The sequence below is a fragment of the Oenanthe melanoleuca genome, chromosome 4A, assembly GCF_029582105.1.
Source record: "Oenanthe melanoleuca isolate GR-GAL-2019-014 chromosome 4A, OMel1.0, whole genome shotgun sequence".
Classification (NCBI taxonomy): Eukaryota; Metazoa; Chordata; class Aves; order Passeriformes; family Muscicapidae; genus Oenanthe; species Oenanthe melanoleuca.
The window spans coordinates 725,194-1,002,264 of NC_079338.1; the positions used below are offsets into that span (position 1 = coordinate 725,194).

General features: G+C 49.3%; 16 protein-coding genes across 45 annotated transcripts; 7 read left to right on the forward strand and 9 right to left on the reverse strand.

The window, feature by feature from the left end:
- The first annotated feature begins 9,353 nt into the window (after positions 1-9,353).
- Positions 9,354-19,377, forward strand: LOC130252997 (endothelin receptor type B-like). Of its 4 annotated transcripts, none has more exons than XM_056491169.1 (8): positions 9,354-9,590; positions 13,210-13,656; positions 14,440-14,552; positions 15,203-15,407; positions 15,727-15,876; positions 16,545-16,678; positions 17,672-17,780; positions 18,409-19,377. In XM_056491169.1, the coding sequence occupies exons 2-8, from the start codon at positions 13,234-13,236 to the stop codon at positions 18,556-18,558; spliced, it is 1,284 nt and encodes a 427-aa protein (XP_056347144.1). In that variant the 5' UTR covers positions 9,354-9,590; positions 13,210-13,233; the 3' UTR covers positions 18,559-19,377. The 4 variants fall into 4 exon arrangements, with proteins under 4 accessions (XP_056347144.1, XP_056347148.1, XP_056347145.1 ...); XM_056491170.1 differs by having other exon boundaries at positions 9,376-9,590; positions 17,602-17,780; positions 18,409-18,551; XM_056491171.1 differs by having other exon boundaries at positions 9,445-9,590; positions 16,550-16,678.
- LOC130253007 (DNA-directed RNA polymerases I and III subunit RPAC2-like) lies at positions 18,905-22,977 on the reverse strand. Of its 2 annotated transcripts, none has more exons than XM_056491195.1 (5): positions 22,866-22,977; positions 21,446-21,543; positions 20,284-20,360; positions 20,015-20,097; positions 18,905-19,680 (listed from the first exon to the last, which is right to left on the reverse strand). In XM_056491195.1, exons 1-5 carry the CDS (start codon positions 22,941-22,943, stop codon positions 19,633-19,635), a joined length of 384 nt encoding a protein of 127 aa, XP_056347170.1. In that variant the 5' UTR covers positions 22,944-22,977; the 3' UTR covers positions 18,905-19,632. The 2 variants fall into 2 exon arrangements, with proteins under 2 accessions (XP_056347170.1, XP_056347169.1); XM_056491194.1 differs by lacking the exon at positions 18,905-19,680 and adding an exon at positions 19,687-19,854 and having other exon boundaries at positions 19,962-20,097; positions 22,866-22,946.
- Positions 22,975-34,754, forward strand: VAMP7 (vesicle associated membrane protein 7). Of its 3 annotated transcripts, XM_056491193.1 has the most exons (9): positions 22,987-23,045; positions 25,142-25,240; positions 27,794-27,953; positions 28,138-28,195; positions 29,354-29,491; positions 30,574-30,664; positions 30,909-30,976; positions 32,194-32,286; positions 33,131-34,754. In XM_056491193.1, the coding sequence occupies exons 3-9, from the start codon at positions 27,808-27,810 to the stop codon at positions 33,197-33,199; spliced, it is 663 nt and encodes a 220-aa protein (XP_056347168.1). In that variant the 5' UTR covers positions 22,987-23,045; positions 25,142-25,240; positions 27,794-27,807; the 3' UTR covers positions 33,200-34,754. The 3 variants fall into 3 exon arrangements, with proteins under 3 accessions (XP_056347166.1, XP_056347168.1, XP_056347167.1); XM_056491191.1 differs by lacking the exon at positions 25,142-25,240 and having other exon boundaries at positions 22,975-23,045; XM_056491192.1 differs by lacking the exons at positions 22,987-23,045; positions 25,142-25,240 and adding an exon at positions 27,087-27,237.
- Positions 34,755-34,837: 83 nt separating this feature from the next.
- Positions 34,838-56,488, reverse strand: LOC130252994 (SLAIN motif-containing protein-like). 2 transcript variants are annotated; one of them, XM_056491159.1, is made up of 9 exons: positions 56,352-56,487; positions 52,856-53,514; positions 45,110-45,243; positions 43,111-43,260; positions 40,774-40,914; positions 39,574-39,873; positions 38,482-38,619; positions 36,776-37,067; positions 34,838-36,177 (listed from the first exon to the last, which is right to left on the reverse strand). In XM_056491159.1, exons 2-9 carry the CDS (start codon positions 53,491-53,493, stop codon positions 36,111-36,113), a joined length of 1,860 nt encoding a protein of 619 aa, XP_056347134.1. In that variant the 5' UTR covers positions 53,494-53,514; positions 56,352-56,487; the 3' UTR covers positions 34,838-36,110. The 2 variants fall into 2 exon arrangements, with proteins under 2 accessions (XP_056347134.1, XP_056347135.1); XM_056491160.1 differs by lacking the exon at positions 43,111-43,260 and having other exon boundaries at positions 56,352-56,488.
- A 1,749-nt stretch (positions 56,489-58,237) lies between these two features.
- ZNF185 (zinc finger protein 185 with LIM domain) lies at positions 58,238-93,442 on the reverse strand. 6 transcript variants are annotated; one of them, XM_056491201.1, is made up of 30 exons: positions 93,354-93,442; positions 84,054-84,122; positions 82,305-82,422; positions 80,542-80,601; positions 79,251-79,289; positions 79,017-79,085; positions 78,221-78,289; positions 77,866-77,940; positions 75,969-76,052; positions 75,286-75,321; positions 74,775-74,858; positions 74,585-74,659; positions 74,055-74,135; positions 71,837-71,908; positions 71,602-71,646; positions 71,239-71,322; positions 70,199-70,282; positions 69,756-69,839; positions 68,924-69,031; positions 68,136-68,216; positions 67,595-67,687; positions 67,029-67,178; positions 65,530-65,622; positions 65,239-65,310; positions 64,221-64,298; positions 63,103-63,162; positions 61,436-61,516; positions 60,957-61,059; positions 60,347-60,445; positions 58,238-59,759 (listed from the first exon to the last, which is right to left on the reverse strand). In XM_056491201.1, exons 2-29 carry the CDS (start codon positions 84,076-84,078, stop codon positions 60,347-60,349), a joined length of 2,202 nt encoding a protein of 733 aa, XP_056347176.1. In that variant the 5' UTR covers positions 84,079-84,122; positions 93,354-93,442; the 3' UTR covers positions 58,238-59,759. The 6 variants fall into 6 exon arrangements, with proteins under 6 accessions (XP_056347176.1, XP_056347177.1, XP_056347178.1 ...); XM_056491200.1 differs by having other exon boundaries at positions 58,239-59,759; positions 67,029-67,175; positions 75,286-75,324; XM_056491199.1 differs by having other exon boundaries at positions 58,239-59,759; positions 75,286-75,324.
- Positions 93,443-96,830: 3,388 nt separating this feature from the next.
- Positions 96,831-105,189, reverse strand: NSDHL (NAD(P) dependent steroid dehydrogenase-like). 3 transcript variants are annotated; one of them, XM_056491206.1, is made up of 8 exons: positions 105,106-105,189; positions 104,591-104,641; positions 101,437-101,598; positions 100,537-100,683; positions 99,514-99,642; positions 98,356-98,498; positions 97,501-97,603; positions 96,831-97,166 (listed from the first exon to the last, which is right to left on the reverse strand). In XM_056491206.1, exons 2-8 carry the CDS (start codon positions 104,609-104,611, stop codon positions 96,831-96,833), a joined length of 1,041 nt encoding a protein of 346 aa, XP_056347181.1. In that variant the 5' UTR covers positions 104,612-104,641; positions 105,106-105,189. The 3 variants fall into 3 exon arrangements, with proteins under 3 accessions (XP_056347181.1, XP_056347180.1, XP_056347183.1); XM_056491205.1 differs by having other exon boundaries at positions 104,591-104,724; positions 105,106-105,176; XM_056491208.1 differs by lacking the exon at positions 105,106-105,189 and having other exon boundaries at positions 104,591-104,885.
- Positions 104,845-111,348, forward strand: CETN2 (centrin 2). Its single transcript, XM_056491793.1, has 8 exons — positions 104,845-104,848; positions 105,403-105,491; positions 106,469-106,627; positions 108,242-108,370; positions 108,985-109,122; positions 109,409-110,391; positions 110,526-111,224; positions 111,312-111,348. The coding sequence occupies exons 1-6, from the start codon at positions 104,845-104,847 to the stop codon at positions 109,496-109,498; spliced, it is 609 nt and encodes a 202-aa protein (XP_056347768.1). The 3' UTR covers positions 109,499-110,391; positions 110,526-111,224; positions 111,312-111,348.
- Positions 111,349-111,611: 263 nt separating this feature from the next.
- On the reverse strand, positions 111,612-117,340 carry LOC130253011 (putative glutamine amidotransferase-like class 1 domain-containing protein 3B, mitochondrial). The gene is made up of 4 exons (XM_056491209.1): positions 117,233-117,340; positions 114,549-114,720; positions 113,592-113,793; positions 111,612-111,804 (listed from the first exon to the last, which is right to left on the reverse strand). The coding sequence occupies exons 1-4, from the start codon at positions 117,338-117,340 to the stop codon at positions 111,612-111,614; spliced, it is 675 nt and encodes a 224-aa protein (XP_056347184.1).
- A 3,069-nt stretch (positions 117,341-120,409) lies between these two features.
- On the forward strand, positions 120,410-131,304 carry LOC130253012 (uncharacterized). The gene is made up of 9 exons (XM_056491210.1): positions 120,410-120,668; positions 121,525-121,623; positions 123,114-124,790; positions 125,840-125,939; positions 126,450-126,598; positions 126,745-126,857; positions 128,016-128,105; positions 129,099-129,221; positions 129,701-131,304. Exons 1-9 carry the CDS (start codon positions 120,482-120,484, stop codon positions 129,881-129,883), a joined length of 2,721 nt encoding a protein of 906 aa, XP_056347185.1. The 5' UTR covers positions 120,410-120,481; the 3' UTR covers positions 129,884-131,304.
- A 12,404-nt stretch (positions 131,305-143,708) lies between these two features.
- LOC130253014 (uncharacterized) lies at positions 143,709-154,387 on the reverse strand. The gene is made up of 9 exons (XM_056491212.1): positions 152,932-154,387; positions 152,098-152,190; positions 151,429-151,533; positions 150,751-150,860; positions 149,771-149,965; positions 147,798-147,960; positions 145,063-145,228; positions 144,848-144,942; positions 143,709-144,161 (listed from the first exon to the last, which is right to left on the reverse strand). Exons 1-9 carry the CDS (start codon positions 154,070-154,072, stop codon positions 144,076-144,078), a joined length of 2,154 nt encoding a protein of 717 aa, XP_056347187.1. The 5' UTR covers positions 154,073-154,387; the 3' UTR covers positions 143,709-144,075.
- Positions 154,388-159,412: 5,025 nt separating this feature from the next.
- Positions 159,413-171,004, forward strand: LOC130253305 (cis-aconitate decarboxylase-like). The gene is made up of 5 exons (XM_056491794.1): positions 159,413-159,433; positions 163,408-163,935; positions 165,843-166,048; positions 168,074-170,599; positions 170,681-171,004. Exons 1-4 carry the CDS (start codon positions 159,413-159,415, stop codon positions 168,990-168,992), a joined length of 1,674 nt encoding a protein of 557 aa, XP_056347769.1. The 3' UTR covers positions 168,993-170,599; positions 170,681-171,004.
- An 88-nt stretch (positions 171,005-171,092) lies between these two features.
- GLOD5 (glyoxalase domain containing 5) lies at positions 171,093-174,169 on the reverse strand. 3 transcript variants are annotated; one of them, XM_056491230.1, is made up of 5 exons: positions 173,862-174,153; positions 173,306-173,463; positions 172,642-172,799; positions 172,375-172,530; positions 171,093-172,200 (listed from the first exon to the last, which is right to left on the reverse strand). In XM_056491230.1, the coding sequence occupies exons 3-5, from the start codon at positions 172,780-172,782 to the stop codon at positions 172,048-172,050; spliced, it is 450 nt and encodes a 149-aa protein (XP_056347205.1). In that variant the 5' UTR covers positions 172,783-172,799; positions 173,306-173,463; positions 173,862-174,153; the 3' UTR covers positions 171,093-172,047. The 3 variants fall into 3 exon arrangements, with proteins under 3 accessions (XP_056347205.1, XP_056347204.1, XP_056347203.1); XM_056491229.1 differs by lacking the exon at positions 173,306-173,463 and having other exon boundaries at positions 173,862-174,169; XM_056491228.1 differs by lacking the exons at positions 173,306-173,463; positions 173,862-174,153 and having other exon boundaries at positions 172,642-172,806.
- Positions 174,170-175,556: 1,387 nt separating this feature from the next.
- Positions 175,557-196,446, reverse strand: LOC130253013 (exocyst complex component 1-like). The gene is made up of 16 exons (XM_056491211.1): positions 196,390-196,446; positions 194,242-194,386; positions 192,871-193,050; positions 190,812-191,039; positions 189,136-189,268; positions 187,789-187,898; positions 186,955-187,092; positions 186,621-186,714; positions 183,188-183,273; positions 182,434-182,535; positions 181,666-181,736; positions 181,334-181,571; positions 180,854-181,037; positions 179,338-179,537; positions 175,853-176,626; positions 175,557-175,730 (listed from the first exon to the last, which is right to left on the reverse strand). Exons 3-15 carry the CDS (start codon positions 193,039-193,041, stop codon positions 176,192-176,194), a joined length of 2,190 nt encoding a protein of 729 aa, XP_056347186.1. The 5' UTR covers positions 193,042-193,050; positions 194,242-194,386; positions 196,390-196,446; the 3' UTR covers positions 175,557-175,730; positions 175,853-176,191.
- A 13,726-nt stretch (positions 196,447-210,172) lies between these two features.
- Positions 210,173-215,572, forward strand: LOC130253016 (BTB/POZ domain-containing protein KCTD12-like). 2 transcript variants are annotated; one of them, XM_056491226.1, is made up of 2 exons: positions 210,173-210,317; positions 212,617-215,572. In XM_056491226.1, exon 2 carries the CDS (start codon positions 212,639-212,641, stop codon positions 213,476-213,478), a length of 840 nt encoding a protein of 279 aa, XP_056347201.1. In that variant the 5' UTR covers positions 210,173-210,317; positions 212,617-212,638; the 3' UTR covers positions 213,479-215,572. The 2 variants fall into 2 exon arrangements, with proteins under 2 accessions (XP_056347201.1, XP_056347202.1); XM_056491227.1 differs by lacking the exon at positions 210,173-210,317 and adding an exon at positions 211,513-211,600.
- Positions 215,573-218,020: 2,448 nt separating this feature from the next.
- LOC130253015 (uncharacterized) lies at positions 218,021-233,516 on the forward strand. 13 transcript variants are annotated; one of them, XM_056491215.1, is made up of 6 exons: positions 218,021-218,145; positions 218,456-218,520; positions 218,791-218,953; positions 219,142-222,254; positions 224,169-224,291; positions 230,167-231,213. In XM_056491215.1, exons 4-6 carry the CDS (start codon positions 222,074-222,076, stop codon positions 230,643-230,645), a joined length of 783 nt encoding a protein of 260 aa, XP_056347190.1. In that variant the 5' UTR covers positions 218,021-218,145; positions 218,456-218,520; positions 218,791-218,953; positions 219,142-222,073; the 3' UTR covers positions 230,646-231,213. The 13 variants fall into 13 exon arrangements, 11 of the variants coding, with proteins under 11 accessions (XP_056347190.1, XP_056347192.1, XP_056347196.1 ...); XM_056491217.1 differs by having other exon boundaries at positions 219,171-222,254; XM_056491221.1 differs by lacking the exon at positions 218,021-218,145 and having other exon boundaries at positions 218,509-218,559; positions 218,930-218,953.
- A 14,397-nt stretch (positions 233,517-247,913) lies between these two features.
- Positions 247,914-276,722, reverse strand: LOC130253034 (Krueppel-like factor 5). The gene is made up of 5 exons (XM_056491274.1): positions 276,463-276,722; positions 265,751-265,798; positions 260,070-260,928; positions 257,346-257,405; positions 247,914-249,928 (listed from the first exon to the last, which is right to left on the reverse strand). The coding sequence occupies exons 1-5, from the start codon at positions 276,601-276,603 to the stop codon at positions 249,750-249,752; spliced, it is 1,287 nt and encodes a 428-aa protein (XP_056347249.1). The 5' UTR covers positions 276,604-276,722; the 3' UTR covers positions 247,914-249,749.
- Positions 276,723-277,071: the final 349 nt, after the last annotated feature.

Consider the following 277,071-nt stretch of genomic DNA (forward strand, 5'->3'; position numbering starts at 1 on the left):
AGGTCAAGGAGAAGGCTTTTAATTTTGAATAATGAAGTTAAAATAATGGGATTTCACGTGGTGAAGGGTTTTAAATTTGGGGTTTTTATAATATAGTGATGGGTGTGGGACAAGATGCAGGGTTTGGGGTGTTGATTATTTCTGTATTTTTCCTTCTTCACCTTTTTCAGGTGGTTTTAGGTTGGGCAGTCAGTGCTGCACTGCCACTGCTGGCCCCAGGAATCAATTAAATGTCCTGGAGAGTGAATTCACAATTAAATAGGCTGGATATTTGAATTCACAATTAAATGTCCTGGAGAGTGAATTCACAATTAAATATCCTGGAGATTTAATTCCACAATTAAATATCCTGAAGAGTCAATTCACAGCCAAATATCTGGAGAGTGAATTCACAATTAAATGTCCTGGAGAGTCAATTCACAGTTAAATATCTGGACAGTGAATTCACAGTTAAATATCCTGGATAGTGAATTCCACAATTAAATGTCCTGAAGATTTAATTCCACAGTTAAACATCTGGAGAGTGAATTCACAGTTAAATATATGGAGAATCAATTCACAGTTAAATGTCCTGGATATTTGAATTCCACAATTAAATGACCTGAAGATTTAATTCCATAGTTAGATGTCCCGGAGAGAGAATTCACAGTTAAATATCTGGACAGTGAATTCCCAGTTAAATATCCTAGATAGTGAATTCACAATTAAATGTCCTGGTATTTGAATTCCACAATTAAATGTCCTGAAGACTGAATTCCACAATTAAATAACCTGAAGAGTGAATTCACAGTTAAATATATGGAGAATCAATTCACAGTTAAATGTCCTGGATATTTGAATTCCACAATTAAATGTCCTGGAGACTGAATTCCACAGTTAAATGTCCTGGATATTGAATTCCACAGTTAAATGTTCTGGGTATTTGAATTCCACAATTAGATGTCCTGCAGACTGAATTCCCCCCGTGTCTCTGCACAGTTCAGTGACACATCCAAGCCCTGCAGACCATTGCCCTCTCAGCTGCTCTGGGGTGATTTATCTCCCCAGCTCTGCATTTCTGGCTCCTCACCCTCTCCTGGATTTATCCCACCAGGGAAGGAGCTGCAGTTCCAGTCCTGAGCCCCAGACAGGCTCCAGCTGGGCTCAGCTCCCACAGGTGACACCTCTGTCCCCTCTCAGGGGCAGCTCTGGTGGGAGTGTGGATCATGGAATTAGGGAATTATGGAATGGTTTGGGTTGGAAAGATTTTAAACCTCACCCAGTGCCATGGCAGGGACACCTCCCATTATCCCATTCCAGAATATTGAATATTCCAGGAGCAGCCACAGCTGCTCTGAGCACCCTGTGCCAGCCCTGGGAGGGAACAATTCCTGCCCAAAATCCCCAAAATCCCCAAATCCCACCCAGCTTAATGCATCCCCCTTGCCCTATCCCTCCCTCTCCATCTTCTGGGGCCACAAATCCTGATTTCACCTGCAGCAGGATTTAAGATGAAAACCAGGAGCTGACCCAGCCAAGAGATATATGTAATACATGTAATATATGTAATATATGTAATATATGTAATATATGTAATATATGTAATATATGTAATACATTTAATATATGTAATATATGTAATAACTATATTTATTTAATATATTTAATATATTTAATACATTTAATATATTTAACATATGTAATATTTTTTTCCCCATTAACTGGGACGGATTCCTGCTCCTCACAGGACAACCCCAAACATCTGGGAGTTCTTTCCCAGCCTGTCAGTGCTCCAGAGCAGGAGGTTAATTAGGTGGAGGCTAATGAGGAGTCATTAACTGTTCCTGCTGCTGTCAGAGCAGCAAGGTTAAATCCAGGATTCTCCTTTTCCCTTTGCCTTCAATTAACCTCCCCATGTTTCTGCTGCTCTGGTAATTAGCAGAACACAGAAACAAACTTTGCTTTGAAGTCACTGGAATAAACAGCAGGAGCCAGCTCTCCCTTCCACCACTGCCACTGTCCCATCCCAATTTTGGGGGGATGGGGTTTATTTGGGATTGTTGTTCCACTTTTGCTCATATATTAATTTATTTTATATTAATATATATTAATAAATATTAATATTACTACGTATCAATAATTTATATTATTATATTGTATTTAACTTTGTATTTTTCAGACTCTCTGCTGCTTCCTGTGTAACTCTGAAATTTCATGATAGGTGTCAGTAAATTCTCTTCACGGGGTGGTGACAAAATAATTCCTTCCCAACTAGAGAATCAAGGACAACTGGTGCCCAAAAATCAGAAACAACAGTGAGGGAAAGGAGGCAAGCCAGGGACTGAGGTTTGGATGAACCAAAACTTATAAAAGTGTAAAACTCATGACCAGGATCCACCTGGGATTTGATTTGGGTGCAGCCCTGGCCAGGTTCTTGCACTGCCCAAGGTGAATCCTTTCAATAAATTCCATTTTATTCCTTTCAATAAACACCTATTTTGTCCCTTTCAGTAAATTCCTATTTTGTCCCTTTCAATAAATTCCTATTTTGTCCCTTTCAGTAAATTTCTATTTTGTCCCTTTCAATAAATTTCTATTTTATTCCTTTCAGTAAATACCTATTTTATTCCTTTCAATAAATCCCTATTTTTCCCTTTTGCTCTGTCTAGCCTGTTCCAGCTCAGCCTTTCCAGGAACCCTCAATTGCTGCTTTCCCCTCCTGAATCCCAGAGCAGATCTGGGGGTGACAGAGGAGGAAATCCTTGTCCATCCACGGCAGCAGAAACCAACACTTAATAAAATAGGATTAAAAAAAACCAAAAAAAAATCCAACAAAACCGAACCAAACCCATTCCCATTTTGTCTCAGCCTCTCCTGCTGGATTCCCAGGGCAGGGAGGGGCTCCCCAAACCCCGTCCTTGGCTCCCCTGTCCTGTCACATGTGCTGCTTGTGACCCACAGAGCCCCAGTGTCCCCTGACAGAGCCCCATTGATGCTCCTCACATGCCCAGTCAGCCCTGCCACGCCTGACTGCTGCTGTCCCCAGGCCATCCTTGCTTCACAAGGCAGCTCCTCTTCTCCTTACTTTTTTCATATTTTTTTCCCTTTTTTTTTCATATTTTTTTCTTTTTTTTTTTTTCATTTTTTTTTTCATATTTTTTTCCCTTTTTTTTCATATTTTTTCTTTTTTTTTCATATTTTTTTTATATTTTTTTCCTTTTTTTTTTTTCCATCTTTTTTTCATTTTTTTTCCCCTCCCTCCACACCAGCTCCACCCCAGCAGGATGAACCCCCTCACCCTGAGCCCCTCTGTCCCTGCCTGTGTCACCTGAGCCACCCTGTCCCTTCTGAACAGAGAATCCTGGAAAATCCTGACTAGGGAGGGACCCCAAAAATTGTGGATCCAGCTCCTGGCCCCAAATCCCACCCTGGGCAGGATTGAAATGTTCCCAAAGCAATTTCCATCCTTCCCTCTGTTGGGGTGGATCTAAACTCAGCTGGTTCATTCCTCCCCCAGATCCCTGCTGGAGGTTCCACTGCAAAACTCATCCCAAAAAAATTAAATTCTGGTTTTTCCTGGCTCGTCCCTGAGCTGTGGAATTGATCTGGCAAATCCCAGAGTGGAATTCTTTGCTGTGCCTTTGGTTTCCACCTCTCCTTCCAGGATTCCCTTGGAGCAGCCAGGGAATTAAACCTGGGACAATTCTTCTTCAAACATTTCTGGGGACACTGATTTCACCAACTCTGGCTGTGGTGGGGCTGCCAAATCTCAGCACCTTTATTAAATTCTGATTTTTCCAGGGAATTAATCCTGGGACAATCCTTGTGTCCCTCAAGCATTTTTGGGGACACTGATCTCAGCAACTCTGGCTGTGGTGGGGCTGCCGAATTTCAGCACATTTATTAAATTCTGGTTTTTCCAGGGAATTAAACCTGGGACAATTCTTCTTCAAATGTTTTTGGGGACACTGATTTCAGCAACTCTGGCTGTGGTGGGGCTGCCAAATTTCAGGGGTCACCATCCCCTGGCAGGATTGAAATGCTCCTGAAGCAATTTCCATCCTTCCTCTGAAACTCAGCTGGTTCATTCCTCCCCCAGATCCCTGCTGGAGGTTCCACTGCAAAACTCATCCCAAAAAATGCCCAGATCCTCTTCAGGCATCCCAGGATTCCTCAGTTTCTTTAGTGCCATCCATGGTTTTATTTCCTGCAGGGTCCAGGCTCGGGGCTGAGTTTTGCAGTGCCCAGCTGAGATTTTGTCACCAGCTTTATTAAATTCTGGTTTTTCCAGGGAATTAAACCTGGGACAATTCTTCTTCAAACATTTCTGGGGACACTGATTTCACCAACTCTGGCTGTGGTGGGGCTGCCAAATATCAGCACCTTTATTAAATTATGATTTTTCCAGGGAATTAATCCTGGGACAGTCCTTGTCTCCCTCAAACATTTTTGGGGACACTGATCTCAGCAACTCTGGCTGTGGTGGGGCTGCCAAATTTCAGCACCTTTATTAAATTCTGATTTTTCCAGGGAATTAAACCTGAGACAATTCTTGTCTGGGACAATCCTTGTCTCGCTCAGACGTTTTTGGGGACACAGATCTCCACATCCAGGTGCCAGGGAGGGGATCCCCGCTGCTCTTTCCCTCCCCTTTTTCTCCTCCCCAACCCATTTTTCCCACTGAGACATTTCCCACTTGCTGTCCCCTGAGCAGTGAGGGTGGATTTGGGGAATGTGCCCCCTCCCAGCTCTGAATTCCTCCCTGTTTATCCAACCCACCCCCTGCTCTCCCCCCATCCCCATTTCCTGGGAAGGTCAATGGCACTGGGAGCTCTTGGAGGAGAGGTAATTAATTATCTGCATCCTTCAGGAGCAATAACCCACTTGGCCAAGCTGTTCTCAGAAGCTTGATAAGCACAAGGAGGGGATGGAAGGTGGGAGACACTGGGAAATAATCCAGGGAATGTCCCTGGATGATCATCAATATTATTATATTTAGTATTATTATATTTATATTATTATTATTATTATATCTATTATTATTGCATTTATTATTATTACATTTATTATATTTATTATTATATTTTTATTTTATACTTATTATATTTATTATTATGGTATTATTTATATTTATATTTATATTTATATTTATATTTATATTTATATTTATATTTATATTTATTACAACTATACCCCTCTATACTACACTATAATATACTATACAACAATATAATATACTGTAATATACTACAATATAATACAATGCAAGATAACATATTATTATTATCATCATTATTATTAATAATATAATAATAATTATATTATTACACTATACTACTCTATACTACACTATAATATACTATAATATAATGTTATATAATATATTGCTCTATACTACTCTATACTAATATATAATATAATATAATATAATATAATATAATATAATATAATATAATATAATATAATATAATATAATATAATATAATATAATATAATATAATATAATATCTATTATTAATAATAATTTTTATTTCCATTCTTTTAATTTTCATTATTTTTATTATTTTTATTATTTTTATTATTTTTACTGAGCCAAACCCAAGGATCTGCCCCAGCTCATCCAGCCCTGGAAAGATCTGGAATTCTCCCCAAATCTTTGTGGTTTTCACATCCAATGTCTGGCCCCACTCTGGTGCTCGGATTTACTTCAGATTTTAATGAAGTTTGGCCCTGAATTCAAATTAATTCCAGCTCTGGGGCTGAACTACTTAAATGAAGTAGATTTACCCACAGAAATGAAGAGAATAAACAACTTTCAGAAATTCAAAAGGCCAAACCCACCTCCATTTTCTATTAATTAATAATAATTTTTTCCATAGATGGGTGTGGATGAGCAAAGGATTAATTAAAGGTTAGATAATTAGAGAAGGGGAGTTTGCTCAGGTGTTCAGGATTCAGTTAAAGATCTGCTGAAGAGAAATTAGAGCAACATCTGGATCCTGGGGAACCACAGCTTCATATCCAGGAGAGAAACATCTGGATCCTGGGGAATTGCAGCTCCACATCCAGGAGAGAACAACATCTGGATCATGAGGAAGAACAGTTCCACATCCAGGAGAGAAACATCTGGATCCTGGGGAATTGCAGTTTTCCCATCCAGGAGAGAGCAACATCTGGATCCTGGAAGTTCTCAAAAACAACATTTTTGGTTTGGACGGATGTGGCACTTGGGGACAAGGTTTAGCGACAATCATGGTGGTGGTTGATGGCCAAAAAGGTGGCTTGGTGGCCAAAAAAGGTCCTTTCCACTTGAATTTTAAGTTTTAAATTTAAAATTTAAAAATCCACTGGGATTTTAAGCCTCTTCCCAGCAAGGCCAGGATCAACATCCTCCCGCCGCTGGTTTCGACATCCTGGGGACACAGAGATCTCCTCAGTTCCTGTGACTTCCTCAAGGGTGAGGCCACCCAGGGGACACAAACCTCTGATGTTTTGCCAGCTGGAGAGCAACGAGAGGCCCATCAGAAGCCCAAATTTATGGGATGTGGGGCAGGAGCCCCAGCAGGGCCACAGCCCGAGCGGTGACGCGGGACGGGACGGCAGCTGGGCCCTGTCCTGTCCCCAGCCAGGGCGGGGCTGCCAGCGCCCTGTCCCCTCCAAACAGCTCCAAACAGCTCCAAACAGCTCCAAACAACTCCAAACAACTCCAAACAGCTCCCAGAACTCGACTCCACTCGGCCTCCAGCTGATAAGGAAGTTGTGAGCACGAAAAGCGCCGAGCGCGGGGTCAGCGCGGCTCGTGGGAACAGCGGGATCAGGGCAGGGAAAATCCCAGTGCAGGAGCAATTCCTGGCTGCAGGGAGGGGCTGTGCCTGAGAAAATCCCGATTTCACACCTCTTTGCACGGGAGAATATTCCCAGTTTGGTGGGAGCCAGCCTGGTGTTAAATTTGAGATCACCTGGAATTCATCTGGGGCAGGATGGGAGAAATGGGGGTTTGCATCCCACTGCTTCCATGTTCTCCCCGTTTCCATGTTCTCATTTGTCCTGGATTGCCTGAAAGGCAGCTCTGAGAATTCAGGAAGAGAAAGGGAAAAGGGAATGGGGAAAAGGGAAAGGGAGAAAGGGAAAGGGAAAAAGGGAATGGGGAAAAGGGAAAGGGAAAAAGGGAGGGAATGGAGAAAAGGGAATGGAGAAAAGGGAATGGAGAAAAAGGGAAAGGGAAAGAGAAAAGGGAAAGGGGAATGGAGAAAAGGGAATGGAGAAAAGGGAAAGGGGAATGGAGAAAAGGGAATGGGGAAAAGGGAAAGGGGAAAAGGGAATGGGGAAAAGGGAATGGGGAAAAGGGAATGGGGAAAAGGGAATGGAGAAAAAGGAAAAGAGAAAAAGGGAAAGGGAAAAAGGGAATGGAGAAAAGGGAAAGGGGAAAAGGGAAAGGGGAAAAGGGAATGGAGAATAGGGAATGGAGAATAGGGAATGGAGAATAGGGAAAGGGGAAAAAGAAAAGGGAAAGGAAAAGAGAAAAGGGAAAGGAAAATAGAAAAGGGAAAGAGAAAAGGGATGGAATGAGCTGGCACCACCTCTTGCTCTCTTCACCCCTCATTGCTGCACTGCTGGGTTGCTCCAGGAGTTAAAACCAGGGAATATCAGCCTGGAGGGGAGAGGGAGAAGGGGAAAATTCAGAGACCAGAGCTTGATGTGAATGAAAATATTTGCAGCAGAAAAACTCCTCTGGGAAGATGCCAGAGCTGCTCTCCAGCACTGCAGAGCCCTGTGGCACAAGAGGCAGGGCCAAGGCACAGAAATGCAGGCACAGAAATAAATTCTATTTATTTATTTTAAGTGGTGCCAGCGGAGGTGTAGGGCTGGGAGCAGTTTCTGAGCATTCCCAGTGCCCCAGAATAAAACCCAAGCCCTCCCTGAGGATGCCTGAGCAGAAATTCACCCAACATTTCAGTCAGATCACACCAGGCCTCCCCAAACAGGAGGATTTGCCAGCTGGAAAAACATCTTCCCAAAGGATTCGTTCCTGCAGTGGCTCCTTGATGTTGTTTTGGTTTGGTTTGGTATTTTTTTTTGTTTTTGTTTTTGTTTTTTTGGGGATTTTTTTTTTTTTTTTTTTTTTTGTTGTTGTTGTTGTTGTTGTTGTTGTTGTTGCTGGGTTTTCTTTTTTTTTTCTTTTTTTTTCCTTTTTTTTTTCTTTTTTTTTTGGTTGTTTTTTTTTTTTGTTTGGTTTTCTTTTTTTTTTTTTTTTTTTTTTGGTTTTTTTTTTTTTTTTTTTTTTGGTTTTTTTTTTTTTTGGTTTTTTTATTTTATTTTACGTGTTGGAATTCCTGAGGGATTCTCTGAGTTTTCCTGCTCAGGTCCCAGAGGAGCTCTGGAATATTCCCTCCTGCTTTCCCACAGCCCCTCCCTGCATTTGGGATCACCCAGACCCACACCTGGAGCTGAACAGAACCGGGTTCAGGGCCATGAAGAGCAATTAGTGCCCTAATTAGAGCAATTAGTGAGGGGTCTGGGGGCGCCTCAGGCTGGGGAGCACCCAAATGTTTCTCCATAAATCAATTCTCTCCATCTGCACAGCCCAAAGCAGAGCCCAGCTGAGCCTCAGTGGGGCAGTTCCAAACTTTTCCACCTGCAGGATAAACCCTGGGACAGTTCCAAACTTTTCCAACCTGCAGGTAAAAGTTCCACAGTTTTCCACCTGCAGGATAAACAATTGCACATTTTCCCACTTTAGGTTAAACCCTGGGACAATTCCAAACTTTCCCACCTTAGGTTAAACCCTGGGACAATTCCAAACTGTCTTTCCCACTAAACCTGGCTTTACTTCCATGTCCTTCCCACTAATCCTGGCTTTTCCTGCTGTCCTTCCCACCAAACCTGGATTTTTCTGGTGTCCTTCCCATTAAACCTGGCTCTATTTCTGTGCTCTTCCCACCAAACCTGGCCTTTCCTCCTGTCCTTCCCACTAAACCAGGCTTAATCTCTGTGCCCTTCCCACTAAACCTGGCTTAATTCCATCTCCTTCCCACCAAACCTGGCTTAACTCCCTGTCCTTCTCACCAAACCTGGATTTTCCTGGTGTCCTTCCCATTAAACCTGGCTCTATTTCTGTGCCCTTCCCACCAAACCTGGCTTTACTTCTTTATCCTTCCCACCAAACCTGGCTTTTCCTCCTGTCCTTCCCACCAAACCTGACTTTTACCCCGTGTCCCTCCCAAACCTGGCTTTTCCTCCTGTCCTTCCCACTAAACCTGGCTTAATTCCATCTCCTTCCCTCCCAAACCCGGCTTTCCCTGCGCACAGATAATCCCTTCCCATTCCCAACCCTCCCCTGAGCAATCCCAGCCTTTCCCCCGAGCTCTGAACTAATCCCGAGGGGAGGATCCCGCCCCTCCCTGTCCCGCTTTATCCATTTATTTTTTAATTTCCCTTTTCCCTCCTCCATCCCCACCCCACCGGCGGCAGGGGCAGCGCTGGGATTTTCTATAAAACCACAAAACCTGCAGCAGCGGCACAAAATCCCAAATCCAGCGTCCTGCAGCCGCCCCAGGCGGGGGGAAGGATTCCCGAGGGAGCAGCTCCCGAATTCCCTGCCCAGCAGCCAGGTAACGATTCCCATGGGAAGCTTTGCTGTTCTCTGCTTTAATCTGCAAAAAAAATTAATTAATTCCTCGTGCCAGGGTGGGTTTTTGTGTTTTGTGCTGCTGTCACCTCTCCCCCTCCTCTCCTGCACCCACTGAGATTGTGCTGTGATATTTATCCACATATGAAATATAATAGATAAAATATAATATATAAATATAATATATAATGTATAAAATATAAGGTAAAAAAAATGTATAAAATATAATATATAATATATAAATATATAATAGAATATAAATATATAAATATATAAAATATAATACGTTATATACATTATAATAGATAAAATATAATATATAAATATAATATATAATGTATAAAATATAAGGTAAAAAAATGTATAAAATATAATATATAATATATAAATATATAATAGAATATAAATATATAAATATATAAAATATAATACGTAATATACATTATAATAGATAATATATATAATATATAAATATAATATATAATGTATAAAATATAAGGTACAAAATATAATGTATAAAATATAATATTTAAAATATATAATGTATAAAATATAATATATAATATATAAATATATTATAGAATATAAATATATAAATATATAAAATATAATACGTAATATACATTATAATAGATAATATATATAATATATAATCCACGGAATAATATAAATACTTTTACTAGTGATACCGCTCCTAAAAATATAATTATCTATTAAACAAATATAAATTAAAATAAATTTAAATTAAATTAATTAAAAATAATTAAATTAAACTAAAATGAATGATGTGAAGAATATAAAACAGATTATATAATTGCTATATTATAATTAATAATGTATAAATTATATATATAATGTTGGTGTTGCTTTGGGTATTTATTGGTTTGGGTGTTTGTTTGGGTATTAATTTGGATATTTATTGCTTTGGGTATTTATTGGTTTGGATATTGTTTTGGGTATTTATTGGTTTGGGTATTTATTGGTTTGGATATTTATCGTTTTGGGTATTTTTTGGTTTGCATATTTATTGGTTTGGATATTTATAGTTTTGGGTATTTTTTGGTTTGGATATTTGTTGTTTTGGATATTTGTTGGTTTGGGTATTTTTTGGTTTGGATATCTGTTGTTTTGGGTATTTTTTGGTTTGGATATCTGTTGTTTTGGGTGTTTATTGTTTTGGATATTTGCTATTTTGGGTATATTTTGGTTTGAATATCTGTTGTTTTGGGTGTTTATTGTTTTGGATATTTGCTATTTTGGGTATTTTTTCCCACCCGCACAAGCTTCTTGGCGCTCCGTGCCTCAGTTTCCCTCAGCTGGGGACGGGCTGCGCTTCCAAGCGCCCCAAGGTGGATTCAATGGGCAGCAGAAAACAGCTTTTCTTCCCCAAAATTCTGGGTTTATCACAAGATCTCGGAGCAGGGGAGGTGGGAGGAAGGGTTTCCCTCTGCCCCGCTGCGAGGAGCCGAGTCCTGTGACCTCCTCACATGAGCTCCTCTGCCCAGCCCGGGGGGATTTTGTTCTTCTCTTCTCTCTGCAGGGCTGCGGGGGGCTCGGGGTGATTCTGTCACCCTGTGCCATCCCCGGGAGCCCCAGGGACCCCAGGCAGGGGCTGCAGGGCTGGGGAGAGGCTGGGACACTCCCAAGGACACCTGGAAGGGGTCAGAGCCGGGATTTGTGATCCTCTGGGGCATTTATCCATCCTCTCCCTTCTTGTCTTCCCTTTTCCCAGCCCAGGAGTGTCCTGGGAGAGAGGCTGGGACACTCCCAAGGACACTTGGAACAGCTCAGAGCTGGGATTTGTGATCCTTTGCGTATTTATCCATCCTCTCCCTTCTTGTCTTCCCTTTTCCCAGCCCAGGAGTGTCCTGGGAGCAGATCCCAAGTTTGGGATCAGATCCCAGCTCTGCCTGGGGGAGCCAGGGCAGACTTGAGTCCCTGATCCCTGATCCCTGATCCCTGATCCCTCACTTGTTCCCTGAGCAGGGAAATCCCAGGGACTCTCAGGAAGGCTCCAGCTCCCAGTCCCAGTTTGATTTTACACCCTGAGTTTGGGGGTTTGGGGAGGAAGAGGTTCAGTTTTATTTTCACCGTGATTTCAGGGGTTTGGGAGGAAGAGATTCAGTTTGATTTTACACCCTGAGTTTGGGGTTTGGGAGGAAGAGATTCAGTTTGGTTTTTACACCCTAATTTCAGGGGTTTGGGAGGAAGAGATTCAGTTTGATTTTACACCCTGAGTTTGGGGTTTGGGAGGAAGAGGTTCAGTTTGGTTTTTACACCCTAATTTCAGGGGTTTGGGAAGGAAGAGGTTCAGTTTTGTTTTTACACCCTAATTTCAGGGGTTTGGGAAGGAAGAGGTTCAGTTTGTGGAGGTGAGGATGACGAAGGATCACGATGGGAAGTCAGGGATCAGTGTGGCTCTGCTGGAAAAATCCCTGCAGTGTTTTTTGGCTGTGCTGAGCCCTCCCTCTGCAGGGGGATCAGACTGGGGATGTTGGTGAGGCTTCACCTCCCCCTGGAATGAGCTGGAAAAGTTCTGCTGGCTCTGTGCACCCCGAGTGGGACTGCAGAACTTCAGACAAAACCAGAGGTGCCCCAAAACTGCAACCTCGAGAACTAAAGGACCCAAAACTAAACCCCAAAACTCCCTGAGAGGAGGGGACAGCTGGTGGGGATTTGGGATCTGCTCAGGGAACAGGGACAGGAGGAGAGGGACAGCTCAGGCTGGACACCAGCAGGAATTTCCTAATGGAAAAGGAACTGCCCAGGGAGGGTTGGATCCCCATCCCTGGAGCTGCCCAAGGAGTTCCTGGATGTGTCACTCAGTGCTCTGGTGTCCCAGCACAAGGGACAGGCTGTTCTCCTGCCAGATTGTTCTGCCGAGCTGTTTAAATTCAGCAGCACGAGCCCCACCCTGGGGTCAGCAGCTCTGAGCTGGGGTCTGATCTGGGGCTGTTTCTGTTTGCTGGGAGGATGGAGCTCTCCAGCCACTCATAAACAGGATTGAATCAGCAAACAGAATATCCCAGCTGGGAGGGAACCAAAGGGATCCAGACACCCCCAAATCCTACCCTGGGATTGTGTCCGAACTCTCCTGGAGCTGTGGCAGTGCTCAGAACCCTCTGGGGGAAGAACCTTTCCTGATATCAACCTCAACCTCCCTGGCACAGCTCCAGCCGTTCCCTGGGCCTGTCCCTGCTCACAGAAATTGGAGTTGAGGAGTTTTCAGACCCCAAACTCTGACCTCAGCCTCCTCCCCTCCGGGCTGGACAATTTTCCTTCTCTCCACAGCTCTGACACAGCTCCAGCCGTTCCCTGGGGTCTGTCCCTGCCCACAGAGATTGGAGTTAAGGAGTTTTCAGATCCCAGCAAAGTCTCCTCTCAGCTTCCTCCTCTCCAGGCTGGATAATTTTCTCCACAGCTCTGACACATCTCCAGCCGTTCCCTGGGGTCTGTCCCTGCTCACAGAGATTGGAGTTGAGGAGTTTTCAGATCCCAGCAAAGTCTCCTCTCAGCCTCCTCCTCTCCAGGCTGGACAATTTTCTTCTCTCCACATCCCATCCTGATCAATTCCTCTCCCCGCTCCCTTTCTCCCCCGGCAGACCCCAGCAGGACCCCCAGGCACCATGATCGCCCCTGCCCGCATCTCCCCGGCGGTCCTGCCCATCCTCCTGAGCTGCCTCTTCCCCGGAGCGCACACGCAGAGCCCGGAGCCCTTCCAGGGCAGCACGGAGCCCCTGGAGCTGCCGAGCCAGCAGCATCCCCCGCTGCTGCCGCAGCCCGGCTCCAACCTGTCGGGCAGCTCTCCCTCCGAGCAGCCCCTGCTGCCCGTGTGCGCCCGTCCCGCCGACATCCGGCACGTTTTCAAGTACATCAACACCGTGGTGTCCTGCTCCATCTTCCTGGTGGGCATCGTGGGCAACTCCACGCTGCTGCGCATCATCTACAAGAACAAGTGCATGAGGAACGGCCCCAACGTGCTGATCGCCAGCCTGGCGCTGGGCGACCTGCTCTACATCCTCATCGCCCTGCCCGTCAACGTCTACAAGGTGGGTGGGGCGGGCGGGACAGGGAAAAAAAAAAAATAAATAATGTAGCAGCGTTTTGGGTTGCGGGAGAAACTGCGAATCTGGACAGCAAATTGTGCAAAAAGCGATTTATTGTTTGGTTTTGTGCTGGTTTGGAGGACAGGTGTCTGCAAATAGAGGCAGGAGATTCTCTTTGGGATGGAGAATGTAAAACCCAGCCTCCCTCCAAATTATTATAATTGTGAAATTAAGGAGCTCTCAGGCAAAGATATGGGAATTAGGAATAACAGTTCTTTGCTAGGAAAATTAAAATAGAAATGCAGTATTACACAGAACAATCCCAAACCCTGCCAGAGTCAGAATCCAAGCTGACACCCGTCAGTCAGTCAGGGTGTTGGCACAGTCCCATTCAATGGTGGCTGCATCCTCCTGCAGGGGCAGATGTGGTTCAGCTGGAGCAGTGCTCCTGGAGAAGGTGCAGTTTCCTCTGGAGCTCCAGGGATGATGTGGAAAGGTCTGGTTTTCCTCTGGAATCCAGTGGGAAGAAGGTCCCTTGGTGTCCCAAATCCATCCAGAACCCCCCAGGGTCTGGAGTCAGGACCTGCTGTCTGGACCATCCCTCCTCTCTGTGTCCAGTCCCGTTTCCCAGCCCCAACAAACCACAGCAAAGCTCCCAGGGCGCGTTCCCAGGGCTGGGGAGCTCAGAGAGCTCTCCCTGCTCTCTGTGGGCTCTGCAGGAGTGTGGGGAGCCCAGAGGAGCTGGTGCATTCCCAAACTGCCTGGTGACCCGTGGCTCCTCCCCAGCTCCTGGCCAAGGACTGGCCCTTCGGAGTGCAGGTGTGCAAGCTGGTGCCCTTCATCCAGAAAGCCTCTGTGGGCATCACTGTGCTCAGCCTCTGTGCCCTCAGCATCGACAGGTGAGACTCAGCACCACCCTGCCCCCTGGCACCCCAGGCTGAGCCAGCAGCCAAGATGGGGACTGGTGGGGAGCTGGAATTCCAGAGCTGGGGTCCAGCTGGGAAAGGCCAAGGGGTGGTGGGTGGGGTGGTGAGGAAGGGTGGCCAAGCACAGACCTCATCCCATGGATCCCATCCCATCCCATGGACCCCATCCTATGGATTTCATCCCATCCTATGGGTCCCATCCCTATCATTGATCCCATCCCATCCCATCCCATGGATTCCATCCCATACCATGGATCTGATCCGTATCCCATCCCATCCCATGGACCCCATCCTATGGATCCCATCCCATCCTATGGGTCCCATCCATATCATTCATTCCATCCCATCCCATGGACCTCATCCCATCCCATCGATCTCATGCCATGGACCCCGTCCTATTGATCCCATCCCATCCCCTGGATCCCACCCTATCCTGTCCCATCCCATAGATCCCATGGATCCCATCCCATGGATCCCATCCCATCCCATCGGTCCCATCCCATCCCCCCACTGAGCCCCTGCTTCCCATTCCCTCCCTTGGGAAGGCTCAGAAAGAACCTTTGGGGCCAATTCTGCTCTGTCCCTTCTGCTCCCCCCGGCTCTTCTCGCCCCTCCCCCGGCAGGTACCGGGCCGTGGCGTCCTGGAGCCGCATCCAGGGCATCGGGATTCCCCTCTGGAAGGCCGTGGAGGTGCTGCTGATCTGGGCGCTGGCCGTGGTGCTGGCGGTGCCCGAGGCCATCGCCTTCGACATGGTGGAGCTGAGCTACTGGGAGCAGCACCTGTGGGTGTGCATGCTGGCCTCGGAGCAGAAATCCAGCTTCATGAGGGTACCGGCCCTAATCCCAACCCTAAATCCTAAACCAAATCCCAAATCCAACCCTAATCCCAACCCTAAACCAAACCCTAAAAACAATCCCAAACCCCACCCCACTCTCAAATCCAACCCCAATCCTAACCCCAAACCCAACCCTTAACCAAATCCCACTTCATGAGAGTACCAACCCTAAAACCAACCCTAAACCAAATCCTGCTTCATGAGTGTACCAACCCCAACCCCAATCCCCCTTCAGCAGGGTCTGTGTGCATCCCAGGCTGTCCCTGCTGCCCTTTCCCCGTTCCCATTGCTCCCTGTCCCTGTCCCCGCAGTTCTACCGGGATGTCAAGGACTGGTGGCTTTTTGGGTTCTATTTCTGCCTGCCCTTGGTGTGCACGGGCATCTTCTACACCCTCATGTCCTGCGAGATGCTGAGCAAGAGGAACGGGATGAGGATCGCCCTGAATGACCACATGAAACGGGTGAGGGACCCAGGGAGGGGTTCTGGGGTTCCCAAAAGGACGGGGTGCTGCTGGAGGGGGACATCCATCCATCCATCCATTCATCCATCATCCATCCATCCATCCATCATCCATCCATCCATCATCCATCCATCCATCCATCATCCATCCATCATCAATCCATCCATCCATCATCCATCCATCCATCATCCATCCATCCATCCATCCATCATCCATCTTCCATCATCCATCCATCCATCATCCATCCATCCATCCATCATCCATCCATCATCCATCCATCATCCATCCATCCATCATCCATCCATCCATCATCCATCATCCATCCATCCATCATCCATCCATCCATCATCCATCCATCCATCCATCCATCCATCCATCCATCCATCCATCCATCATCCATCCATCCATCATCCATCCATCCATCATCCATCCATCCATCCATCATCCACCCAGGCCCCAGCAGAGGCTGGGCAGGGTCTGACCCCATCAGGGATGGATGGTGAAGGTGTCCCAGGCAACCCCAGGAGAATTTTGGGGTTGCTCTGACCCACCTGGAGCTGCCCCTGCCCCTGTGCTGGTGAAGGACACCCCTGCCCTCCCACCCCAAACCGTTCCCTGACCCCACGGGCCGGGAGCTGCCCCCAGTGCTGACCCCCCGCCCCCGGCAGCGCAGGGAGGTGGCCAAGACCGTGTTCTGCCTGGTGGTGATCTTCGCGCTCTGCTGGCTGCCCCTGCACCTCAGCCGCATCCTCAAGAAAACCATCTACGACCAGACGGACCCCAACCGCTGCGAGCTGCTCAGGTACCGCCCGGCAGCGGCAGGAGCCGCGGGGCAGGGCAGGGCAGCGCTGCCGGGCTGGCTGCGGGCGGGGCAGGGAACTCCTTCTGCGGATGGCACCGCCCTCCCGGTGGGCGCTGAGAGGGTGGGGAGGCACGGGAAGGGTTACATGGGATTTGGGAAGGGTTACATTGGGAAAGTTTATATTTTATTTGGGAAGGGTTAAACCGGATTTGGGAAGGGTTGAATTTGGGAAGAGTGAAATTGGATTTGGGAAGGGTTACATTGGATTTGGGAAGGGTTTGAGAAGGGTTAAATCGAATTTGGGAAGGGTTAAATTTGGGAAGGGTTAAATTGGATTTGGGAAGGGTTAAATTGGATTTGGGAAGGGTTAAACCGGATTTGGGAAGGGTTGAATTTGGGAAGGGTTGAATTTGGGAAGGGTTGAATTTGGGAAGGGTTGAATTTGGGAAGGGTTGAATTTGGGAAGGGTTGAATTTGGGAAGGGTTAAATGGAATTTGGGAAGGGTTAAACCGGATTTGGGAAGGGTTAAACCGGATTTGGGAAGGGTTAAACCGGATTTGGGAAGGGTTAAACCGGATTTGGGAAGGGTTAAATTGAATTTGGGAAGGGTTACATTGGATTTGGGAATGGCTCTGGGAAGATGAGGTCTCCAGGAATATTCCCAGCAGGGCTGGGGGTTCCTCACTTTCTCCTCCCTCCCCTGCCACCCATCACCATCCAAAAAGTCAGAAACTCAAAAATTCTGCCCAAAGTCAAAGTCCAGCCCAGCTGGGGCTGCTGCTGTGCTGGGTTTGGGGGCACCAGGAGGAACCAGAGCTCCTGTTCTCGGCTTCCCCAGGGAATGCTCCTTGCAGGGAAAGGATTCCTTTAGGGGAGCAGGGATCTGTGCTCAGCTCTGTTATCAGCCACTGCTCCTCCACAGCAGCAGGATCCAGGCCAGGCAGTTTGGAAATCCACCTCTGACACATCTGTTCTCCCCCTTCCCACCTCAGTTTCCTGCTGGTGATGGATTATTTTGGGATCAACATGGCCTCCCTCAACTCCTGCATCAACCCCGTGGCTCTGTACTTCGTCAGTCGGAAATTCAAGAACTGCTTCCAGGTGGGAATCAGGCCCAGGGCCACGAGCTGATCTTCTTCCTCATCCCAAATTATCCCCTCCAAGGCCACCAGTGCCCTGCTGGGAGCAGGATTTAGGACAAGCCCCAAATTCCCTGTCACTCTGGGACAGGAACATCCCCACAAACCATCAGACCAGGGGCTGGGGCTGCTCCAAACTTTGAAGCCAAAATTTGGGAGATGATTTTCAGGAGTAGTGAAGCCCTGAGAATGGATGGGAAGGAGCATGGGATGGGATACAGGGATGGGATCCATGGGATGGGATGGAATGGAATGGAATGGAATGGGATGGGATAGGATAGGATAGGATAGGATAGGATAGGGATCCATGGGATGGGATGGGAGTTGAGCCCAGCTAAGCATCACCTGCATTTTCTGCCCCCTAATGATGAGAACACATCACAAAAACACAATCACAAGAAATGCCCCCAGATTTCAGATTCCAGCCTCCTCATTTCCCACCCTGCCCAGCCCTATCCTGGACAACCTCTCCCAGCAGAGCTGCAGGACAGCAAGGCTCAGCAGTTCCCAGGCTGGCACCAACATGGGACCACTCCCTCCTCTTCCCCCACACCCCACACGTGTCACCTCTCCCCTTTGTGTGTCCCCAGTCCTGCCTGTGCTGCTGGTGCCAGAGGCCAGCCCTGAGCATCACCCCCACGGATGAGAAGGGATCTGTTGGCAAGTGGAAAGCCACGGGGCAGGAGCTGGGGCTGGACAGGAGCAGCTCCCGCCTCAGCAACAAGTACAGCTCATCCTAAAGCCCTGTCACCAGCCAGGGCAGGGCACAAGGACAGCAGGACACCCCAAATCCTCCCAAGCCTCCTCCTGGCTGGGCCTGAGTCAGCTTTTCGTGTCCAGCCCAACTGGAAGGAGCTGGAGCTCCACACCCAGCAGGAGAGGGAAGGGGATTCACATCCTCACAGGATTCTTCATTTCCTTGCAGAAAAAACCAAAGGACTCCTGGCCATTGCCTGGTGGGGAGGGGGGAAGGGAAGGAAGGTTGGGGTGCTCGCTCTGAGGACAGGGACAGAGACAAATCCCAGCTGGAGAAGCCAAGCAAATCTTGGAGAAACCCTTGGAGACATCCTCGTGGTCCTGTGGAGGTGGGGAAGGTCCAACCTCAGCTGGAAGAGCCACCAGAACCAACTGAAATATGGGAAAAGGCTCTCCCTGATTTATTACTGGCAATAATTCATCCCCCAGGGGATTTCCCAGCAATTTTCAAGGCCAGGTTGGTCAGGTTGGAGCACCCTGGGACAGTGGAAGGATCCTGATCCAGGTGATTCCAGCTGATTCCATCCCAACATTCTTGCCAGAACTTCCAGGGAAGCTCCATGAAAAAGTTGTATTTACCAGGTTTTTGATGATTTTTTTGTTGTTGTTGTTGGTTTTCCCACATCTCTATTTTCCCTCTTTCTCTTTTCCTTTTTCCCCCTTCTACCTTGTCATGGAAACAAATATGGAGAGAGGAAAAGGGGAGAAGAGATGAGACTGCAATTTTCCAGGTGTTGGGGTGGATTTTTTAGCTTAACTTTCACTGAAATGTAAAAGTTTTACAAATAAATCATAAAGACAAACGGGTGTCAAGGTAAACACAGACTGAGGAATATCAAGCCCAGCCCATTTTCCACAAATTTCCCAATCTGTGTCCATGTTCTATGACCCTGTGCTGAGCAGGACACAGCATCAGCTCTGCAGCATCTAAATTAATACATTTTATTATTCAAGAAAGTACATTTTGCAACAAAGTCATAAAAAAAAAAACAACAACAACAAAAAAAATAATTTGGGCACAGGGCTTTCAACACACAGAGGTTACACATTCCCAAAGGTTACTGCATCTCCTCCTCCTTCTGTGCCCTGAACTCCTTCATGCTCCTCTGAAACAAGAGCAGACACAGATGTCACCAAGAGCAGACACAAATGTCACCAACAAGAGCAAACACAAATGTCACCAACGAGTCCCTGGGGCAGAAGTGACCCTGAGCTCCCCAGGAATGGCCCAAGGGACAGAACTGATCCTGAGATCCTCAGGAATGACACAAGGGACAGAACTGGAGTTACCCAGGAATGGCCCAAGGGACAGAACTGGAGTTTTCCAGGAATGGCCCAAAGGACAGATCTGGAACTCCCCAGGAATGGCCCAAGGGACAGAAGTGACCCTGAACTCCCCAGGAATGGCCCAAGGGACAGAAGCTCCCCAGGAATTCTCACCTCAAAGGTGTTGAGCACGTGCTGGCAAACACCCATCAGGTCATTCAGCCCTTTCCTGAATGGCTCCACAGCAGGAAGGGCTCCTTGGGGAACAGATGGGAAAAGATGGATCAGGGACAGGGGAGCTGCTCCCAGGGATGAGCTTCCCACTGCAGCTGGAGCAGAATTCTGGGAGCAGCCTGTGAGGCTCAGCAGGGACAAAGGGCTGTTCCTCACTGAACAGACTCCTGCAGGGAAGCTGCCAGGAGCAGGGGGAATTCCAGCCTCACCTCTGGTCTGGATCCTGAAGTTGATCTTGCTTTCTGAGGGGTGTGTGATGCAGTAGCCACAGAACTCCACGTCAGGGCTGCAGAGAGGAGAGGGGGCAGTGAAACCCAGGCCAGGCCACACAGATCCCAGGAATTCTGAGGCTCAGGGCACCCCCAGGGCTGCTGGGGCTCTGGATGTTTCTGGAATGACTCCATCCATCCATCCATCCATCCATCCATCCATCCATCCATCCATCCATCCATCCATCTCTCCCTGAGCTGAGCTGGAGCTCTGCAGGGCCAGGACAGAGCTGGCACCACACACAGGATCCATCCTGGCTGCTTGGAATTCTCCCTGCAGCCAAACCATTTCTAAAATCATCATTTCAAGTGTAAAATTTAATCCAAGCTAAAATTTCCTTTATATATATTAAATTCTTTATATATATTTCCCTATAAGCTCAACTTTTAAGGCTCACATTTAGTTTCTGTATTTAATTTTAAAACTGTGTATTAAGAGTATAAATTCTGTATTACAGAACAATTTTGATTTCTGTTTTATTATTTAACATTGTTGTTCTGTTTTACTGCTGAATTCTTTCAACATTCCAAGCAAATTTTAGAAAGCCTCCAGACATGCCCTTGAATCAAGTATATGAAGATAATCAGTTAAGTTGTGAATTTAATGTTCCTTTGTTTTCTTTTTGTGAATTCTCTCTTATCTTAGCTCTGCTGGGTGGTCCAGGGCACTTCAGGAGTCCCCAAAATGTTGCAGGGCCTCTCTCTCCAGCTGAGCTGAGTGCTGGGGCTTTGGCCCCCAGCTCATTTTGTGTTGTCACAGTGATTTATCTCAAAGCCCATCCAGTGTCACCTCCTGCCATGGCAGGGACACCTCCCACCACCCCAGGCTGCTCCTGGGACAGCTCCAGGGATGGGAAATCCAGCACCCAGCAGCTCAGGAGGGACTGGGAGCCCTGGGCTGAGTTAACTGGGGCTCCTGGGCAGGGGAGGCTGGTCAGACCCTTTAAGAGCTGCTGGTGCTCTCAGCACAAGGAAGAGGAGGAGCAGCAGGTGGAAGGGGGAGCACAGAGGGGATTTGGGAGGGTTTGCCTCGCCCCAGCCCCAGCTGAGCTGTGGGTCAGGAAGGAGGAGGCCACGGGGATCCCTCATGGGTCACACTCACTTCTTCATCACCATGTAGCGCAGGGAGTTGCCCAGGGTGTGATCCTCGTCGTGCAGCACGAAGGTGACACAGTCCCCATCTGTGCCATCTGCCTGCACCTGTCACCAGGGGATGAGGAGAGGAGAGAGAAGAGAAAGAGAAAGAGAAAGAGAAAGAGAAAGAGAAAGAGAAAGAGAAAGAGAAAGAGAAAGAGAAAGAGAAAGAGAAAGAGAAAGAGAAAGAGAAAGAGAAAGAGAAAGAGAAGCAGCTGTGACCTCCCTGAGCGCAGGGGCACCTGCAGGGTGAGGATCAGCCCCAGCTCAGTTCCCCAGAGGGACTGGCAGGTGGGACCAGAACAACTTCAGAGAGGAGGGAAAGCTCCCAAATGTAAATCTTAGTTTTAAAGACGGTTAGTCCTGACCTCAGGACTACCTCACCACAGGATGTCCCTTGGAGCCATCCTGGCACCATTTGTCCTGATGCCACCCCAGCACACTGAGGGTGCCCCACCACTAAGCCAGGCTTGGGAATGGCAGGATCACGGAATCATTTAGGTTGGAAACGCCCCCCAAGCCCACTGAGCATCCAGCACTGCCAAGGGCACCCCAAACTGTGTCCCCAAATGTCACATCCACAGGGCTGCTAAACCCTCCAGGGATGGGCACTGCACCCTGCCCTGGGCAGCTGTGCCAGGGCTGGACAAACCTTTCCAGGAAGGAATTTTCCCTGATATCCCATCTGAACCTGCCCTGGCACAACGTGGGGCTGCTTTCCTCGGCAGCAGAGCCCGGCCCCCCGTGTTCCACCTCCTGCATCGGGTCCCCGATCCCGGCCCTGATCCCGATCCCTTCCTAGATCCCGGTCCCGGTCTCGATCTCTTCCCTGAACTTGATCTCCTCCCCGATCCCGATCCCTTCCTCGATCCCTTCCCTTCCCCAATCCCGATCCCTTCTCCAATCCCGATCCTGATCCCGATCCTTTCCCTAATGCCGATCCCGATCTCGATCCCGACCCCGATCCCCATCCCGATCCTGATCCCTTCCGCGATCCCGACCCCTTCTCTAATCCCGATCCTGATCCCGATCCTTTCCCTAATCCCGATCCGATCTCGATCCCGACCTCGACCCCGATCCCCATCCCGATCCTGATCCCCTCCCCGATCTCGATCCCTTCCCCAATCCTGATTCCCATCCCGATCCCTTCCCTTCCCCTCCCCGATCTCGATCCCTTCCCCAATCCTGATTCCCATCCCGATCCCTTCCCTTCCCCGATCCCTTCCCCAATCCCGACCCCCATCCCTTCCCCGATCCCCATCCCTTCCCTTCTCCAATCCCGACACTTCCCAAACCTGATCCCCTCCTCGATCTCCAATCCCGATCCCCATCCCGATCCCTTTCTCGATCCCGTCCCGCTCCCCCCGCCCCATCCCCGTGTCCCTCACGGTTTCCAGCGCGGGCCCGCTCCCGGTGCCGCTGCCGGTGCCGCTCCCGGTGCCGCTCCCGGTGCCGGTTCCGGCCATGGCGGTTCCGCTCTCCCGGCGGCCCCGCGGCCGGAAGCGCGTCGGGGCCGGGCCGGGCCGGGCGGGGCCGCAGCGGGGCCGCGGGGCCCGGAGCGCCGCTGGGTGAGCGCGGGGGGCGCCGCTCGGGGGGTTCCGGGGCTGGGCCGGGGGTTCGGGGGGTTCGGGTGCGGGTCCGGCCGGCCACAGCCACAGCCACAGCCCGGCCCGGCCCGGCCCGGCTCAGCCCCGCGGGCCGCAGGCGCTGCCGGCCGGAGGAGGCCGCGCTCGGCACCGGGGACAGGAACGGGGACAGGAACGGGGACAGGAACGGGGCACAGCGGTACCGGCAGCAGGACAGGCTCGGGGTGACCGCGGGTACCGGGGTGTTATTGCCGTGTTACGGGAGTGCTGCTGGCCTCGGACTGGGCTGTTACTGGTGTGTTACATCACTGTGGTACTGGGATGTTACTGGGCTGTTATGGCTGTCTTAGTGGGGTGTTGTATCACTGTTATTGCTCTGTTACTGGGCTGTTACTGGTGTGTTGTATCACTGTGTGATGGGCTGGTAGTGGTGTGTTATTGCTGTGATTCTGGGGTGTTATTGCTGTGGTTCTGGGGTGTTAGTGGGATGTTGTATCACTGTGTTATTGGGGTGTTACTGGGATGTTATTACTGTGTTACTGGGGTGTTATTGCTGTGATACTGGGCTGTTATATCACTGTATTACTGGGGTGTTGTTAGTGTGTTACTGGGGGATTTATTGCCGTGTTACTGGGGTATTATTAGTGTGTTACTGGGGGATTTATTGCCACATTACTGGGATGTTATTAATGTGTTAGTGGTCTATTACTGGAAGATTTATTGCCATATTACTGGGATATTATTCGTGTGTCACTGGGATGTTACTGGAGGATTTATTGCCACGTTTTTGGAATGTTATTAGTGTGTTACTGGGGGTGTTTTTGCCACATTACTGGGACGTTACTGGAGGATTTATTGCCACATTACTGGGGTATCATTAGTGGGGTATTACTGGTGTGTTATTGAAGTGTCACTGGTGTGTCTGGGAGTGGGTGATGTCACAAATGTAGCACTGGATGGCTTAATTAGTTAATTAATGAATCAGAGATGTGGGGGGGGGCTGGAGGGGTTCAGGGCACAGGGACAGGACAGGATGTGGCTGTGCCAGGGAGGTTTGGGGGGATTTGGGGAACATTCTGACCTGGACAGGACTGTCCAGCCCATGGGGTGCCCATCCCTGGGGGGATTTAAAACCCTGTGGATATGGCACTTGGGGACAAGGGTTGGGGTGGCCTTGGCAGTGCTGGGAATGGTTGAACTCGGTGGTCTGGGGGGCTTTTCCAACCTGGACAATTCCCTGATTCCATGCTTTGGGCTGCATGTTCCCTTTTCAGAGAGCTGCTTGCTCAATCCCGTGGTGTTGTGTGTCCTTACCCCCTCCCAGCCCTGCAGTGCTGCTTCCAGGAAGGATGATGGGGCTGGAGGAGCACGTGGATTAATTTCCTTGGTGATTTGTTTCCCTAGTGATGCAGTGGGGGAGCCTCAAGTAAAACCCTGTGTGCAGAAGGGAAGCTGAACTTGGGATGAGTTGGAGCACAAATGTCCCAATTCTCAGGCTCCAAACGAACAGGAGAGCCCCAGGGCTTCAGGGTGGAATATTCTGTCATGCAATAATGATTTTTCCAGCTGCCCCAGCAGAGGTTAAAGGGAAGTCTGGGCTGCTTTCTGCTGAGCTCACCCTGCTCAAACGATCTCTTTATTGCAGCACTTTGCAACTGGCTGGGTTGCAACACCTCCCCTTGTTCTGTGCTTAAACAGCAGCGTGGTGCCCTTTGCTTTCTGTAAGAGGATTTTTGGAAGTGCAGGCATTTCCATGGCTCACTGGCACTGAGCTGGCAATCTTCTGGGCCAGAAAACAGGAAATCATCCTTGCAAGGGTTTTAAATATCGTGCTGAGGGTGTGTTAGTGATGTTCCTGAAGAGGTTTTTCTGTCTCTTTTTTCCATGTCCTGGTATTGGGAAGGAATTCCTCCCTGTGAGAGTGGTGAGACCCTGACTACTGATCCCTGGAAGTGTCCCAGGCCAGGCTGGACAGGGCTTGGAGCAGCCTGGGACAGTGGGAGGTGTCCCTGCCATGGCAGGGGTGGCACTGGATGGGCTTTGAGGCCCCTCTTACCCAAACCCTGCTGTGTTTCCAGGATCCTTCAGTTGAATCCCCAGAGGGAGCTCAGCCAGCAGCTCGTGCATCTTGCAGTGTCTTTCTGGAAGGTCTTGGCTGCTTCCAGCTGTGTGATACTGTAAGTTTAGGAGGAAAAAAGCTCTGCAGAGGGGTTGATTTAAAGGGATTTCATTCCTCTAAGTGCTGAGGAAGCGTTGTGGAGCAGTTTAACAGATTTGTGTTACTACCAGGAGTAGCACACGGCTGGCACAGGGCTGCCAGGGAGGAAAATGCTCCTTGTTAATCTCTTACTTCATTTAACCCCTTCTGCTCAAAGCTGGGGCTGAGCATGGGCTCCTGAGTCCTGCAGGGACCAGGGATTTGGGGGGTTTTGGGCTGGATTTGGGGAGATGAGGGCTGTGAATGCAGGGAGGTGAGAGCCATGAGCTGAGGGAATTGAGCACACTGCTGCTGCAGGGCTGTGAGTTCCAAAACCCTGTCAGTTCCAAACACAATCCCAAAACCCTGCCAGAGTCAGAATCCAAGCTGACACCCTGTCAGTCAGTCAGGGTGCTGGCAGCAGTACCCAGTGTTAAAAGAGCAGAGCTGTGGAGGAATTGCCTAAAACACCTCACAATGCTCAGTTTGGGACTGAATTTGTTCAGCTCAGGGGATTGAGGTGTGTGAGCTCTGTGCCCTGAGCTGGTCCTTGCAGGGCAGGGATGTGTTGGCTGCTGGTTTCTGATTGTTCCAGAGGCTCAGTGGTGGCTGAGATTCCAGGTTTAGTGGTGGCTGAGATTCCAGGTTTAGTGGTGGCTGTGATTCCAGTTTTAGTGCTGGCTGTGATTCCAGGTTTAGTGGTGACTGTGATTCCAGGCTCAGGGGTGGCTGTGATTCCAGGCTCAGTGGTGGCTGTGATTCCAGTTTTAGTGGTGGCTGTGATTCCAGTTTTAGTGGTGGCTGTGATTCCAGGCTCAGGGGTGGCTGTGATTCCAGGTTTAGTGGTGGCTGTGATTCCAGGCTCAGTGGTGGCTGTGATTCCAGGTTTAGTGGTGGCTGTGATTCCAGGTTTAGTGGTGGCTGTGATTCCAGGTTTAGTGGTGGCTGTGATTCCAGGTTTAGTGGTGGCTGTGATTCCAGGTTTAGTGGTGGCTGTGATTCCAGGTTTAGTGGTGGCTGTGATTCCAGGCTCAGGGGTGGCTGTGATTCCAGTTTTAGTGCTGGCTGTGATTCCAGGTTTAGTGGTGACTGTGATTCCAGGCTCAGGGGTGGCTGAGATTCCAGGTTTAGTGGTGGCTGTGATTCCAGGTTTAGTGGTGGCTGTGATTCCAGTTTTAGTGTTGGCTGTGATTCCAGTTTTAGTGGTGGCTGTGATTCCAGGTTTAGTGGTGGCTGTGATTCCAGGTTTAGTGGTGGCTGTGATTCCAGTTTTAGTGCTGGCTGTGATTCCAGGTTTAGTGGTGACTGTGATTCCAGGCTCAGTGGTGCCTGTGATTCCAGGCTCAGGGGTGCCTGTGATTCCAGTTAGTGGTGGCTGTGATTCCAGGCTCAGGGGTGGCTGTGATTCCAGGCTCAGTGGTGCCTGTGATTCCAGGCTCAGGGGTGCCTGTGATTCCAGGTTTAGTGGTGACTGTGATTCCAGGCTCAGGGGTGGCTGAGATTCCAGGTTTAGTGGTGGCTGTGATTCCAGGTTTAGTGGTGGCTGTGATTCCAGTTTTAGTGCTGGCTGTGATTCCAGTTTTAGTGGTGGCTGTGATTCCAGGTTTAGTGGTGGCTGTGATTCCAAGCTCAGTGCTGGCTGTGATTCCAGGCTCAGTGGTGGCTGTGATTCCAGGCTCAGTGGTGGCTGTGATTCCAGGTTTAGTGGTGGCTGTGATTCCAGTTTTAGTGGTGGCTGTGATTCCAGGCTCAGGGGTGACTGTGATTCCAGGCTCAGGGGTGACTGTGATTCCAGGCTCAGTGGTTGGATCTTCCTTCACAGCCTCATTAATCCAGGAGAGATCCCTAAATCTCCCCAGGGGGATCCAGAAGCTCAGCCATCTCTCCTGCTCAGTGGCTGTTCCCAGAGATCTCTCCTGGGGGATTTGGGATAGCTCTGGGATCTTGTCAGATCTCTCGAGGCAGAGAACAGAGCAGGTAATAAGCAGGGCCTAAGAGCAAAGTGAAAAATGAGATTTTTGGGTTTTGCAGGCTCCTAAGCCCTTCCTAAGCAGAAAAGAGGCTTATGGATGTGCAGGGTGAGCAGGGCAGCTGTCCCAGCTGGGCTCTGCCATGTGCTCCATGTGCTGGATCTGCCTCTGGCCCCAGATTAATGTGCTGATACTGGAGCTGATTAAGAGTGTCCCTTTCTGTGGCAGCAGGGATGTTTCTCCATCCTGGAGCCTTAGGGAATCAATCCCACAGTGGTTTGGGTTGGAAAGGAGCTTAAACTCATTCAGTTCCAACTCCTGACACCTTCTGCTAGCCCAGGTGGCTCCAAGCCTCACCTTGGACACTTGCAGGGATGCAGCTGCTCTGAGATCAGCTTTGCCACCCTCACAAGGCACAGAGGTGATGAAACCCCTTTTCTGGAGGGTTTTGTGTCGTTGTGAGCAGAACCTAAAAGGGGAAGTGAGGAAACTTTGTGGCTGTGGTGTCCTGGCTGTGTCCTGGTGCCTGTGGCAGCTGCTGATGTCCCCTGCTGTGTCCCCAGGCAGGGGAGCAGCCATGGCCATCCTGTTTGCCGTGGTGGCGAGGGGCACCACCATCCTGGCCAAGCACGCCTGGTGTGGGGGCAACTTCCTGGAGGTGACCGAGCAGATCCTGGCCAAAATCCCATCTGAGAACAACAAACTGACCTATTCCCATGGCAAGTGAGTAACCCCTCTCCTTTCCTTGGCTCTGGGGGCATGCATGGGGACAGCAAGAAACTGGGAGTGTTTGGGGGGTTTTCTGTGATCCTGTCTTTTTTTTTTTTTTTTCTATCCAAATTCCCATTTGATGGAAAATGAAATTCTGGAAATTTATGTTTTGTTTCTTCCTTTCAATCCCCTGCAGTTACCTGTTCCATTACATCTGCCAGGACAGGATCATCTACCTGTGCATCACAGATGATGTGAGTGCTGGGGACACCTACAGCCCAGGGAAATCTGGGAGTTTTGGTATTTATTAATGAGGGCTGCTCTGAGCTGCCTTTTCTCCCCCTGGAGCTACAGTAACCTCAGTTACAGCTGGGAGCTCAGCCTGGAGCTCAGATTGGAGTTTGGGGTGGTTTGGGTTGGGAGTGACCTCCAAAACCATCCCATTCCAACCCCTGCCATGGGAGGGACACGTGTTGTGAGTTTTGGGGTGAAGTTGTTGGCTTTGCCCAGTTTCTGTCTCAGTGAGAGCAGTGACACCATTGCATTTCCTGGTGCTCCAAAATCCTGGAAGTGCTGGAGGAACTGCTCCCCTCAGTGCAGGAGTGTCCCAGGCAGAGCTGGGAGCTGCAGCCCCTGTCTTGGTTTGGGGACAGGTGTCTGCTAAGAAAGGCAGGAGCCTCTTGAAATGGAGAATGTAAACACTATCTCTCCACATTATTCTAATTTTGAAATTAAGGAGCAGAGATATGGGAATAGGGATAACAGTTCTTCACTAAATTAAAATTAAAATAGAAATGCAGTATTACTCAGAACAATCCCAACCCTGCCAGAGTCAGAATCCAAGCTGACACCCGTCAGTCAGTCAGGGTGTTGGCACAGTCCCATTCAATGGTGGCTGCATCCTCCTGCAGGGGCAGATGTGGTTCAGCTGGAGCAGTGCTCCTGGAGAAGGTGCAGTTTCCTCTGAAGCTCCAGGGATGATGTGGAAAGGTCTGGCTTTCCTCTGGAATCCAGTGGAAAGAAGGTTCCTTGGTGTCCAAAATGTCAGTTTTTATCTGGGTAGGAAAGGCTTGGCTCCTCCCCTGGCTGGAGCATCTCCCAGTGGGATGATGGAATTTTATCAGTCATGCCCTGGGACTCAGTGGCCATGAACAGGAGATATCTCCTGGAGGGAGGATGGGCTGTGGGAAAGATAAAGATGATTGCCCAGCTGGTTTAAAGATGGCCCATTAGCAGGAGATATCTCCCATGGATATAAGGGTCACTGCCCCAATGGTTTTAAACAGATGGTGATAGAATCCACAGCCCCCATCCTGGCAGGTTGTTGTTCCTAGGACAGCCCCCATCCTGGCAGGTTGCTGTTGTTGCTGCTGTTCCATGCTCTGCTCTCTGCTCTCTGCTCTCTGCTCCAGGACTTTGAGCGCTCCCGAGCCTTCACGTTCCTGAACGAGATCAAGAAGCGCTTCCAGACCACGTACGGCTCCCGGGCACAGACTGCCCTGCCCTATGCCATGAACAGCGAGTTCTCCTCCGTGCTGGCTGCCCAGCTGGTGAGCACAGCTCCCCACACCAACCCATCACCTTAGTTCTTTTTTTTCTCTGCCAGGGTTGGGATTGAATGTGCAAATTTCTTGCTTGGACTCAGGTGTTTATTAATTCTTGTGTTACAGTGAGTTCTACAGCATTTCTAGCTAAGTTTCTAATCTCTCTCTCTACAAGGCCTTTTGAGGTCTAATTAAGAAATGATACCTAAATTATTTTTACTTTTAACCCAATAACCAGTCACCCTTGACCTGCAATGAGAACTTTTCTATCCAATCACAAAATACCACCCAGACCCATGAAGAAGAAGGTAAAGAAGAAAAAAACCTCCACCCTAAACCTCCACCCATCTTCCTTTCTGTATATAACTATATCCTAAGACTTTAAATTCTAAATTTTTACCCTGTGGTATTACACACTTCTATTCAAACTACACATCCATGATCCCAGATCTGTCACTTAATTTTGGAAGACTTCTCAACAGCCTCAAGTCAAAATCAGTGTTTTCCTGGGAATCAGTGCCTGTCAGCACAGAAAACCCCAAATTCTCATTTTCCAAGTTTCCAACAGGAATCCTCCTGGGCTGGGCTTTGTGGAATGTCCCTTGGATTAAAGACAAGGTGTCCCAGGAATCGTGGCTTTAGGGCTGTCCCCACCTATTACTGTCACTTTAGTGAAGGGATGGCTCGTGCTAAAAATGATTTATTGCTCAGATCCACATCAGCCTCAAGGCTGTGAAATTTAGAGAAGCAAGAATTGGGCCACAGCTCAAAGTAGTCACAAATTGCCTGTTTTCCCTGGGTCCTGTTTTTTTAGTCTCCTGTTTTCCCTGGATCCTGGTTTTTGAGACTCCTCTTTTCCCTGACTTCTGTTTCTTTGAGGCTTCTGTTTTCCCTGGATTCTGGGTTTATGAGGCTCCTGTTTTCCCTGGATCCTGGTATTTGAGGCTCCTCTTTTCCCTTGATCCAGCTTCTTGAGGCTCCTGTTTTCCCTGACCCCTGATTTTTGAGACTCCTGGTTTTTTGAGGCTCCTCTTTTCCCTGGATCATGGTTTTTTGAGGCTCCTGTTTTCCCTGTTTCTCTGTTGCAGAAATACCACTCAGAGAGCAAGGGCCCAGACCAGGTGGCAGAGACACAAGCCCAGATTGATGAGCTCAAAGGGATCATGGTCCGGAACATAGGTACTGCTTCCCTTGGGAATGCTCTCTGCTGCTGCTTCCCTTTTGGGTCTGGGGTTTGACAAGTCTGACCATCCAAAATAAAGGGAATTGACCCAAAATTCTGTCCCAAAATGCAGCCTGTGTGATGTGAGGCTGTTCCCCAATCCCTGCTTATCCCAGGACAGCTGGAAGCTGCAGCCAGGAGCTCCTGGCTCAGGTGTTGGGAGCAGCTTTTTGCAGCTGGATTTTTGTCTCTTTTCTCCAGACCTTGTGGCACAAAGAGGAGAGAAGCTGGAGCTGCTGATTGATAAAACAGAGAATCTCGTGGATTCAGTGAGTTTGGGGAAATCTGGGAGTGGGGAAGTTGTGTTTGTGCAGCAGGGAGGTGGGGACAGCACCTGGGGACACTTAAAGGGACACAGGAGCTTGGAGACCTGCAGGGAATCCTTCACCCTCCTTCCAGCTGCATCCCAGTTTGGGGAAGATCCCTGTGCCACAGCCAGCCAAGGGTGACACGTTCCTGTCCTCATCCCTTGTCCCCTCTGGTTATCTGTAGTGATAGGAGAGAGAAAATCACAATTTCCACTGGCAGCTGGGCTGAAGGCAGCTGGATGCAGATAAACTGCAAAATGTGCATCTGTGGAGTTGCTCTGATATCAGCAGGGAAAGTCTGGCTGATTTAAAATTTCAAAAGCTGAGTTGTTGCATCTAAATAATCTTTAAAGACTCTGGAGCTTCTTGGGAATGTTCTGAGGAAGACTAAAAAAACCCCAAATTAATGTAATTATAAAACAGAGTTATCTAGCAAAGTACTTTGCACTCTGGAAGCTTTTTGTCTTTCCTTTGGGAATGCCTGGCTCAGCATCCTGGCTTGGTGCCCAGCTCCTGTGGCAGCAGCTCCTGGGTGGGATCCAAACATCCCTGAGCTGTCCCAAACCCCTCCTGCCTCAGAGGGGCAGCAGAGGTGCCTGGAGCTCATCCAGCAGGGAACCTGCAGCTCCCAGGGCTGGAATTGCTGCAGGAGCTGGGCTGAGCTCATGGAGGAGCTGTCCTAGGGAGTGCTGGCTTTGGGAAGCTCAGGGAATGAAGGGGTGGAATATCCTTCAAGGGAATGTCCCCACAGATCCAGGGCTGCTGTCCCCACCTTGCAATGGGCTCTGAGGCAGCAGGGATGTGGTTCCTGCCTCTGCAGCCTCCTGGAGGAAAAGCTGGCACTGCCCCATGGAATGGCTGCACTGAGGTGTCTGGGGCCATTTAGTGCCCAAACCCTGTTTTGAATGTGTGGAAATACAGGGTACAGAGAGGACATTTGGGATGGGACAACCACATCCCAAATATTTCCATAACAGGAAATAACACCCAGAGCAGCTGTGGATTCCTGGCAGTGTCCAAAGCCAGGCTGGAGATTGGGATTGGAGCAGCCTGGGACAGTGGGAAGTGTCCCTGGATGGATTCAGGTCCCTTCCAGGGACATTGGGAAGTGTCCCTGGATGGGATTTAGGTCCCTTCCAGCCCATCCATGCTGGGATTTCCCTTGTTTTCTCTTGCAGTCAGTCACTTTCAAAACCACCAGCAGGAACCTTGCCCGAGCCATGTGTATGAAGAACCTCAAGCTCACCATTGTCATCATCATCGTGTCCATTGTGAGTGTGGAGCCTGGGGCTGGAAACAGCAGCCCCTGCCAGTCTGTCACTGTCCTGGGATCTGTGTGTGCCCTGGGATCTGTGTGTGCCCATCTCTTGTTTCCTGGGATCTGTCACTGTCCTGGGATCTGTGTGTGCCCTGGGATCTGTGTGTGCCCATCTCTGTTTCCTGGGATGTGTCACTGTCCTGGGATCTGTGTGTGCCCATCTCTTGTTTCCTGGGATGTGTCACTGTCCTGGGATCTGTGTGTGCCCAGCCCTGCCTGGCAGGGCAGAGCCAGGGCACTGAGTGTCCCTTGTGTGAAGAGGGTGCTGCAGGGGGTGGCTGGGGGGGCTAAGGGGGCACCTCCTGCCTCTACAAGCACCTGGAAGGAGGTGGTGGTGAGGACAGGATTGGCCTCTTCTCCCAGGCAATCGGGGGGGTTCAGGTTGGATGTTAGGAAAAATTCCTTCCCTGGCACAGAGATGAAGCCCAGGGTAGTGCTGGGGTCACCGTGGAGGTGTTCAGGAAATGAGAGGATCAAAGTTGGACTTGATGATTGTTTTTTGGGAGGTTTTTTCCAGCCTTTGTGACCTGTGAGAGGAGATGGGAGCAGCAGGAGCTGTCCCTGCTTGCCCAGCAGCAGCTGAGGTGGCTTTTTACCCTCAGTCTGGTGGGATCTCTTCAGTGACTCTGAAGTGGTTTTTTTGGTGGGACAGTTCCCCTCCAGCTGTAAGGATGGAGCAGGGGCAGGCTGGGAAGCACTTTGTCACTCCATGGGGACAGGAGGGTGGCAGACAGGCTCTTCAGGGCTTTCCCATCCAGGTGAGTGCTGGCAGTCCCTAATTCATGTTCCCTGCCCAGGTGATCCTGTACATCATCCTGTCAGCTGTGTGTGGAGGGCTGGCCTGGCCCAGCTGTGTGCAGAAGTAGCTGCAGCTGCAGCTGCTCCCCAGGAGGTGAAGAAGTGAAGAAGGAACCTCCAGAGTGACTCCTGCCTGTCACCACTGCCACCTTCACCCTCCCATCCCTCCAGGACTTCAGACTTTTTGCCTTATCACCCAGACAGACCCAGCTGGTTGCTGCTCCTGTGACCTCAAGAATGGGCTGGGTTAATTACTTGAAAGGGTTTTTGTGTTCCTTTTGTCCCAATGCCAGCCCTGCAGAGGGCTCTGTGCATGCTGTGTGGCTCCCCTGGCTGGGGACAGGAGTGGCTGCAGCTGGAGCTGTCCCACAGAGGAGGTCTGGGGTGGGCAGAGCCAAATTAACGGGGTTTGGATTCCCAGAGAGCCTCTCCTGCACATCTGGCCACACCTGGTGGCTCCAGCATGGGAGTCACAGTGTCACCCTGGTGACAAACAGGGGCTGGGTTTGTGCACTCAGTGGAGGTGCTGCTGCTGCCATGTCCCTGTTCCTGCAGTGATGCTGCAGGCAGGAGGAGGCTGTGGGATCACCCCAGCTGTGCAGTGGCTGCCTCCTCATCCTCACTTCTTCCTCACCTCCCCTGAGCTGCTGGCAAAGGGGACACTCACACGGTTCAGGATCTGCTTTCTCACAGGTGATTTCTCCTGCTCTCCTTCAGAGGGTGGACTGAATGGATATAATTTATAATTCTGGCACTGGCTACAGTGAATTGGGGGCCAATGTGGCTTGCTGAGGTGCCAGGGAGCTGCTGCTTGTGCTTCTCCTGGAAGGTGTGCACTGCAACTGGAGGGCAGAGAAGGGCTGGAGTTGGTGCCTGGTGACTTCTCCAAGGTCTGAGGATGAACCTTCTCCTCTGGGAGGATTTCAAACCAAACCCAAGGCTGGTAACCAAATGCAGGCTCAGGGGTGCTGTTTCTGTGCCAGCTGCACATCTCCATCCCAAGGCAGGCCTGGCTGAGGAGCTGCTGGGGGCTGGGCAGGGGCTGGGGGCACTTCTGGGGCTGCTGGGCTCCTTTCCCAGGGAGAAAATGGAAACACCCTTCAGGGGGGAAGGAATCTGCTTTTGGCCCAGGGAAGTGGAGGGGTGGAAGGGGAGGCTGCTTTTGGTGCCTGAGCTGGAGCAAAAGTTGGTGCCACAAGGTCCTGGTGGCACTGGGGGTTGGGGACATGGCTGTGCTGCTCCTGCAGTGTGGCACCAACCACAGAGCTCCTTCCAGGTCAAGAACTGGAGTCTCCAAGAACCAGCAGCTCCTTGGGGTTTGTCTTCTGCTGGGCTGAAGTTTCACCAAGGGTGGTTGACAGCCACAAAGTGCCAGTGGCCACTGGCACCTGCTTCTCTTTCTGTTGTGAATGTAAAGCTTGGAGCCCCCTCCCTGCAGCTCCTGCAGCCCCAGGTGCAGCCATGCATGTTTTAGTGCTGTTACCATGTTCATTTGGATGATTTCTTGTCTTATGTACAAATAATTTTTAAAGAAAATCCTTCCTTTCCTTCTTGAGGATGCACTGAGGCATTAGTGTAAAAAACCATTACCTTGATTTCAATAAAATTCCTGTACAGAAAGCAGAGTTTTGTGGAAAACCTACCTTGGGAATGCTGGTGCAGGGGGGTTTTGGAAGCAGGCTCATGCTTTGGGATCAGGGAGTTGGATTTCCTCTTGGACTTGGAAACTCTTGGGAGCTGTTGATTGTTATCTCAGTTTGAGGCAGAGCTGCATTTCCATGGTATCAGCCAGGGCTTGGCATGATGGAGAACACTGAGAGCTGAAGGGAGCTCAGAAAAATGAAAGGATAAAATTAAATTAACAGCTCCCAGGGGTGCTGAGCTCCCTCCTGCAGTGGGACAGCCTCTCCCAAGTGCCTGTCAGCATCAGGTTTGCATGGAAACCCCTGGGAATGCCAACCTCAGCACCTTCCTGCTGCTCTGCTCAGGCTGGAAAAATGGCAAATGAGAGGCTTGCAGAGCTCTCTTCTGTCAGAAGCCTCAGACAAAACTCACTGTTGGAATAAAGCAGATCTATTTCAGCACCATAACATTTTATTAAACTACACTATCAAAGTCACATTGATGGCAGGGAGAACATTGCTATCAGTGCATATTTCCTGGACTAAGACTGTATTTGGAGCATCCAGCACTTGCTGAGGAAAAGGACACTGGAACAGAATCCTTAAGAGACAGTAGAAAATTTCTACAAAATTCAGGGCAGTTGGGAACCAGCTGAGAGCTCCAACACTTCAGGACACAGCTGTCAGGGAAGGTGATTTGTAAAAAGTTGACTCTGAGGTGGTGTTGAACTCACTCAGCTGAGGTAAAAGGTGCTGGTGCCCAGCAGTTTTTAACTGGCATCCCTGTCCCTGCCTGTTCCCACCCCACACAAATATTGTGTACAGCTCCTTGTGACCTGTGCTGACACCTGGATACAACAGCTCAGAGTGTTCTACAGTTATAAAAACCTGCTGCAGCTCTAGACCAAACAATAAAAAGTAGCAGAAATACATTCTATACAGAAGTAAAAAAAAAACAAACCAAACCAAACCCAGTTGAATTCCAGACAAATATTAGAGTACATCAGGTTGGGTTTAAAAAGTCTCAAATCTAACACCTAGGTCACTATTTCTACTCACCACGAGCTCTGCCACAGCACCAGCTCAGAGTTGTGGCACAGAGAGGACACCCCTGGGAGGGGATGGGGCACCTTCCCCAGGGCTGCAGCTGGGCTGTGATCAAATAAGGCTTTTCCAGTCTTCCTGGGAAGACTCAGGGTTCAGTGAGGGGTGGGAGCTGTGTCCCAGCCCCAGCTCCTGGCAGAGCAGAGGGAGGTGAGTGCTGTGGAGAGCACAGTGAGGGGTGGGATATGTACAGAGTCTGCAGGGACATCATGCCCAGCCAGCTGGGATCTGCTCCACAGAGGGGTTCTGGGTCTCAGTAGCACCCATCCTTCCAGGAGTCATCCTCGGGGGCCTGGGGGGTCTGTGCTGCCTGGAGGAACCTGGGGGACAAAAAACATGTTAGAGACAGCTCCAGGTAAAGCCCAGAAACCTGGGGGCACAAAACAACAGCTCAGGGACAGCTCCAGGCTGTGCACACAGGTTTGGGGTTTGTGTTATTTACCAACACCTCCCTGCCATGGGTGAAGTGCTGCTGTCACACCCTGAGCACCAGCAGCACCAATCTGAGGCACTTTAAGGAAATTACTGTTACTGGATGTTTAAACACTGCTATCTGCCCAATTAACACTGTGGTGACCTCAGCCCACTACTGAGAAGAAGAGAAATATTTTTTAATTCCAAATTTAACTGAAGAGATTAAAAATAATGAGGTATGTAGAGCACTGCTAGAAATTAGAAGATTAAAAATTCCCTTTTTCATGGTTTTGAAGTAAGTAGATACATTTCAATGTAAGGCTGCAATGAGTCATTAATTAAAGATTGACAAGTGGGGTCAGTTATACCATAACAAGAAATCTGAATCAATATAATTCCTCTCAATCATGAGAGCTGTTAAAAACCCAGCAACAAGAAGAAAAGTGCTGGGCCAGCTGCTGCAGCCCTGCAGGTTCTGCCAGGGAGGTGTGAAGCCCCACTCACCTCCTGGAAGGGGTGGTTGCCTTTCCCCTGGGCACGGCCGCTCCTGCCGCGGCCGGCCGCGCCCGCAGGGCCGAGCCCTTGGCCACAGTGAGCACGCTGCTGGCCCTGGAGGTGCAGCTGCTGCTGGCAGAGGCTGTGTGCAGCTGTGCCCTGCGCCCTGGGGGAGCTGCAGGGCTGCAGGGCTTGCCCAGCTGCCTGCCAGGCAGCAGGGAGGAGGTGGTGGCTCCCTTGCAGGGCGGGCGTGCTGCCAGCGGGGCTCCCGAGGAGTACCTGAGCTTGCTGGGAGTCAGACCTGCAGAGGGGGAGGCACAGAAACACAGCCTGAGCTTCTCAGGGAGACATCAGCAAGGGCTAGTGAAGGCTGAAAAGCATAGTCCTAGTGTTGGAAACAAATTTCTGTTGAGGCTCCAAGAACATAGTTTTAAACATAACAACACTATAGTAAGAATACTGCTTACACTTTTTAGCTACAATAAGATAGATCATATGTGGGGTTTATATGTAACCTGGTGTGCTGGCTTAGGTTGCAATACAGGATGTGAAATACCAAAAGTGTGTATTCTACCACCATCTGTTAAACCAGGTGGGGCAGTGACCCTGATCTCTGTGGGATATCTCCTGTTAATGAGCCATCTTTAAACCAGCTGGGCAATCATCTTTATCTTCCCACAGCCCATCCTCCCTCCAGGAGATATCTCCTGTTCATGGCCAGTGAGTCCCAGGGCATGACTGATAAAATTCCATCATCCCATGGGAGATGCTCCAGCCAGGGGAGGAGCCAAGCCTTTCCTACCCAGATAAAAACTGACATTTTGGACACCAAGGCACCTTCTTTCCACTGGATTCCAGAGGAAAACCAGACCTTTCCACATCATCCCTGGAGCTTCAGAGGAAACTGCACCTTCTCCAGGAGCACTGCTCCAGCTGAACCACATCTGCCCCTGCAGGAGGATGCAGCCACCATTGAATGGGACTGTGCCAACACCCTGACTGACTGACGGGTGTCAGCTTGGATTCTGACTCTGGCAGGGTTTGGGATTGTTCTGTGTAATACTGCATTTCTATTTGAATTGTCCTAGTAAAGAACTGTTATTCCTAATTCCCTTCTCTTTGCCTAAGAGCCCCTTAATTTCAAAATTACAAAAATTTGGAGGAAGGGGGTTCACATTCTCCATTTCAAAGAGAAGCTCCTGCCTTTCTTAGCAGACACCTGTCCTTCAAACCAGGACACATGCTTAGAAACTAGAATAGTTTCTAATAGAATAGGTTAAGAAGTAATGGTTCAAGTTTGTGTTTTTAGCTTGCTGAGTAATTTGTCTATCAGAATCAATGCATTGGGGAGAGATTTGCTTGCTCCTGCTCCTGCTTTCTCACCTTCCTTCTCCCCTCACCATCATCATCCAGAAGAAGAGAGGAGCTGCAGCAGCAGCACTGGCCTTCCTGGGACCTCAACAAGAGCAGCTTGTACTTCTAATTGGGACTTTACCTCTATTTAGGACTCTATACTGAAAACTTTCAGCATGGTCTTTAACACTTGTGACTCTGGTGCCTTTGCAGACTGATGTGCCTTTAACAACTTTATAGCAGCTAATAATTACTCAGCTCTTTAAAGAAAACAACAACCCGAGGCAGGGGACACTGCAGCACCTGTGAAGGAGCTGTCTGTGCAGGGAGAAGGGCAGGGGTGTGTGAAGGGGGGCACTGACCTGCTGACCGCTGCTGCGTCCTGGGGATGCGGCTGCCGGGCAGCTGCAGGTCGCACTCCAGGCTGCGGCTGCTGCGCACGGCCTCGAGCGCGCGCAGGCTGCTGCGGGCCAGGTTGGGCATGCTGTGCCTCAGCTCCTCTGCAAGAAACACGGCCCAGCTCAGCTCAGCTCAGCCCCTGCTGCTGCTCTGAGCTCTGCAGATACCCAGAGCACAGCAGTCTGTGCCTAGTTCTACGCTGGCAGTAAGCAGAGGTGATTTTGAAATCACGGCGTACAAAGAAACATTTGAGATCATCCCAGCAGCACCATGAGCATCCCCAAGCCACATCCCCAGGTGCCACACTGGTGACTCCACCACCTCCCTGGGCAACCCATTCCAAGGCCTGACCACTTCTGTAGGGAAACAATTGTTTTATCACCTAACCTGGACCTCCCCTGGTGCAACTGGAGGGATTTCCTGGTGTCCTTTCACTTGGGACATGGCAGAAAGGACCAAGCCCCAGCTGGCTGCAGCCTCCTGCCAGCAGCTGTGGACAGCAGTGAGGTCTCCTCCAGACTGCACACCTGCAGCTCCCTCAGCCACTCCTGCTGGAGTGAAATCCTTCTGGGATTCTGGGATTTGTGGACATCAGGTTTGGCTCTCAGGTGCTCCAGCCCTCAACATCCATTTTATAGTGAGGGGCTCAGAAATGGACACAGCACTCCAGGTGTGCCGTGTCCTGCCTGGGGCTGTGGCCACTCTATTCTCCATCCAGCCCCTGCGTCCCCCTGGGCACGTGCAGGGCACTGCCACCTACCTTCCAACCCAGCAGCCCTGATTGATTTTCTCCTACTTAGAATTTTAAGCTAATTGGACAGCTTGTAATTTGTAGCTCTTATTGGTTAAAAACTCAATCCTCTGAATATCTATAAAAACCCCTTGTACTGTGGAATCAGATTTTGTCTGCGAACCCCTTTGAAGAAATAAACTTTGGAACTTCTGCGGCAAGGTCTTTCAGCAGGCTTGGTAACTGTAATTAACGCATCAAGGATTTGGGAGAACCCCCACCTAGCCCGGTTACCCCCCGGAGAGCAGCCCAGCTGCCGGCTCACCCTCGCTGGCGGCGCCCTGCAGGCGCTCCGGCGCCGCCCTGCGCGGGGCCCGCAGCCGCGCGGCCGCCGCCCGGCCCGGCTCGGAGGGGGAGCGGCAGCGCGGGGAGCTGAGCGGGGACGGCGAGTAGCGCTGGCAGCCGCGCAGGGCGGGCGAGCACTCGCACTCTTCCTCGTCCTCCAGGCTGTAGCTGTCCAGCTCCTGGTCGCTGAAGGCGCCGCCGCGCCGCAGGGAGTGCAGCGAGGCGCTGGAGCTGCGGCGCGACGCCGACGCCGAGCTGGAGGCGCAGTCCTGCCGCAGACCTGCGCGGGGCCGTTCCCCGCAAAAGGAAAAGGTTCGTCGGTGGGATTTCTAGGAATTCCCGGGAGGCTTGTGGGAATCCAGGATATTCCCCTGGATGCCTCCAGACCCAGGCAGGGGGATCAGAGGCCTTGGCACAGTGCCCAAGACCCCTGTGGGTTTGATTTCAGTCCCATCATTATGGGAAGAATTACAAGGCACAAAAAATAAGTAGAGAGTAAATTAGGTTGTTAGAAGGTAGAAAAGTGAATTTATACAATTGTTTATAATAAGGGGTCCAGAGCTAAGATGGAGGAATTTGGGTGTGGTATGTCTTTCTTTCATCTTTTGGGTCAGGATGGCACTTCTGGATTGGTTTGGGAGAAAGCTGGACAGTGCAATGTATGTGTCATGGACTGGAAAGTAATTGTAAACTCAAGAGACATCACTGGCCACAGAGTCTCACTTAGGTGTGGAAGCCTCATTTACAGGTATGGGAGTCTCATTTAGGTATGGGAGTCTCATTTAGGTATGGGAGTCTCATTTAGGTACAGGAACCTCATTTAGATATAGGAGCCTCATTTAGATATAGGAGCCTCATTTACAGGTATGGGAGTCTCATTTAGGTACAGGAACCTCATTTAGATATAGGAGCCTCATTTAGATATAGGAGCCTCATTTACAGGTATGGGAGTCTCATTTACAGGTTCAACCTTTCAATTTTGTTCATTCTGCACCCACCATCATTTCAAAGGTGGAAATAAAGATTTCTAGTGTGCCTCCCATGAAAACACACCTGCCTGGGTGGCACTTGGGTTATTTACAGCTCCTCACCAGCCTTTACTGAAGTTTTCCTGCCTGACCATATATAAGAACTTAAAAAAACCACAAGAAAACCAAGCAGACACAGAAGCAAAACTCACTCTCTTCCTGCAGGCGGGCCATGACCTGGACATCAGTGAGGTCCTGCAGCTTGTAGCCCATGGAGATGGAGTCGTCCGAGGTGCTCAGCTCGCTGTCCACCGAGGACTGGGAGCTCAGGGCCGAGTGCATGCTCAGGTACCCTGGGGAGAGGGACACAAACCCAGTGAGACCCTCCCAAAAACACCAGCAGCAGCAGGGATCTATCCCAGGAATCCAGCAGAGCACCTGGGAGCTTCAGGTCCGGCTGGGAGAAACAGGAAATCAGAAATTTTTACATTTTCAGTTTTTAACCTGCAGGCTTCAGGTGCTTTTCGAACAAGGGATGTGAGGCTGACTTGGTCAGTGCCCATGTAAAAAATTCATTTTACACCTGAACTTCACAGCTGTTTTCCATGTCAGCAGTTACTTCTCTTCCAAGCTGGCTGAAGAAACAATGTGGGGAACCTGCTGCTTTTTCCTGCCTGGCTGGGTTTGATCACAGCTTGAAAGGGCTGCTCGGTTTTGCTGGGAAATGGTTTATTTTAAAATCACTGCTGAGTATTCAGGAGGTGCCCTGCCTTCAAATCTTCTCATAACATGGCTGGAAAACTATGATGCTTAAATAATGCAGTGACACAAGTGTGGCTGTACATTAAAGGTGCATGCTGCACAAATACACACTCCAAGTCAAGATATTCCAAATTAAAATCCCACTTCTTTCCTCCTGGTGTCAGGAAAAGACTGTAAGAGTTGAAATAAATCCATCCTGAGCAGGGCCTGCACCTGTAGGATGTGCTGGAATGAACAAGCACAGGTTTCCTGCTGTAATTAGCAAACAACAGCTTCAACACTGATTAAAAATCCAGCTGGACCTTGAGACCAGCTTTGTAAAAGGCAAAACTCCCAATTCAACTTGTTTAGTTTGGCTGTTGCATTTTAAATTGCTAAAAATAGCCAAGGAGGAGACAAAAACAACTTTTTCCATCAGTAAAGCTGAGCTGCTGATGGTTTTCAAACAGAAACCACACCTGGGTTTTGTCAAAAGGGAAGTCACTGTTAAACATTTTCCATTTGAAAGGTAGGAAAGCTGTTTTTTCTTGGAAATAAAAGATTTGAGTCAGTCAGGTTGACAGGAAACTTTAAACTCGTGTTAGCACAAGGCACAGGGAAGAGGCACCTGAGATGAAGTGAACTCCTCATGCTCTGAAAGGCCAGAGCCTGTCCTGGCTTCCCACCCAGCAGAGTGAACCTTCCAGAAGCCAGAGCCACTTTGGTTTTACTCATCAGGAGCTGCTGCTGGGTGAAAAGGTGCTCAGATACCTGGACTGCCCCCCAGCCTCATATAAAAACAAGAAATTGTCTTAGAGGTGTTTCCCTGCAGAGCTCAGCTGGCAAAAATCCTCAGTCCTACCTGCATCCTTGAGAAAAATGTTAATTTCTATTTATAGCAGAAAATCAGATCTCAGAACCAAACCTGCACCTGTGAAAACAGCCACAGGCAACCCTTTTCCTTATTTTAGAGGGGAAAAAAGTTCACTGGACATCAAGTTTGGAGGCAGAGACTGTTAAACATGCTTTGTGTATTGAAACATGCAAAGTGGGGTTTAGCAATTTCCACACAAAACAAACAAATAAGGAAGGAACAGAAGAGTCCTTTGATGGCAGAGCCAAGAGACAAAGCCTTGGTGCTGGGACAGCAGGAACTGCAGCAGGGATAACAAATGGAGCTCCTGGAAGGGTGTCCTGGCTCCTCAGGCACAGGGAGGCTGCAGCCAAAACATTTTGGAGCAGCTTCATCATCAGAGTTGTGCCTGAGCTGCCTCTGAGGTAATGAACCTCCCTCACACACAGTGAGGGCTGAAGGAAAACTTTTATTTTGTTTTAGCTGCCCACTCTTGAATTGAAGGCTTTGGCAGCTTTCTGTTCCCTGCATTAATCAATATTCCCAAGAGAAAAAACCTTGCCCAGAAAACAGAATCCAAGTAACTTTATAAAGATCACATCTACACTCTACAACATTATTCAACAGCAACATATTTTTGCCCTAACAACTGTTTTCTATTTTAAGCCACTTAAAATTAGTACAATAATAAATATATATATATATAGAGAGAGAGAGAGAGAGAGAGAGAGAGAGAGAAAGAGAGAAAGAAAGTAGAGAAACCCAAACCAAGAAGTAACTCCAGGACATTTAGAATGCAAGGAGGTTTTTCTCCCACACAAATGAAACCTGGGTGAGGAAGGCAGCAAAACAAAGAGGAGGAAACACCACGAGTGGCCATGAGACCTTTTCCCTGTACCAATCCCTGACCCTCCTTGCATTTTAAAGAGGCCAGTGGTGCAGTGCCATGCCATACCTGAGCTGCCACAGGTTAGTAGTGCTTTGTTAGTCGATTTGAGGTGCCCAGGAGAGTTTAGTGCATTGCTACAGGAGCCTGCCTCGGAATTCAGGTTATGGGCGCTGGGAGATGCCAGGGGGCTGCAATACAGGTTTTTCCATCTACTGGCTAGAAGGAAAAATAAAAAAAAAAGCCACAAAGGTTAGCAAATTATTTAGGAAACAGAGAGCAAGGTCAAGAACAAGATACAGGGTTATTAAACAGGATTAAATTCTGCAGCACAGGGACTTGGTGGTAGCAGTGCCAAGTCCCCCACTCGTGTCCTTTAACTGGGTTTGTCTCTCCTGAGGAATTCCAAAAGTGACTCCTGGCAAGCTTGGCTCCAAGGAAGCCACACATTTCACAAAGCTCCAGTGATGGGCCTCCCAGATATTTCCATATTTCCATCAATATCTGCCACTTCTACACCCCTACATTTCAGAGAACCCACCCAACTTCATGTTATATGTGAGTTATTCTGAATTTTTATGATGGAACCAAGACAGTATTAACCCACAGAAATGGTGCCAATCCAAAATAAAAACCAGCTCTTTGAATTAAATTCCTTCAGCTCACACACACCCATATGTTCATAAACCAACCAAAATAAGGCAGGTGGCAAAAGATTCACCAGATTAAGGTGTTTTTTTTTGTTTTTTTTTTAATTTCTCCCACAACTATTATCAGGTCAGACTAAGCACAGCTGAAGCCTGAAAAAAGAGGGAATCAAATATATTCCATTCAAATTTCTAAGCACTGATGGTTTATGAAAGCAAATGAAGTTTGTTCTCAGTCTATTCAGTTATCTCCAACCAGGAATGCCAAGGTTAAACTCAAGAGAAGCCTGAGATCTCAAGCAGTGCTAAACACAGCAGAATGAAAACTTAAAAAAAAAATCACCCAGACCAAGCCCCAGAGCAGTGACCTCAGACTGCAAATCACAGGGCTCAGAGTGCTGGTTAAACTGAAATCAGAATTCTTGCACTCCCATGGAGACAAAGGCAGGCACCACAAACTCTGACAGCAGCATGGGGACCCAGCTGGGCCTGGGTTCCAGAATTGATTCCAAACACTGATTCTCTCAAAGTGTCACTTTTCCAAACACAGCTTTTGTGTCTGCAGCTTCCTGAGTCCATCTCTGCAATAAACCTGCAGCAATCCTGAGCAGGAGAGCTGGATGAGAGGGGATCTAGAGCAGGTGAAAAACAGTTCCAGGTTCCTTTGAACTCCTCAGTGTCCAGCCCCTGTCACACAAACCTGGGGGCCAGGTGAGTGACACAGGCAGGATGTGCACCAGGTGATGCAGGAGCAGAATAAATTCATTTTTGTCCTGTGAACTGCATCTGAATAAATTCATTTTTGTCCTGTGAACTGCATCCGGATAAACTCATTCTTGTCCTGTGAAATGCAGCTGCATAAACTCATTTTTGCCCTGTGAACTGCATCTGTTCTGAGACTCTCCCACCAAAGGCCAGGTGGAAAAGCAAAGCCCCAGAACACTGCTGTGGTCAGGGATGTCCCCACTGCACACAACACTTCAGGCAGATGAAACCAGGATTAACACAGCCCACAGCCACCAGGAAGTGATTTTAGGGAAGGATAAACTAGAGGAAAAACCTGTGACATAATTTCTTTAAGTTTAATATTTCATTGTTGTAAGCTTTAAGCAGCAGAGAACTTTTTCAGCCAGGTAAGAGCAGCTGGGAAGATCCAGCAAGAACATCCAGAGGAGGAATAATCACCACTAGGAACACTCAGCACCAGGAGCTCTTCTCCAAAAAAAAACAACTGCAAGAACAGCTTTCCACAGTTCTCTCCCCACTCCCCAGCAGCACTATTATCCCTCTACACATTTCTTCCATTTAAAAATACTTAAATATTAACAAAACTTAAAAATTCAAGAGCCTGACAACACCAAGCTCGATTTTCCTGTTGAGAATGAGATTTGCAAGAGCAGCAGAGGCTGCAGCTGCCCTACCTTGGTCCAGCCTGTTGATGAGGGTTCTGCAGGCAGCCTCAATCTCTGGGCTGGGGTTGTCCAGCACCTGCCTGCACCATTTCAGAGGAGAGGCTGTTTTCTCATCCACTGATTTCCTTGGAGACACATAGAGCCTTTGCAGGGGTTCAAAGGAGACAGGAAGAAATGCTTGTTAATTCAAAGCATGCAGCTAGCAAAGTGGCATTTGCTAGAGTGTAACCAAGTTACTCAAATTAAAAAATACAGGTTTAAATTAAAAAATTCAGGTTTAAATTAAAAAATTCAGGTTTAAATCACTCAGAAAGAAAATGTACTGTCACAACAGGAAAATTCACTGGCTCCACAGAGAAACCCCCAGGCTGGGCTGGAAATGAAGGTGTTGGGACACTCACCTGTCTGTCCCTCCTCCAAACCCCCTCAGAGGCACTGAGGGTGTGAGCAGCTCCCAATTGCAGCTGCAGCTTTTGTTTAAAACCCCCTGGATGTTCCAGGTGTTTGTGTCTGAGACACCCAAAGGTGAATTCCCACATCCCAGAGATAAAAATTCCAGGGATAAACCTTCAGTGCAGGATTCAGACATTCCCAGAAGTGTGGCTGTGCCTTCTCTTCCCTGTAATGTCCCATCAATTCTCCTCCTGCCACATCTCTGCCACCTCCAGGGTTTTATATGGACACCCAGGATTAGCCTTATGGATAGACACATTTAATCATCTTAAACTCCTGATTATTTACAAGGGATTGGGTGCAAAGCAGCATCTCCAGCAGATTTCCAAACAGAAAGGCCAAAGCTGGAAGAGCCTTTGCTCTAAAAGCACTCCAATATTTTATTTACACATCCCCCATTTGTATTTTAAAAAACAAAAAAGCAGCTCCCTCTTTTTTAATGTTTTTGCTGCTCAGCAGCACATTCAAAACTTGTAAGGGGAAAGAAAAATCAGCCCTTTGTATATCAAAAGTGAAACTGGTTTTAATTCTTGCAATTCTTTAGAAAACTTTAGCATGGATTTTGAATATTCTAAACTCTGCTGTGCTTCTGCAATAAACACCTTCACAGCAACTGCTCCTGTCTCTGACAACCCAAACCTATGAATAACTCCCACTGAGCTCTGCTGAGCTGCTTCTGCACCCAAAATTCCCCAGCAGGAGCTGCTCCCTGCACACAAACACAAGTGCTGCTTCCCCAGCTCAGGAACTGCTCCCAAAACCCCTCCTGGCCACACCTGCAGCCACACCTGAGCATTTCTGGAGCTCCCAAAGCTGATGCAGCCAGGCCAAAATCCAGTTTTTAAGCACTAAGTGGACATGAGTTAAGATTTCAAGGGATGTCAGCCTGTGCCTCAGCTGCCTCCTTCTCTCTCCCCCAACTTTTGCCACTCTGAGCCCTTCTGCTCCAGTTACTCATTCTCTCACAGCCAGCTCACCCATAAAATCCTGATTTCCACAACAGAACTGATGGAAATCAGCAGCAATGTCAGTCACTGTCCCACTCATTTCTGAAAATCCAGGTTTGAAATACACAGAGACACTGTGGGGCCCTGAGCAGTAACACCAACACCTGGCCAAGACAGAACAGAAACAGCTGGGATATTTAAAATAGTGTACAGCTCTCCTGGCAGGAATTTTAAAATATTGTTCAGGTGCTGCCCTGGTTCCTGTCCTGGATGCAGACAGCAACACTCCCCAGAGCTGGCAGTTTTTGGGGTTATGAGATAAAGCATCACTGCATGCAGCAGCTCTCAAAATATTGGTTTTTACCTGGAGAGGGACATTATTCCCTGTTTTTTGCCTTCTGACTTGCCAGCCCTGCCTCTGACCAGAGTTACCTTTTCAGGGAACAGACACAGCCTCTTCAGTACAAGTCACACAGAAAGCTTTCTCCACCAAGCTTTACACAAAATAAAATAAATAAAAAAAAAAAAAATCCAAAGGTTGATTTGTTATTGGCAAAATAAATGCTGAGGAATGAATAGAAATATTCCAAAGGTACCTCTCAGGGCAGACCCCCCAGCAAATCCTGCTGAGTTTCTGCATGGATAAATGAGCATTGCAAGCACTCAAATCCAATCAAAGCCAGGAAGCAAAGTGCTCCCTCTCCCTGGATTTATTGTACAGCTCAGACCACAAAAGGAGCAGTAAAATCATCACAAAAAAAGAGGCCAAGAGCCTCCTCAGGGCAGGTCAGGCTGCTCTGTACATATTCCAGGTTAAAGAGAGAATCCTGCCCTGCACATATTCCAGGTTAAAATAGGGAATCCTGCCCTGCACATATGCCAGGTTAAAGAGAGAATCCTGCCCTGCACATATTCCAGGTTTAGGGAGAGAATCCTGCCCTGCACATATTCCAGGTTAAAGAGAGAATCCTGCCCTGCACTTATTCCAGGTTAAAACTGAGAATCCTGCCCTGCACATATTCCAGGTTAAAATAGGGAATCCTGCCCTGCACATATGCCAGGTTAAAGAGAGAATCCTGCCCTGCACATATTCCAGGTTAAAATAGGGAATCCTGCCCTGCACATATGCCAGGTTAAAGAGAGAATCCTGCCCTGCACATATTCCAGGTTAAAATAGGGAATCCTGCCCTGCACATATTCCAGGTTAAAACTGAGAATCCTGCCCTGCACATATTCCAGGTTAAAATAGGGAATCCTGCCCTGCACATATTCCAGGTTAAAGAGAGAATCCTGCCCTGCACATATTCCAGGTTAAAATAGGGAATCCTGCCCTGTACATATTCCAGGTTAAAGGACAGAATCCTGCCCAGCTCCTCACCCTGTTTCCATCCCTTGTTTGCTTGGCAGAGCCATTCCCAGATGGAGCAGAGCTGTGTGGGAATCAGAATTTTGTCAATAAAATCCCCAGAGCATCTGGAATTTGTGGCTTTTGCTAGGACCTGGAGACAAACTCATTCCCAGCTCTGGACTTTGATTTTTTTTTTTTTTTTCTGCTGACAAGTCCATTGGCAAGAGAAGCTCTCACAATTTCCCCAAACCCAATTAAGTGAACACAGCTCAATTCTTCAGAGTGCTGACAGGCAACTTACTAAAAAAAAAAAAAAATATTTAAAAGGAATTCTGGTTTGATTTCCCAGCACCAGGGTTCCCCTTTTCCTTCTGCAGCAGCTTTGGGAAGGGCTCAGCATCCTGACTTCTCCAAAGGGGCTGGCACAGCACTAAATAAAAGCACCTCAAATCTGTGAATGTGAGTATTTCTCTGGACACACTAAGAGCCAGAATTCACCTTTTCCTAGGTCAAGAAATCCAGTGGCACCCACCAGAGGCTGACTTAACTCAGCCTCACACCCAGGGAGCTAAAACAGCCTCACCTTAGAAAAAGGAGGGTGTGAAAAGCTAAAAACCCTTGGCTTTGTTTAAAAACACTCTGAAGTTTTCTTTCTGGCACTTTCAGCCCCTGAGGCTGTTTGGTTTGCCAGGTTTAACTGAACCCCAGAAACACTGGAAAAGCAGGAGACACCCCAGAGTCAGGCAGAGCTTAACAAAGCCCAGCTCAGAACCAAGCCTTACCCTGCAGTTTGTTCCACCAGCTCAGCACTTTGGGTGTTCTCTCTAAATGTCTCTGAATGTTTTTCTTTTGTCAAATTGCAAATGAAAATTGGTTATTTAGATACTTACAAGGCCTCATACAAAATGCACAGAGTAAACATTTGGGCAAATATTCCCAGTTTGATGTATTGGGGGTTTGTTGTATAAATTATTCAATATGAATGAGATTTTCTTTGGCTTCTGAGAGGAAACCCTTCAATAATAAAATTATTGTTTACTACTGTTTGTGTTTACCCTGTAAAACAGAGTGTTTTGTGACAAACATCTCTGTTAAAGACCCAGTGCCACAAGGACTTTGTTTCCATTAAGTTGCAGCCATTCATAAAAAAATTTGTGACACTCTGCACTTTATTCTGACATAAACCAAGGAATATTCCAGAGATGCAATTTCCCTCATGGAACCAATGTCACAGAAGGATTTACAGGAGTTAATGGCCACTGTTAGATTTCGAAATTCCTGCTTTAAAAAAAAAAAACCCCAAGAATGCAGGAAACACAACTCATGCACCAAGAAAAAGCATCCTCCCAACTGAGTAACAGATCAGAGCAGCTCTAAGAGTGCAATTTCAGCTGCTGCTCATGCAGAGCAATTGCAGCAGAAATCCCTAAATGCTGAGAGCAGAATTGAGGCTGCAGAAGGCTCCAGAAGCATTAGGAAATGAAACTGAGCAGAAAGCAAAGGCCAGTGCTGGGTTATTATCCATCTTCCACAGCACTTGGCACCAGTGGGGCAGCAGCTCCAAAAATGGCAAACACTGCACTGAATTTCAGACCTTTTGAGTTATGTACAACAGAGCAAGGACAAGGAGACCTCAAGTAGCTGGAAGTGTTTAGAAAATGTCAGATTATGGGATACATCTCCCCCACGTGCTAAAAGGCAGCTGAATTCCTCTCAAGGCATGGATTTCAAACAGGTAATACATTCATTTTCCTTTCCTTTACATCTCAGACTTCAGAGAGCTGACTTTCAGATTTAGTACTCTGCTTATGCTGTGCTTATCTCAAATCTAAACACTCCTGCTGAACAGAAATCCTAACACTGACAAGGCTGGGGTAGAAAGCCACAGTGAAACATGATCCAGGCTCTGAAATGATGGAAATAGAAAGGAAAACATGGGAGAACACTCCACACAAAAACATTCTGCTGGTAGCCCAAGGAGAGGTCTGAGCTTTATTCCTAAGAAACTGCAGAGAGAGGAGAAAATGCAAAGACACTTTCTTGTGTCTATTTAGGGACTAATCCTGCTGAACAAAGCACCAAAACCCAGTCCTCGAGTCAGAGCAGCTCTACAGCTCACATTAAATGAATCTCCTGACCCAGCCAGCAGCCCCTAGAGTGATCCCAAGGCACCAGAGTGCTGCTGGGTGTTCAGGGAATAAGAATTTTGTCAATAAGAATCCCCAGAGCATCTGGAATTTGTGGCTTTTGCAAGGACCTGAGAAGACAAACTCATTCCCAGCTCTAGACCTTGATTTTTTTTTCTGCTGACAAGTCCATTGGCAAGAAAAGCTCTCACAATTTCCCCAAACCCAATTAAGTGAACACAGCTCAATTCTTCAGAGTGCTGACAGGCAACTTACTAAAAAAAAAAAAAAAAAAAAATGGAATTCTGGTTTGAGTTCCCTGCACCAGGGTTCCCATTTTCCTTCTCCAGTCTGAGAAAACAAGATTGCAAATTGCTCTCTAAGTCATGCAGGTGTTGTCAGCAGCAGCCTGTGACAAGGAGGGATCACAGGGAAGGGAAGGGAATGAATGGGTGACACAGACACAGTCTGTAAGTGAAGTTCTCCCAAAGTTAAAGGCACAAGGTGCTGCACTGCATCATATCCATATTGGGGGAACTTCTCCAGGATTTAGTACAAGCAGCAATGATTTCCTCCAGTACACTGAATTAAAAGTCTTAAATGTGAATACAGAAGAAGGTCACTGGACACAGAGCTAAGGGTGAAAAACCCCATTCCCAGGAAGCTGCTATCTCTGTCCAAAGCCCAACCCAAGGGCACCCCAGTGCTGTGCTGAGCACAGGAGCTGCCCTGAGTCCAAGGTGAGCATCACTGAGCTCCAGTTCCATGGGACTGGTCCCCAGGATATTTACAATTTTGAGCAGCTATTTGAGAAAGGGAGCTGAGGGAGCAGCCAGAGGCCAGGGCAGAGTTACAGCAGCTGGGAGTGGGCACTGCCTCGGGTTTCACACTCACAGCTCCAAAACAGAGCTCAGAGCCAGGGCAGCTGCACACAAACTGCTGCAAGGCCCAGCTGAACAAAGGGAATCCCTCCAGAACTCAGCAGGGATTGAGACTCCACCTGCAGAGAACAGCACCCCATCCTTCTTCCAGGGAAAAGGGATGTACAATTTGAAAAAGGATTGCAAATACACAACACACTCAGCTGTTCCCTTTGGATTTGCTCACTCCAGGCAGAACTAAATTCCCCCCAGCAGCAAAGCCACCTTGTTAGAGCTCATCCTAAATTAAGGGGTGTTTGTTGGTGGTTTTTTTTTTGGTTTAAGAAAACCTCACCTTGTTAGAGCTGATCCTAAATTCACAGAGAATTAAGGAGTGTTTGTTGGTGGTTTTTTGGTTTAAGAAAACCCTCCCTTCCCCTCCAAGCAGTTTTCTGCTTCCTGCTGTGGAAAACACAAACACCTGCAGGGGTTGCATGTGGGATGTGTTTATGGAGACAGTTTGGGATTTTTGGCAATAAGCACAGGCACTACTGATTGTACACAAGATTCACTCCCCACTTGCAGAACAAGGAGTCACCACTAAAAGCAGTTTCCTGTTTCAGCAGGTTTGTTTGACAAGAGGGAAAGGGAACAGATGGAAGTGATGCAGCACAACCCAAGATAATTTATGGAAAGAGCACTTGCACCAGTGCTGGATCACCACCCTTACCCAGCTCCTCAGGGGCCTCTTTGTCACAGGTTACCCTGGCAATAAAACAGAGGAAACAAACCCAGGAGGATCCTACAAGGTGCAGAGTGAAGGGCACTTGGGAAAGAAGGAAAGGGCAAAGAACAGAACTCCCAGGCACAGAATCTCTCCTGATTTCACTGGGCAGCATCCCCTGCCTGGGTAAATCCCTGAGACTTAAGAGAATCTGAGGATTCTCCCCTGTCACAGGCTCTGTAAATGTGAATATAAACCTGGCTGCTTCCATAAGCACAGAAATAATCAAGCCAGTCTCCCTTATGCAACTTGTTAAATATATTCCCTTATTTATTTATATATTCTCTTATTTATTTATAAGAAAGCTGCTCCAAATGCTGTTTAGCTCTATTGAGGAGTTCCAGTGATCAAGTTAGAGCCAGTATTTGGGTTTTAAAAGTACACTTGCAAAGAAAAAAAAATCCTGTTTTAAATATAACCTCAAATTCAGGCTGAAGCTGATGCCATGACCTCATTGAGCTCCACTCCATTAACAAAAACTTTACCTTCCCTTCTAGCAGCTAATGAATGTTTGGAGCTGAAGGTTTGGTTTGTGTTCAGCAGCCCTGTCCTTGCTGCCAGATTCATCTGGCTACACAATTTTGAAACCTAATTTGCAGAGCCCTGAGGCTTTTCCTCCCAAGTCTTACAAATTAACAGCTCTGGGTAAAATCTCAAGTAAAATCTCAATCTGCAGGAGCTGGAATCTCCTTCAAACTTTACATTTCCCTTGCCCTCCCCAAGGTTGTTAATCTGCTGATTTATAAAACAAGTTCTAAACAAGGCTGGTGGTGGAGGGGAGAGTCCCAGAGAGTCGGGTCAGTTAAGGATTACATCATTGATCTGCTTCAGTTCATGTCTCTGAACAAAAGAGGTGCTTAACTGGAAAGAAAAAGCCTTCAGGAGCTGGGAATGAGTTGGTCTCCTCAGCTCCTAGCAAAAGCCACAAATTCCAGATGGTCTGGGGATTTTTATTGACAAAATTCTTATTTAAATGTGGTATCTGACAGTTGTGTGCAAGGTTTAAAAGCTCCATTATTCACTCATCTGCATGTGCTAAATATAACTCAACTTAGAGGAAAGGAAGCTGTGGCTGGAAGGAAGGCAGGAAAAATCACCTACAGGTAAACTTATTTTTTTATAAAATAATGGTCTGGCACAGTGGACATAAAAATAAGAGCAGTCACTAATGAGAAGTGCATTGTGGCTGTACAGAAACCAGCTCCCAGCTTTAAATCCCAGGCCTGGGGATACCTACCAGCAATCCTCCTCCTCGGGGCAGTTCTCCAGCTCCAACACTTTGACTTCATCCAGACCTGCGTGGCTGGGGAGGCCCTGGAGATCTGCCCCCTTTTCAGTGGGGCTGTGTTCATGGATGGCAGCTGGGCTGTGGATCCCTGCCATCAGCAGGCTGCCCAGCAGCTCGGAGCTGGCACTGGGATGCACAGCTGAGGGACAGCACCCATTGCTGCGGCTCTGCTCCCCGCTGGGAGACACCTCCTGGGGGCCACAGCTGTACTGCACTGCTGCATCCAGGGCTCTCTTGAAGCTGTTCTCTCCTTCCTCCTGCCTCATCTTGCTCAGCTGGCTGTGCAGATCTGCCATCAGCTGCAGCTCCTGCTGCTCAGCCATGGCCTTGATGCTGCTGTTGATCTCCTTGAGGCCGGGCTCGTGGTTGTCCACCCCAGCACGGATGTCCCCTGTCCCCAGCAGGCTCCTGCTGTGCTGGCTGTCCAGCTCCAGCCTCCTGACCAGCTCCCTCAGCTTCAGCACCTCGGGGCCCACGTCCTGGGGGGGCTCTGTGCCCATGGCTGAGTGCTCGGGGGCGTCTCTGCCCAGGGCTGGCTCCAGAGCAGGGTCCTGCTGGATCAGCGGGGAATTCCCGGGCACCACCATCCTCCAGGACACTCCAGCACTCTGCAAACATCCACATTTCACACAAACGGAATTAGACACTGGGAATTGGAATGGAAGCTGTCTGAGTTTCATCCAAATCCAAAAAGAACCACTGCAAAACCCACAAATTGCTCTTTTGAGCTGCAAGGATGTGCACCTGCTCTGCTACCAATGAGCTGAGTAAAAGGAAGCTGATTTAATCCCCCACAATAGTTTGGTTTCCATGTGTTTACCAACAAAATACTTGAGAAAAGCACTGATGGAGCAAAGTCAGGAAACATCATTAACAAGGTGCTGGCGTCAGGCAGCAACAGCAGCAAGAAAATGGTGAAAACATCCTTTGTTCATTACCAGGTTTATCCTGGAAAAGCAGAAAAAACTTGGAAAAAATTCTGTGTCACCTTGTACCAAAGTAACAACAGGAACTGCAGTTACTGTGGTATGTGAAAATAAGCTTAAATAATGTTTATAGTGGTGTTTGTTCCTGTTACAACTGAAAAGAGAGGGGGGAAATCAGCAAAAAAAAATCCCAACTTAAGATTACATATTCCACTAAGTCAAAAAAAACCATAAAGTGCATTTCACACTAGTTTTACAACATGAGCAAACCCTGCTTTCCCCCTCCACCTGATTTATGTGAGTTTTCAGTTTCACTGGGCACACTCATTTCCAAACTGACTCTTCACTGAAAACCCCCAGTACTGAAAATCCCTTAATTAACAGTCCATGGGGCAGTAAAATGGGTTAAAAACCAGAAATCCTCTGTGTTTTACAGACTGAGAGAAGAGGGAGTGAGTCAACACAGCCAATTCAAAGTTTAAAAACTGAAGCACTTGTTACAACAGCAATCAAACCCTGACTTTTTGTGGCTGTGGCTGCTCTTCCCCCTCCCTTTGCTGCCTGAAAATGTCACCTGTTTTTAAGTGCCAGTGAGCAAAGGAAACCACAAAAACTCAGCACACACAAAATGAGGTTAAAAACAGACACCCCCACAGGCACCTCAGCATCTCTGTATTATTTAGGCACTTGTAACAGCAACAGCTGTTTAATTTCTTTAAAAATACATTTTGTTTTGTTGGGTGTTTTTTACCTGATTTTTTAAATTATTATTATTTTGGTCCTCTATTTGCAAGATGTATATTTTCAACTTCCACTTGAGTTAATAAAAATACAAACAGCATTTAGGAAGAGCTGTGAGTGAACAGAGCACACTTTGCACCCACAGTCCAAACCCTGTAAGGCATTCTGCCATGGAGAAAATAAATTTAAAACAAAGTAAATTGGTGGAGTTGCCAAGCAATCCCATTCCCACCCATGTGCCAGCTCCAAAAATCTCCTGGTGTGGATTCCCACTCCCACAAACCCACCCAATCCTCTCAGGGTGATTCCCAAAGAGATCTCTGAGGAAGGGAGATTTCTGAGATATCCCAAAGCTCTGAGGATGCACCACTGGGAATTTTAGGAATTTCACTGTCCAAGCAAAACAGCTCAAGGAAAGAGGTTTAGCACATGGATCACCCCAAAAATCAGTTCCACCCCAAAGGTGAGGAGCTGGAAAAAAACCTCACGTGAGGAAAAAACACAGCTTGAGGGGGAAGAGCAGCTGAAAAGTGTTTGGTTCTGGAGGGGTTCTGGAGGGCAGTGATGGATATGGGGCTGTGTGAGGGGTTCTGGGGGGCTGTGATGGCCATGGGGCTGTGTGAGGGGGTTCTGGGGGGCAGTGATGGCCATGGGGCTGTGTGAGGGGTTGTAAGGGGGTTCTGGGGGCAGTGATGGATATGGGGCTGTGTGAGGGGTTCTGGGGGGCTGTGATGGATATGGGGCTGTGTGAGGGGTTCTGAGGGGCTGTGATGGCCATGGGGCTGTGTGAGGGGGTTCTGGGGGGCAGTGATGGCCATGGGGCTGTGTGAGGGGGCAGTGATGGCCATGGGGCTGTGTGAGGGGGTTCTGGGGGGCTGTGATGGATATGGGGCTGTGTGAGGGGGCTGTGATGGCCATGGGGCTGTGTGAGGGGGTTCTGGGGGGCTGTGATGGATATGGGGCTGTGTGAGGGGTTCTGGGGGGCTGTGATGGCCATGGGGCTGTGTGAGGGGGCAGTGATGGCCATGGGGCTGTGTGAGGGGGTTCTGGGGGGCTGTGATGGATATGGGGCTGTGTGAGGGGGTTCTGGGGGGCAGTGATGGCCATGGGGCTGTGTGAGGGGTTCTGGGGGGCAGTGATGGATATGGGGCTGTGTGAGGGGTTCTGAGGGGCTGTGATGGCCATGGGGCTGTGTGAGGGGGTTCTGGGGGGCAGTGATGGCCATGGGGCTGTGTGAGGGGGGCTGTGATGGCCATGGGGCTGTGTGAGGGGGTTCTGGGGGGCTGTGATGGCCATGGGGCTGTGTGAGGGGGTTCTGGGGGCAGTGATGGCCATGGGGCTGTGTGAGGGGGCTGTGATGGCCATGGGGCTGTGTGAGGGGGCAGTGATGGCCATGGGGCTGTGTGAGGGCGTTCTGAGGAGCTGTGATGGCCATGAGGGGGTTCTAGGGTGCTGTAACGGCCATGGGGCTGTGATGGCTACACGGGAAGCTGTGATGGCCACAAGCGCTGTGAGAGGGCTCAGACAGGCCGGGGGGCTGTGATAACCGCGGGCTGTGATAGCCGGGGGCTGTGAGGGCTCAGAGCAGCTCCCAGAGCCGCGGGGATGAGGGAGAGGACGCGCTGAGGGCGTGTGGAGGGCTCCGATGGCCGTGATGGGGCTGCGCGCTGCGCGGCACCGGCGGACGCGACCCCCGCGGGGGGCACGGGCGCGGCCGGTCCGCAGCGAGCGCGGCAGAGCCGGGCGCGGCGGGCACCCCCCCTTCCCTCGCACAGTACCTGGACGGACGGACGGACAGATGGACGGGCGGGAGGATGGCGGGCGGTCGGGGCCGGTGCCGCCTTTCTCCGGCGGCTCAGGCCGGCCCGCGAACGGCGGGAGGCGCCGCCCCCGCCCCGCTGTGGGGAACGGGCGAGGGGCGCGCTGCGCCTGCGCGGGGCCGCCTCAGGCACGGCGGGCGGGGGGCGCGGGCAGCGGCGGGTGAGGGGAGAGAGGTGAGGGAATGGGAGTGAGGGAAAGGGTGAGGGGAATGGGGGAGTGAGGGGAAAAGGGTGAGGGGAGAGAGGTGAGGGAATGGGGGAGTGAGGGAAAGGGTGAGGGGAAGGGCGAGTGAGGGGAAAGGGGTGAGGGAAAGGGGGAGTGAGAGGAAAGGGGTGAGGGAAAGGGTGAGTGAGGGGAAAGGGTGAGGGAAAGGGGGAGTGAGGGGAAAAGGAGTGAGGGGAAAGGGGTGAGGGAAAGGGGGAGTGAGGGAAAGGAGGGGGTGAGTGAGGGGAATGGGAGTGAGGGAAGGGGGTGAGTGAGGGGAAAGGGGGAGTGATGGGAATGGGAGTGAGGGGGAAAGGGGTGAGGGGAAAGGGGGAGTGACGGGAAAGGGAGTGAGGGAAAGGGGTGAGTGAGGGGAAAGAGTGAGGGAAAGGGGTGAGTGAGGGGAATAGGGAGTGAGGGGGAAAGGGGTGAGGGGAAAGGGGTGAGTGAGGGGAAAGAGGTGAGTGAGGGGAATAGGGAGTGAGGGGGAAAGGAGTGAGGGGAAAGGGGTGAGTGAGGGGGAAAGGGGGTGATTGAGGGGAAAAGGAGTGATGGGGAAAGGGTGAGTGAGGGGAAAGGTGAGGAGAAAGGAGTTAGTGAGGGGAAAAGGAGTGAATGAGGGCGAGGGAATGAGTGAGGGGGAAAAGGGGTGAGAGAAAAGGGTGAGTGGGGGCAAGGGGTTGAATGAGGGGGAAAAGGGAACAGTGAGGGGGAAAGGAGTCAGGGGAAAGGGTGAATGAGAGAAAAGGGGGTGATTGAGGGAAAAGGAGTGAGGGGAAAAAGGGTGAGGGAAACGGATGATTGAGGGAAAAATGGGGAGTGAGTGGAAAGGGTGAGTGAGGGCGAAATGGGTGAATGGGAGCAAGGGGTTGAATGAGGGGAAAAGCGAAGAGTGAGGGGAAAAAGGTGATGGGGAAAGGAAATGATTGAAGGGAAAAGGAGTGAGTGAGGGGGGGAAAGTGAGGGGAAAGGGCGATTGAGGCAGAAATGGGTGAGTGGGGACAAGGGAGGTGAGTGAGTGGAAATGGGTGAGAGGAAAAAAAAGGAGATAAAAGAGGGAGATGAAGTGATGGTGGAAAGGATGTGAGGAGGAAAAAGGATGAATGAGGGGAGTGGAGGTCGATGAGGGAAAAGGTTTAAAAGGGAGTGAGGGAAAGGAGGTAAGTGATGGTAGAAAGGGGGTAAATGAGGGGGTATGAGAGTCAGGGGGAGGAAGGAAAAAGGTGAGGGAAAAGAAGAAGAGGGGCAAATGAGGGGAAGAAGGATGAGTAGGGAAAGAGTGAGGGGGGAATCTCTCCCTGTGCATGTGATCCAGAAAAATGCACAAAATACAGCTTAGCTGGGATCTCCCAGAGCTTTGGTGAGTTCAGGTCTCCTCAGGACAGTTTTATCAGGCAGCAATAAAACAAACACCATTCTTTGCCATCCTCCTCCCAGACTGGACCCTCACACAGCCTGTGGCAGCTCCTGATAAGTGTTGGATGTTTGGCAGTCACCAAGGCCACGTGCTGCCAGCAGAATCTCATTTTTGTACCAGTACAAAAATTTCTATTTATTTGATTTCATGTGAAATAACCTGGTCAAGATTTGTCCCCACAAGCAGCAGAATCCCAAGAGAAATAAGATTTTTATTTTTTTTTGTGAAAGGAAATGCATGCATGACCTCACCCATGATGTAGGAAGAAAATCCATGTGCAGGTGACCCTTTCTCCACAAACACCAGGAAGATTCACCTCTTTGAATAATTCGTTTGGTTTTTTTTATTTCTGGGGAGGGACAGGTCAGCAATTCTTCAAAGCTCAGGCCAATATAAACAATAAAGCATAACATTTTTATAATAGCTGCAGGTTCCTTTTGGGTGATACATTTTTATAATAGCTGCAGGTTCCTTTTGGGTGATACATTTTTATAATAGCTGCAGGTTCCTTTTGGGTGATACATTTTTATCATAGCTGCAGGTTCCTTTTGGGTGATGCAGGTTTTTAAGGGGGGAAAACTCCTCCTGTCAGGGAATTGTGCAGAGCCAGGAGATCCCTCCTGAACCTCCTTTTCTCCAAGCTGAGCCCTTTCCCAGCTCCTTCAGCTGCTCTTAAAAACATCTAAGAGGGGTTAGGGTTCCTTTTTTTTTTCACAGGATTTTAGGAGAAGCTGGGTTTTCAGGAAAAATTCAGGATGGGGAAGCCCTGGTTGGCCAGAGAAGCTGTGGCTGCCCCTGGATCCCTGGAATGTCCAAGGCCAGGCTGGACGGAGCTTGGAGCAACCTGGGATTGGGAAAGGTGTCCCTGCCCGTCAACTTTTAACTCCTTCCAACCCCAAATCATTCTGTAATTCTATAATTCCTAATGCTTCCCCACAAGGAAACAGGAAGTCTGGACATTTTTAGGACACCTGACTTTCAGTATTCAGCGTTTCCAACCTCTCAGCTCTGAGTTAAGTGCTAAAATGACACAATTCTGATTTTACTGAGTGCAGCATCTGCTGGAAATTCAATATTAGTGAGCATTTTACAATAGTTTCCAGCAATGAGAGGTGTGGGCAAAGCCTGGTGAGGGAGAAATTGGGATTTCAGAGCAGATCTCTTTGTCAGGAGAGGGAACTGAGATGGCACGAGCCCTCAGAGCCCGAGTTTAACAGCAGGGGAAGGACTTGTGTTATCTCCCCAAACAGGCTGCAGCCACAAGTGCTGCTGCAGCATCCTCAGGAAGGGGAATTAAAGCTGACACACGATTACAACAGAGTTTGGAAGTACAAAAAAAAAATAAAAATTGGAAAGCAAATGGAGACCAGGCAGAAACTATTTCTAGGCTGAATTTGGGGGTGAAAAAAAAAAAAAAAAAAAAAAAAAAAAAAGCAGAAATAGGCTTTTGCTAAGGACTAAATTCAAACCCTGCCAAGAATCCAAGTTTAGTGTTTAAGGCTCCCAGTGCCAGCTCACACGAGGGGAAGAAATCCAGATATCATCAGAGAGCCTCGTGGCAACGAGATAAATGGGATAAACCTGGGGAGCTTGTTCTGCTAAAGTCATCTCTGAGGAGGAGCTGCCTTATCTCGTTCGGGTGCAGGTGACAGCATCAACCAGCAGGTGCTGAACTCGTCCAGCGAGAGGGGGAAGAGCAGGAATTCGGCGATGTCAGCCGGAGGCAGGAGCTGTTCCCGGAGCCCTGCAGCACACGGAGAGCGGGGACTGAGCCCAGCAATGCCATGGCCTCGCCTCATATCCAGGTACGGGCAGCAGCGAGGCAGGAGCTGCATTCCCTCCTCCTCCTCTTCCTCCTCCTCCTCGAGCTCTCCCAGCCCAGCCCAGCAGCTCTGCTCGCTGCCATGGCACCTCCTGCTCCTTCCAGATAATCAGACAAAACCAAACCGTGCCCAACCCGCTCCTGTCGAGCTGTTGGAATGTACAATTCCACTCTTCCCAAAGGTTTTCACCTCAAAGGGTCTTTAGGTGAAGGAAGAGCTGGGAAAATGTCACAGTCCCTGCATGGGGTTAACACAGGAACCTTTAACTGCCTTCCACCTCTGAGGAACATTTCTGTCAGCACTCAAGCCAGCCTCTGCCTGTCACCCTCGGGAAGCCAGCACAGCCTGCTTGTCACCAAGGCTCCATCCAACACCCCCAGGACAGCAGGGGTGAGCTTCCAGCTGGCTCTGTTGGACACTGACAGCCCTGGAGGTGTGAGGGTTGAACTCTGAGCTCTCCCCAGCCATCCCCACGGGAATGGTTTCAGGAAGGGGCCCTGGAACCCACCTAGAAGAGCTTCTCGTAGCACTTGTCACAGTGGACGATGTCCCGGTGGATGAAGATTTTGTCCAGCAGATCTCCCATTGCTTTGTGGCAAATTCCACACTGCCAAAGGGAAAACAGGGAGCTTGGACAGTCACCAAAACCCCAGACAGGAGCAGCAGGAGGGAGGGGGCAGAGGTTCTGCAGCATTTTGTTAAGGGGTCAGGATGCAACTTTTGGGGCTGCACTTTCCTGCAACAGCCAAATGTCCCTGCTGGCCTCTTCCTCCCACACTCCTCATCCCTCCCCACACTCTTTCCTGCAGGCTTTGAGGATTCAGCCACCTCCAGCAGAGCACAAAGACCACAAAGCAGCAAGTCTGCCCCAAGGACAGTGGGGTTTTCTGAGGATGCTGCCAATTATAAATAATTTTCCTTGTTTTAACATTCAAGGACCTGAAAACCTTCTGGGGACACCTGTGACTGCCTTAGTGTTTCTGCCCCAGAGTGAGGTAAGGATTTGGCACACTCCATGCAGATCCCTCTGAGAGCCTGGGGATGGAATTTCAGGAAGATGCCTGCTCCCAGCCCTGCCATCCCCAGCAGCACAGGCAGTGTGCTGAAGCAGTGCTTACCCTGAAGCAGTACTCGTGGCAGTGGATGTTCAGGTGCTCTATGATGATCTTGGGGCAGTCTCTGATTTCCCTGCTGCAGTAAGTGCACAGGGGCTCACTGGACCTGGGAAGAACAGGGCAGGGGATTCCTCTGTGGTGCTCTGGTTGCAGAGGAGAATTTCTTCCCAATATCCCATCTGACCCTTCCCTCAGTCAGTGAGAAGCCATTCCCTTTGTCCTGTCACTCCTTGGAAATAATCCCTTCCCATTTTTCTTGTGGGCTCCCTTCAGGCACTGGAAGGCCACAATTGAGTTACCACAAAGTTTCTCAGCTCCAGGCTGAGCAATCCCAGTTCTCTGAGCCTTTCCTCACAGGGGAGGTGCTCCATCCCTCTGATCACCTTGGTGCCTGCTCTGGACTCTGACTTGGAGCAAACCCATAAAATAATTTCTGATTGAGAATTTGATTAACCCCCCAGAGCAGCCCCACCCTGTCCTACCTGTGCAGGGGAGCACTGGACAGGAAACTGTGCTGGCTGTAGCTGCTTCTCTCCAGGTCACTCAGATCCACAAGGCTGCCACTGCAGGAGGGAGGGAAATATCAGCACTTGGGATGTGGGAAAAGAATCTCGGGTGGAATCATAATCCAGTGATTTGGAATATCCTGGCTACCTGTTCCTTGGGGAGAAATTCTTCAAAGTGCCTTCCCAGGACACAAAGAGGAACCTTTCAGTACCCCCACAGAGGAATCTGCCTCACCAGGACCCTCATTTTTACATCTGCCCCCTACAAATAACAGCTAAAACTCCAAATCCTGCAGGAAAAGGCACAGAGCACATCCCTGGCTCCATCCCTCATCCAGCTGAGTTTCCCTCTCTGAGTTTCCTGGATATTTGGCTTCTCTCTGGCTGCTGCCAGCAGCTCTGCTGAGCCCTGGGACAGGCTGGAGATTTACAGAGTGCAGTCAGCTCCCCCAGGGGTGCCAGCACAGCCCTGAGGGAGGATAGTGCCTGCAGGGAGCTTCAAACTGGTGTTAACTGGTGCCACATCACTGTGAGGGTGCTGAGCATGGGGCCAAATCCTGCTCTTGTCACCCCGGGGCCAGTCTGGAGCAGCTTCACTCGAGCAAAACAAAGGAATGAAGATTTAAGCTGAAAATGGTGCAATATAACTTTTTAAAACTCCTATGATGAGGTTTTCCCAGCGAGAGCCCTCACCCTCCACATTCTCTTCACGCATCCCAATCATTTCCAGGTGCACGGTGCCAAACCTGCAGCGTGGTGTTTTCAGCCACCTCGGGAGGAGCCCCCCTGTCCCCTGGGAGCTGTGGGACACATGTCCTGCTGTCCCCAGCATCCCCCAGAGCAGAGCCTGCCCCCCAGGAACCCGCGGGGGCTGCTCAGCTCCATCCTGCTGGGATGTGCCACCGGGCAGTGACACCGGGCAGTGACATCCAGGAAGTGACACCGGGCAGTGACCCCCGGACAGTGACACCGGGCAGTGACCCCCGGGCAGTGACACCCGGCAGTGACCCCCGGACAGTGACACCGGGCAGTGACACCCGGCAGTGACCCCCGGGCAGTGACACCGGGCAGTGACCCCCGGACAGTGACACCGGGCAGTGACCCCCGGACAGTGACCCCCGGACAGTGACCCCCGGACAGTGACACCGGGCAGTGACATCCAGGAAGTGACACCGGGCAGTGACACCCGGCAGTGACCCCCGGGCAGTGACCCCCGGGCAGTGACACCCGGCAGTGACCCCGGGCAGTGACACCCGGCAGTGACACCCGGGCAGTGACCCCCGGGCAGTGACCCCCGGGCAGTGACCCCCGGGCAGTGACCCCCGGCAGTGACACCCGGCAGTGACACCCGGCAGTGACCCCCGGACAGTGACACCGGGCAGTGACACCCGGCAGTGACCCCCGGGCAGTGACACCGGGCAGTGACCCCCGGACAGTGACACCGGGCAGTGACCCCCGGACAGTGACCCCCGGACAGTGACCCCCGGACAGTGACACCCGGGCAGTGACACCCGGGCAGTGACACCCGGGCAGTGACACCCGGCAGTGACACCGGGCAGTGACCCCCGGACAGTGACCCCCGGACAGTGACACCCGGGCAGTGACCCCCGGCAGTGACACACGCTGTCCCCAGCACTCCGTACCTGCCGTGGCGTGGCGAGGCTGCGATGTTCACGTACTCCTTGACAAAGAGGATCCCTCTCCTGGGAAAACGGGAAGCATTTCCATGAGAAAAGAGCCCGAGCCCCTGGGCAGGGAGCGCGTGCGGGAGAGGCAGGGAGCGGGATGCTGTTGTTCTGGAATAAATCCTGCACATCGAGCATTGTTGCTAAATAACAGCTCCTCTAATTACCCCACCACAACAAATCGAGTTAATTGGCAAGAATGGGATGGATAATGTAACCCTTTCATCCAGCTATGGGTTAGAGGGATAAGTCTCTCCCAGCTCCTGGCAGGATTAGGCACACAATGGGCATGGGGAGAGCTCCCAGTTACACCGAGCCCTGTGGCTGCTCCGGGGGCTGCTCTGCCTCTGCAGCATCTCCAGTTTGCTGTTTGCTTGGGGATGGTTTCACCTCCTTTGCATTTTCCTGCCTCTCTCCGATCCCAGCTCCAGAATTCCACGCCCCGCCCTGGTGCACACCGAGGGGAGCTGTGTGCCCCCACCCTCAGCCTGCAGCCCTGACAGAATCCATCAGCCTTCTTCCATGGTGCATTTCCATGCTGCCTAAAAGCTGGCACTAATCCTCCCTTCTTACACTAAGCCCTGTCATGGCTAAGGAAAGAAACCTCTTTTTTTTCCCCTTAAACTGAGCATGGGCTCTTCTACATCGTGGAATCATTAATGTTGAAAAAGACCTTTAAGATCATCAAATCCAACCACCATGGTCACCACCAAAACATGCTCCCAATTTTCTGAACACTTCCACCACCAACCTGAACTTCCCCTGGCCCAGCCTGAGGCTGTTCCCTGGGAGAAATCCCAAATCCCCCCTGGCTGTCCCCTTCTGTCAGGGAATCATGGAGAGCCAGGAGTTCCCCTGATCCCCCTTTTCTCCTTCTGAGCCCCTTTTCCAGCTCCCTCAAGAATTCTCCAGCCCCTTCCCAGCTCTGGCTGAGGGGCCCAGAACTGGCCCCTGGATTCCATGTGGGGCCTCAGCAGTGCCCAGCACAGGGGACAGTCACTGCCCTGGCCCTGCTGGCACAGTGGGTGACACCAGCCAGGTGCCAGAGCTGCAGGGAGCCCCTCTCAGCTGTTTACCCGGCAGTGCTGGGGTCAGGCTGGTACCCAGAGCTGTGGTGGGAGCTGCAGAGCCTCTCACTGGAGCTGGAGAGGAGCCTGCGGAGAGAGGAAAATCTGTGAGCCATGGCAGGATCCAGAGTGACAGCCAGGAGAATCTGCCACTGCTGGGAGGGCAGATGGACAGCACAGCCCTTTGCCAGACCTTTTCAGGCACCAAACCAATCCCTTCCTCCTACATCTGCCACAGGACAGGACCACCCCCATGGAGGAGGAATTTGGGGAAGTCTCACTTGTAGGGCCATGAGACAGAAGATCCAAGGAGATCTTCCAGTGGGGATGGGAGTGAGTGGAAGCAGCCACAGGGAGAAAGGGCACGGGAGGAACTGCAGGAGATGGGAACATTCCCAAAGCCAATGGAACTGTCCCCAACACAGTAACTTGAAGGAAGAATGCAACAGCACTGGAAACAGCTCTGTCCATCTGCCCAGCAATGAGAGCTAGGATGAGGCTGACCTTTCCTGGAGCCAGCCCAAGGATCCTCTGCCTGCCTTCACCCCCACAACTACTCCTTATCCAGATCCAGCCCTCGGCCTTGCACATGGATGGGCTGGCACTGCCAGGGGCAGTGTCGCTGCAGGGGCAGTGACAATGATATTCCATCCTGGAGACCTCCTGCCCCTTCCAACAGCCTTGCTCTGGGAGCACTTCTGTCACTGAACCACTGACACTCAGCACAGTGACCTCTCTCTCTGCTGTGATCTCTGTTCCCTGTAGCAAAGGCCAATTCCTGGCCAGGAACCAGCTCCCCATTCTCCTGCCCCTCTCTTCTGGCCTCCCACACAGGGAAAAATCTCCAGGGATTTTTCTGGATGTATCCCAGACCTCTGCTAGGCAGCTGTAGTTAGGAATGGTTTAAGAGCAGCTCTGTGCCACTGGATCATGCATCCACTCCCTGGAGACCAATCCTCGCTCTCTCAGCTCTGTTCCATAAATTTCTGGGGAATTTCCCTCGGTGCCCCTGTGACTCCCCCTTTACCTGGTGCTGTTTAAGCTGTCCATGTAGAATGGCACCCTGTGGCTTCTCTGGGCCATGGGCATGGTGGCATCTCTGGGGAGAGCAAGTGGAACAGTCTCAAGCTCTGAGTTTGGGCACCTGAGGGATCCTCACAGGGCTGGGAATCTCCCTGCTGGGCACTGACCCTTCCCACTCCACACCCACCAGCTGCTCACATCCAGGGAATCACATCAGGACACCTGATGCACTGAATAAATGTGGCACTGGGAAGTTCCTTGGCTTGGGAAGTTGGGATCCCAGCCCTGGACTCACCGTCCTGCAGCAGGGCTGAAGTCCCCGTGGCCCCTGGCACTGTCATACCAGCTGCTCCCAGAATAAACACTGCCTTGGGCATCAGGGCTGGGCCTGAAGAAACACAAAGCCCTGAATCAGGAAGGGCAGCAGGAGTCTCTGGAGTGCCCACACTGGGCTCACAGTCCCTGCCAGGGTTCTGGCACCACTGAGCCCTGGCACAGTGCTGGAATCCCTGTCCCTGGAAAGTCCAGAAAATGTGTGGCTGTGGCACTTGAGGCTGTGGGATCCCCATGTCTGGAAGAGCCCAGAAAATGTGTGGATGTCACCACTTGAAGCTGTGAGATCCCTGTCCCTGGAAAGTCCAGAAAATGTGTGGTTGTCACCACTTGAGGCTATGGGATCCCTGTCCCTGGAAAGTCCAGAAAATGTGTGAATGTGGCACTTGAGGTCCTGGAATTCCTGTCCTTGTAAGTGTCCAGAAAATGTGTGGATGTCACCACTTGAGGCTGTGAGATCCCTGTCCTTGGAAGAGTCCAGAAAATGCGTGGATGTGGCACTTGAGGCTTGGTGGTGACAATGTGACAGCACTGGATTGACAGCTGATGATGTCAGAAGCCTTTTCCAGCCATGAGGATTCCAGGATTCCCTCATGCTCTGCCTGTTTCCCCTGTGCTGGTTCTGTGCCCCACAGGGAGAGCAGGCTCCAAACCCAACACCTGAGCAAAGCCAAAGCATTCCCAAACTTTCCCAAATCCCTGGAAGTGTCCAAGGCCAGGCTGGATGGACTTGGAGCAGCCTGGGATAGTGAAGGTGTCCCAAGCCTGCAGCTTCCTGTGGCTGCAGCTAAACCCTTGTGTTGGGTTGATGGGACAGAAATGTGGATTCTGTCCCCATCTGTTAAAAACCATTGGGGCAGTGACCCTGATCTCCTGGCACACATTATCTGCTCATGGGCCATCTTTAAACCAGCTGGGCAATCATCTTTATCTTCCCACAGCCCATCCTCCCTCCAGGAGATATCTCCTGTTCATGGCCAGTGAGTCCCAGGGCATGACTGATAAAATTCCATCATCCCACTGGGAGATGCTCCAGCCAGGGGAAGAGCCAAGCCTTTCCTACCCAGATAAAAACTGAGATTTGGGACACCAAGGAACCTTCTTTCCACTGGATTCCAGAGGAAAACCAGACCTTTGCACATCATCCCTGGAGCTTCAGAGGAAACTGCACCTTCTCCAGGAGCACTGCTCCAGCTGAACCACATCTGCCCCTGCAGGAGGATGCAGCCACCATTGAATGGGACTGTGCCAACACCCTGACTGACTGACGGGTGTCAGCTTGGATTCTGACTCTGGCAGGGATTTTTCCCATCTCTTTGCCTGAGAGCCCCTTAATTTCAAATTTAAAATACTAACTTGGAGGAGGTGGTTTACATTCTCCATTTCAAAGAGAAGCTTCTGCCTTTATTGGCAGACACCTGTCCTTCAATCCAGAACAACCTTTCATCCCCAAATTCTCACCTCCTGGTGCTGAACACCTGGCTGTCCACGTAGGCTGGGATCCTGTGGCTGGGCACTGAGCCTGAGAAGGGTTGGTGCTCCTGGAACAGGGGCCGGGGCTCCAGGGCACTGGGAACACTCTGGGAGTGCTGGGAGCTGAGCTCAGACCTGCTGAGGGGTTCAAGTTGCACCATGAAGCCCAGGGGTGGCTTTGCTCTGAGCAAGGGTCCTGCCACTTCCCACGGGGACTGGGAGAGCTGGGACACCGTGGTGTTTATAGGATCACAGGGTTATGGAATTCCACAATCCCAGAACGGTTTGGGTGGGGAGGGACCTCCAAGTTCATCCCAATCCCACCCCTGCCATGGTGGAATCCCTTCCACTGCCCCAGGGTGCTCCAAGCCTCATCCAGCCTGGCCTTGGGCATCCAGGGGCAGCTCTGGGCACTCTCCAGGGAACAATCCCTTCCAGTACTCCTGGACTGGGCAAATTTCCTGGCTCCTCACTTCAGACAGGAGTGCTTGAAGGAGCAGAGGATGAGGGGTGGAGAGGCACTGGTGGCACAGACAGGGATGTCCCCAGCCCACCTGGCTGGCCCCGGGGCGGGCTCGCTGTGCCTCCAGCCCCCCAGGCTCTCACTGGGGCTGGCTGAGCTCTGTTCCTCGTGGTCCAGAGGGATCCTGGGGGGAGGAAAGAGCTGTCAGGAGCTGCAGCAGCTCTGTGTGACCCTGTCCTGTGTGGGGGGAAAGCAGGAACTGTCACAGGGTCACTGTCAGGGTGCTGTGGGTTGGGAGAGACCTTAAAACTCATCCAGTGCCTGGGTCCAGCCTGTCCTGGGCACTGCCAGGGATCCAGGGGCAGCCACAGCTGTCCTGGGAATTCCAACTCAGCCAGGAATTCCTGCCCAAGATCCCAAAATCCATCCCTGCCTGTTCCCTGTGTCCTGTCCCTCCATCCCTTGTCTCTCCAGCTCTCCTGCAGCCCCTTTAGACCCTGAGCTCTGCTGGATCCTTCTCCTCTCCAGGTGAGCACCCCCAGCTCTCCCAGCCAGGAAATGAGCATTTGGGTGGCTTGGGACAGGCCAGGAAGGAAATCTGGAGGTGTGTGAGGGGTGTCCTGGCTCTGTACCTGTCCCATTGTGGCTCAGACTCCTTTGCATGTGGAATCTCTGGAGATGGGATGCTGCTTCCCCCAGGAACAGAGCTGGACCTGCAAGACATGAGATCTTTACAGGGTGGAAGCACCCTGAGCACAGAATTCCTGTGGGAGGGAGATGCAGCCCCTGGAGAATCTCCTGCCTCAAGGAAAAAAATAAATAAAGTGCAATACCCCTGCATGGAAATGTGCCAGACAGAATCATGGAACCACAGAGTTGTTTAGGTTGGAAAAGCCCTCTAAGATCATCAAATGCAACCACCCAGCACTAACCCAAGTCCTGAAATAATTTTCTCTCCCTAAAGACCCTCTGCCCCCAAATTTAAAGTCTAGGAAGCAACTCCTGGCAGTTCAGCTGCACAGGGTTGATGGCTCCAGCTAAGGAGGATCTTTTCTCCCAGATTTTCCTATAAAACCACGGTTAAAGGTTCATCCAGGAGAAGCAGCAATAGAATCAGGCACAAAAAGGCCCCAAGTTGCACTAGAGGAGGTTTAGGTTGGATATTGGGAAAAAAAATCTGCATGGAAAGGGTTGTGAAGCCCTGGAAATGTTCAGGAAATGGGTGGATGTGGAGCTTGAGGACACAGGTTAGTGCTGAACATGGTGGTGCCTGGATTTAATCCCAACCTGAACAATTCCATGATTCCACAAAAGGAGAACCTGGGAGGATGTTTGTCAGCAGGGGGAGATGGCCCAGGAATGACCCCTCATCCCACAGGAGAAGGGAGGGGAATGTCCCACTCCCATTCCCACTCCTCACCCTGCCCTGCTGGGCTCAGCAGGATCCTTCAGCCTGGGGGGCTCTGGGGGGGAGTCATGGCCAGGAGCTCCTGGGCCCCTCTCAGTGGGGCTGGCTGAGTCCAGAAACCTAAACCAGAGACCCAGGATTGGGAAAATCCCTGTGGGATGGGCAGACACCCATTCCCTGCAGAGGAGCAGGAGCCAGCTTGGCCAGAGCCATTCCAAACATCCCAGATCTCCAACCCCAAACATCCCAGATCTCCAAACATCCCAGATCTCCAAATATTCCAGATCTCCAAACATCCCAGATCTCCAGCCCAAAAAATCCCAGATCTCCAACCCCAAATATTCCTGATCCCCAAACATCCCAGATCTCCAGCCCCAAACATCCCAGATCTCCAGCCCCAAACATCCCAGATCTCCAGCCCCAAACATCCCAGATCTCCAGCCCCAAACATCCCAGTTCTCCAGCCCCAAACATCCCAGATCTCCAGCCCCAAACATCCCAGATCTCCAGCCCCAAACATCCCAGATCTCCAGCCCAAAACATCCCAGACCTCCAGCCCCAAACATCCCAGATCTCCAGCCCCAAACATCCCAGATCTCCAGCCCCAAACATCCCAGATCTCCAGCCCCAAACATCCCAGATCTCCAGCCCAAAACATCCCAGACCTCCAGCCCCAAACATCCCAGACCTCCAGCCCCAAACATCCCAGACCTCCAGCCCCAAACATCCCAGACCTCCAGCCCCAAAAGTCCCACACCTCCAGCCCCAAAAGTCCCACCTCTCCAGCCCCAAAAGTCCCACACCTCCAGCCCCAAACAACCATCCCAGTCCCCCCAGTCCTCACCCCCTCTCCTCCCAGTAGGGCTGGTGCTGGGCTGATCCCTCAGGATCCATGGAGCTGCTCCTGTCCCCATATTCCAGGGCAGACCTGGAAAGCAGAGCAGCACCCATCAGTGCCACCCCCAAAAACTGGCACCTGCCCCCTGGCACAATCCATGTCCCTGTGTTCCAGCTGCAGCACCCCTGGATTTTCAGGGAATTGAAAGAACCCCACCAGGAACACGAGGAGGAAAGATCTGGAGTGTTTGGCTGGTCTCAAAGAAAGGAGATTCAACACAAAGCTCTTGGTTTATTTAAATTCCCATCCTTGGGAAAAAAGTGGGAGCAGGATCCTCTTTCTGTGCCTGCCCATGCAGGTTTCCCTTAATCCTCAGAGTTTTGGGAACACCCATATGTTTGTGGTTTATGGGATTATTCCTACACCCACTAAATTCACCCTGCTGTCACCTCTTGAAGGAATATTCTGAGTCCTCGATGTGCACAGGGCTTCTCTCAGTGGGATGAAAAGGGACATCAGACTGCAAGGGTGACCTGGCAAAAAAATGGGGAAATCAGAGCTTCCAAAAGTCCCCAGGGGATTTGTATGGAACTGCAACACTGCACTTTTTCATTCAATAGAATCCAGGAATCGTGGAAATTTTTGGGTTGGAAGGAACTTAAATCTCATCCAGTGCCATGGGCAGGGACATCTCCCACTACCCCAGGCTGCTTCAAGCCCCAGTGCCCAACCTGGCCCTGAAATCTGCTCACCCCAAGGCCTTTTTTGGGTCAGTACATGGAAATGAATCCCAAAATAATGGAGAGGGAGGGAAGCAGCTCCAGGGAGATCAGAACAATTCCTCCCTGGCAATGTCAGCCCTGAAATCCTGTGGGATGGAGGCACTAAAGGCAGAGCTGGAGCTGCTGGATCTGCTCCCAGAATCCCAGAAAAAATCCCCTCTGGGATCATCGAGTCCCAGCTGTGCCCAATCCCCACCTTGAGCTCTGAGTGCCACCCCCAGGAACTCCTTGGACACCTCCAGGGATGGGCACCCCAAACCTCCCTGACCCCCCTTTCCATGGAGAAATTCCTGCTGGATTCCCTGGGGAGAAGCTGTGCAGCAGTGCCCAGAAAAATGCTGCTCCCACAGGCAGGATTTTCCTTTTCCTTTATTGCTCAGCTCAGATTCTGATCCCAGCTTGGATTCTGATCCCAGTTTGGATTCTAATCCCAGCTCCGATTCTGATCCTGGTTTGGATTCTAATCCCAGTTTGGATTCTGATCCCAACTCTCATTCTGATCCCAGTTTGGATTCTGACCCCAGCTCTGATTCTAATCCCAGCTCCCATTCTGATTCCAATTTGGAGTCTAATCCCAGCTCAGATTCTGACCCCAAATCCCATTCTGATTCCAATTTGGAGTCTAATCCCAGCTCTGATCCTAATCCCAGCTCCCATTCTGACCCCCAGCTCCACTCTGGACAAGTTGTTTAATCCCAGGGTCACACCTGGAGTCACCCTGGGAGGGCTCAGCAGGACGGAGCAGCTTCTCCAGAGCATCCCCAGGTCTGTCCCAGGATCCAGGGCTGGACCTGTGAGAGAAGAGGGTTGATCCATCAGGAGGAGAACACCAAGAAACAAAAATATCCACCAGGAGGCTTTCCTGGCTCAAGTTGAACATTTTCTGCTCCCTCCTGCTCAGCTCTGGGAATTTCCTGAAGAGCTGATCCCAAACCCAAGCCACTCATCCTCGTGTGAGGAAAGCAGCTGGAAGATCCCAGGATTTATGGGATGCTCCCAGAACTCATCCCAGGTCAGGAGAACCCCCCCACTCTAAAATCAAGGGGAAAAAAAAGGAATTTTCCACTTACTCTGGTGGGCAAAACCCATTATTGGCTTCTGTGTGCTCAGGAAAACTGGAAAAGAGAGGCAGAGCTTGAGGGATGCTCTACAGTGGCTTTCCATGCATTTCACAGAGGAGAGAGCAGTTCCAAAACCCAGATGGAATCTGATTTCCCATCAGAAAATGCCCATTCTGAGACTGCAGCCAGCTCCAGAGCAGGATTTGAGGGATTGTGTCCAGCAGGAATCCCACCCTGGATTTACCTTCCATTCGTGGCTCTGGGGGCTCCTTCATCCCACGGGAACCTCTCAGGCTTTTCCTCCAGAGCTTTGGCACTAGAAAAAGGAAAATTCCACTGAAAATGGGACCTGAACCCATTTGTGATGTGCCATCCTAGAGAATTCTGCTGCTCTTTGGTTGGGGAACAAAAATAAAATGGAGATGGAGGAGTGGAGGGGTCAGGGAGGAGAATCCCAGAGGGGTGGGAAACAGAAAGGTGAAAAACTTCCACAAATACTAAAAAGTTGGATTTGCAGCCTGGGGAGAAGCTTGGATTGATGTAAAAATAGAAGTACACAGATATTAAGCACAAAAAATTATAAACTTGTGTTTTCTACATTTGTAAGTAAAAATATGCCTTAAGTAAGTGAAAACTGTATTAAATAAAATAATAAAAAATTTTATAGTATAATAATATAATGATGTAAAATGAGTTAAGGGTTTGAGTGTTATAATAAAAGCATAATAAAAATGTGTGTGTATAACTCATATAAGTTAAAATATATAAATATTATATTATATTATATTATTATATTATATTATATTATATTATATTATATTATATTATATTATATTATATTATATTATATTAGTTAAAATATATAATTTAATACTTTATTCAATAAAAGTATACACAGAACAGAAAAGTTAAGTAAAAGTAGTAAGTCAGAAAAACAAAATCAACATTGTAGTAACTCTCTATTGAATTCAATATTATATATTATATATTATATATTATATATTATATATTATATATTATATATTATATATTATATATTATATATTATATATTATATATTATATATTTATTATATATTATATATTTATTATATATTATATATTATATATTATATATTATATATTATATATTATATATTATATATTATATATTATATATTATATATTATATATTATATATTATATATTATATATTATATATTATATATTATATATTATATTTGGCCTTATAACAAAAACCCTGTGGCTACCTGAGCTACAGCTGATTTTCTGCTTCTCTAAATCTCACAAGCTGATGCATTTTAGAGCAATAAATCAACCTTGGACACTGTTGTAGTCACATCAATTCATTTCAAGAAACAGCACAGAGGAGTGAGGGAAGAGAGAATTCCCAGAAAATTCCAAAGGAGTGATGGACAGAGGAGAATCCCCAGAGGATTGAGGGCACACAGGATATTCCCAGAGAATTCCCAGAGTGATGGCACAGAGAAGAATTCCAGAGGATTGAGGAGAATTCCAGAGAATTCCCAGAGGAATGAGGGGATGGAGAGAGAGGAGAGTCCCAGAGAATTCCCAGAGAAATGAGGGGACAGAGGAGAATTCCAGGAGTGAGGGGGCACAGGAGAATCCCAGAGAATTCCCAGAGGAATGAGGGACAGAGAAGAATCCCAGAAAATTCCAGAGGAGAGAGGGCACACAGGAGAATCCTAGAGGAGTGAGGGGATAGAGGAGAATTCCAGAGGAGAATTCCCAGAGGAGTGAGGGAAGAGAGAATTCCCAGAGGATTGGGGGCACACAGGAGATTCCCAGAGGAGAATTCCCAGAGGATTGGGGGCACACAGGAGATTCCCAGAGGATAATTCCCAGAGGATTGGGGGCACACAGGAGATTCCCAGAGGATTCCCAGAGGATTTGGGGCACACAGGAGATTCCCAGAGGATTTGGGGCACACAGGAGATTCCCAGAGGATTCCCAGAGGATTGGGGGCACACAGGAGATTCCCAGAGGATTTGGGGCACACAGGAGATTCCCAGAGGATTGGGGGCACACAGGAGATTCCCAGAGGATAATTCCCAGAGGAATTCCTCCCACCCAGGAGCTCCAGCCCTGCCAGCAGGTGCTGCCCTGGGATTTGGGGACAGCAGCCCCTGTCCCCTCCTGGGAAAGCTTTTCCAAGGAGGATTTCCCCCTCAGCCCTGCCTGTGCTCAGCATTCCTGCAGGGAAACAGCAGGAGAGGAGATTCCCAGGAATGAGCTACAAACAGGGCAGGAAGAGGGGAAAAAATCCAAATGGAAAAGGGGCTGCAGGTTTGGATTCACATTCCAATGTTCAAACCCTCGGTTTCCAGCTGGGAATGTTCCCTTGCCCCTTCCCTGGAATTCCCTGTGGGGTGTTGGCTGTTCTGAGCTGCTCCTGGAGGATTTTGTGTCCCCAGGAATTGCCCTCAGGGCCTCCAGACCCACCTGCTCTCGGCAGAAATGGAGATTTTCCCCAAAGTGTCGCTCAGGGATGGGGATGTTTGGCTCCTGCTGCTTGGTGTGGGGCTGCAAGGGAGGAGAAAAGACAAAAACTGTCACCAAAAATCCCCAAACCTGCCCTGCTCCAAATGGGAATGGAGAAAATGGGAATGAATCATCTTCCCAACCCATTCACTGGCAAAGCCATCTCAGGAGCAAGTTTGAAATGAAAAATTCAGATTTTGCCAGGAATTTCCACTTTCTGCAGTGACACAGCAAGAAAAGCACCAGGACAAGGGAAGAAGCCAAAGTGCTGCTGGCAGTGAGAACTATTCCACCTTTTTTATACTCCAGGCATGGATTCAGCCAAAAAACATTGGAAAACAACTGAAAATTATTCCCTTACCCCAAGAAAAGGTTCAGCTGGGTGAGGTTTGAAGCAATCTGGGCTGGTGGAAGGTGTCCCTGCCCATAGGGGTGGGACCCAAACCATTCCAGGATTTTGGGATTTTTCCTTTTTGGCTTTGAGCTCTCACCTGGAGGGAGATGCTGCTGCTGGATTTTCTCCATCCCAGGAAGACCCAGGGCTGCTTTTCCTCAGCCCATTAGCACTGACAACAAAACAAAACAAAACAAAAAAACAAACAAACAAACAAACAAAAAAAATTAACAAAACATTAGCCCAGCTGATTTTTAGGAGTACAAATTCTGCTTTGTGCAGAGTACCTGCTGCTGTCCTGGCTGAACCTGGGCTGGCCTGGCACAGTTGGGCTCCTCCTCTGCTGTCCTTCCTCCTCTTCTATCTCAATCCTTTCCACAGGGACAAAGAGAATTATCACAGCATTCCCTCTTTTTTCTGCAGCTTTATCCCTGTTTCCCGAGCCCATTCCCTGCTGAGCATCCCCAGGGCAGTGGGATTTTCACAGAGCATCAGCTGAGCTCTGGGATGCCGAGGGAGCCCTGGGCACCTTCCCTGTCCCACTGGGAAATGCCTGAGCCTCCCCAATTTTGGGTTTGTTTCCCATAACCCAAATCCCCATCAGGGTTGTATTCCCAGAGGACTGAGGGCACACAGGAGATTTCCAGATAATTCCCAGAGGAGCAAGGGTATTCCAGTGTATTCCAACACTGTTTCTCCCAAAAAACCAGCGGGATCCAAGCCCCAGCATCCTTCCTTTCTGAAGGAATTGTTCTGAATCTCCTGGGATCTGCTGCAGGAGCCAAACCCAGCACTCACCTCTTGGCAAACAGCGCTGGGAATTCCTGGGTGGGGCTGCTGTGGAGGAAGGGTGAAGGAGCAGTTAAAGGATGGGAGGGAAAGAACCTCCCTGGGCAGGGGCAGAGCCCCCAGGACCCTCCCCCAGGTCCTGCCACCCCCTGGGCAGAGCTGGGGGGTCACACCTGGGCAGGTCCCCAGTGAAATCAAAGAGCAAAACTGCAGAGAGCAGCTGCAGGGCTGAAACTGGGACTCGGGATTGCCTCAGGGGGTTGGGGACCCCCCTGGCTTCTCTTTTCCAGCAGTTCCACCCCTCTCAATACCTGGAGGATTTCCCACTTCTGCAGAAACCAAGGAACCACGGAAAGGTTTGGGTTGGAAAAGATCCAGTGGCACCCTGGGCATGGCAGGGACACCTCCCACTGCCCCAGGCTGCTCCAGCCCCAATGTCCATCCTGGCTTTGGGCACTGCCAGGGATCCAGGGGCAGCCACAGCCCAGCCAGGAATCCCTTCCCAAAATCCATCCCTGCCCATCCCTTGTCTCTCCAGCTCTCCTGGAGCCCCTTGAGACCCTGAGCTCTGCTGGATCCTTCTCCTGCCCAGCTGAGCACCCCCAGCTCTCCCAGGCAGGCTCCAGCCCTGCAGCAGCTCTGGGCTGTGCTGTTGGGGGGTTTCCCTGCCCTGGCTGCTGCCCCAGGCTCACCCGTTGCTCTTTTTGGCAGCAGACAGGACGTAGGCGCGCTCGCGGCCGGCCGAGCGCCGCAGGACGCTGCTGGCAGCCTCGGCCCTGCAGGGACAGGCAGAGGGAGGAGAGGGTCACATCCTGCTCATCCTGCCTGGATGGAGCCCTGGGCAGGTGAGGAACAACCTGCTGGAGGCCAAGAGTGACCCTGTTTCATGGCATGGTTAAAATCACCCGGACCAGCCATCAGGGAGGGTCACTAAGCCGCGTCCTCAAGGGTCACTGAGAACTTCCAGGGATGGGGACACCACTGCCAGGGCCTGACTTCTGCCATTCCTTATCTACCAAGACCTGATGGTTATCTATGGGACTTGATGAATTTCCTAGACACTCATGTTGTCACTGCTTACCTGGCAGAATTATGACAGCAAAAAAAAAAACAAAACAATTATTGATGACAAGGAAACCATGCTGTAAAGGGAGCTGCAAACCAAAGTTTGGTGGAGCATGGAGTGCCACATATATCCCCATTGCAATGTCTATATTAAATAAAGCAATCTGAATTTTGCTGAATATTGAGACCTCTGTTTCTCATTTATAACAGGGACATTCCCAGTGATGCAGCTGCTCTGTGCCAGGGAACAATCCCTTCCCAATATCCCATCCTGTGCCCTGTCCCTCCATCCCTTATCCAAAATCCCTCTCCAGCTCCTGAGTGCTTGGACCCCAAGGGACCAATTTATCCTTTGTACAAATCCTGTTCCTGTCCATGTCCTGGAAGTGTCCCAGGGCTGGGAAGAGCCTGGGACAGTGTGAAGTGGCAGGGGGGGCACTGGTGGGATTCGAGCTCCCTCCCACCCCAGCCATTCCAGGATCATTCTCTGGTCCCATTCCCTGTAGGAGAACAGAGCTGGGCTCCTCCCCCGTGGCTGTTTGTGCATCCCCATCTCCCCACAGCCACAGCACAGCCCACGGATTCCTCCCTAATTGGGGCTGTGCTGTCAGGCTGGATCACGTCAGGGCTCTAATGAGGTTTTGTTGGGAGTGCGCTGGCCCGTGGGCAGAGCTGGGCTGGTCAGTGCCGGGGCTGGGCAGGGCTGGGGCTGGGCAGTGCTGGGGCTGGGCAGGGCTGGGGCTGGGCAGGGCTGGGGCTGGTCTGGTCACTGCTGGGGCTGGGCAGGGCTGGGGCTGGGCAGTGCCGGGATTGGTCACTCCTGGGGCTGGGCAGTGCTGGGGCTGGGCAGTGCTAGGGCTGGTCACTGTTGGGACTGGTCACTCCCGGGGTTGGTCACTGTTGGGACTGGTCACTCCCGGGATTGGTCACTCCCGGGGCTGGTCACTCCCGGGATTGGTCACTCCCGGGATTGGTCACTCTCGGGGCTGGTCACTCCTGGGATTGGTCACTCCCGGGGCTGGTCAGTGCTGGGGTTGGTCACTCCCGGGGCTGGTCACTCCCGGGGTTGATCACTCCTGGGATTGGTCACTCCCGGGATTGGTCACTCCCGGGGTTGATCACTCCTGGGATTGGTCACTCCCGGGATTGGTCACTCTCGGGGCTGGTCACTCCTGGGATTGGTCACTCCCGGGATTGGTCACTCCTGGGATTGGTCACTCCCGGGGCTGTTGGTCACTCCCGGGATTGGTCACTCCCGGGGCTGGTCACTCCCGGGATTGGTCACTCCCGGGGCTGGTCACTCCCGGGGCTGTTGGTCACTCCCGGGGCTGTTGGTCACTCCCGGGGCTGTTGGTCACTCCCGGGGCTGGTGGTCACTCCCGGGGCTGGTGGTCACTCCCGGGGCTGGTGGTCACTCCCGGGGCTGGTGGTCACTCCCGGGGCTGGTGGTCACTCCCGGCTGCCCCCAGGGTGGAGCAGAGCCGCTCTCAGTCCCTGCAGCAGCACAGACACCTCCGGGCTCACCTCTTCTTGTGCTCATCCGGAGAAAAAGGAGAATCCTGCTCATCCTCGGATTTCTGCCGGACGTTGTAGGGAGCCCTAGGGTGGGAGGGAGGGCAGAGCCAGGGTCAGGGAGCTCTGAGCAATCCGAGGGGTTGGCACAAACCCTGTGTCCTCCATAAATCCCTAAAGAACTTTCTCCCTCAGCCCCATTTGGGATCAGAGCCACGAAAAGCTGGGCAGGGAATGCCCCCGGTGCTGCTCTGCCTTCCCCACCTCCAGGAATGCTCCAAACCCAATTAATTCCCTGCTGATAAATCCCCCTCCAGCTCCAGGAGCAGCCCCTGGGACATCCCCTGAGCCCCCTCTGCGCACTCACAGCTTCTTGTAGTCCTCTGTGGTCATCCTGTAGCCCGAGGGGGAGCGGCTCTGGCCCTTCTGGGGGGTTCTGGGGGGACAAAACCCACTCGTGGGAGCTGTGACCTCCCCATCCCTGCCCTGCCCCACCCGGGAGCTCCTCAGCAAGGGGAGATCACCCCAAATATCCCCACTGGGGTTGCAGGGGGTGCTGCTCCATGGCAGGGCAGCCTTTGGCTCCTTTTAGGATTTGGGGTTGGGATTTGGGGTCTGCTCTGCTTCCCCCGGGGGCTGATGTGGATTTCCTCCTGTGGGATGGAGCTGCTGAGTACCAGGATCAGAGATAGAAGGGAAAAGGGAAAAAGGGAAAAAAAGAGAAATGGAAAAAGGGAAAAAGAAATGGAAAAAGGGAAAAAGAAATGGAAAAAGGGAAAAAGAAATGGAAAAAGGGAAAAAGAAATGAACAGAGGAAAAGAGGAAAAGAGGAAAAGAGGAAAAGAGGAAAAGAGGAAAAGAGGAAAAGAGGAAAAGAGGAAAAGAGGAAAAGAGGAAAAGAGGAAAAGAGGAAAAGAGGAAAAGAGGAAAAGAGGAAAAGAGGAAAAGGCTTCCAGCTTTGCAAGGTTTCCCTGGGATTTGTTTTCCCCCCACACTCCAAATTATTTCCCAAATTAACCCCAAGTAAAATGGACAGCCAGACCTCTCAGCATTTTTTAGGGATTATGGGGAGCTCTGGGAGCTGCCAAAGCAAGGGGATGAGTGTTGAAAAATCTCATTTTCATGGAGGGGGACAAAGGGGGGGACAAAAGGGACACTCCTACTTTTTCTGTGCCTGGCTGGAAGGTGAAGAATCAGGTGAGCTCTTGTCGATGGTCCTGGTGAACACCCCCCTGGGGAGGGAAGGGAGGCACATCTTAAATTTTTGGCTGGCAAAAGTTTAGCAAAAGCTCAAAGCAGGGGTGGAACTGGGGTGCTCCCAGAATCCAGGAGAATTTTAGAATTTTCCCTGTTTTTGTCTCCTGATCCAGCTGTCATCTCTCCCATCCCACACCCACCTGATGAGGTATCCAGGCTGGGGCTTGGGGGCTGAGGACCTGTGCAAAGAACAGGAAACAGGGATTAAAAAACACAGGGAAAATTGGAAAATTGAAAAATTTCACATCCACGTGGATGTCAAAGCAAAAATCCAGCTGAGCAGGCCTGGAGGGATCCCACAGCTGGAGGGGTTTAAAATGAATAATCAGCAGAATGAACTCAAATAAGGATTTTTTATAGGGGAAGTGAATTTTGGAGTGAGCCAGTTAATATTAGCCAGGCTGGCAGTGCTCTCTGCAGGGGGAAATCAGATGTGATGCAGACCCTGGTTATTTTATCAGGATAAAATAATTATATTATATAATATTTTATATATATATTATTATATATAATATAATAATAAAGAAATAAAATTATATAATTATATAATTATATTCCAAGGATATTTTATTTCCAGGAGCTCCACCCCAGCTCCTCTCAGGGTGCATTCCCAGGGAGGGAGCACAGAGTGTCTGAGCAGGAGGGGGAGAGCTGGGAAAAGGAGGCAGGAAGAGGGCAGAGCTCTCCCACTGGAGTGATCCCTCTGAATTTATGTCATCCCTCTGAATTTATGTCATCCCTCTGAATTCAAGACTTTTCCTTCTGAATTAAAAAGTGATCCCTCTGAATTCCAGAGTTATCCCTCTGAATTCAAAAATTATCCCTCTGAATTAAAATGTTATCCCCGTAAATTCAAGTTATCCCCATAAATTCAAGAGTTATCCCTCTGAATTTCAAAGTTATTCCTCTGAATTCAAGTGATCCTTGTGAATTCAAAATTTTTCCCTCTGAATCGAAGGCGTTCCTCTGAATTCAAGTTTTCCCTCTGAATTTCAAAACCATCCCTCTGAATTTCAAAATTATCTCTCTGAATTTAAAAACCATCCCTCTGAATTTAAAAATTATCCTTCTGAATTTAAAAATTATCCCTCTAAATTTCAAAATTATCCCTCTAAATTTCAAAATTATCCCTCTAAATTTCAAAATTATCCCTCTAAATTTCAAAATTATCCCTCTAAATTTCAAAATTATCCCTCTAAATTTCAAAATTATCCCTCTAAATTTCAAAATTATCCCTCTAAATTTCAAAATTATCCCTCTGAATTTCAAAATTATCCCTCTGAATTTCAAAATTATCCCTCTGAATTTCAAAATTATCCCTCTGAATTTCAAAATTATCCCTCTAAATTCCAGCCATCCCTCCATCCCTGTCAGGAGCCATCCCATGCTCTCCCCAGGCAGGAGCTGAGGAGGGCCCAGAGCCAGAGTTACCTGTCCTGCTGGGGAGCAGCAGCTCTGGGGGCTGGGGGACTCCCAGCAGCTGGGCCAGACCTGGGGAACAGGACACACAAGGGTTAAATGATTGCTGAGCAGAACCAGGGTGGGTGTGGAGAGAAGAGGGAGGATTTGGGATGGGGATTGTTCCTGTCTTGGGGTGCAAAGCAGGATGTGGCAGAAATGTGAATTCTGTCCCATCTGTTAAACCATTGGGGCAGTGACCCTGATCTCCTGGCACACATTATCTGCTCATGGGCCATCTTTAAACCAGCTGGGCAATCATCTTTATCTTCCCACAGCCCATCCTCCCTCCAGGAGATATCTCCTGTTCATGGCCACTGAGTCCCAGGGCATGACTGATAAAATTCCATCATCCCACTGGGAGATGCTCCAGCCAGGGGAGCAGCCAAGCCTTTCCTACCCAGATAAAAACTGAGATTTGGGACACCAAGGCACCTTCTTTCCACTGGATTCCAGAGGAAAACCAGACCTTTCCACATCATCCCTGGAGCTTCAGAGGAAACTGCACCTTCTCCAGGAGCACTGCTCCAGCTGAACCACATCTGCCCCTGCAGGAGGATGCAGCCACCATTGAATGGGACTGTGCCAACACCCTGACTGACTGATGGGTGTCAGCTTGGATTCTGACTCTGGCAGGGCTGGGATTGTTCTGTGTAATACTGCATTTCTATTTTAATTTTCCTAGTGAAGAACTGTTATTCCTAATTCCCATCTCTTTGCCTGAGAGCCCCTTAATTTCAAAATTACAATAATAATTTGGAGGAAGGGGGTTCACATTCTCCAACCCTAACCCTAACCCTCTCCCCTGGGCACAATTTGGCTTCACAAAACTCTGCAGCTCTCCTGGATCCCCCAACCTCTCCTTGCTGCTGGGTTCCAGCTCCAGCAGGAAACATTTCTCTGCCTTCATCAGGAACCATCAGGAGCAGCAATTCCTCTGCTGGCACCACGGGGACCCCAAAATTTGTCACAGCACATCTTGTGCAGCTCTGGAGAACCCAGAGCTCCCTTTGGGCAATGCCAACACAAACACAGGGTTTGGATCAATGATCCTGTTGGTCCCTTCCAACTTTGGGAATTCTGGTGGATAAAACCAGCACTGAGAGATGAAAGAAGCAATGGGAAGAATTCTGCTGATTGATGAATTAAAAATAAAATTAAAAAAAAAAATATATATATATATATTTGTCTTTACAAATATACTGTAGGTTTGCTGATAATGGCAATTGGATATTGAAAGATGAAAGAAGCAATGGGGGGAAAATTATTAATTCTATAAGAATTAAAAATTAATTTGTCTTTCCAAGCAAACTGCTGTATAAAGCCAGCACTGAGAGAGAAAAGAAACAATGGGAAGGATTCCACTGATTGGTGAATTAAAAAATAATATTTGCCTTTACAGATAAACTGAGAAATGAAATTGGGTATTGAAAGATGAAAGAAGCAATGGGGGAAAAAGATGAACTTTGTAAGAATTAAAAATTCAAAGGGAGGGCTGTACATTAGAGGGGAATCTCAGGTGTCAGGTGTTTTTGTCAGGTGTCAGCAATGGGGAAAGAGAGAGGGAAATGCGGATGGAAATTGGGATAAAAAGGGAGACGAATCCTCCAAAAATCTGAGCGTTCCCAGGGCCTCTCCCTTTATTGAAATAAAGCAAAAAGGACTTTTCCGCCTCCTTTTCGGCCACAACCCCTGGTGTCCGTGTGCTAGCTCCCTGAGGAGAAGGAATTTCTCACGTTTCCTCGGGGTCGGGGCGCGGCTGGATCCAGCTGCGGTCCCCGCGCAGCGCGGTGCGAACCTTCATCTGCCGGATGATCCTGCGCCGATCCTCGTCCGTGCCGGGCAGGAGCGCGCCTGGGAGCGGGGACAGCGCTCAGGGACAGCGGGGAGCCCCCCGATCCTCCCAGCCCCGGGGGATGCCCCAGCGCTGGGGAGGATGGGGATGGGGATGGGGATGGATCGGGATTGGCACCACTCAGGGGAACCCTGGTGGGGGATCCAGAATCCTGGAAACCCTGAAACCTTGGAAGCCCAAAAACCTGGGACCCCAAAAAAACTGGAAATCCAGAAGCCTTGGGACCCCAAAAACCTTGAAACCCCTGAAACCTGGGAACCTCAGAAGCCTTGGAACTCCTGAAACCTGGGAATCCAGAATCCTGGGAACCCCTGAAATCCCCAGAATCATGGGGACCCAAAAACCTGAGAACCTCAGAAGCCTGGGAATCCAGAATCCCAGGAACCCCTGAAACCCCAAAAAACTGGGACCCCAAAAACCTTGAAACATAGAAGCCTGGAACCCCAGAAACCTGGAAATCTCAGAAACTGGGGACCCCAAAACCTGGGAACCCCTGAAACCTGGGAATCCAGAATCCTGGGAACCCCTGAAATCCAGAAGCCTGGAAACCCCAGAATCATGGGGCCCAAAAACCTGAGAACCTCAGAATCCTGGGAATCCAGAAACATGGAAACCTCAGAAGTCTGGAAATCCAGAATCCTGGAACCTCAGAAACCTGGAAACCCCAGAATCATGGGACCCAAAAACCTGGGAACCCCAGAATCCTGGGAATCCAGAAACCTGGAAACCCCTGAAACCTGGGAACATCAGAAGTCTGAAAATCCAGAATCATGGAACCCCTGAAACCAGGAACCCAAAAATCTGGAACCCCAGAATCCTGGAAATCCAGAAACATGGAAACCATAGAAGCCTTGGGACCCCAAAAACTTTGAAACCTTGGAATATAGAAGCCTGGGAACCCCAGAAACCTGGAACCCCAAAACCTGGAAATTCAGAAGCCTGGGAACCCCAGGAACCAGGAACCCAAATTCCTGGGAACCCCTGAAACCTGGAAATCCAGAAATCTGGGATTTTGGAGCTTTCTGATACTGACCCCCTGGAGAACTCTGCTTTTGATTGGAGAAGGCTCCCAAATTTGAGTGGTGGAGTTAAAATCACAAATTGTAATTGAATAGAAATGTGGGATTTCACACGGTGAAGGGTTTTAAATTTGATTTTTTATAATACAGTAATAGGTATGGGAGGAGATGGAGGATTTTGGGTGTTGTTTCTTTCTGTCTTCCTTCTTCATGATTTCAGGAAGTTTTTGGTTGTTCAGTCAGTGCTGCACTGAGGGTCACAGGAGTTTGTTTATTGGGTCAAAAGTATAAATAATATAATTCTCTATTGGACTATTTAGCTTTAAAAGTCTTTGTAACTAAATTAATTTTCCTGACTTTTAGCTGGTGGCTGGAAGTGTTGCTGAACTCTTTGTACTTTAGATAAGATTTAATAAACAACCAAACCCAAAATTCATCTCCTTCATGTTTTTAATCCTGAAGACAGGAGAAAATGAAGACAAGGCACTAATTAAATGGTGCAGTTCCCACATTTACACCTGGCCTGTGCCAGCAGGGAATTCCAGCAGCTCCAGATGGGATGAGGAAAACCCAGGAGAGGCTTTTTTTTTTTTTTTTTTTTAAGGAATTACCTTTAGCAACACCCAGGGACATCATGGTCTCAGCAGCACCTTCCCCTTCTGCCACTGCTCACAGCAACCCTGGGAGAAATGGAGAGGGGGATAAAACAAAAATAATAAATAAAATAAAAATAATAAATAAAATTAAAATAATAAATAAATAAATAAATAAATAAATAAATAAACAAACAAACAAATAAATAAATAAATAAATAAAAATATCAGGTGTGGTGTAAAAACCTGGCAGGCGTGGGGAGGTTCTGGGATTTCTCCCCATCCATGAAGCTGCAGCATCAAGGACAGGGAAAACCAAACCCAGCTGTGCCTGAGGTGTTTTTCCAGGAGGAAAGTGCAGAAGTCACCCAGGTGGGGCTGACCCTCAGAACCCACAGAGCTGAGTCCTCCAAAAATCTGAGACACCCCAGGGGAAAACCCCAGGGGCTCTCCCTTTATTTGAAAAAAGTAAAAGGATTCCTCTGCCTCCTTTTTGGACATAAATCTCTGCTGTTTGTGGGTTAATTTTCCTGAGAACAGCAATCCTACAAACCCACAGCAGTGAGAGGAATGAGGGATTTGTCTTTCCAAACAAGCTGGTGGGTAAAACCAGCACTGAGAGAGAAAAGAAACAATGGGAAGGATTCCACTGATTGATGAATTAAAAAATAATATTGGCCTTTATAGATAAACTGAGAAATGAAATTGGGTATTGAAAGATGAAAGGAGCAATGGGGGAAAAAGATGAATTTTGTAAGAATTAAGAATTCAAAGGAGGGTTGTACATGAGAGAGGAATCTCAGGTGTCAGGTGTTTTGGGAGGTCTGGAGCTCTCAAGTACCTCAGCAATGGGGAAAGAGAGAGGGAAATGTGGATGGAAATTGGGATAAAAAGGGAGGTGAATCCTCCAAAAATCTGAGAGATCCCAGGGGAATGCCCCATGGCCTCTCCTTTTATTCAAATAAAGCAAAAGGACTCCTCTGCCTCCTTTTTGGACATAAACCTCTGGTGTTTGTGGGTTAATTTACCTGAAACCATCAACAATGTGCCTCACACAGAGGGAGTGTGGGAGGTTCTCAACCTCTGATGCTCTGTGGCACCAACTCCAGAGCTTTAGGCTGCTACTCTGTCAGGTTATCTTCTAAATAAGCACAGCAGCTAATGGATAAAAATGTTATTTATTACAAAGCACATCAGTCTCAAAAGGCAAACAGACAAGCAATGGCAAAGCAGCAGCAATAAGCCAATAGTAAAAGCACCAACTCTCCCAATAAAACTCTTATACAGGATTTTTCCAACAAGCTCAGACACAAACTCAGACCACCACTCCTTAACCTGTTAGAATTCTAATTTCTTAGCACACCAGGTTGTGTATAGAACTACTCATACAATCTATCTTGTTCTGAGAAATATCAGCAATATTCTTACTACAGCCCTGTTATGACTAAGTCCTGTCTGCAGCTGTGGGCCTGGAGCCTCCACTGAAGATTTCAGTGTGTTTCAACCTTCACTAGAACTCTCACTGCCACTGTGGAATCTAAACCTTTCACTTACTAAAAGCATTAGTATCACCCTAAAACTTACTGACTTACTTCTACTCAGATGTTTACTTTATGTGTGAGTGGCTTAATGCACTTCAATCCACCCAAAGGCTTTAATTCAATCCCTGCCCTCTGATTTCTGAGGAATTCAGAGACTTTCCTGATTTGCTGCCTCCAGCAGGTGTGCACAGTGCCAAGCAGGGTTATCCCCCCACCCATCACTGTTCAGGAATCCCAGGGGAGCCCTGCCCACGCTGCTCTGGGTGCTGTGCTCACCTCCAGGCTCTGCTCCCAGCCCTCCCAGGATCCCTGCCCTGCTCCTGGGCTCGTTCCCAGGATCTGGCCACCAACCCCAAAGCTGCCAGCAGCACCCAGGGCAGCCATGCAGAAAATTCTCCTGCTCTGAGGATAATTGCTGCCTGCTCTGACCTTCACAAGCCTCAAATTGAAACGTGTTTAAATCCTTCCTCTGAGGCTCCTCACGCCTGCTGAGGGTTTTTTCCTCCAGCCCCATCCCCAGTGGGGCAGGTCCCCCCTTCAGGTGGAAGGTGGGGTTTGGATGAGGCAGGTCCAGCTTTTGGAATCCCACAGAAAGCACAGAAAGCTTTTCCTTTGGCTCTGGGCCGGGTTTGTGCCCCAGCTCCAGAGCCTGGCACTGCCCAGCAGGGCACAGGATCGGGTTTCTGTGCCCGGCACACAATGCAAACCTTGTCCCTGCTGCCACCTGAGATGGGACAGCCCGGGCTGGAGGAGCCAGGCAGAGCCAAATTAACTCATTAACCCAGCCAGAGCCAAATTAACTCATTAACCCAGCCAGAGCCAAATTAACCCATTAACCCAGGCAGAGCCAAATTAACTCATTAACCCAGCCAGAGCCAAACTAACCCACTAACCCAGCCAGAGCCAAACTAACCCAGTCAGAACCAAACTAACCCAGCCAGAGCCAAACTAACTCATTAACCCAGGCAGAGCCAAATTAACCCTGAAAGAGCCAAACTAATCCAGTCAGAGCCAAACTAACTCATTAACCCAGGCAGAGCCAAACTAACCCTGCCACAGCCAAATTAACCCAGCCAGAGCCAAACTAACCCAGTCAGAGCCCAACTAACCCAGCCAGATCCAAACTAACTCATTAACCCAGCCAGAGCCAAACTAACCCAGCCAGAGCCAAACTAACTCATTACCCCAGTCATAGCCAAATTAACCCAGGCAGAGCCAAATAAACCACAACCAGAGCCAAACTAATCCATTAACTCTGCCAGAACCAAATTAACCCAACCAGAGCTAAATTAACTCATTAACCCAGCCAGAGCCACATTAACTCATTAACCCAGCCAGAGCCAAACTAACCAATTAACCCAGCCAGAGCCAAATCAAGCCCTGACTCAGCCAGGTTTCTAAACTCAAGCTATGAACAATCAGGAATTCAATAATTGAAAGAGTCCAGGCAGCCTTAAACCCGACCTTAAACCCAGCCCTAAACCCGACCTTGAACCCAATATGTGTGTATATATATATACATATATATGATATATAAATATATAAATCATATATATATAAAGTATATAAAATATATAATATATAATATATATACACTATATATAATGTATATATAATATATATACAATATATACAATGTAAATATATTTTATATATATATTTTATATCTATTTTTATATTTATACATTTGATATATATTCTATATGTATTATATAGATATATATTTTATATACTTATTTACATATATTATATACATATTTTATATATTATTTTATATATTATATATATTATACATATTATATATATTAATATATATAATTGATATCAATTCTATATATTATATAGATATATGTTTTATACATATTTATATATTATATATATTTTATACATATTTATATATTATATATATTTTATATGTAATATATATTTATATATTTGATATATATTCTATATATATTTCATATATATTTGATATATAACATATATTTATATGTATTTTTATATTTTATATATATTTTATATATATTTTATATATATTTTATATATATTTTATATATATTATATTTTTTTATTATATATATATATGTATAATTACAAAATAAATAAAATACTCTAACCAAAAGCTCCTGAGCTGGGGAGGGAGGAGATCCCGGCTTCCCCCAGCTCATCCTGTCCCCGAGCAGGGGGTGGCACAGGGAAATTATGGGATGGAGCAGGGACAGAGGGAGGGGCTCGCTGTCCTCTGTGCCAGCTCTGCCACTCCTTCCCTGATCCGGGAGAAAGAAAACAGGGCAGGGAGGGAGGGAGGGATCCCCACCGCAGGGAAAAGTTTTGTTTTTTGGTTTTTTGGGTTTTTTTTTGGGAAGATGTGGGGCAGGGAAAGAATTGGAGATCGCACAGGTGCGACCAAAGCCCAGAAGTGAAGCTCAGCCTCAGCCTCGCTGCTGTAGGGATCCCAGCCCTGCAGAAATCAGCCCCAAAATCCCGCAATAATCCCAAAAAATTTCATTAAAAAAATCACAAAAAAAATAAAAAAAAACCACCCACAGAAAAAAAATTCCCCCCCAAAAAAATCACCAAAAAAAAAAATCATAAAAAAATCACAAAGAAATCAGAAAAAAATCAGAAAAAATCATGAAAAAAAAAATCAAAAAAATCAGAAAAAAAAAATCAGAAAAAAATCAGAAAAAGTCACAAAAATATCACAAAAACCGACAAAAAATCACCAAAAAAAAAAAAATCACAAAAAAAAAATCAGAAAAAAAAAATCAGAAAAAACCCCACCAAAAAATCACAAAAATCACATAAAAATCATTAAAAATCACAAAAAAAACCCACAAAAAAACCAGAAAAAAATCACTAAGAAACCCCACCAAAAAAATCACCAAAAAATCACCAAAAAAATCATCAAAAAAATCACAGATAATCACAATAATCACATAAAAATCACAAAAAATCACAAAAAATCCCCCAAAAAATCTGAAAAAAATCACAAAGAAACCCCACCAAAAAATCACCAAAAAATCACAAAAAAATCACAGATAATCACAAAAATCACATAAAAATCACCAAAAAAATCACCAAAAAATCACAAAAAAATCACAAAAAAAATCACAAAAAAAATCACAAAAAAAATCAGAAAAAAATCAAACCCCACTAAAAAATCACCAAAAAAATCACCAAAAAAAATCACCAAAAAATCACAGATAATCACAAAAAATCACATAAAAATCATAAAAAAAATCACAAAAAATCCCCCAAAAAATCTGAAAAAAATCACAAAGAAACCCCACCAAATAATCACCAAAAAATCACAAAAAAATCACAGATAATCACAAAAATATCACATAAAAATCACAAAAAATCACAAAAAAAAAAATCACAAAAAAACCAGAAAAAAATCACAAAGAAACCCCACCAAAAAATCACCAAAAAAATCACCAAAAAATCGCAGATAATCACAAAAAATCGCATAAAAATCATTAAAAAATCACCAAAAAAATCACAAAAAAATCATAAAAAAATCACAAAAAAAAAAAAAAAAAAAAAATCACAAAAAAATCACCAAAAAAAAGAAAAATCACAAAAATTCACAGAAAAATCCCAAAACCACACACAGAAAAAATAAAATAAAATAAAACCGCACAGAACCCCCATGTCCCCGGGCAGCGGGAGGATTTAGAGGGTCCTTTGCCCCCCAGCTCAGCCCTACCTGCGCTCCCAGGTGAGATGGGCGCTCCGAGCCGGCCCGGCACAGCTGAGCCTCACCTGCGGCACACCTGAGCCTTACCTGGCGGGGGGGCGGGGCGGGGAAGCCGAGCCCTGTTTTGAGGAGGAGATTTGGGTGTGTTCTGCCCTTCGGGGGAACCGAACAGGTTTCTCCATCCCGGCACGGGCTCCGCTCCGCATTCCTGCCATTCCCCAGCCCCGTGGGCCACCGGCACAGCCCCCGTGGCGAGCAGCGGCCACCACGGTCCCAGCGCTGTTTGTAATTAGCCCCGGAGGCTGATTAGGTCATTAAGAGGCCCCCAGGTGTGATAATGGCAGGAAATTGCCGGGCATTCCGCTCTCCTACTTTTATTTCACTTTTTAATTGCTCCGGTCGCCGGAGGAGGGGACAGGTGGCACTGCCAGGCGCTGGGACGCGGTTTTTGGCTGTCCCCAAAGCCTGGCAGCTGGGGGTGGGGAGAGCCAGAGAATCCCAAACTGGTTTGGGTTGGGGAATCCCAAAATCCCGCCCAGTGGCACCTCTGGCATGGCAGGGACACCTCCCACCATCCCAATGTCCAGCCTGGTCTGGGCACTGCCAGGGATCCAGGGGCAGCCTTTCCATGCCCGGAATCCCTTCCCAAAATCCCAAAATCCATCCCTGCCCATTCCCTGTGCCCTGTCCCTCCAGCCCTTGTCTCTCCAGCTCTCCTGGAGCCCCTTGAGACCCTGAGCTCTGCTGGATCCTTCTCCTGTCCTGTGGATTTCTCTGATTTATTCCAGCAGCTCCCTGGATTCCTCTGGGTTTATCCCAGCAGCTCCCTGGATTTCTCTGGTTTATCCCAGCAGCTCCCTGGATTTCTCTGGGTTTATCCCAGCAGCTCCCTGGATTTCTCTGATTTATCCCAGCAGATCCCTGGGTTTATCCCAGCAGCTCCCTGGATTCCTCTGGGTTTATCCCAGCAGCTCCCTGGATTTCTCTGATTTATCCCAGCAGCTCCCTGGATTTCTCTGGGTTTATCCCAGCAGCTCCCTGGATTCCTCTGATTTATCCCAGCAGTTCCCTGGATTTCTCTGGATTTATCCCAGCAGATCCCTGGATCTCTCTGGGTTTATCCAGCAGCCCGGGGGGTGCTGAAGCCCCAGCCCATCCCAGCAGGATCCCCTGCTCACAGTTCAAGTCCAGGAATGCTGAGGCTGGAGCAGCTGGGAAGGAAAATTCCTGCTGTGTCCCCTTGGGTGTGCGGGGGGGTGATGGGCAAAGATCCCACTGATCACATCCCAAGGATCCCACGGATCCCATCCCATCCCATGGATCTCATCTCATCCCATGGATCCCAACTCATGGATCCCATCCTATCCCATGGATCCCACTCCATCCTATGGATCTTATCTCATCCCATGGATTCCATCCTATCCAATGAATCCCATCCCACTGGTCCCATGGATCCCACCCCATGGATTTCATCTCATCCCATGGATCCCATCCCAAGGATCCCATGGATTCCAACTCATGGATCCTATCCTATCCCATGGATCCCACTCCATCCTATGGATCCCATCCTAATCCATGGATCCCATCCTACTGGTGCCATGGATCCCACCCCATGGATCCCATCCTATCCTATGGATCCCATCCAATGGATTACATCCCATGGATTCCATCCCATCCCACAAATCCCATTCCATGGATCCCATCCTATCCCATAGATTCCATCCAATGGATTCCATCCTATCCCATGGATCCCATCCCTGTATCCCATCCCATTGATTCCATCCCACTGATTCCATGGATCCCATCCCATGGATCCCATCCCACCGATCCCCTCCCCTGGATGTGCCCGAGCCGCTGCCCCATCCCTCCCCCCGCGGCACAGGCAGGATCCATCCGGGATTTTCAGCCGTTCCCTCCATCCCCGGGGCTCGGCTGGGCTCTCAGATAAGCCGGGCTCTGCAGAGCTCGGGGTTCAGGGTTGATCCTGGCTCAGATAAGCCGGGCTCTGCAGAGCTCGGGGTTCAGGGTTGATCCTGGCTCAGATAAGCCGGGCTCTGCAGAGCTCGGGGTTCAGGGTTGATCCTGGCTCAGATAAGCCGGGCTCTGCAGAGCTCGGGGTCCAGGGGTGGTCCCGGCTTAGATAAGCCGGGCTCTGCAGAGCTCTGGATCCGGGGCTGGTCCCGGCTCAGATAAGCCGGGCTCTGCAGAGCTCGGGGGTTCAGGGCTGATCCCGGCTCAGCTAAGCCAGGCTGTGCAGAGCTCGGGGGTCCGGGGTTGATCCTGGCTCAGCTAAGCCGGGCTGTGCAGAGCTCGGGGTCCGGGGCTGGTCCCGGCTCAGATAAGCCGGGCTCTGCAGAGCTCTGGATCCGGGGCTGATCCCGGCTCAGCTAAGCCGGGCTCTGAAAAGCTCGGGCTCCGGGGCTGGTCAGACCCTTCCTGCCCGAGCATCCTCTGCCCCGGGCTCGGCTGACTCTGCAGTTTTATTTTGGGCAAGCGCTGAGTCACGGCTTAGCCGCGGCTTAGTCCGGGTTCTTCCCTGGAATAACAGTGAGTAAGAACCCGGCCTGGCCAGACCTGCAGGGACACACTGGCTTTACCCAGTGGGAACAGTGTGTTCTGTGCTGGGTGAGCAAAATCTGGGAGGAAAAAACCCTAAAAACCCAAAAAACAAAATTAAAAAAATTCCCCCCCCCAAAAAAAAAAAACAAAAAACAAAAAAAAAAAAAAAAAAAAAAAAAACAAACAAAAAAAAACAACAAAAACAAAAACCACCAAAACAAACAAACAAAACAAACAAACAAACAAACAAAAAAAACCACCCCAAAAAACCCACCCCAAAAACACTAAAAAAGGAGAAAAAAAAATAAAAAGGGAAGAAAAAGGAAGGTATTTGTTATGAACATCTCAATCTCAACCAGACATGGATGAGCAGCTCCCAGAGCTGATCCCAGGTCACTGCTGGATGAGGAGATGCATCCCCACAGTGAGGGCAGCAGGAAAGGGAATTTTCCCATTTTCCCAGTGGATCTGGCTGGAGTCCCTCCTCAGGTAGAGCCAGGTCTGAGCAAGGTCCTGTCTCCCATCCCAGCCCCAAACCTTCTCCAGGACACACACACACACACTCCTGCAGCACAGCAGAGCAGGAAAATGAGCAGGAGAACAGGGAAAATCAGTTTTTTTCTCCAGCTCCTGTTACAAACAGGATTGCTATAAAGTAAATTTCAGTGACTTGACCAGGAAATGGATTTTCATGGCATCTCTTCCCAAGGGAAGCACCAAGATCCCTTTTCTCATGGAGATGTGCCCCAGCTGATGCTGTTTCTGTGACCCCGCAGCCCATCCTGCCTGCACATTTTCTGGCAAAGGGATTTTTACCAAACCATTCCTGTGGCAGTGGTGACTCCTGGCACTCTCCCAGCCCAGCCTGTTTTTGGGCAGCATCCTGGGACACTTCAGAGTTTCCTGCCATGAGAAGTGCAGAGAGCTGCTCTGGGCCGTTTCCTGCTCTGCCCCTCCCAGTGCAGCAGGTGAGTAACCCTGCAGTGCTGTGGCCTTGGCAGAGCTGCCACCAAGCCCCAGAGCTGAGCTGTGATGAGTCTCAGGGTGTAGAACCACTACACCCATTAGTTATGAGGGAACCCAACTGGTTTTTCATGAGGTGTCACCTCCCTAACAGCAGCATTGTCTGTCCCCAGCCATTCCCTGCTGGAGCTCTGTGAGCTGCCCCTGCTCTGGGACACACCTGCAGCTCAGCACTGACACTAAATGCTGCTGTCAGCAGAGCCAGGGCACCCCAAACCCACTCTGGCTGTGATAATTGATACATGATTCGTGCTAATCATAGAAATTTTGGAGTTTGTATCAACCAGAATACTTCAAATAAGAAAACATGGACCTAGATAAAGGGAAATGTATGATTAAAGCCACTCTGTTTAAATCCTCCTGTTATGAATGTTGTATATTGAATATTGTACACCAGTTTGGAAAAGAAAAAAAAAAAAGGGTTTTCCACAGCCTGAAAGGTTTTTTTGCAGAATCAGATTTCCTGCCTTTGTGTGATCAATCACAAATTACCTGCTAAAGATCAGAATTCCCACTTGTTCTGTTTTTTATCCACCAAGACCAGATGGTTCCATGACCAATTGTCCCCAGAGCTGTCCCACAGAAGTTTGGAAGTTTATTTGAGCAGCACTGCTCACCTTGCAGAATTATTACAACAAAACAACAATTATTGATTCCTACAAGGAAAACCATCCTATAAAAAGGGAGCTGCAAACCAAGGTCAGGCTGTGACCCCTCGTGTTTTCCCCAGCCCTGCTTGTTCTGTCTATATAAAACAAACCAATCTCAATTTTGCTAAATTTATAACATGGAGCAAGCAGGGAGATGCTGATCTGTCCTCAGCAGCTGTGCCAGGTCCTTGCAGGTTCTGAAGCACAGCAGCTGCTCCTCCCCTGCCCTGGCAGGGCCTGGCTTGCACCACTCTCCCCTGTGGGCCTGGCAGCAGCAGGGGGTTGCACAAGCACCAGTGAAACTGGGGAGGGAACTGGGAGCTGTGGGAATGCCCTGCTGCTCCCTTTCCAGGGCACAGACCAGCCCAGAATGCTGAGCTGCAGCCCTGCAGAGTGCCCTGGGTGGCTGGGTCTGGAGGTGCCCCATTTGCAGGGTGCAGATGTCACACTGCTGCTGAATCCCAGCGTGGTTTGGCTTGGAAGGGACCTTAAATCCCATCTGGTTCCACCTCCCACTGTCCCAGACTGCTCCCAGCCTGGCCCTGGGCACCTCCTGCACACCCCTGGGTGCCCTTTGTGCTGCCTGCACATGCAGGGTCATTTCTGACCTGCTTTTATCCAATTACACCCAAGTCACCCTTTTTTTTCCCTCCCTGAGCTTCCCCCACATTCCAAGGGCAAGACTGAAAGGAATTCCTTGGACAATCCTCCTGAGCAATCTCTGGGAGAGGGGAATGGGGGTTTTGGTTACCTGAACTCCACTTTTAATCCTCTCTGCCTTCCCTCCCTCTCCTTCCTCCAGGACAAGCAACAGAAGATCTCCCTTCATCTCTCCCACTGCCAGAACCAGTCTCAGGTCAGCAAAACGAGGAAGTGCAGCAAGGAAAAGGCAGGAAAGCAGAGAGGGGAGATAAGGAGTTTGATGAGAGTGCTCCAGGGAACTCTTTGAAGTCGTGGGGAGCTCCTGCTGAGGGTTCCTGACAAGGACAGGCTGCACCTGCCTGGGATCCTGGAGCAGCAGTTTCACTTCACACCTCTGCTTGCTGACACACCAAAATCCAGGCTGGGAGCAGAAAAATCCCTGAATGGTTTGGGTGGGAAGGGACCTTAAAGCCCATCCACTGTCCCAAGCTGCTGGAGTAGTGGGAGTGCAATGGGGTGAGCTTTAAGGTCCTTCCCACCCCAAACCATCCTGTGATTCCATAATTCTTCTGAAATTCCAACCACCAGAACTCCCAGGGAGCACAGAGGGAAATTCCAGCTCCAACCTAAACCCCTCATTTAAAACCAAGCCAGAACTGAAGTGCTTAGGAGGATTAGAGGGCAGGGAATATCTAATATACAAGTCACAGGGAATAGCTGGGGGACCATTGCTTTGTATCCATGTCCTTGTGGAAAAGAGGTTTTTTCATGGAATAAGTGGTCAGAGCACCAAAAATCCCCAGGACAGGGCAGGAAGGAGCTTCCCAGGATTTTCCCAGCACTGCAGCTCTCTTGTGGGAAGGGAGTTGTGCTAAAACACACATTTTTGGGCTGCTCCTAAAAATCTCTATCCTCAAAAAGTGAATCATGAACATCCTGCTTGTGCTGAGAGTGGGATCTGCCCTTCCAGAGATGGGACACAAAGCTGGCAAGTCACCCCTGGGGGACCATTGCTTTGTATCCATGTCCTTGTGGAAAAGAGGTTTTTTCATGGAATAAGTGGTCAGAGCACCAAAAATCCCCAGGACAGGGCAGGAAGGAGCTTCCCAGGATTTTCCCAGCACTGCAGCTCTCTTGTGGGAAGGGAGTTGTGCTAAAACACACATTTTTGGGCTGCTCCTAAAAATCTCTGTCCTCAAAAAGTGAATCATGAACATCCTGCTTGGGATCTGCCCTTCCAGAGGTGGGACACAAAGCTGGGAAGTCACCCCTGGGTGACTGATTTGGCTTCTTTTGGGACAGAAATCAATCCCACATGGACAAAGCACATTCCTTATTCCTTCTGCTGCCTCAGGGAGAAGCCAAATCACACCCTGATCATGGAGGGAAACCAGCAGAGCTGCAAGGATGGTGGCAGAGCTCCTTTCTGGCACAGGGCTCTCTTGTGGAGAGCAAAGCCAAAGCCCAGAGGGGTTTGTGAGGCTCTGGGAAGGGGTGGCTGCTGTCACCAGAGCAACAAAACACAGGCCAAGGGTGGAGGGAAGGCAGCAGGAATGCTGGTGTGCCTGCTTGGGATTGAAGAGGGCACAGCAGGGTGTTTATTCCCAGCCCAGAGAGCTCAGCAGCTCTTTCCAAACACCCAAGAAACCAACTCCCACACAGGGGCAATGAGGAGGAGGAGAGACTTCAGGAAAACTCCAGATTCATGGGGATTGCTGCCAGAGGGGTGGAAATGAGGGAGGGCAGGATCAGGAATGGAAGAGGGTGGAAATGAGGGAGGGGAGGATCAGGAATGGAAGAGGGTGGAAATGAGGGAGGGGAGGATCAGGAATGGAAGAGGGTGGAAATGAGGGAGGGGAGGATCAGGAATGGAAGAGGGTGGAAATGAGGAATGGGAGAATCAGGAATGCCAGAAGGGTGGAAATGAGGGAGAGGATGGTCAGGAATGCCAGAGGGTGGAAATGAGGGAGGGCAGGATCAGGAATGGAAGAGGGTGGAAATGAGGGAGGGGAGGATCAGGAATGGAAGAGGGTGGAAATGAGGGAGGGGATGGTCAGGAATGGAAGAGGGTGGAAATGAGGGAGGGGAGGATCAGGAATGGAAGAGGGTGGAAATGAGGGAGGGGAGGATCAGGAATGGAAGAGGGTGGAAATGAGGGAGGGCAGGATCAGGAATGGAAGAGGGTGGAAATGAGGGAGGGGAGGATCAGGAATGCCAGAGGGGTGGAAATGAGGGAGGGGAGGATCAGGAATGGAAGAGGGTGGAAATGAGGGAGGGGATGGTCAGGAATGGAAGAGGGTGGAAATGAGGGAGGGGAGGATCAGGAATGGAAGAGGGTGGAAATGAGGGAGGGGAGGATCAGGAATGGAAGAGGGTGGAAATGAGGGAGGGCAGGATCAGGAATGGAAGAGGGTGGAAATGAGGGAGAGGAGGATCAGGAATGGAAGAGGGTGGAAATGAGGGAGGGGAGGATCAGGAATGCCAGAGGGTGGAAATGAGGGAGAGGAGGCTCAGGAATGCCAGAGGGTGGAAATGAGGGAGGGCAGGCTCAGGGCTGCCAGGGTGGTGGAAATGAGGCAGAGGAGGCTCTGGGCTCCCAGAGGGTGGAAATGAGGGAGAGGAGGATCAGGAATGCCAGAGAGGGTGGAATTAAGGGGGGCAGGCTCAGGCAGGGCTCTCAGGCCCTGGCACTCTGCAGGTGGGGGTAGCTCTGCACAGTCCTGGCTATGGCCTCATCCAGACTCACCACTGGCCTGTAGCCCAGGGCTCTCTTGGCCCTCTCACAGCTGTAATAATGGAATGTCCCAGCCAGGGCCACCCTCATGGGGGTGAAGGTGGCCTTGATGGCCACCAGGGGCCTGAGCAGGGCCAGCAGCAGGGCCAGCAGCAGGGCCAGGTAATAGGCCAGCCAGTAGGGGATGTGGTACTTGGGAGGGTCGTAGCCCAGGCCAGTCAGGATGAGGGACATGAAGGTCCAGAAGGGAATTGGTTCATCGTTGGTGATGTGGAAAGCCTGCAAGAGAGGCAGAGGAGAAGCAGGGGTTAAAATGCTGCTGGGTTTGCCAGGTTTGGCTCAGAGCTGAGCTCTGTTTGTGAACAGGGGGAATGGAATCCCTGCTTTTCCAGCACTCCAGAGGTTGGTACTCCTCAGAAATACCAAGCACAGCCCAGAGCAGCCAGCTCAGAGTGCCCAGAGCACAGCAGGAGCAGGGAAAGCTGGAAAAGTTCCTCCTGTTCTGAATGTGCCCCAAAAAAAACTTCTGTGTTTCCATGTGTGCCTCCCCTTCCCAAGGAATTTCAGAGCAGGAAATTCCAGGAGATTCCCCTCCTCTCCTCTTCCTCCTCACCTTCCCACACAGGGCAGAGTCTTTGTGCAGCTTCTCTGCAGCCAGGATGTGCCCATGCACCACGTTCTCCACGTAGGTAAAATCCACCAAGTTCTTCCCATCCCTGCACACAGAAAAGGAATTGGAGCCCCAGAGCAAGCTGGGCTGAAAATCTGCTTGATTTTCCAGGATAAATTCAAGTTTCCCCTTCTCCCACTCTCTGGTGCTGCAATTTCAGGCCATACTTTCAGTATTTTATATATTTATATTTATATTTATATTTATATTTATATTTATATATTTATTTATATAGATATAAAAATAAATAAATAAATTTATATTTATATTTATATTTATATTTATATTTATATTTATATTTATATTTATATTTATATTTATATTTATATATGTATATATCTTTATATCTTTATATCTTTATATATTTATATATTTATATATTTATATATTTATATATTTATATATTTATATATTTATTTTTATATATTTATATATGTATATATAATATACATATATATAATATTTTTCATATTTTTCATATTTTTCATATTTTATGGGGATTTGAATTGCCAGAACCTCAAATACAAGTGATATAAATTAATACCCTCAAATACAAGTGATATAAATCAATATCAAGGAATCTGAGCTCTTTAACAGGTCAAGCTTTCCTCATGGATATTCCTTTGACATTATGGACACTCACCATGGCAGGGAGTGAGCCCTTAAAAGATGATTTTTAAGCAAAAAAAAAAAAAAAAAAAAAAAGTGAAAAAGAAAAAAAAATAACACAAGTGATTTCATTTTGCTCCCTCCCAAAAGGGTTTTGCAGACCCTGCAGGGACTTTGGGCCCTGCTCACCCAATGATGAATTTCATTTTGCCACTCTGAGCTGCCTGGATGAGGATGGGAACCAGCTGAGGGTCTCTGGGGCCAAATATCCCATGGGGACGGATGGCAGTGGTGAGGAAATTGTTGTCTGGGTCGTTTGCACTCAGCACCTCCTGTGGGGAAAAGGAAAATAAACTCCAGGGGAAAGCAGAGCTCAGCAATGCACCCCCTGCAGGGCTGGGGGCTGCTCATCTCCTTGGGAAGGAACAGAATTCTGATCATTCCTGTATTTCCTCACTTTGTTCCTATCACTTTGATTAAAAAAAAACCAGTTTTTATGGTTGAGGCTTCATGAATTGACAAATTGAAGCTTTGCTTCTCTCACTGAGCAGCCCAGAAGCTTCCCATGAACTCTGCATGAGCTGCAGCAGAGAAAACCCAGAAATTCCCTTTCTGTTCTTCAGGAGGGGGTGATCCCATCCCCTGGAGCCACAGTCAGCAGATTTTATTCTCCTAAACAACTTGTTCTCCTCATTTCCAGCTGCTGGGATTTCTATGGAGGAGGCACAGACAAAATCTTTTCATTTTCCCCCAAATAATCACTGGGGCTACCCCTGATTGCTGCTCCCCACAGATGTTTTCACAATTAAAATTGTGAAATTCCTTCCAGGCTTTCACACTGTCAGCATCAGCTGGAAGGGACTCTCAATCCTCCTGGCACAAAAAGCAAAGATTCTTCCCACAGCTGAAATGCAAGCCATGGAAAAAGGATAAAAAAAAATAAAAAATAAAAATCTGCAGCCTTTGATTGAAAACATTATCCCACATTGAAAGCAGAGATGCTGCAGCAGTAAGAATGTGAGCAGAGCAGTGAGCTCTCAGATGTTTGGTGATTATTAATTTAATATTAATATTAATATTTTCAGTCTGCCCCTTAGCTCAGGCCACATTCCCACCTCCTCTCCTCCTCCCCCACTGCCTTTTGCACATTCCCAACTCGAAATTTTGGCTGCAAAGCAGGAAAAGAACTGGGATTGTCCCATGGCTGTGACACCTCTGGAACCACCTCTGCAGCATCACACAGGATTTCATCCAACCTCTGTGGCAATTCATGCCACAGCCTGACTTTATTCTCTTTTTATTCAGTGAATGCACCCAAAAAAACCCAGTTTGACCACTGGTAAATACCTTTTCCTGCAGGATCTTGGTCTCTGTGTAGTAATCAATAGGTTTTTGTGCATAGGGGAGATCTTCTGAGCCATTCTTGATGTCTGTGCCCTCAAAAACTACACTGGCACTGCTGGTCAGCACCAATTTCTGCAAGAAAAAGGGGAGAAAACAGTTGGTTAAAGCCTGAAATGAAAGGGTCATTATTTACAGAGGATGTGAAGATAATAATGATAATAATAATGAAAATAATGATAATAATGATAATAATAATGAAAATAATGCTAATGATAATGATATTTAACCAGCTGATGCTACAGAAAATAACCTGAGTCTAACAGAAGATGAGCAGAAACTGCAGGTGAGAGAACTTCCCCTTTTTAATTCATTCTGTCCCATCATTTAATGCTACCTAAAAGGAGATTAAACATCCCAGCAAACACCCAAGGCAGTCAGTCCTTGGGAAAACATCTCCAGGAAAAATCACTTAATACACACTCAGTGTTTTAAAGAAAGATTTGCCCATCTTGGCAACAACAGAAAAAAAGATAAATTTTTTGATGTTTTTGTTTGGTGATTTAAATGAAATAAATATAATAAATCAGTTTCAAATGAATTTAGATGAGAACTTATGGGAATTTAAGGAGAAAATTCAGTCTCCAATTCCAGGCTTGCTTCCTCAGGCTCTTCTTTTTGTGAGAAATTGACTTTTTAAACCAAATGACACAGAGATTATGGCTCCTCCTCACTCCATGGTGAGGAATTCTGGGGAATAAATGCCAGGAATATTCCCCTGCTGGAAAAGCCACCTCTGGGGCTGTCCCATGATGAAATCTAGGACAGATTTTAATGGATGCTTTTCTTTAGGATTGAATTCACACCAAGCAGGAGACCCCCAGAGTCTCTCTATCCTTGGTTTTCATGGAATAAATGGGAATTCAGGATCTCAGAGCCCTTTGTCCCCCTCCCAAGCAAGGCTGGCATTGATGCCAATGGTACAAAATCCATCAGCCAAAAATCCCTCCAGGGTTTTTCCACCTTTACCTGCACTCCAGCTTCTCTGCAGGCTGCAATCACTGCCTTGGTTCCCAGAAAATTCACTTTGTAGAACAGCTCCCTGTTGTCACTGGAAGGGGCTGGGGAGGCACAGTGGAACACCACAGACACTCCCTGCAGGGCTGGCAGCAGAGCCTGCAGGAAAAAAAGGGGGGAAAATGGAATGGAGCAGCAGCCAGGGTGCAAAAATGCAAATACAGACAGATCTGCTTCTTCCAGGGGTAAAAATGTAAATACAGACAGATCTGCTCATTTCAGGGGTAAAAATGTAAATACAGAGAGATCTGCTCATTTCAGGGTAAAAATGTAAATACAGATCTGCTCATTTCAGGGTAAAAATGTAAATACAGATCTGCTCCTTCCAGGGGTAAAAATGTAAATACAGATCTGCTCATTTCAGGGTAAAAATGTAAATACAGACAGATCTGCTGATTTCAGGGTAAAAATGCAAATACAGATCTGCTCCTTCCAGGGGTAAAAATGTAAATACAGACAGATCTGCTCCTTCCAGGGGTAAAAATGTAAATACAGATCTGCTCCTTCCAGGGGTAAAAGTGTAAATACAGATCTGCTCATTTCAGGGGTAAAAATGTAAATACAGATCTGCTGATTTCAGGGGTCAAAATGTAAATACAGACAGATCTGACCCTTTCAGGGTAAAAATGCAAATACAGATCTGCTCATTTCAGGGGTAAAAATGTAAATACAGATCTGCTCATTTCAGAGGGAAAAATGTAAATACAGAGAGATCTGCTGATTTCAGGGGTCAAAATGCAAATACAGATCTGCTCATTTCAAGGGTAAAAATGCAAATACAGCCAGATCTGCTCCTTCCAGAGGCAGAAACGGGAGGAAAAGTGCAATCCCTGCCCTTGCCATGCTGCTCACCTCCTTGTCACACAGGTCCCCCCGGTAGAATGTCACCTGCTGGCTCTCAAAGCTCTGCTGCAGGTCGAAGACATTGACTCTGTAGCCCTTGGCCAGCAGCTGCTCCACCATGTGCTGGCCCAGGAAGCCCGAGCCCCCGATGACAGTGCAGCTCCTGCCAGCCTGCAGGGACAGGAGAAGCTTCTAGAACCAGCAAAGTGACCTGAGCATCCCTGGAGCCTGGGACAGCAGAGCCCTGGGCTGCCACAGGAGCCAGGAGTGCAGAAAAGCTGCTGGGATTTTGGAAGGTCTGCCTCACTCTGGTGGGATTTTGGAATGACCCTGTGTCACCCTGGTGGGATTTTGGAAGGTCTGCCTCACTCTGGTGGGATTTTGGAAGCACCCTGTGTCACTGGTGGGATTTTGGAAGGACCCTGTGTCACTCTAGTGGAATTTTGGAAGGACTCTGTCTCACTCTGGTGGGGTTTTGGAAGGACCCTGTGTCACTCTGGTGGGATTTTGGAAGGACCCTGTGTCACTCTGGTGGGATTTTGGAAGGACTCTCTGTCACTCTGGTGGGATTTTGGAAGGACCTTGTGTCACTCTGGAGGGATTTTGGAAGGACTCTGTCACTCTGCTGGGATCTTGGAAGGACTCTGTGTCACTCTGGTGGGATTTTGGAAGGTCTGCCTCACTCTGATGGGATTTTGGAAGTACTCTGTCACTCTGGAGGGATTTTGGAAGGACTCTGTCACTCTGGTGGGATTTTGGAAGGACTCTCTGTCACTCTGGTGGGATTTTGGAAGGACCTTGTGTCACTTTGGTGGGATTTTGGAAGGACCTTGTGTCACTCTGGTGGGATTTTGGAAGGTCTGCCTCACTCTGATGGGATTTTGGAAGGACTCTGTCTCACTCTGGTGGGGTTTTGGAAGGACTCTGTGTCACTCTGGTGGGGTTTTGGAAGGACTCTGTGTCACTCTGGTGGGATTTTGGAAGGACTCTCTGTCACTCTGGTGGGATTTTGGAAGGACCCTGTGTCACTCTGGTGGGATTTTGGAAGGACTCTCTGTCACTCTGGTGGGGTTTTGGAAGGACCCTGTGTCACTGGTGGGATTTTGGAAGGACCCTGTGTCACTCTGGTGGGATTTTGGAAGGACTCTCTGGCACTCTGGTGGGGTTTTGGAATGACTCTGTCTCACTCTGCTGGGGTTTTGGAATGACTCTGTGTCACTCTGGTGGGATTTTGGAAGGACCCTGTGTCACTCTGGTGGGATTTTGGAATGACTCTGTCTCACTCTAGTGGGATTTTGGAAAGACCCTGTGTCACTCTGGTGGGATTTTGGAAGGACTCAGCCTCATGCTCACACCCAGAGGCTCAGGGAGGAAGCAAGGAAAGGAAGATTGGCCCCCATGAACTCTGCTTGGAGAGCAAAGCCAGCAGAATTTGAAGGGAGTCTCAAGGAAGATGGAGAGAGATGATTTACAGGAGAGGCAGGGATGGGTGGGATATTGGGATTTTGGGAATTGCTCCCTAGGAGGGTGGTGGAGCCCTGGCACAGGTTCCCAGAGCAGCTGTGGCTGCCCCTGATCCCTGGCAGGGTCCAAGGACAGCCTGGGACAGTGGGAGGTGTCCCTGCCAGCCAGGGGTGGAGCTGGATGAGCTTTAAAGTCCCTCTCAGTCCCAATTTGGGATTCTGGGATTTGCTTCAGCCTGCTGGCACAGCTGATTCAGGGCATGAACAGCATCACCATTGTCAGAAGCTGTGACTCTCAGAGCCAAGAAAGCAGCCAGGTAAAGGTTCAAAGGACAGGGCTGTCCTTCTGAGCCACTAGTTCTGCCTCTCCTCTCCTTTAAACTTTGTAAAGCCACGATTGGAGTCACTGATTAACAGATTCCTGACTGGACTGAGACCAAAGCACAGAACATCCAGGCCTGAGTCTGAGGGAGCTTTCACACAAAGAATGCTCTGTGCTGCCTGCAAAAAGAGTTTTACTCCTGGTTGTAACACAACCCCCAGCTCTGCAGGGATCCCTGGGGCAGCCTGGACCCCCCGGGGCCACACAAGGACAAGGATTGTTGGGTGATCCAACAGGAGAAATTCGAGGAGTTCCCTGAGTTACATCAAAGCTGAGCCAGTTCTTGGGTCTGGAGCAGAAATCCTGTGAGGAGCAGCAGGGAAAGGTCCCTGGCAGGAGGGGACAGCCAGGGGGGATTTGGGATCTGATCCACAGGGAACAGGGACAGGAGGAGAGGGAACAGCCTCAGGCTGGGCCAGGGGAGGGGAAAGGTGGATATTGGGGAAATTTCACCACTGGAAGAGTGGCCAAGCCCTGGGAGCCTCAGATTTTGGGATGTGGTTTCGGGGGGGGGACAGAAACATTTTCAGCTTCCCCTCAAGGGCAGTCACCCCTCCCACTGCCATTTCCCTTTTCCCTTTCCCATCAGATCCCCTCCACCCCACACCATCCTGGCACTCCCTGATCCCTGTGCCCTCTCCAGGAACCAAGAGCACCCAAACTGCTCTGAGATGTGCCCAAGGGAAGTTTTCCTGCAGCAGAATGCTGCCCTCTGCCTCTGAACCCCCCAGCACTGCACAGCCTTCAGAGCAATCCCACAAGACTGGGTTGGGCTGGGAGGGATTTTAAAGCTGCTTTTATTCCATCTCTTCCATGGGGGGGTGGAATAAAATAATAAAATAAAATAATAAAATAATAAAATAATAAAATAATAAAATAATAAAATAATAAAATAAAATAATCACACCTTCCACTATCCCAAGCCCCATCCAGCCTGGTCTTGGACACTTCCAGAGATCCAGGGGCAGCCACAATTATAAATAATTTTATTATAAACTCTCTCTCATTTGGTATTGCACACTATGCACCCACAATCATAAATAATTTTATTATAAACTCTCTCTCATTTGGTATTGCACACTATGCACCCACAATCATAAATAATTTTATTATAAACTCTCTATCAATCACAATATAATATTTATGGCAAGCCAAGCACATCTACATTGATTTTAAGGTCTGAATTCAACCTATCCAAATGATACCTTGGAAAAATCCCGATTTTCTCCCCAGGATTATCATGAATGCAGGATCAGCCTCATGCCTTCCCCAGGGATTTCTGAATTTGTTTCTGCAACACAAAACTTCCCCAACTCACCGATCTGAGGCGTGTGGCCATGGCTTGGCTGAGGCACTGCCCACCAGAATCCTTGAAAAAAACGGGAGAATATTCCTTTATTCCCAATAAAACACCACTTTTCTAGTTAGAAATCAAAGTTTGAAGGCATTATGCTGAAAAAAGAAGACGAGAGAGAGTTAATTCTCCCTGTTTTCCCACAAAACAGCCACTGCAGGTGCTGATTTTTCTGAAACCCTTTTGAAATTCCAAAGAAAAAACCGGGAAGAGGCGGGATGGGTGGAACATCCTGCTTTAAAGCAGGACACAGCTGTTCCCTCTCTAAAATGCACTTTATGAATTGCTGCTCTCCAGCTCCCCCCCTCAGCTCCTTTCCCCCCGTGGCCTTTGGGACCTCACGCACAGCCCCCACGGCCCCAGCACCTCCTGCCCTGCTGCCAGCCCAGCTCCAGCTCCTTCCCCACATCCCCTCAGGGATCCCAGACCGCCTCCCTCCCCCTCAGCCCGCTCCCCGCTGCTCCCCGCGGTTCCCGCACCTTTTCTCAGCTGCCAGGACCTGCCGGGCCCCGCCGCCCGCCGCTCTGAGGGAGCCTTGGCCACGCCCCGGCCACGCCCCCTTTGCTGCTCTCCACCAATCAGCGCAGCGCTTCCCGCCAGGCCACGCCCACTCGTTCATTTCCCGCCTCTTTTCCCTGAGGCGAGCGTGGCGCCAGCCCGCTGCCGCTCGCTGATTGGTCCGTCCCCTCTGCGCTCCGGCCAATGGCGCGGCAGGAAGGAGGAGATTCTCCCACGCCCTCATTCACCTTTGGCCCAGCCGTGACGCCGGGCAATAGGAGCGCGCGTTGCCATAGCAGCGGCGTGGGGGCGGCAGCCAATGGGAGGGCGCGATATTGAGGGCGCCGGGCGTGGAGGCGGCGGGATGGTGAGGGCGGCGTGAGGGGGCTGAGGGGTTGTGAGGGGGATGTGGGGCCGTGAGGGGGCTGTGGGGCCGTGATGGGGCTCAGGGATTGTGAGGGGGCTGAGAGGTAATGATGGCTCAGGGGCTATGATGGTTGAGGGTCTGTGAGGGGGCTCAGAGGTTGTGATGGCTCAGGGACAGTTATGGGGGCTCAGGGGCTGTGATGGGGGCTCAGAGGCAATGATGGCTCAGAGGCTGTGATGGCTCAGGGACAGTGATGGAGCTCAGGGGCTGGGACAGGGCTCAGGGGCAGTGATGGGGCTCAGAGACACTGATGGCTCAGGGACACTGATGGGGCTCAGGGACAGTGACACTGCTCAGGGGCTAGGATGGGGCTGAGGCAATGATGGCTCAGGGACAATGATGGCTCTGAGGCAATGATGGGGCTCAGGGACAGTGACACTGCCCAGGAGCAATGATGGCCCTGAGGCAATGATGGCTCAGGGGCTGTGACGGTTCAGGGACTGTGACAGGGCTCATGGACACTGATGGGGCTCAGGGACAGTGACACTGCCCAGGGGCTGTGATGGCTCAGGGACACTGATGGGGCTCAGGGACAGTGACACTGCTCAGGGGCTGTGATGGCTCAGGGACACTGAAGGCTCAGGGACACTGATGGCTCAGGGACACTGATGGGGCTCAGGGACAGTGACACTGCCCAGGGGCAATGATGGCTCAGGGACACTGATGGCTCTGAGGCAATGATGGCTCAGGGACACTGATGGGGCTCAGGGACAGTGACACTGCCCAGGGGCAATGATGGCTCAGGGACAGTGATAGCTCAGGGACACTGATGAGGCTCAGGGACACTGATGAGGCTCAGGGACACTGATGGGGCTCAGGGACACTGATGGGGCTCAGGTACAGTGACACTGCCCCGGGGCTATGACAGGACCGATCCCCCAGCCCCGCTCCCCCCTGACCCCCGGTGTCCCTGCCAGGCCTGTGGCTGCCCCAGGCCCTGCCTGGGGGCCGTGGCCCAGAGGAGGAGGGGGAACCCCAAGCCGGAGCTGCCCGAGGAGCAGCAGCGAGAAATCCGCGACGCCTTCGAGCTCTTCCACACCGACGGCAGCGGCAGCATCGACCTCAGGGAGCTCAAGGTCCGCTGGAGGGAAGGTTTGGGTCCTTTATCCCGGACAAAAGGAGTGACCTGAGCACTCCACACCCCCCTGTGCTCAGCTGGGCTTGGCTTTGCCAGAGGACACAGCCTCAAGCTGCACCGAGGGGAAAATCAAGTTGGATATTAGGAAAAGAATCAGTTAAGTTGTCAGTTTAATATTCCTTTGTTTTCTTTGAGTTGAGAGGAATGTTGCATTTGTCTTCACAAACAAGATCTGCTGGTGGATAAGGTTAGCACCTAGAGATAAAAGAAACAGTGGGGAGAGAGATTTGCCTTTACAAACTGTGGGTTTGCTGGTAAATGAAATTGGGTATCAAGATGAAAGAAGCAACAGGGGAAACTGTGAATGCTATAAGAATTAAAAATTAAAAGGGAGGGTTGTACATTAGAGGGGAATCTCAGGTGTCAGGTGTTTGGGCAGTCTGTGCCTCTCAGGTACCTCAGCAGTGGGGAAAGAGAGAGGGAAATGTGGATGGAAATTGGGATAAAAAGGAGGCTGAGTCCTCAAAAAATTTGAGAGATCCCAGGGGAAAGCCCCATGGCCTCTGCCTTTATTGGAATAAAGCAAAAAGGACTCCTCTGTCTCCTTTTTGGACACAAACTCTGGTTTTTGTGGATTACTTTTCCTTGCATTATTAATTCTCTCTTGTATTTTAGCAAGTCTCTTATGACCTCATCCTGTGCTATCTCATGACTTTAAGTATTTTTCAAAATGCCAAAAAAAAATTATCTCAGTTTCCTCGAAAGCCTCTTCTGAATTTCTAGTTTTGTGGTTTCCCTCAGCTGTTGTTACAGAACTACTCCAGCAGCCTGCCATGTTCAAAGCATCTCATCCTGAAAAAAAAAAAACTTCATGGAAAGAGTGATCAAGTGCTGGAATGGTGGAGTCACCATCCCTGGATGTGTTTAAAAAAACCTGGATGTGCCTTGGTCTAGTTGAGGTGTTGGACTCGATTTTGAAGCTCTCTTCCAACCTGGTGATTCTGATTTTTAGGTTATAAAGCAACAGGGCCAGAAATGTTAAAATCACCTCCAAAAGCACAGCACTTTCCTGGGTTTCCCCCCTCCTCCCTCCAGCAGAAAACCTGGTGGGCAAAAAGCACAATTTTGTCTTGAATTGCAGCTTTTTGCTGCTCTCATCCCAAAATTCAGGTACTGTGCTTTCTGTCCTGACTCCTCTGTTCACAAAACATCAAAAAAAAAGCTTGTACACTTTTTTTTTTTTAATGGGGGATTCCCCTCTTGTTAAAGATTTAATGCTTCTTTATTATTGATGTTATTGTTGTTATCTGACCTTCTATCAGAGGAGGAAAATGTTTTCCCAATAAGATTTTTGTCACCAGAATGAAAAGCTGATTTAAATTCCCTGTGGTTGACCAGTTCATGATGTGTGTGTAGGAAATTCCTGGATTAGCTGAAGGACAATTCCAGACCAGGAATGTTTCTATCCCTGTTTTCTGCACCCTGATGTGATCCTCACTCTCAACCTGTCCCTGTTTCCCAAAATTTTGGACAGAAAAATCATTTTTCCCCCCTCTTCTGTTTGGTTTTGATGATAATTTTGAATGATTTGTAACTTATTTTGTCTTTCCAGGTGGCCATGAGGGCTCTGGGGTTTGAACCTAAGAAAGAAGAGATCAAGAAAATTATCTCAGACATTGATAAGGAAGGGACAGGAAAAATCAGCTTCAGTGACTTCCTGGCAGTGATGTCCCAGAAAATGGTATGGATGTTTTACAGCTCCAAACAAAGGGAATTTTGGAGGTGGATGAGGAGCCTTTACCTCCTTTTGGGTTTAGAGGGTGATTAAAACACTATTTTAATCCTAATAATTAAATGCATAAAAACTGTGGTGATCCCTATTCTGGATTCTCTCATTTTTCAGGGAAAACTTAAAATCATGAAATCATTAACAGGTTCCTTTAACAACCAGAAGTGATTTTTATGTTTGAAAAAAAAGGGAAAAAAAGTTTTTCTCACAGATGGAAACCTGCAGTAAGTGTCTGGCATGGAGGTGTAATTCTAATTTACAGATTAAATCTCTGCTGTGAAAAATCTTTTTAAAACACAGATATTTCATAGCAGAAGATCCTGATAGTGAAATCCCAAAGATATCTGGCTGGCAAGGACAGAAAAAAAAATCCCTGAAATTCTGGTTGTGTCTCTGTGTCCTTTCAGCTTTTCTGTGTAATTTCTTCTGTCTGGATTCCTTTATTTATTCCCAAGGATTTTCCAGTCTTGCAGTTCTTTTATAATTTTATTTTAAGTGTCACAACACGACCACTCCTTTTTTTTAACCTTAAACTCATTCTTATTTTTTTTTTTTTTTTCCTGAAGGCTGAAAAAGATTCCAAAGAGGAGATTCTCAAAGCTTTCAAACTCTTTGATGATGATGAAACTGGAAAAATCTCCTTTAAAAACCTCAAACGTGTGGCCAAAGAGCTGGGGGAGAACATCACAGATGAAGAGCTGCAGGTTTGCACCTGGTGATTTTGGGATCTTGGTGCTGGAGCTGGGAGGAATTTTGGGAATCTGGGGATTTTGAGGTTGGGTTTGGGAATGGGATTGTGCAGCTGCAGGTTGGTGGAGCAGCAAACACTTGGAGGACTTTTCCTCTAATATTTATTTCCTATAAATCCACCCAGCAAAACAAATTTTTTTATCTGAGCTTGACCCCTTCTGGCACAGTGGCTGGAATTCTGCATGAATCCAACAATTCCCATTAAAAAAACCCTAATTCCTGCCCCAAAATGTCTTGCAGGAGATGATTGAGGAGGCAGATGGGGATGGGGATGGGGAAGTGAGTGAGCAGGAATTCCTGAGGATCATGAAGAAGAGCAGCCTCTACTGAAACCCAGTGGGATTTATTCCCTGGCACTCCCCTCCCTTTTCTTGTGTCTTCATTTCTTTGGAGCAGCAGAAAATACAGGTCAGTTCTGCCAGGATTTTTTTGTGTGTGGAATGGTTTTGTTCAGAAGGTTGAAAGGTTTTGCAGCACCCCCTGTTCACAGGCAGCTGGTTATGGTGTTTACACTGCTACAAATCCACAAATCACATTTTTGGGACCAAATTCAGATCCTTTCCTGACTGGATCCAAATGATTGCAGTTGGGTAAAGAGGTGACTCAAAACCAGACATGTATTGCTCAGTATAAATCTATTTTGGGATTTTATTTTGGTTTGGGCTCTACAGTGAACTCTTCATAACATATTTGCAGTGACCAGATTTTTGGAACCTGTTTTATGGGGATTATCCCTTCCCCCATTTTTTAGAGCATTCTTTAAACACAAAATAAAAATAAACTGCTGAAACTTTCCTTGTGTTCAGTTCACACTGAAGAAATATTTTTAGAAGGAAATTCTCAATGCTCAGAGGCTGCAGATGGGGTTGGATTTCAAATAAAGTCTTACTTGAAGCCATCAGAGTTGTGGAAAGAGTTTTAATCCCCACTTTGCCAAAAAAATAAAAAATAAAAAAAAAAGATGTGGCCAAGCTGGAGAGAAATGCCACAAAGATGATCCAAAGCCTGAGAGAGCTGAGCTTGTTCAGCCTTAGGGAACTGAAATTTAGGGGAGATTTTCTCACCATGGCATTTTAGGAGGGGCTAAAAAGGAGAAGGAAACTCCTTTTTAATGAGGAATCATGGGATAATCTGTACAGGTTATTCCTGAGGACATCCTGAATGCCCAGAGGACAGTTTTTCAACAAGAAAAAATCAACTTTTGGAAGTTCTGGATTCCCCAGGTTTGGACATTTTGGGCTCCACCAGGACAGGCTGCTGGGACTTCTTGTCCAGGCAGCATTTTTACCCAGAAAGGTTGGACCAGGTGAGCCTTGAGATCCTTCCAACCTGGAATTCTCTGCTTCTCTTAATGCAGGAGAAGAATTTCACCTGTTCCCAGCAGAGCTGGGGACACAGGGCTGGTCCTGCTCTCAGAAATGTCACATTCCTGCTCCAGTCTGGGATCTGACAAATCCCAGAAAACCAGGGGGGATGTTGGGGATTTCTTCCTGGATCATTGTCCCAACTGCCCCAGAGCTTGTCCTGATCCAGAGGGAAAGGCAGAGACAGAAGCAGAGCTCAGAATTGACTAGAAGCATTTATTTGGTATAATAAATGGTATAAAATCAATTTTATTTATTTCATTTGGTAGCAGAACTGGGTTTCCTTCCTTTGGCCACAATTCACTGCTCTGAGGGAGGGGTTGGGGAGCAGCTGAGCCTGAGCCCTGTGGGGGCCTGGCTTCAAGCTGAGGGAGGGCAGGGATGGAGAGATTTGGGATGGAGAGATTTGGGATGGAGAGAGATATGGGATGGAGAGAGGAATAGGTGACATTTGGGATGGAGAGAGGGATAGGTGACATTTTGGATATGTGACATTTGGGATAGGTGACATTTGGGATGGAGAGAGGGATAGGTGAGATTTGGGATGGAGGGAAAGGTGAGATTTGGGATAGGTGAGATTTGGGATGGAGGGATTTGGGATGGAGGGATTTGGGATGGAGAGAGGGATAGGTGAGATTTGGGATGGAGGGATTTGGGATAGGTGAGGTTTGGGATGGAGAGATTTGGGACAGGTGAGATTTGGGATGGACAGGTGGGATTTGGGATGGACAGGTGAGATTTGGGATGGATGGAGATATTTGGGATGGAGAGAGGGATAGGTGAGATTTGGGACAGGTGAGATTTGGGATGGAGGGATTTGGGATAGGTGAGATTTGGGATAGGTGAGATTTGGGATAGGTGAGATTTGGGATGGATTCCCCCCGGGAGGGAGCCCAGAGCAGCTCCTGGAAGCCTGGTGGAGCAGCCTGGGCTGCTGAGCCGTGTCCCTGCCCACGGGAGGAGACCGGAGCAGGACGAGCTTTGAGATCCCTGCCAGCCCAAACCATCCCAGGGTGAACAGCCCAACTCCAGAGCTGCTGAGGATGAGGAGGGACACTGAGGGTCCCTGCAGGGGTGGATCAGGCCAGCCTCAGCACCTCCTGCACCATCCTGCCCACGCCGTCGTGGATCTGGTGGACGGGCGCGTTGCACATGAAGGCGCAGGTGCTCACCAGGAGGTTCCTGTGGTCCACGTGCACCTGGCTCACCTGGCTGCTGACGTGCCTGCAGCCCAGCTCCTGCAGGGCCTCGGCTGTCTTGGCATAAGGCCACCTGCAGGGGAGCAGGGAGTGAAAACCTGGGGGTGGCAGGAGGGAAAATTCCCTCATCGCCGCACTCAGCCTGCTCAGAAGGAGCCAAATCTTGTCCTGCTCCAGGGGTTTGTCCAGCAGGAAAACTTAGAACTCTGGGAGTTCTGAACTTTCTGTGCTTTCTCCCCAAAAGAACCCTGCTTTTGGCCTGAGACTTTGGGAAAACCTTCCAAATTTGCATGATGGAGTTAAAATCACTGGTGTGTATTTGAATAGAATATTTGAATACAAGTGTTTAATATCACACGGTGAAGGGTTTGGAATTTGGGGTTTTAACATATAATAATAGGAATAGGACAAAATGGAGGTTCTGGGACATCTCTTTCTTCCTTATTCCTCCTTCTTCTTGGTTTTAGGTAATATTTTTTTAGTTAGATAGAAAGTACCACACTGTAGGTCACAGGTGTTTGGTCATTGAGTCAAAAGTATAAATAATATAGATGTTAGTTTTTAAATAGATTGTTAGCCTTTTAAAAGACTTTGTAATTAGCAAGATCCAGCTCCATTTTGTAATTTTTAATTTATTAACTAAAAGTGCTGAAGAACTCACTGTGCTATGGATAAGAATTAATAAACAACTGAGTCTGAACACAAAAATCTCTCTTGTAGTTCAATCCCCACTCTAACCAAAAGCAGAAGGAAAAAAATATATAACCACTGATAGAAAACCTCCTGTTCAAATGAGTTAAAAATCTGAAATAAAGCCAAAATGAGACCTGAAGTTCCACTTTGGATGTTCCAACAATTTAAAATAATAAATTACATGTTAGTTAATTTAAAAGGAAGTGTCTTGTTCTAAACCATCAGAGTTGTGGAAACAAGTCACAAAAATGCAAACAGATCTGGTGTTCCACCATTCCTCCTGCTGTGCTGAGAAATGATAAAATCAATCCTCCAAAAGTTCAGTCCCCAAAAGTTGCTAAAGGCAGCAGAGCTGAGTTCTCACATTTCTCCTAATGAGAAATAACTTCCAGCTGCTTGTGAGACCCACACCCCCCCAGGCAGGCTGCTGGGGACTCTGGGGGGACTCTGGGGTGTGACTGTGCTGGGTTGATGTGGCAGAAATGTGGATTTTGTCACCATCTGTTAAACCAGGTGGAGCAGTGATTTCCTTATCTCTGTGGGATATCTCCTGTTAATGGGCCACCTTTAAACCAGCTGGGCAATCATCTTTATCTTCCCACAGCCCATCCTCCCTCCAGGAGATATCTCCTGTTCATGGCCAGTGAGTCCCAGGGCATGACTGATAAAATTCCATCATCCCACTGGGAGATGCTCCAGCCAGGGGAGGAGCCAAGCCTTTCCTACCCAGATAAAAACTGAGATTTTGGACACCAAGGCACCTTCTTTCCACTGGATTCCAGAGGAAAACCAGACCTTTGCACATCATCCCTGGAGCTTCAGAGGAAACTGCACCTTCTCCAGGAGCACTGCTCCAGCTGAACCACATCTGCCCCTGCAGGAGGATGCAGCCACCATTGAATGGGACTGTGCCAACACCCTGACTGACTGACGGGTGTCAGCTTGGATTCTGACTCTGGCAGGGCTGGGATTGTTCTGTGTAATACTGCATTTCTATTTTAATTTTCCTAGTAAAGAACTGTTATTCCTAATTCCCATCTCTTTGCCTGAGAGCCCCTTAATTTCAAAATTATAATAATTTTGGAGGGAGGGGGTTTCCATTCTGCATTTCAAAGACAAGCTCCTGTCCTCCAAAGCAGGCCCCTGTCCCCAGCCCCTGTCACTCACTGCTCACACTCTGTGTCGTGTCCCACGGTGAGCTCACAGCCTGGGAAGATTTTGGCTGCCAGCACTGGGGAGATGCAGCAGAGCCCGATGGGTTTGTGGGCAGCATGGAAAGCCCTCAGCACCTCCTCCACCTCCTTGCAGATGCTGCAGTTCTTGCCCTGGGTGGCCCAAGTGCTCAGGTTTTTTGCCACCCCGAAGCCACCTGAGGAAAGAGAAGCGGTTTAGGATGGAGATTTTTATACCCAGGAAAGGATTTTTATTTACCCAAGGTAGGATTTTTATATCCAGGGCAGGATTTTTATACACCCAGGGCAGGACTTTTTTATACTTGGGGCAGGATTTTTTTTTGTACCCAGGTAAGGATTCTTATATACTCAGGGCAGGATTTTTATATTCCCAGGGCAGGATTTTTATACACCCAGGGCATGATTTTTATATTCCCAGGGCATGATTTTTATATTCCCAGGGCATGATTTTTATGCACCCAGGTAAGGATTTTTATATACCCAGGGCATGATTTTTATACACCCAGGGCATGATTTTTATATTCCCAGGGCATGATTTTTATGCACCCAGGTAAGGATTTTTATATACCCAGGGCAGGATTTTTATACACCCAGGGCAGGATTTTTATACACCCAGGGCAGGATTTTTTATACTCAGAGCAGGATTTTTATATACCCAGGGCAGGATTTTTATGCACCCAGGGCAGGATTTTTTTATACTCAGAGCAGGATTTTTATATTCCCAGGGCAGGATTTTTTTATACCCAGGGCAGGATTTTTGCCAGGTGGATAGCTCAGGTGGATTCGATGCTTTGCAGAATTGTCCAGAATAAAAGAATTAAAATTATTTCACTTTCCAAGCCCTGCTCCAGCCTGTCCCTCTGCATCCCACGACTCCCCCATCATTCCAGACCTATGGAATTCTGGAATTCTGAACCCCACACAATCCCACCTGGGATGATGAGGGCATCCAGCTCCTTGACATCCAGCGTGGCCAGGTCCTTGATGTTGCCTCGGGCTATTCTGGCACTTTCCACCAGGACATTTCGCTGCTCTGGGGTTGGCTGCCCCTTGACATGATCCACCACGTGCATCTGGGGGATGTTGGGGGCATAAACCTCAGCCTGGAGAGAGGGGAAAGGGATTTGATCCTTCAGGGATGGTGGATAAATGTGGGAAAGGCACAGACAGTGAGTGGGAATGGTGAGAAAATGGAAAGGAAAGGAAAGGAAAGGAAAGGAAAGGAAAGGAAAGGAAAGGAAAGGAAAGGAAAGGAAAGGAAAGGAAAGGAAAGGAAAGGAAAGGAAAGGAAAGGAAAGGAAAGGAAAGGAAAGGAAAGGAAAGGAAAGGAAAGGAAAGGAAAGGAAAGGAAAGGAAAGGAAAGGAAAGGAAAGGAAAGGAAAGGAAAGGAAAGGAAAGGAAAGGAAAGGAAAGGAAAGGAAAGGAAAGGAAAGGAAAGGAAAGGAAAGGAAAGGAAAGGAAAGGAAAGAAAGGAAAAAGGAAGAGAAGGAGATGGAAAAGAAAGATCCACATTCTAATAAATCCTTGCTGGGGATTTGCTCACACCCACCCCATGACAGCACCTGGAGTTTGCTCTCCCCACCCACTCTTTTCCCAAAGCCAGAGCGTTTTTCTGGAAAATGCTTCCCTTTCCTTTAGCACCTTCAAGCTCATGTGCAGAAATTGAGAGTGGAGTGAACAGATTTTGGGGCTGTGCCACCTGTGCAGTTCTGGGTCCCACAATTAAGAAGGATTTAAGGAACACCAAGGTGTCCCGAGGAGGGCAGGGCTGGAAGGAATGTCCTGTGAGGAGCAGCCGAGGACTTTGGAATTATCCAGGGGGGTGACAAGGAGGAGCTTCTCCTCCCTCCCAACTGCAATATTCCATTCTATGCTGTTCTGTTCCCTTAGAAAAGGAGGGATTGGGATGAAGCCCGAGTTTCCTCCACTAGAGGCCCCCGGCGACCCAGGGATGAGGGAGGGATGGATCCGATCCTGCCGGGCTGGGATGTGGCAGCAGAGAAGCGGCTGCAGCAGCTCCAGGAGAGGAAAAGGCAAAATGACAGCGGAGAAAACATCTGGCCAAGTCTCATCCAGACACGGAGCGGCTCTCCCGACTTTTAGACCAGCTGAACCTTTTTTACCCCTCAAGTTTAACCCCTGCCTGTTCTTTCATCCCTGGCAGTGCCCCAGGCCAGGCTGGACAGGGCTGGGAGCAGCCTGGGACACTGGAACGGATGAGCTTTAAAATCCTTCCCACCCCAAACCGTCCTGGGATTGCCTGATTCTGTTTTCACTTCTGTCTTGGAAGGTTTCAAAAAGATGAATTTCAAACAGCCCAAACTGTCTTTTAAACAGAAATAGTGGGGGAGAAAAGAGGAGTGAAGAGGAAAAAAGCCAAAAGCGAAGAGAGAAGGCATTTGGGAAAGAAGTAATGCAGGGGAGAAGTAATTCAGGGGAGAAGCGATTCAGGGGAGAAGCGATTCGGGAAAGTCTTTTGGAGAGTTTGGATATTCTGGATGCAGAGCCCATCCCTCTGTAGAAGAGCTGGGCAGGGAATTCTCCACACCATCCCCAGCACTCCAGGCACCGCTGCTTGGCTTTTGGGGAGCTCCTCTCAGAGACAAGAGGGGAGAGAGCGAGGAGCAGAGCCGGGACAAGGAACCGCGACAGGACACCGGGACAAGGAACCGGGACAGCATCCCGGGACAAGGAGAGGGGCAGGACAAGCAGCAGGATCCCGGGGAGAGGAAAGGGACCCGGGGCAGGATCCCGGGACAAGGATCTGGGACAAGGATCCCGGTAACAGGAACCGGGACAGGATCCCTGGACAGGATACCGGGACAAGGAGCCGGGGCGCCATCCTGGGACAAGGATCCCGGGCAGGACACGGGGACAAGGAACCAGGACAGGATCCCGGGGCAGGATCCCTGGACAGCAACCCGGGACAAGGAGCCAGGACTGGATCCCTGGACAGGATACCCGGACAAGGAGCGGGGACAGGATCCCAGAGCAGAATCCCGGGACAAGGATCCGGGGAAAAGCGGCCGGGACAGGATCCCTGGAAAGCATCCCGGGACAAGGAATCGGGACAGGATCCCGGGACAGGATCTCTGGATAGGACACCGGTATAGCATCCCGGGACAAGGAACCAGGGCAGGATCCCGGGACAAGGAACCAGGGCAGAATCCCGGGACAAGGATCCAGGGCAGCATCCCGGGACAAGGATCCAGGGCAGCATCCCGGGACAAGGAACCAGGACAGAATCCCGGGACAAGGAACGAGGGCAGAATCCCGGGACAAGGATCCAGGGCAGCATCCCGGGACAAGGATCCAGGGCAGCATCCCGGGACAAGGAACCAGGACAGCATCCCGGGACAAGGAACCAGGACAGCATCCCGGGACAAGGAACGAGGGCAGGATCCCGGGACAAGGATCCAGGGCAGAATCCCGGGACAAGGAACCAGGGCAGCATCCCGGGACAAGGATCCAGGGCAGCATCCCGGGACAAGGATCCAGGGCAGCATCCCGGGACAAGGAACCAGGGCAGGATCCCGGGACAAGGAACCAGGGCAGGATCCCGGGACAAGGAACCAGGACATGATCCCGGGACAAGGCGCCGTTCCCTCCTCTTACCTGAGCCCCGTCGCGGCTGAGCTGCACCAGCACGGCCGAAGCCTCGTGGATCTCGCTGCCATCGAACACCCCGCAGCCGGCCAGCACCACGGCCACTCTCTTTGCCATTGTCCCCGGAGCCCCGCGATCCCCCGAGCCCCGCTCCTCGCTGAGCCCCGCTCGCTGCCCGCAGCCCTTTATAGCATCCTCCACCCCCAGGAGCAGGTGGGGCCGGGAGGGCTGAGCTGGCTTTTTTTTTTTTTTTTTTTTTTTCACTGGCCAGAAGGTTTTATTTCCAGTTCCACCGGCAGGGCATGTAAATATTATTTGTTTCCTCAACTGGCTGCTCCCTCACAGATCTCCTTCCCAGCTCTGCTGTCTGCAGAGCTGACGTGCCCTGCTCCACAGAGCAGCTGTGTTTTTCCTCCTCTGCCGTTGATTTTCCATTCTAGCTCAGGCTGAAGCACCAAAACCTTTGCAGAGGGGATGGTACCAAACGGATCCAGGATTTCAGGCAGTGCATTCCCCTCTGTGCCCTGCACAGGCTGCTTCAGATTTTAACTCCAGCGTTCCTGAATGTTCCTCCCCTCAGATCCCACCTCTCAGGAGTGGATATTTCACACTTTGCTGCGGTTGTTTCCTGGCTTTTGCACCCTGAGCTTAGAAGTTAATGGAGTTATAAAGTTGGAAGGGACCCCACAACCCCTGGCCCTGCACCCCAACAATCCCACCCTGTGCCTGACAGCACTGCCCAAACACTTCCTGATCTCTGCAAAAATGGGATTTTTTTACCATCTCTCCATTTATTTAATTCCAGGGAAGTGGCACTGGGGGTCTGCAGGAGCCAGATTTGGTGTCTGGAGCTCATCCCTCCCTCCCTGGCTCTGAGATGATCCTGTACCTCTCCACTTCAGCCCAGCCCTGGTGAAATAACTCTGCCCAGTGGAGGCTGAGAGAACAAAAACCTCCCACAGCATGGCTGCAGGCTGTTTTTCAGGGCTTATTTATAAGACATGTTCCTTGGGGCTCTGTCATTTTTTTTGGGAGAGACGTGAAGCACATCCTGTGGGTAATGAACTCGTGGCTTGGCAGGGAGCTCAGGCAGGGCAGGCTCACTGCTGCTGCTGCTGCTTGGGACTTCATTTATGGCCCAGAACAGGAATTAAATCGAGATAGGCATAAAAAACCACCCCAAATATTTCCCCTGCTGTTTGTTTTGCTATCTAAGGAATCCCAGCTATGGTTTGGGGGTATTTTATTTCCCCTTGCATGAAAAAACAGCCAGGTGGTGTTGCAACCTGAACAGGTAATTTCTCCTTCCTGCAGCTGTTTTGGGAGCAGTCCCCTCAGCCATGGAACAAAGTAGCCAGAGGCTGAGGATTTCCTCACCCTGCCTGCTGTAAACTGGCTGGGCTGGTTCCCCTTACTGGGATAATTGGTGCAACTGGGCCAGCCAGGCTTGTTTCCTCCCCTTGCAAAAACATTTCAGCCCTAAGGATGTCTCTGCAGTGAGGAGATGAGTGATAAATGTGATAAATGTGATAAGTGTGATAAATGTGATAAATGACATTTCTCAGCTGGGTTATTCCAGCCTGGGTGCCCTTGGCTGTACACATTTATTGGGGGCTCTGGTTTTAACAAATTTTCATCTGCATTAAGGTTCCAGTGAGGAGGGGTGGGAAGGGACCCTCTTCATGCAGGGTGAGCACAGCCAGAGATCCCAGGAGAGCTTGGGATGCAGCTGTATCCATCATTACACAGTCAGAAATTCCAGGAGAGTCTAGGAGCAGTGATGGGGATGTAGCTGAGTCCATTGTCAGGGTGAACACAGTCAGAGATCCCACAAAAGTTTGGGATGCTGCTTGATCCATCATCAGGATGAACACAGAGATCTCAGGAAATTTTGGGAGCAGTTTTGGGGATGCAGCTGGATCCATTGTCAGGGTGAACACAGAGATCTCAGGAAATTTTGGGAGCAGTGATGAGGTTGCAGGTGGATCCATTGTCAGTTTGAACACAGTCAGAGATCCCAGGGAAGTTTTGGATTCTGCTGGATCCATTGTCAGGGTGAACACAGACAGAAATTCCAGGAAAGTGTGGGAGCAGTGATGGAGATGCAGCTGGGTCCATTGTCAGTGTGAACATAGTCAGAGATCCCAGAAAAGTTTGGAACGCAGCTGGATCCATCATCAAGATGAACACAGAGATCTCAGGAAATTTTGGGAGCAGTTTTGGGGATGTAGCTGGATCCATTGTCAGGGTGAACACAGTCAGAGATCCCAGGGAAGTTTGGGATTCTGCTGGATCCATCATCAGGATGAACACAGAGATCTCAGGAGAGTTTGGGAACAGTGATGGGGATGCTGCTGGATCCATCATCAGGATGAGCACAGCCAAAAAATTCCAGGGAAGTGTGGGAGCAGTGATGGGGATGCAGCTGGGTCCATTATCAGGATGAACACAGAGATCCCACAAAAGTTTGTGATGCTGCTGGATCCATCATCAGGATGAACACAGAGATCCCAGGAAATTTTGGGATGCTGCTGGGTCCATCGTGCTCCAGCTGGCTCAGGGCTCCCCTGGCAGAACCTGATGCTCTGGGGTTGTTCTGGGTGCTCTCACAGCTCCAACACCTCTTGGATGATCCCACAGGCCAGCGCAGCTCCCAGCCCCGTTCCCAGCAGCTTTCCTGTGCTCCAGGCTGCTGTGGGACAGGATTTGTGGGTTTGGGGTCACAGGGCAGGGTCTGCTGAGGGGAACAGCAGAGCCATCCCTGGGCAGCACCAGTGCAAAGCTCTGCAGCTCTGCTCCTGTGGGATTGGCTCTGACCTGGGCTGGAGTGACAGATGGACACAAGTGACCTTTAAGGGAATGGCACTGAGTGTGCCCTGGGCTTGCCCACTCAGGGGGCTGGTGCCAGGCATTCAGAGCTGTGACAGGCACAAACAGCAGCCCCTGGGCAGTGTCAGGAGGAACAAGTGCTCCCCAAGGAGCTGCTGGGCTTGTTTGCTCCATCCAGGTGGATGCTTGCAAAAACTTTCATTTTAACCACTCTCATTTCCTCACTGGCAGGAGCAAAAAAAAAAAAAAAAAAAAAAAAAAAAGCCAGCAAAGGCAATAAACCCTCAGCCTTATTTTCCAAGTGTCTTTTCGAACAAGGGTTAATCAACAGCAAAATTAAGAGGCCCCTGGAGGGAGCTCCCAGCAACCCGGGCTGACTCACAGCCCCAAATTTGCTGCAGCCAGAACCTCATTTGCATTTCCTCCCGCATGCAGGGAGAGGAGCAGGAACAGAAGAGGTTTGTAGGGAAAAGGGGTGGAGAGCAGGGAGGAAGGTTGGCTTTGGTTATAAAGAGCATGGGAGGGAGGAGAGGCAGCAGCGCAGCGCCCGGCGCAGGGATGGGCGGCGGGGATGAGTCGCTGCATTCCTGCATCCCTCTCCTGGCCACTGCCGCAGGTAGGCACCGCTCCGGGCGGGCTGGCACGGGGACCAGGGCTGGGAACAGCTTCCCCCTTTTCCAGGGGGCTAAAGGACGCTGTTTATCCGCGGGAGAAGCTTCGCAGCGCCGAGATCCCCAGCGCCCGCTTCGGCCGCCAGCAAAATATTTGTGTTGGCTTCCCCAGAGCTGGCCTGGAGTTTTGTGCTGGGTGGAAAGAGAATCCAAGCTTTTTTTTTTTTTTTTTTGGTAGTCACTGTAGTAAATCATCTCGGCTTGGATGCGGTTTCCTCCCCGTTCCTTTTCCAGCCCTTCTCCCCGCAGCTCTGTTTTCTGTGCTCGCTCCCTTCCACTCTCTCCTCTCTGTGTTCCGTCTTCCCGGATTTTTTTGGGTTGGTTTTCCATCGGCACGAGGCTGGAGGGATCAGCTGCAGGGTGTGTGTGTGCCTGCCTGCCTTTTGCATCACTGGAATTGTGGATTTTTTACCGTTAGCTGGCAGTTTTCAGACTCTTCCATCCATTCCCAGGGTGGTTTGGGTTGGAAGGGATCTTAAAGATGATGCAGTTCCATCCCCTGCCATGGGCAGGAACACCTTCCACTATCTCAGGTTGAGATACAAGCCCTGTTCAACCTGTTTTTAATGAGATGGGGCATCCACAACCTCTCTGGGCAACCTCAAATTATTAATTTCCATCTTTTCCAAACCAGGCACCTCCAAAAAGAAACGAGACTTTGGGCTCAGACCAAGTCACTCTCAGCTCCTTAGACTTTCCCACTTGCAGATCTCACACTGCTGTTTTCCCTCTGTCCACCCTGATCCTCTCAGGATTTTTTGGGATGTCTTTACAAGCTCTTTGTGCCTCTGTGTCCCACAGGGTCTCTCCTGCTGGCTGTGCACTTCTACAGCTCCCTGATCCCCAGCACGGCCCTGGGGGTCCTGCTGCTGCTCCTGTCACCTCTCCTGGCCTATGCAGGTAAGATCTGGCCCAAAAATCCCTGGGAGTGTCCAAGGCCAGGCTGGACAAGGCTTGGAGCAGCCTGGGATGGTGGAAAATGTCCTTGGGTGGGATGGGATGATCCCAAACCATTCCATGGCTCTGTGGCAGCACAGCAAATTTCCCCTCTATAGGCAAGAAGAGAAATCAGTGTTTGTTCTAAACCAGGATTTTGGGCTTTTAACACACTGAACACACCGTTTCTCTCCCAGGATTTCTGGGAGTGCTTTGAGCATCCATGGATTGAAATGTCCATGGGTAAATTCCAAGGGACAGTGACTGCACTCATCTGAGAGGGAAAAATCACTGCCTGGAACAAAACCCACACTTTCTGCAATGAATATTGAATTATTTATCCTTTGTAACTCATAGCAATGAGAACACCAAATCACAGAATCACAGAATCGTTCAGGTTGGAAAAAACCTTAAAGGTTGTCAAGTCCAACCATCAACCAGCACTGCCACCACTAAGCCACGTCCCCAAATGCCACATCCACGTATGCTTTGAACTTTTCCAGGGGTGGGCACTCCCCCAAATTTTCCTTGATGTTCAATCTAAACCTCCCCTGGCATGAGTTGAAGCCATTTCCTCTCATCCTGCCTGTTGTTCCCTGGGAGAAGAGCCCAACCCTTCACTGTAATCTCATTCCAGGTAGTTGTAGAGTGTGGTGAGGTCCTGCTGAGCCTCCTTTTCTCCAGGATAAATGTCACTGTATATGGGTTACAGAGGGGTGAAAGGACACAGTAATATGGCATCTCTTGCATGGTGCAAGACAGAGCAAGAAAGAGCAATTTATTGAAAGAAAGCCATTGCTTTAAATAAGACATTTCATACATAACAAAATACAGACAGACAGAGAAGGAGACACCTCTTGTCCCAGGTTTTCTCATGGATCCAGCAGGTGTTTATCTTAGTTATAATTCTTTCTCTTAGAGAAAGAGGCTCTAGCTTGGGAAAAATCCCACCTGAGCCTGAGAAAGCCAGACTGGAAAAATCCTTTAAGATTCTTCCTGGGCCTGTAATGGCCACAAATAAATCCATCCCCAGGCAGGACCCATGCCAGTCCTTGCCCCACAGCTCTCCACAGCATGAGCTGAAGCCATTTCCTCTCATCCTGTCTGTTGTTCCCTGGGAGAAGAGCCCAACCCTCTACCATAATCTCATTCCAGGTAGTAGAGTGGTTTTAGAGTAGTTGTAGAGTGTGATAAATCCCCCTGAGCCTTTTTTTTTCTCCAGGATAGATCCATCCCCAGGCAGTTCCCATGGCAATCCTTGCCCCACATCTCTCCACAGCATGAGCTGAAGCCATTTCCTCTTCACCATAATCTCATTCCAGGTAGTTGTAGAGTGTGATGAGGTTTTGCTGAGCCTCCTTTTCTCCAGGATAGATCCATCCCCAGGCAGTTCCCGTGCCAATCCTTGCCCCACAGCGCTGTCTGAAACCACATCTGTTCTCCCTCTGTTCCAGGGATCCGGAGAAGCCCCAGGAGCTCCCTGCTGGTGCCCCTGAGCCTGGCCCTCTCACCCTTCTGGAGTGGCTACGGGCTGATCCTGGTGCTGGCCGGGCAGGGAGCGCTGCCTGCCCCCGGGGACGCCCGGGACGCCCTCCTGCCCGGCCTGGCCGCCTTCACCCTGACCCTGCTGCTGCTGGCCCTGCTGGCTTTCCTCTCTGGACAGCCCTTCCTGGCCCTGCTGGCCACTGCCATGGCGCTGGCCAGTGGCCACGAGGTTGCCCTGCACTGCAGCTCCTCGCTGGGCCCCTCGGCCGTGGCTTGTGGCCACCTCCTTGTCTGCTTGCTCGGGGGCTACTTTGCTCTGGGGAGGATGCTTTGCTTGCTCACCAAAGGGAGATTTGCCCTGCCTGGCACGGATCTGGCTGAGAAGAAAGCCCAGGAGCGGGGCTGGGCCAGCGCTGGCAACCCCTTTGTAGCCCCAGGGCTGCTCCTGAACGCGCTGTCAGCCAGTGTGTTCTGCTGCAGGCTCCTGGGTGTCACCCACAAGCTCTTCCTGGGCCATGTGCCCTGGCTGTGGGCAGCTGGCACCTTCCAGCTTGGCATCTGTGTGCTGTCCTACCGAGCCATGGACGTTCTCATGGCCACGGCCTTCGGCTTCACTTCCATCCTCAAATTCGCCGGGGGCTACAGCCTCCTGTACCCAGCCTGGCAGCCAGAGGAGCCAGCCTTCCCCACCCCAGTCCTGCTGGTTTTCTCTGCTCTTTTCGCTCTCCTGGCTCTTTTCCTCTCCCTGCAGAGCCCCGTGGATGGCCTGTACCTGCTGGTTTTTGTTGCCTACTGCATCGCCTTGGCTTGCAGCCCCAAGGGGTTTTTTGCAGCCGGCCCCCAGGGCGTGGCCGTGGCTGTTTTCGTGGCCTCAGCCTCGGTGGCTTTGATCCACCTGTACAACCTGAGGGCAAAGGCCAAGATCCCGACGGGGAGGGGGGCAGTGAGGGCCCTCCTTGCTCGCAGCAGCCTCCTGAAGCTCCGCGAGGGGCCCGACCTCCACTCCCCCTACCTGGGCTATTCCAAATACGCCGACGCAGAAATCCTCACCTACGCCTGCAGCGTGCTGGCTTCCTTTGCTCTGGCAGCCACAGGAGACCCCCAGGCTCCCCTTGCCACCGTGGTCATCCCGTGGCTGGTGGTGGCTGGTGGCATCCTCAAGCTTCTGGGGGGCTCTGTGGCTTTTGCCCGGGGTAAAACCCTGGAGAGCAGCGCCTTCATCCTCTACGCTGTCATGTGGGTCATCTGGGGCCTGGCAAGGTTTGGTGGCCTCCAGGGCACTGCCAGGACCTTCCACTCAGCCCTGGGCATCGTTGCCTTCATGCTCTTCAACAGCTTCGTGGTCTTCTGCTCGCTCTTCCTCAGCACAGCCTGGTTCTTCTACTCCCTCACCTTCATGCTGGTGGCTGGCAGCTTCCTGCTGGATGCCGTCCGTGCTCTTCCCGCTGGATACGACCTGGCTGCCAGCCTCATCTTTGGGCTGGTCAGCTTTTACTGCTTCCTGGCTTCCCTGGCCAGCAGCACCTTGGAGGGGCTGTGCTTGCCCATGGGGAAGCCCGTGGTGCAGCTCGGTGGGGTCGGGGCAGGAGGCAGCAAGTGCCTTCACCTGCCCGCCAGGAAAGCGTCCTCAGTCAAGAGAATTGCAGGTAAGGGTTAAAAACAGAGCAGAGTGTGGGCAGGGAGGGGAAATTCTGGGAGGTTCTGTGGCAGAACGCTGTTAAAAGGACATTATCCCAGTCACAGAGTGGGAAAGGATCTCCAAGCCCACCTTGTTCCATGGGGACATCTTCCACCCCGTCCAGCCTGGATGATGTGGAAACCTGGACGGTGTGCTGATGTTTTGGTGAAGTTTTGTTCTTAAGCCATCAGAGTTGTGGAAAGAGTTTTGATCCCAAATTTGCCAAAAAATAAAAATTTTTAAAAAAATGGAAAGAAAAAAAAAGAGATGTGGCCAAGCTGGAGAGGATCCAGAGAAAGGCCACAAAGATGATCCAAAGCCTGGGAAGTTCCCAAGTGAGGAAAGGCTGAGAGAGCTGAGCTTGTTCAGCCTTGGGGAACTGAGATTTAGGGGGAAATCTTCTCAGCATTTTTGGTATTTGAAGGAGGGGTACAAAGGAGGAGGAAACTCCCTTTTAATAAGGAAACATGGAAAGAATCAGGGATAATCTGTACAGGTTATTCCTGGGGAGAATATCAGAATTCCTGGGCCAAGTCACAGGAGTCATGAGCTGAGTGGAGCAGTGAATTCCCTGCTGAGCCTCCTGTATCATTTCCCTGTGTCCTCATCCAGCCTGAGAATCCTCCAAGCTGGGGATACCCCCCAAAGCTCTGCACAGAGAAAGCAGAGCCAGTGTTTGATCCTTTTTCCCTCTACTCTGGCCCAGAACTCCCCTGAAAACCAGGGAAAAAGGGAAAGGAAAGGAAAGGAAAGGAAAGGAAAGGAAAGGAAAGGAAAGGAAAGGAAAGGAAAGGAAAGGAAAGGAAAGGAAAGGAAAGGAAAGGAAAGGAAAGGAAAGGAAAGGAAAGGAAAGGAAAGGAAAGGAAAGGAAAGGAAAGGAAAGGAAAGGAAAGGAAAGGAAAGGAAAGGAAAGGAAAGGAAAGGAAAGGAAAGGAAAGGAAAGGAAAGGAGCACATCAAGTGACAGCTCTGCCAGGCGAATGACACCCCTGTCACCTCCCTGTGTCCGTACCAACAGATATCCTGAGGAGTGGTGGCACCTGTGGCATCCCCACCGACACTGTGTACGTGCTGGTGGCTGCCTGCAGCCGGCCTGATGCTGTGGAGAAAGCTCACAGGTGAGTCCTGGCACCTGGGCTGGGCTCAGGAACCTTCCAGAACTCAGAGCTGCTTTGTAAAATGCTTTTTACATATATCTTGGGTAATGATTTGGTGGTTTTATGTTTTCTGTAGACTTTGGGTAATATTTTTTATACATTTAAATTAAATTTATATGTTTAAATTAAAATGAGTTTTGCTGCTATTACTTTTGTGGAGTTGTTTTGTTGAGGAGTTACATGGAGAGTTGTGAGGAGCCCCTCATATTGGTGGGGTTTCCTCAGAATTTGGGCCATTGGGACCTTTACCCATCAGTACACAAGAAATTAAAACCTTGATTTGAAAACAGACTTTACTGATTTGGAGCAGCCATTAATGTCCCTTCCCAGTCCTACTTTTACTCCAGACTGGTGACCTTGGGCAGAGCCTGCACACGTTCCATTAGCTCTAGACCTCACCAACACTTTCCTTTCCTTGAAATTAAATCCTTGTCTTGCTGCCAGCCCCATCTTTTCCTCCCTCTTTTCCAGGTCCAAGCGCCAGGCTCAGGATCGCCCCATGTCCCTCTGGATTTCCAGCCTGAAGCAGCTGGAACCTGCCAAGCATTTGTTCACTCCCCTCCTCTGGGACTTCATGGAGGCAGCCTGGCCATCTCCCATCAGCTTGGTCATTCCCAGAGGTGAGGAAATGCTGCTCACCCCGAGCTCTCTGGAGAGATTTGGGTTTGGAATTCCCAAAACCCCTTCAGCACTGTGGGGATATCCCTGTCACAGCCGCTGTGTCTGGGCTGGGGTGAATCTCTGAGTGTGGCTCTGCTTGCTGCAGGTGAGTGGGTGGATTTCCTGGGGATGAAGGACTCTGCTAGATACGTTGGGACCCCTCAGAGCGTGGCCATCCGCATCCCCGACTGCTCTGTCACCACACACCTCATCGACCTGGTGAGTCTCAGCACCTCAGCCTGCTGAGCTGAGCCCTCCTTTGGGAAGGGCTGGGGCCTGCAGTCAGCTGGGAGGGGTTTTATGGCAGCAAAGAGGGGAAAAGGAGCAATCATCAGGTCAGGAAATCAGGAGAATGCCCTTAACAGGCACAGTTTAATTTCCAGCTGTGCTGGTTTGAAAGCAAAAGCAGTGAGAGACTCCAAGTCAGAAATACAATTTAATAGGAAAAAAAAAAAAAATAGAAAATAGAAATACAGTATTACACAGAACAATCCCAAACCCTGCCAGAGTCAGAATCCAAGCTGACACCCGTCAGTCAGTCAGGGTGTTGGCACAGTCCCATTCAATGGTGGCTGCATCCTCCTGCAGTGGCAGATGTGGTTCAGCTGGAGCAGTGCTCCTGGAGAAGGTGCAGTTTCCTCTGAAGGTGCAGGGATGATGTGCAAAGGTCTGGTTTTCCTCTGGAATCCAGTGGAAAGAAGGTTCCTTGGTGTCCAAAATGTCAGTTTTTATCTGGGTAGGAAAGGCTTGGCTCCTCCCCTGGCTGGAGCATCTCCCAGTGGGATGATGGAATTTTATCAGCCATGCCCTGGGACTCACTGGCCATGAACAGGAGATATCTCCTGGAGGGAGGATGGGCTGTGGGAAGATAAAGATGATTGCCCAGGTGGTTTAAAGATGGCCCATTAACAGGAGATATCCCACAGAGATAAGGGTCACTGCTCACATGGTTTAATAGATGGTGATAGAATCCTTTTGGGCACATCTTTACATTGTAACCGAGGACACCAGCGTAGAACACCGTTGGAAGCACAGACTTCTGTGAGGCCAGAATAACTTCAGAAGGAGCAGAGAGTGGCCACAGGAACCTCCAGGTGATCACCACAGGTGATACCCTGAGTGTTGTAGGTCTGGGCAAGTGCTGATGCTGGAAAGCAAGATCTCATTTCATGGCCATCATCACCAAACACAAATTTGCCAGTGCTGGTCACCCAAACCCAGTTTGGTGGGACTGTAGTTGCCTGCAAAGAAGGTTCCTCACCTGGGCGAGCCACACTGAGCTCTCTTCAGGGTCACAGATGAAGTTCAGAGCTCGAGCCACCTGTTTGAGCCCAAAAGTCCTGCCCAGTGCTTTGACTGCTGATTTTGTGTCTCCAGGTTGGCCCCATTGTGGTCACATCAGCCAACCCAACGGGAGAGGCTGACACCACCCACCACAACCAAGTGTACGCCAAGCTGGGAGACAAGGTAACCAAGAGATGTGGGCATGGAAAAATGCAAACCCCTTTGCTTCCAGAAGGAAAATCAATAGATTGCATCAGGAATCTGGGAAAGCCTCTAATTAAAAAAAAATCTCGTGGGTGCTTCTCATGTTGGTATCAAAGAAGATTTTAAAATGCAGATCTTGGTGTGAAACCAAAACTCCTCTGCTGTACACAGCGTAGTTATGATTTGGCAACGTGAGTTGGTTCATATTCCAACATGGGATGATGAAAGCAACAAAAAATTCCTTTTTGCTCACAATCAATCAAATCCTGATGCCTGGATGTGCCAGGTGTGGCATCGGGCTGTGAAATTTCAAGGATTCCCATCTAAGCCTGGTCTAAAACTGGTGCCAAGCTCCAAAATATTCCTGGCTTTTAGAGCTTTCATGGAAGTGCCATGGTCATGGCTTTTCAGTGGTTCTGGTGGGAGATCAGGAAAGGTTCTTCCCTCACCCAAAGGGTGCTGGCACTGCCCAGGATCCGCAGGGAATGGGCACAGCCCCGAGGCTGCCAGAGCTCCAGGAGAGTTTGGAAGGGTGGAATTGTTGGGATGTCTGTGCAGGGCCAGGGGTTGGATTGGTGGTGCCTGTGGATCCTTCCAACTCAGGATAATTCCCTGATTCTAAGATTTCAGTGCTGAACTCTGAGGGTTTTACATTTTGTGTCGTCACGACACAGCCTTAAAAAAGAGGTGGCACAAATCTTCCACCTCTAACTCCTCAAAAATCAAAACTTCACATTTTCTTTGTGGATGGGACTTCTTCCAGAGCTTCTCAGCTGCTGCAAACCTGCTGACCTGCACCCCACTGAGCTCTGCCTGTCCTTGCTTTGGGGTCATTCACCCCAAATCTGGCTCTGGTGTCACTGCAGTGGGGCAGGAAGGAGCAGCACTGCCTTTGATGAGAATTATTTGCTGTTGAGAGGGAAAACTCTCCCATTCCACGGGGAATTTGGTGCAAAAATCTGCTGTTTCCAGGTGGATGCAGTTCTTTGTGGTGGGCCCTCTCCAGAGAACATTGCCTCCACCGTGGTGGACTGCACCAAGATCGACACTGGGAACATCGGGTTCTTCAGGGTCGGCATCATCCCCAAGTCTCAGGTGAAATTCAGCTGGGCTTCGTTTCCATTCCCTCTCTCCACTGAATGAGTTTCAACCTGGGGATTGCTAATTCAGTGAGGAGACAAAGATTGCATGAGGAGTTATCCCAGGCTGGGGTGAGGGACACCAGCAGAGCTCCACGCTTCTGTCCTGATCCTGCTCTGGAGCACCTCTGTGGGGCTGGGGAATGGGCAATTCCCAAAAAAATGGGGCTGATTCATCTATGGAACGGGCTCTGAGATCCTCCTGCATGGGGCAGGCTCTCCATGTTCACCCATCCCAGAGACCTCTGAGCACAGAAATTATTTGTGCCATCCCCAAACCGAGCCAGACACTTGAAAGAGAAAATCTTGTGGAAGGTCTGCCCATGGGGGATCCTTTAAAAGTCACTTCCAACCCATTATTTTATGATTATTTCAACAGCTGGAGAAGAAATTAATGCTCTGCCCTAATTCCTAAGCTGCATTTACTCATTCCAGGTGCTGCAGATCCTGGAGCAGGTGCAGAAGAAACACCTGGTGGTCCCTCCCAGTGCCACCTGCCCCACAAAAGGCTGGGAAGAGCTCCAGACTCGTGGCCACGCCGTGCACAACGGGGTGGGCAGAGCTGCCCGGGGGGAGCCGGGGCTGGATCCCGATTCCGAGCGTCACACCCGCGTCTGATCCCGCAGCTCCGCCTGGAAAATAACGTGGGAAATGTGGGAAAACGCCATTTCGGCCAAATTGGGGAATGGGAGAGGCTGCCCAGCTGCAGGGGTGACTCATCTGCCTTTCTATGGACGCTGCAAACCACAGGAAAATTTTCCCTTTAGGGGCGCTGCCAGCGCTCCCTGGAGATCAGTCACGACCAAAGCCGGAGTCCCAGAGCTCCATCCCTGCCACCGGGAGGGAATTCCTTGGATTTGGGATTTGGATTTGGGGCATGGGGTGAGGAGTAACTTGAATTACACAGGATGGTTTTGGTGGGGAAAGACTTTCCAATCCTTGAGCCCCCAGCACTGCCAAGGCTGTGTCCCCGTGTCCCCAAGTGCCACACCACGTGGGGAAGGAGGAGGGGAGATGAGTCCAGGTGCTTTGCTGGTGGATCCAATGGATTTGGCAAAGCCTGGACTCAGAGCTGGGGGTGTCTCCTGCTGTGTTTTCTTCACAATCACCCACTGACCCCACCTGGGAGGTGTTTCCTCTGTTCCCTTCCTCAACACTCCAAAGAAACGCCAGACCCGAGGGGTGAGGTGCCACTCCTGCATTTCACACTCAGTGTCAGGGTGGAATCCCCATTTGGACGACCCCAATATTTTATACCCTTCAAGGTGCTTTAGGGAAGACCCTCCCTTGCCACGTTAGGAGTTTCAGGAGCCCAATCTCCATGTTTTTGAGGATGCCAGGAGCTGGTCTCTCACCTTACAGCCCAACCCTTCCCATCTCATGGCACGTTTCCTGCAGAGTGCAAATTCCATAGGATCAGAGGAAGGAATTCCAGCCGTTCCAGGCAGTCATTTGTCTTCTCCAGGGGTCCAGCTTCTCTGCAAATTCCTGAAATACAGGGAAGGAACTGGAGATGTGCTCACCCATGACCTACTGGCATCACTGGGACATGATGGGATGGCTCCTGGAGTGGAGCAATGTGAGGATTTGGACTTTTTAGGCAGGACAGGCAGTGTGGAGTAGTGGCTGCTGGCCAGGAGGAGTTGAGAAGGACCCAAAAAACCTCTCAAACTCTCACGAGGAGTTTTCCTTGGCAAACGCTGCAGTTATGGCTCGTCCCAGCTCCCAAAACTGCTGATCTTATTCTTACCTGACTCAGGTGCAAGGTGCTGATCAAACTCCAGCTGAAACCAATCCGTTGCTCATTGATTTCACCTGGAATTTGAGGATAAAAGTGGTGCAGCCAGAGGAGCTCTGGCAAAAATGGGGTTTCCTCAACTTGTCCTCACAGAGCTGGCTCTCTCTCCTTCTCTCTTCCTGCAGAGAAAATTACAGAGAATTCAGTGTGTTCAACAATTCTGCTGGTCTACTTCCTCTATCTCCTTGGAGTTTATTAAAACCGGTTTTTAGAAAGCAATAAAATATTTTCAATAAACAGATCTCACCTGGGGCTGTGCAGTCGTGACAAAACCTGGTGGGGCTTTGGGTTTTGGGTGTTTGGGGTTCCTGGCCATGCAGGATTTGAGCAGGATCTCAGGAGGGAATCAAATTGTGACACTTCCAGGGTGGGGAAGAGGAAGAAGATAACTCCTCACAGCAGCTCCTGGCACCAGCTCAAAAATGCCAGGGCTGTATTTCACCCCTTAATCACTGAAAAAAACCCCAAAAAAAACCCCATATACACCAAAATCTTAGTGAATGTGGTAAGAATTGGGAATTTGGAGAGATGCTGGGACATCACAAAGCATTTTTTTGAGGGAAAGCTGCCCTGGCTTAAATATACCAGAGATGCTGCTGCCCTGTGCTGCAAATAATTGCTTTTTACAAATTAAAAGTGGCTCAAAAAACTCTTTTCTTCCTTGATGCTTCATCTGCATCCATTTTCCTCTTAAACTCCATATTTTTTCGGTTTTTATTCACAGAAAATGTTCAGTCTCAGGACACTGGGGGAAGAATTTCTCACTTTGCTGGAGTGAGACAAGGAGAGGTTTCATTTCAGGCTTAATTTTACCCCACCCACAGCTCTCCTGTGTCCCAGCAAACTGAAAAGGAACAGTTTAGGGAAAAAGGAGATTTAAATGGGATCTTTCACTTAAATTAAGGCAAAAAAAAAGAAAAAATCTGCTATTTCCACAGTTTCCCAGCATTTAGGGGGAAGCAAAACATTTTTGAAGAGAAGTGGAGAGAGGATAAAAGAGGCAAATCCAAAACACTTTAGTCAGAAAGGACTGAGATAAACATTTGATTGTGTTGGGTTCATGTGCTGAAAAGTCACAGATCAAATCTATTTTGGGGTATCAACGAGAGTCTTTTCATCACTAAAACTGGAGGTTATGGTCAAAAAAGATTGTCCAGGAGTCCTCAAGGGAGATTCTGTCCTTCTCAAGGGGAAGGAACTGCTCCATCCCTGGATTCTGGATAAGAAAGGGGTGTGAGGACCTCAGACCTCCACCCCAGGAGGAGGAAAACCAGAAGAGACTCCTCTGAAACCAATTTGGGTTTGCATTGTCAATGTCTGGGAGATCTTTAGGCCTGAAAGGTCACCCTGGGAGACAAAACAAGCTCATGAATGGGTCTCTTTGTGAACCAGCCAACCCTGCAATCCCACTGGGGCTGGAAACAACCCGGGAAGAAGGGCTGTCCCACCTTCCCTCTGCCCTTTGTGCAGTCTAGACACCCGTGTCAATGGAAAAAAAGGTTTAAAAAGGGCATGTAAAGAAGAGTGTTTGGCAGTGGCAGGAAAAAGCCAGCTCACCCTGGAGAGCAGAGCCATGGGGACAGGAACTGAGTCAGTGCCACGGACGTGGCTCGGGGTGGGCAGAGCTCAGGGCGGCTTCCCAGCCACGGCTGGGGGCCAAACCAGCCCAGCAGTGTAACGGGTGAATCCTGTTCCTAAGAAAGTTCTGGAACGGTTAAAGTTGTATGTTCCTATCCTGTTCCTTAAAAAAGTTCTATAACCGTTAAAGTTGTATGTTTCTATCCTGTTCCTAAAAAAAGCTCTATAAACATTAAAGTTGTATGTTACTATCCTGTTCCTAAAAAAAGTTCTATAACAGTTAAAGTTGTATGTTTCTATTCTGTTCCTAAGAAAGTTCTGGAACGGTTAAAGTTGTATGTTTCTATCCTGTTCCTAAAAAAAGCTCTATAAACATTAAAGTTGTATGTTTCTATACTGTTCCTAAAAAAAGTTCTGTAACCATTAAAGTTGTATGTTCCTATCCTGTTCCTAAAAAAAGCTCTATAAACATTAAAGTTGTATGTTTCTATCCTGTTCCTATAAGAAGTTCTATAACTATTAAAGTTGTATGTTTCTATCCTGTTCCTAAGAAAGTTCTATAACCATTAAAGTTGTATGTTTCTATGAATATTCCTATTTGTCTGTAATGTTAATTGGAATTGTTAAGTTCTTAGCCTCACCCTGTTTTACCCCCCCAATTCTTACCCCATATCCCTTTTCCATTTCGTCGGGTTGTTCCATCACTGCTTCCCTAAAATGGCGCCTGTGACAACGGAGGAGGAGTGACGTCATGGGAGCGTATGCAAATAAAGAGGGACGCAGAGAATGCTGGGACTCCATTAAGAGCTAAAACCCCCAAGATAATGAGCCCAAATTACATCTGAAACTGGAAATAGTGTTCCACAGCCAGGCAAGATAAAGGAATAAGGCAAATTCACCTAAATTCATCTAAAGCTGCTCCTTCCTGTTGCTGTGACCTAGAGAGTACTTGATCTTCATGACCTCCAACTTTGAAATCTTCTAACAGATCTGTGAGGACAGAAGAGCCAGCTCTGCTTTAAAGGACAAAGCTCCACTACTCCTCCTTCTCTGTGTCGTCTTCAGGAGCAGCAGGGGCGTGGGCAGCTCTATGGGCTCCCCTTCTGCCACATCCCGAGGTGTTTCCTTAGACCTGAGATCACCTCTGGAGGACATGCAGGTGGTTTGGAACCCAGCTCTTTCCAATGCCCATCGATGAGAGACTGCAGGAGGCTGTTCTTAGAGGTTTTCATGGTTGTTTATTGTTCCTTATCTCAGGAATGCTTTGTCCAGTGAACAGCAGTCTGCTCGCCAGACGTCCAGGGCAGAATCTGCCTGGCAAAGGCAGGACTGATCTTTTATAGTCTAAATTACGTACTAGGTATTTACAAATGACCCCCAATACAATACAATCTTGTTACATGGTCCAGAACTGTCCTCATCCAATCTAAAAGTGCCAGCGTGTCACCCAGCATGGATGACACGGAGAAGAAGGAGGAAGAGGTATCCACACCCCCAATTCTCCATGTTGGCCACGTGTCCCTTATCACAAACATTCTAGAAATCTGCTAATTCTACATTCTAACAGTCTAATTTACACTCTATTTATTTTTGTGGCTTGCATTTCTTCTCTCAATGTTGGTACATTGTTCCAAGGGGCTAAATCCAGCCCTGAGACACCTGGGTCTCATTTGAGGGTCTTTGTGGACCCCGCCAGGGGCGTCTTAAACCTTCCAGGGAAGCCAGAGGAATACTCTGGACTCCCACACCCTTCCTACAGCTGATTTCTAATAAAGGCCATAAAAAAGGAGCAGGTCTCCTGGCTCATTTATTTCAAACAGAAACCTTGGGATGGGCAGGAATGTCCCTTGGCCACCTGGAACCTACAGGAGTGTGGGCACTGCTGAAGGCCTGGGCACATTTCAGCCAGGCCTTTTTCTCAGGTTCTGAGTCTTTTTCTCAGGCCATGAAACTTTCTCAGCTCCAGCCAGGGTTTTTTTTCCCAGGCTGGAGTCTTTTTCTTTACCATAAACATTAAAAAAAAAAAAAAAAAAAAAATCATAACCGAGATAAACACCTGCTGGATCCATGGGTGATCTTGGAGATATTTTCCCAAGCTTGGCAGTTTGGAACTTTCTGTGCTTTCTGGCCCTGACCCCCAAAAGAAATCTGCTTTGGACTGGAGGCCTTGGAAAAAGCTTCCAAATTTGAGTGATGGAGTTATATTGAATTTTAGGCTATAGAAGTGGTGGAAAGAATAATTCAACATTGTCCTTCGTGTAATGGAGAAGAAAAAGAGTGCTTTATTTCACATATATAGGGTAGTTTGTGCTAAACAAAATAGAAAAGACTCATTGGTCCAAGAAAGCAACACCTTTCTGAAAACATGCTTTCTGCAAAATATCATGAGACACTCACACAGCTCTCACACATCCTTCAGGTGTTTAATCATTGTTATAATTTCTTGAGAAACTCACCAAGGCTTCAAAGCTGCTATTTCCCTGGTTCCCAGCAGTACCCAATGACAGAGTTAGAATTACTGGTGTGTAGTAAGAATAAAAAGTGTGGTGAATAGAACCTTTCACATGGTGCAGGGTTTAGAATTTAGAGTTTTAGAATATAGTAATAGGTGTGGGACAAGACGGAGGTTCTTGGGCATTGTCTCCCCTTCCTTCTTCTTCCTTCTTCTTCCTTCTTCTTCTTAGTTTTGATATTTTTTAGTTAAATAAAAAGTGCTGCACTGCAGGTCATGGGTGTTTATTCATTGAGTGAAAAGTATAAATAATAAAGATGTCAGCTTTTAATTGAACAGTTAGGCCTTGAAAGACCTTGTAACAAGCTAAATCCACCAACATTTTCTTGCTTTTAGTTTGTTAGCTAGAGGTGCTGTAGAACTCTCTGTATGATGGATAAGAATTAATAAACAACCAAGTCTGAACACAAGACATCGTCTCTCATACATTCAATCCAAACTCTAACTAAAAACAGCAAAAAAAAAAAAAAAAAAGAACCCCAAAAGCCCAAAAAAACAAACAAAACAAACCCCAAAAATCCCACTAATATTTTGCAACCTTATAGATTATACAGTTTTATGACTCTCCTTTTGGGTTCTTTCTCCTGAAGAGTCAAAGTCTGCCTGTGGCTTGGGATGGGGTATGGGAGGAAATAAATAAAGAATAAAGTCCTGCTTGGTTGGGTCAAGCCCAGCCCCTGACCTGGCCAGGCTGAGGGCACAGCTCCTGCAAACAGGGCCCACAGTGGGTTCAGGTCACACTCACCCCGTTGCATTCTTCCCTTTCCCAGCAACAGCCTGGGGTTATTCCTGCAAAATCACCGGATAATCAGCTCCATCAGCAGCAGAGGAAAAGCATCACTCAAAACCCCAGGCCAGGTTTTCAGCTGCTCCAAAAAAACAGCTGGGATTTAACCCCTGAGAGGGGCTGAGCTGTGGTGCCCAGCTGGTCCAGAACCATCCTGGAGCCCCCACATCCCTGCCAGAGGTGACATTGGATTAGAGAAGGCTGGGGGACAGCAACTGGGCCCTGAACCAAAGCAGAAAATAGCTGAGAAATCCCAGAATGCCAGACTCTTTGGGGATGGAAAGGACCTCAAAGCTCATCTCATTCCATCCCAGACTCTTTGGGGATGGAAAGGACCTCAAAGCTCATCTCATTCCATCCCAGACTCTTTGGGGTTGGGAAGGACCTCAAAGCTCATCCCATTCCACCCCAGACTCTTTGGGGATGGAAAGGACCTCAAAGCTCATCCCATTCCACCCCAGACTCTTTGGGGATGGAAAGGAGCTCAAAGCTCATCTCATTCCACCCCAGACCCTTGGGAATGGAAACAACCACACAGCTCATCCCATTCCACCTTCCACTGTCCTGGGCTGCTCCAAGCCCTGTCCAACCATGGTTTGGATTCTTGGTGCTCCTGTGGAACAGCAGCAGAGAATTTATCTCCCTAGGGAATAGATGGATTATGTACAAAATCTTGGAGGAAAAAACAGCTTGCTGGAAATCGAGTTTCTAGAGACTTTATTAAATCCAGCTGTGACTCCATCGTGTTTTTCCTTTCTGATTTGAGGATTTCCATCCCCTCTTTCTGCAGGGCACTGCCAGCTGGGGCTGAGGGAGGAGAGGGTCTGTGGGAGCTGCATCCTTGGGCAGACTCTGGTGGGTTTATGGGATCACTGGATTCCCCTGCTCCATTCCACGGGTGCTCTCACCTCCCAGTGCCAGGGGAAAACAGATCAGTGTGGGGCTGGATGGGGAGGTCTGCCCTGAACATCCAGTTCAGCAGCTCCAATAAATACCTGGGGTGAAAATCTTGTGTTAAAAGGTCAGCACTGCCAGTTCCTGTGAGACCTTTCCATTCCTTCCTGGAAAACACACTGAGATCTCACTCATGTTATCTCAATCTAGATAGCAAAGCCCAGGAATTCCAGAAAATTCTTCTGCTCTGGCCATGATGGATGTCAGGGTTGGGACAGTTGTCCTGAGAGAGGTTCATCTGCCCCAGCAGCTGTGGAACAGTCACTGAGGTCCCCCCAAAGCTCTGAGGAGCCTCAAGTTCTCACACCCTGATGCAGAAGAAAATCTTTGACCATCTCTGTGCCTTGGCTCTGTGCAGTTCTCATGGCCCTATCCCAAATTTCCATCCCAAATTTAGAGGCATACCTGGCATTCCTTGCTCACCCAGGTGTCCATCTCATCACAGGAAATTCTCCACCCCATTTTTCGTGTGACCCACCCAGCAGGAAGTAACATGGGCTTTTTGTGAGGTGTTTTTGTGCCATGAGGAGTTTCAGCCTCAAATTCCTTCCCTGACACAGCACCAATTGCTGGAAGTGCTCCAACCCCTTCCCCCTTTGACCTCCTGAGCATCACAGCTCGTTTCCACCCCAAACTCTGCTGAATTAACGTGGATCCAGGTGCTCATTCCCACTGCTGTGGGTTCCAGCGTGACCCTGTGCACTCAAAACTCCCTGTGCCCTCGTTTCCTTTCAGGAATTCTTTAGAACCCAGAGGGTGGGTGGGTATCAGCAGCCCTGACCCCACCCCGACCACACTCACCTTATCTCCTCAAAATTCCCAAAAGTCCCCAGACCACCTCTGGCATCCTGTGCCTGCAGCTTTCCCTGCTGCCCCACTCTGGGTTATCAGATCCCACAGACCCCTCTCCCCCTCCTTCCCAACCCCACAATCCCTCCAGGCCCTCCTTCCCTTGCAGAACCAGCCCAGTCCTAACTGGCAGCACGGGATTCTCTTGTGGGAATGAGGAATGGCAAAAGAAGTGAGGGATAAGGAAGGAGCAGACATGGAAGCTCGCTGTTGTTTCGGGAGTGAAGAAGAAACCCAGCCCAGATGGTTGGACTGATGATCTTACCAACCCCCATGAGTCCATGATTCCATAGATTCCTTGAGTCCACAGTTCCATGGATTCCATGATCCCATGAGTTCATGGTTCCATGATTCCACCATTTCATTATTCCATGATTCCACAATTCCATGATTCCATAGTTCCATGACTCTATGATTCCATGATTCCACAATTCCATGATTCCATGATTTCAGGATTCCACGATTCCACCAGTCCACAATTCCATGATTCCATGATTCCATTATTCCATGATTCCACCAGTCCACAATTCCATGATTCCATGGTTCCATGAGTCGATGATTCCATGGTTCCATGAGTCGATGATTCCATGATTCCACAATTCCATGATTCCATGATTTCAGGATTCCACGATTCCACCAGTCCACAATTCCATGGTTCCATGATTCCATGAGTCGATGATTCCATGATTCCACAATTCCATGATTCCATGGTTCCATGAATCTATGATTGCATGAGTCCACAGTTCCATGAGTGCACAATTCCATGATTCCATTATTCCATTATTCCACGATTCCATGATTCCACCAGTCCACAATTCCATGATTCCATGGTTCCATGAGTCTATGATTCCATGAGTCCACAGTTCCATGAGTCCACAATTCCATGATTCCATTATTCCACGATTCCATGATTCCACGATTCCACGATTCCACCAGTCCACAATTCCATGAGTCCATGTTTCCATGGAGCTGACCAAACTCTGCTTTCCTGAGAAAGGAGCCTCTTCAAGGCATGGGAGCCCTGGGGGTGCCCAAAAATCCTGTCACCCGCCAGGCATTGTTCCCTTGGTCCCAGAACAGACCTGGCCATGGAGGGATGGATGGCCACCCATCAGTATTCCCTTCACAATCTCCTGGAGCACAGCTGGAATGTCCTGGAGCACAGCTGGAATGTCCTGCTCCAGCGTTGGAATGATTTCATTCCTTGACAATGTGATTACTCAGTTTTGTACCAGCATTTTCCACTGGTGTTTCTTTCAATAAAAAATTAATAAAATTATGTCACGCCACCTAAAGCCTCCTCTCCTATTCCTGCATCTCCTTCCTTCCCTGCACACACCAGGGGCTGCTCCTCCCTGCTCCCCATCCCTGAAAATGATTTCACTGGAGCTCAGCTCGCTTTGGAACAAACACCAAAGTGAGAAAGGGGGTGGAAATTAATAAAACCATCCACAGGAGACACTTAGGATCAAACATGTCAATGTTTGCATCCTGCACCCCTAACTCTGGCTGGCACTGCTGTTTCCATTGGGAAACGAGCCTTTCCCTTTGGGATGAGCCTTCTCCAGGGTGCAGCAGGATGGAAAACACAACAGGAGGCGTCAAAAACCAGCAGCAGCTCTGCTGAAAGGGCCCTGTGTTTAGGGAGCCTGGCTGAAGGAGCTGCAGGCTCCTGCTGTTGATCTAAGGGAGGTGTGTTTGCTTCCCTCTGGGCTCTGGAGACCTGGGGAATTTACTTTGGAAGAATTGTGGCAATGTGACAATGGGGACCTTGCTGCAGGTCCCAGATTTCTCCTGCTGGGTTTGTGTGTCAGGTCTAAGCCATTTTCCAGGCTGGTTTGTCCTGGGAACTGCTCAGGGCTCATTAATGAATTCCATCATTTATTTGGCTGAAGTGGCAGGACCAACACAACCAAAAAACCCCAGAATTATTTGGGTTGAAAGGGAATTTAAAGATCTCCTGCCATGGGCAGGGACACCTTCCACTATCCCAAGTTTTTCCAAGCCACATCCAACCTGGGGCTTCCAGAAATGAATTTAAAGGGAATTTAAAGATCTCCTGCCATGGGCAGGGACACTTTCCACTATCCCAGTGTCCAACCTGCCCTTGGACACTTCCAGAGATGGAGCATCATCCCTACCATGAAAAAACCTTTTAGTTAAAGTGCTGTGAATTACATTTCACAACCACCTCAGTCCTTTATCTGACATTTTTCTTGACCTCTCAACCAGCAAATCTTGTCCCACAGCCCCCAGGGATGTTGGTCAGAAATTCCCAGCTGTGTGTTCAAGGCACAAATAACCTGGTGCAGTGGAAAGATGTCCCATGGCAAGGATTGGGAAAAATGTGATCTTTAAGGTGCCTCCTGACCCAAAACATCCTGAGGTTCTCAGATTCCCCAAAACATGTTTTTGGTTGTTTTTTTTTTTAAAGAAAATACCCATAAATAAATAAATAAATAAATAAACAAATAAATAAATAAATAAAATCTCTTTTATTTAGCAGCAACACTGAAAAAAAAAATCAATTTTATCTCCTTCTTTGCAGCAAAGAGAGGTGAGAGCTCATTCCTGGCACAAACTGATTGTGCTGTTTATTGTGTTAATTAAAAAATCCCCTGTTTTTTTCTTTTTTTTATCACCTGATGGTGGAAAACAGGTGCAGAGCAAACACCTCTGACCCATAATTACTCCTGAGTCACCAGAACACTCATGAGATTCCAGTGCCAAAGTGAGCAGCCCAGACTATATTGACTGTTTGGGGTTTTATTTTCCTCTAACATGATTTGTTTGTTTCCTTATCCAGTAAATCATAAAAACTCAATTAGTGCTTAAAATTTTACACCCCTGGCTCTCAGCTGCCGTAAATACAGATAATTTATTGATTTCATTGTGGTCTGCTGAGAGGGGAACTCTACATTTTATAAAGAGTTTATATAAATTATAAATTTAGATAAATTTTATAAGGAAATATTAATCCTGGTTCTCCCTGAAATGAAACCATAAACTCCTGTGATTTTCTTATCTTGCCCCACTTTTAACTTCAATTCTGACTTTTTCATAGCTCTGGTTGGAACCTGTTTCTATTTTCAGCCCTGACTTGCCATCACAGTGCTTCCCTCAAGGGCTGACACATCCCAGGTAGCTCCAGAGGTAATTTTTCCATCCTTGGATTTACCAAATCCTGGCTGTTTTTTGTGAGCAGTGAAGGAGAACTTGGGGAATTCCCCATCTTTCCTTGGAGCTGACACCTCCCACGGCACCAACACAGGGATGGTCCAACACAGCCCCACATCACAGGTCAAGAATTCTCCTTTTCGATTTTTTTGAGGTTTTTTTTTTGCTGCTCCAGCAGTTTACAGCCAATATTAACAAACCTCACTTGCTCAGGAAGTCCAAGCAGTTTTTCAAGCATTAAGGTATTTAAACATGAGGCCAGTCCCGTGTTGTGGGACTCCACCACATGCCTCAGAGTTAATCCTCTGCTGGGTGGTGATGAACCTCAGCTGGCTCCAGATCCAGTTATTAATAACTGTTTATCACACAGCCAGGCCACGGCTTGGCTTGGAAAGCACCTGGAAGCTCATCCCACTCCATGGACACCTTCCACCGGGTTGTTTAGCTGCCCTAAGGCAGGGAGGAGATGCTGACCCCAATTCCAGTTCCAGATGCTGGCACGGGCTGGGAAACCACAGCGGGAATGCCCAGCTGTGCCCCGGTGGGTTTGCAGGGTCAGCAGGGTGTGGGGTGAAGGGGAGCCCGTGTCCCACCCCAGGTACGGCTGCCAGGGGACTCTGCGATGAAACAACATCCGTGAGCTGCTGTTTCTGGTGGATATTTATAAATCCTGAGCTCAAGAGGGATGGCAGCACCAGCGGCAGCGCCAAAGCCAGCGGAGAGCAGGCAGGGATGGAGCTGGTGCTGAAATGTCAGCAAGGGGTGTGCGAGGAACCCAGCCCCGGGGCTACCAGATATCCCTGCACAAATCCCACTGCAGCAGCAGGAATCCAGCCTTAAATCCCCCAGATTTTCCTGCACAAATCCCATAGCAGCAGCGAGAGGAATCCAGCCCCAGGGCTCCCAGACTTTCCTGCCCAAATTCCAAAGTAGCAGCAGCAGGAATCCAGCCCCAGAGCTCCCAGATATTCCTGCCCAAATCCCACAGCAGCAGGAGGAATACAGCCCCAGAGCTCCCAGATTTCCCTGCCCAGAGCTCCCAGACTTTCCTGCCCAAATCTCCCAGATTTTCCTGCCCAAATCCCACAGCAGCAGGAGGAATCCAGCCCCAGAGCTCCCAGACTTTCCTGCCCAAATCTCCCAGATTTTCCTGCCTAAATCCCAAAGTAGCAGCAGGAAGAATCCAGCCCCGAATCTCACAACAGCAGCAGGAAGAATCTAGACCCAGATCTCCCAGATTTTCCTGCACAAATCCTAAAGTAGGAGCAGGAAGAATCTAGACCCAGAGCTCCCAGATTTTCCTGCCCAGGTCTCCCAGATTTCCCTTCCAAATCCCACAGCAGCAGGAGAAATCCAGTCCCACAGCTCCCAGATTTTCTTGCCCAAATCCCACAGCAGCAGGAGGAGAAATCCACCCCCAGAACTGTCAGATTTCCCTTTCCAAATCCCAAAATAGCAGGAGAAATCCAGTCCCAAATCTCCCAGATTTTCTTGCCCAAATCCCACAGCAACAGCAAGAGGAATCCAGTCCCAGAGCTCCCAGATTTTCTTGCCCAGATCTCCCAGATTTTCCTGCCCAAATCCCACAGAATCAGGAGGAATCCAGCCCCAAATCTCCCAGATTTTCCTGCCCAAATCCCAAAGTAGTAGCAGGAGGAATCCAGCCCCAGAGCTCCCAGATTTCCCTTCCCAAATCCCACAGCAGCAGCAGGAATCCAGTTCCAGGGCTACCAGATTATCCTGCCCAAATCTCACAACAGCAGCAGGAAGAATCTAGACCCAAATCTCCCAGATTTTCCTGCCCAAATCCCAAAGTAGCAGGAGGAGAAATCCACCCCCAGAACTGTCAGATTTCCCTTTCCAAATCCCAAAATAGCGGAGAAATCCAGTCCCAAATATCCCAGATTTTCTTGCCCAAATCCCAAAGTAGTAGCAGGAGGAATCCAGCCCCAGAGCTCCCAGATTTTCTTGCCCAGATCTCCCAGATTTTCTTGCCCAAATCCCACAGAATCAGGAGGAATCCAGCCCCAAATCTCCCAGATTTTGCTGCCCAAATCCCAAAGTAGCAGCAGGAGGAATCCCGCCCCAAATCTCCCAGATTTTCCTTCCCAGATTTTCCTGCCCGGCTCCCACAGCAGGTGCGACATGGCCTGAGGGAGAATTCCATGAGCTCCAAGAATTCCAGGATGCCCAAAACAACAAGGAGCAGGGGAAGGGAAGGGTCTTGACCTCCCTGCCCAGAGCAGGAGGGAGCAGAGGGAACAGCGCAGGGAACTGGCAGAGATCTCCCACTTGGACACAGCCTCCAGGACGGGAAAAACATTTACGGAAAACCTCGGCTCTGTCACGCACCTCGCGGTGTTTTGGAGCCTCCGGGTCTAACTCATTGTTTCCTTTGTTGAGGTTTGCCTTCAGCGAGCGGATTCCCTCATCCCTGGCTCCCCCTGGGGCTTGTTTGCTTTGGGACAGAGGGAGGTTCTGCTCTTTGCTTTTGGCAGAAGCGCAGTGGGGACAGCCCAGGGGCAGGGGGATGATGCTGAAGATCTCTTCCAACCCAACCAGCCCATGAATTCCGAGCCCTCAGCTTGGCCATGGATGCTCATGGAAATTCCTCTGCATTTTCAAGGAGCTGAGTGCCCCAGGATGAGCTGGGGAGGAATGGGGTGGGTTACTTGCTGTAATTCTCTGTCAGAATTACACCTCCCTGCATTTATTCCTTCCCCTGGTGGAGCTTTGCCATTTTGGGAGGATCTCGGTGGAGATCAAACCAAGCTCAAAGCCTTGTCCTCCAAAGAGAGCATTTATTTAGTGGGCTTTTAGGATTTTCAAATACACAGAGCTGAGTGTTGTGGAGGGGGAGGCACAAACATTTCGTTCACAGCCCGATGCACTTCAGAAACACGGGAGCTCTGGGAATTCCTGCAGTGAAGCTCCTGGGCAGCTCTCCTGGATATTCCAGGCACTTATTGGGGATAAACAACAAATCACTGCAGGAGAGGCCCCAGGTGGGGAAGTGCTGCTGTTCCCAAGGAGGTAAGAGCTGGATCAGAGAAGGAATAGCCCTCCCAAGGCCACGTGCTCCAGAAAAACATGGGACACCTCTTGTTTTCAGGGAGAGCAGCTTTGTTCCTGTGCTCAGGGAAAGTTCCTTCGGTTCAGACCACTCTGTTCTTCACCTTTTCAAAGATCTGCATCACTTTTCCTGCTGGGATGCAACCTTCCCGCACGATGGTGATGCCACCTTCCCAGAGGGAGAATGAACACAAAATGAATCCCCAAAAGGGCACAGAAAAGAATTTTAGGCAACATCTCTCACCAGCAAAACCACTCAAAATAAAATTGTGTGGAAGGACCAGAAACCAGTCAGAAAGTGAAACCAATGAGCACTGACCTCACACTTTGTCCAAGGGTTTGGTTTTCCACTAATGAATCCCTCTCAAATGTCAGCCCAGAGCCACCCAGGACACCTCAGCGTGTGCATCACTGTGGGCAAGCTGCTGCACCACCCTGGTTGTGGTGGGCTGAGGCAGCACCCACCCTCCTTCCAGAAGCTTCCACCTCCTTCCAGCATCACCCACCCTTCTTCCAGAAGCTTCCACCTCCTTCCAGCATCACCCATCCTCCTCCCAGCAGCTCCCACCCTCCTCCCAGCAGCTCCCACCCTCCCTCTCACACCATTTCCACCCTGACAAGGCAGATTTTCCTTGCACAACTGGGTTTGCCCTCCTGCCTTGCTCCCTGCCAACACAGAGGTCCTCCCAGGACATCTTTTGTTTGCTTCTCTTCATCAACATGTTTGCAAATGTCCAGGCACTCAGGAGCTGTTACTCTTGGAGCGCTCTGTGCTGCCAGACTGATACTGGGAAAGGCATGGAAAGCTCCCAGGAAAACGCCAGCGCTGACACAGAGGGTGGTTCTCACACTCACTTTCATCAATCCTCGTGCAGTTGACCACAGTGGACGCCACCACCTCGTCAGACTCTCCATCACACAGAACACCCTCCAGCTTATGGCCAAGGCGCCTGTGAGGGGGGGGAAAAAAACAACAACAACCCTTCAAGGACCTTGCTGTGACCTTGAGCGGAGGGTGGAGGGCGCCAGACCGGGGTGTGGCAGCACGGTGGGGCTGGGGGGGCACCCACCTGATGACCATGTCGTGGTGGGTGCTGTCCACCTCCCCGCTGGGGTTGGCCGAGGTGATGGCCAAGGGCCCGGTCATGTCGATGAGGTGCACCAGCACCGTCAGGTCGGGCACCCGGATCATGATGCTGTCCTGGGTTCCCACCCTGCTGTATCCTGCCCCGACCCCTGGAAGCACAGCACAGCACTGTTAGCCAAACCACAGATTAATGGCTTCTCTTATTTTGTCTTCTGCTTTCACTCAGGGTCAGGATTAAAGCTGGAGAGATGGATTTTTCTCGTTTTCTCGTTTTGGACTTGGTTGTATATTAAATCTTATCTAAGCCACAGAGAGTTCTGTAGCACTTCTAGCTACCAAGCCAGAAGTGAGGAAATGGAGGTGGATCTAGTTACAAGGTCTTTTAAAGGTTAACTATCCAAATAAAAAGTAATATCTTTATTATTTATACCTTTGATCCAATAACCAAACACTTGTGACCTGCACTGGGGAACTTTCTATACAACCAAAAAATATTACCTAAAACTAAGAGAAGGAACAAGAAGGAAGAAGAGACACCACCCAAGAGCCTCCATCTTGTCCCACACCTATTACTATATTCTAAAATCCCAAATTCCAAACCCTTCACTGTGTGATATCACACACTTCTATTCAACTGCACACCACTGATCCCAACTCTTATCACTCAAATTTAGAAGCTTTTTCCAAGGCCTCAAGTCAAATGCAGTGCTCTTTTGGGGTCAGTGTCAGCACAGAAAGTCTAAAACTCCCAGGCCTGAGGGTTCCAACAGAGGATGTTGGCAGAGGCACAGCTGGCACAGCCCCTGTGGTGGATCTCCTGCTCCCTTTGGAACTGTCCCTGCTCCATGCACCCTGCTGAACGTGTCTTTGTGGATGTTCATGCCTGAGCAGAAATCTGTGATAGCATTTTGGGGTCCAGCTGGGTGAAAAGGGAATGATACACAATTGGAGACATCCCAGCGGTTTCCACAGACACGGGATCTCCCCATATCCCAAATCTGGCTTCTGTGACCACTGCCCACTCTCCATCACCTCCCTCTCCCTGTTAAATGTGGGTAACTCACAGAATCCACTGAGCTGGAAAAAAACCGCTGAGATCATCGAGTGCAACCCCAACACCACCGTGTCACCCAGACCATGGCACCAAGTGCCACACCCAGCCTTTCCTCAGACACCTCCAGGGATGGGGACTCCAGCACCTCCCTGGGCAGCCCCTGCCAACACCCAATCATCCTGTCTGGGGAGATGTCCTGGGTTACAATGTAAAGATGAGTCCAAAAGTGTGGATTGTATCACCATCTGCTGAAACCAGTGATCCTTATCTCTGTGGGATATCTCCTGCTAATGGGCCATCTTTAAACCAGCTGGGCAATCATCTTTATCTTCCCACAGCCCATCCTCCCTCCCAGAGATATCTCCTGTTCATGGCCAGTGAGTCCCAGGGCATGACTGATAAAATTCCATCATCCCACTGGGAGATGCTCCAGCCAGGGGAGGAGCCAAGCCTTTCCTACCCAGATAAAAACTGAGATTTGGAACACCAGAGCAGCCTTTTCCACTGGATTCCAGAGGACAAGAGCCACCAGACCTTTCTACAGGATCACTGCTTCAACAAGAGCTCTTCATCTGGACTGCTGCCACCACCCTACCTAGCGGGGTGTCAGGTTGTATTCTGACTCTGTCACTGGTTTTTCTTTTGTACTATTGCATGTATTTTATTTTTTCTCTTTTTTCCTATTAAATTGTATTTCTGACTTGGAGTCTCTCACTGGTTTTCCTTTCAAAACTTTTGCAGGAGATTTTTTTCTTAATGCCCAACCCTGGTGCAAATTCAGGTTGTGTCCTCTCTTCCTGCCCCTGTTTTCTGGGAGCAGATCCCAAATTCCCCTGGCTGTCCCCTCCTGTCAGGAAGTTGTGCAGAGCCAGAAGGTCCCTCCTGAGCCTCCTTTTCTCCAGGCTGAGCCCCTTTCCCAGCTCCTCACAGGGTTTGTGCTCCAGCTCCTCCAGTTCCCTCATTCTGTGCTATTTCCAGGCATTCCCAGGAGCCAGGGCTGAGGTGAATCAGTGCTCACAGTGCCTGCCCTGTGCTGGGAAGGCAGAGGGGATGAGCAGGGATGACCACGGAGCCCTCTCATCTCCTGGGTGCCCCACCCTGGTTTGCTCATTCCCGGTGAACAGCAGGGGGCTTGGCAGAGAGGGGGACCCTCCCAGGCTGAGGAGCCTCCCTTGCTCTGGTTAAAGAGCTCATCCTGCTGGCTCCTGCCCCTGGTGAGTCACTCCAGCTGATCAACACCCTCTGCTGAACATCCTCCAAAGCATCTGGGAGCTCCAGGGGGGATTTCTTGGGAGAAAGCCGCCGGAATCTCTCCCCATCACGTCCCAGATGGGGTTGGGATTGCAGACCTGAAGTGCTGAAAACGTGAAAGTGGGGCAGGAAGGTCATGCTGAAAACATGAAATGAGGATGGAAAGGTTGTACTGAAAAGATGAAAGGGGGACAGGAGGGTCATACTGAAAAGATGAAAGGGGGACAGGAGGTTTGTGATGAAAACACAAAAGAAGGATGGAAGGGTGGTGCTGAAAACACAAAATGAGGATGGAAGGTCATGCTGAAAACATGAAATGAAGATGGAAGGGTCAGGCTGGAAACATGAAAGGGGACAGAAGGGTTTGTTGGAAACATGAAATGAGGATGGAAGGGTCGTGCTGCTCATCTCACCCAACTTCTTCAGCCACTCTCCCTTCTGGATGATGCAGCCAATGCCACCAGGATAAACGTTTTCCATGAATTCCCAGAGCAGGGGGCTGATGGGCGGAGCAGCTGCTCGCAACTGCTCCAGGTTGGAAATGAAGATGCAGATGGGCTTCTCTTGAGGCCTGTCCTGGAAAAAAAACAGGGGGAAAATGATAAAGAATGAGATGAAGGGGGAAAGTTTGCCTGGAGAAGCTCAAAGCCTGCTGGGATCCTGGTTTATGTGTTTCCCCAGGCAGGGAAGGTGCTGCGTCTGCACAAATGCCTGTGGTGATTTGTAAAGGTTTTTTGAAAAATTTAAAGTAGTAAACTGACTAAATTGTTTCTTCATGCAATTAACACTTTTAAAAAATTGTAAAAGAAAAGAGTGTTCATAAAATTTTATTCTGATTCTTATTAATTTTCCTTATTATTTCTAATAATAAAAATTTTCTTTACACCCTTTAAAATTTAAACCCATTTTATCATCCTGCTAATTTTATCTCACAACAAAAAGTAAATAATTAATTCTAATAAACACGCTAACAATTTAATCAACACAAACCCCACAACATAAATTATTACATTTACCAAAAAAAAATTCAAATTAAAAAACCTAAACCACTACAATGCCCCAGCTCAGATCTGTGCAAATTAAAGAGGAAACAGAGCAGCAGGCTGCCCTTGGGAACTTCTGGGGTGCATCCAATTCCCCCTCTTTAAGCACATCCATCTCAGGGATAATGATGCTCTGCTCAGTATCAGCATTTTTGGGATCTTACACACCAGGGGTTTGATTTTTTTTCCAAATTTCTGCTGGTGTAAAACAAGGTCAAACACACAAATTTGTGTGGGATAAGGGACAGAGACTCACCCCCTGCAAACCAACACCTCCATTATCCCCCCGTATTTCACCTCCATTTATTGGTGAAATAAATTCGGTGTAAAACCAGCGTTGGAGATGGAGGGGAAATAAAACAAGCTCACAAAGCCGTGTCATTTCAGTCCTCAACTGACATCAGCTTCAGTGGGGCCAAATGACTCAGGAACTGGGCATGTATTTACATTCTGTTTGTATTCCCTCATCGGCAGGGAAGGTCAGCACTGGCACCAGGGCAGCGCAGAAGAAACAGCTTTTGTGATGGTCTGTTATGGTTATTTCTCCAGGCTAGCCAGGAAATTGCCTCATGGGCAGCAGACAGGGCCAGGCTGCAAAAGCTGCAAACTCTGGGGCTGGTTCCAGCTCTGAATGGCTCCAAAAGTCTGGGGGAATGTAGCCCTGGGATTCTGATTCAGCACTTCGTAAGGCACCGAGCACAAACACAGGTTTGGACCCGCTTGAGAGGCTGTTCCTGTTTGGGGTTGTGTCGTTGGAGGCTACTGGGAACCAGCAAAAAGCAGCCTTGAAGCCTTGGGTTTCTTAGCCTGCTCAAGGACAAGAATTTATAGAAAATTCTTAAATTAAATTAAAGATTAAACAGGTGATTAAACACCTGCAGGGTGGGTGAGAGCCGTGTGAGCATCTCGTGATATTTTGCAGAAAGCATGTTTTCAGAAAGGTGTTGCCTTCCTGGACCAATGAGTCTTTTCTATTCTGTTTGCACATATTACCCTATATAAGTGTAGTTTTTCTTTAAATAAAGCCCTCTCTCTCTTTTGCTTCTCCATTACAAGAGGAACTATGTTGCATTATCCTTTTTGCTGCTCACCTATAGCCTAAAATGCAACAGGGTTGTGCTTTGCCCATCCCCAGGGACATCACTTGCCTAATTCCCACTTCTCCAGCCTGCAGCAGAGGAGCTCTACCCTGGATTGCTCAGAAAATGGTCCCTGATGCTCTGGTGTGGCTGCTCATGAACTCTGTACCCCATGAGTGGCGGGACAACCTCAAACCAGGGGCTCCCATTTGTGCTTCATGGACAGGACACAGAGCCAGGCAAGAAACATCCCTGAATTCCCACCTTGATCCTGTAGACCTTCTCGATGGCTTGAGGGTGTTTGCAGGAGGCTGCCAGGGCATACACGGTGTCTGTGGGGACCCCACACACGGCCCCCGTGTTCAGCAGCTCTGCAATGGTCCTCAGGCCACTCGTGAGGTGGGACCTGGGGCAGACACAGGGCAGGGGCTCCTCCCTGTCCTTCCTGGAGCTCTGGACCTGCCAGGGATCAGGAAACAACAAATCAGCAAAAATATGGGCAGGATTTCATCTGCCTGAATTCAGGGATCCATCGTGCTGTGGCCCCTTGGCAGCAACTCTAGGGATGCTTCTCACAAAATAGGGGAGGTGAATTCAAAGTACTAAAGTCAAAGAGAGCAGCTCAGGGTGGATATTTCAGCTAAAACATCCTAAAGTTAGAGGAGATGAATCCCACCCAGCACAGCTTCCCAGAGAAAAGGATGCTTCCCAAAGTGACCTAAGGAAACTGTTTGGGAATCCAAAATCCAGATGAGGATGGAGTTTCAAGTGCATTCCCATGAAACGCTGATTTAATGGAAATGTTTCTGTGCAGCAGGAATTGGAGCTGTCAGATCCATCACCCTGGACTGGGGGAATTGCCCTGGTCAGACACACCAGAGGGCAGAAGGAGTTTGAAGTTAAGAAAAGATGGGAAATTCTCGCTGTCCAATCTGAGAAACTCCTTAAACTCCCTGCTCCCAAGGTTATGGCTTTAAAACTCCAATCTATGAGGAATTCCTAAACTGGGGATGGCTGATTCCACAGCAGCAAGATGGGAGCCTTGGGCACATCCCTGCCCTTTCTCCAATGTTATTCCTGATGGAAGAGAACTCATTTCCAGCTCGCAGCTCCCTACAAAAACGCTGTGACCAGGACTTTGAACAGCACTAAAGGATTCAGCAGAAGGGAAATTCCATGGGAATCTGAACTGAAGGTCCCAGAATATCCACTCTGAGCTCCAGCACCACACCAAGGTTTCTTACTGTGAGCAGAGGAGGTCCCATCACCAGCAGGTCCTTCCCAAACATGCAGTTGGTGAGAGAGGCTGCGGCTCCGTAGAAGCAGATGATGCTGAGGATGCTCAACACCACAACTGGAAAAAAATCCCAAAAGATTCAGAGGCAGGGAAAGGAGGTTGGATCCCTGTCTCTGCAGGGATTTAACAGTGTGGATGTGGCACTTGGGGACAGGGTTTGTCAGCACTGTGGGAATGGTTGGACTCGGTCACTTGGATTTCATGGTGCTGTGGTTCTATTCTGTGGTGACAAAGCCCTGGTGGAAAAGCTCCTGCTAATCCCCTTGCTACAGCACTCCAGGGAATTAAAACCGAAATTGTCTCTCTCAGCAGAGGCAGAGCTTCAGCAGGACTCCAGGCATTGACAGTGGTGGCACGTTCAGCTCATCCCACGCCCCAGGGAGCATCCACTGGGAGGTGGAGCTGGACAGAACCTCTAGAGGTGCCCTGATCCAGCAGAATCGGGTTTATTTGGAAGCTCAAGGCCCTGGGGGTGACAGCAGGAAAGATTTCCTTCTCCAATCATCCTTGCACTCACTGCAGACTTTGAGGGAAAGAGGAACACTCTGCTTGATTTTCCCAAGCCAGGACCCACTCCCTGCACTCTGTGGGTGAAGGTTTAATGCCCGGTTCCCCTAAAACTCACTTTCAAATGGCAAGGGGAGGTTCTCCAGTGTGAAGAGCAGAAAACAAACAGTCAGGAGCTCCATGGCCAGGGTCAGGCAGAGCAGCACCACGTTGAAAGAGGAAGCTGTGGAAAGAAACACAAACAAGAGGGACCCACATCAAGCACGGCCCATAAAACATCCATGAAGCAGCAGAAGGGTTCCTAAATCAACTGAGGCTTGTTTGATTGAACCAAGCAGCCCCAGCTCTGATTTCCCTGTCCGTGGAGGAACAAAGAGGCACAGCCAGGGTCTGTTCAGCCCTCAGGTTCCAGGGACACGCTGCCAAACCCTTGATCTGCCAGGACACTGTGCTCACATGGAAAACACTTCCCCGGCAGCCAAGCGGGTTCTGATTTACACCAGCTGGGCTGGAGTGTGGCTGTGGATGGGTGCCAGTGCACCGAACACTTTCACCTGATTTGATCCTTTTATTTTCTTTGAAATGCTCTTCCATTCCCTCGGGGCTGCTTCTCCTAAGCCCAGCTCAGCTTCTGTTACTGGCTGTGGGCAAAACATCCCCGTTCTTGCTTAATCAGAGCTGCAGGCAGAGCCGAGCCTCCCTCACTGGTGCATCTCCACCACAGGAGGATTCATGATCTGACCCCGGACGCCCCTCAATAAACATCCCACGTGGTTCTGAGACTTACCCAAAATGATTAAAAAAGCATTGAGCACCAAAAAGGCGACGGAGCCGGCGGTGAATCCCTCGGTGCTCCCCGCCCCCATGTCCAGCAAGTGGCCTGAAAGAGGAGCAGCACATCTGGTTATGAGCAAACCACGGAGAGCAGCGTGGCAGAGCCTCAGCTGGGATTCCCACAGCTCCAGCTGATGGATGGTGGCCTCCCAAAATCCCTCCCTCACCGACACCCGCTGCTGCTGCCACGCAGAACGAGTATTAACCGTGGGACTGGTGACGGTTATCCAAAAAAAGCTCTGGATTTTACCTCCAGCTTGGAATACTCAAGGGCTGGCTGGATGCTTGGGCAGCTCCTGCCACACGTCTGAAGCCACAGCTTTAACTTTCCTCGCAGGTGCTCATTTTAAGAGCTCCTGGCATGGAGGCTGTGTGAACATTCTGCCCACCTGGAGCAAAATGCAGCTTTTAAAAGGCAGGCTCAGATTCCCAGAGTTTTTTCTCCAGGCTCCTGAAGGAGAAATCCAGAACCTGGAGTCTCCCACTGCCTAAAAGCATCGCCTGATTTGTTATTCTGGGCTATAACAGCCCGGAGCCAGCCCTGTCTCACAATGTTTTTGCAGGGAAACTTTGGCTTTTATTGGAGTTGAAGGCACAACTTGGACTCCTGGAGCTGAGAGCACCAAGTGCCCGCAGCAATGGAGTGCAAACTGGGGTGATTTGTGAATTATCTTTTTCTTAGGAAGAAAACCAGTAAACTCGATGCCATTTACTCTCCTGGAAGAAGGAATCCCATTGAGGAAAGCAATCTGAAACCCCCTAACCCGGGAACCACCCCTTGCTTTACCTGCCAGGCGCAGCCAGGTCCAGGCTGCCCAGAAGGCAGCGTAGCAGAAGGGGAGCACGGACCCAAACCTCTTCCCTCCCTGCAGCTGGATCCGGCACACGAAGAGCTGCCCCAGGGCTCCGGGGATGAGCACGGAGGGGATGGAGAGCTGCTGCCTGCCCGGCTCTCCCTCGCTGCCCTGCACGGCGGCGGCCGCAGCCAGGCCATTGCAGATGTAGAACAGAGCGTCCGGCACGGCCGCGCCGCTGCCGCCGGGGATGTCCTTGGAGCTCCAGAGCCAGGTGTGCACAGCCCCCAGCGTGGCTTGGAGAGCTGAGCTGGACACGGCCTGGGCTCCCACGGGGATCAGAGGCTTCTCCCCGATGGAGTTGATGAGGCTGGCGAAGGTGGCGTAGAGGGAGAGCGCGGCGCAGAGGACGCAGGCGGCGCCCAGGAAGGGCTGAGCGCCACGCAGAGGGATCTGATGGATGAAGGCCGAGGTGAGGAGGATGAAGGAGGCATTCTGCAGCATCTCCAGGGTGTCTTTGTGGGTGGACATCACAAACAGCAGGCAGGCAGCGGCCAGGAAGAACCAGGCTCCGAACATTCCCGTCCTGCTGTCCTGAGCCGCGGGCAGCCCCAGGAAGGCGCTGAGCACAAACTCCTCCCAGGACATCACCAGCCAGAGCAGGCTGTGCACCCCAAACTTGGTGGTGTGGTAGCCATCCCCTCGCAGGTAGCTGTAGAAGCTGGAGAGCAGCTGGCAGCTGGAGATGATGGAAACCCACGCTGCTCCCACACAGAAGGTCTCCACGTAGCCAAAGAAGTAAAAGGCGAAGATGAAGGGGGACACAGCGTCGCAGATGTTCCCCAGCGCCATCGGCTCCGCGTACTTGGTGTTCTTCTTCTTCTCCTCCCCCAGCGCCTTGGAGGAGCTTTTCTGCGCCGATCCCAGCAGCAGGACGTTGAAGAGGGGGTGCCCAAAGCCGGGCAGGACATACCTCTGGGTGATGCCCTTGAGGAGCAGAGCCACGGCCCCGTAGAGCCCGCACAGGACGATGCCCAGCTCCAGCACCCCGCACACCACCAGGGCCCAGTCCCCAAAGAGAGCCGCGGCCTCGAAGCCCAGGGCCAGCGCGATGGCCCCGAAGATGAAGGGCATGATGTAGCTGACGGTGGCCGAGCAGAAGGACAGGACGAAGGAGATGGCGATGTAGGCCACCAGCCCGGCCACGGCGCTCTGGCTGGCTGAGAGCGGGGCCGTGCCGGTGGCCAGGAGCTGGCTGGCGTTCCCAGAGGGAAGGGTCGTGTTCTCTGGGGAGGGGAACGCGGCTGACAGGACCTTGGTGGCCCCGAAGCTGCTCCACAGAGCAGAGAAGGTGAGGAAGGCCGCGCCTCCCAGGTGGTCGTACTTGCGGAAGGCGAGGAATCCGGCCAGGAGCTGGACAAAAGCCGCCGATCAGGATGAGGTGGACACCTGAGGGTCAGAAAGGCTGGAGCTGCAGGAATCTCTAGGGCACGCCCCACACTGTGGCCTCTTCTTCCCACCTTTGTGGGACATTTCTGTGTGTGGCCCCCTTGGCTCAGTGTGATGAGCAGGCCCCAAGGATATTTTGGATCCAGCAAGGAGTGGCACACGGAATAGGCGGCCCAGTGGCTGGGGAAGGAGGAGCAGCCATCCCCAGGAGCACACACGATGGACGCAGCCCACATCTCCCCATCGCACCACCCTCAAAGACCTTGGGGGACGTTCAGCCCCGCCCAGCCCGCTCTGAGCACCCACCTGCCAGGACCTGCTCTGCTGCCCGAGGCGCCAGGCCGGTGGTGGCCACAGTGAAGTTGTGCAGGCACAGCAGGAAGGCGCTGACCACGTTGCCCAGCAGCCCCAGCACGCCGGGCTCACTGTAGAAGACGGCGGCGAATCCCTCGGCGCTCGCCATGGCCTGCAGAAGATTCTGCTTCCCCTAAAATAGGCCCCTGGGATTTTATCCCTTAAAACAAAGAAATTCCTAAAGATAGGGGCACCTTTCCCATATCAAAACTCCTGTTATCTCTTAAGATTTCTATTGGTTCTTGAAGTGTTACAATAAGCGGTCCTTTTCTTATTTAGGATTTTAAGATAATTGGTTACTTTGTAATTTGTAGTTTTTATTGGTTAGAAGTTCAATCCTCTAGAAACCTATAAATACCCTCTGTTGTCTGATGTAATTAGACCGTTGCTGGCAATTCCCCTTCGGAGAAATAAAGTTATCCTCGGAACTGTTGCAACAGGGCCTCAAGCCTTCATCCTTAGCTAGTGAGTCGCTGAATGGTTCTGCTGCCAAACTCTGAGTAGCAACCCCGGGGGTTGGAAGGCATCCAGCCCCCCAAAAAACAGCTACAATGGCCCTTCCAGACAAAGCAGCAGAGTTGGCCCTCGCCTCCACAGCCTCCCCTGGGGCACCTGGAGTCAGGCTCTCAACCTCTGTGGCACCAACTCCAGAGCTCTTTGCTCCTACTGTGTCAGGTTCTTTTAAATGAGCAAAGCAGCTGATAGATAAAAAGGTTATTTATCGCAAAGCACATCAGTCTCAAAAGGCAAGCAGACAAGCAATGGCAAATGCAGTGGCAATAAGTGAATGGCTGGAAGCCAGAATGGCCACAAGCACCAACTCTCCCAATACAAACTCTTATACAGGATTTTTCCAACAAGCTGAGACACAAACTCAGACCACCACTCCTTAACCTATTAGAATTCCAGTTTCTTAGTACACCAGGTTGTGTATAGAACTAAGCATATAATTTATTTGTTCTATCTAAAAAATGTCAGCAATATTCTCACTGTAGCTCTGTTATGACTAAGTCCTGTCTACAGCTGTGGGCCTGGAGCCTCCACTGAAGATATCAGTGTGTTTCAACCTTCACTAGAACTCTCACTGCCACTGTGGCATTTGTAGCCTTTCACTTACTAAAAGAATTAGTATCACCCTAAAACTTGCTAACTTACTCTACTTAATTGTCTACTTTATTCATGAGTGGCTTAATGCACTTCAATCCACCCAAAGGCTTTAATTCAATCCCTGCACTCTGATTTCTCCCTGAATAATTCAGAGAGACCCCTGACTCACACTCCAACACTGGCCAGCCTTCAGGGCCGTGCCCCTGCCCACCAGCTGGTGCCAGGCTCAGGTGTTTCCACGTTCCTCCCCACAGACAAAGGCTCCATTCAAAGCACCACTCGAGGTGCCTGCTTTCCGCAGCCCTCTCCAGAAAAAACACACACAGCCCATTTAGGCCACCAGGATTCCTGGCAAAAACATGTTTTTAGGTGCCCCAAAGCGCTGCAGGTGGTGGTGATGGTTGCTGTCCCCTCTTCTCCAGGGCTGCTGGAGATGGAGAGGCGTGAATAGCCCAACACAAACCAACAAACATCCAGACGAAACCCACAAGGTATTTTTGAGCCGTTCCAGGACGTTTCTTATCCACTGCTGCAGACAAACACGGTGCACACACACACACAGTCTCCCTTCCAGATGGAATTTTCCAGCTTTCTTGAAACCCCAGTGACTAAATAGGCTATTTTCAAACCCTTCATATTTCTCCCATGAACTCGTCTGTTTGCAGGCAGCCCCCACGTTTCCACTCCTCAGCACTCCTGGGTACCAGGAGCTGAAGTTTTCTCTCTGGAGGGTTTTGTTGGGAAACAAAGATGAAAATAAAACGGCAATGTTCTTGTTATTTTGGGTATTTTTAGAATATTTGGTGAGCTAAAAAAGCTGGAAAGGGAGAAGGTGATGTATGCTGCTGTCAGCCATTCCAAAGAACCCTTTGGAAAGGGAGGAAAGCTCCACTATTGTTGGGGGAGCGAGGAGGAGGGATGGAGCACCACCCAAAAAAAAATAATATGGGAATAATAACGAACCTAAATCCAGGATCACACGAATCCTCAGCACAAATTTACATTTTGCAAACATCAGTAGCCTCTGGACTCTCTTTTTCTGCAAAAAGCCTCGTGTTTTCCTCTCTCCATTTATTCTAAAGGATGTCACTTCCCCAAAGGAAGAAGGATAAATCAACTCCAACAGCTCCAAACTGGTTTGGCAACATCAACCCACATCAAATAAGGAAAGGCTAAAAATCTCCCAGCAAAGCTTGGGGAGCAATGAATTATTCCATTGCTTGGTTGTGCTGAAGGTTGGGATTTTGGGTTCAGAGAGGGAGATGCACCAAATCCCAGTTCCCAGGGAAGAAAATTCCCTTTTCCCATCAAGGCACTGCTTTTAAGGAGGTCCCAAGGAATGCTGTGCCCTTGGGCAGAGCTGAGCCTGTGGATTCCACAATTTTGCCTCTTTTATTGTTCTAAATGACATTTCTCTATAAAGAAGCAGCTTGGTTTAAGTGGTTATACTTGGAAACAAGCCATGAAATTAAACTCCTCCAGATGTTTTGCCCTGAAACAACCCAGGCAGTGGCTCAAAGACAGGCTCAGAGCCCCTGCTTGGAGAGGGTCCCAGGAAGGGGTGAGCTGGGATTTGGGAGTGAGATGGGCTGGCCAGGAGGCTCCTTGGCTCCCAGCAGCAGGTTTTTAATTTGCCAGAGCTCGTTTTGTTGGTGTTTTCTACATAACTGGCCTGCAACAAAGAGCTGGGACTGGGGAGGGATGGAGAGACACAACTCACAGGGGTGTTTTCCTCTTCTTCCAGTGGGAGAAGGGAGGGAGGCAAACCCCAGGAGATGCTGTCAGGTGTAAAGGGGAAGGATGTGAGAGGATTCAGCCCAAGATACAGAAAAGGAGAAGGAAAAGGAAGGTTTGGGGTTGGAACCAGCTGCAGCTGAACCCACTGCTCACACCCACCCCACACACACCAGCCCAGACTCGTGGTCCCTGCCCTGGGACCAGTTTACAGCTGAGCATTGTCCCAGGACACATCAAGCCAGGGAAATCCTCCTGGTGATTCTCAGGAGCAGCAGCACCGAGCCTGGAAAAACGAGGCTGAGCAGAGGAATCCCCAGGGGGTTTTCTCATCAAATATTCCCTGGTTTGGCTCGGGGATAACCCCACCCAAGGGTGCTGTCAGTGTCCTTAGGGACCCATTTCTGTACGTGCACCACAGAGCCCTGGTGGTGTGACAGAGCCAGGGGAGCAGATGGAAAATCCCTCTGTGCCCCAGGTGGGATTAGCAGCTCTCTGCACACCCAGGAAACCACGGGCTGGAGATGTCCCCGTGCCGAGGATCCACCTGGGCACCTCCCAGAGGGATGGGGATGATCCTTCCCCATTGCTCGAATCCCTCACAAAGCCACAGCCACTCCCTCCCTCACCCTGCCCCCTCCACCCCCTTCCAGGAAAGGTCATTCCCATCTCATCCCGTTTTCCTGGGGTTGTCAGGCTTGGCAGGAATCACTGCTGCTTCTCCATACTAACAATAATAACAAGAATATTCCAGCACGCTGGAATTCCATCCCCAGGAGGCTGGAGCACCCATGGAACACATCCACAAACACCAATCCATTCCCTTTCCCTTGCCATCAGTTTTCCATCCCACCTTGTCAGTGATAACAAACATTTCCAGAGCCCTGAGGAAACGCTGCCTGCCTCCAGATAAACATGGACAGAGAACAAAATTTTGGATAAACACACTGCAGGATGGACAGTGCACAGCCACAGCACACAGCTGGATTTCACATCACACCCCTGCCTCTCCCCTGGTGCAAACCAGCGTGGAATTGCTGAAACAAAGGTCTGCATGGGGGTTAGTAAAAAAAATCCAATTTTAGATAAAGGTGTGCCCCACCAGGCTGGTATTCTGCCCAAAATAATAAATGTCCCCGGGTTCCACTGCTGGGCAAAGCAAAGAGCCGTGGCATTCCCCCAAACCCCAAACATTGCTTTGGGAAGGAGAGCTCCCAGTTCCCTGGAAGCTCCAGGGAGCACTCCCAGTCCAGTGACCCAGCAGAGCTGGAGATGGAGAGGAAGGAGAGCTGGGAAAGGCTCAGCCGAACACCCAAACACTGAAGGCATTCAAGAAAAGCAGCCAAGAAAACCACCAGAGCCTCACTTCTGCCTGTGCAGCTGGATTTACCTGCCGTGGTGACACTTCTGCTCAATGGGAGGATGCTCTTGTCCCTCTCATTTCCTGCTGAATCCCACTTTTATAGTCCTCCTCGGGAGGAGGAGCCTGCAGCCAGTTGCTTCACCCATTGGCACCTGTGGCATTTCGGAGACAGGAGTTTCCTTGAACCTTGTCAGTTATTGTCTGAAATCTTGATTTATTTCCTCAAACGGGGGGTGGGGAGGGGTTTCCCTCCAAACCACCCCTCCTCACGGATTCCCCCCCACCCTCTGGCTCCCCGGGGGCTGATGTCATCCCCCTGGAAATTCGGTTGCACAAAACAGAAAGCAAATTGCCTTTTGGACGCAGATATAAACCCTGCCACCAGCACCTTCCAGCCACTCACCTCTGCCATCCCTCACTGGGAGCACAGCGAGCCGGGAATGGCACTGGGAAGAGCAGCCACCAGCATGGTCTACTCCACCTTCCAGGTAAAACCCTTCCATGCAAACCCTCCCCATCCCTGAGCTCGCCTTTTGCACTTTAAGGAGGAAACATCTTTTTCCAGGCGGTTCCTCCGCTGGTCCAGCTGAGCGTGGCATTAAACCTGCCCCAAAACGAACAAATCCCAATTTTCACAGTGGTTTCATTCAGCTGCTGACCTTTTCCTGCCATCCTGCTCCTTCCGTGTGTCCCAAACTCTCCCTGGACCTGCGGGGTTGTTGTTATTGGGATGCTCTCCGTGGGTTTTGCTCCTCGTGCTCGCTGTTGGATCTCATCCTTGCAGGGCTGCTCAGGCTCTGCTGCCCCTTCAGCTCTGTGAATTTATTTCCCTGGATGTTCTTGGCATCCCTGCTGGACGCAGCTTCGGAAAATATTTTTTTTTTCCCCCCTCCTTTAAGTGCGTCGTTACTTTTACGTGCTCGTTTGATCTGTGAGCGTCTCTCGGTGAGAGGAAAGCTCCAAGAAACCTTCCAGTGACAGATTCCCCTCTCTGTGTCTCTCCTCCAGAAATCCCAGAAGTTCTTGGCAAGCTCTCGGCAAGTGCACAAAACTGCTGCCCACGGTTTGTATCCCTCAGCATTCCCCATCCTTTCCTAGCGGGCATCCCAAAATAATCACGGCAGTGCTGGGAAATAAGGTTCAGAGAAATCCTCACGTTTCTGGAAAGCAAAACTTCCAAATGTTTGGGAGTCCTCAGGTGCTTTGCGCCCTCGGGGGTAAAAGACCAGGAGTAAAAATGTGGATTGTTAGTCCTGTGCTAAACCAGAACTTTAACTGGTTTAGAACCAGACTTTCCAAATTCTTTGATGGCAAATGTGAGATGTTGAAAGGGTGGCTCAGATCTTTAACTCCTCCACTTGTCACTTCCTAATTCCACCTGCCCCTGCCCTGGGCATTGCCTGGAGAGGTTCGTGGATCTCCTGCTGTGCCTCCAGCACTGCCCAGCTTCGGGTAAATTAACCACAGCTTGGCCGTGTAGACACTTGGTCTATTTTGTCTCTTAAATTTGTCTATTAACTGATCTTAAAATATGTTCTTGGTCTATTATGTTTATTAACTTCATTCTAAAAGTTTATTATAACTTTATTATAAGTTTATTGACTTATTTTAAAAAGGACTCTTCATTTATTGTAAGTTTATAATAGGTTCACTAACATTTTAAAATATATTCTTAGTCTATTATCTCAATTTATTTTAAAGTGAGTTAGTAATAAAATAAGTGCAAGGAATGTTGCTTAATGAGACCAGAGGACAAGAGAAATAATAATAATAATAACGGGGATTTATTCGGTCCTGCATCAAATTTAATTTTTTAATGAACTCCTGCCACACCAGAAGGAAAACCAAGGAGTCATGGAACACTTTTAGCTAAAGGGTTAAAAAAGCCCAGAACACTGCCTGCTGAGGTGGCAAAGAGCATTTGATACCGGGGAGGAACCAATCCAGCTTTTCTGGGTGCTGAGTGGCGGGAGAAGATTTTCCTGCAGCCTCTCCAAGCCCTGAGAGCTCCGGGAGGGCGCCGGGGGGAGCCGGGGATGCTCCAGAGGGAACCGGGGGATGCTGGAGGGGAACCCAGGGATGTGCCAGGGGGACCCGGGGATGATCCGGGAGCACCCGGGGAGGCTGCGGGGGAACCGGGAATGCTCCGGGGGAGCCGGCGATGCTCCGGGGGATGATCCAGGAGCACCCGGGGATGCACCGGGGGGAGCCGGGGATGATCCGGGGGAACTGGGGATGATCCAGGGAGACTCGGGGATACCCCGGGGGGAGCTGGGGATGCTCCGGCGGAGCCCAGGGATGTTCCAGGGGGAACCAGGGAATGCCCGAGGGAAGCCGGGGATGATCCGGAGGGGCTCAGGGATGATCCGGGGGGAACCGGGGGATGCTCGATGGGAGCCGGGGATGATCCGGGGGAACCTAGGGATGTTCCAGGGGGACCCGGGGATGCTCCCGGGGGAATCGGGGATGATCGGGGGATGCTCCGGCAAAGAGCCGGGGATGCTCTGGAGGACCCGAGGATGCTCTGAGGGAACCCGGGGATGCTCCGGGGTAACCGGGGATGCCCCGGGGGGACCTGGGGATGCTCTGAGGGGACCCGGGGATGCTCCGGGGGGAGCCGGGCTGGGCTGGGCAGCGGAGCCCGGAGCTCTGGGTGCCGGGTTCCTGTTCCCGGGAGGGGAATGTTCTCCCGGTGAGTCAGGCGGTGATGGCATTCCCAGCTGTGTTTACAGGAGGCTCAGACTGGGCTCGAGGTGAGCCCGGACACGAGCCAGCGCTCCGTGAGTCACTGATGTGACATTTCGGGATGAATCCAAACCAGGGAAATTAGGGAATGGTCATTTCATTAATTGCCGTGTTTGCTGTTCCAAAAACAAAGCCTCTTGTGTACCTGCTGATCTGGATGAGCTTTCCCCTTGGTGCAAAGCTTTATTTATTTTTTTCACCTATATAGACATTAATTCATCTTTATCTCCATCTATGTGTGCACCTCCACATCCATCCATAAGTAAATGTATGGATTTGCCATCCTTCAAATGTTGGCTACATGGAATTTTATTTTTCCTGCTCTCCTGCGCTCTCAAATTGACAGTATAAATTGTAACAGCAATAGAAATTTAATAGCAAATTAATAGCTATTTTAATTTAATTTAAATAGCAATTCGAATTCTATGAATTATGAATGTAATTATATTCATTATATTCTGTATTCTACTTCTAGAATACAGAATTTTATAAATTATAAAATACTATATTAATTTTTAAAATATTATATATTAAAATTAATATCCATAATAATGATCTATATATAAGCTGAATAAGGCAATTTTTGCACTGAAATGAAAACATTCAATAGACACAAACTGGGTATTTTCTATAGAATTTTAACTTATTTTTAATAATTAACATCCTTTGAAGTATGTAGGGCTTAAAAGCTTTGGTGGCTGAGTCAAGACACTTCAGTGTCTTGGGGGATGAAACATCTGGACAAATCCAGGCTCTGGGTCAAGTCCTGCTTTCCAAAAAATTATGGACTTTTTGGATTTCTGTGGTCCATTCCAGCTCTGCCTTTCCTCTGGATAAAGGGACATAATTTGTGTTGGCACCTCCCAAAAATGATTATTGGAACCCCAAGGTGAGGGGATAGGGCTGAGCTCTGAGATTTTTCACCTGAACTTCCTGGAAACCGCCCCAGGAGGAGCCCAGAGCATGGGTGGAACATGAAATTTTCTATTCTCAGAAAATGATTGTTGGAGCCCCAAGGTGAGGGGATAGGGCTCAGCTCTGAGGTTTCCTCACTTGAATTTTCTGGAAACCGCCCCAGGAGGAGCCCAGAGCATGGGTGGAACATGAGATTTTCTATTCCCAAAAAATGACTGTTGGAAGCCCAAGGTGAGGGGATAGGGCTCAGTTCTGAGGTTTCCTCACTTGAATTTTCTGGAAACCGCCCCAGGAGGAGCGCAGAGAAAGTGTGGACCACGAAATTTTATATTCCTGAAAAATGGGCAAGTGCAGCCCCACGCCTGGTGCTGGGGACTCAGTGCTGTGTCACCATCCACTCGTGATGGTTCCTTCAACCCCAGGGTGCAAAAGACAAAAAGCAAGAGAGACTCAAGTTTTACTCAGCAGAAATGCAGTTTATTGAGTGAGAAGAGAGAGAGAGAGAGGGGTAAAGGAAACGAAGTAAAAGGGGAGAGAAAGAGAGAGAGAGAGAGAAAGGATGGGATGTAGCTACCAACAGATGGGATGAGTCCTCGAGTTGTCAATGACAGACTCATTTTCAATCAGTTGGGGAGAAAGAGATCTTAGAGTCTCTTTAAGAAAGTCACTTTTTATAGCCCTTTTCCAAAGCCAGTGGCCTCTGGCCAAAAGGTGGGGAGGTTTATGGACTATTGTGTGCAGAGATCATTGCTCCAAGAAACAGGTGCTGGAACAGGGAGCTGTAACAGTACCCTGAGAGCAGCACCAGACAGTGCTGGGAATCCACCTGGGCCGGGCCAGAGCTCAGGTCAGGGTGAGTGCTGGGTCCTGGGTCTCAGTCTCTGATGATGGTCGTGGGGCAGATCAGACAAACTTCAGGCCGACCCTTACCCGCTGTCCTTGTCCCCTCGGCGTCCCCTGCGCAGTGGTGGCCCGGAGCGCTCCGGAGGAGTCCGTGACCGGCAGCTTCGCCTCGTTCATCCGCGGGGCTCGCCCCGAGCACCTGTCCCAGACCGTGCGGCAGCGCAGCAAGAGGATGATCCTGGACAGCATCGGCGTGGGGCTGGTGGGCAGCACCACACGCGTGTTCGACATCGCGCTGCGCTACTGCCGGGTAGGGACAGCCCCGCGCCGCCACCGCCGCTGCCACCTCCAGGGCCACCCGCGGGGCTCCGCTGACATTCCGTCCCTCCCGCAGGAGCTGTATTCCTCCGGGGCCGTGAGCTCTGTCTACGGCAAGCCCGGGCTGAAGCTGTCCCCGACCCTGGCTGCCTTCACCAACGGCGTGGCGGTAAGGCTGCGAGCGCTGGGGATCCCTGCTCCCGGCTTTTCCCAAGGGGATTTGGGGATCCCGGCTTTTCCCAAGGGGTATCTGTGCTTTTCCAAAGGAATTTGTGCTCCCGGCTCTTCCAGGGGAATTTGTGCCTCCTGCTTTTCCAAGGGGTGTTTGTGCTTTTCCAAAGGAATTTGTCCTCCCGGCTTTTCCAAGGGGAATTTTTGCTCCCGGCTTTTCCAAGGGGAATTTGTGCTCCCGGTTTCTCCAAGGGGAATTTACGCTTCCTGCTTTTCCAAGGGATATCTGTGCTCCCCACTTTTCCCAGGGGAATTTTTCCTCCTGCATTTCCCAAGGGAATTTGTCCTCTCGGCTTTTCCAAGCGGGATTTGTCCTCCTCGCTTTTCCAAGGGAATTTGTGCTCCCGGCTTTCCCAAGGGAATTTGTGCTCCCGGCTTTCCCAGGGGAATTTGTGTTCCTGGCTTCTCCAAGGGGATTTGTACTTTCAGATTTTCCAAGGGGAATTTGTGCTCCCGGCTTTCTCAGGGGTATCTGTGATCCCGGCTTTTCCAAGGGATTTGTCCTCCCGGCTTTTCCCAAGGGAATTTGTGCTCCCGGCCCTTCCAGGAGAATTTCTGCTCCCGGCTTTTCCAAGGGGAATTTGTGCTCCCAGATTTTCCAAGGGGATTTGTGCTCCCGGCTTTTCCAAAGGAATTCGTGCTCCCGGCCCTTCCAGGAAAATTTGTGCTCCCAGCTTTTCCCAGGGGTATCTGTGCTCATGGCTTTTCCAAGGGGAATCTCTGCACCCGGCTTTTCCAAGGGGAATTTTGTGCTCCCAGATTTTCCAAGGGGATTTGTGCTTCCCGCTTTTCCAAGGGATTTGTGCTCCCGGCTTTTCCCAGGGGAATCTGTGCTCCGGCCTTTTCCCAGTGGAATTTTTGCTCCCGGCTTTCCCAAGGGGGATTTGTGCTCCCGGCTTTTCCCAGCGGAATTTTTGCTCCCGGCTTTCCCAAGGGGGATTTGTGCTCATGGCTTTTCCAAGGGAATTTGTGCTCTCGGTTTCTCCAAGGGGAATTTACGCTTCCTGCTTTTCCGAGGGATATCTGTGATCCCGGCTTTTCCCAGGGGAATTTTTGGCCCCTGCTTTTCCCAAGGGAATTTGTCCTCCCGCCTTTTCCAAGGGGAATTTGTCCTCCCGGCTTTTCCAAGGGGAACTTCTGCTCCCGTCTGTCCCAGCGTTATCTGTGCTCGCGACATTTCCCAAGGGAATCTGTGTTCCCGGCTTTTCCAAGGAGAATTTGTGATCCCGGCTTTTCCAAGGGATTTGTGCTCTTGGCTTTCCCTGGGGGATTTTTCCTCCCGCCTTTTCCAAGGGGAATTTGTTCTCCCAGCTTTCCCAAGGGAATTTGTGCTCCCGGTATTTCCAAGGAGAATTTGTGCTCCCGGCTTTTCCAGGGGGATTTGTGCTCCCGACTGTTCCCAAGGGAATTTGTGCTCCCGGTATTTCCAAGGGGGATTTGAGCTCCCAGCTTTCCCAGGGGGATTTGTGCTCCCGACTTTTCCAAGGGAATTTTTGTCCCCGGCTTTTCCAAGGAGAATCTATGATCCCGGCTTTCCCAAGGGGAATTTGTGCTCCCGGCTTTCCCAAGGGAATTTGTGCTCCCGGCTTTTCCAAAGGAAATTTGTGCTCCCGGTATTTCCAAGGGGGATTTGTGCTCCTAGCCCTTCCAGGGGAATCTGTGCCCTGTGGTGCCAGAACTCCAGGAAACAGAGTTGGGTGACAAAATCCGTGAATCTCCTGGTTTTTAGAGGAGCCGTGGGGACACTGAGTGAAGTTTAGGCAGAATTCCCTCAGGAATATCGGCAGGGAGCCCTCATTCCCTGAGCGCCCAGCCAGCACATCCCCATCTCTGCTTCCCTGGCAGACCCATTCCATGGATTTTGACGACACGTGGCACCCTGCCACCCACCCCTCCGGGGCCGTGCTCCCGGCTCTCCTGGCAGCTTCCCAGATGCTCCCTCCCAACGCCAAACCCAGCGGCCTGGAATTCCTGCTGGCCTTCAACGTGGGCCTGGAAGTGCAAGGGAGGCTCATGCACTTCTCCACCGAGGCTCACGACATTCCCAAAAGGTAAAGCTCCTCTTCCTCGCCGAGGGTGGAGAGGGTTGGCGAGCCTGGGTTTTCAGATGTTAAGCCAAGTTTAATTAAGTCCAGTTTAATTTAGCTTTGCCCCGGGGTAAAGCCTTACTGAGAGCCAAATGCCAGAGGCGATTGCACCATGAATTCATTTGGTGATTTCCAAGGATTTTGCCTCAAAAATAACCCTCGGGAGGGCTCCCAGGGAGTCTGAAGTGCCAGGGCAGGATCCCAGCACCAAGCAGTGTCCTGGTGTGATCCAAGCAATGGAATCAACCAGGAGCTGTTCCCTTGGCTGTGTTTGAGGCTGAATTATTTGTCTGAGGGGTTGAAAGTTTGGCTGTGTGGACGTGAGCCATGCCAACTCCTGGAGAAATTTGCTTTTTGGAGATGCTGAGCTCACCTTGGTTTTTCTGAGAAGGTTTCAAGGAGAAACTCAGCTTTTAGGCTAAATTTATGTTAATTAACTCTAAATTTAGAGTTCAACTAAACTCTAATAAAACTCTGATTTTAAAGTTAATTTATTAGTTGAAATTCATGGTTAAATTTTGAATCCCACCCACACCAGAGCCATGAGGGAATTCCGCTTTCTGCTGGATCCTTGATTCTACATTAATTTTTCTTTGGGACAATTGTTTTGGTGTTACCATGCCCCTGATTTTTCATTAAGTTTTTCCTTGAGAGGAATGATTTGGTGTTACCCCTGCCCTTGATTTTCTATTAATTTTTTGAGGGGACGATTGCTTTGGTGTTATCCATATCCCTAATTTTCCATTAATTTTTTTTCCGTGAGAGGAATGCTTTGGTGTTACCCATGCCCTTGATTTCCCATTAATTTTCTTTGGGAGAATTGCTTTGGTGTTACCCTTGTCCCCAGTTTTCCCTTAATTTTTCCATGAGAGGAATGCTTGGGTGTTACCCATACTCCTGATTTTCCATTAATTTTTCCATAGGAGGAATGTTTTGGTGTTACCCATATCCCCGATTTTCCATTAATTTTTTCATGAGAGGAATGTTTTAGTGTTACCCATACCCTTGATTTCCCATTAATTTTTTCCATGGGAGAATTGCTGTGGTGTTACCATGCCCCTGATTTTCCATTAATCCTTCCATGGGAGAATTGCTTTGGTGTTACTACGCCCCAATTTCCCATTGATTTTCTTTGGGAGAATTGCTTTGGTGTTACCATGCCCTTGATTTCCCATTAATTTTCTTTGGGAGAATTGCTTTGGTGTTACCCATATCCCTGATTTTCCATTAATTTTTCCATGGGAGAATTACTTTGGTGTTACCACGCCCCCGATTTTCCATTGATTTTTTTTCCATGGGAGAATTGTTTTGGTGTTACCTTTGTCCCAAATTTTCCATTAATCCTTCCATGAGAGGAATGCTTTGGTGTTACCATGCCCCTGATTTTCCATTAATCCTTCCATGGGAGAATTGCTTTGGCGTTACTACACCCCAATTTCCCATTGATTTTCTTTGGGAGAATTGCTTTGGTGTTACTAAGCCCCTGATTTTCCATTAATCCTTCCATGAGAGGAACGCTTTGGTGTTACCATGCCCTTGATTTCCCGTTAATTTTTTCCATGGGAGAATTGCTTTGGCGTTACTACACCCCAATTTCCCATTAATTTTTTCCATGGGAGAATTGCTTTGGTGTTACCATGCCCCTGATTTTCCATTAATCCTTCCATGGGAGAATTGCTTTGGTGTTACCTTTGTCCCCAACTTTCCATTAATCCTTCCATGAGAGGAATGCTTTGGTGTTACCTTTGTCCCCAACTTTCCATTAATCCTTCCATGAGAGGAATGCTTTGGTGTCACTACGCCCCAATTTCCCATTGATTTTCTTTGGGAGAATTGCTTTGGTGTTACTAAGCCCCTGATTTTCCATTAATCCTTCCATGAGAGGAACGCTTTGGTGTTACCATGCCCTTGATTTCCCACTAATTTTCCCACGGGAGAATCGCTTTGGTGTGCCCCATTCCAGGCACCCAGAGCTGCTCTCTCCTGCAGGTTCCACCCTCCCTCGGTGGTGGGCACCCTGGGCAGCGCCGCGGCCGCGGCCAAGCTGCTGTCCCTCAGCTCTGCCCAGTGCTGCCACGCCCTGGGCATCGCCGCCTCCCTCGCCGGGGCGCCCATGGCCAACGCCGCCACCCAGGCCAAGCCTCTCCACGTTGGAAACGCCACCCGCCTGGGCTTGGAGGCAGCTCTGCTGGCGGCCCGAGGGATGGAGGCCAACCCCTTGATCCTGGATGATATTCCCGGCTGCTCGGGGTTCAGCGCCTTCTACAGCGTCTACCAGCCCAAACCGCTGTCGGCGCCCGGCGAGCGCCACGAGTTCCTCCTGGAAAAGCAGGATATCGCCTTCAAGAGATTCCCAGCCCACCTGGGCATGCACTGGGTGGTGGATGCTGCTTTGTCCGTCCGGAATCTCTTCGTCAACTACGCGGGGTCCTTCTCGCCGTCGCTGATCCGCAGCGTGGTGCTGAAGATCCCGGTGTCCAAGTACATCAACCGGCCTTTCCCCAGCTCGGAGCACCAGGCAAGGCACTCCTTCCAGTTCAACGCCTGCGCTGCCCTGCTGGACGGCGAGGTGGGCCTGGGCTCCTTCTCCGAGAGCAGCATCCAGCGCCAGGAGCTGAGGGAGCTGCTGGGCAAGGTGGTGGTGGAGCACCCCGAGGACAACGTGGCCAACTTTGACAAGATGTACGGAGAGGTGGCCCTGCTCCTGCACAGCGGGGACGTGCTGACGGGCAAATGTGACACTTTCTACGGCCACTGGAGGAAGCCCCTGAGCGAAGAGTCGCTCCTGAAGAAGTTTCGATCCAACGCCTCCCACGTGCTTCCAGAAGAAAAGGTAGAAGCCATCATCACTCTGGTGGACAACCTGGAGAACCTGTCAGACAGCTCCCAGCTGGCCTGCAGCCTGTGAGGGGGATTGGTGAGGGGCTTGTCCTGGTGAAGCTGCGATTCCTTTCTCCATTGGTGCTTTCCTATTGATTCCCAAGGACAGGGAACTTCCCACCCCTTCCAGTAGATCATTGCAAAGAAACACACGAGGTAGGAGGTGTGTCTGGGCCAGCGCACGGACCGAGCCTCAACTCCTGGTTGATGCTGGCTGAGGAGCTGAAAGGCCACCACAAGTATAAAAAAATTCCTATGGAAATCTCTGAGAATCCTCAAATTCCAGGGGGAATGGTGCCCATGCATTTCTTACAACTGGATCCAAGTTTTTCTGTGCAGGACGCCGAGTCTGGGAAGAGGAGGAGGTTCAGCTGTGCTTTTCTCAGTGCTCCTCTGGGCACTTTCAGGATCAGAGTCAGGCAGTCCCACAGGAAAATTCCATCCTTGCTGTGAGCAGCCCTGCCTGCAGGACTCCCCAGCAGAGAGGGATTCTTTTCCTTTCCAGTAAAAGCCTCGTGTTTCTCCAGCAGATGAGGTGCAGATGAGAACTCAACATTTATCCACATGAAACACTGGGACTGCTGATCCAAAGAGCTCCTTCCCAATATGGTCGTGATAAAATTGTGGAATCTGCTGTGGGAATTAGGATTATGGGAATTAGGATTCAAGAGGGATGAGATGGGAGCAGACAAGAAGGAAAATCCTTTTCTCTTGCTGGTCGTGGTTTGTGCAGGGAACGAACCATCCAGAAGAAAACTGTTTTCCCACCTGTTAATCAACTGTCCAATATTCATAGTGAATCTTGCTGAATAAAGAACAGAATTAAATTCATTTTCTCCATAAAGATTTAATGCTGCATTATGTAAACCATCAGTTTTAATTGGAATCCTCACAATACAGAGGTTTTCCCAATCGATGGGGACAGGGACAGCTGGAATGCTGACCTGTGGTTTCTCCAGGGAAAAGCATTGAGCCCCACAAGTTGTTTTTCCTGGAGATAACAACAACCATCAGCCAGCAAAGCCTCTGGTGCTCCAACACCGTCACTCCAACAGAAGTTCCTCCATCAGCAACGCATTCCAAATACTTGCTAAATTTCCATTACAAGTTTTGAGTTTCCCGTGGTTCGGGCCAGGTGTGAGAGCCCCAAAAATGTCATTCCATGTTTCACCCTCTGGTGAACGGGAAAGGCACAGAGCTGGTCTCCTCCAGGCCAGCCAGCAGCTCAGCATTTAAAGGGATCAACAGAGCCGAGGTGGGCTCCAGTGGAGGAAGAAAAACCCTCTCCCATGGGGTTTGAACCCATCTAATGGGCTTTGACCCCCTTCCATAGGGTTTGATCCCCTCTCATGGGGTTTGAACCCCTCCCATGGGCACCAACCCTCTCCCATTGGGGTTTGACCCTCTCCCATGGGCTTTGACCCCCTTCCATGGGGTTTGATCCCCTCTCATGGAGTTTGATCCCCTCCCATGGATTTTGACCTTCTCCCATGGATTTTGACCCTCCCTCATTGGGATTTGACCCCCTCCCATGGACACCAACCCTCTCTCGTTGGGGTTTGACCCTCTCCCATGGGGTTTGACCCTCTTCCATGGCTTTGACCTCTCCTGCAGGAACCAACCCTGTTCCATGAGGTTTAACCCTCTCCCATGGGGTTTGACCCCCCTCCCGTGGGCTTTGACCCTCTCCCGTGGGGTTTGACCCCTTCCCATGAGGATTAACCCTCTCCCATGGGGTTTGACCCTCTCCCGTGGGGATTAACCCTTTCCCGTGGGTTTTGACCCTGCGAGGGTCACAGACCCGGCCGGGGGAATCAGCACCCTGGAGAGCAGCCGCCGGATGCTCCGCGGGCGCCGGGACCGAGGGAATTCCGCTCCCAGAGTCCCTCCCAGGGATCCCTCCTGGGATCCCTTCCCGGATCTCCATCCACAAGGTGAAGGTGAGGAGATGCCCGTGGCTTTCTCCCATGGCATTCCTGTCTTTAACTCCCACAAGCCACTCAGTGGAAACCAGCTTATGCCCGCTGATCATCCAAAGCACTGAATGTTTTGTGACCTTGCCTTTTTTTCGCACCATGAAGAATTTTGGATTTCGTGAGAAATTCCAGCAAGGAAAAAATGAGTACGATTGAGAGATTGTTTCGATTTTATAGAGGATTTGGACTGTAGAGGTCAGAAGAGTTCTCCCTTCTTTCCAGCGCTGTTCCCGTGAGGATAACGATGCTACCTCAGTGTGGCCAGCCTGGGAACTGCTCTGCTTGAGAATCCTTCATTGTTTTATACTTTTTAGATTACTTTGAAATGGATTTTTAATTCATTAAAGGAAGAAGAAAACTTAGGACAGTCCCACAAATAATCAGATGCTATCAGAGTCAGACTCCTCTGTGTCAGACCGTCCTCAACCCCTGCATAAATCCAGGTGAACTGGATCCTCATCCCTGCATAAATCCAGGTGAACTGGACCCTCATCCCTGCTTTTTCCATTCCTGAGTGACAGAAACCCCACAATTATTGATACAGAGCTGAGGATGGAACTTGGAGCTGCAGTTTCAGGAGTGTTTGAGTGTCACACCAAGGCCAAATCCCCAAATCCCAGGTGAGGAGTGTGTTTGGACAGTCACAGCTGGATTTAAACCTCTGGCTTGGTGGGAGAGCCACCAGCACGGAGCAGGTAGAGACAAGAATCAGGAGGATGAGAGGAAGTGAGACAGAAATTTCCAACTGTGGAAAAGCAGCTTTGAAGAGGAGAGGAGTGACAGGTGGGCAGTGTAGGAATGAGGACTTCAACTGCAGCAAGAGGGATAGCAGGAATGTCCCAAAAATTGCAGTGCAGCAGCAGCAGGACAGATTTTGCAGAAGGCCATGAAGTCTCTGTGATGGAGATTATAAAAGCAGGATTCACACCCAGAGCAGAGCAGGCTGCCTTGGAAAAACTCCTGATGTCCTTGCAGCCCTACTCTGTGGCTGTGATTTGAGGCTTGTCCCAGGCTTACACAATTAAAGCTTGGATTTTTGGCCAGCCAAACCTGGCCTCTAAACCCAGTCCATCTCCTGCTGGGAGCCAGGCAGAGCCTGGGCTGAGCTCAGGGTTTCCCTTCAGTGTCTGCAGCAGCATCTGTGCAGTACCTGGAAACCTCAACCAGGTTCTCATCGGGGTCTCGGAAGTAGACGGAGGTTATTGGACCCACAGCACCAGTTCTGGCCACAGGACCTTCCTCAATGGCCACCCCACAGGCCTGGAGGACACAGGAGAGCAGGGTCATGTCACCATCGTGCCTCCCCCAGCCTCGAAAACATGAACTGTGGGATGAGACAACCCTGACATTCCCCAGGAAATTCCAGGGGAATTCCAGGAAAGTGTCACTTAGAGGCTCTTGGTGTCTCCTGGGGACACTCTGGGCCTGGCTCACCTCCAGATGCTCCACCAGCTTCTCCAGGGGTGCTGCTGTGATCAGGCAGAAATCTGCAGAGCCGGGCACCGGGCGCCGAGCCTTGGGCTCAAACTCCCGCCCAGCCTCGTGCAGGTTGAACTTCTGCTGCCCAAAACGTAAAGCTTTGCGATTGCCCTGTTCCCAAAGGAAAAGGAAAAGTGAGGGAGACTTCCTGGGCTGGGCACCTTCAGCACCCACTCCCCTGAGCAGTCCTGGAAACCCCTGCTCACTCAGATTTGGGGTTACCTTGAAAGTCACCACCTCCATGCCCAGAACTTTGGAATAAAAGGCCACGGTGTCCTCAATGCTCTTCACAGTCAGCACAAGGTGGTCCAGGTGCTGGATGAAACACGAGGGTGGGCTCGTGCCCTTCTCCTTCCAAGCCATGCTCTCAGGGCTGGGAACTGGCATGGAAACAGAGAATATGGGAGTTAGGAACATCCAGCTGCGCAGGGAAATGGGAAATGGTGCAGGAGCTGAGGGCTGAGTGGGGACTGCCCAGGTTCTCCTTTGTCCTGCAGGTGGCACAAGCACAGAAGCAATAAATCCTCCTGCCTGCAAGATCCTGTCCCTGGTCTGCATCTGGTGGCACCTGAGGCTGTCAGAGCCCCTGTCAGGGCCAGCTGGGGGGGACAATCCAGGTGACCTCGCTGATGTCACCGAGATGCCAAGCTCCCCCCACACAAACTCTGTGTGCACCAAGGATGGGACCATGTGTGTGATCCTTCCTCCAGCCCCTCTGGGGTGATCCCAGCTGTGGACACTCATCCAGGTGGAGCCAAACTGGGGGCTGGCACAGCAGCAGGAAACATCTGGGGACGATTCTTGTTTCTTGTCATCCATCTTCAAGCTGCCAGATGTCCCCACCAGGCAGAGGGTGAGGCCAGGGGCTCGGGGTGTGGGGACTCACCAGCCTGGGCTCACAGAGGTTCCTGGTGGCTTAGGCTGGGTTCAGATCCTCTGGCACTGCCCTTGGCTTTTAGGGACATGGGTTAGGGGGGTGCTGGCAGGGAATGGTTGGACTCAAGGATCTCAGAGGGCTTTTCCAGCCTAAATGATTTCATGATCCTGGATGGGAAGTGGTTGGTGAGGAGAGATCCCACAGCCCCACTGGCACAGGAGAAGGGTCAGGGTAAACCCAGGAGCAGTTCCAGTGGGATCTGAAGGGCCTGTTTGGAGCAAGATCCCATTATCCCATTCCATGGCACTGTGCCCAGGGACTGCACCAGTTTGGGGGAGCCATCCCCAGACCCAGAGGAATCCCTGCCCCTCCTTGCTGGAGTTTGGTGCCCAACAACCTCAGAGCCACCTGGCTCAACCCCTCTGCAAATCCCTTCACCCCTGGCATCCTTCATGCCCCAGCACCTTCATGCCCCATCCTACAACTCCCTCCTTCTGCCCTCCCCTCCCTGGTGAGCCCCTGAGCCAAAAACCCAAAGGAAACGGGGCTGCAAAATCCCTGTTACCTCCAGAGGGATGAAAATCTGGGAAGGCAGAGCTGGGTGGTTTCCTATGACCCTCCTCTTCCTGCTGGGAGCAGCCACGTCACGGGACAAAGGGAGGGAACGATGAGATTGGCAACGGGAGCTCTAAACATTGCAGAGATGGACCTTGACCCAAAGGCAAACTGCTTGGAAAATCCTAGAAAAACAGTCTGGATTTTTCCCTTTACAAGGGAAAGTTGGGTTTATGTGCTGGCTTAATGCCCCCACTGAAGAATCCAGGATATCCCTGGAGAAAAAGGACAGTCCAAGTAGCCACAGCAGCGTCCCTTGTAATGGATTATCTCCCTGGTAATTATTTACCCTCCCTGGTAATGGACCGGGAATCTTGCCTCCAAGATTATTTCCTAACATGCAAAATAAATAAAATAATCTTTGTCCTGTGAGGCAAATATCAAGGAGTTCAAAGTCTCCAGTTGTTTAGGAAGAAGGTTGTGGCACACAACACGAATCCCACGATCATCCCAAGAAACAGAGACAACATTTAAAGGATGACAATGTATTGGTGTAGAAGACTCCCAAGAAAACGAGTTAAAAGCAGGAAATTCCCTGAGAGGTCGGTTTGGATCTCTAAAACCACACATTTCTCCACTCCAGTTGAGATGTGAGTAAATCTGAGCTAAGAGCAATAAATCCATTAAAATTTACAGCTCTGGACTTTCAGTGCTGGGCTGTGGAGCAGCGGTGCCTGTTGGGATAACTGGATGTGGAAACAGCTCACAGTAGAGTGTCTCCTCTGGCTGAGCACAGGCTCAGTGAAATTGGAGCACAGGAAAGGAGAAAGTTCCTGCAGAGATGACGTTTTTCCATTGGGAATGTTCTGCTGAGGAGGTGCGGCACCAGCACTCACTTTGGTGGAAATCTGAGGCTTGGAGGGTCGTTTCCTGGTGGTAAAACAGTTTCCTGGAGCTGGGAAGTTGTGGTTTGGGTCTGACAACTCCTCAAGAGAGATTTAGTCCAGGACCAGCAAGCTGGAGAGACTTTGGGATTAAGTTCAGAGTAGGAACCCAAATATCCAACTTGGGAATGATTTAGTGGGAACCCAAATATCCATCTTGGGAATGGTTTTGGGGGAACCCAAATATCCAACTTGGGAATGGTTCTGTGAGAACCCAAATATCCAGATTGGGAAGGTTTTGTGAGAACCCAAATATCCAAATTGGGAATGGTTCTGTGAGAACCCAAATATCCAACTTGGGAATGGTTTTGTGGGAACTCAAATATCCACCTTGGGAATGATTTTGTGAGAACCCAAATATCCAACTTAGAATGGTTTTGTGAGAGCCCAAATAACCAGATTGGGAATGATTTTGTGAGAACCCAAATGTTCAACTTGGGAATGATTTTGTGAGAACCCAAATATCCAAGTTGGGAATAGTTTTGTGAGAACCCAAATACCCAGCTTGGGAATGGTTTCATGAGAACCCAAATATCCAACTTGGGAATGGTTTCATGGGAACCCAAATATCCAAGTTGGGAATGGTTTCATGAGAACCCAAATATCCAGCTTGGGACTGGTTTTGTGATCAGCTCCTTGGAGGTGTGGCTGCAGACAAGGATTCCTGAGCTGCTCCTGATATCCAGAGAGGGATTTCCCTACATGCTGGACGTGGTGATGGAGTTGAAGTAGCTCAGCAAGTCCTCCATGGTGAAGTCCAGGGCAATCCCTGCTCCTGCATAGCAGCGCTGGATGAGCTCCTCAAACTCTCGGTACTGCCGGATGAATTCCTGCTCCATGGCCTTCCACACCACCTGGAAAAACAGAACTCTGCTCCATGGGCTGCCACAGCACCTGGAAAACCAGGATTAGTGTTCCATGGGTTGCCACAGCATCTGGAAATCCAGGATTGCTGCTCCATGACCTTCCACACCACCCGGAAAAATAGGATTAGTGTTTCATGGGCTGCCACAGCACCTGGAAAACCAAACCCCTGCTCCATGGCCTTCTACACTACCTGGAAAACCAAGATTGGTGTTCCATGGGTTGTCACACCACCTGGAAAACCAAATCCCTGCTCCACGGCCTTCCACACCACCTGGAAACCAGGATTGCTGCTCCATGGGCTGCCACAGCTCCTGGAAAAGCAGAACCCCGTTCCATGGGCAGACACACAATCTGGAAAATCAGGATTGGTATTCCACTGCCTTCTACACCACATGGAAAACCAGGATTGGTGTTCCATGGGCTTCCACAGCTCCTGGAAAACCACAGCCCCTGCTCCATGGCCTTCCACACCACATGGAAAACAAGGATTGCTGCTCCATGGCCTTTCACACCGCATGGAAAACCAGGATTAGTGTTCCATGGGCTGCCACAGCTCCTGGAAAACCAGGATTGCTGCTCCATGGGCTTCCATAGCTCCTGGAAAACCAGGATTAGTGTTCCATGGCATTCCACAGCACCTGGAAAACCAGGATTGCTGCTCCATGGGCTGCCACAGCTCCTGGAAAAGCCAACCCTGGCCCTGCAGCCCCACAGGCACTGCTCTTGAATCCCAACCATCCCAGTGTCGCTCCCATCCCGCTCCAGTTACCGGCAGGAGATTTTCCTCTGGGGACAGATATTTGTGGATTGTCCTGTAGAGACTCTCCAGGGCCCTTCTGACTTCCTTGCCAGGGTATTTTGCCATGACTTTCCGCAGCTCCTGCTTGCTGTAGGCCAGCTGGAAGCTGACCTCCTCCTCCTTCACCCCCTGAGCCAGGAGGGCTTTGACCCCCGCAAAGAAATCCTGGAAGGGAAGGAGACATTCCATGGAATGATGGAAAGGGAAGGAGACATTCCATGGAATGATGGAAGGGAAGGAGATATTCCATAGAATGATGGAAGGGAAGGAGACATTCCATGGAATGATGGAAAAGGAAGGAGGCATTCCATGGAACGATGGAAGGGAAGGAGATATTCCATGAAATACTGGAAAGCAAAGGATGTATCCATGAAATGCTGGAAAGGGAAGGAGACATTCCATGGAATGATGGAAAGGGAAGGAGACATTCTGTTAAATACTGAATGGGAAGGAGATATCCCATGAAATGCTGGAAATGGAAGGAGATATTCCATGAAATGCTGGAAAGGGAAGGAGATATTCCATGAAATGCTGGAAGGGAAGGAGACATCTCTGCCAGAGCTGGGCAGGGAATTCCACATCTGCTGTAAAACAAGGGAATCATCCCTTCCTTCACCCTCATCTCTTCATACAGCCAAGGAATCCATTTCATTATTCCAGCTGCAACTTGGCTGTGGAGAAATACCCTAAACCCCAAGGAGTTTGAGCTCCTAAATATATGAACTGTTTCCAAAAACCAGGAATGAGCTCTTGCATCCCTTGCACCTTCCCTTAGTGAAGAGAAACTGGGAGAGCTGGAGAAGGCCACGCCAGGATTTTGGGAAAGCAGGAGCCCTGATATCCCACTCACTTTGTTGTGAGAAATAAAACAATCCTTTCCCTCAGAAAAAGGAGGATTTGAAGCCATAGCAGAGCTCAGGTAGCACAGAGCTGATTTTCCAGCCAAGCCAACAAATATTTGACAGCAACGACTGGAAACGAATTGGAAATAACAGATCCCATAAATAATTCCAGCTGAGCTCCATCTGCGAGATGTTTTAGGAAGGGGGAAGGAGGGAATGTCTGTTTGAGTTAGCAGAGCCAGATGCTCTTAGCTCAGTTAACAAAGCAGCCACTTGGGAAGGGTTGGATGGATCAGCCCAGGCAGCTGTGAAAAAAGAACTGGGGTCTGCCAGATGTTGGCACGCAACTGGAGCGGGGATGGGGACAAACTGGGGACAAACTGGGAACAAAATGGGGACAAACCTTCCCACCAATGCTTTGGAATTCTGACCCCTGTGTGTTGGAACTGTGGTCACTGAGAATTTGAGACTTTCTGTGCTGACAGCTCAGACCCCCAAGAGAATGCTGCAAAAATTGCTCCCAAAATTGAATTATAGAACTAAGATTAAGGGTGTGTGGTTAAAATAAAATTATGTAGCATCACGTAGTGGAAAACTTAAAGTTTAAGGTTTTAGAATATAGTATTATAAATAAAGCAAGATGGAGGTTTTAGGGCAAAAGCTATTTCTTCTTCTTCACCTTCTTCTTGATGGGTTTGAGTGATATTGTGTGATTGGATAGAAAAGTCCTCATTGCAGGCCACAGGTGGCTGATTATTCAATTAAAAATAAAAATAATTTAGATAATTTCTTAATTAAACAGTTTACCCTTAAAAGGCCTTGTAGAGAGAGAGAAATGGCTCCATTTTTAAGTTGTTAGCTTGCAGTGCTGTAGAACTCACAATTTGTGAGACTGTAATATAAATAAGAATTAATAAACATTGAAGTTCAAACAAGAAATTTGTGCATTTAATCCTGGAAAAAGAAGATAAGACCCAACACACCCAAGTGTCATGGTTCACTTAGGAATGGGCACGAGGACAAGGCAGAGGGAGTGAGAAAAACCCAGATGTGGTTGGGAATTGTCAGGAAGAGGAGGAGTGGGAAAGGTTTTCTTGTGGGACAGGAGGGCTGATCACGTGTTCTGGATATTTTTGGAATTTTTTCCATTGAGAACAAGCTGGGATAATCCATCAAACCTGCCCAGGGATGTGATGGAGCCCCACCACTGGAGTTTTCAAGGTGTGAATGGACAGGGAGCTCCAGAATCTCATCCAAGCCACCCCCCCAGTGAAATTTGGGCTGGGTGATCCTTTGGGATCCCTTCCAGCCTGGGGTTCAGTGATGCTGCTGAGGTGGGGCTGCAGAGCCAAACCCAGCAGAGGGCAGGGAAGGGAACTGGGCAGGAAATTCCACATCTGCTGTAAAACAAGGGAATCATCCCTTCCTTCATCCTCCTGTGCCTTCATAGAGCCCAGAATCTGTTTGGGTATTCCTGCTGCAATTTGTGGACTAACACCCTAAATCCTAAGGATTTAGAGTTCCTAAATGTACAGATTGTTTCCAAAAAAACACCAGGAATGGGGTCCTGTGTGGGAGTCCAGAGTATTCCTCTGGCTTCCCTGGAAGGACATCTAGCAAGCAGACCGCTGTTCACTGGACAAAGCATTCCTGAGATAAGGAACAATAAACAACCATGAAAACCTCTAAGAACAGCCTCCTGCAGTCTCTCGTCGATGGGCATTGGAAAGAGCTGGTTCCAGACCACCTGCATGTCCTCCAGAGGTGATCTCAGGTCTAAGGAGACACCTCGGGATGTGACATCTGGCGTCCCTGGGTGGGCTCGAACCACCATTTACACCCTTTGTACCTTCTCTTGGTGTTGACTGGGAAAGGTTTAGAAGGCCATGCCAGGATTTTTGGGAATCCCTGAGCAGAATGAAACCCAGGTTCTCTGCTATGACAACAAAAATCCCAGAGCGGATTCAGGGCAGGGAAATTTGAACATCCAGAGCTTTGGGAAGAATTTTTGGAGGCCCAGGGTCCTGCACTCACCTGGAGCCTCTCCAGGAGCTGGCCCAGGGATGTGGTGACATATTTCTCCATGTGCTCTCTGAACCTTTGCTTGGCTTCTCTCTTCTTGTCCTCCAGGCAGGGGATGTTCTTTTGGCACAGGAAGTTGTGGACGTGGTGGAAATTTTCCATCATCACCATATCCGTGTTCACCTTCAGGTTTGCTGAGGACAGGCTGCTGACTGGAGGGGAAGGAGGGAATCAGGTGTGGGGAGAAGCCCCTGCAGGCTCTAGGGAGGGTTTATTTAAACCATCTGACCTCAGAGGGAATAATTATAACACAAATCCTGATCCCTGTCCCTGATTCCCTGCAAACTTTCCTGGAGCCTGGCAGTGTCTGTGGATTTATCAGTGGCTCAGCCCAGGCTCTGCACCACCTCCAGATCTGTGATCAGAGCTGAGTTCTGCAGCCCCTCGGGTCCTTTCCAGGCAGGAAAATGAGATTTCCCTGAAGGAAGCTGAGGGTTCCAGCTGGGATCTGCTGGAAGATCCCCACCCCATTCTCCCAACCCCTCTCTCCCTGCCAACACCCCTTGTTGTTTTTGGGGGACTTTCTCTCAGATCCCAAGACCTTTAGGAGGAGTTTGATCCATGAGGAGCTCTCCTTCCATAGTGGGGCAGGAGAGGTTGGAATTGGATCCAAAACTGAGCCCTTGTGGGCATCAGCCTTGTCACCCCATCCTGCTGTGACAAACACCTGGAATTTCCCTGCTGCTCCCAGAATCTTGCTCAGAAAAGGAGGTTTCAGGGGTGGACAGTGCCCAGGGAACAGGCAGCTCCCACCATGCCACACCTGGAATTTTCCTGATGCTCCCAGGATCTGGGAGCTTGGAGTAAGAGATATTTCAGTGCCCAGGGTCAGGCTGCTCCCACCCTGCCACACCTGGAATTTTCCTGCTGCTCCTAAGAAATGGAAGCTCAGGGCAAGAGAGATTTCTGTGCCCAGGGACAGGCTGCTCCCACTCTGCCACATCTGGAATTTTCCTGCTGCTCCCAGGATCTGAGAGCTTGGGGTAAGAGCAATTTCAGTGCCCAGGGACAGGCTGCTCCCACTCTGCCACACTTGGAATTTTCCTTCTGCTCCCAGGGTCTTGCTCAGGAAAAGGGGTTCCAAGGCTGTACAGTATTCAGGGACAGGCTGCTCCCACCCTGCCACATCTGGAATTTCCCTGCTGCTCCCAGAATCTTGCTCAGGAAAAGGGTTTCAGGGGTGCACAGTGTCCAGGGACAGGCAGCTCCCACCCTGCCACATCTGGAATTTTCCTGGTGCTCCCAGAATCTTGCTCAGAAAAGGAGGTTTCAGGGGTGCACAGTGCCCAGGGGACAGGCAGCTCCCACTCCGCCACATCTGGAATTTTCCTGCTGCTCCCAGGATCTGGGAGCTTGGAGTAGGAGAGATTTCAGTGCCCAGGGTCAGGCTGCTCCCACCCTGCCCTGGTGGCCCAGCTGGTCACTCCTGCAGCCACAGGGGGACAATTCCTGCCCAGAGCTCACTCACTGCTGCTGAAGACGCTGCTGGCCAGCCTGAGCTGGGCTTTGTCCAGCTCCCCCCGGCTCTGGGATGTCCTGAGCACCTCCTCAGAGAAATCCACCAGCTCCTGGAAGCGGCTGACACAGGGCAGGATCCCCCCTCTCGTCCTGCTGGGGGTCTTGGCCTCCTCCACCTCCTTGCACAGGGTCCCCTGAGGAGGACACAAAGATGTGGCACCCTCGGATTGTGGCACCCTCTTTAGGTGGAGCTGGGTTTGGGAATGCTGCTTCCCTTTTCTGTAATTCCCAGGAATGTGACATTCCTTGTTTGAACCCAAGGAATTTTTGGGGAGGTGCCCAAGGAACACCTGGACGTGGCACTCAGAGCTGGGGATGGGGCACAGCTTGGGTTTGGTCTCCCCCAACCTCCATGACCCTGGGATTCTGTCCAGAAGATTCTGGAGCATCACTCAGGCATCCTGAGCTTCCTCCCACCAGGGACACTCACGATGCATTTGTTGAAGTTGCTCTTGGCCAGGAGCAGCACGTTCCCCAGCAGGGAGAGGAGGAAGGGTGAGGGAGCTGGGGAAGAGCCCCAGGCGCCCAGCACGGAGTCACTCAAGGTCGCCAGGACCTGCAGGCAGCCCAGGGGCTGAGCCCTGCTGCAGGAATCCAGAAATGCCCTCAGCTCTGGCTCCAGGCAGCTGAGCAGCTCGCTCAGCACTTGGGCTGTGGCTTCTTCTGGCCTGAAAACCCAAAGCAGATGGTGGAAAGGCGGGGAATTATCTGGGAGGGGACATTTCAGTGCCAGAGCACCCAGTGTGTCCCATCCCCACGTACTGGCTCCAGGGCTGGGTGCAGGGAGGTTCCTCTGGAGGTGCCCTGGGCTCTCCTCCCTGAGGGGCAGATCCCTGAAAAAAGATGGGAGCGGAAATCACCAAAGGATCCCAGATTTGGGTTCCATCCCAAACCCTCAAATGGCAGAGACACCTCCCACCATCCCAGGCTGCTCCAAGGAATTCTATCCCATCACCTCCCATTATCCCAGGCTGCTCCAAGCAGCTCCAGCCTGACCTTGGGCATTCCCAGGGATCCAGGAGCAGCTAAAGCTCCTCTGGAATTCTATCCCAGCACCTCCCACTCTCCCAGGCTGCTCCAAGCAGTTCCAACCTGACCTTGGGCATTCCCAGGGATGCAGGAGCAGCCAAAGCTCCTCTGGAATTCTATCCCAGGAATTTCCCATCCTCCCAGGCTGCTCCAAGCAGCTCCAACCTGGCCTTGGGCATTCCCAGGGATGCAGGAGCAGCCAAAGCTCCTCTGGAATTCTATCCCAGCACTTCCCACCCTCCCAGGGAGGAATTCCTCCCCAGTATCCCATCTAACCCCACCAAGTGATGCTTTGCCAGGAAAATGAGCTCTGGGTTTATCTCTGCTGCCTCTTGTTTAATGCTTGGAGACTCCTGATTTTCCAGGAGCTGTGAATGAAATTCCATCTAATTCTCCTCCTCAGCTTCCCCACGGCTGCTTCCTGCAGGATGGGAGCCCAGGAGGGCTCAGGTTCCCCAAGGATGGATTTGGGGCCAGGAGAGACTCGGTGCCCACCCTCACCTGCAGCTCCAGGGAGTCACAGCCCAGCCAGAAGAATTCCTGCAGGAATTTCTGCTCCGAGGCACAAAGGGGCTGCAGCTGGCTCAGCACCTGCTCCAACACCTGCTTGGAAAACAGCTTTGGTCTGGAAAACCCTCGGGAATTCTCTGGGGATAGTGGGGCAGGTCTGTGTCCAGCTGAGGGGATGTGGGACAGCCCAGAACCCCATGGGATGGGACATGGGACACCCTAAAACACCCACGGGATGGGATGGGATGGGATCAATGGGATCAATGGGATCAATGTGCAATGGGATCAATGGGATCAATGGGATGGGATCAATGGGATGGGATCAATGGATCAATGGGATCAATGGGATTTTGGGATGGGATTGGGATGGGATCAGTTGGATGGGATTAATGGGATCAGTGGGATGTATGGGATGGGATTAATGGGATCAATGGGATGGGATCAATGGGATGGGATGGGATGGGATGGGATGGGATGGGATGGGATGGGATGGGATGGGATGGGATGGGATGGGATGGGATGGGATCAATGGGATCAATGGGATCAATGGGATCAATGGGATCAATGGGATGGGATGGGATGGGATGGGATGGGATGGGATGGGATGGGATGGGATGGGATGGGATGGGATGGGCTCAATGGGATGTATGGGATGGGATCAATGGGATCAATGGGATCAATGGATCAATGGGATCAATGGGATGGAATCTGGGATGGGACACCCCAGGACCCCCCAGCTCCTTACCCTGCTGATGTTCCCCCTTCCTGGAGTTTCCTCCTGGCTCTCCCTCCTCGTTCTCCCCATGGGCTTCTCCCAAATTTCCTGCAGACCTGCACGGGGTGTGGGATGTCAGAGATCCCAAACCTCTTGGATTCACCAGCTCCTGAATATTTAAATGTCTCTTTTTGTTCCTGACCTTATTCATGAACTGATCTTTTCCTGATACATTCAGATAAATGGGGACTTAGAGTGAAATTCCCATTTTTTCTCTGCCTTCTCACCCGTTTCTCCCTCTTTTTCTTTATTTTTGTTGCATTAAATCACCTTTTAATTTCATTGATTGAGGTGTTTATCCCTTTGCTGCCTTCTCCTTACTCCTGACATCTGGGCTGTGGAAAATCCCAGAAAATGGAGCAGCACAAAAACCTGCAAAAGTCTCAGGAAAATTGTTTGAGGCTTAATTTTGATTGTAAATTACTATAAAAAATATTCAGGGGAGGTGAGAGTGGCTTTTTCTCAAAAAAAAAAGCCTTTTTCAAATTTAAAACTGAATTATTATTATTATGTTATTATTATTATTATTATTATTATTATTTTTATTACTATTACTATTACTATTACTATTACTATTACTATTACTATTATTACTATTATTACTATTATTGCTATTATCATTAAAATATATTAATAAATATAAATAATAAATAAATATGAAAAATAATAAATAAATATTAAATAATACATTAAATATATAAAATAATGAATAAATATGGAAATAAATATATTTCTCCAACATTGGCAGTTTTAGCAGTGGGAGCTTGGCTCGAGTGGAAAAGTTGAAAAAAAAATCTTTTGAAAAATGCATTTAAAAATTGCTATTATACTCCCTGAAAAGAATCAGTGTAGAAATACCCAGATCATTTCTAAATTAATCCTAAAAATTGGAATCATCCCCCTATTCCAAAGGTTTTGGAGAGGTAAGGTCACCTCTACATTAATCATAAAATTAAAAAAAATTTTTTTCAGCCACTCCCTGCAGGGTTTTCCCTTTGGGAAGGCGTGAGGGATGAGCCAGCCTTGTTAAAACCAGGACTAAATCAAGGAGCTACTTCCTGATCTTTTCCTCACTGTTACATTATAATTTCAGCAGCTGGGAAGAGAGAAAAGCAGGAAAAAAATAAATATCCCAACAGCAAATGGGAAAGAATTTTACAAGCCTGTGGGAAAGGGAATGGGAAAATGAGGAAGGATTTAATTACTGGCTCCCAATTAATTATAAACAACTCAAGGTTGCCTTCTAAACTCTCCCATCACACAAGGCAAGAAATCAGCAGGTGGTGCCATAAATAAAATCCTTTATGAGGGCAGGGAATCAACCCAAAATATTTACTGGGATAATCAGGAGAAAGGAAGTGGCCTGGAGACCTGGACTGGGAGATTTTCCAGCAGGGATGAGGGATTTCTGACTCCAGGGATGAGGGATTTTTGACACCAAGGATGAGGGATTTTTTACTCCAGGGATGAAGGATGTTTTTGGACAGGTTTCCTCACAAGCCTGGGCTCCATCCATGAGCAAGACCTTGGATGAGATTCCTGCAGAACTTCAGCAAAGCCAAACTTGCCCTGCAAAACATCCCTGGAATTGCCACTTCTGCAGGAATATTCCTGCAAACATCCCAGTAATTTCCAGTTCTGCAGGAATATTCCTGCAGAACATCCCTGGAATTGCCACTTCTGAGGAATATTCCTGCAGAACATCCCTTGAATTTCCAGTTCTGAGGAATATTCCTGCAAACATCCCTGGAATTGCCAGTTCTGCAGACTGGGACACTGCCAGCCCCAGGGAAGGTGCCACAACCTCTCTGGGGAACAACTTGCTAAAAATTCCCCCTTTTGTCACCAGCTGTGACCTCGTTGGAATGTTCTGGTCACGTCAAGGATGGCCTGGGGCTTCCTGCCTGTCCCAGACCTGTCCTCACAGCAGGGACATCCCAGGACAATAAAATTCACCCCATCCTGCCCATGGGATGATTTCTACCAGAGCAGGAACACCTTGAAGCCTTCCTGGGGTTTAATCCCTCCTGGTTTATAGATTTGTGCAGGATTTAGAGGTGGATAAAAACTCTGGAAGGAAATCCCAGTTTAACATTTATGGAAGGGGATGGGGCAGACTGGCTGCCATACATACCCTGCATCACCTTTGGTTTAATTTAACAATTTTATTTCCACAAACAATTGTCCCAATTAGGTGCCTTTGGGACTATTTAGGTGAAATTTTCCTCATTTTTTTTTTCCCAGACTGCTTTGATCCCAGGGTTTTTCCCAGTGGATGTTTTGAGTGTGAGGAACCCCAAAAGTGGGAGGCACCAACCCCATTCCCTTCCTTCAGCTCCATCCCCTGCCTTGGGATCTGGAAGTGCAGAGCTGGAAGTGCTGATGGACTCTGATGGACAAAACACACCAGTCTGACCTTCAAACTGGGCCAAACTGGCCTGGAAATTTCCATTACAGCCCTTTGTTTTGCTGAGGGAAAATGTGACTTGTGGGCCATAAAAAAATTTCCAGAGGAGACAGATCAGTTTCTCTTTTTATCTCCTGAAACACCTGACTGGAATATTTGGAGTCAGCTCCAGCGATTTTGGTGGAAATGAGCACCTTGGGACAACAAGGGCTCCACAGTCAGCTTGCTCTGAAATAATAAATATTGCTGTGAATTCCCTCTGTCTGCTGGGACAGGCTTCCCCCTGCTGGGAAAAGATTCTGAGGAATCCTGCATGAAATATGGACCAGGATTTATGGCACCATAAATCCATGGAATTATTTAGGTTGGGGGTGACCAAAAAAAAAAAAAAATCACCTCGTTCCACCCCTGCCCTGTGACACCTTCCACTGCCCCAGGTTGCTCCAAGTCCTGTCTGGGACATTCCCAGGGATCCATAGGGTTTTCCTGGAGCCTTCTCCAGGCTGAACAACCCCAAATCCCTCAGTGTATCCCCACAACCGAGGAGCTCCAGCCCTCTTAGCAAGGAAAGAGAAAACCTGGTGGGTTTGTTTTTTTTCAGGAGATAAAGATGGGGTGGGAGCTCTGGGAATCTTTAAAAGTCAGGGAGAAAGGAGCTGACAGCAGGTTTGTTTTTTTTTCCCAGGCTTTCCCACATCTCCCTCTCCATCCTGTGGCTCCTTGGAGCACCATCCCAGCCACCACTGCATCATTCCTGAGCCCTGCACAGGGAAAGGAACAAAATTTCTGGTTCTGAGGAGCAGCTGAGCAAAACCTGGGGAATTCATGGAGCTGAGGCTCTCACAAACTCTGCCTGGTGTGGATTTTCCCATCCTGCCAGCTGCAGACACAAGGAATAAAGTCCTGGATGGACCCTGGGGCAGCCACCCGTGCTGGAGGTGACTGTCACCACCCGTGGGTGCCAGCAGCACCAAGGGCAGGGTTTGAGCCACTCACTTGCTTTTCTTCTCCCTGCCAGGGCGATTTTGGCCTGTTCAAAAAGAGCTTTGATTTCCCTCTCATAGAGTCTGCCAAGGTTCTGGGAATAGACCTGGAACGGGGAGAAAAGGCCAGGTAAGAGCAAAATTAATAAATTTGGGCATTTCAGAGTTTTTACCTCAACACAACTCTGCCACTCCCCAGCTTTCTGTCAGGCTCCAGGTTGGCTGGACATTCCCAGAAGAACCAAACTCTGGAAGCTCAGGGGTTTGGGGAGACCCAGGTCCCATCAGGAATTCCTGCCTGCTCCCAGGGAATGGTTTGCAGAGTTTGCTGAGGGGTTCAGCCATACCTTGGGGAGGTCCCAGAACAGAACAGGGTTGATGTTCCTCAGCCAGGCCATGAGGGGGGTGTAGGGCAGCAGCTCCTGGTGGTGATGCCCATGGTTTGGGGCAACCACGGTGCCAAGAGCAGGGGACTGGGAATTGCCCTAAATGGACAGAAATGACAGAAAAAAAATTCACCTAAAACGGCCTTGAAGCTCTGCTGGGATGCTGCACCCACAGATTGTGCAGTTGGGATTGGAGTGGGGCAGGCTGGGAGAAGATCCCAATGGAAAAGTTTGCTCAGGGATGTGCCCAAGGTCTGCAAATCTCCAGGGATGGAAATCCCACGGCTCCCTCCCAGTTCCCTTCTCAGAACCACTGCTTGGAACTGAACGCCAAGGATTTAAGGAAGTAAAGATTTGGGAATTGCTCCTTTTCATGGAAGGAAATCCATGGGGTTGCTGCCTCCAGGGATCTTTTCCATCACATCTTTTAAACTGCCAGATCAGTACTTGAAGGTGTTTATCAAGGGACCACAGGACTGGGGTTTATCCTGGGATTTTAGGCTACAAACAGATCAACAACCTCCAAAATAAAATAAGAAAACCTAAACAAAAAAAATCTCCAGGCCTAAAGACTTAAGGAATGTCACCAGAGGGATTTTGGGAGCATGGATTTCTCCTGCATCCCTGGAAAATTAACCTAAGGACTGAGTGACAGTGACAAGGGGAAGGTGTGTGGGAAGATCTCTTTGGAGAGACCATTTGGGAAAATCCCTTCACAATGGCATCTCCTGCACCACTGGGCCAGAATATTCCAATTTTCCAGGATTTTGAGCTGCCATGAAGAGTGGAGCCCACCTGCAGCTTGAAGATGTTGGTGATGTGCTTGATGAAGGAGTTCTCAAAGTTCTGCTTGAGGGTTTCAAACAGGATCAGCTGCTCAGCCACAGCCTGCAGCTTCCGGTAACCTCGAGGGAAAAAAAGGATATTTTGGGATTTGAGGGGATCTGGGGGAGCTGCAGACTCACACCCCACAGAAAACTGGGAATTCAGACAGAATTCCTGAGATAAATCCACCCAAAAGCTGATGAAGGGGCAAAAAACTTTCTTGTGGTACCAAAAAAATACAGACAAGGAGTGAAAAATAAAATTTAAACAATAAAAATAATCCATGAGCCCGACCTCAGCCAAGGAGACACTCCCAGTCTCACCAGAAGGAAAACTTGGGATTTCCTGCCAGGATCAAATCCCTGTACACTTCCAGGGATCCAAAAACTCCCCCACCCTGCCACAATGAGCTGCTGCTTTTTCCACACACAGCCCATGATTTCCAACCTGGAACCGTGGACACTGCTGAAGGCCCAGGCAGATTTTAGCCAGGCCTTTTCTCAAGTTCTCAGTTCTTTTTCTCTTTCTCAGGCTGGGAGGTTTTTTCCCAGGCTGAGACAGTTTCTCAGCTCCAGCCTGAGCTTTTCCCAGGATGACAGATTTCTTGTAAACAGAAAGGAATTAATAAACAGAGATTAGCACATGGTGCTAACCGAGAGACAGTTTCTGATGTACATGACGGGAGATGTTTTCTCCTATTGTCCAATAAACTACTGTCCTGTTTGAAGCCTTCAAACCACTCTGTAAATATGGCTTGATTTTTCAATAAAACGCTTCTTTTGCTTCTCTTACTTAAAAATTTGTTTGTCGTTATTATACGCCACTCTCTGCGTACAGTGACATCCAACTGCGGACACCACTGAAGGCCCAGGCAGGGCTTGCTCGGCCTTTTCAGGCCTTTTCTCTTTCTCAGGCTGGGAAAACTTTTTCCCAGGCTGAGACAGTTTCTCAGCTCCAGCCTGAGCCTTTCCCAGGGTGACAACTTTCTGGTAAACAGAAAGGGATTAATAAACAGAGATTAACACCTGGTGTTGACTGAGAAACAGTTCTCATGCTACGTGACAGGAGATTTTTTTTTCTTTTGTCCAATGGACTGCTGTCCTGTTCAAGACTTGTGAAACACTCTGTAAATATGGTTTGGTTTTTCAATAAAACCTTTTTTTTGCTTCTCTTACTTAAAAAGTCATTTGTTGTTATTATACACGACTCTTAGCGTACACTGCGACATCCAACCACAGATTTCCTTCCCGAGCTCCCAGAGGTGCTTCCCACTCCCATCAGGGTGATCCCATGGAGAAATCCCTGCTCTGGACTCACTGGGGTGGAGGGGAACGGCCATGCAGGCGGACAGAGCCTGGGCTGCAGCCGTGCAGGCTCCCACTGCCGCGGGGCTCGACAGATCCGCCCGGCTCAGGGCGGCGCGGTGCTCCCTGCTCAGGTGCAGCTGGCTCTGCAACAAAATCAGGAAGGTGTAAACACAGCCAGCTCCTCACCCCTTCCTCCTCATCCTCCTCATCCCGCTGGGAATGTGTTGGAACCCTGGAGCCTGGAAGTTTTGAGCTTTCTGTGCTTTCCGACACTGCCCCTCAAAGGAAAACTACTTTTGATCTGAAGCCTTGGAGAGGCTTCCACATTTGAATGATGGAGTTAAAATCACTGGTGTGTAGTTCGTGTAAAAGTGTGTAATATCATATGGTGAAGGGTTTGGAATTTGGGGGTTAAAGTACAGTAACAGGTATGGGACAAGATGAAGGTTTTGGGCGCTCCTTCTTGTTCTTTCTTCTTCTTAGCTGGTACTTCTAAAAATTGGTTAGAATGTTCCACTGTGCAGGTCACAAGTCATTGGGTCAAAAGTATAAATAAGATATTAGTTAAATATTAGTTAGATACTAGTTTTTAATTGGATAGTTAGCCTTTAAAAGACCTTGTAATGAGTAAAATACATCTCCATTTTCTTGCTTTTAGCTCATTAGCTGGAAGTGCTGAAGAACTCTCTGTACTTTAGATAAGATTTAATAAACAACCAAATCTGAGCACAAAATTCCATCTCTCATGCATTTCAATCCCAACTCTGACTAAAAAGAAAAAAAATTAAAAGAAAAATCAATAAAGTGGTGCCCTGTGTGAGGACACCTATTAGGGCTGGGACCTCCCTGAAGAGCCAGAGAAAACAAAAGAACAAATCAGCTAGAAACTGGGAAAGTCCCCTGGGTGAAAAAGCAAACACACAAAAGAGAGCTCAGGAATCCCTAAAATCTAGTAAAAGGTGGACAAGAAACCCATAATACTGATGGAAATGGGGAGTTGAGAGGAAAAAAAAAAACTGACAGCAAAAAGTTTTTGCTGGGCAGGCCCAGCAAAAACCTTATAAAAGAAAGGCCTTAAAAAATCAGGAAGTGCTCAGCTAGCCTGTTAAGTTCCTGTGAGAAAGAATCACAAAAATGAAAATCATTAATCTCACTATTGTGAGAAAAACAGGTTGCACCTATGAAGAATAAAATTTTATTCCATGAGAATCCGTGAAGAAAATATGGAAACATCTGTGTAAAGAGAGATTGTTAGCACATGCACACACAGGCACCTTCTAACCAATGAAGTGAGTGGCAAAAAAAGTTACTGACCACCTAGAATTAAACATGATCACTTGGAAAACTGGGTAAAAATGGGCTGTAATTAAAGTGGGGATTCTTATTGTTATTCACCAATATTGTTATAGTTTTGTACTCCCAGGTCGTGATTATTGCCTATTAAATTATTAATTGGCTTTGTCATTCCTAATCCTGCCCTGGAAAAGGATTTTCAGAGACCCCACTGGGCCATGGTGATGGTCCTGCACATCCCAGCTCTTATTTATCTATCCATCCCTCCTTTATCAACACCACCCTTCATTTCCCAGCCAGAGGAAAATCAGACAATCAGAGCTTCCAGTGTTTAAAATTCCCTGGAATTTTTTTTTCCCAGCTGTAGATTAACGAGCTTGCAAACCCACGCACCGTGAGGAACAGCATCTCCTCCATCAGCCTCGCCCTGTTGGAAGCCACGCGGTGCAGCAGGGCGTTTTCCCCCTGGATGTGATCCATCTGCTGCTTCACACTCCCCAGCAGCTCGTCACAAACCTGCAGGGTCTGCTCCACCCTGCCCACCTCGGCCAGGGCCTCGTCAATGGAGCTCATCAGCTGCGTCACCTGCTGCTCCGAGGAGATGATGGCTCGCAGGTTGGCCTGGGGGAAGCAGGAGAGGGATTCAGAGCTTGGCAGGGGATGGTTGTCACCGTGCTGGGGTCATGTCTTGGCTTGCAGAGCAGGATGTGACCAAAAGTCTGTATTTTATCACCAGCTGTTAAACCAGGTGGAGCAGTGATCCTTATCTCCATGGGAGATATCTCCTGCTAATGGGCCAGCTGTTAAACCAGCTGGGGGAGTGTTCTTTAATTTTTCTACAATTCATCCTCCCTCCAGGAGATATCTCCTGTTAATGGCCAGTGAGTCCCAGGGCATGACTGATAAAATTCCATCATCCCACTGGGAGATGCTCCAGCCAGGGGAGGAGCCAAGCCTTTCCTACCCAGATAAAAACTGACATTTTGGACACCAAGGCACCTTCTTCCCACTGGATTCCAGAGGAAAACCAGACCTTTCCACATCATCCCTGGAGCTCCAGAGGAAACTGCACCTTCTCCAGGAGCACTGCTCCAGCTGAACCACATCTGCCCCTGCAGGAGGATGCAGCCACCATTGAATGGGACTGTGCCAACACCCTGACTGACTGACGGGTGTCAGCTTGGATTCTGACTCTGGCAGGGCTGGGATTGTTCTGTGTAATACTGCATTTCTATTTTAATTTTCCTAGTAAAGAACTGTTATTCCTATTCCCAAATCTTTGCCTGAGAGCCCCTTAATTTCAAAATTATAATAATTTGGAGAGAGAGAGTTTACATTCTCCATTTCAAGACCCCATCCCATTTATTAATTTTTCTTTAATTAGAGCCAGAAGCCTCCCCCAGGCCTCTCCCTGCCACTCCAGGTTGTCACCACAGGGAGCATCCCTGGTGACACTGATGGGACAATGCTGCTGGAAGGGGCTCTCCAGAGGCTCCAGGAACAGGAATAAAATCCAGCTTCAGGCAGCACAGAGCTGCTGGGAGCTGCCTGCAGCCCCACATAAGTTGGGATCCTGGAATTCTGGAGGAATATCAATGTCTGAATCAGAGCCTTTGGTCTCCTGATGTCCTGGCCGTGCTGTCCTTCCCTTTGGAGAAATCAACTTTTCCTTTCTGCCAGTGCAGGGATTTCTGTGATCCCCAGAACAGCTGGGTTAGAGGAGGGTTGTTAATATGGGAGAGAAACCCAAGGTGTTACCACTGGGATGTGGGGAAAACATTTAAATGGATGCATGTGCTGGTCTAACTTGCTGGGATTAATAACATTTAATATTGGAGATTAAGGCTCAGAAGTGGAAATGCTCATTAATTAATTTGTATTAGTGGCAAGTCACATTTATCCATTAGAGGGCATTAAAATAATGTATTCAACGGCGCCTTTCATCTCAAAAAAACTTAATAAAGATGTATTTGTTGCTCTCCCAGGGTGTTTTAGAGCTGGGAACAATCACAAAGTGCCTGAATTCCTTGCCAGGAGCTGGCAGGAACAAACCTCAGGAGTTTGGGCTTCCAGATTAACTTCCAAGTGTAATAAATCATATATAGGAATAGAGCAAACTCTGCAGCTAAAGGAGGTTGGATTTAGGGTTTGTGGTTTCTTGTATGGTTTAAGATATTTCTTTTAGCTTATTTTTTTTCCCTTTTTTCCTTGGTTGCCAACCATAAAATCCCAGACTTTTTAGCAGAAGATAAATGCTGGAAGCAGCTTCCCCAGTTTTTTTGTTCCAACACTGAAAGGAGAAACTTCCTCTGCAGAAATGCAATAAATCACAGCAACCCAGATGGAGTCAGTAAAGCTCAGTGATCAAAAATCATGGAATGGTTGGGCTTGGAAAGGACCTTAAAGCCTAAAGACGCCCAGAGACTCAATCCCTCCTTCCGTGGCTCCATACCTCATCCAGCTCCTGGAGCTCCCTGCCCAGCTGCTCTGCAAAGGCCACGGAGTTGTTCAGCAGGGGCTCGTGCTCCTCCATCAGCTCCAGGATGGCCGTGGCTTCCTCCGGACTCATCTCCTGGTACGTGCCCAGCCCCTCCTGCAGCTCAGCCTCCCTGGGCCTCTGCATCCCTGGGGGCTGTGGGGATGGCCAGAGACATTTGGTGAGGTGGTTTTAGCAGCCCTGCTCAAATTAGGGCTCACCAAGGTGAGGGATGAGCCCAACAGTTGGAATAAGATCACAGAATGGAGCAAAGAAAAATAGATGTGGGATAAAGCGTTGGCTTTGCAAGAGGGACAAAGCAGACTTTGGGGTTGGGTTGGGATGGGTTGGGATGGGTTGGGTTGGGTTGGATTAGGTTGGGTTGGGTTGGATTAGGTTGGGTTGGGCTGGGTTGGGTTGGGTTGGGTTGGATTGGGTTGGGTTGGGTTGGGTTGGACTAAGTTGGGTTGGGTTGGATTAGGTTGGGTTGGGCTGGGTTGGGTTGGATTGGGTTGGGTTGGGTTGGGTTGGGTTGGGTTGGGTTGGGTTGGGTTGGGTTGGATTAGGTTGGGTTGGGTTGGGCTGGGTTGGGTTGGGTTGGGTTGGGTTGGATTAAGTTGGGTTGGGTTGGATTGGGGTTTTCCTTGCTCATGTCCCCAGGGTCTGTGTGCTGGGCCAGCCTGATGTGTCACACAAATCTGGAACCAATTCCAGAGGTGAAGAAACTCCTTGATTTAAATTAGAAACTCCTCTGATTTAAATTAGACACGAGGAAGAACGGTTTGATGATGAGGGTAGGGATGCCCTGGCACACATTCCCAGAGAAACTGTGGCTGCCCCTGGATCCCTGGAAGTGTCCAAGACCTGGTTGGAGGGAGTTTGGGATTCTGGAAGATGCCCCTGTCCATGGTTCTTAAGGTCTTTTCCAACCCAAACCCGTGTGTTTCTATGAAATACTCTGAAAGTTGTCTCTCGTAGAGTTAAATACATGTATAAATAGCACATAATTTAAAAATACATTTTATATTCTCAAATGTATTTATTTCTTGACGAGGGGGTGTCACCAGGGTGTTACCAAGTCTCACCTCCCCAAACCAGGTCCTGGAAAGGAGATAACTGTTTTTTATTCCCAGCCTGGCCCCGTGTATCCGTGGGCAGTGGATAAATCAATGGCTGTGCCTCCAGACACCCAAACCCAGCTCCTGCTGCTCCCCTCTCCCTGTCCCACCTCCCTCCTTCACTGCCTGGATTTATTCCCCTTTCACTGATGGGGACGCTGCAAAAGGCTCAGAGTGCTCCAAGTGTGACAAAGCTGTTAATTAATTCACTCATTCATTCATTAATTACCTTCCACTGCACCCAAAGGGACCTTCACAAAGAGGACAGCACTGGTTCAGTTCCACACGTCCCTGAGGAAGGTTTTCTTCTCCTCCAAGCTGCTGGACATCCACTTGTAAATCTTCTCCAAGTGAGGCTCAAAGTCCAGGCTGGACTAGATATCCACAAGTAATTAACACATCAATTAACGACGTTCAACCAGTCCTGGTCCAGCACTGCTCGTTTCATTCCACATTATAAATCCCCTTCACCTTTCCCTGCAGTTTTGGGGATGAGTGATGAGTTTTGACAGCGCCCAGTGGCAGATGCTTGGGATCAAAAATATTCCAAGGGCAAGTCCAGAGTTCTGGTGCCTTCAGAATTCCCTGGCAGCTCCCAGAATCCCATGATCCAGCAGCTCCCCGAGCTGCAGGTTGGATGCACAGCCCTGTGTTTAACAGCCCTTGAAGGAGCTGCTGTCCCTGCTCTCCTCTAAATAATTTTGGGATTATTCAGAGCCTTGGCACTTCCAGCATCCCATGGGAATGAGCTTGGAAATGCTGAATGGTGAGCAGCTGGAGGTAAGAATTTGGGATAAATCCAGCACCCAGCCCACCCCCACTGCAGATATTCCCTCTGCAATCCCCATCCAGCTGAAATCTCAGGTGTGGTGGGAGCTCCTTATCTCCTTGTAAGATAATGAGGGGTCAGAGCAGACCTGGTCTCTGCATTGGGATTTTTCCTGCTGGCTGTGCTGCACTTCATTTGTTCTGGATGTAAAATTGGGAAGCTGCTCTTTTCCCCGTTTATTTTCATGTCTGTGAAACCCTAGGCGTGCTGCCAAAGCCTCTGGAACATTCCCATTAATAACAACCCTCATTATCCCAACTTTAACGATGTTGCACCAGCCCCAGCAGCACAGAGGGAGGACCTTTCCCAAACTGCATCTCCCCAAAACCTTAATGTCCCCCTAAAGGCACGAGTTCCTGACTCCATAATCCCTCCTTCAGCAAATCTTTAAATCCCTTATGGAGGTGTCTGTCAGGAAGCTTTGACCCCATGGCCAGATGGGCCTGGCTGCGTCCATGGAAGCTCCAGAGCTTTCCATGGAAGCTGTGTCCATCCATCACCAGGGAATCATTGGGAAAAAACTCCAAAATCCAGCCCAGCCTTTGAGTGATCACTCCTAGGCCACGCTCAGGTATTTGGTATTTTGCCAGCCTGACTTTCTTAAATTAAAAATGGATGATGCAGGAGGGAAGGAAATCCCTCAGCATCCCCTCAACACCTTGGACAGGGAGCATCTTCCTGAAAAACTCAACCAGGATGGAGAGATGATCCATGAAACTCTGGCTGCCCCATCCCTGGAATGTTCCCTGCCCATGGGAAGGATGGATTGGGATGGGTTTTAAGGTCCCTTCCAACCCAGACAACTCTGGAATTCTGTGACTCCCAGGGCTCAGGAATTTGGGTTGGAAGTGGAGGAACTTTAGGGTCCCATGGGAATGTTTTTGGGATGTTTTTCCACTCCCAGCAGACCCAGCAATTCTGAAATTCCCAAAAACCCAAGGCCTGTAGGTCCTGGATAAACACTTGGAGACCACCAGCCATCCTTTCCCAGCCCCTGAGCTCCATGGGGAGGGAAAAACCAAGTGGCTACAACTGAAAACTCGAGTTTTGCAAATATCTGAGTGAGAATCAGGGATAAATAAAAATACAGACTGCAGGTAAATAAATAAATAAATAAAATAATAATAATAATAATAATAATAATAATAATAATAATAATAATAATAATAATAATATTGACAACAGGCACTGGGAATGTTTGAGAGGAGGAATTTGTTGCTGAATTTGTGGTTCTGCAATGAACCACTCAATTCCTTCCCAGCCCTTCCTCAGCTCAGCCACACATTTAATGAGCTTGGAATCACATCCCCAATTATTAAAAACTCCTACCATGCCTGAAACCATCCAAAAAAAAAAGGAATTTTCTGCTAAAATGATTCTGCCACCACCACATCCCTTTGAACCTTTCTGGCAGAGCAGGATCACCCCCCCTGTGACTTAAAGATGCCAGGGAAAGCTTCCTGAAATTCCCCCATCACCCATCCAAGGAAAACACCTTGGGAAAGGGAAGAGCAAAAGATTTACCAGAAAAAAAAAATTTCTTTTTACCAGAAAGAGCAGAAATGGAGGGGATCAGCAGCAAGGAGCCTCAGAACAGGAAATGATTTGTGGGTGAAATGAAAGCTCTGAGAGCAAAACAGGAAGCCTGAAGGACCTGAGCAAAGCCCTGAGTGTGCAGGGCAGGAAATCCCCAGGTGCAGGAGCAGCAAAGCACAGTGAAATCACACCCAGTTTCCTCTTTGTCTGGTTAAAAAGTCAAAATCAGGGCTAAATCCCACTTTGTTTGGTTTAAAAGTCAAAATTGGGGTTCAATCCCCCTTCAGTTCCTCTTTATGTGGTTAAAAAAGTCAAAATCAGGGTTAAATCCCCCTTTGTCTGGTTAAAAAGTCAAAATCAGGGCTAAATCCCACTTTGTTTGGTTAAAAAGTCAAAATTGGGGCTAAATCCCCCTTTGCCTGATTAAAAAGTCAAAATTGGGGTTAAATCCCCATGCATTTCCTCCTTGTTTGGTTAAAAAGTCAAAATCAGGGTTAAATACCCCTTAGTTTGATTTAAAAGTCAAAATTGGAGTTAAACCCCCCTCCATTTTCTCTTTATCTGGTTAAAAATTCAAAATCAGGGCTAAATCCCCCTTTGTTTGGTTAAAAAGTCAAAATTAGGGTTAAATCCTCTTTTATTTCCTCTTTGTTTGATTAAAAAGTCAAAAATTGGGTTAAATCCCCATTCATTTCCTCTTTGTTACAGAGTCAAAATCAGAGTTAAATTCCCCCTTCATTTCCTCTTTGGTTAAAGAGCCATCAGGGTAAAATCCCCTTTTGTTTGGTTAAAAAGCCAAAATTGGGGTTAAATCCTCCTTCATTTCCTCTTTGTTTGATTGGAGAGTCAAAATTGGGGTTTAATCCCAGTTCATTTCCTCCTTGTTTTGCTAAAACCAAAGTCAGGGTTAAATCACCTCCACTTCCTATTGCTCTGCCCACAAGAGCAAAATTGGGATTAAATCAGCTCCATTCCACATTTATTGGTTGGAATGAGTCAGAATCAGGGTTAAATCACCTAAATAATTCCTATTTCATCATTAAAAAGAAGTTTTTTTTAGACAGAAATGGTTCCTCCATCTGAGCTCACCAAGCAGGGATGGTTTGGTTGGGATTTTTCTTTCTATTTTTCTTTATCCCCCTTTTAAAATTCACCTCCCAACACCCAAGGCAGGAAAATCCCAGATCCTTCAATTCCTCCTCCCCTGGGTTCTTGAGTGGATTTTCAGCATCAGAGGGTTTGATGCTCCACTGATTTTAGATGATTTAGATGATCCCCTCCCCAAAAAAATTAAAAAATAAAAAAATAAAATAAAATAAAATAAAATAAAATAAAATAAAATAAAATAAAATAAAAAATAAAAAAATAAAAAATAAAAAATAAAAATTTAGAATTATAAAAAATAAAAAATAAAATAAAAATATAAAAATAATAAATGATAAATAAAAATAAAATATAAAAATAAAAATAAAAATAAAAAATAAAAATGAAACAATAAAAAATATAAAAAATAAAAATAAAAAAATTTTAAAAATTTAAAAAATTAAAAATAAAATAATTAAAAATTTTTAAAAATCAGGGAAAACTGAACGGGACACCACGGTGGTGGCGTGTCCCTCCTGTCCCCAGCAGGGTGCTGCCATTCAAACGCAAACAAGGTGATTAATTAAACATGAATCTCGCTTTTTTTCACCTCTGCTGCTCTCCCTGCTCACATTTTTCTGGCCTGCTGGGTTTCTTCATGCCCCAGATAACTCCAGGAGCTTCATCTCCGCCTGCTCCTCTTTCATTTTTCATGAAGGTTTTTCTTGCTCTGGAATCAGGGGGGGCTCTTTGTCTTCAGCTCTCCATTTCCTTCCCTGCACACAGAGAAAAATCCCAGCTCTGTTCCAAATCTCCATCCCAGGAAATCTGATTTCTCCTCTTTTCCCAGAGTTTGGGATTGGAGCTGTTCCCTTTTCATTTTTCCAGGGAGAAATTGATAAAACCCATGAGAAAGTGAAGAAATTCCCTTTTCCAAGCTGCTCTGGGTGAAACCACCTCGTAGAAAAAAACCAGGAGGGCGGAAACAGATTTAAATAGATTAAATAAATTATATTTCAGATCATTTCCCAAAACCATGATTATAAAACCCAAGAGCTCAAACTGAGGTGGTTCCATTTCACTTCTCAGTTCTTGGGGGACAAAAGCCACTCTGCAAAGGAAGAGCTTTAAAATGCAAAAAGCAGCAGATTTTTGGGGTCACATTGGAATTAGGAATTTCCCTGGGGATGTCAAAGCCTCAGGATTCCTGTTGGAAAAACGGCTCCACACTTTGGGAAAACCTGCAGAGGATGGTTGGAATTGCTGATCCCAGGGTGGGCAGACTCTGCTCTGGAAAATAACACCCAGGAAAATCCAGGAAAAATCACATCCAGGAAAAATAACACCCAGGAAAATCCAGGAAAATATCACATCCAGGAAAAATCACATACAGGAAAATCCAGGAAAAATCACACCCAGGAAAATCCAGGAAAAAATCACATACAGGAAAAATCACATCCAGGAAAAATCATATCCAGGAAAATCCAGGAAAAGATCACATCCAGGAAAAATCACATCCAGGAAAATCCAGGAAAAATCACACCCAGGAAAATCCAGGAAAAGATCACATCCAGGAAAAATCACATCCAGGAAAAATCACATCCAGGAAAATCCAAGAAAAATAACATCCAGGAAAAATCACATCCAGGAAAATCCAAGAAAAATAACATCCAGGAAAAATCGCATCCAGGAAAATCCAGGAAAAGATCACATCCAGGAAAAATCACATACAGGAAATCCAGGAAAAATCACATACAGGAAAAATCACATCCAGGAAAAATAATATCCAGGAAAATCCATGAAAAGATCACACCCAGGAAAAATCACATACAGGAAATCCAGGAAAAATCACATCCAGGAAAATCCAGGAAAAAATCACATACAGCTAAAATCACATCCAGGAAAAATCGCACCCAGGAAAATCCAGGAAAAGATCACATCCAGGAAAATCCAGGAAAAAATCACATACAGCTAAAATCACATCCAGGAAAAATCATATCCAGGAAAATCCAGGAAAAGATCACATCCAGGAAAAATCACATCCAGGAAAATCCAAGAAAAATAACATCCAGGAAAAATCGCATCCAGGAAAATCCAGGAAAAGATCACATCCAGGAAAAATCACATCCAGGAAAATCCAGGAAAAAATCAAATCCAGGAAAAATCACATCCAGGAAAAATCAGATCCAGGAAAATCCAGGAAAAAATCAGATCCAGGAAAATCCAGGAAAAATCACATACAGGAAAAAATCACATCCAGGAAAAATAATATCCAGGAAAATCCATGAAAAGATCACACCCAGGAAAAATCACATACAGGAAATCCAGGAAAAATCAAATCCAGGAAAAATCGCATCCAGGAAAATCCAGGAAAAATCGCACCCAGGAAAATCCAGGAAAAATAACATCCAGGAAAAATCACATCCAGGAAAATCCAGGAAAAATAACATCCAGGAAAAATCACATCCAGGAAAATCCAGGAAAAATCACACCCAGGAAAATCCAGGAAAAGATCACATCCAGGAAAAATCACATCCAGGAAAATCCAGGAAAAATAACATCCAGGAAAAATCACATCCAGGAAAATCCAGGAAAAGATCACATACAAAAAAAAATCACATCCAGGAAAAATAATATCCAGGAAAATCCATGAAAAGATCACACCCAGGAAAAATCACATACAGGAAATCCAGGAAAAATCACATCCAGGAAAATCCAGGAAAAGATCACATCCAGGAAAAATCACATCCAGGAAAATCCAGGAAAAATCACACCCAGGAAAATCCAGGAAAAGATCACATCCAGGAAAAATCACACCCAGGAAAAATCAGATCCAGGAAAATGTGGCTGCCCCTGGATCCCTGGAATGTTCCAGGCCAGGCTGGATGAGCTCAAAAATCTTTTTTTTCTTTTTTGGTTTATGGCCCCACTTTCTCTTTTTTTTTTTTTTTTTTTTTTTTTTTCCCTCGAGTAAACACAGCCAAGAAATGGAGAGAGGGATGGGGATCACAGGCTGGGATATTCCCAAATTCCTGAGCATCCAACGTGACCTGGAACACATGGAGGGATCCCTTCCCCACCCAGTGACCTCCAGAAGAACTGGAAAATAATTATTTTTTTATTTATATATATATATTTGTTTGTTTGTTTGTTTGTTTTTTATTTCTATTTCTATTTCTATTTCTATTTCTATTTCTATTTCTATTTCTATTTCTATTTATTTCTGTTTTTATTTTTATTTTTATATGTATTTATATTATTTATATTTATATTATATTTATATTTATATTTATATTTATATTTATATTATATTTATATTTATATTTATATTTATATTTATATTTATATTTATATCTATATCTATATCTATATCTATATCTATATCTATATCTATATCTATATCTATATTATTTCTATTTCTATTTCTATTTCTATTTCTATTTCTATTTCTATTTCTATTTATATTTATATTTATATTTATATTTATATTTATATTTTAAAAATAATATTAATTAAAATTCTAAAACTCCACCTCTAGGTGACCCCACAGTCCCTGAAAGCCTCTCCCAAGCCATTCATGGCCTTTTTTTTTATTTATTTTTTTTTTTTGGTTGTGTCCCCCCAGCTGGACATCCCAAGGGATGGAGTTTTGTGTGCCACAAAATGTTTGATAAAGGTTTAATCCTTTATATCATACATGATACATGCTGAATTATAAACCAAACATGAGAATTTTCCCTCTTTCCCCCAAAGTTTTCAGAGTTCCAGCCCCGTGAGATGGTGATAAATGTAATGAATTCTAATTAATATCTATTAATTCATCACACTGAGCAGGCTATTAAGATTTCTTTTTCTGATAGACTGTACAGATAATCAGATTAATTGAATTTAATTATATCTGGTGGGGGGGAGGGGAGGGAGAATTGGGCACAGATGAGTTTTCAGCTGGAATTCCGTGGATTTTGTTCTTTGGCTCTTTAGATAAATTGGGATGACAGCTCCAGCTCCAGCCATGGTGCCAAGGCCGTGTCCCCGAGTGCTCTGCTGGGAATGAAAACCCTTGGAATGATCCCAGAACCACCAAGATCCCAAATCCCTGCTCTGCTGGGAATGAAAACCCTTGGAATGATCCCAGAACCACCAAGATCCCAAATCCCTGCTCTGCTGGGAATGAAAACCCTTGGAATGATCTCACACCCACCAAGATCCCAAATCCCTGCTCTGCTGGGAATGAAAACCCTTGGAATGATCTCACACCCACCAAGATCCCAAATCCCTGCTCTGCTGGGAATGAAAACCCTTGGAATGATCCCAGAACCACCAAGATCCCAAATCCCTGCTCTGCTGGGAATGAAAACCCTTGGAATGATCCCAGAACCACCAAGATCCCAAATCCCTGCTCTGCTGGGAATGAAAACCCTTGGAATGATCCCAGAACCACCAAGATCCCAAATCCCTGCTCTGCTGGGAATGAAAACCCTTGGAATGATCCCAGAACCACCAAGATCCCAAATCCCTGCTCTGCTGGGAATGAAAACCCTTGGAATTATTTCACATCCATTAAGATCCCAAATCCCTGCTCTGCTGGGAATGAAAACCCTTGGAATGATCTCACATCCACCAAGATCCCAAATCCCTGCTCTGCTGGGAATGAAAACCCTTGGAATGATCCCAGAACCACCAAGATCCCAAATCCCTGCTCTGCTGGGAATGAAAACCCTTGGAATGATCCCAGAACCACCAAGATCCCAAATCCCTGCTCTGCTGGGAATGAAAACCCTTGGAATTATTTCACATCCATTAAGATCCCAAATCCCTGCTCTGCTGGGAATGAAAACCCTTGGAATGATCTCACACCCACCAAGATCCCAAATCCCTGCTCTGCTGGGAATGAAAACCCTTGGAATGATCTCACATCCACCAAGATCCCAAATCCCTGCTCTGCTGGGAATGAAAACCCTTGGAATGATCCCAGAACCACCAAGATCAAAAAATCCCTGCTCTGCTGGGAATGAAAACCCTTGGAATGATCCCAGAACCACCAAGATCCCAAATCCCTGCTCTGCTGGGAATGAAAACCCTTGGAATGATCCCAGAACCACCAAGATCCCAAATCCCTGCTCTGCTGGGAATGAAAACCCTTGGAATGATCCCAGAACCACCAAGATCCCAAATCCCTGCTCTGCTGGGAATGAAAACCCTTGGAATGATCCCAGAACCACCAAGATCCCAAATCCCTGCTCTGCTGGGAATGAAAACCCTTGGAATTATTTCACATCCATTAAGATCCCAAATCCCTGCTCTGCTGGGAATGAAAACCCTTGGAATGATCTCACATCCACCAAGATCCCAAATCCCTGCTCTGCTGGGAATGAAAACCCTTGGAATGATCTCACACCCACCAAGATCCCAAATCCCTGCTCTGCTGGGAATGAAAACCCTTGGAATTATTTCACATCCATTAAGATCCCAAATCCCTGCTCTGCTGGGAATGAAAACCCTTGGAATGATCCCAGAACCACCAAGATCCCAAATCCCTGCTCTGCTGGGAATGAAAACCCTTGGAATGATCCCAGAACCACCAAGATCCCAAATCCCTGCTCTGCTGGGAATGAAAACCCTTGGAATTATTTCACATCCATTAAGATCCCAAATCCCTGCTCTGCTGGGAATGAAAACCCTTGGAATGATCCCAGAACCACCAAGATCCCAAATCCCTGCTCTGCTGGGAATGAAAACCCTTGGAATGATCCCAGAACCACCAAGATCCCAAATCCCAGCTCTGCTGGGAATGAAAACCCTTGGAATGATCCCAGAACCACCAAGATCCCAAATCCCTGCTCTGCTGGGAATGAAAACCCTTGGAATGATCCCAGAACCACCAAGATCCCAAGTCCCTGCTCTGCTGGGAATGAAAACCCTTGGAATGATCTCACACCCACCAAGATCCCAAATCCCTGCTCTGCTGGGAATGAAAACCCTTGGAATGATCTCACACCCACCAAAATCCCAAATCCCTGCTCTGCTGGGAATGAAAACCCTTGGAATGATCTCACACCCACCAAAATCCCAAATCCCAGCTCTGCTGGGAATGAAAACCCTTGGAATGATCCCAGAACCACCAAGATCCCAAATCCCTGCTCTGTTGGGAATGAAAACCCTTGGAATGATCCCAGAACCACCAAGATCCCAAATCCCTGCTCTGCTGGGAATGAAAACCCTTGGAATGATCCCAGAACCACCAAGATCCCAAATCCCTGCTCTGCTGGGAATGAAAACCCTTGGAATGATCTCACACCCACCAAGATCCCAAATCCCAGCTCTGCTGGGAATTAAAACCCTTGGAATGATCTCACACCCACCAAGATCCCAAATCCCTGCTCTGTTGGGAATGAAAACCCTTGGAATGATCCCAGAACCACCAAGATCCCAAATCCCTGCTCTGCTGGGAATGAAAACCCTTGGAATGATCCCAGAACCACCAAGATCCCAAATCCCTGCTCTGCTGGGAATGAAAACCCTTGGAATGATCTCACACCCACCAAGATCCCAAATCCCTGCTCTGCTGGGAATGAAAACCCTTGGAATGATCCCAGAACCACCAAGATCCCAAATCCCAGCTCTGGGCCAGAGGGAAACAGGAGGTGGGGGGGAAGTGGGGATGTTGGAAAAGATGGAACAGAGGAATCTTGCAAATATGAATGCTCAGATTTTGGGAATACAGAAACCATGAACAAAATTGAAATGAAATCCACGTTTGAGATGCCAAACCTGAGTTCCTGAATTCCCATGAAACAATAGGATGGCCCCTGAAGGTAATCCCCTCTTGATTAAACAATGCCCTCGGCCAGAGAGCAACTCCAAAGGTCACAAAAAAGGTCCAAAGATCAGATCTTAGAGTTTAAAATGTAACACATTATATAAGGATTCCTATAGGCTGTAGGTAAATGCTGTAGAATTTGTATTTTGTATTAGATTGGTTAGTGGAAATTAGAATATTCATCATGGAAGGAGATTTATTGTATTGCAAACGGGAAGTCGCTCTCTTTTACTCTCTTTTTTATTCCCTTTTTTCCTCTCTCTCTTTACCTTCCCTCTTCTCTCTCTCCCCCTTTTATCTCTTTAATCCTGATTTGGGGCCCCTAGCAGTCTTTTTTATAATAAACTGAAACTTTAGTTTTAACAGAGCATTTTGGTTTTGTCCCACACCATCCCCTGATACAAAAAATCCCAGAGACTCCAGCATGGGCAGAAATTATTCCTTTCATTCCCAAACTTCTGGCACTGCCAAACTCTCCTGCCAGGAGCTGAAGAACCGGCAGAGAGCAGCGCTGGGATTGTGCAGCACATGGGAAATGTCACTTTGTCACCGAAATCCCTGAGCCCCCCCGGCACTGGGGCCACCTCCCTGTCACTGTCACCTCCACCCTTCCCAGGGCTCAGCATGAGGTGGGTTTAAAGCCCCTTCAACTCTTTTTTTCTACATCAAAACTTGCTTTTATTTCTGTTCCTTCTCCAGATTCCACATTCAGAGATCCCTCTGCCAAGCACACAGATCTGTGAGACGTTCCTGTCAGACCCCATCTGTCCCAGCCTTCCCATCCAGGATTTGGGGATTTTTGATCAATCTCTCAGCTCTGAAAGAACAAATTGTCCACTCAGGAAGCTCCTGCAGGGCTCTGCTCTTCCAAACCACGCTCAGGGGAAGAGTTATCTATCCCAAACTGGGCTGGGGAGGTGGGAGGTGTGCTCCAAACCCCTTTCCAAGCAGAAGGAATTCTCCATTCCCAGCTCTGTGAAAAAAAAAAAAAAAAAAAAAAAAAAGAAAAAAGAAAAAAAGAAAAAAGAAAAAAGAAAAAGAAAAAAGAGAAAATAGAAAAAAGAAAAGAGAAAAAAGAAAAAAGAAAAAAGAAAAAAGAAAAAAGAAAAAAGAAAAAAGAAAAAAAGAAAAAAAAAAGAAAAATGAAAAAAGAAAACAGAAAAATGAAAAATTAAAAAATTAAAAATTAAAAATTTAAAAAAAAAATGTTTCCTTTAACCCTAAATTGTTGTTTGCTGGAGGTTTCCTGCAGAGGATCCATGGGGGAGTGAGAAGGCAAAGGCCATGGGATGTGCTTCAGGGAAAATTTGGAATCATTTGGGTTCTCCTTGGGAGCAGAATTCAGTCTGGAGAATTCTCCTGGAGGGAAAAATCCTCCAGAATTATGGCAGAGAAACTGGAGGGGGATTGGTGTCCTCTGGCTCTGTGCTGCTTTTCAGGAGATGTTCCTGCTCTGGCCAGGCTGAAACGTCCCCAGCCCTGCTCCAGCTGAAATTCTTTAGGGGAATTATTTTAATGGGGATTTTAATGGGGAATTATTTTAATGGGGAATTATTTTAATAAGGGATTTGAATCACAAGGAAAGGTCTGGGGGTGACATCTCTGGTGAGATGAGCAGCTCCAAAGTGCCCACCCAGGAATGAGATGGGATGGGTGGAAACTCGCTGGTTCTCCCGGTAAATCCCGCCTGGGATGGAAGATTTTCCATTTCTGTGGCGACAATCCCGGTCCCATCAGAGCATCCCGCGGTGATGCCCCCAAACCGCGGTTCCCATCCCTCTGCTCCCCTCCCTGCGCTCTCCCGCCGCCGGCTGAGCTCCCTTAATGAGCCGCCAATTAAAGCTCCCCGCTAATCAGAGCCTTTTCCCTGCCTCGTCCGCCCCGACCCGTCACCGCAGCCGCTGCTAAAATTGTCCCGGATCGGATGTGCGGGTGAATTATTGAAGGAGCCCGCGGGGTCAGACGGGTGTGTGCTGCCACCTGAGCGCCAGGCAGGAGAGGATTAACCCCTTTTTATAGAACCTGCAGCTCCAGATCGCTGGAGAGCAACGTGGTCCCCACAAAGGAAAAGAAGGAAAGGTGAGGTTTAGGGATGCTGGAGGGATTTTCCTGCAGGTTTATGGGATTTTGGGAGCGTGTTCAGGGTCGCTGATTCAAGGCTGAGAGCTCCTGAAGCTCCTCTCAGCCCAAACCCCCACGGTGGGATTTTTATTAAACCCTGAAGGAGGATTAATGAAACATGAATGAGGATGAGGAGGAGGGAAACAGAGCTGGGAGCACCAGGAGAAGCAGGGATGGTGCAAAGGGGGGTCTTCCCACTGATGGACACACAGCCAGAAAACCCTAAAAGGATTAAAAATAATTCAGCCCCCAAAATGCCTTAAAAATAATTCAGTGCCCCTAACCAATAAAAATAATTCAGCCCCGCAAATGCCTTTAGAATAATTCAGTGCCCCAAATCTATAAAAATAATGCAGTGCCCCAAATTCCTTAAGAATAATTCAGTGCCCCAAACCTATAAAATAATTCACACCCCAAATGTCTTAAGAATAATTCAGAGCCCCAAACAAATAAAAATAATGCAGTGCCCCAAACGGCCTAAAAATAATTCAGAGCCCCAAACCTATAAAAATAATGCAGTGCCCCAAATGCTTTAAGAATAATTCAGTGCCCCAAATCTATAAAAATAATTCAGCCCCCAAATGCCTTAAGAATAATTCAGAGCCCCAAACCTATAAAAATAATGCAGTGCCCCAAATACATTAAGAAGAATTCAGTGCCCCAAATCTATAAAAATAATTCAGCCCCCAAATACATTAAGAAGAATTCAGTGCCCCAAATCTATAAAAATAATTCAGCCCCCAAATGTCTTAAGAATAATTCAGAGCCCCAAACAAATAAAAATAATGCAGTGCCCCAAACGGCCTAAAAATAATTCAGAGCCCCAAACCTATAAAAATAATGCAGTGCCCCAAATGCTTTAAGAATAATTCAGTGCCCCAAACCAATAAAAATAATTCAGCCCCCCAAATGCTTTAAGAATAATTCAGTGCCCCAAACCTATAAAAATAATTCAGCCCCCAAATGCCTTAAGAATAATTCAGAGCCCCAAACCTATAAAAAAAATTCAGCCCCCAAATGTCCTAAAAATAATTCCTTGCCCCACAGGAGTCTGGCACTCAGGGATTCTGTTGCCTTTTTAGGACTTTTTAGCTCCACTTTGTTTAGGGATGGAAGATTCCTGCCTCCAGCCCTGGCTCGTGAATCACAGCTGTGGCACCCAGGAATCTGTGTGGACATCCATGAATTAGGGGATTTTTCCTCTGGTAAATATTCCTGACTCCCCAGGCAATTCCTTTTGTTATCTCTGGGTGAGGAATGGATGGAGCAGCATCCTTTGCAAAGTGATGGGCCATGGGGTAAAAATTGATTTATTATATTTTGGGTTTTTTTTAGCTGAGGGAAAATCAGACTATTTGTGTCTCACTTCCAGTTTACACTCCTCAATCCTAAAAAAAAAAAGAGAGTTTAAGCAGCTTTTGAGGAGTTTTGGGCAGCACCAGGGGGTTTTAGCAGTGCTGGGGATGCTCTGGAGGGGATGAGGAGGATGAGGCACTCTGGGGTGAAGGGATTTGTGTCCAAGCTGGGAAAATTCGGGAATAGCAGCCAGGAAATGATGCCAGGACCTTCCTTACAATCCCTGTGGAATCCCAGAGTGGACACAAACAAACCCTTCCCTGCCTTCTCTTGGGATGGGGATGAATCATCTGCCACTCTTGGGGTTGATAAAAATCTCCAGAAGCCGGAGAAGGACCCAAATTCCTGCTCCACTCTTCTTGGAAGAACTTGTAAAAGCTTCTCTATAAAACCTCCTGGCAGCTTCTCCTGAGTTTCCAGCCCCCCTGGTCGATTCCAAAACATTTTAGTTTTCCCTGGAGATCCCGTTCCCAGTTCCCTCTGGACACATCAGCAGTGGCCAGGATGGTTTCCACGATTTCCACATCAGCTCATGGGAATTTTGCCACCAATTTTGGTGTAATTTTTGTCCCCCATGAGCCTCTGGAGTGTGAGGACAAAAATTCCCTGGGAATTCTTTGCGGTTGCATTGGATCAGACCTGCAGAAAAGTGGGACAAAACCTCACTGGATTTCATCCCAATCCCAAAAATCAAAAAGGCTCATGGTGATGGTGGCTAAATTTTCCTCCAGGGCAATTTTAAAGATGCTTCAAGTACCTGTTGAGCAGATTTCCATCATCCATCCATCCATCCATCCATCCATCCATCCATCCATCCATTCATCCCTCCATCCATCCCTCCATCCATCCATCCAGGAAATTGGTCTCGTTTATAATTCTCCCCCATCTATAAATAAGTCCCACAAAATATCCACAGGGCAGAGTTTCTGCAATTTATGGGAAAACAATCAAACAGCCCTGGGATACAAGAAAACAACAAGGAGAAAAGCAAACAGAAGAATTCTTTTGATTTGTAGAAGGAGAAATTGCATTTCTGCTCTTACAAAATTTAACAGGCACAAAAATTTGTGGGTGAGCTCAGGCCAGCTGTGCTGTCAGAGAATGTTGAGATTTTAGCTTCACCAGACTTCCAGGAAATGTGTAAATATTGGGATGTTGTTTGGAGTTGTGATATTCCCCAGGCTTTACAGAAAATTAGGATTTTCAAGTAAACTGAAAGCAGCTGGGTTTTCTTTCCTTGCTTGGTTTTTGCAGCCTGGACAAACAGCCTGAGCTCTTTATGATCCCATTGGTGTCATTCCTACCTTGGGAAAGGGGATTTCAGCCCCCTCAGCATTATTAAATCATCCAAGGAATAGCAAGAGTTTGGCTGGATGTGGAATTATGGAATCATGGGTGGTTTGGGTTGGAAGAGACCCCAAAGCTCCTCCCACCCCACCCCCAGCCATGGGCAGGGACACCTTCCACCATCCCAGAGTGTTCCAGTGTCCAACCCGACCTTGGACACTTCCAGGGATCCAGGAGCAGCCTTAGCTTCTCTGGGCACCTGTGCCAGAGCCTGCCCACCCTCCCAGGGAGGAATTAATTCCCAATATCCCACCTAAATCCCATTTTTTTAAAGTTTAAAACCACTCCCCTTGTCCTGACACCGTGTTAGAAATCCCTGTCCCTCCTTTTTTTACAATCCCTGCTGCATTCCCGGGTGATGGTGAGGCTGGAATTCCCTGGAAATCCCACCCAGTACCAGAGCAGGGAGGGTGCAGGGTCAGGGATGTGGGGATGATGGGATTTAGGGATGCTGAGAGGAGTTTCCTGCGGATTTATGGGATTTTGGGAGCCTGCACGGGGTCAGCAATTCGAGGCTGAGAGTCCCTGGAGCTCTTCTCACCCCAAACCCCACAGTGGGATTTTAATGAACCCAGAGAGGAAAACCCTGCACATGAAGGGCTGTGGGATGAAGGGATGGGGGGAGAGGATGTGGGGACTGGGGTGGGGGGAAAAGGATGTGGGGACAGGGATGGGGGAACAAGGATGTGGGGACAGGGATGCAGGGATGAGGAATCAGAGACAGGGATGTGGGGACAGGGATGTGGGGACAGGGATGTGGGGACAGGGATGTGGGAACAGGAATGCGGGAACAGGGATGCAGGGATGGGAGATGCGGGAACAGGGATGCAGGGACAGGGATGCAGGGACAGGGATGCAGGAATAGGGATGCAGGGATGGGAGATGCGGGAATAGGGATGCAGGGATGGGAGATGCGGGGACAGGGATGGGGACAGGGATGCAGGGACAGGGATGCAGGGATGGGAGATGCGGGAACAGGGATGGATGGAGGGACAGGGATGCGGGAACAGGGATGCAGGGACCGTGGTGACCGCTCGGCTGGAGGCGGAGGGAAGGCGGGGGAAAGGCGGAGGGAAGGCGGTGCCGGGGACAGCGGGGGACGGCGCTCGCCGCCTTCCCGGCCATAAAACAGCGGAGCCAGAGGCGGGCGGGCGGAGAGGAGCGGCGGGAGCGGCGCGGACGGGAGCGCACGGAGCGGAGCGGCCGGGCCGAGGTAACGGGGGCGGCGGGGTCGGGGTCCCCCGGCTGCGGCCACCGCGCTGTCACCGCCGCTGTCCTGCTCCTGTCCCCGCCGCTGTCACCGCGCTGTCCCCGCTGCTGTCACCGCCGGTGTCGCCGCCGCTGTCCCCGCTGCTGTCCCCGCCGCTCCGCGGACACCGGGGCTGCTCCGCCTGTCCCCCCCGTGTGACAAAGGGATGCGAACTCCGGGCTCCTGCCCCTCTGGGCGAGGAATCGCCAGGGAAAAGGAGCCAGAGCCGCTGCGGGAGGGGTCTGGGGAGCCGGGACCTCGCTGATCCTCTTCCCATCCTTCCATCGCCCGAGTCGCTCCTTGGTCAGAGATGATTCTCCCTGGGAGCTTGAGGAGGAGAGTGCCCGTGGAACGCTGGCTCTGCTCTGCCCCCCGAAAGTGCCCGCAGAGTTCTGGCTTTGTCCTTTAGCTGCTCCCAGATTTGTGCTGGGATCCTCCGGAGCGGCTCCTGGGAATCCTTTGGGGTGTTCCTTGGGTGTGGGATCAGTACCGGGGTCCCAATTTCCGAGGGCAGCTCTGAGACCAGGCGGGGAGGGGGCAGAGCTGGGGGTCAGCCCAGGGACCCCCTTCCCTCCCTGCTCTCCCAAATGCCTGCACAGAGCACGGCACGGATCCAGGCTCGGCTGCTGAGCCAGGTTTATGTAAGCTGCTGATTTGCAGTGTCAAGAGACATCCAAGAACCGGCTTGGCTTTGGAAAATGTGGAAATCCGTGGTGTCCGCCCCGAGGCTGCAGCAGCAGCCCGGGATTTATCTCAGTCCCAGCCCTTGGAGAGGTTCTGCCACCTCCCAGCTTGGCTGCGAGTCGGTGCTGAGCACTTTCCAGGAGCAAGGGCAGAGCAGGAGTGCCAAAAGGCTCTGTCCTTCTGTCCCTCTGTCCGTCTGTCCATCTGTCCTTCCGTCCCTCTGTCCCTCCGTCCCTCTGTCCGTCTGTCCCTCAGTCCCTCAGTCCCTCCGTCCCTCCGTCCCTCTGTCTCTCCGTCCCTCCGTCCCTCTGTCCCTCTGTCCTTCAGGGCGCTGCTGCCGCTTCTCCCCAGCCCCTTGCGCTCACCACAGCCCCTCCAGCCCCGGCTCTGCGCCCGGAGCTCCTCCCTTGGCAGCCGCCGCTGCCCGCAGGGTGTCCCCAGGATGTGCCCGGGGTGTGACAGCCCTGCCTTTCCTGTTGTTGACAGCAGCCCCACGCCCCTGCCCCTTCCTGGGCTGAGTCCCTGCGCTGTGTGGAGAGCTCAGCTGGAGATGGCACGGTCAGGTCAGGGAAGGGGGATGGCTTTGGATAATGCTGCCTGCTCCAGGAGCCAGGGATTGGGGAAGAGAGATGATTTCCAGACTCGTGGGGAGACAAAGATCTGTTCCTGCTGACCCAAACCAGGCATTTAGGGGTGGCTTGGCAGTGCTGGGTTGGACTCTGTGATCTTAGACAGTTTTTCCAACCTGAACCATTCTGTGATTCCGTGTGTGATCTGACTTGGGATCGTTTCCAGTCACTTGGGATTGGGGTAATGGCTTGGGACTCATTGGGATCCCCTCCAATCACTTGGAATTGAGGCAATGGTTTGGGAACTCCTGGGATCCCCCCCAATCATTTGGGATTGGGGCAATGGCTTGGGACACCTTGGGATCGTTTCCAGTCATTTGGGATTGGGACCCCTTGGGATCCTCTGAGTCAGTTGGGATTGGGGTCCCTTGGGATCCCCTCCGATCATTTGGGATTGGGGCAATGACTTGGGAGCCCTTGTGATTGTTTCCAATTATTTGGGGTTGGGACCCCTTGGGATCGTTTCCAATCATTTGGGATTTGGAACCCTTGGGATCCTCTCCCATCATTTGGGATTGGGGCAATGGCTTGGGACCCATTGGGATCGTTTCCAGTCATTTGGGATTGGAGTCCCTTGGGATCCCCTCCAATCATTTGGGATTGAGGCAAAGTTTTGGAGCCCCTTGGGATCGTTTTCAATAATTTTGGATTTGGGGTCCCTTGGGATCCTCTTCAGTTGTTTGGGTTTGGGGCAATGGCTTGGGACCCCTTGGGATCCCCTCCAGTCATTTGGGATTGGGGCAATGTTTTGGAGCCCCTTGGGATCGTTTCCAATCATTTGGGATTGGGCCCCCTTGGGATCGTTTCCAATCATATGGGATTGGGGCTCCTTGGGATCGTTTCCAGTCATTTGTGGTTGGGCCCCCCGTGATCCCCTGCAGCCAGCTGGGCCCAGCGCTCTGTGCCGTGCTTCCCGCCCGCTCTCACACCGCTCTCCCCTTTCTGTGCAGGTGGGAGCAGCGGGATCTCGCCATGGCCCTGGCCGACCCCACGGGCTGCGAGGACGGCGCCCCCTTCCCCGACATCATCGAGCTGAACGTGGGGGGCCAGGTGTACATCACCCGGCACCCCACGCTGCTCAGCGTGCCCGGCTCGCTGCTCTGGGAGATGTTCACGCAGCGGAGCGCGCGCTCGCTGGCCCGCGACAGCAAGGGCCGCTTCTTCCTGGACCGCGACGGGTTTCTGTTCCGCTACATCCTGGATTTCCTGCGGGACCGGCGGCTGGTGCTGCCCGAGCACTTCCCGGAGCGCGGCCGCCTGCGCCGCGAGGCCGAGTTCTTCGCGCTGCCCGAGCTGGTCAAGCTGCTGGCGCCCAAACTCAGCGAGCAGAACTCGCTGGGGGATGACCCGTGCCAGAGCGACCCCGAGGAGCCGTCCCCCGGCGGGGACGCCGCTCGTGGGTTGGTGTCACCCGCCGCCGCGACGCCCGCTGCCCAAACCGGCGCCGAGGGGCGCAGGGCGGGGTTCATCACCATCGGCTACCGCGGCTCCTACACGCTGGGCAGGGACAGCCAGACGGACGCCAAGTTCCGCAGGGTGGCCCGGATCATGGTGTGCGGCAAGACCTCGCTGGCCAAGGAGGTTTTTGGGGACACCTTGAACGAGAGCAGAGACCCGGACAGGCCCCCAGAGAGATACACGTCCAGGTACTACCTCAAATTCACCTTCCTGGAGCAAGCCTTCGACAAACTGGCCGACGCCGGCTTCCACATGGTGGCCTGCAACTCCACGGGCACCTGTGCCTTCGCCCACGAGCAGACGGACGACAGGATCTGGACCTCTTACACCGAATATGTTTTCTATCGTGAGTGACACAAAACCGACCCTCCACCAACCAAACTCCGACTGTCCCTTTCCTGCCCCGTGCTGGCTGTGGCCTAGAAGGTAGAGATCCGTCCCCGAGCCCCGGCGTCCTCCCTTTTGCCTCCTTTTCTCGGTTGGTTCTTGGGGTTTTTTTTCCCTCCTCCTTGCTCCACGTTGAACCTGCCCAGCTCTTCCTGCCGACCACCAACCTTCCTCCCTCTCTCCGGCTTCTGCAGTCGCTCCCAACCCTCCCTGGATGCGTGGACTCGGACACTGCTGTGGACGTGGGGTGGGTGGGAGGGTTGGGACGCTGCTCCAGGCTGGAATTCCTGCAGCTGGATGGGTTTTGGACACTGGACTGGGCTCTCTGTCCGTGGGATGCTGGAGACGCGCTGGGACCTGCCAGGGGAGGGCTGGGAGAGGAATCATTGGGATGAAGATGTGGGAAAGGTGGGAAGCAGAGCCAGGGAGGGGGTGGGGGTTGGAAAAGGGGTTGGAAAATCAGCCTGGCAGCACGGCTGGACTGGCAGGAGCCCTGTAAGCAGCTTAGCCTGAGGCTGGGAAGGGGAGAGGCTCGGGAGGGGGAATTTTGGGGGGAATTTTGGGGAGGGTGGGAGGGTCAGATGTTGTGTGAGGGAGGTGGGAGGGGCAGCTTGGCGTGTTTGGGGTGTAAAATGCTTGTACAGCTCTCCAAATCCTTGGAGCCTTGTCAGCCACAGAGTCCCTTCTTCGTTTTTTTTCTTGGGAGCGCAGCGGGAATCACAGGGATGATTTTGGAACGTTCCAAAACGGTGGTCAGGGCTCAGCTTCACCCAGGAAAGGGAGTTTTGGCCATTTTGGGGCTGTCCTGTGGGGTGTCTCCAGCCCCAGGGCTCTCCCAGCTCTGGCACACGGGCTCAGCCTGCAGGGGAGGTGACCCTGGTGTCCCTGTGTGCTGCCTGTGCCTGTCCCCTGGTGCTCTGCCACCCACTCCTGGCACCCACTACCCAATCCCTGGCACCCACCTCCCACTCCTGGCACCCACCGCCCACTCCAGGCACCCACCTCCCATCCTTGGCACCCACCACTCATTTCTGGCACCCACCTCCCATCCCTGGCACCCACCTCCCACTCCTGGCACCCACCACCCACTCCTGGCACCCACCTCCCACTCCTGGCACCCACCACCCACTCCTGGCACCCACCTCCCACTCCTGGCACCCACCACTCATTTCTGGCGCCCACCACCCACTCCTGGCACCCACCACCCATCCCTGGCACCCACCACCCATCCCTGGCACCCACCATCCACTCCTGGCACCCACCACCCAAACTCCTGGCACCCACCACCCAATCCTGGCACTCACCACCCAATCCCTGGCACCCACCACCCACTCCCGGCACCCACCACCCATCCCTGGCACTCACCACCCATCCATGACATCCACCATCTGCCCAAGGCACACATCAGCCATCAGGCACCAACCCTCCATCCCTGTTCCCACCATCCATCCCTATTCCTGCCCTCCATCCGTGTTCCCACCCTCCATCCCTGTTCCCCTACACTCCACCCCTGTTCCCATACCCATCCCTGTTCCCACCATCCCTGTACCCACATTCCCAGCTATTCCATCCCCGTTCCCACCCTCCATCCCTATTCCCACACCCAATCCCTGTTCCCACCCTCCATCCCCATACCCACTCTCCATCCCCATTCCCACTCTCCATCCCCATTCCCACCCTCCATCCCAGTTCCCACCCTCCATCCCAGCTCCCAGCACTGCTCCCATCCCAGTGAAGCTCCTGGAGCTGCAGGATCTCCTCCCTGCCTGGACAGCATCCAAGGGGCTGTTCCTGCTTGGGATGGAATTTTGCAGCTGTTTCCTGGAGAGGAGGGAGAGCTTTGGGGCCAGCAGAACTCTCAAACCGGGTTCTCCCTCCCTCCTGAAGAAGGGGAAGGCAAAAAACGATATTTTGACATTTTTCATGGTCCTGTTCCTCATTCCAACAACCTCTGGAAGAGGAAATGACAAAGGGACAAAAAAAAAAAAAAAAAGAAAAAAGGGACTTGAGCTCTGTGTGCACACAAAGAAAACCTTTAAATAAAGGGGGAGGGGACCTGCATTCATATTTGCTTTATTGTTTTTGAACTCGAGATTTTCCTAAGCAGGATTGGGAAAAGAAATTGCTGCCTTGTGGGAAATGGGGCTGTTTTGATGTTTTTTCCCCACTGGAGCTGGGCTGAAAAATGGATCTCAAGGCAGGAGGAATTTTTGCCTGGGGGAGAAACCAGAATGGCAGAGTCACCATTCCAGGGTTTTGATGTGGAATGTTCTGGGATTTCCCACAGGAAACACGAGCAGGGTTATTCCTGAATCCTTCCAGAGCCCCATGGTTTTCAAACCTGAGACTTGATGGAAAAATCCTTTGGTTGAGATCCATCTCCACAAAAACCCAGTTTGGGGCTGTGACTTCTCCTTACATTTATTTATTGATAGGAAAAATATCCTCGTGGTGGCTGGGAGGAGAATTTGGTTCATTTGATCCACAGGAAAGACTTTGGGTCAAATGGATGAAATTTTCAGGGGGATGGTGGCATGGAAAAGCACCTCAGTGATTGTTCCTGCTCTGAGCAATCCTGGGAAGAACCAGGCAGGGAATTCCTGGGACTCAGAGTGGAGGAACAATTCCTTGATGCTGCCTGGATTTCTTGGGAATATTACAATAATATTCCCATATTCTTTGATTCCCAGACCTGGGTTGTCCCTTGTGTTTGTAGAAATCACCCAAACCAGTTTTTTTTTCCATCTTTCTGCTCCCCCTGAGCATCTCCCACTGGAGATGGAAAATCCAGCTCCTGGATTTGGACCTGCAGGTGGTTTTTCCACAGGACAATTCTCCTCCCTTGCTGCCAACCAGTTTAAACCAAACTCCAGCTGCTGCTGGAGCTGCTGGTGGCATCATCCCGTTCTTTTCCAGGAGTTCCATCCCCAAAATCCTCCCCATCCGCTGCATTTTGGGAGAAATTTGGGGTGGCCCAGCTCACCCCTGGGAATGCTGGCACGTGGGCAGAGCACACCTGGAGCTGGCACGTGCCAGGGGGGATTATCCACCTTGGCCAGGAGAACCAGGGCTGGGAGGGATCCCTGGGATTATTTTAATCTGCCCTTCACTGAGCGCTCGGCGGCTTTGCTCGTCCTGCTGGGGCTGGGATGGGCTTGGGGTGAGGTGGGGACACCCCAAGGGGTCTTCCCAAAAAGAATTCCCTAAGGGGAACGGAACCAGATCTCATTTCCAGATTCCTAGAAAACCTCCATTTTTAATTCCCAAAATAAAAACCCTCCAACATGAAAAAAAATCAGTTTTTTAATTCCTAAAATAAAACCCTCCAACATAAAAAAATTCCATTTTTTAATTCCCAAAATAAAAACCTTCCAACATTAAAAAAATCCATTTTAATTCCCAAAATACAAACCATCCAACATAAAAAAATCAATTTTTTATTCCCAAAAGAAAAACCCTCCAACATAAAAAAATTCCATTTTTTAATTCCCAAAAGAAAAACCCTCCAACATGAAAAAAATCCAAAAGGTTTTTTATCATTCCAGGTGATGGATGGTTGGGAATTATTATTATTATTATTATTATTATTATTATTATTATTATTATTATTATTATTATTACCTGAGGGGAAGATGTTCCTGCAAACCAAAAAAGGCAAAAAACCCAAAAAAAAAAAAAAAAAAAAAAAAAAAAAAAAAAAAAAAACCAAAACAAAAAAAAAAAAAAACAAAAAACACCAAAACAAAAAAAAAAACCCAAAAGATCAAAAAACCAAAACCAAATCAAACCAAACCAAAAAAAAATCCAGAAAAACACCCACAAAAAAACCCCAAAAAAAACCCCAAAAAAAACCAAAAAAAACACCCACAAAAAAACCCCCAAACCAACAAAAAAAAAAAAACACCCGAAAAATAAAAAACCAAACCCAAAAAACAAACAAAAAAAAACACAAAACAAAAAAAACCCAAATAAATTTAAAAAAAACCCAAACCAACCAACCAAACATACAAAAACTCCAAAAAATCAAAAAACCAAACCAAACTTAACAAAAAGAAAAAGAAAAAAAACCCAAAAAAACAAACAAAAAAAACCAGCAAAAAAAAAACCAAACCGAACCGAACAAACATACAAAAACCCCAAAAAATAAAAAAAACAAAACAAACCTAAAAAAAAAAAAAAAAATCAGAAAAAAACAGGAAAAAAAATCTCAAAAATTAAAAAAAAAAAAACAAAAACAAAAACAAAAAAAAAATAAAAATAAAAATAAAAATAAAAATAAAAATAAAAATAAAAATAAAAATAAAAATAAAAATAAAAATAAAAATAAAAATAAAAATAAAATAAAAAAACAACCAGGATAAACCCAAATCCTTCGGATTAGAGCCCGTCTGGCGCCGCCCCAGGAATCGCAGCCATTGTTCCCATCAGTCCCTAATTTGCTGTTAATGGAGAGTTTTAATCAAGGGCGAGGCTGAAGTGCCCTGGGGGGGCTCGGGGGGACGGGACGGGAAAAAAAAAAAAAAAAGTGACTTTTCAGGGGCAGAGAAAAGGGAGAAGTAAACAGGAAATTGTTTCGCAATCTCCTCTCCTGCCACAAACCCCAAAAAATCCCAGGAGAGGGAGAGGGAGAGAAGGTTTGCTCACTCCCAGGTTTGGATATCCCAGGTTCATTCCCAAATTCATTCCCAGATTTATTCCCAGGTTCATTCCCACGTTTGTTCATTCCCAGGTTTGGATATCCCAGGTTTGGATATCCCAGGTTTGGATATCCCAGGTTCATTCCCAAATTCATTCCCAGGTTCATTCCCAGGTTTGTTCATTCCCAGGTTTGGATATCCCAGGTTTGGATATCCCAGGTTCATTCCCAAATTCATTCCCAGGTTCATTCCCATGTTCATTCCCACGTTTGTTCATTCCCAGGTTCATTCCCAAGTTAATTCCCAGATTTATTCCCATGCTCATTCCCAGGTTTTTTTCCCTGGTTCATTCCCAGATTTGTTCATTCCCAGGTTTGGATATCCCAGGGTTTTTTCCAGGTTCATTCCCAGGTTTGTTCCCATGCTCATTCCCAGGGTCATTCCCAGGTTGTTCATTCCCTTCTTTTCCCCCTCTAGGTTCATTCCCAGTTTTGTTCATTCCCAGATTTGTTCCCAGGTTTGTTAATTCCCAGTTTTTTTCATTCCCAGATTCATTCCCAGGTTTTTTCCCCAGGTTTGTTCATTCCCAGGTTCATTCCCAGGTTTTTTTCCCAGGTTTATTCCCAGGTTTGGGTATCCCAGATTCATTCCCAGGTTTTTTCCCTGGTTTATTTCCAGATTTGGATATCCCAGTTTTTTCCCAGGTTCCTTCCCAGGTTCATTCCCAGATTTATTCCCACTTTCATTCCCAGGTTTTTTCCCCAGGTTTGTTCATTCCCAGGTTTGTCCCCAGATTCATTCCCAGGTTTGTTCATTCCCAGGTTAATTCCCAGGTTTTTGCCCAGGTTTATTCCCAGATTTTGATATCCCAGTTTTTGACCAGATTTATTTCTTTCCCAGATTTATTCCCACATTCATTCCCAGGTTTTTTCCCCAGGTTTGTTCATTTCCAGGTTCACTCCCAGGTTTATTCATTCCCAGATTTGTTCCCAGGTTTGTTCATTCCCAGTTTTTTATCCCAGGTTTGTCCCCAGATTCATTCCCAGGGACAATTCCACCATCCCAGGCTGCTCCAAACCCCCTCTTGCCTCTTGGATTTCCAGGGACCCAGGGGCAGCCCCAGCTGCTCTGGGAATTCCATCCCAGCCAGGAATTCCTCTCCTGGATCCAACATCTGGGGCGTGGAGTGGTCACTGTGCTCCTGGACATCCCAGATGAGATCAGCAGCTCCCAGATAATTAATTGGATCTTGGATGGAAGCTCTGGAGGGGGCTGGGAACAGCTGGAGCTCTTCCCTGCTGATCCATTTTTTTTGGTTGGTTTATTCTGTTTGTGGGGCTTCTTTTTTCTCTTTTTTCTCTTTTTTTTTTTTTTTTTTTTATTCCAAAGACCGAAATCAAATCAAACAAAAACCCCAAGCCATTATTTGAATAATTGGAGCTCGGTGCTGCTGGTTTAAAGGGATTTAACTCCAACCTAAAAGCCTGGAGTGCTGCAATTTCCTGATTAATTCTTCCCAATGAAAACAGGGATAAAGCCTCTCCTGGCCTCGCCCCTGCTCTCCCTGTGAACATTCCAAACTCTTCTGAAGTTGACTTAAATCCCACCAAGGGATTCCCAAGGCACATTCCCGTGTCCTGTTTGTCATTCCACCCATCCCAATGGAAGATTCTCCATCAGAGTGATCCCAAATTCCTTCCCCACCCACCCCCACCACCCCATTATTCCATTTTCCTCTTGTTTTTCCCCTTTCCTGGGCAATAAAAACCTTTTATCCCAACCTGGCCTCTTGGGAACATCCCATTATTCCATTATTTATATGTTTGGAATGAACCCTTGAGTCCATCCCTCCTTTTTTTTTTTCCTCCCTTAATAAGCTTTTAATCCATGCTGGAAGTTCAACAATCCCCCCCTTGGCTCCAGAATTTCCTTAAAAGCCTCTTGGATGGCCTTGATCCAAAAACCCTCAGGAAAATGGAATAACTGCTCTCCATTAGCCACAAATTTGTGGATTGAACACAAAACCAAGGGATTTATTTCCTCACCCCCATGTTTATTTGAAGGGTTTTAATTCTGCTTTTAATTATGATTTCAATTTTATTAACACACAGCCACAGCTCCTAAATGGAATTTGCAAATGTGCTCAGGTAAACCATTTATTCCATGGGAAAAAAAAAAAAAAAAAAAAAAAAAAAGGCACATTTGGGATTAATTATGACTGGTGCCAAATTGGCCATTAATGAAGCTTTAGGATTAATTAGAACCAGGTGCAAATTTTTTTTTTTTTTTTTTTTCACAGGAAGGGCAGAAAACAGTGCAGAAAATCCCTTTTTTTTTAGTAAAAAATGTGTTTATTCCTGCAGCTCCCATATGGAACATCCCTTTCCAACAATATTTCAGGATTAAGGGTAATTTTCACCTCCCTCTCCACGTTGTGTTAATGGATTTCCAGGGAAAACTCCAATAGCAACCAGGCAGAGTTGCCTCATTCCAGCCCCTTTTGCTTCCAACAAAAGCCATGGAATTAATAAAGAATTTGGGAACGACTCCAGCCTTTCCCTCCTTCCCTACAAGCAGAAAAAAGGTTGTTGATCCCATTTTCCAGCTGAGGCTTTCCAGGATGGAGAGCAAGGAATATTCCCAAGGTGACTCCTTTGATTTTTCCAGTGGAAAAAACTCCAGGGGCTTGATCTGATCCCAAATCCCAGGACATTGCTTTGTCCCTGCTCATCTTGGATTAAAATTCCCTTTCCAACAATTCCCAGTTTTTGCTGGGACATCTCTTGCTGAAATTGGGATGGGGTTGAGCTGGAGAATTTTTCCATGGATTAAGGAGGAGTCAGGTTACTGCTGGCTTTCCAAAAGGCAGGAAATGTTGGGAGGAGCCCAGATATTTTGGAAAAACCTGGCTGGGCTCCTGGCACATCCGAGGGGAAAATCCCAGGGAATGATTTTTCATGGGACAGAACCACAGTGCTCGTTTTCCTGGCATCCCTCTCCAGTGGGGGCCTGGATGTGGAACACCAGAATTCCATGATCTTGGAGTATGGATCCAGATTCTCTTGTGGGTGTGTGGGTGTGGATGTGGAACACCAGAATTCCATGATCTTGGAGTATGGATCCTGACCCACACATGGATGTGTTGGTGTGGATATGGAACTCCAGAATGTCATGATTTTGGAGCAGGATCCAGACCCACATGTGCATGTGGATGTGGAACACCCAAATTCCATTATTTTGGAGCAGAATCCAGACTCACATGTGGATGTGGGACACCAGAATTCCATGATTTTGGAGCATGGATCCAAGACCTACATCTGGGTGTGTAGGTGTGGATGTAGAACACCAGAATTCCATGATCTTGGAGCAGAATCCAGACCCACACATGGATGTGTTGGTGTGGATATGGAACTCCAGAATTCCATTATTTTGGAGCATGGGTCCAGATCCACATGTGGATATGGATGTGGAACACCAGAATTCCGTGATCTTGGAGCAGAATCCAGACCCACACATGGGTGCATAGCTGTGGATGTGGAGTACCAGAATTCCATGATTTTGGAGCATGGATCCAGACTCATGTGGGTGTGGATATGAAATACCAGAATTCCACGATTTTGGAGCGTGGATCCAGACCCACATTTGGTTGTGGAACACCAGAATTCCACGATTTTGGAGCGTGGATCCAGACCCACATTTGATAGTGGATCACCAGAATTCCACGATTTTGGAGCATGGATCCAGACTTACATGTGGATATGGAGCTCCAGAATTCCATGATTTTGAAGCAGAATCCAGACTCACATGTGGGTGTGGAAAACCAGAATTCCACGATTTTGGAGCGTGGATCCAGACCCACATTTGGTAGTGGATCACCAGAATTCCACGATTTTGGAGCAGGATTCAGACTCTTTTTTGGTTGTGGATGTGGAACACCAGAATTCCACGATTTTGGAGCGTGGATCCAGACCCACATTTGATTGTGGATCACCAGAATTCCATGATTTTGGAGCGTGGATCCAGACCCAAACCTTCTCCTTTGTTTCCAGGTCCCATTGTGCGAGGCCAACTCTCCAGGCAGCTCTCCAGGCACTGCAGCCTTCCAGGTAAATCCATGGGAAAGGAAATCCTGGGAAAAACCTGGGAGTGGGTGAAGGAGGAACCCCAAACATCTGAGTTTCAGCATTCCCTGTGATCCCCAAGCATCCCAGAGCTTGGTGGCTCATCCATGGAATATCCCCAAGCCACTGTGTTCTGGGTTTGAGGCTGGATTCCTCAAAGTTCCCTTTGAAATCTTCCCAAACCCTGGGAAGCAGCGAGTGAAATTTGAAATAAAACAGGAATAATGAATTTTTTCCTGGAGCAGAGCACAGGCAGGCAGCATGTGGGAGGATTTTTGTGATCCCTGGGGTGAGGGAAAACCAGGACAGAGCAGCTCCTCTGTCCCAGGGATTAACCCAAAATCCCAGAGGTGCTGGAAGAGGAAGAAATTTCCGGAAAGCTCCGCCAAGGTGTGCAAAGCTGTGGAAGGAGCAAAACCTCCCTGGGCTCCTGGAGCTGCTCCAGCCCCTCCTCCTCCCCCCAATCCTATTAGAATTAGAGGGATAGAGCTATAAGAGGAAAAGTCCATCCCCAGGGCAGCACTGGCAGCTTTAAATCTTTAATAAGCACCAGCTGCAGGTCGGCACGTGGAAAAATGGGAATCCAGCGCCCTGGAGCTCTGCTGGAATCTTTGGGAATACCTGGAGCTGTGCAAATGGAATGAGGGAGTTTCAGCTTTGCTCTTATTGTGCAGAAAAATCTTTCCCTTTCCACTCCAAGCAGATTTCCCGTGTTCTGTCTGGATGCTGTTGTGCCCAAAATGTTTTGGGATGTCCCACTGGGATGGAATTCAGCTGGAATTCCCTCCTCCAGGATTTTGGGGTTTGACTGGGTGCAAAACCAGCTGCTCTGGGATATTCATTGGGATTAGGAATGGGAAGTTTCCATCTGCACTGGTGGTGACCACAGAGCCTCTGAGTGAAGCTGGTGGTCCTGGGAAGAGCCAGGAATGGCCACAATTAATGAGGGAGGCCTCATTTATTAATTAATTAATGGGCATCCTGCTTCCCTCTCCTAGAAGCTGCACCTTCTTCTGGATCATAATGGATCCTGGAGCTCCAGCCTGGCCAGGCTGGCTCGGGGTGAATTCCTGCTCTCCTGGCAGCCACTGAACACTGAATCCTGCTCAGCTCTGGGATTTTGGGAGCTGGAGCCATTCCCAGCTCCATCCCCTGCTTCCCATGGCTGGGTGGAGCAGGATTTTTATCCCAAATCAGGGCTCTGGAAGAGCAGGGTTAGGTGGGATATTGGGATAAATTCCTGGATAGAATTCCCAGAGAAGCTGTGGCTGCCCCTGGATCCCTGGGAGTGTCCAAAGCCAGGCTGGAGCTGCTTGGATCAGCCTGGGACAGTGGAATTGTCCTGGGTGATCATTCTGGGTGATGATTCCATGATTCCCTGCCTGCCTGGTGGGAAGAGCTGTGGAATTGGAGCATCCATGGCACTCCAGCTCTCAGTCATGGAGAGGCAAATCCCCCGGATGGGGCAGGAACTGCAGCTGGATCCATCCATTTGTGTGGCAAATGGAAGTCTGGAAATGTCAGGGAAAAAAAAAAAAATATGGAAAACTGAAGCATTAATCCCAATGTGGAATGAACACTTTGCATTCCTTCAGTTTGTAAATCCATGTAAATGAGGCAAAAAAAGGAAAGCGAGGGATAGAAAGGTTTAGGAGAAAGGTTTAGGAGAAAGATTTAGGAAAAACATGAGGAGCAGCAATTCCTGGTGGGAAATGTGGGATGTGGCACTGCCCAAAGCTCAAGGGTCACCCCAAGAAGGGTTTGGGATTTTCCTGATCATTCCTCAGCCTGGGCACCCAGCGTGGAGCTCTGGGAATTGCTGTGGATTCTCTTCCCATCCACCACATTCCCTCTGCAGCATTCCCTTCCTGATTTTCTCCTTTGGGTGTTGATTTTTAGGAAGCTCCTGGCTCAGCCTTCCCGTTCCCGAGCCTTTGGAACCAGAGCAGAACCCCAAAAAACCCATGTCCTCTTCTGAGCCCATCCTGGACCTCAAGGGAGACACGGAGGAAGCACTTCCAGGTGAGAACTGGGACTTCCAGGTGGGAATCAGCATTTCCAGGTGGGAATTGGCACTTCCAGGTGAGAATTGAGACTTCCAGGTGGGAATTAAAACTTCCAAGTGGGAATTGGCACTTCTGGATGGGAACCAGAACTTCCAGATTAGAATCAGCATTTCCAGGTGGGAATCAGCATTTCCAGGTGGGAATCAGCATTTCCAGGTGGGAATCAGCATTTCCAGGTGGGAATTGGCACTTCTGGATGGGAACCAGAACTTCCAGATTAGAATCAGCACTTCCAGTTGGGAATCAACTGGATTGATTCCCAACTGGAATCAATCATCAATCATGGGAATCAGCATTTCCAGGTGGGAATTAAAATTTCCAAGCGGGAATTGGCACTTCCAGATGGGAACCAGAACTTCCAGATGGGAATCAGCATTTCCAGGTGGGAATTGGCACTTTCAGGTGAGAACTGAGACTTCCAGGTGGGAATTAACATTTCCAAGCAGGAATTGGCACTTCCAGATTAGAACCAGCACTTCCAGGTGGGAATTAGCATTCCAGGTAGGAACCAGCACTTCCAGGTGAGAACTGGGACTTCTAAATGGGAACCAGCACTTCCAGATTAGAACCAGCACTTCCAGGGTAGAATCAGCCCTTCCAGTTGGGAATCAGCATTTCCAGGTGGGAATCAGCATTTCCAGTTGGGAATTAGCATTTCCAGGTGGGAACCAGCACTTCCAGTTGGGAATTAGCATTTCCAGGTCAGACACAGCTCAGGCTCACCGGGAGCTTCTCCTCTTGGAAGAATTCTTGGCAAAACTTTGCCGTCCATGCAATCCCAATAAACAGGCAGGTCTTAGAATCATGGAATACTTTAAATGGGAAAAGACTCCCAAGATCATTCCCAAGTGTGGCACTAACCCTTGTCCCCAAAAGCCACATCACCAGGGATTTTAAATCCTTCCAGGAATGGGAGCTGCTCCTGGACTGGAAAAACTTTTTGGGGAATAAAGGGTTCATCCAAAGGGATTTTAAATCCCTCCAGGAATGGGAACTGTGCCTGGACTGGAAAAACTTTTTGGGGAATAAAGGGTTTATCCAAAGGGATTTTAAATCCCTCCAGGAATGGGAAAGCTGCTTTTGAGCCCTCCCACCGCAGCCAGATGTTGTGCTCCCATCATCCCAGGGCTCTGTGCCATCACCGGGATCTGACCTCGGCTGCCTGGATCCGTCGTAATTCCCAGCCCAGCCATGAGGCTGGAGTGGCTGCTCTGGAAAAGCCGCAGGGAATCGAGTGCTCTGGCAAAGCCTTGGCTGCACTTCCAGGGACATCCCGCAGCTCCTCCCGCCCATCCCATCCCTGAACCCCAAAGGATTTGGGGAGGGGATGCAGGGAAAAGGAAAACTGGGCGTGGAGAGAAGGCAGAGAGAGCTGGGAGACTTCAGAGAGGGAATTTGGGAGACTTCAGAGAAAATTTAGGAGACCTGGGAAGGGGGTTTAGGAGATTTTGGAGATGGAATTTGGGAGATTTCAGAGAGGGAATTTGGGAGACCTTTGGAGAAGGAATTTGGGACACTTCAGAGAGGGAATTTGGGAAACTTTGGAGAGGGATTTTGGGAGATTTCAGAGAGAGAATCTGGGAGAACTTTGGATGGGGGATTGGGAGACTTCAGAGAGGGAATTTGGGAAACAGAGAGGGGGATTTGGGAGACCTTTGGAGATGGGATTTGTTGTTGTTTTCCCCATTTTCCTGGGAATGCCAGAACTGGAGCAGATTAGAGCAGATGTTCGATTAATCAGCGTCAGGGAATATCCACTGCTAAATGTGTGTATTTCATATATATGGATAAAAATAAACAGGGGGAAAAAAAAAAATACTTGGGCTGCGCAGATCCACAAGAAACAGACAGCAGAGCTCCCAAAAAAAAAAAAAAAAAAAAAAAAAAAAAAAAAAAAAACCAGAGAAGGGAATGTTTTGGAAACAAGAACAGCTGCACAGGGGATGGGTTGAATTGCAGGAATCAACTGTGATGAAAGCAGCCAAAATTCCAGCCCCAAACAGCGCTCCCCTCGCTCAGCTTTTGGGCGTGGGCCCTGCCAGCTCCAGGGAGGGCAGGAAATCGGGAAAATCGGGAGGAATGGGAGATGAAAGGCGCCCTGGGATGAACCAGGAGCGGTAATTAGGTGCTGATGGATATCGGCTCGCTCGGGGGGTGGGGTGGCGAGGCTGATTTAGATCCCAGCGGGAGCTGGCCGGGAATTAAAGGCACAAAAAGCTCGGGCGGGTTTGTTCCAGCTCCGAGGGATTGAAGCGCTGGATAACAAAAGGTGGCAGGAGTTTCGATCTCCATCTGTCAGTCCTGACACGCAGGCGGATTTAAAGGCTGGAAAGGTCGGAATTGCTCAGCATCCCGTGCTCGGGAGTCGTGGAATTGAATCCCAGACTGGTTTGGGTTGGAGGGGGATTCAAAGGTCACCTCATCCCCCCCACCCGTGCCATGGCAGGGACACTTTCCACTGTCCCTGGGACACCTCCAGGGATGAGGCAGCGCAGCCCCGGATCCAGGCTGGAGCCATTCCCGCATTCCAGCCATTCCTGTGGGTATCCACCAGCGCTCAGCAAACCCTGATCTCATTTAGATGAAGGATCTCCAGGGCATTTCCTGCAGTCACGTTGTCCCTACATGGAGCGAGATCCTGCAAGAGCAAAAATCCTGATTAAACTGGCACATTCCCAGAGCAGCCCCTGGATCCCGGGAGTGTCCAAGGCCAGGCTGGGCAGGATTTGGAGCAGCCTGGCATAAAGAATTCCCTGCCATGGAATGGGATGAGCTTTGAGGCCCCTCCCAACCCAAACCGTTCCAGGACTTCACGATCCCCATAAAAGATGGAATTGTGAGCACATCTCCCGTAATTCCTGCAATTCCCAACCTTTTCCTCGCAGAGGACCTGGGAGGAGCAGGGGAGCAGAGCTCCTGCCCACCGGGGGACATTCCAGGGAGGGGAAAACCCACGGAGCAGACGGGACCCAGGGCAGCAGGTACCAGTGCCCAGCTTTCCTCCACCTGCACCTTCCTCCAAGAAACCTCAGAAAAATCCCCCAAACCCCTGATCCCACCTTGCCTCCTCCTGGCAGCACCTGTAAGATGGAGGAAAATCTGGATTTCTCTTTTCAAGCTGCCTTTTGCTGTTGGGATTTTTAAATTTTTTTTTTCCCCCAGCTTCTTGCTGAGCTTTTCCAACAGTAGGAATGGATGACAAAAGGAGAATCCAGGGAGAGCTGGGCTGGGTTTTCTGCTGTCTGTGCCACGAGTTTGGGGCTCCAACAGCTCTCTGCACCTGAGCTTGGTGAAGGAAGGGAAAGGGAAAGGGAAAGGGAAAGGGAAAGGGAAAGGGAAAGGGAAAGGGAAAGGGAAAGGAAAGGAAAGGAAAGGAAAGGAAAGGAAAGGAAAGGAAAGGAAAGGAAAGGAAAGGAAAGGAAAGGAAAGGAAAGGGAGAAGGAAAAGGAGAAGGAAAGGGAGAAGGAAAGGAAAGGGAGAAGGAAAGGAAAGGGAGAAGGAAAAAGAGAAGAAAGAGGAAAAGGATCCTGGAGCCCGCTGGGGTGCAAGCAGCACATCCCTGATTTGGGATCGCCCAGGAATGAGGGAGCTGAGGGATGGAAGCAGCAAACCCAGAGCTGCGAGCCCGGGCCGCAGCTCCTGTCCCTGTCCCAGCGCTGTCCCCGAGCCGCAGGGTGGGGACACTGTGTGCTCGCCACGGAACCGCCGGTAATTGCCCGCAGCAGGATCCCAGCGGGGCGGCTCGGGAACATCGCTGCTGAGCCTAATTGCGGCTCTGAAGCGGCAGCAGCGGTCAGGGAAAATCTGTGGGGGAAAGGATGGGGGGAAAAAATCAGCCGGGCTCATCCCTTTCCTCAGAGGGACACTCGGGATTGGGGGGTGTGCGTGGATCACCCGAGGGGTGACACCCCTCAAAGTTCCAAATGTGAGGAGAGAGGAAGGTGAGGGAAAAATGGGATGTTGGTCCAAAGCTACAGGAAAGAGGAGCTGCTGGAATAAACCCAGAGAAATCCATGGGGCTGCTGGGATAAACCCAGAGAAATCCAGGGAGCTGCTGGGATAAACCCAGAGAAATCCAGGGAGCTGCTGGGATAAACCCAGAGAAATCCAGGGAGCTGCTGGGAGAGCTGGAGAGGAGAAGGATCCAGCAGAGCTCAGGGTCTCAAGGGGCTCCAGGAGAGCTGGAGAGACAAGGGCTGGAGGGACAGGGCACAGGGGATGGGCAGGGATGGATTTTGGGATTTTGGGCAGGGATTCCTGGCTGGGCTGTGGCTGCCCCTGGATCCCTGGCAGTGCCCAGACCAGGCTGGACATTGGGGTTGGAGCACCCTGGACAGTGGGAGGTGTCCCTGCCCTGGCAGGGGTGGCACTGGATGGCATTTAAGGTTCTTTCCCACCCAAACCATTCCAGGATTTCTGAGAGGAATTTTAGGGATGTGAGTTTGTAGCTGGCACCAGCCAGAGCACCCAAAGGAGATCAGGATGGTGGGAATTGAGGAATATTCAGGAGCCATTCCCTGAAAACCTGGATTTGATGTCAGCCTGGTGACCTGAACAGTTCTCTGTGCCTCAGACAGAAATAATGGGATGTAAAATGGAAAACTTTGGAAAATAAATGTTATCCTGAAGCAGCCACAGTCATGGGATGCTGGAGAGGAACTGAAGGATTTGAATTCATTCCCCAGCTCAGCTGAATTCCTCCTGGGAATCTGGGTCCTTAAATTCCCCAGCCTCAGCTCCACGTTTCCCAAAAAGCAGCTCCCAGGTTCACAGATAAGATGATTAAAGCAGCTTCCTCCCATCACTCAAAGAATTTGGGGCAAAGATTCATCCCTGTAACTTCCCAGAGAGATTTGCCAAAGAAAATCCAGCCTTCCAGGGTTCTGCTCTCTGACAGATGACATTCCTGCTCCCCACCTCCAGAGGCTCAGCAAATGTCAAAAGAGGAGGAAGGAAAAGGGGAAAATAAATCCAAGCCTGTCCTTACAGAAGTTTTTAAGGAAAAGGAAAATTCCCCTTTTTTTTCAGCTTCTGTGCAGGGGGCAAATGTAGGGTGGGGGTTTTAAATAGGAATTGTTTATTCCTTGTTTTGTGTCTCTGCCACCAGGAGTATTTTTAAAATAATTCCCAGCAGGTTTTTTCATTCCTCTCATCTCCTTCAGCTTCCTCAGCTCCCTGAGCACCCTCATCTTCCTCATCTCCTTCATCTCTCTACTGTCCATCTCTCTCATTTCCCTCCTCTCCCTAAGCTCCCTCATCTTCCTCATCTTCTTCATCTTCCTCATCTCCATCCTCTATCTTCTTCATCGCCCTCGTTTCCCTTCTCTCTTTCACCTCCTTCATCTTCCTCACTTCCTTCATCTCCCTCATCGCCCTCATCTTCCTCATTTTCCTCATCTCTCATCTCCCTCCTCTCCCTCAGCTCCTTCATCTTCCTCACCTCTTTCATCTCTTTCATCTCCTTCATCTCCCTCATCTCCCTCATCTCCTCATCTTCCTCATCTCTCATCGCCCTCCACTCCCTCAGCTCCTTCATCTTCCTCATCTCCCTCATCTTCCTCATTTTCCTCACCTCTTTCATATTCCTCATCTCCTTAATCTCCTTCATTTCTCTCATCTTCCTCATCTCCTTCATCTCCCTCATTGCCCTTGTCTTCCTCATTTCCCTCATCTTCCTCATCTCCCTCATTTCCCTCATCTTCCTCGTCTCTCTCATCTCCTTCATCTCCCTCATCTCCCTCATTTCCCTCACCTCCCTCCTCTCTCTCATCCCCTTCCTCTCCCTCCTCTCCCTTCTCTCCCTCCTCTCACTGCTCTTTTTCCCTCCCCAGCCCTGGAGGAACCAAAGCAGAGCCCCAGGACGAGGCAGGACCCTCCTGACTCCGGCAACTCCGGACCCCCCACCCCAGCTCCACCCCCGGCCGAGCCCACCCCTGGCAGGGACACTGAGGAGGAGGATCCCAGCCCCACCAACTCCCTGCCATGGCCAGAAGCTCCTGAGGAACTCCCAGCCCGCCCCAACACCCTGGACTTCTCCAAGTCGCTGAAGAAGCTGGAGGAGGTGAAGCAGGCGGGGCAGCGGCGGGGCAGCGAGCGGGCAGCGGTCAAGGAGAACGGCCTGGGGGTCACTGTGGCCACCAGCACGGCCACCAGCACGGCCAGCAGCACGGCCACCAGCGAGGAGCACCGAGCCCTGCAGTCAGAGCTGGGCAAGTGCATCGAGGAATTCCGCAGGATCAAGATCCCCGTCGCTTTTCCCAACAAGAAGAGGCAGTGGCAGAGCGAGCTGTTAAAGAAGTACCAGCTGTGAGAGGGGGTCCCACGGCAGGGAATGAGGTTCTCCAGCTGTTCCAGCTGTGGCACAGCTGTGGCTGCCACGAGGAGGAGCAGAGGCGGCTCCTGAAGCCCATGCAGATGTTGGAAGGGTCTCAAGCCTGTTCCATCGAGGGGATGCTCCGTGTCCTCAGAGGCACAGGCACAGCTGGAGGGAGCAGGAAGAGGAAGGATGGCCAGGGTGATGGTCAGGACCAGCAGAAATTCCCACATTTCTGAATTTCCCTGGCGTTTCCAACAATAAAATCGAGTTTGTGTCCAAAATGAGCTCCAGTCTCAAAGATATGGGAATTAGGAATAACAGTTCTTTACCAGGAAAATTAAAATAGCAATGCAGTATTACACAGAACAATCCCAACCCTGCCAGAGTCAGAATCCAAGCTGACACCCGTCAGTCAGTCAGGGTGTTGGCACAGTCCCATTCAATGGTGGCTGCATCCTCCTGCAGGGGCAGATGTGGTTCAGCTGGAGCAGTGCTCCTGGAGAAGGTGCAGTTTCCTCTGAAGCTCCAGGGATGATGTGGAAAGGTCTGGTTTTCCTCTGGAATCCAGTGGAAAGAAGGTGCCTTGGTGTCCAAAATGTCAGTTTTTATCTGGGTAGGAAAGGCTTGGCTCCTCCCCTGGCTGGAGCATCTCCCAGTGGGATGATGGAATTTTATCAGTCATGCCCTGGGACTCACTGGCCATGAACAGGAGATATCTCCTGGAGGGAGGATGGGCTGTGGGAAGATAAAGATGATTGCCCAGCTGGTTTAAAGATGGCCCATTAACAGGAGATATCCCACGGAGATCAGGATCACTGCTTCACCTGGTTTAACAGCTGGTGATAGAATCCACACTTTTGGTATTTCACATCCTGCATTGCAACCCAAGACATCCTGGAAATCAGGGAGAGGAATTCCGAGTTTAGACAGAGCCTGAGACAGGATTGGGAACTGGGAATTCCTGCTGTTGATCCTCTGGGCGATGCTGGAAGCCTTGAGTGCTCTTTTCCTCCTTCCCATGATGTTTCCCACCTGCTGAAGGTTTGGGAACAGCTCCTGACAGGTCCATGCAGAGATTCCTGCCGGGAATTTGGTGCTGGGAAGGGGCAGGGATGGGAAATCAGCAGGACCCAGCTCCTTCCCAAGGGAATGAACCCCCCTGGATTGATTTCCCTCAGCTTTCCTGGGGCAGCAGGAAGCCTTTAATTATTACCCAGTGACAGTGTTCCCTTAATTGAATGTCATTATCCCTTAATTAATTAAACACCAATTAATTACCTGGAACATTGCATGACACGCAGCAAATGCCATCGGCTGCTGGAGACAGAATAATTTAAACCTGGCCCAGATAATAATGAGCAGGAATCGTCCAGCAAAGGAAACAAGAAGGATTTTATTTCCCTTGGGATCTGTGGGGGAAAAAAAAAACATTTCCAGCCAAATCCCTCCAGGGAAGCTGGAAGAGTTTTGCTTTTCAAGCGTGGCATCACCCCTGGATTCCAAGCTAAAATTCCAGCGGCTCCTTTCACAGGATTCCACAAAGGAATTGGGATATTCCATGGGGATAAATGTGGTTGCCTCACTTGGCTGTGAAGTATTTGGATTTGGTGGATTTTTCATGCAGGAAAATTGATTTTTTTTTTTTTTTGGTTGGTTGGTTGATTGGTTCGTTGGTTGGTTTTTTCTTTTTGGGGTTGATTTGGGTTTTTTTTGTTTGTTTTTTTTTGTTTTGTTTTGTTTTGGGGTTTTTTTTGTTTTGTTTTGTTTTTGGGTGGTTTTTTTTTGTTGTTTTTTTTGGGGGGGTTTTGTTATTTTTTGTTTTGTTTTGTTTTTTGCTTTTTTGGTTTTTTTTTTTTTTTTTTTTTGTTAATTTTTGGTTTGGTTTTTTTTCTGAGCAAATTTCAGTAACAGATCTGAGCTTCCCAATCTGCTGGTTCAGGATAAATCCCTCCCAAACCAGCACAGGCTGGATCCTCTTCTCCCTTTAGGAACTCTGCTTTCCCAGCTGGAATAAAACCCAATTTTTCCTTTTTTTTGGGGGGGGGCATTTCGCGACAAAACCCCCCCACACGCTGAGAACAAATCCTGGGAGAGGGGACAGGACATTCCTGCTTTTCCCAGGATCCCGCCCAGCCCCGCAGGGGTTAAATCCCTGGGGATGCTCTGCCAGCCAAGCGCGGTAATAACCGAGCTCGGAGAGCCGGGAGGGGGATTGGAAACGGATTAGGTTTGATTTTAAACCAGCACGAAAGGCTGGAGCAGCTCCAGAGAGGCGAGACACGGGCACATGGAATAGGAAAAGGAATTCTGCTCTTCCCGAAGGATCCCCCTGGATAAATATTTCTGTTTTCAAACGCCTCCATCGCAGCCGAGCGCCAGATTTTTATCTCTTATCTCTCTTTTAGGGCTGCCTGGTCCTTTCTCCAGGCTCCAGGAAGCTCCAGCTGCCAGCAGGAAAATCCATCCAGTGAAAGGGAAAATTGGGGATGGGGCTCGGGGGGAGCAATTCCCAGAGTTTTATCCCCCTCAGGAGTGTTTCTGGAATCAGCAGGGCTGGGAAGGGCGACAGAGGGAAAATTGGGATGAACTTTAGGGTCTCTTCCCACCCAAACTATTTAAGGATCCCTTTGTTTGGTGCCCCCAGAGCAGGAATGGCTTAAGAGGGAATTCCTGGAATATTCAGCACCCAGCTCTTCAGAACTGTTCATTCCCATGTCCAAAAAGTGGGATCAGAACCATTCCTGGGGCAGGAGGAAAGGATCCCAGCTCTGCTTTAACCCATCTGGGCCTTTCATCGATCCCAATGTTCTCCCAGAGGGAATCTGCAGCCTCAGCTCCAGCAAATAAACCCATTTTTAACTCCCCTGCAGTTCCTTTGATTCATGCCTCTTTTCCAATTACTGGGAGATGAAAATCAGGGTCGATGGATTTTTCTGGGAGCTCTAAATCAGGGGAGAGCTTTGTGTTAAAGAGAAAAACCTGGATGTGACCAAGATGGGCAGGAAAAGGCTCCGAGGTGGGGACAGAGAGCCCAAACTGGGAATAATGGACAGGGAACTGAAATTTCAAAAAAAATCCCAAGTTTCCAGCAGCACCTGCAGGCAAGAGGGGGAGCCCAGCAGGAGCAGCTCCAGGAGTGATGGATGGAGCTCAGCAGGAGAGAGGGAAGAGGGATTTGGTGTCTGCATGGAAGGGACTGGATCACCTCATCCCTGCTTTAGTAACACCAGGAAAATCCAGCAGGACTTTGCCTGCACGAGGAAAACTTATTATGGGTTCTAATGAACCCCCTGCAGGGAAATGAAACTGTTTGGGGTGTTTTTTTATATTTATAAAAATTATTTTGTGGTGATGAACAGCTCTGTTTTCCTGGGATTCGCCTCACCAGGCCAAGGCCAAAACTTCTCTCTGTTTTTCCAGAGGGTTTCCTGCTCTTCCCTTATCCCTGCTCTTTGCTGTCCCCATTTCTCTGTGGAAAAGGCCTTGGAGCCTCATCCCAAAGTTTCCCATGAAATCTCCTCAGGAGGTGGAAAAAATCCCTGCAGAGGAAAAAAAAAAAAACCACTGAGGACAGACAGAGACCCCAGATCCTGGTTAAATCTGATTATTTTCCTGCTTATTGCTGCGTAATTCTGCAGCAATTCCACATCTCCCACAGGAAAAAAACAAGGGAAATTAGGATGAGGAGGTGCAGAGGGATCTGGCTGCCATTAAAATGCAGGGACAGCCCCACTGCAGAGGAATTAAATAATGCTCGCTCAGAAGATGAGGAAGCATTTCTGGAGCAGCCATGGAAAACTTGCCAGGAAGTTTTCAGCAGCAGAAATCAGCTCAGGGAGAAACTCCCAAGGTAAAAACTCATCCCAGCATCCAAAGAAATCAAAATCCAGGCAAAAAAGTGATAAAGAACTCTCTGTTTGGCAGGAAAACTGGGACCAGGAGTCTGGAGCAGCTCCCAAAAAAACCCCACCAAGCTCTGGATTATCCCCAAAAACTGCAGGACTCAAAGATGGAGAAAAAATGTAATTTCAGTCTCCTGAGAAATAAAAATCACTTTATTAGGATTTTTTTTTTTTTTTTTAAGACAAAAGAAGAAATCTCCCAACATTTTGCAGAACACTGAAGGAAAATATTGGAGCAGGGAATGTCTGAGCTCAGGTCCTGAAGGAGGAGCCCTGGGTGTGCCAGGGAAGGATCCAGAGCCAAGATCCTTGGGTTTTCCAGCAGGAAGCTGCCCTGGCAAGGGCACAGAGCAGATGGTGGGAGCAGGAACAAGAGAGGAGCCCCACAGAGAATCCTCTGGGCAGGAGGGAAAAGGCACAGAGGGGATTTGCAGGAGAAAAGAAAAAATTAAAAAAAAAAAAAAAAAAAAATTAAAAAAAAAAGGTTGGGGTTTATTTCAGGAGCAACCCAGACAGAGAAAAACAAATCTGATATTGCAGAGATTGGGGTGATCCTGGCAGATGGGGTCACTGCAGAGGATGGATTTGGGATTGGGGTGCTGGAGATGTGGGGCAGCACCATGGGTGGGACAGGGCACAGGAATTTGGGGTGAAAGAGCCAAAAGTGCCACCACCAAAAGGTCTTTGGGAAAGTCAAATTGCCAGGAGGTTGAGCCCAGCTGGGAATTTTATCAGGAGAGATAAAATTCCTCTATTAAATCCTTTATCAGCTCCACAGGTGCCCTTCAGAGCAGAGTCAGGGACATTCATCACCCCTGGGAAAGCATTCCCTCCCAGCCAGGAATTCCCAATTCCCAAAATCCCATCTATCCATCCCATCCCTCTGGCACTGGGAGCCATTCCCTGTGTCCTGTCCCTCCATCCCCAGTCCCTCTCCAGCTCTCCTGGAGCCCCTTCAGGCTCTGGAAGGGGCTCTGAGCTCTCCTGTGGAGACAGGATAAGAATTTCAGCCTGGAGAAGAGAAGGATCCGTGGATCTCCCTCTGCTCAGGCATTTTTTCCCAAGAAAAAAACAAACAAACAAAAAAAAAAACCAGGAGAAAATCTCCCTGTGGCTGCTGCTCTGCATTCCTTGTCCCTAAATAATGTCTGAGCAAGGGAGAGGCTTTCCTGGGATGTTTCTTCCATGGGTTTGATCCATGTGCTCCTGAAGATTCAAACAGGGAGTGCTGCTCTCACCTGCAGGAACAGGAGCTGATCCCACACAGATAAAACCTCCCTGAGCTCTTTGGCTGCCGCTTCCCAAACTTGTGCTCGTCTGGGAAAACCTTTCTCAGCTCGGGAAGAAAGTCCAGGACCATTCCTGCCACTCCTCACACCTCCAGCAGGATCAGCTCCTGCCTCTCCGTGCCAGAGGTGTGTGAAATTCAAAGGCTTTTCTTGGAAAAATCCATACCTGGGATTGCTGCCAATATCAGCCAGGCCTGGGGAAAACAACAGCCTGGAAAATCAGGCACTGATTGAGCTCCAGCCAGGGATGAGCAGATTTCCCTGGGTTGGAGCTGAGTCAGGCCTTGGACATCCCATGGGAAGGATGCAGGAGTGTCCTGAAGGGTTAAATTTGGGAAAAACAGGGAAGGGAAGGGAAGGGAAGGGAAGGGAAGGGAAGGGAAGGGAAGGGAAGGGAAGGGAAGGGAAGGGAAGGGAAGGGAAGGGAAGGGAAGGGAAGGGAAGGGAAGGGAAGGGAAGGGAAGGGAAGGGAAGGGAAGGGAAGGGAAGGGAAGGGAAGGGAAGGGAAGGGAAGGGAAGGGAAGGGAAGGGAAGGGAAGGGAAGGGAAGGGAAGGGAAGGGAAGGGAAGGGAAGGGAAGGGAAGGGAAGGGAAGGGAAGGGAAGGGAAGGGAAGGGAAGGGAAGGGAAGGGAAGGGAAGGGAAGGGAAGGATTTGTTCCCTTCTGCTGCTCATTGTCAAGCTGTCACCTCGCATTTCACGCTCCCTGAGGCCGGCACAAAGAGCTCCCGGCAGCATTCCCAGCTCGGGAATGGCACAGGGATGTCCCTCACCCTCTGCCCCTCCCTGAGCTCCTGCTGAGGGATGGGGAGATGTGGGAGAAGATCCGTGGGTGAGCACAGGGCATGGGAAGGTGTGGAGCAGCCAGGGAACTCGGCCTTTTCCTGACAAACACGGGTTAGGGGTGAAGTGCTGGCACGATCCCAAATCCCAGAGATGCTGTCCCTGCTTCCCAGCGCTGGCAGATGGGCAGAATTCCCATCGCAGCCGGCGGGATGAGGCTCTGGCTGTGCTCAGGGATAACTGAGCCGTGCTCCAAATCCTCTCACTCCATCCCCTGCTTCCCAGGCTGCAATGCAGGATGTGACCAGATGCAGGATCCTCCGGGATTTTTTGTATTGGGGTAGATGGTGCGGGACAAAACTCAAACTCTTTCTTAAAGCTAAATTTTACAGTTGCAGTTTATTATAAAAAACGCTGCTAGGGGCTGCCTGGCACAGCCCCAAATCAGGATTAAAGAGATAAAATGGGGAGAGAGAGAAGAGGGAGGGTAAAGAGAGAGAGTAAAAAAGATAATAAAAAAGAGAGTAAAAGAGAGCGACTTCCCGTTTGCAATACAATAAATCTCCTTCCATGATGAATATTCTAATTTCCACTAACCAATCTAATACAAAATACAAATTCTACAGCATTTACATGCAGCCTACAGGAATCCTTATATCAGCATAGTGTGTTACATTTTAAACTCTAAGATTTAATCTTTGGACCCTGGCAAGTCTTTTGTGACTTGGAGTTGCTCTCTGGCCAAGGGCTTTGTTTAATCAAGAGAGGATTAGCTTCAGGGGCCATCCCATTGTTTCATGGGAATTCATCAGAAATGTGGATTCTGTCACCATCTGTTAAACCAGGTTGGGCAGTGTTCCTTATCTCTGTGGGATATCTCCTGTTAATGGGCCATCTTTAAACCAGCTGGGCAATCATCTTTATCTTCCCACAGCCCATCCTCCCTCCAGGAGATATCTCCTGTTCATGGCCACTGAGTCCCAGGGCATGACTGATAAAATTCCATCATCCCACTGGGAGATGCTCCAGCCAGGGGAGGAGCCAAGCCTTTCCTACCCAGATAAAAACTGACATTTTGGACACCAAGGCACCTTCTTTCCACTGGATTCCAGAGGAAAACCAGACCTTCCCACATCATCCCTGGCACTTCCCAGCACCTCTTCCACATTATCCCAGCGAAAGAAAAAGTTGGGGTGTACTGGGGAAAAAATCTGGGGGAAATCCAACTCTAAATGGCCAAAAAAAACCCCAAAAATGGCCTTGGGAACCCTAAAATCTGCACCTAAAATCAGCAAAGTTGCCAGGCACCTGGAATCATTTGTGTTATTAATAATTTGTGTTAGCAAATTACATATATTATAATACATGCAATAATATATATACAAACAATGTAATATATATTATAAATCTAATATAATACATATAATATATATTATATTTTTTGTAGTTGTATAAAAGTATAAACATATTATACATGATTTTATATACATATCGTATAATGTATCATATATTATATTATATTATATTATATTATATTATATTATATTATATTATATTATATTATATTATATTATATTATATTATATTATATTATATTATATTATATTATATTATATTATATTATATTATATTATATTATATTATATTATATTATATTATATTATATTATATTATATTATATTTTTTTTTTTTTTTAATATATTTTTTTTAAATTTTTTTTTCCCCTCCTGTCCAGCCCTTGGTGATTGGTGTTCCCAAATTAACAGACCCAGATCAATCCTTTTGCCTCCCTTTTTTTGGTCCTATTCCTGGGAAAATATTGCACAAGGTGCAGTTCTGGATGGAAATTATTTTCCCAAGGAGAGCAAACATCTGGATAACAGCTCCTGCCTTTCTGGATGGCCACTCAGGCAATGCATTATCCCAGAGCTGGGAATAATTCCTGGCCTCCTTCAGGATGATAGAAATGGAGAATTTCATTCTAAGTGTTAGCAATCAAAGGAGTTCAGGGATTTCCATCCTGAAAATGGGAATTTTTCAGGGAATTCCAGGCAGCACCAGGGATATTCTCTCCCAGACTGGGATTTGTCCCCACTTTTCCCAGACACAGCCTGGGAGTGAGCACAGTGCGAGCCAGGCTGTCCCTGCAGGATGGAGATGGATTTTTGGGAGGCACATCCCAAATTCCAGGATGGAACCCCCAGCTGGGCAGCAAAGAGGCTTCTCGTGTTCCTGGCTCTCTCCACGCCAGGATTCACAGGATAATGAATTCCCTGCTGCCCCAGGAGGGAGCAGACTCTGATTTTCCAGGCAGGGACGCTGAAAGATTGATGGGATGGATTCAATCCTTTGTGGGATCCACGTTCACATCCATCCTGGAGCTGCTCTGTCCTCACACCCCAGGGCTCCACCGAGCAGCAGCTCATCCAAAATGCATCCAGAGGGTCCCTGGTGGGCTGAGATTTATTTCATCCTTCCAAATTTCTTCCTGCCTGCTGCTCCTCTCTTTCCCTGGGAAGGGGATTGTGCTCCAAGGAATTCGCTGGGAGCCCCAGAATGATGGATCTGTGTGTGGGGAATCCCACAAAACAATAAAACCTCCTGTCCCAGAGGAACACACAGCCCTGGGATGAGAGATGCTCTCCCTCTTCCCTCCTGCAAACCCAGGGGATTCCTCCCTGGTTTTGGGGGTTTTTTCCCTCATTTGATGCTCAGGCTGCAGGTTCTGGTGATAAATATGATACATATGATACATATGTTAAATATGATAAATATTATTAATATGATTAATATGATAAATTGATAAATATGATGAATATGATAAATATGATAATATGATGAATATTGAAGTGACACAGAGGGGAAGGTTCCAGCTGCTCTGAGGAGCTGCACCAGGGCTGGGGCAGTGCCAGGAGGTTCCGAGGGCAAATCCTGGAGTGGTTTGGGTGGGAAGGGAAGGAAATTCATCCCATTCCAGCCCTGCCACGGCAGGGGCACCTCCCAACGTCCCCAATCCCCATCCAGCCTGGCCTTGGGCACTGCCAGGGGTGTGGAGACCTCAGGGATGCAATCCCTGCTGTGGGGCTGGCACAGGGAATTTTAGGATGCAATTCCTACTGTAAGGTGGGCACAGGGAATTTTGGGATGCAATCCCTGCTGTGGACTGGCACAGGGAATTTTGGGATGCAGTTACTGCTGTGGGGTGGGAACAAGGAAAGTTGGGATGCAATTCCTGCTGTAAGGTGGGCACAGGGAATTTTGGGATGCAATCCCTGCTCTGGGAACAGGGAATTTTTGGATGCAATTCCTGCTGTGAGCTGGCACGGGGAATTTTGGGATGCAATCCCTGCTGTGGGGGTGACACAGGGAATTTTGGGATGCAATTCCTGCTGTGGGGGTGACACAGGGAATTTTGGGATGCAATCCCTGCTGTGGGGCTGGCACAGGGAATTTTGAGATGCAATTCCTGCTCCTTTGGGCTGGTACAGGGAATTTTGGGATGCCATCCCTCCCGCTGGGGCTGGCACAGGGAATTTTGGGATGCCATCCCTCCCGCTGGGGCTGGCATTTCGCTTCCCAGGATTCAAAGGTCGCAGCTGCTGCTGCTGCTCCCTGTGCCCTCCCTGCTCTCCTTCCCGCCGGGATGAAGGTTTGGGAAGGCTTTGATCCCTCACCCTGCTGGCTGCACCCCCAGAGTCTCCTCTTCCCAGTGGGGAGAAATCCTTTTCTCTCCAGGGAAAGGCTGGAGCTGCTCAGCGCTTCTAAAAAACCCTGGAATTATTTAAGCTGGAAAACGCCTCTGGGATCATCCAGCCCAGCACTGCCACCATGTCCCCAAGTGCCACATCCACACCGATTAAGCCAATTTCTTTCTGTGAAGAAAAACTGCCTGGGCTGGGAATTCCAATTCCACACCCCAAAAAAACCCACAAAATCCCAAAACGCCGGCAGAGGGTTTTCCCTGTGGGATGCTCCATCCTTGCTGCAGGGGGCAGAGCAAATCCGGGAATGCAGAGCTGCTGGAGCTGCCTCTGGAGGCAGGAGAAGCACCAGGGTGGCTCCTGCCTCTGGAATTTGGGGATGGATATCCAGAGTGTTTTAGGCTGGTGCTGCTGGAAGATTTCCTGGCGGTCAGGAGGAGCTTGGAGCAGCCCCAGCCCCTTCCCGGGAACACTGAGAACTCCTCCGAGGTCGGGGCTGGAGCTCTGCCTCTCTCTGCTGCTGCTAATTAACATCACCCAGGAGGGAGGACACAGATATTAGCACTTAATAGCGATTAATGGGGCTAATAGGATTCTGTCCGGTTTGTTTGTCGCCGTGGCTTCCCGAGCCTGGCAAATCCAATAAAAAATCCCAAATAAAAACCAGATTGCTTTAATATTTCGGTGTCAGTGGAAACCAGCAGGAATTTGTTGGAACTCATCCCCTGCACTCCAGGGATTGGGGTTGTTCATCCATCCCAAGCACGGCCAGATCCTGTGGGAAGTGAACCAAAATCTCCTCCTCCCTAAAAAACTGGGAAGGTCGGATATTGGTTTGGGGTTGGTTTTACCTGCTCCTGGTGGATTGGGGAAATCACAGCAGGAAAGGATTCTCCCAGCACAAACCCTCCTTGTCCAAAAATCCTGGAGCCACAGCGGCCACACGTGGTCCTAGCACGGCAAATTTTGGGATGCAGGGGACACGGGGACATTTCCCGGGGCTCTGGGATGGATAAAACATCTGATAACATCTGGAGTGCCAGAGGAGAGAAATTCAGCCCAGCCTGGCCGGGAAAAGCCGAGCCTGGGAGGGTAAAACCCAGACTGGGAGGGTAAAACTCAGCCTGGGAGGGTAAAACCCAGCCTGGGAGGGTAAAGCTCAGCCTGGCCAAGCGCGGGACTCTGCTGCCCCAAGCGCTGCGAGGGGGAACGGCGCCGGCAGCTGGAGCTGGGAGAGAAAGATGGAGCTGGAAAATACCTGGGATGGAGCTGGAAAATATTCGGGATGGAGCTGGGAAATATTCGGGATGGAGCTGGAAAATAATCAGGATGGAGCTGGAAAATACTCGGGATGGAGCTGGAAAATATTCAGGATGGAGCTGGAAAATATTCGGGATGGAGCTGGAAAATATTCGGGATGGAGCTGGGAAATACTCGGGATGGAGCTGGAAAATATTCGGGATGGAGCTGGGAAATACTCGGGATGGAGCTGGGAAATACTCGGGCTGGATCCAGAGGAATTTCGGGAAAATGAAGGATCCAGGGGAGAAGATCTGGCTCATCCCTGCGCTGCTGGAGAGACAATTTTGGGACAATTCTGCCCTAGAGCCCTCACGCTCTCCCTGCTGCCAGAAAGGGAATTTTTCATGGAAATTTTTCCCGGTTTGGCTTCACCCATCCCATCCCAGCAGCAATTTGGGGTCCCCAAATTTTCTCCAAACCCGCACCCTCGTGGTGCTCAGGAACGCAGGGATGGATAAATCCCAGTGGAGCGTTCCCTGCTCCATCCCCAAATCCCGGAACACCAAAAACGAGCCAAAAAAAGGGAGCTGGGCTCGGGGAGGAGCCGCTCTCCCTGCGCGGGGCCCCTCTGCTCGCATTCCAGGGAATGCTGCGTCTCCTTGGTGATGGATTGGGGGATTAGAGGGCTCAGGTGAGCCCTGAGCACGCGATCCGGTGGCAACTCCGGGAAAAACTCCGGGAATAGCCCCGGGAATAACCTCGGGAATAACTCCAGGAATAACCTCGGAAATAACTCCGGGAATAACTCCGGGAATAACTCCGGGAATAACCTCGGGAATAACTCCGGGAATAACTCCGGGAATAACCTCGGGAATAACTCCGGGAATAACTCCGGGAATAACTCCAGGAATAACCTCGGGAATAACTCCGGGAATAACTCCGGGAATAACCCCGGGAATAACTCTGGGAATAACCTCGGGAATAACTCCGGGAATAACTCCGGGAATAACCTCGGGAATAACCCCGGGAATAACTCCAGGAACGGGTCCGAGCCCCGGAGGGACCAGGCACCACCAGGAAAGGGAAGAGTCTCCAAGGAATGGGAATTCCGAGTGACCCCAAGGAATGGGAATGCTGAATGTCCCCAAGGAATGGGAATACTGGAACGCCAAGTGTCCCCATGGAATGGGAATATTCAGCGTCCCCAAGGAATTGGAATGTTGGAATGCTGAGTGTTCCCAAAGAATGGGAACACCGAGTGTCCCCAAGGAATTGGAATATTGGAATGCTGAGTGTCCCCAGGGAATGGGAATATTGAGTATCTCCAAGGAATGGGAACACCGAGTATCCCCAAGGAATGGGAATGCTGAGTGTCCCCAAAGAATGGGAAGGTTCAGTGTCCCCAAGGAATGGGAATGCTGAGTGTCCCCAAAGAATGGGAAGGTTCAGTGTCCCCAAGGAATGGGAATGTTGAGTGTCCCCAAGGAATGGGAACACTGAGTGTCCCCAAGGAATGGGAATATTGGAATGCTGAGTGTCCCCAAAGAATGGGAAGGTTCAGTGTCCTCAAGGAATTGGAATATTGGAATGCTGAGTGTCCCCAAGGAATGGGAACACTGAGTGTATCCAAGGAATTGACATATTGGAATGCTGAGTGTCCCGAAAGAATGGGAACACCGAGTGTCCCCAAGGAATTGGAATATTGGAATGCCGAGTGACCCCAAGGAATGGGAATATTGAGTGTCCCCAAGGAATGGGAACATTGAGTGTCCCCAAGGAATGGGAATATTGGAATGCTGAGTGTCCCCAAGGAATTGAGATGTTGGAATGCCGAGTGTCCCAAGGAATGGGAACATTCAGTGTCCCCAAGGAATGGGAACACCGAGTGTCCCAAGGAATGGGAACACCGAGCATCCCCAGGGAATTGGAATGCTGAGTGTCCCCAAGGAATGGGAACACCGAGTGTCCCAAGGAATGGGAACACCGAGTATCCCCAAGGAATGGGAACACCGAGTGTCCCCAAGGAATGGGAACACCGAGTGTCCCCAAGGAACGGGAACACCGTATCCCCAAGGAATGGGAACACCGTATCCGCGGTGTCCCGCGCCCGCAGCTCTCCCACCCCACTCCCTGTTACTCCATCATCCATCTCGCTCCAGCACCGCTCCAGCGCCGCGGGACGCGCCCTGTCCCACGGAAAATCGCCAGAGCCTTCCTCCCCCTGCCCCTCACTTTCCCCCGGGCTGGATTATCCCAAACAAACACTCGCTCAGGCTAATGGTTAACTTTAATGGCCGGGGAGGCTGGAGGGCTGACAGTCCCGGGAGATAAGGGCAGGGTTTGAAGGGCAGCGCTCGTGGCCGCTGTCACGGCCCCGGGAACACTCTGTGCCACCCAAAATTGAGCTGCTCGCTGTGAAGTTGTTTGTTTGTTGTGAGGGTACATCGGTCTCAGAACGCGAACAGCCCCCAGGGCTGAAGTCCGCGCTGGAAACTCCCTGGTTAGAAGTAAAATCACAACCAGGAATAGAAACAGCTCTCTAATTAAATCTCTAATTTCTCTAAGAGAAAACTTCTCTGAGAAGTTGCAGCAGCAGCTCTCATCTTCTTCCAGGTGATGATGATGATGGTGAGAAGGAAGGAAGGGTCTTTAAACCACAAATCTGAAACATTTCTTCTAAATCTATCAGAACTCTAGTTTGGCAATAAGAAAATTTACACATAACTCACACATCTGTTCTCTCTGAAAAATGTAGGCAATATTCTTATTGTATTTTTATATCTAAAACTAGGATTTTGAAGCTTGTTTTCTACTCCAGATTCTAAGACTTTTGCTTCTAAGGCACTTAAAATATTTTTACTTGCTTAAACTTATTCACTCACTTACTTAAAAGTGAAGCTTGCACCTCTATTTCATGTATAAGTGGCTTAATATATTTAATTTATATTTCATTTGTCTGAAGGTTTTAATTTGATTTCTGCCCTCTGAGCTCTCTCTGATCCTGTCACACGTGTGTGTGTGTGTCCCATGTCACAATCCTGTCACACGTGTGTGTCCCCATGTGTCACATGTGTGTGTCCCCATGTCACAATCCTGTCACATGTGTGTCCCCGTGTGTCACATGTGTGTGTCCCTATGTCACAATCCTGTCACACGTGTGTCCCAGTGTCACAATCCTGTCACACATGTGTCCCCATGTGTCACACGTGTGTCCCCATGTGTCACATGTGTGTGTCCCCATGCCCCAATCCTGTCACACGTGTGTCCCCGTGTGTCACATGTGTGTGTCCCCATGTCACAATCCTGTCACATTGTGTGTCCCCATGACCCAATCCTGTCACACGTGTGTGTCCCAGTGCCACAATTCTGTCACATGTGTGTCCCCATATCACAGTGCTGTCACACATGTGTCCCCATGTGTCACACGTGTGTCCCAGTGTCACAATCCTGTCACACCTGTGTCCCCGCGTGTCACATGTGTGTGTGTCCCAATGTCACAATCTTGTCACACCTGTGTGTCCCCATCCCACAATCCTGTCACATGTGTGTGTCCCCATGTCACAATCCTGTCACATTGTGTGTCCCAATGCCACAATCCTGTCACACGTGTGTCCCAGTGCCCCAATCCTGTCACATTGTGTGTCCCCATATCACAATCCTGTCACACGTGTGTGTCCCCATGTGTCACATGTGTGTGTGTCCCCATGTCACAATCCTGTCACACCTGTGTATCCCAGTGTCACAACCCTGTCACCCGTGTGTCCCCGTGCCCCAATCCTGTCACACCTGTGTGTCCCAATGTGTCACACATGTGTGTGTCCCCATATCACAATCCTGTCACACGTGTGTCCCTGTGTGTCACCCGTGTGTCCCCGTGCCCCAACCCTGTCACCCGTGTGTCCCCATGTGTCACCCGTGTGTCCCCGTGCCCCAATCCTGATCCCAGAGCTCCTGCAGGCCCCGCGGGCGGCTCCCCGTCCCTGTGTCGGTGTTTTCCCGATCAATGATAACTTCACACCACACCAGGCAGAGCAGCCCCGATCTGCCGCGGGGGATCAGGGACAGAGAGCTCCAAACTAAAGCCGCGCTCAAAGTCACAGCCCGGAGCCTCCCAGGGAAGCTGGGCTGGGATTCCTCCCCCCAGCCCACCAGGGATGGCAGCTCCAGCTCCTTCCCTGTCCTGATCTTCCAGTTTCCCCCTCTGGGATCACCATTCCCATCCCAACCCTCCTTCCAGCATCGCTTCCTTCTGAATTCCAAGAAAAAAGAAAGAGCATTTTCCTGTTGGTGCCGTGCTCTGTGACCTCCTCCAGGCTTCCCTTGGGATTTTTCCCCTCCCTCTGCCTCCACCTTCCCTTCCTGTCCTGGACCAGCAGGATTTTGGCATTCCTGGAGCTTTCAGAGCCCGGCAGGACCAGTCCAGGTGTCCACTCAGCTTTTAAATTGTACAAACCTGGCAGAAACAGGATGGGGACGGGGGGACACTGCAGGGACTGAGCCATGGGGTGGGAAAGGGAGAAGGACTTTTTTGGGATCCTGCTGAGCCTGAACTTCCATCTCTGAGCTCTGTCCCAGACAGAGATGGCCCCATTTCCCTTCTCAGGATGAAGAATGGAAGCACATAAAGGTGAGGGGGTCAAAACCAAGGGTTGTGTCCCTCCTTTCCCTTCCCACAGCGCTGGGACAGCAAAAACTCCAAACTCCCTGCCTGGACACCAATTTCCACAATTAAAAAACTTAATTTCCCCTTTTCCTTAAACCTGGAAAATCAGGGGGTAAAAGGCACAAAAAGCTCTTGGAGCAGGAAGGACCAGAAGCCAGACCAGGCGAGCAGGTGATAAAATTTTATTACAAAATAGAGATGGATCAATATTCCTGGGGGAGTTTGGTGGGGGACAGGGGCTCTGCAACAAACACAGCACCCCAGGGAAAGAAATCTTCCCCCCACCACACACACACGTTTTCCAGGTCCCAATTTCTTCCCCATTGTGTTCATCTTGGATAATAAAGGATCACCTGGAAGAACCCACAAAGTCACACACAGCACTTTTGGCCTATTTACAGTGATTTTCTCCCTGTTTTCAAGGAGAGGTGAGGCACCCACATTCCAGCCTTTGATCACTCCTTGCAAAGCTTTTCCAAGATGTCCCAGGGGACCAGGATGGAGGGACCTTCATTTGTCACCAGTGTCACGTGCCTCCATCAGCACTGCTCCCTTTTCCCGGGATTTCTCCCCAAAAACAGCTGCCCTCGGCCACCAATACAAACCCAGAGCTGTCCACTCTGTCCATACAAAAATAAAGGAATAAAGGCCGAGGATTTGCTGTGGTTTTTAATATTTTTTTTAAATTGTTGCATAGAGAAGCATTTGCATGTGAGGAGTTTGCACACAGAGCAGTGAGTGGGTGCTAAAACACTTCTGCCCCCTCATCAAATTTAAAAAAAATATATATATATTTATATATTTACATACACAGAGTCCAGGGGAGGACAAGCAAAGGCTGTAGGGAAAAAATTCCCAAGATTAGCAGGAAAACTTTGTCCAGCTCCCCTCGGATTCCAAGCTGCCTGTTGGTGGGTTTGGCTTTGCACTTTTGGTTCTGAGCAAACTGGTTTTGGGCTCCATCAGCATCATGGGGTGGGGAAAGGGGAATTAGGGACGGGAAGAGGAGTTTTCCTTCTCCAGAGGCAGAGGGGGGTGAGAGATCCCCGTGGGAGGGACACGGGTGGGGCTGGTGGTGACAAAAACGGGGACCCTGTGCCTTGTGGTTTGGCTCCTGCACTGGGGAGCCTCAACCACAAGATGTGCCCCAAAAAACCATCTTGGAGCGTGGAGATTGGTGCTGAGGGCTGGAAAACTGTCCCCACTGTTGGGAAAACCATCCAGCAATTCCATGGCCTTTCCCTCCCATCATTCCCACCCTGCCTGGGGGCACGGGAGGCTCCTGGCCAAAGAGCCCCAGGAGCAGAGCTGGACCAGGGTCCATCCCAAACCCTTCCTGCCCTCCTCTCCTGTCAAACAGACCCACGGGGTTGGCTCTGCCCATCCAAGGAACCCAGCAGTGGTTTTGAAAACAGCAGGGAGGAGTGGTCTCCAAATTCCAGCCTGGTCTATCCCACACACCCGAATTTTTCCAAGGAAAAACGACAGAGGAGGAGGAGGGTGTGGAACAAATCAATATTCTTTTGGACACAGCAGCCCCATGATTTGGTCCTGATTTATTTTCAGCTCTCCCAGCTGGCTCTTGTTGTGCCCCAGTTTAACCCCTGGAAGGTTTTGGAGAACAGGGACGTGCATCCCACGGGATGGGGGGAGGAGGTGGTGAACCTGTGAGGTAGTCATGTGATTCCACTCTGAACAGCAGGATTTATTGGAATTTGTTTCAAGATGCTTTTTTCCCCTTTTATTTTCATTTTTTTCCCCCATCTGATGGAATGACAAAGCTCAGGCTCGGTGGGACCAGCGACCACCGAGCCCTTGTAGGATTTTGGAGAAGGCACCACTGGTGGACTCTGGGACACCAGACCTTCAGCAGTGGCTCTTTTGCTGTCCCTCAGGTGGCTTCAAACCCCTGCTGGTCCTCCCAGACACACCTGAAGTCCAAATTCCTCTTGGAAGCAGAAATGCAAAGGACACAACCATAAAAGCCCGGCCAGGCAGGGCGGGGGCTCTGTCCCAGGCTGGCTGCCAGGAACGGGCTCAGAGGGACACAGGTGACACCTCTGTCACCTGCTCTTGTGCTGCCCCTTGTGAGAAGGGTGAGTTTGTCACAGGTCTGTTCTGTGCCCCCACAGACACTGGGATTGTCACCCCCAGAGAGATGGGCACGGGTCCTGGCACGGCACTGGTGGCACCTCCATGGTCACACCATGGGGGACAGTGTCACATCCATGGTCACACCATGGCACTGGTGGCACCTCCATGGTCACACCATGGGGGACATTGTCACATCCATGGTCACAGCATGGCACTGGTGGCACCTCCATGGTCACACCATGGGGGACAGTGTCACATCCATGGTCACACCATGGGGGACAGTGTCACATCCACAGCCATGCCATGGGACAGGTGCCATATGCAAGGTCACACCATGGCACTGGTGGCATGTCCATGGTCACAGCACAGCACTGGTGGCACGTCCATGGTCACACCATGGGGGACAGTGTCACATCCATGGTCACACCATGGCAGTGATGCCACACCCATGGTCACACCATGGGACAAAGTGCCACATCCACAGTCACAAAGTGTCACATTCATGGTCACACCATGGCACCAGTGTCATACCTATGGTCACACCACGGGGGACAGTGTCACATCCACGGTTACATCATGGCATTGGTGTCACATCCATGGTCACACAGTGTCACATCCACGGTTACATCATGGCACTGGTGTCACATCCATGGTCACACCATGGGTTAAGGTGCCACATCCACGGTCACACAGTGTCACATCCATGGTCACACCATGGCACTGGTGTCACATCCATGGTCACACCATGGGACAAGGTGCCACATCCACGGTCACACAGTGTCACATCCATGGTCACACCATGGCACTGGTGTCACATCCATGGTCACACCATGGGACAAGGTGCCACATCCACAGTCACACAGTGTCACATTCATGGTCACACCACTGGGGACAGTGTCACATTCATGGTCACACAGTGTCACATCCACGGTTACATCATGGCACTGGTGTCACACCCATGGGACAAGGTGCCACGTCCACAGTCACTCAGTGTCCCATCCATAGCTACGCCATGGCACTGTCCAAAAAAAGTCCAGGCGAGACCCATCACAGCCAAGCTGTCACCTCCTCCTGGGCCTCACCAAAGGGACAAAACCCATCCCAAATCTGAGACACGCTGTCGCTCCCGAGTGACAAATAAATAGCAGGATTGCCGGAGGAAATCCCTGGGGAATCCCAGCTCCATGGGCCTGGTGCTCCCAGGAGCCTGGTCAGGAGATCAATCTGCACTCAGGGCTTGTCTGAAACGAGCTGGGCTGGTTCCAGTCTCTTGGAAAAGCAGCCAGAGCCGGGGCCAGGCTGTGCCGGGGCCAGGCAGAGCCAGCACCTCGCTGCACCGCGGCGCCGTTCCTATGTACACGCTCTCCCCACGGGGGGGAGGGAAGAGTTTGAGCTGCTCTGGGAGAGGCAGGAAGGGAAGTGGCTCCTAATTCTGGTGTCTCTTCATGTGCAGGGCCAGGTGGTCGGAGCGGGAGAAGCAGCGGCCGCACGCCAGGCACTTGAAGGGTTTGGCGCCCGTGTGCTTGCGGTAGTGCCGGGTCAGCTCGTCCGAGCGGGCGAAGCGCCAGTCGCAGCCTTCCCACGTGCACTTGTAGGGCTTCTCACCTGCCCAGGGACACACACACGGGGCACAGTCACACCTCACGGGGTCACAAATTAAAAATAAAAAAAAAAAAAAACAACAACCCCTGGGCTCTGGAGATGCGCGCGTTCCGTGGCGCTGGAAGGAAGCGCACGGGGATTGAGCTGCACCAAGCAGGTGCTGGCCCTCTTCTCCTGCTCAGCCTCCCAAAAACAACCCCAAACACCCCCAAAAACACCCCCAAACACTCCCAAAAACACCTCTGGGAGACAACCAATGTCCTTGGCGCTGCCCAGGGTCGCTGAGGGATTGAGCTGCACCACGCAGGTGCTGGCTCTCTTCTCCTCCTGCTCAGCCTCCCAAAAACAACCCCAAAAACACCCCCAAACACTCCCAAAAACACCCCCAAAAACACCCCCAAACACCCCTCTGAGAGATTCCCAATGTCCTTGCACTGCCTCTGAGGGATTGAGCTGCACCACGCAGGTCTTGTCCCTCTTCTTCCCCTCCCCAACCTCCCAAAAACACCCCAGAACACTCCCAAAAACACCCCCAAAAACACCCCCAAACACCCCCAAAAACACCTCTGAGAGACACCCAATGTGCTTGCACTGCCTCTGAGGGATTGAGCTGCACCACGCAAGTCTTGTCCCTCTTCTCCCCCTCCCACTTTGCCTTCTGGTTCTCTTCAAGCTCCTGTTGGATTTTGGAGCATTTCTGGCTAAAATTTGTGAATTAGGGTTTTTTTTTAAATAAAAAAGTTAAAAATTCCTAAAGAAGGTGGGAAGCATCAGGAGGAAGACAAGGCTCTAAATCCACATTTCAATCCGAAAAAATCTAAATTTTTATGTAACCACCACCCAGTGTTTGTGGCTGTCCCATCCCTGGAAGTGCTCAAGGCCAGGCTGGATGGGGTTTGGAGCAACCTGATCTAGTGGAAGACATCCCTAAAGGATCAGACAACCTTTAAAGACCCCTCCCAAACCCAAACCGCTCCAGGATTCCATGACCTAACGTTCCACACCTCCGAGTTCACCCTGCCAGCAGCTCTGCACACAACTATTGTTCCCCTCAAGGCATTCAGGTGATGTCATCCCCGTGCCCTTTCTCCCTCCTTCCCAAACACACCCATTCCCAAACCAAACCCATCCATCCATTCAACCTTCCCGCCAGCTGGGAACCGGGCTGGAAACGCTTCCAGCCAGGCCCCGGCGCTGAACCCTGGCTGCAGCCCCGTCCCCACGCAAGGGCGTGGTGCTCTCAAATATTAGTGCTGCTCTTAACAGCCTGAACAAGCAGGCAGAGTTCAGGGAATGTGCTGACATTCCCGACCTCAAATATTTACCCTTCCCGGGGCCAACCGCCGGGCGCAGCGGCGCGGCGGGAGCGCACGTAGCACCCAGCACGCGTGCACGGGCATGTGGGCCCTGCCCTGCCCGGCTTCCAGGGATTCCTTCCTCCCCAGCATTCCAGGGAAACCTTCCCGGGCTTCCAGGGAGATTTTCATCCCACGGGCTGCTCCGTGGAACCAGGGAATCCTGGAAGAGCTCAGCTTGGAAAGGACCGGAAAACTCTTTGCGTTCCATCCTGTCCAGAATTGGTTCCACTGATTTCCAGGGATTCCTGCATCAATTTCTAGGGATTCCTTCCCCTCCAGGATTCCAGGGAAACCTTCCTGTGCTTCCAGGGAGATTTTCATCCCATGTGCTGCTCCATGGAACCAGGGAATTCCAGAAGAGCTCAGCTTGGAAAGGATTGTAAAGCTCTTCCCGTTCCACCCTACCCAGAACCAACTTCCAGGGATTCCTGCATCAATTTCTAGGGATTCCTTCCTCTCCAGGATTCCAGGGAAACCTTCCTGTGCTTCCAGGGAGCTTTTCCTCCCATGGGCTGCTCCATGGAACCAGGGAATCCTGGAAGTGCTCAGCTTGAAAAGGACCGGAAAGTTCTTTGTGTTCCACCCTGCTCAGAACGGGTTCCACCAACTTCCAGGGATTCCTGCATCAATTTCCAGGGATTCCTTCCTCCCCAGACTTCCAGGAAAACCTTCCAGTGTTTCAGGGTGATTTTCATCCCATGGGACCAGGGAATTCCAGAACAGCTCATCTTGGAAAGGACCGGAAAGTTCTTTGTGTTCGACCCTGCCCAGAATTGGTTCTACCAACTTCCAGGGATTCCTGCATCAATTTCCAGGGATTCCTTCCTCTCCAAGCTTCCCAGGGAGCCCTTTCTCCCACAGAACCAGAGAATCCTGGAATTCTTTGCCTTGCCAGGGACCTTACAGCCCATCTTTGCCAGACCAGGTTCCACTAGACCACCTTCCCCTAGATCCAGTCCTATCCAACCTGGCCTTGAATAATTCCAGGGCTGGGAATGCCAGGGAATTGAAATCAAGTGCCTTGTTTGCAGTGGATAAACCAGGAAAATGTGGATCCAGGAGCCTGGAGGAGGCAGAGCAGCACGAGCAGGTCCTGCTCCTCCAAAAACCCCCGGGTGCTCTCCGTGCCAGAGGGACGGGGATTTTTATGGCTCAGGTACACACGGCACCTGCAGAGGGTTTACAAGGACTTGGTGGGGGTTTTATGGGATTGGGACATGCCAAGACTGAGGTAGGATTTCCCCAAATGCAGGATTTTGCCACAAAATAGGATTTGCCCCAAGCAGGATTTTCCAAAAGGCAGGATTTCCCCAAAATAGGATTTGCCCAAAGGCAGAATTTGCCCAAAATAGGATTTGCCCAAAAGTAGGATTTCTCCAAAAGTAGGATTTTTCCCAAATGCAAGATTTGCCACAAAATAGGATTTTCTCAAAATAGGATTTTCCCAAAAGTAGGATTTTCCCAAAAGTAGGATTTTCCCAACGGCAGGATTTTCCCAAAATGGGATTTGCCCCAAGGTAGGATTTTCCCAAAGGCAGATTTACCCCAAAAAAGGATTTTACTAAAAGCAGAATTTTCCCCAAAATAGGATTTTCCTAAAATTATGGTTTGGCCTAAAGTAGGATTTTCCCAAAATTGGGATTTTCCCCAAGGTAGGATTTCCCCAAAAACAGGATGTTCCCAAAAGCAGGATGTTCCCAAAATTGGGATTTGCCCCTTGCAGCCCCACATTGTCCCCTCAGGTCCCCTGTCTGGGTCAGCCCCACTGAATCCCTTCGATTTCACACTGATATCCTGGACAGAAACCCAAGGTTTCCCATTGTCCCAGGATTCCCATTGTCCCAGGATTCCCATTGTCCCAGGATTCCCATTGTCCCAGGAGCTGGCTGCCCCTCCCAGGCTGGCATGGCACAGAAATGGAACAAAGGATCCAGGCTGGCATTCCCAGTCAGGAAAGGAACAAAGGATCCAGGCTGGCATTCCCAGCCAGGAATGGAACAAAGGATCCAGGCTGGCATTCCCAGCCTGGGCAGGAACAAAGGATCCAGGCTGGCATTCCCAGCCTGGGCAGGAACAAAGGATCCAGGCTGGCATTCCCAATCAGGCAGGAACAAAGGATCCAGGCTGGCATTCCCAGTCAGGAAAGGAACAAAGGATCCAGGCTGGCATTCCCAGCCAGGAAAGGAACAAAGGATCCAGGCTGGCATTCCCAGCCCAGGAATGGAACAAAGGATCCAGGCTGGCATTCCCAGCCAGGAAAGGAACAAAGGATCCAGGCTGCCATTCCCAGCCCAGGAATGGAACAAAGGATCCAGGCTGGCATTCCCAGCCTGGGCAGGAATAAAGGATCCAGGCTGGCATTCCCAGCCTGAGCAGGAATAAAGGATCCAGGCTGGCATTCCCAGTCAGGAATGGAACAAAGGATCCAGGCTGGCATTCCCAGCCTGGGCAGGAACAAAGGATCCAGGCTGGCATTCCCAGCCAGGAAAGGAACAAAGGATCCAGGCTGGCATTCCCAGCCAGGAAAGGAACAAAGGATCCAGGCTGCCATTCCCAGCCCAGGAATGGAACAAAGGATCCAGGCTGGCATTCCCAGTCAGGAAAGGAACAAAGGATCCAGGCTGGCATTCCCAGCCTGAGCAGGAACAAAGGATCCAGGCTGGCATTCCCAGCCTGGAAAGGAACAAAGGATCCAGGCTGGCATTCCCAGCCTGAGCAGGAACAAAGGATCCAGGCTGGCATTCCCAGTCAGGAAAGGAACAAAGGATCCAGGCTGGCATTCCCAGCCAGGAAAGGAATAAAGGATCCAGGCTGGCATTCCCAGCCAGGAAAGGAACACAGGATCCAGGCTGGCATTCCCAGCCAGGAAAGGAACACAGGATCCAGGCTGGCATTCCCAGCCTGAGCTGAACAAAGGATCCAGGCTGGCATTCCCAGTCAGGAATGGAACAAAGGATCCAGGCTGGCATTCCCAGCCCAGGGGTTTATGTTTAACCTCCCTGTGGCACCCAGGAAATGAGAGGTGGCTCCAGGAGAGGAAAGCACCCAGCCCTTGGCAACGGGAAACCACAAGGAACGAGCTCCCAGGTCTGGGTTTCTCCAGCAGGGAATGGGAGAAGGGACATTTTTAACCCTTTGGGTGATGGAGCTGAGGCAGGATTTGGCTTTGCTCTGGTGATGAGCTCAGCCAGGCTGAGGCTCCAAGGAAAACATGAGGTGTAAAAATATTGTGTGCAGAGATGCTGGGCCAGGATTGCAGGCTGGTTCTGGATGGCATTCCCTGCTTTTTGCTCATCCCACACCACCAGCTCTCCTCCCTCCCCTCTGGCAGCAGGGGAAGAGAAGGAGGCAAACCCACTTGGATTTCCTGCCTCATTACTGGGAAAACCTGGAAAAACCACTGAGCTTTCCTGGATTTCAAACCACCCAAGTTTTCCTGGATACACCAAGGAGGTGCCCAACTCACAGATCCTGTCCTGGGCACGGAGCTCCCAACAGAAAGGACAAGAGATATTTAATTTAATTTAATTTAAATTTAAAGCCTCGATTCCAGACTGTGATAAATCCCTATCAGCACTCAGCTCTGGGGACAACATCCTTCCTGTTCCTTTTTTTTTTTTTTTTTTCCCCCACCCCTTCCATGCTGTTTTCCAGCCCCCTCCTCCCCAACCCCTGCCAAAGAAACACCGTGGCTCGGGCACAAAGTGAAATTCTTTGTTTGAAGGGCTGATAAGGGGAGGAAGGAACAGAGCCAAGAGCCAGAACCAATTCCCAGCCTCAGAATGGGGTTTGGTCGTTGTTCATAAAAAAGAGAAGTGAACTCTGGGCCCGGCTTAATTGCTCTCAGTAAAGATCAGCCCTCCTATAAACGAGATTTATGAGGGCACTGATGGTTCCTGGACTACCTGGGGATCTGATAAGGTTCCAGGTATAATAAATGCTTTAATGAGGGCGCCGGGGCTTGAATGCAGAGAGTCACGGAGCTGGGATTAACCCGGGGGGGCTGGGATTAACCCAGGGGGGTTGGGATTAAACCAGGGGGGCTGGGATTAACCCATGGGGGGCTGGGATCAACCCAGGGGGGCTGGGATTAACCTAGGGGAGCTGGGATTAACCATGGGAGGGTGGGATTAACCCATGGGGGGCTGGGATTAAACCAGGGGGGCTGGGATTAACCCGGGGGGGCTGGGTTCAGCTCAGGGGACCTGCCATGGGGACCTGGGATTAACCCAGGGGGGGTGAGATCAACCCAGGGGGGGTGGGATCAACTCAGGGGATCTGCCATGGGGAGCTGGGATTAACCCAGGGGAGCTGTGATTAACACAGGGGGGCTGGGACCAGTTCTGGGGATCAGCCCAGAGGGGCTGGGATTAACCCAGGGGGAGTGGGATCAGTTCTGGGGATCAGCCCAGGGGATCAACTCAGGGGAGCTGGGATCAGATTTGGGGAGCTGGGGTCAGCCCAGAGGAACTGGGATCAGCCCAAGGGAGCTGGGATCAGCTCAGAGGAGCTGGGATCAACTTTGGGGATCAGCCCAGGAGAGCTGGGATCTGCTCTGGAGAGCTGGGACCAGCTCAGAAGAGGTGGGATCAGCTCTGGGATCAGCCCTGTGGAGCTGGGATCAGCTCTGGGATCAGCTCTGGGATCAGCCCTGGGATCAGCCCTGGGATCAGCCCTGGGATCAACCCTGTTGAGCTGGGATCAGCTCTGGGATCAGCTCTGGGACCAGCTCTGGGATCAGCCCTGGGATCAGCCCTGGGACCAGCTCTGGGATCAGCCCTGGGATCAACTCTGGGATCAGCTCTGTTGAGCTGGGATCAGCCCTGGGATCAGCTCTGGGACCAGCTCTGGGATCAGCTCTGGGAACAGCTCTGGGAACAGCCCTGGGATCAGCTCTGGGATCAGCTCTGGGATCAGCTCTGGGATCAGCTCTGTGGAGCTGGGATCAGCTCTGGGAACAGCTCTGGGATCAGCTCTGGGAACAGCTCTGGGATCAGCTCTGGGATCAGCTCTGGGATGAGCTCTGGGAACAGCTCTGGGATCAGCCCTGGGATCAGCCCTGGGATCAGCTCTGGGACCAGCTCTGGGATCAGCTCTGGGATCAGCTCTGGGATCAGCTCTGGGATCAGCCCAGGGGAGCTGGGATCAGCTCTGGGATCAGCTCTGGGATCAGCTCTGTGGAGCTGGGATCAGCTCTGGGATCAGCTCTGGGATCAGCTCTGGGATCAGCTCTGGGATCAGCTCTGCGATCAGCTCTGGGATCAGCTCTGTGGAGCTGGGATCAACTCTGGGATCAGCTCTGGGATCAGCCCTGGGACCAGCTCTGGGATCAGCTCTGGGATCAGCTCTGGGATCAGCCCTGGGACCAGCTCTGGGACCAGCTCTGGGATCAGCTCTGGGATCAGCCCTAGGACCAGCTCTGGGATCAGCTCTGGGATCAGCCCTGGGACCAGCTCTGGGATCAGCCCTGGGATCAGCTCTGGGATCAGCTCTGTTGAGCTGGGATCAGCCCTGGGATCAGCCCTGGAATCAGCTCTGGGACCAGCTCTGGGACCAGCTCTGGGGTCCCTGTTTTCACCGTGGCACCCTCAGGAACGAGGGCACAGCCCAGCCCTGCCCTGGGTGGGCTCAGCGGGGCTGGTGCCCAGAGGGACACGAGGGGCTCCTCCCTCTCCTTGGGAGCCACAGGGAGACAAAGAGAGACACAAATCCCTTGTGAGATGCCCTGGTCTCCTCTGAGATCCTAAATGTGCAGCACAACCTTCCTGCAGGACCAGCAGGAAAAACCTCGGGTAGGATTTGGGACATCTAGCTCAGAGTGACAAAAAAAAATCAAAGAATCAAAGAAGAGATCAGGGTGGGAGGGACCTCAAAGCTCATCTTGCACCACAATAAATTCCTCTGGGCACTGCCAGGGATCCAGGGGCAGCCACAGCTGCTCTGGGAATTCCATCCCAGCCAGGAATTCCCAATTATCCCAGCCAGGAATTCCCAATTATCCCAGCCAGGAATTCCCAATTATCCCAGCCTTTTTTGGCTCCATTCCCTGGAACTGCCCTTACCTGTGTGAGTCCTCTGATGTGCCTTCAGGTGGGAGCTCTTGGTGTAAACCTTTGAGCAACCTGCAAGGGCAGGAAAAAAACACAATTTCCCTGTGAGAAAAGGACCCGTGGTCACACAAACCCTGATCTCTGACAGAGCTGGGCCATGCAAATAAGCCTGGCTTGAGCTCAGCTTAACCAGAGAGTGTTGGCTCAGACTTGGAATTGTGCTGGGAATTAATGGGGGGAGAGCCAAGCACAGAGGTTCAACCTGATTTCACCAGCAGGATGAGAAATCTCAATTCCCCCACAATTCTGGCTCTGTGCTGCCCTGTCTCTCTGGATTCCAGCCATAGCTGATATCACTTTGCACTTTTTTATTTTTTTTTCTGGGTTTTGGAACAGTCCTGGCCCAGCAGACGTGCTACAAACGTTCCAGGAAGGAGGAAACAGCCAGGGACAGTCACAACTTGGCTTCCAGGTGCCAGAACAGAGCCAGGGGGAAGTGTTTTCACAAGACCAGCAGGAACAGGTTTCATCAAAGACAGGGTTTAACAGAAGCACCAAGGCTGGGGAAAAGTTCCAACAGGGTGCCTGAAAACCAGGCAGGTTCAATTCCTCCAGAGTTCCAGTTGGATGGAGTTGAAGGAAAGCTCTGCTGCCCTTCCTGGCCCTGCTGCTTTGTGTTTTGATGAGGACATTCAAATATGGATTTGAATTTTTATCACCTGCACAAGCAGCACGGGGATCAGCTCATTTTTCACCCCAGGGTTTCCCCCCAGCCCAAAGGAGCCTCTTGCCCAGGTGGGGCAGGAGCTGCTTCTCCCCTCCCTGCCAGAAGGACAAGAGCTGCTGGCCCTGCTCAGTTTTGTCCCTGGTGCCCTGAAATTTTGGCAACCCCTCAAATTTGGGACAGAGATGATGGAATGGTTTGGGTGGGAAGGGACCTCAAAGCTCTTCCCATCCATCCATGGCAGGGACATCCCCTCTGCTCCAGCCCCTATGTCCAACCTGGTCCTGGGCACTTCCACCCTCCAGGGAACAATTCCTGCCCAAAATCCCAAAATCCATCCAGCCCTGTGGCAGTGGGAGCCATTCTCTGTGTCCTGTCCCTCCAGCTCTCCTGGAGCCCCTTCAGGCCCTGGAATATTATGGATATTTGGTCCTTCCCATTATTCCTGACTGGAGTCACCTCCAGCTGAGCCTTCCAGGGAGGGATCTCATGGATCCCTGCTCCACCTCTGCATCTACACACCCAGAATTTATTCAACACAGAGTGGGTTAATTTTTTTGTTTTGTTTTGGGGTTTTTTTGGGTTTTTTTGTTTTTGCACCACAGACCAAAATCTTCCTAAACCCAGCTTTGCCTTGGTGCAAATCCTGCAGGATGATTCCTCAGACACAAGGAATCTGTCTCAGGTCTAATATTCCACATTTCATGTCCTCCCCACGACCAGCAGAAGGTAAAAACATAAAAAAAAAATCCATCACAAGCCATCAACCAGTGGCAGCTTCTAGCTCAGAAAACCCCAGACCCACAGGATGCCAGAGGGTGGGAAGGTGTGAGCACAGCAGGATCTGTTCCTCTGCAGCTCCTGGCTGGGGACAGGATCTGGAGCCTCTGGGTGACTTCCAGCCACTCCCATGCCATGGAGAGAGGCTGAAAATCCCCCAGGAATGACTTTCCTCATCCACAGACCCCAAAATGTTTGTTAACCCACAGCTGGCCAGCTCTGGGAGGTGGGAGGTGTGTCCTGGCTCTGGCAGGGGAGATTTCTGAGCCCCCAAATGGGATTTTGTCCCTGGTGGGATCATGGGATCCCAGGCTGGTCTGGCTTGGAAGGGAAGCTCATCCCATCCCACTCCACTGCCCCAGGTGGCTCCCAGCCCTGTCCAGGACACTCCCAGGGATCCAGGGGCAGCCACAGCTGCAGGGCTTGGAGCAAACTGGGACAGTGAAGGTGGCCCTGGCCAGGGCAGGGGGTGGCACTGGGCGATCCCAGGGGCAGATTCCTAGGAAGAGATTCCCAAATTCAGATTCCCAGGAGCAGATCCCTAAATTCAGATTCCCAGTGCAGATTTCCAGGGGCAGATTCCTAAATTCAGATTCCCAAATTTCAGATTCCCAGGGGCAGACTCCTAAGTTCAGATTCCCAAATTCATATTCCCAATTTCAGATTCCCAAATTTCAGATTCCCAATTTCAGATCTCTAACTTCAGTTTCCCGGGGGCAGACTCCCAATTTCAGATTCCCAGGGGGCAGACCCCTAAATTCAGACTCCCAATTTCAGACTCACAAATTTCAGATTCCCAATTTCAGATTTCTAACTTCAGATTCCCAGGGGCAGACTCCCAATTTCAGATTCCCAGGGGGCAGACCCCTAAATTCAGACTCTCAATTTCAGACTCCCAAATTTCAGATTCCCAATTTCAGACTCCCAATTTCAGACTCCCAAATTTCAGATTCCCAATTTCAGACTCCCAATTTCAGACTCCCAATTTCAGACTCCCAATTTCAGATTCCCAATTTCAGACTCCCAGGAGCACCCCTGTCTTTGCAGAACCTCTCTCCCTTGCTGAGCCGCTTTTGCCGGAGCACGAGGGGAGAGGGAAGGGGACAAACCAGCGACGCCACCGTGCTGGTGGCACCACCCCCTTCTCCTCCCTCCCACCGCCCTGGGGCTCCCCCCAGAGCTCCCACCCACCCTCGGCGTGCCAGGACCCCCCAAATCCCCCCAGGGCACACCTGGGTAGTCGCAGTGGTGGATCCTCCTCTTCTCCAGCTCGGGGTTGTTGCGCCGGTTGTACTTGGGGGGCTGCAGCCCCATGTGCCCCTGGGCCAGGCCCCCCACCCCGTTGGGCACCGGGGGGATCTGGGACGACTGGACCAGCTTGAGTCCAAAAGTGGCTTCGTAGGAGGGCGGCGGGGAGATGGTGTTGATGAGCTCGGGCTGGTTCTCGGGGCTGCCGGGCTGCGAGTTGGGGGGCGAGGGGGGCAGAGTCACCCCTGGGGCGGGGTAGAACTGCCCGGGGATGCTCCCAAAGCTGCCCTGTCCCTGAGGCACCTGCGGGAACTTGAGCGCTCTGTGAGCCACGCTGGCCACCGGGCCCGTGGCCATGGTGACCCCGCCAAGACAGCTGATGGCAGTGGTGCTGCTGGGCGAGGAGGACGATGCCAGGCTGGGCATTTCGGGCATCTGGAAGAGCTGGGGCTGCTGGGGGTGGGCAGGCAGGGCCATCTCCTGCTTGACAAAAATATTGCTGGCAGCCACGGACTGGGGCATGCTGAAGACACTGGTGAAGTCGGGCAGGGTCTGCGTGGAGGAGGAGGAGGATGAGCAGGGCTGGGAGAAGGCGGTGCCAGGCTCGGTTTTGATCTGGGGGAAGGCGGCCACGGGTTTGGGGGGTCGGTAGAGCCCCGTGCGCAGGTGGGTGGTGTCGGGCAGGATGACGTTGATGTTGACGCTGTAGGGAGCGGAGCTGGGTTTCTCCGTGGAGAAGAACTCGTCCACCACCGAGGCGCTCTCGCGGCGGTACTTCTTGTCCTGGGGCAGCGGCACCGGCGGCGCCTCGCTGGGCAGGTACTTGTCCATCTCCGAGCGAGCCTGAGGCAGAGACGGGGATGGGGGCGTGGGAAGGGTGAGCTTGGCACACAGAGTTCACAGAATTCACAGAAATCACAGAATCACAGAATTCAGAGAGTTCACAGAATCGCAGAATTCAAAGAATCACAGAATTCACAGAAATCACAGTTGATAGAATTGACAGAATCACAGGATGACAGAATTCAGAGTTCACAGAATTCACAGAATTCACAGAATTCAGAGAGTTCACAGAATCGCAGAATTCAAAGAATCACAGAATTCACAGAAATCACAGAATTCATAGAATCACAGTTGATAGAATTGACAGAATCACAGGATGACAGAATTCAGAGTTCACAGAATTCACAGAATCACAGAATTCACAGAAATCACAGGATCACAAAATTCATAGAATCACAGAGTTCACAGAATTGACAAAATTGACAGAATTGACAGAATCACAGGATGACAGAATTCAGAGTTCACAGAGTTCCCAGAATCACAGAGTTCACAGAATTCACAGAATTACAGGATTCACAGAATTGAGAGAGTTCACAGAAATCACAGAATTCACAGAATCACAGAATTCACAGAAATCACAGGATCACAAAATTCACAGAATTCACAGAATCACAGAGTTCACAGAATTGACAGAATTGACAGAATCACAGGATGACAGAATTCAGAGTTCACAGAGTTCACAGAATCACAGAATTCAGAGAATTCATAGAATCACAGAGTTGATAGAATAACAGGATTCACAGAATTCACAGGATTCACAGAATCAGAGAATCACAGGATTCACAGAATCTCAGAATTACAAAATTCACAGAGTTCAGAGAGTTCACAGAATTCAAAGTTCACAAAATTCACAGAATTCACAGAATTCAGAGTTCACAGAGTTCACAGAATTCACAGAATTCAGAGAATCACAGAGTTGATCGAATAACAGGATTCACAGAATCAGAGAATCACAGAATTCACAAGAATCACAGAGTTCATAGAATTCACAGAATTTACAGAATCACAGAATCACAGAATCACAGAATTCACAGAATTCATAGGATCACAGAGTTCACAGAATTGACAGAATCACAGGATGACAGAATTCAGAGTTCACAGAGTTCCCAGAATCACAGAGTTCACAGAATTCACAGAAATCACAGGATCACAAAATTCATAGAATCACAGAGTTCACAGAATTCACAGAAATCACAGGATCACAGAATTCACAGAATCCCAGAATTCAGAGAGTTCACAGAATTCACAGGATTCACAGAATCACAGAATCACAGACTTCATGGAATCACAGAATTGCACAATCACAAAATTCACACAATCACAGAATTCAGAGTTCACAGAATCAGAGTTCACACAATCACAGAATCAAACAATCACAGAATTCGCACAATCTTTGGGTTGAAGGGACCTTCAGGATCATCGAGTCCAACCCTCACCCTAACCCCTCACTGGACCATGGCCACATCCATCTTTATTTAAACACATCCAGGCATGGTGACTCCACCATTCCACCACTTTATCACCTTTCCCATAAAAACCTTTTTCCTAATATCCAACCTAATTTTCCCTTGGTGCACTTGAGTCTGTGTCCTCTGGTTCTGTCAGTGGAGAAACCCAACCCAGCTGAGCCACTTTTCAGGGAGTTTTAGAGTGACAATGTCACCCTGAGCATCCTTTTCTCCACCTAAACAACCCCCAGGCGTCCTCACTTGTGTTCCATCCCCTCACCTGCCCTAAAGCCAGCAGGAAATGAGGAACAGCCCAGGAACCTGAGCTGAGCTGATTTAGCTCCGGGTCTGACTCAGCCGGGCTCCTCAGGGCTGAGTCAGCGTCCTCTGCCCCAATTCCCCCCTCCCTTTCTCCCCGATAACCGAGAGGATGCAGAAATCAAACTGATAAAGGGAAGCAAGGTTTGGGTACAAAGCAGTGAGCTCCAGGAAGGGATGAGTCCAGCTCTGCTCTCCTTCAAACCCAGCACTGTTTTATTCTGGGACAGCCTCTTTAATGGGCTGAGGAATTCTAGGACAGTGTGTTTAATTAATTTGGAATAATTTGGGTTGGAATCGAATTAGTTGCCACTAGTTCACCTAAAATGGGAACAGCTTCTGCCTTCCTGCCTCACCTGGGCAGTGACTCAGCCCTGAGCTAAGCTTTGGGTTAGTTCTGGTTTTACAGAGCTGTTTTTACAAGCCTGGCTCCTCCAAGCTAGCAGAGCCTCTGCCTCCTTCCCCTCCTGATTCCTGCCTGGAGCTGGATCCAACAGGAGGAATTTCATCCTGCTGCTGCATCTGCAGCTCCTGTGCAGACCCCAGCCCTCAATTAAAGGTTCTGCAATGTCAGAGCCCTCATTCCTGTGGAGAGCAGCTGGAAAAGCACCAGGATTCCCTGGCAGAGCCCACGCCCTGAGCCGAGCTCTCCAGCCCTGAACTGTGTCCCCAGGGTGCCAAAGTCAGCCCTGCTGCCACCCCAGGGCCGCTGAGCAAAGCTGGGTGGCAGCCAGGAGATTTCCTCTTTGCCCTCTCCAGGGGCAGGATCACGGAGTTCCCAGCTCTGTGCACCTCTGGAGCCGAGCTGGTGACACATGGCTGGGCTGGCTGCCACCCAGGCACGGGGACAGGCTGGGAAGGGCCTGGTGTGTGCACAAATGGTGCTGGGAATCTGCAGGAGCAGGGAATTGTGTGTGGGAAAGAGCTCTGAGAGCAGAGCTTGGACTTTTCTTCATCACGTGTGGAGGTGCTGGGAGCTCCTGTCCTGGTTTAAGGAAGCTCAGACAGCCCCTCTGGAGAGGGAATTGTCACTCAGGCAGAGCCTAAATCCCAATTTTGTGATTTGTGGAACCATGGAATATCCCAGACTGGGAAGGATCCACCAGGATCATCCAGTCCAGGAATTCTCACTCAGGCAGAGCCTAAATCCTAATTTTGTGACCTGTGGAACCATTGAAGTAAATAAATGGACTTTCCCAGATTGGGAAGAATCATCCAGTCCAGCCCCTCTGGAGAGGGAATTCTCACTCAGCCAGAGCCTAAATCCCAATTTTGTCACCTGTAGAACCATGGAATATCCCAGATTGAAAAGGATCCACCAGGATCATCCAGTCCAGGAATTGTCACTCAGGCAGAGCCTAAATCCCAATTCTGTGACTTGTGGAATATCCCAGATTAGGAAGGATCCACCAGGATCATCCAGTCCAGCCCCTCTGGAGAGGAAACTCTCACTCAGGCAGAGCCTAAATCCCAATTCTGTGACCTGTAGAATATCCCAGATTGGGAAGGATCCACAAAGACCATCCCAAGCCCTGCACAGACACCCCAAAAATCCCACCCTGACTGCCCAAACCCTCCTCCCTCTCTCACAGACACCGCACTGTTTTTCAGCACAAGACAATTAAAAAAAAAAATAAATTTTGATTTAGACGTGGCAGAAGAGCTGCCAACCCTGGAGAGAAACCGATGGATGGCGGAGGTGTTAAAGGGCTGAGAGGATGGAAAAGGAGTTTTCCAAGGCTCGGAGGGCAGCCCTGGGCACCCTGGGGATCAGCAGCTCGGGATGCCGAGCATTCCTGAGCAATGAGCAGGGGCAGGGCTGCCCTTTCCTTCCACACGTCCCTTATCTCTGCCATTTCACTTTCTCGCCTCCGGTTCCCACCAGGGGAGAAATCCTGCTGCCCCAGGGGAGCAGGGATGGAAATGGGGAAAGGGGATGCTCAGGGACACGTTCCGGAATAAAGGATTCCGTGGGGGGGATTTGGTGATGCTTGTGTCACCAGGCGTCTCGCCAAAATCGCCTCCAAATCCCGTCAAAATCACCCCAAAATCGCCTCCAAAATCCCGTCAAAATCACCCCAAAATGACCCCCAAACTCCCTACAAAATCGCCTCCAAAATCCCGACAAAATCCCGACAAAATTGCCTCCAAAATCACCCCAAAATTATCGCCAAAATCACCCCAAAAACACTCCAAAATCACCTCAAAAATCACCTCCAAATCCCGCCAAAATCACCCCAAAATAACCTTCAAATTACCTCCAAAATCACCTCCAAAATCCCGACAAAATCCCCTCCAAATAAGCTCCAAAATCACCCTAAAATAACCTCCAAAATCACCCCAAAATCACCCTTAAATTACCGCCAAAATCACCGCCAAAATCACCTCCAAATGCTGCCAAAATCACCCCAAAATAACCTCCTAAATCCCGCCAAAATCACCTCCAAAATCTCACCAAAATCACCTCCAAATCCCGCCAAAATCACCCCAAAATCACCTCCAAACTCACCAAAATTACCACCAAAATCACCTCAAAAATAAAATTAAAAAATCCCCCCAAAATAACCTCCAAAATGACCCCCAAATCTCCCTAAAATCCTCCAAAAATCATCTCCAAAATCCCCCAAAATCACCCCAAAATAACCTCCAAAATCTCCCCAAAATCGCCTCCAAAATCACCCCAAAATCTCATCCAAAATCACCTCAAAATCCCGCCAAAATCACCTCCAAATTACCGCCAAAATCACCCCCCAAATCCCCCAAAAATCGCCTATTTGAATTTGGGATTTTAAAGGAATTTGGGATTCCCTTAAATGGATTTAATGGAAACCACTCACCTCCAGGATTTAAGGGAATTTGGGATTTTAAGGGAATTTGGGAATCCCTTAAAGGGGTTTAAGGGAAGCCACTCACCTCCAGGATTTAATTTAAGGGAATTTAGGATTTTAAGGAAATTTGGGATTCCATTAAAAGGGTTTAAGGGAAGCCACTCACCTCCAGGATTTAATTTAAGGAAATTTGGGATTCCTTTAAAAGGATTTAAGGGAAGCACTCACCTCCAGGATGAGGGGGGGCATCCTCTGGTCCATCCTCATGGGGTGCAGCTGTGGAGGCAGGGCTGGGTTAGTGGGGTGTCCTCCCCAAACTGGCCGCCCCAAAAACCCCCCAAAATCCCCTGACATCCCCACAAGGTGAGGGTGAGCTCACTAAAGTGCTGAACTGCTCCCTTCTCCTGCCTCCACCTCTCCCAGATCCCCACAGAATCCCAAAGAATCCCAAAGAACCCCAAGGGATCCTCCCAGACCCCTCAGATCCTTTCTCCAAGGTCAGCACCAAGAAAAGGGGAAGAGATCTGGGATTCCTGCAGGATTTACCCCAAACCAGCCTCCTGTGGGCTCATCCCACATCCTTCCCCTGCTCAGTTCCAGAATTTCAGATCCCAAGGCTGGAGACCCCATTTCCCCCTCAAAAGGGACAGAAATGACCTGGAATTATCAGCTCTGGAATTATTAATTCTGGAATGATCAGCTCTGGAATGATCAGCCTGGAATGATCAATCCTGGAATGATCAGCCCTGGAATTATCAGCCCTGGAGTGATCAGCTCTGGAATGATCAATCCTGGAATGATCAACCCTGGAAGGATCAGCCCTGGAATGATCAATCCTGGAATGATCAATCCTGGAATGATCAACCCTGGAAGGATCAGCCCTGGAATGATCAATCCTGGAAGGATCAGCCCTGGAATGATCAGCCCTGGAATGATCAGCCCTGGAATGATCAATCCTGGAATGATTAATCCTGGAATGATCAGCTCTGGAATGATCAATCCTGGAATGATCAGCCTGGAATGATCAATCCTGGAAGGATCAGCCCTGGAAGGATCAGCCCTGGAATGATCAGCTCTGGAATGATCACCTCTGGAATGATTAATCCTGGAATCCACTTTCTCTTTGATTTCCAGCCCTGTTTACACATCCAGGAAGGCAAAACCAACAAGAAACTCCTCTCCCACACCCAAAACACCGAATTCCCAATTTTCCCCCCAAAGTCAGCCGAGTTTGACCTTGGAGAAGCAACTCCTCAACTTGGCAGAGAAAGAAAACCAGGATGAAAACAAGGAGAAGGCACAAAGCAGCACTTTGTCCACCTGGCACCAGGGAATGGAGCCAAAAAATGCCATAATGGGATAATTGGGATATTGGGATGGAATTCCTGGCTGGGATGGAATTCCAGAGCAGCTGTGGCTGCCCCTGGAAGTGCCCAGGACAGGCTGGGTTGGGATTGGAGCAGCCTGGGATGGGGGAAAGGTAAAGTTGGGTGATGTATTCAACACAAACAATCCATGGATCGAGAATTTTCTGAAGGGAGAGGAGAAGGAAAAGAAAGGAAAGGACAGGAAAAGGGGAGAAGGAAAGGGGAGAAGGAAAGGGGAGAAGGAAAGGGGAGAAGGAAAGGGGAAAGGAAAGGGGAAAGGAAAGGGGAAAGGAAAGGGGAAAGGAAAGGGGAAAGGAAAGGGGAAAGGAAAGGGGAAAGGAAAGGGGAAAGGAAAGGGGAAAGGAAAGGGGAAAGGAAAGGGGAAAGGAAAGGGGAAAGGAAAGGAAAGGAAAGGAAAGGAAAGGAAAGGAAAGGAAAGGAAAGGAAAGGAAAGGAAAGGAAAGGAAAGGAAAGGAAAGGAAAAGGAAAGGAAAGGAAAGGAAAGGAAAGGAAAGGAAAGGAAAGGAAAGGAAAGGAAAGGACTGTCCCCAGGGCACAGGTGTGGCACAACGGTCGTGCCTCTGCCCAGCCCTTTCTCCTCTCTCAGCTCTCTCTCCTCCTGCACCTGCACTCGCTCCAGCCTCCAAGGGAATCAGCAAACAATGGGCAGGATAATCATCAATCAACCCCCTGGCAGCGCCCTGTGCAGGCTCACTTTATAAATAGCCTGTATTTATATCCAGATTTGCTTCAATATCAGCATTTATTGTCTCCTGGTTAAATATTGACCTGGGTAAATATTTGTCCCTCTGATCATTTGGGTTTGATACCGAGCTGGATGGACGTTATTTTTCTGTTTGTTCCTCAAGTCTCCTGGAACTCTCTGTGAAAAGGGGATTAGCAAAGAAAGGACTCTTCCTTTCAAGTGCCCAACGTTCGGCTGCTGCAAACAACAAAGCCCAGGTGGGAGCTGAGCTCCCACGGGAATGTGCAGGGCTCAGAGAGGCTCAGAATTCGGGGATAATTTGGGTGCAGAGGTGATGGAGATTTCCAGATTTTTCCCCTTTTCCTGCCAGCTGCAGATCACTGCTGGAATTCCATCCGCTCTTCCATGGGTTATCCCAGAGCAGATCACGGTTCCCCAGGGACGGTGGGAATCTCCAGACCTGCTGGCTGTGTTTGCAGTCCCTGATAAACGCTCCCCCGGAGGCAATCCGGCAGGAATTTATCACACCTCCATCCCCAGGGCCGAGGGAAAACACCCTCACCCAACTCCAAGGTCAAGGGGAGCAGCTGGGAGCAGAAACCTTTCCAAAAACAAAGCCATAAAGGGATTGGGAAACAGCGAAACCTTGGGGACACCTGGAGCAGGGAGGGAACGACACAGGAGCATCTCCAGGTGTGAGGGTGGGGGGGTCCCATGCTGAATTTGGGGTTGGACCCACATTTTTGGGGCTGGATCCAAATTTTGGGGGTTGGATCCACATTTTGGGAGTTGGATCCACATCTTTGGGGTTGGATCCACATTTATCTTTGGGGTTGGATCCACATTTTGGGGGTTGGATCCACATCTTTGGGGGCAGATCCACATTTATCTTTGGGGCTGGATTCACATCTTTGGGGGCTGGATCCACATCTCTGGGGTTGGATCCACATTTTTGGGGTTGGATCCATATTTTTGGGGCAGATCCACATTTTAGGGGGTTGGATCCACATCTTTGGGGTTGGATCCACATCTTTGGGGTTGGATCCACATTTTTGGGGTTGGATTCACATTTTGGGAGTTGGATCCACATTTTGGGGGTTGGATCCACATTTATCTTTGGGGTTGGATCCACAATCTCTGGGGATGGATCCACATCTCTGGGGATGGATCCAAGTTTTGGGGGTTGGATCCACATTTTTGGGGCTGGATCCACATCTTTGGGGTTGGATCCACATCTTTGGGATTGGATCCAAATTTTGGGGTTGGATCCACATCTCTGGGGATGGATCCACATATTTGGGGCTGGATCCACATTTTTGGGGTTGGATCCACATCTCTGGGGATGGATCCACGTTTTGGGGGCTGGATCCACATCTCTGGGGCTGGATCCACATTTTTGGGGCTGGATCCACATATTTGGGGTTGGATCCACATTTCTGGGGCAGATCCCACTTGTGCAGAACCCCCAAGAGCCACCTGAGCCCTGGGTGGGGCTGAAGGAAGGTGGGAATCAGGGATTCCCCATCAGTGTGAGGACAATTCTGAGTGTGGGAGGATTTCAGGGAGTTGGACCCTCACAGCTTCCAGGATATTCCCATTCCATGATTTCTGAGCTCAGCAAACTCAGGTGAACCCCTGAAAGGCAATGGAGGTTTTCCCTCAAAGCTGCTGGAAATGGATCTGGGCTGATTCCTGCTCCAGCACTTGGATGGATTTTGGGAAAAATGAAATTATTTCATTTTTCTAATTCCTGGAAGATGGAGAGGCTTGGAGCTGCTTCATCCCCTTGGATAGATTTTTGGGAAAAATGAAATTATTTCATTTTCTAACTCCTGGTGGATGGAGAAGCCTGGAGCTGCTTCAGCGCCTTGGATGATTTTTGGGAAAAATGAAATTATTTCATTTTCTAACTCCTGGTGGATGGAGAGGCCTGAAGCTGCTCAAGTCCCTTGGATGATTTTTGGGAAAAATGAAATTATTTAATTTTCTAACTCCTGGTGGATGGAGAGGCCTGGAGATGCTCCAGTCCCTTGGATGATTTTTGGGAAAAATGAAATTATTTCATTTTCTAACTCCTGGAAGATGGAGAAGCCTGGAGCTGCTCCAGTCCCTTGGATGATTTTTGGGAAAAATGAAATTATTTCATTTTCTAACTCCTGGAAGGTGGAGAAGCCTGGAGCTGCTTCAGCCCCTTGGATAGATTTTTGGGAAAAATGAAATTATTTCATTTTCTAACTCCTGGAAGATGGAGAAGCCTGGAGCTGCTCCAGTCCCTTGGATGATTTTTGGGAAAATGAAATTATTTCATTTTCTAACTCCTGGAAGATGGAGAAGCCTGGAGCTGCTCCAGTCCCTTGGATGATTTTTGGGAAAATGAAATTTTTTCATTTCTCAGCTCCATCCCAGAACTGGGATGTCACAATCCCCAGGATGACCTGCACAAACTTCTCCCACTGGGGTTGAGTTTTTCAGTCCCTGCCCCAAACCCTGAACCCCTTTGAGCTGCTGGGGTTCATCCAGGGATGTGGAACTGGGAGAACTGGGAGGCTCCAGGACAATCCCAGTGAAATTTTTCCAGGTGTCCCTGGGGGTTGGGAATTGTGCTGTGGGAGAGGCTGGGGTGGGATCAGGGGATGGCAATGGGATGAGTCACCGGCTGCTTGCCGGGGCTTGTGGAGCCCTCCTGGCATCCTCATCCCATCCAGGAGGCCACAAATCCTAATTCCCAAAAATTAAAAAAATTTAAAAAACCACGGAGCAGAGCCTGGGTGAGGTCAGGTTTGAGGTGCAGATAAATCCTCCCATCCCTGCGGCCCCCAGATCCAAACCAGGGGGATTTAATTCCATGAATATTTCATTTTTTGGGGTTGGAAGGGGCTTTAACCATCTCCTCACGCCATGAGCAGGGAGCTCTGGCAGCAGAAATCCGGAATTTCCTCCAGCCCCAAACCCTTCCCACCTTTTCCCTGTGCCTGAAGGAATCTTTAATTGCTGTTAATTAACAGAGCTTGATTATGGCACAGGGCAGCTCCCAGGAAGAAGCTCCAGAGGGAGAATTTGGGACCCTGGGCATTGCCACTGAGGGGATGGCAAACCCCAAATTAATGGGTTTGAGTTCCTCAGAACCACAAAAACCCCAAATATTGGAATCTGCCCAGAACAAAATATTGTTTTGGGTGAGAAGATGAGGCCATGCCCTGATTTTCCAAAAAAATTTGGGGTTTTTCCACAGTTTGGAGAACATCAAACCTGCTCATTGGGAGGAATTTGAATAAATCCAGCCATTCCTGGGTTTAGCTCCCTGAAATATCCCTGAGGAGCAGCAAAATGGTGATTTTGTGGAGACAGCATTAAAATATTTGGGGTAAATAAATCCACAACAACAAAAAAAAAAGAGAATCCACATCCTCTGACCTTGGATGGGTTCAGATCCATGAGATAAATTAGGGATCTGATAAGGGATGGAGAATACACTGAATTTTGGGAATTGGTGAGGGATGGAGAATGTCCTGGATTTTGGGAATTGATATGGGATGGAAAATATCCTGGATTTTTGGAATTGATAAGGGATTGATAATATCCTGGATTTTGGAAATTGATAATGGGATGGAGAACATCCTGGATTTTTGGATCTGATAAAGGATGGATAATATCCTGGATTTTGGAATTGATAATGGGATGGAAAATATCCTGGATTTTTGGAATTGATAAGGGATGGAGAATATCTTTGATTTTGGGAAGTGATAAGGGATGGAAAATATCCTGGATTTTGGGAATGGATATGGGATGGAAAATAACCTGGATTTTGGGAATTGGTAAGGGATGGAGAATATACTGGATTTTGGAATCTGATAAAGAATGGATAATATTCTGGATTTTGGGAACTCATAAGGGATGGAGAACATCCTGGATTTTTGGAATTAATAAGGGATGGATAATATTCTGGATTTTGGAATCTGATAAGGGATGGAAAATATCCTGGATTTTGGAAATTGATAATGGGATGGATAATATTCTGGATTTTTGGAATTAATAAGGAATGGAGAATATCCTGGATTTTGGGATCTCATAAGGGATGGAGAATCCCCTGTTTTTTGGGATAAACCCGTGTTTTCACAGCAACTACCCTGGGACAATTTTCACCTCGCACAGAAAATCCCACAAGGAGCCCTGAGATTCATTTTAACAACTGCAAATCCCGCCCTGGGTGGGAGCTCGAAGGTCCCTCCCCATCCCGCCGAGGAAACAACAATTCTCCAAGAATTCAATGAAAGATTCTTTGTTCGGCGTTCGAGCCGGGCTGGGAACCCTTTGATGTGGTAAACAGCCCATGGTTGGTTTTTTTTGTTGTTTTTTTGGGGTTTTTTTTGGTGTTTTTTTGTTTTTTGTTTTTTTTTTTTTTTTGGTTGGTTGGGATTTTTTTGTGGGTTTTTTTTTTTGTTTTTTTTGTTGTTTTTTTTTTTTTTTTTTGTTTTTGTTTTTGTTTTTTTGGGGGGGGTTTTTGGGTTTTTTTGGTTTTTTTTTTGGTGGGTTTTTTTGGGGGTTTTTGGTGGTTTTTTTTAGGGTTTGGTTTTTTTTGTGGTTTTTTTTTTTTTTGTTTGTTTTTGATGGTTTGGTTTTTTTGTGGGTTTTTTTGGTTGGTTGGTTGGTTGTTTTTTTTATGTTTTGTTTTGGTTTGGTTTTTTTGTTTGTTTTTGGTTTTTTTTTTGGTGGGGTTTTTTGGGGTTTTTGGTGGGTTTTTTGGGTTTTTTGTTTGTTTGGTTTTGGTTTTTTTTTTTTTTAGGGTTTGGGTTTTTTGGGGTTTTTTTGGGTTTTTTTGAGGGTTTGGTTTTTTTATGGGTTTTTTTTGTTTGGTTTTTTTTTTTTTTAGGGTTTGGGTTTTTTTGGGGTTTTTTTGGGTTTTTTTGAGGGTTTGGTTTTTTAATGGGTTTTTTTGGTTTGGTTTTTTTTTTTTTTTGAGGGTTTTTCATGCCAGCTCAAGTTCTGAGAACATCTGAATAGCAAACACGAGTTCTCCAATGGCCGGGACCCAGCGACTGCGGGAATTCTCCAGCGGAGCAAAGCAAACACTGTAATCGAGCTCACAAGACGCTCGTAATTGCGATTATTTGCAGTGGATGGGTTGGATAAAAGAACTCACTGGAGCAGGGCAGGAGAACAAAACAGCGCCGGGAGTGACCGAACAGGTTTGGGAGAGGAGGAGAAAACTCCCGAACAAAAATACAAAAAAAAAAAATACAAAAACCAGAAATGATTCCCCAAAGCCCAAGCAGCGAGTTCAGGCTTTGCTTTGAGAGAAAAATCCGCTCATTCCAATTTTTCCAAAAATGAAAAAAACAACCACAGACCTAGCGATGGCTTTTCCTGGCGGGGAGCACCTGGAATTTTTTTTTTTTTTTGTCCCCTTCCCTCGCCCAGCCGAACTTCCCCATCAGAACAATCAGCCTTTGTCCCACCAGCAGCTCAAAGTTCGGAGCTGTTTTATCCTGCCCCTCCTTCCATCCTGCACCCACCAGAAAAATAAAATAAATGATATTTTGGGGTCAATTTTGGCCCACCAGCAGCTCAAAGTTCGGAGCTGTTTTATCCTCCTCCTCCTTCCATCCTGCACCCACCAGAAAAATAAAATAAATGATATTTTGGGGTTAATTTTGGCCCACCAGCAGCTCAAAGTTCGGAGCTGTTTTATCCTGCTCCTCCTTCCATCCTGCACCCACCAGAAAAATAAAATAAATGATATTTTGGGGTTAATTTTGGCTCGCTGGTTTGATCCGTGGGAGCAGCCCCTGGCATTCTCTCCCAGAAATCCTGAAAAATCAGAGGGATAAATGGATGCTTTATGGGAATCTGTCCCAATTTCCTTCCACTTGCCATCAGACTTCAAATCCCAAAAATATTGGGATCAGCTGATCCCAAAACAAGACAGAGGGAAGGATTCCCATCTCTCCCACCCCATTCCTGCACACCCAGCACCCTTTGGAAATGGATTTTTCACATTTCTGCAGAATTTCTGGACCCTTCTCCAAAGCCAGGAGGATCCCCAAGCATCTCATTCCAGCTCCAGAGCAAAATTCCAAAGTTTCCTTTGCAGAAAAGCCAGTTTTATTCCCTGCCTGCAGCTCCTGAGATCCCAAGGAAATGAATCATCCCTGGGCACTCCAACACCTCTCCTAAAAAAAATAAAGGAATTTTATTTATGGAGGGCAGGAAAAGCCACCCAGCTCCAAGGGACAGCCACGATCAGGACAAGGATGTGGCAAAGGAGGGGCAGGACTAAAACAGCATTCCTAAAAATTCCTAAAAGCTCCGAAAAAAATTCCGAAAAAAATTCTGAAAAAAATTCCGAAAAATTCCGAAAAAAATTCCGAAAAATTCCGGAAAAAATTCCGAAAAATTCCGGAAAAAATTCCGAAAAAAATTCTGAAAAATTCCCCAAAATTCCTTTTCACTCTCATCAGGATCTTCCTGGTTTCCCTCTGCAGCCTCAGCCCCACCACACCTGCCCTGGAGCCTGGCACAGGCAGCAAAGGGTTAAACCCTTCTTCCCCAGAGCCTCCAACACCAGAATTTTCATTTTCCCATCATTTCCAGTTTGGAGCCAATTCCTGCCCTGTCCTTCCCAGCCCTGGATTTTTCCAGCCCCAGGTGCTCAGGAATCTGTGGGAGCCAGGTGGGAACAAGGAGAAATTCCCCAAATTTCCATCCAGGGAACCCAACAGCCACACAAAGGGATCAGCTCCTCCTCTCCTGAAATGTTCCCTGGATGTGCCTTACATTATTATTATTATTATTATTATTATTATTATTATTATTATTATTATTATTATTATTATTATTGTCATTATTATTATTATTATTGTCATTATTATTATTATTGTCATTATTATAATTATTAATATTTATTATTATTATTACTATTACTACTATATTTTTATTTTTATTCTAATTATCATTATCATTACTATCATTATTATAAGGAAAATGCTTTTTCTGGCTGATCTGACTCAAATCAGAAAGGAAAAGTCTTTCTCCCTCCTCTTTTCTCTGTTTGTTTTGTTGTTTTTTTTTTTGTTTTTGTTTTTTTTTTTTTTTTGTTTTGTTTTGTTTTGTTTTGTTTTGTTTTTAAGGAAAGCCAAGGAAAGCCAAAAAACTGATTGCAAATTCCAGCTGAGTCAGATCCAGTAAAATTTTCGAGCTGCCACCTAAAAAGGAATTTTAGGGGGATATATGGGAACTGTGAAACCACAGGGCCAATTTGCTGCTCATTTTCCTGGGTGGGTTTGGGATCCCTGGGTGGGTTTGGGATCCATGGGTGGGTTTGGGATCCATGGGTGGGTTTGGGATCCCTGGGAGGGTTTGGGATCCATGGAAGGGTTTGGGATCCATGAATGGGTTTGGGATCCATGAATGGGTTTGGGATCCATGGGAGGGTTTGGGATCCATGGGAGGGTTTGGGATCCCTGGGTGGGTTTGGGATCCATGGGTGGGTTTGGGATCCCTCAGTGGGTTTGGGATCCCTCAGTGGGTTTGGGATCCCTGGGAGGGTTTGGGATCCATGGATGGGTTTGGGATCCATGGGTGGGATTTGGGGTCATGGTTGGGTTTGGGATCCCTGGGAGGGTTTGGGATCCTTGGGAGGGTTTGAGATCCATGAATGGGTTTGGGATCCGTGGGAGGGTTTGGGATCCATGGGAGGGTTTGGGATCCATGGGAGGGTTTGGGATCCTTGGGAGGGTTTGGGATCCATGAATGGGTTTGGGATCCCTCAGTGGGTTGGGGAATCCATGGGAGGGTTTGGGGATCATGGGTGGGATTGGGATCCATGGATGGGTTTGGGATCCCTGGGTGGGATTTGGGGTCATAGGTGGGTTGGGGATCCCTGGGAAAGGGACACAGGAAGGTAAATTCAGGGATGGCAGGAATGGCTCCCCTGTCTGAGCCCTGATCCAGGTGACCCCAAACCCCACAGGACACCCCAGGACAGGCAGGAATGGCTCCCCTGTTTGACCCCAAACCCCAAAACCACATCCTGGATCTCCAGGACCCCAGAGCTGCAGTCTGTGCCTGTGTGGGACAGGGCCCCAAATCCGAGCAGGGGTGACCTGGGGACACGGCAAGGACACACAGCCCCAGCCCCAGCCATGCTGGGATGCCCTCCTGGGCCTTTTTGGGGTGGCACAGCCGGATTTGGGGTCCCTGGACCCGAGGCCTGGAGCGTTCCCGCCCGGATCAAAATGGCGCTGGGGCTGTGGGGCTCGGGGTTAATCATTAATTAATCATTAATTATCCCGAGCACCCCGCACCCCCCAGAGCGGGAAAAGGGGAAACTCAGCTCCAGGGTGGGGCTCACCCTGATTCCCACCTGGAAAAACTGTGGGATCTGCTCTGGGGGACGAGGCTGGGTGTCCTGGGGTGGCCCTGAAGGAGTATCCCAAATTCCCAAATCCGGGATTTTACCTAAGGGGGAATCTCAAATCATTCCTTCCCCGCCATAATGGGGGGAAAAACACAGAGAATGAAATAAAATGGGAATTAAATCCTGCTTGCCAATCCAAATCCCGAAATCCTTCTCTGTAGGGGAAGCCCTGGACACACCCTGGCCTGCCAATGCCAGGGGACAGGGGTTGAGCACTGGGAGTTTCGAAGGCAGAAAAAAAAAAAAAAAAAAAAAAAAAACCAAAAAAAACCCCAACAAAACAGAAAAAAAAAAAAACCAAACCAAAATTCCCAAACGAAACCCAACACGCCCAGGTGAAAAACCAGCGGAGGAGGAAGCGGGAGCCGACAAAAAAAAAAACAGGAAAAAAAAAACCAAAGCAAAAATTCAACTTAAATCTGATTTTTTCCGGACCTGAGCGAGCTCTTACCTGCGCCAGGTCGGGAGGGGTCTCCAGGGCTCGGGAGGGCGTTTTGATGTCCTCGAAAACCGGGGTGTCCTCCTGGGGGTCCCCGGACATGCTGACGGGTTTGAGCGGCGCCAGGACCGCGTCCGCCAGCCCGCTGCTCATCCCCGCCGGGGGACGGGCCCGGCCCCAAACCGGCACGGAAAACAGGGAACGAGGAAAAGGAAAAGGGGAAAAAAAGCCCCGAGGGGAGCAGGAGAGGTGCGCTGGCGGCGGGTCGGGGAGGATTTACCTGGCGGGAGGAGGGAGCGCCGAGCGGGAGCGGCTGCGGAGCCAATGGGCGGCGGGGACTGCGGCTGTAAAAGGGGAGAGGAGATCGGGGGATCCCACAGCCGGGAACAGACCCTGAAACTGCCGGGGGGATCCCACAGACCGGGAACAGACCCTGAAACTGCCGGGGGGATCCCACAGCCGGGAACAGACCCTGAAACTGCCGGGGGGATCCCACAGACCGGGAACAGACCCTGAAACTGCCGGGGGGATCCCACAGACCGGGAACAGACCCTGAAACTGCCGGGGGGATCCCACAGCCGGGAATAGACCCTAAAACTGCCGGGGGGATCCCACAGCCGG

Coding starts and splice junctions, on each gene's coding strand:
- LOC130252997 (XM_056491169.1), top strand. CDS start 13,234: ATGATCGCCCCTGCCCGCATCTCCCCGGCGGTCCTGCCCATCCTCCTG. Junction 15,877..16,544: donor TGAATGACCACATGAAACGG/GTGAGGGACCCA, acceptor CGCCCCCGGCAG/CGCAGGGAGGTGGCCAAGAC. Junction 17,781..18,408: donor AATTCAAGAACTGCTTCCAG/GTGGGAATCAGG, acceptor GTGTGTCCCCAG/TCCTGCCTGTGCTGCTGGTG.
- LOC130253007 (XM_056491194.1), bottom strand. CDS start 22,943: ATGGCCGGAACCGGCACCGGGAGCGGCACCGGGAGCGGCACCGGCAGC. Junction 20,361..21,445: donor CGCTACATGGTGATGAAGAA/GTGAGTGTGACC, acceptor TCCTCTCTGCAG/CCCTGACGTGGAGTTCTGTG. Junction 19,855..19,961: donor CCATTCCTGGGGAGTTCAGG/GTCACTTCTGTC, acceptor GGGTAACTCCAG/TTCTGTCCCTTGTGTCATTC.
- VAMP7 (XM_056491191.1), top strand. CDS start 27,808: ATGGCCATCCTGTTTGCCGTGGTGGCGAGGGGCACCACCATCCTGGCC. Junction 30,665..30,908: donor GATCATGGTCCGGAACATAG/GTACTGCTTCCC, acceptor TCTTTTCTCCAG/ACCTTGTGGCACAAAGAGGA. Junction 30,977..32,193: donor CAGAGAATCTCGTGGATTCA/GTGAGTTTGGGG, acceptor TTTCTCTTGCAG/TCAGTCACTTTCAAAACCAC.
- LOC130252994 (XM_056491159.1), bottom strand. CDS start 53,493: ATGGTGGTGCCCGGGAATTCCCCGCTGATCCAGCAGGACCCTGCTCTG. Junction 40,915..43,110: donor ACTAACCTGTGGCAGCTCAG/GTATGGCATGGC, acceptor CCCTCTCCCCAG/GGTACCTGAGCATGCACTCG. Junction 36,178..36,775: donor GCAACCACCCCTTCCAGGAG/GTGAGTGGGGCT, acceptor TTTGTCCCCCAG/GTTCCTCCAGGCAGCACAGA.
- ZNF185 (XM_056491199.1), bottom strand. CDS start 84,078: ATGATGTCCCTGGGTGTTGCTAAAG. Junction 78,290..79,016: donor TCCAGCCAGGCACAGAAAAA/GTAGGAGTGTCC, acceptor TTGTCCCCCCAG/AACCCCCCAGAAGGGCCAGA. Junction 74,660..74,774: donor TTCAGCCAGGACAGCAGCAG/GTACTCTGCACA, acceptor TTTTGTTGTCAG/TGCTAATGGGCTGAGGAAAA.
- NSDHL (XM_056491206.1), bottom strand. CDS start 104,611: ATGGCCACACGCCTCAGATCG. Junction 99,643..100,536: donor GCAGAGAAGCTGGAGTGCAG/GTAAAGGTGGAA, acceptor TTTTTCTTGCAG/AAATTGGTGCTGACCAGCAG. Junction 97,604..98,355: donor AAAATGAAATTCATCATTGG/GTGAGCAGGGCC, acceptor TTCTGTGTGCAG/GGATGGGAAGAACTTGGTGG.
- CETN2 (XM_056491793.1), top strand. Junction 105,492..106,468: donor GGCGTGGAGGCGGCGGGATG/GTGAGGGCGGCG, acceptor TGTCCCTGCCAG/GCCTGTGGCTGCCCCAGGCC. Junction 109,123..109,408: donor TCACAGATGAAGAGCTGCAG/GTTTGCACCTGG, acceptor AATGTCTTGCAG/GAGATGATTGAGGAGGCAGA.
- LOC130253011 (XM_056491209.1), bottom strand. CDS start 117,340: ATGGCAAAGAGAGTGGCCGTGGTGCTGGCCGGCTGCGGGGTGTTCGAT. Junction 113,794..114,548: donor GGATGCCCTCATCATCCCAG/GTGGGATTGTGT, acceptor CTCTTTCCTCAG/GTGGCTTCGGGGTGGCAAAA. Junction 111,805..113,591: donor CACGACACAGAGTGTGAGCA/GTGAGTGACAGG, acceptor GCTCCCCTGCAG/GTGGCCTTATGCCAAGACAG.
- LOC130253012 (XM_056491210.1), top strand. CDS start 120,482: ATGCAGGGAGAGGAGCAGGAACAGAAGAGGTTTGTAGGGAAAAGGGGT. Junction 124,791..125,839: donor CTCAGTCAAGAGAATTGCAG/GTAAGGGTTAAA, acceptor CCGTACCAACAG/ATATCCTGAGGAGTGGTGGC. Junction 129,222..129,700: donor GCATCATCCCCAAGTCTCAG/GTGAAATTCAGC, acceptor TACTCATTCCAG/GTGCTGCAGATCCTGGAGCA.
- LOC130253014 (XM_056491212.1), bottom strand. CDS start 154,072: ATGCCCTTCATCTTCGGGGCCATCGCGCTGGCCCTGGGCTTCGAGGCC. Junction 152,191..152,931: donor GACCTGGCTGCGCCTGGCAG/GTAAAGCAAGGG, acceptor CTCCTCTTTCAG/GCCACTTGCTGGACATGGGG. Junction 145,229..147,797: donor AGAGTGGCTGAAGAAGTTGG/GTGAGATGAGCA, acceptor CTGTGCTTCCAG/GGGTCGGGGCAGGATACAGC.
- LOC130253305 (XM_056491794.1), top strand. CDS start 159,413: ATGGTCTACTCCACCTTCCAG. Junction 159,434..163,407: donor TGGTCTACTCCACCTTCCAG/GTAAAACCCTTC, acceptor CCCTGAGAGCAG/CACCAGACAGTGCTGGGAAT. Junction 163,936..165,842: donor CCTTCACCAACGGCGTGGCG/GTAAGGCTGCGA, acceptor CTTCCCTGGCAG/ACCCATTCCATGGATTTTGA.
- GLOD5 (XM_056491228.1), bottom strand. CDS start 172,806: ATGCCAGTTCCCAGCCCTGAGAGCATGGCTTGGAAGGAGAAGGGCACG. Junction 172,531..172,641: donor TGGAGGTGGTGACTTTCAAG/GTAACCCCAAAT, acceptor CTTTGGGAACAG/GGCAATCGCAAAGCTTTACG. Junction 172,201..172,374: donor AGCTGGTGGAGCATCTGGAG/GTGAGCCAGGCC, acceptor TGTGTCCTCCAG/GCCTGTGGGGTGGCCATTGA.
- LOC130253013 (XM_056491211.1), bottom strand. CDS start 193,041: ATGCAGAGGCCCAGGGAGGCTGAGCTGCAGGAGGGGCTGGGCACGTAC. Junction 187,093..187,788: donor CCAACATCTTCAAGCTGCAG/GTGGGCTCCACT, acceptor CTGTCCATTTAG/GGCAATTCCCAGTCCCCTGC. Junction 181,572..181,665: donor TGCACCCAGCCCTGGAGCCA/GTACGTGGGGAT, acceptor TTGGGTTTTCAG/GCCAGAAGAAGCCACAGCCC.
- LOC130253016 (XM_056491226.1), top strand. CDS start 212,639: ATGGCCCTGGCCGACCCCACGGGCTGCGAGGACGGCGCCCCCTTCCCC.
- LOC130253015 (XM_056491213.1), top strand. CDS start 222,074: ATGTGGAACACCAGAATTCCACGATTTTGGAGCGTGGATCCAGACCCA. Junction 222,255..224,168: donor CAGGCACTGCAGCCTTCCAG/GTAAATCCATGG, acceptor GTTGATTTTTAG/GAAGCTCCTGGCTCAGCCTT. Junction 227,317..230,166: donor GACGGGACCCAGGGCAGCAG/GTACCAGTGCCC, acceptor TTCCCTCCCCAG/CCCTGGAGGAACCAAAGCAG.
- LOC130253034 (XM_056491274.1), bottom strand. CDS start 276,603: ATGAGCAGCGGGCTGGCGGACGCGGTCCTGGCGCCGCTCAAACCCGTC. Junction 260,929..265,750: donor TGCCCCCCCTCATCCTGGAG/GTGAGTGCTTCC, acceptor TCTCTGCCTCAG/GCTCGCTCGGAGATGGACAA. Junction 257,406..260,069: donor CCACCACTGCGACTACCCAG/GTGTGCCCTGGG, acceptor CTGCCCTTGCAG/GTTGCTCAAAGGTTTACACC.